We start from the raw sequence: 261,339 nt of genomic DNA, 5'->3' as shown, positions 1-261,339 counted from the left end.
AGAGACAGGTGGCAATCCAGACGTAACGGCTCGATTGTGAGTTACAGAGCGCGCGAGCGTTGGCAGCGTCGCGACTCCTCGCGGAACGCTGGCAGAACAAACGATGCCAATGGTCATCATTCACCGAGAGGAAATCAAAGACACCCTGAGGAGTTTAGAAGGTATGGTAATGAGCAGAGATTTAGGCGCAATTATAGCGGACCTAGGAATGGTAGTCGTGGTCGACCACAGAATAATTATCTAACAAGCAGCAACAATTGTGCCGTAAACAGTACGAGTGGTCCGCCAGTGGGTGTTGGAATTCGTCCCGCAACCCTACGGCACAATCTGCCACACGCCCCTAATCAAAGGGATCAGTGACTAGTGGCTGACTCAGTTGATGTCAACTTAATGAGAACCGGTGCTATTGACGATATTGATGTGCATTTGATAGAGGAAGACGATATCAGAGAAGAGTTGTTGAGGGAGGGCCATAGTATTGGTGTGCCTGCAGTAAACCTAGTCGAGTCTGTTGACATTCGAGGAGTCAGATGTGTACTCTATACAGGCAGCGTTTCGGAAGTCTGAGGAAACGGGGAGTTGGCCGACTTTCCAGGTGAGAGGAAGCACAGTCAGGGGCGCAATATATGGAAAAAGTGTTAAAATTAAAGTACAGACTCGACTAAACTTCGTCTGTCAAGTTCATGAGTTTGATTTCAATTTTTTTGTGATGCCGCTAATGACAAGAGATGAATACACTAAGCAGATTCAGAGGGATGTAGGCTGCAGAAGGTACTGGGAGATGAAGAAGCTTGCACACGATAGATTAGCACAGAGAGCTTCATCAAACCAGTCTCAGGACTGAAGACCACAACAACAACAACAGCCGCTAATGAGAGTGACGATGATATTGAGGACTGACTTTATGAATGCCAACTGCGCCGTAAGCGACGTGTTTCGCGGTGTTATGACTATCGTTGCCGGGAGCAACCCTGTCAGTCTAATTTTTGAGGAATGTATTTTGCGCAAGGAGTCTGAGGTGAGCTGTCTGAAATTTCACTTAGGTTTGAGTCGTGACCTGGGCAGGAGGTTTTGGTCAATCTGATTAGTGACCTAGATTCACAACCTAATGAGCATGGTAGGAACGATATTTTCACGAGCGCTGTGGAAAGGTGTATCGCTGGTGTGGGAGCCATGGAAGAGAATCATATGGAACTGTGTCGCGTTCTGAGAAGCCGTGCCCAAGTATTTTCGGAGTCACTGGGGGCAATGGATTTCTGTACCGCTTTATGGGGGGCGAGCACCTTCCGTTCCTTGTTAAGACTTACCCCATCCCACTGGTGCACAAGAGCAGTGTGGAAGCAGAAATAAGTAGGATTCTGGAGCATGGTATAATAGAGCGAGCTAGGAGTTCCTATAACTCGCCATTACTCGTTGTGCCAATGTGGGACAAGTCCGTGTGTTTGGTGTTGGACTCGTGGCAAATAAATATGGTCATCATGTACGAGACAGGCCAGAAAGACTGGAGGAACTGCTGCAAAGGTTTCATGGCATGAAAGTTTTGTCATGCATGACCCTCCTAATCAACTATTGGCAAATTATGCTCAATTCGTCTTGCAGGCAATATACTGCGTTCCTCTGCTATGGGAGTTGCTAGAGTTGCTACCAGTTTAAACGCCTACAGCAGCCTTCATAAGAGGCCTGAATACCATACTACTTGACGACCTAAAAACGCGCGTAACTATGTATGTGGACGACATTCTCATTGCAGAAAAGTCATGGGAGGAACACAACCGGGTTCTAAATCGATTGCTCGAAGTATTCGAGAAAGCATGGCTGACCGTGAATCTGAACAAATCCGAGTTCGGGCGTGAAAGCATAAAATTTCTGGGTCATATTGTGACGGATGGGATTCATCCGGATCCAAAAAAATTTTCAGCGATTATGGAGTGCGCGACACCCACATCCAAGCGTCAGCTCAGGGGTAATTTGGGGCTTTGCAATGTCTACAAGAGATTTATAAATCTCACTGTTTCGTCCACCCCTCGTTTATGTGCACTGACAGATAAGAACGCCGTTTGAATGTGGGACAAACAAGCACAGAGCGAATTTGACGAATTAAAGAATGCATTGGTTAACGCATCCGGATTTGAATCAGGAGTTTTGCCTGACTAAAGATAGTTCACTGACAGGGATGGGAGTGGTGTTGTTCCATACGGATGGTGGAAAGGATCTGTCCACCTGGAAAACTATCTCGTTCGACAGTCATGTGCTCTCACAGAATGAACAGATCCACTCTGTCACGGAGATTGAAGCCCTAGCGATTGTTAGGGCGTTCAAGAAATTCCGCTACTATTTCTTCGGGCGCACGACTAGGGTGTACAACGACCACGGAGCACTATAATTCCTAATGAGCGCCAAAATCAATCACAGTAGACTCAGACAGTGGACAGTGCTGCTCCAGGAATACCACTTCACGATAGAGTACATTCTGGGGCACAAGAACATCGTTGCTGCTGCACTATCTCGGATGCCTATTGGGTTCACCCATCGTGAGAATAACACTTTGGATGAAAACAATTTTAGTGTGTTACATCTTGAAAATGTGGCATTCGAGAATTATGTCACTCCCTGCTAAGATTGAATAATCGTAATTCAATACATTTATAGCAATGAATGAAAGAAACATTAAGAATCATTTGTTGGCACAATTATTTCAATATATTTTAAATGATTACACCAAGAACAATTGATTGATGAAATAAATGCACTTTATCAAAATATTTCATACTTTCTAATAATTTTTTTACAGTAAGACAAGTTTCTGACCTGCTAAATATTTATCAACACATTCTTTATGAAAAAATTGATTACAGGCTGTTTTTAAAAATTAATAATTTTCATTATTGAAGTTTATAGAACATTCGTAATCTTCTGTTCCAAGAGCAAGACAAGGACAAAGTCTTGTGTGATATCAAAGATAAATGGCATGATAAATCCCACGCGGCCATCAGGCAGTACTATATTATATGGAATGGCATCCTTTGTAAAGGGACCTCTGGATGACTCCAGGCGGATGTTTGCGATTCTGGAGGAACTGGTGAACAAGCTTGTGTGGTACGTGCATCTGTGCTATGGTCACTTCGGTGCGCGGAAATGCTTGGAGAAACTGTGGGAAACCTGTTACTTTAATAATATGCTTCGACGTTTACGTAAAGTAATTAGGGTATGCATGCCCTGTCCGAAAGACAAGCCGCCACTGTGTCGTTTGCCACACCAATACACCCGATCGTCCCAAGTAAACTCAGCTAGCCAGCGATGGTGAGGGAAGCAAGAGTGTACAAGAAAATTATGCGAGCTTTAAATTTTTTTATTTATACACTCCTGGAAATTGAAATAAGAACACCGTGAATTCATTGTCCCAGGAAGGGGAAACTTTATTGACACATTCCTGGGGTCAGATACATCACATGATCACACTGACAGAACCACAGGCACATAGACACAGGCAACAGAGCATGCACAATGTCGGCACTAGTACAGTGTATATCCACCTTTCGCAGAAATGCAGGCTGCTATTCTCCCATGGAGACGATCGTAGAGATGCTGGATGTAGTCCTGTGGAACGTCTTGCCATGCCATTTCCACCTGGAACCTCAGTTGGACCAACGTTCGTGCTGGACGTGCAGACAGCGTGAGACGGCGCTTCATCCAGTCCAAAACATGCTCAATGGGGGACAGATCCGGAGATCTTGCTGGCCTGGGTAGTTGACTTACACCTTCTAGAGCACGTTGGGTGGCACGGGATACATGCGGACGTACATTGTCCTGTTGGAACAGCAAGTTCCCTTGCCGGTCTAGGAATGGTAGAACGATGGGTTCGATGACGGTTTGGATGTACCGTGCACTATTCAGTGTCCCCTCGACGATCACCAGAGGTGTACGGCCAGTGTAGGAGATCGCTCCCCACACCATGATGCCGGGTGTTGGCCCTGTGTGCCTCGGTCGTATGCAGTCCTGATTGTGGCGCTCACCTGCACGGCGCCAAACACGCATACGACCATCATTGGCACCAAGGCAGAAGCGACTCTCGTCGCTAAAGACGACACGTCTCCATTCGTCCCTCCATTCACGCCTGTCGCGACACCACTGGAGGCGGGCTGAACGATGTTGGGGCGTGAGCGGAAGACGGCCTAACGGTGTGCGGGACCGTAGCCCAGCTTCATGGAGACGGTTGCGAATGGTCCTCGCCGATACCCCAGGAGCAACAGTGTCCCTAATTTGCTGGGAAGTGGCAGTGTGGTCCCCGACGGCACTGCGTAGGATCCTACGGTCTTGGCGTGCACCCGTGCATCGCTGCGGTCCGGTCCCAGGTCGACGGGCACGTGCACCTTCCGCCGACCACTGGAGACAACATCGATGTACTGTGGAGACCTCACGCCCCACGTGTTGAGCAATTCGGCAGTACGTCCACCCGGCCTCCCGCATGCCCACTATACGCCCTTGCTCAAAGTCCGTCAAGTGCACATACGGTTCACGTCCACGCTGTCGCGGCATGCTACCAGTGTTAAAGACTGCGATGGAGCTCCGTATGCCACGGCAAACTGGCTGACACTGACGGCGGCGGTGCACAAATGCTGCGCAGCTAGCGCCATTCGACGGCCAACACCGCGGTTCCTGGTGTGTCCGTTGTGCCGTGCGTGTGATCATTGCTTGTACAGCCCTCTTGCAGTGTCCGGAGCAAGAATGGTGGGTCTGACACACCGGTGTCAATGTGTTCTTTTTTCCATTTCCAGGAGTGTATATGAAAAATAAATATGAGAAGCATTTTGATAAAAATATGTTATCGAATTAACTGACTTATTTAGATGCTAATAATTGACATGGTTATGCTCTGAGTCACTATTTACCATATTCTGGATTTGAATGGGATGAACCAAATAACTCTGATTGTGCAAAAATAATTGAAATTTCAGATACTGCATAAATTGGATATATATGTGAAGTAGATCTAGAATAGCCAGAAGTATTACGTGATTTGCATAAAGATTCCCTTATAGTTCCTGAAAATAAAATAGTACCAGGAACTAAAGAAAGCAAGTTGTCGACTACTCATAAAGACAAACATACTTATGTAGTTCACTACAGAAATCTTAAATAGTATCTGTTTCTTGGAATGAAAAAAATAAAAATACATAGACTCTTAAAATTCAGTCAATCAGTTTGATTGAAGAAATATATAGACCTAAATGCATATGAGAACTAAAGCCAAAAATTATTTTGAAAAATCTATTAATTGGGGAATAATTCAGTATTCGAAAAAACGATGGAAAAGGTCAGAAATAGACTGGTTATAAAATTAGTTTCAGATGGAAAAAGTGCAAGAAACTTACAGCTAAATCAAACTTTAAAGGAAGATCTACATGAAATGAAAATCTTGTTGCTATTCATGTGAAGTAACAAAAATTGTGTTCAATAAACCCATCTATGTTGGTATGAGTATACTTGATTTATTTCAAGAACTGATGTATGTTTTCACTGTAAAATAATGAAACCACAATATGAAGGAAACAATAAGTTGCATTATCAAGATACAGGTAGTTACATTTACAATATAAAAACTCCACATTTTTATAAAGATACGAAATCGATGATTGATTTATTTGATACAAGTAATTATTCAATAGATAACATTTATGGATTTCTACAAGTAAAAAGGAAAGTGTCATGAAAAATGAAACAGGAATGATCAGAAAAATTCTGTGGTTACAGATTAAAAATGTATGCTTATCAAGTTTGTGATAAAATAGAGAAAAAAATCTACTGGAGTTATTTTCTTACATTAACTTTTTATAATAAAATACACTGAACTAGTGTGGCAGGAAAATTTTAATATGAATTTTTCTTTGTAAGAATGAATTAAATTGTTTCCTTATGTAAACCTTTTATAAAAAAGATATTAAATATTTTTCTTATATTAATCTTTTGTGAGAAAAAATGATTTTTGGTAATGAATGAACATGATAAGGAAAAATATTTATTTTTCTTAATTTTCCATGTAATTTATTATGAAACAAACGTTTTTAGTGAAAATAAGTGAGTTACACCTAAAAACGTGGACTATCATAGCAATATTCAGTAGGTTGTAGGTAAGTTTTTGTGATTTATTGAATGAGTGAGTGAAATGATAGAGTGAGCTAGCTGACAGAAACTGAGCTAGAACCTCCTGTTTCTTGCTACTCATGTAGGATGTCCGCTTCAAAATCATGACAGCATGACAACTCCTCTTGTCATACCTCCACAGAAACACTAGTTGCACACTGTCATAACAGCTTATATATAAGTAAAAAAATTTAAAGCTCGCACAATTTTCTTGTACACTCTTGCTTCCCTCACCATCGCTGGCGAGCTTCAGCAACTACCAATAGATGGATCTGATCTCATTCTGCTCTGGTTCATTCACGAGCACTCATCTAGAACTGCTTGTTCATTTACGTGTAAAGGTAGCATCATAACAGAATAATGTGTTTAATCTTGGACTAAGTAAATAAATATTTTCTAAAGTGGTACAAAATGTCCTTAAACAGTGCAATTCGAATATCATTCTAGCACTCAGCGACTTCTTATAATATCTTATTTGTACTGGAGGAACAAAGCATCGTTTGAAGTGATGAAATGGATTAAAAAATATTATAACTGAGAGTGTGAACCTGTTGAGGTTCATATAATTACTGATCAGTCAGTACTGTGAAGGTTTCGTAATTACATCTCGTTAATGCAGTGGCCATCATTTGGATTCAGTGCCTTTTCCTGTGTACTCGGAAATCAAAGTGATTTCTAGATTAGGTTTCTCTCTTTTCTATGCGCCCTTTGGGCTAGCTGTGGATTTCTCGCCAAAACCATCTCTGTGTATGTCCTACAATCTGATGGTAGTGCTGTTCTGTACAGTGCAAAGAACACGTGGTTCAAGAACTGATGAAGACGACGTATCTGATGTTCTACAGTAGTCGACATCGAAGAAAACAATTCAGAATGATGGAACCACCTGTTCAGCAACAATTATTTGGCTTGGTCTATTAATGTTCATTCACTGATTAAGCATCACGAGGTATGAGATGCCATATAAACCTGCTTTGGAACACATTTTGATGAATTGGAATTGGAGAAAAAGAAGAAAAATGAGAGGGTATTTCCATCATTCTAATATTTGTCGATGACCACCACCTAGAGGTGATTGGTAATCTTAAACTAGAAAAAGAGATGTGGGAGAAGCTCGAGGAAATACACTAATTAACACCATATCCAAGATGAGAGAGAGACTTGGTCAATATCAAGAGAGAAGACGATATGTCTACATATGACAAAGATACTGGCTGTCAATAGATTAGTGAAGGAATGAGGCTTCACCTTTGATGACAGGCTTCATGCTTCTTGGGCTGCCTATGGAGAAGTATGAAAGCCTCATTATAAGTCTAGAAAGAGATGAAGACAGATTGACCACAGTCATTGTCTTCAACAGATTAGAACTAGGTTCCATGTCCATCAAGAGTCGAGAAGAAGCCAAAGCATATGCAGCACAAGGCAGAGGTCAGAAAAAGAACAAGTTCACCCAGAGCCACTACAAACATCATCAACAAAACCAAGATAGTGGAAAAGGCATTCCGCTGAAATAGACTGTTTCTTCTGTGATGAAGTAGGATACATCACAGTTGAATGCCCACATTCTCATTGCCACGAAAAGCCAGCAGGTGGTGCACCGAGCAAGCAAAATATTCTCAAGAAATCAACATACAAGTGCGTTTGGGTGTGAGCTTAACAGTGCTACACAAAGAGCAAAGACTCAAAAAGTGCAAATACAAAGAAGGATAATGAAATAGAGGCTACAACAGTGACCAAAGGTGGAGGAGGTGCTGATGGAAAGCTGTGACTTCTGGATTCAAGAGCATCACATCATATGACTAGACACCAAGAGATACTATATGACTTACAGATAAGTAATTTTGGGGAAGGGGCATTGGCTGACAGGAAAGTTACTAACGAGACTGGTAAGGGAAGCATTATCATGAAAGCAATAATATCATGCTGTGGTAAGTCAATCCAGTTAACAGAGGTGCTTCTAGGGAAAGAACTGGGAGAACTTGTTCTCTATTAAAAAATTGACAAGAAAGAAATCTGCATTAGAGTTAAAAATAATGATGTTATTCTGTCTGTCGGTGAGAGGGAAGTGCTTAGAGGAAGACCACCAAGAGGTGATGTCTTTTGCAAAGTGTATGATAGGACAGTGATGCCCCACAACAACAAAACACATCAACGAGTGGAAAATGAAGCAATAGCCAGACAGGCCCAAAGTATGAAGAGCTATTCAGAAAAATGTGAAGTGTGTGTACAAGGAAAAATAAAAATACTCTCTCCCAAATAAAGACAAACTACTACTTAAAATGTTCTAGAATTGGTGAAAGTGATGTAGACTATATTAGAGAGACCTAGGGTGGAGCATGTTAAGAGTACTACGCAATTTACCTGGATGCTCACTCAAGATATTCGGTAGTGGAAGTGCTAAAGCAGGAAAATGGCGTGTTTGAGTTGTTGCGCAGTTCAAGGTATGTACAGAGTGTGAGACAGGGAATCCAATTGGAAAATGGAGCTGTGTGCATCAACAGCAAATCTGCAGAGCTTTTCAAGGTAGAGGGCATGTTACATTGGAACAGTACAGTTTACCCTCTCCAGCCACTGTGCTTTGATGTTAGCGGAGGGAGGGGGGGCGGAGCTCTGATTTTGGCCTTGTACATTCGAAATAGATGCTCAACAAAAACCTTTGGTGTGAAAGTCCCATATGAAGTCTGGAAGCAGAAATAACTTGTTAAAGAAGATTGAAAATACTCAAAGTGTTTGGCTACAGGGCCTGGAGAAGCACACTGGCATCTGACAAACTCGGGGAAGGAGTAGTAGAATGTGTTTATCTTGGAATAGAAGCAGATTCAAAAGGATATCTCCTGTGGAGCCTTGGATAGAGACAAATCCTTTGGAGAAGAGCTGTCATCTTTGACAAGTGAGTATTCCATCTGAAGGCTGTGATAAAGAAGGAACAGTGTTTTCTAGAGGAAGTAAAGACGAAGCAGACGACAACAGCTGATCCACATCACCCTAAGGTGACAGCAGAGGTGATATGATGTGTGTGAGGAGTGCCAATACGGTGTTGGAAATGGAATTTGCAATGCAAATAGTGAAGTCGGGTTACAACAGTGTTCATGTCTGACGATACCGAAAAAGTGTCCTTTCTACATCTCCATCTACCTCTATACTCTGCAAAGAATTGCCAGGTGCATGACATAGGGTATGTGCCCATGTAATGGTTATTAGTGCGTCTTTCCATTCCATTCGCATATGCTGTACAGGAAGAATTATTGTTTAAATACTTCCCTGCATGCAGTAATTATTCTTATCTTACCCTCATGACCCGTATGTGAATGAAACATAAGGGGATGTAGTATATTCCTAGAATCATCATTTAAGGCTGGTTTTTGAAACTTTGTTAATAGAATTTCACATCAACATCAACATTTATACTCCGCAAGCCACCCAACGGTGTGTGGTGAAGGGCATTTTAGGTGCCACTGTCATTACCTAGCTTTTCTGTTCCAGTCGTGTAAGGTTCGAGGGAAGAACGACTGTCTGAAAGCCTCCGTGCGCGCTCGAATCTCTCTAATTTTACATTCGTGATCTCCTTGGGAGGTATAAGTAGGGGGAAGCAATATATTCGATACCTCATCCAGAAACGCACCCTCTCAAAACCTCGCGAGCAAGATACACCGCGATGCAGAGCGCCTCTCTTGCAGAGTCTGCCACTTGAGTTTGCTAAACATCTCCGTAACACTATCATCGTTACCAAATAACCCTGTGACGAAACGTGCCGCTCTTCTTTCGATCTTCTCTATCTCCTCCGTCAACCCGATCTGGTACGGATCCTACACTGATGAGCAATACTCAAGTATAGGTCGAACGAATGTTTTGTAAGCAACCTCCTTTGTTGATAGACTACATTTTCTAAGGACTCTCCCAATAAATCTGAACCTGGTACCTGCCTTACCAACAATTAATTTTATATGATCATTCCACTTCAAATCGTTCTGCACGCATACTCCAAGATATTTTACAGAAGTAACTGCTACCAGTGTTTGTTCCGCTATCATATAATCATACAATAAAGGATCCTTCTTTCTATGTATTCGCAATACATTACATTTGTCTATGTTAAGGATCAGTTGCCACTCCCTGCACCAAGTGCCTATCCGCTGCAGATCTTCTTGCATTTCGCTACAATTTTCTAATGCTGCAACTTCTCTGTATACTACAGCATCATTCGAAAAAATCCGTATGGAACTTCCGACACTATCTACCAGGTCATTTATATACACTCCTGGAAATGGAAAAAAGAACACATTGACACCGGTGTGTCAGACCCACCATACTTGCTCCGGACACTGCGAGAGGGCTGTACAAGCAATGATCACACGCAAGGCACAGCGGACACACCAGGAACCGCGGTATTGGCCGTCGAATGGCGCTAGCTGTGCAGCATTTGTGCACCGCCGCCGTCAGTGTCAGCCAGTTTGCCGTGGCATACGGAGCTCCATCGCTGTCTTTAACACTGGTAGCATGCCGCGACAGCGTGGACGTGAACCGTATGTGCAGCTGACGGACTTTGAGCGAGGGCATATAGTGGGCATGCGGGAGGCTGGGTGGACGTACCGCCGAATTGCTCAACACGTGGGGCGTGAGGTCTCCACAGTACATCGATGTTGTCGCCAGTCGTCGGCGGAAGGTGCACGTGCCCGTCGACCTGGGATCGAACCGCAGCGACGCACGGATGCACGCCAAGACCGTAGGATCCTATGCAGTGCCGTAGGGGACCGCATCGCCACTTCCAGGCAAATTAGGGACACTGTTGCTCCTGGGGTATCGGCGAGGACCATACGCAACCGTCTCCATAAAGCTGGGCTACGGTCCCACACACCGTTAGGCCGTCTTCCGCTCACGCCCCAACATCGAGCAGCCCGCCTCCAGTGGTGTCGCGACAGGCGTGAATGGAGGGACGAATGGAGACGTGTCGTCTTTAGCGACGAGAGTCGCTTCTGCCTTGGTGCCAATGATGGTCGTATGCGTGTTTGGCGCCGTGCAGGTGAGCGCCACAATCAGGACTGCATACGACCGAGGCACACAGGGCCAACACCCGGCATCATGGTGTGGGGAGCGATCTCCTACACTGGCCGTACACCTATGGTGATCGTCGAGTGGACACTGAATAGTGCACTGTACATCCAAACCGTCATCGAACCCATCGTTCTACCGCAAGGGAACTTGCTGTTCCAACAGGACAATGCACGTCCGATGTATCCCGTGCCACGCAACGTGCTCTAGAAGGTGTAAGTCAACTACCCTGGCCAGCAAGATCTCCGGATCTGTCCCCCATTGAGCATGTATGGGACTGGATGAAGCGTCGTCTCACGCAGTCTGCGAAAGGTGGATATACACTGTACTAGTGCCGACATTGTGCATGCTCTGTTGCCTGTGTCTATGTGCCTGTGGTTCTGTCAGTGTGATCATGTGATGTATCTGACCCCAGGAATGTGTCAATAAAGTTTCCCCTTCCTGGGACAATGAATTCACGGTGTTCTTATTTCAATTTCCAGGAGTGTATATTGTGAAAAGCAATGGTCCCATAACACTCCCCTGTGGCACACCAGAGGTTACTTTGTCTGTAGACGTCTCTCCATTGATAACAACATGCTGTGTTCTGTTTGCTAAAAACTCTTCAGTCCAGCCACACAGCTGGTCTGATATTCCGTAGGGTCTTACTTTGTTTATCAGGCGACAGTGCGGAACTGTATCGAATGCCTTCCGGAAGTCAAGCAAAATAGCATCTACTTGGGAGCCTGTATCTAATATTTTCTGGGTCTCATGAACAAATAAAGCGAGTTGGGTCTCACACAATCGCTGTTTGCGGAATCCATGTTGATTCCTACAGAGTAGATTCTGGGTTTCCAAAAACGACATGATACACGAGCAAAAAACGTTTTTCTAAAATTCTACAACAGATCGACGTCAGAGATATAGGTCTATAGCTTTGCGCATCTGCTCAACGACCCTTCTTGAAGACTGGGACTACCTGTGCTCTTTTCCAATCATCTGGAACCTTCCGTTCCTCTAGAGACCTGCGGTACACGGCTGTTAGAAGGGGGGCAAGTTCTATCGCGTACTCTGTGTAGAATCGAATTGGTATCCCATCAGGTCCAGAGGGCTTTTCTCTGTTGAGTGATTCCAGTTGCTTTTCTATTCCTTGGTCACTTATTTCGAAGTCAGCCATTTTTTCGTTTGTGCGAGGATTTAGAGAAGGAACTGCAGTGCCGCCTTCCTCTGTGAAACAGCTTTGGAGAAAGGTGTTTAGTATTTCTCTGGGTAGTTTATGTCTGTCTTCAAAAGTCTTCCAATTCAGTTCCGTCAGTATCTCTGTGACACTCCCCATGGATCAAACAGACCTGTGACCATTTATGCTGCCATTCTCTGTATACATTGCATATTACCTGAATTTGGTATGGGTCCCAAACACATGAGAAATATTCTAAAACTGGTCACACGAGTGCTTTGAAAGTGATCTCCTTTGTAGACTGATTGCACTTCCCCATTATTTACCTATAAACTGAATTCTGCCACTTGCTCTACCCACTCATGGGACTACATTATCTTTCCATTTCATATACCTACGAAGTGTTACACCCTGGTATCTGTATGACTTGGCGAATGTCAACACTGAGACATTGATACTATAGTCTTCATGTTGTTATACAGTCTTGATACTGATATTATACTCTACGTTTTTTCATTTTGTTAAGTCCACAGTTTTACATTTCCGAACATTTAAAGCAAGTTGTGAACCTTTTCACCATTTTGAAATTTTATCGAGATTTGGCTGAATATATACGCAGATAGTGCTTCATTGCAGATAACTGCATCATCTGCCAAAAATCTGGGGTTACTATTAATAGTGTCTGCAATGTCATTAATACACAACACAAACAGCAAAGGCGCCAAGACACTTCCCTGGGGCACACTTGAAATTACTTCCACATCTGACGATGACTATCCATCCAAAATAACATGCTGTGTCCTCCCTACCAAAAAGTCCTGAATCCAGTCAAGTTTCGCTTGATACTCAGTATGATCATACTTTCCACAATAGATGTACATGTGATACTGAGTCAAATGCTTTTCAGAAATGGAAAAGAATGGCATATACCTGACTGCCTTGATCCAAGGTTTTCACTACTTCATGCGAGGAAAGTGAGAGTTGTGTTTCATATTATCGATGGCTTCAGAATCCTTCCTGGTTGGAATTGAGGAGGCCATTCTGTTCAAGATACCTCATTATATTTGACCTCAGAGTATGTTCCAAGATTCTACAACAAATCGATGTCAAGGATATTGGACAGCAGATTTGTGAATAACACCTGCTATCCTTTTTGCAGACAGGTGTGACCTGAGCTTTTTTCCAAGAACTGTGCATGATTTTTTCTTCAAGGGATCTGCACTAGATTGTAGCTAGAAAAAGGCCTACCTCAGCCACAAATTTAATATAGAATCTGGCATAGATTCCATCGCACTGAGAGACAGTTTTACTATCAAGAATATGTAAATGTCTAATGTTTTGGCATAACATACAATAATATATGCTACAGATATAAATATTGACATTTATAGGAACTCAATTAACGCTTTTATTGCATAGAATGTATACTGTTCAGCTTCTTTGTTTTAAAAATATTCTACCTCTAATATTTTTAGGGTTACTTCACAATCTTTAATCCTCAGATTCTGATTCAACATATAACATGTTATTTGTTGCATCATTAATCACACATTCCATGTTTAGGACACAAGTAAGCCACTCAGCATTTTGTGGTTTCAAAACTTTGCATAATGATAATACATCTCTTTTTTTCATAACATTTACTCCTGGTTTATACTCATTTCTCAAATTAAGTTCAGTGGAACTTAGGAAAGGGGAACTGTGATCTAAAATAGTAAATGGTCGATATCCTGATACCACATCCTTTGGAGAGTAGTGTAGATGACAATATTTCTGAATCTGTAACTGTTGGCACGTAGCATCTTAAAAAAACATTGGAGCAGGAGCCTTTGACCAGCCTTTTATCAGGGAAGCAGCATTAATGACATTGAATGGTTTGGGGTACACTCTACATTCTTCCATCATTTGCGCATTTTCAATAGGAACTTCAATATCTTCAACCCTCTTTACCAGCATACCAAATTTTCCAAAATTTTGGTCATGTTTGTTGTAGGAATGACCCCTAACAGGGAAGATATGTTCAGTTTCAATCTTAAGATGGTGGGCCAGCCATGATAAAAATATAAGAACAATAATATTTTTCTTCTGTCCACCACAAGAATCAGATAAAAACACAATTTTCTTCACATTCATATAAATGTCCAACATTTTCTGAATAAAATCACACAAACATGAACAGACAGACTGTGGGTTTTTCCTTGCTTCTGTTTCCAAGAAATAGTAGAAAGAGTGGGCACCATCATTATGGCAATCAGTATTAAAATTATACAACCAAAGATGTTGTTCATAAAACTGTGATGTTACATTTAATTTAGATATAGGCAAGTTCTGGGCATAATCAAATTGTAGAAAAAGAATCCTACTGTCACAGATAGATGTAATTTCTTTCATTAAATCTGCCTTCAAAGATTGATGTGCTTTGGCACGTGCCTTATGTGAGTTATTTTTAACTTTACATTGGTCATCAGGATTTTTGCCAAAAGCACATCACACTCAGCACAAAAATCACACCTATCTGATCTTGATTGCCTAAAGGAATATTGATTTTGTTCCTTCCAATATCTGCAGTAAGTACTCTACTTGATTTTAAGGGGTTTCCCATGTAACTCATAAAAATGTTGCCTAAAGCCTTTATAAAGTTTATGAACAGTTAAATCAGGATAATCAAAATACATTATTTCGGTTCCGGCACTGCCTTATGATACAACTATGCCATGTAATGCTCAGAGTGGATCATTACTGTGAGGCAATAGTTGCACACAACAACGTAGTAATATCAATAAAAGTTTATTTTATTACTGTTTAACTAAAATCGACTTAGCTCATACAACATGAATCAATTTTACTGATGTTTAGTTAAAATGAGATTAAACAGTGATTTTACTCATACATGCTTACCTTTGTAACATATACACAGCTGTTCTTTACATGTGTACAAAGTACGCCGCATGCCCACTCGTGTTAGCGTGTAGGGTTAAAGGTACCCATAGGGGAATAAACGAAAAACGTCTTTTGTAAACGTTACGCTAAAACTAATTACTTTTACAGTTCAATCTAAGTATAGCCCTTACAAGCACAGTAGTTTCATAGTCATGCGGCCTGAGAAATGCAATGGTTTAATTGTTTATTGTATGCTGTTAGAATTCACTACATTGTTAGTTGAAATTCATACAGTTTTACAAGTTGTAAGTGCTCGACTAAGCTGATGGTGAAATAAGACCAGTCAATAAGGACTAAAAATGATAGAATGTGGGAAATAATTCATGCAGTCACAAATATTTGTACAGTGGTAGAAGGAACTGCAATGAACTACATACTAGAAATCCTGACCAGTGGTAGCTGAGTGTGGCAGTAGGGGTGAATTTGAATGTCACTTTTGTACGTTTTTCTTGATTACCTTGAAAACTGCGACCTCTAGCAAAAACATATCCCAGTACAAATTTAACTATAAGCAGTTTCTGACAAAAAGGTAATGCTCATTTCTTCTGTAGGACTAACAGTTTGCACATAGCAAGCAAGAAAATATGAAATTCCCACACATGGTTTATGATGCGAAGTTATAACATTGCAGGTTGCATAAAGCGACAGCAGTAGGGACAACTGAATCATCCTGTATGACTGATATCACTTGATAAGAACTTTTGTATGTATATACGTAGGCCTATATATTCCTGGAATCAAATGTAGAAGGAAAGCTATAAGTAATTTAGAATGATCACTCTAATGGAATACAAATGTGAATAAAATAGATACACCTGGACTACCAACAAGTTCAGACTAATGTGAAAAAATGGAAATACGGTTTTGCTGTATATTTTAGTTCATTGGCTTGATCCATCCTTTTACTGTAGTATTAATTTGTTTCACTTCACTTGTAAAATTTACTCTATGTAAATCCTTTTTGTTGAGTTGCTATAACTGCAGCCTGACCCCTAACATGCGTTTAGTTTCCTTCTCTCAAGGCTGTTTGATGAAGTTGCAGATTGATCGGATCACAAACTTGTTTCAGAAGTGCATCACTTTCCGTGCAAACTAATTTTCAGCATGAATCGCGATTCCTCCTTGCAGAAACAGAGAGCACAATTTCAGTACTTGAACTCACTTAGTAAGTTGCCTTGCATGGGGTGTATTAATGGGTTACTCGTTACAGAATAAGTTAAATATAGCTGAGCTGATTCCTCTACCCCAAGGCAAACTCTATTGCAATACACGAATAATCAAAATGGGTAGATAGGTAGTTTATGGTGAGATAAAATGTACATTAACAAAATAACTTTGTTGAAATGTATACTTATATATAGAGAACTCATTTTATATAACGTGTATAAAGACCTTACGTAAATGAGAGAAATTGCTGTTGAGGGTCTAACGTGTGAGATTGGTTCTGATCTGCCTTCCTACCACAGTTGCACAAGGACGCTCTGTGAGTGTTTTAGGAATTTGGTGTTGAACCTACAGTCTACAAGGTAGGAAGATACCATCTCTTGCATGCAGAGTTCAGAAGAGTGCAGCAGTACAGGCAGTAATGTTGTCAGACAATGATCTCTATATCAGTTCCACTACACTCCCAATAAAGGAAATGTTATTGCTAACAGAAATTAGTGTACAGACTCAGGTGCAACATTTTTGCACCTTTTTACTGGCTTTAAATAAAAAATGCTTACTATATAGTTGTTTTACAACTTTACCTCTCTGCTCAAAAGATTTAGATTTGTGTAATGATCTATTCTGTAGATAAAATAACGCTTGAGGAGCAGTTCTATAAGCTTCACATGATAGGTTTCTTCCCAAAATTCAGCTGTGAAAAGATGGTCACTGTTTATAAATAAGAACTTCTTAACAATTCATGAACTTTTGTTAGTTGCTATATGCCTTAGAAGGTAAAAGTGTAGGGTGAGATCAGATTTCCTTATTTGCTGAGAACATTGTGACACTTTACCACTAGCTTAAATTCCCGCAAGCACCTTCAATAGATCCATTACATTTTTAATGTGAAACATATAAGAAACTGAAGTACATAATCTTAACTGAAACCACTTTCTGAAGTTTTTAAGTTCACTATTCTTCTTTTGTGTGACACTATCTGTGCTTGTACATTGATCATTGTGCCTTCAGCTTATCGTAATTGGAGGACAATAAAAGAGGTCATCATAAACATGTACTAGGTACTGAAAGAATGTACATCCTCATCTACATACATACTCCACAGGCCAACATACGATCATGGTGGAGGTTACCATGTGCCACTGCTAGTCATTTCCTTTCCTATTCTACTCGCATAATTTTCTCAGTAGTGTTCCTCAGAAAGAATGTTGCCTTTCTACCAGGGATTCCTATATGAATTCCTGAAGCGTCTCCCTAACACTTTGGTATTGTTCGAACTGGTAATAAATCTAGGTGCCCAGCTCTGAGCCGGTTCGATGTCTTCCTTCAATCCGATCTGCTGTGGATCCCAAACACTCGAGAAGTACTCAAGAATGGGTTGCATTAGTGTCAGATACGCGGTCGCCTTTACAGAAGAACCACACTTTCCTAAAATTGCACCAAAAAGTAAAAACACCTACAGCGACCCTTAAGATTTTATTTTGTCGTTACCAGTTTTGACGCTTCATTGCGTCATCTTTAGCCTGTTACAGGTTGATACGATCCCCATGCATAACCCGCCCATCAGTTGTGAGCATTACTGGATTCGCAGATAATCTGCTTCCTCGGCATTTTCCGAATTTCGTTTTTAAACCACCGTGGGTATTTTCCGTCCTGAACATTCTTTACTCGGCTGACACGTAAGTTTCAGATTATCTGGGAATCCAGTAATGCTGGCAACTGATGGGTTATGCAAGGGGATCGTATCAACCTGTACCGCATTTGACAAACTTGAAGCGCGAACGGATAGCCGCGCATCCGCGCTCCCTGCACTACAAACAGGGAAGAAGGACCTATCAGTTGCTTTTGCGCGCTTGGAACGAGTACACGTGCGTGAAAGATTTTCCTGTTGCTAACGTTTTGTGGTTATAATGCTTCGAAGTGACCACATCGCGAGTTCTGAGGGACTTGTAGCAGATATTACCGACGATTCTCTACACAGCGAGAAATCGATGTTGCTGGTTGAAGATGCAGTTACCCATTTCAGTGTACTGCTGGTTGAAAACGATTTACTAGCGTCAGAAGGTTCGCCGTCAATTCCACACGAAGCTATGCTGACGGCACAGAAGCTGTACAACACTGTGATAGATTTATTGAGTGAAAACACTATCGTAGTTGATGAAGAGTTACTTCACGAGAAGGAAGGTGGTGAAGATGTAGAATTAGAAGAGGTTACAATAGACGATTCTTCGGACGAGTATGAACCCCGAGGGAAAAAATCCAAAGAGGCTACGATTATTCCGCTAGAATACAAAATACAATGCGTCAACATTGCGAAAGCACTTCCTCGGTGGAGTATGCAGGCGCTGAAAAGTAAAGGATGTCATCGTTAAAAACAAAAGGAAGATTTACCACGATGGGAAGACGAAATTAAAAAGGGTGGATCTGTATTTGACAAATACACAGCGATAGATTCGTGGACTTACGATCGTTTTGTCGAAGCTAGGCACAATTACCAGCAAGTTACCTCTCGAAACCTGCAACAATGGGCTTTAGCAGCGGCCTCACAATGTGAAAACTTTGAATTTAAAGCTTCTAGTCGATGGGTGGAGAGATTTAAACAACGGCACAGAATTCGTCAACGGAAAGTAACAAAATTCGTATCACGAAAGGAAACAGTGACATTAGAAGAAACCTAGGCTGTTGCAGAAACTTTCCGGCTACAAACTCGAGATTTAATACCCACTTTTGACGAGGTCTATATTATGTCAGTCAAACCGAACTGGTATTCCATCTATATTCGGCGACGCCTATTGCTATGTTCTCCATAGGGGAGTCTGTACGACAGTCAAACGATGATATGCTTCTGCGATCCTCCTGCATGAATGATTTTTAAAATGGTAAATTTAAAACTTCAGCTTTCCTTTGGCAGTCTTCTTTTGCCACACAAATCTGATCGTGGAGTGACTCTGTGGAGCTTTCGATCCTCTTAGCGATTTCTCATGGGACCAGAATTTTCCCAGGTTCTCAGCAAGACCTTTGGCTAAGGAACGATAGTAGAAGTTGTTGTATGCTTCGTGGATTGTTCTTCCCACAGACGCACAAATTTCTACTACGTTTGCCTGTCAACTAGTAGTGGGTTGCCTACACCAGGGGCAAGTATACATTCCGTGGCAAACCTACTGTAATCTTTTGATTGACAGGTCATTGACCTATTGTTCTGCTAAGAGGATTATGACTCTCTGGAGATCAACTGTCCTTTTGATTGACAGGTCCTTACATTATTGTCCAGTTAAGTGGTTTTCTGGTCAGATTAGTATATCAACACCAGCAGAAAATGGCGTAACAGGAGCAGGATTCGTTATGAATACGAAGAAAGGGCAGAGAGTCAGTTCTGTGAACAGTTCAGTGACAGGGTCGTTCTAATTAGAATCGACTGCAAACCAACACCGACAACGTTAGTTCAGGTATTCATGACAATGTCGCTAACTGAAGATGAACAGGTAGAGAAAGTGTATCAGGATATTGAAAGGATAATACAGTATGTAAAGTGGGATGAAAATCTAATGTTCATGTGGGATTGGAATACCGTGGCAGGGGAAGGAGTAGAAGAGAAGGTTAGAAAAGAATATGGGCTTGGGACAAGGAATCAGAGACAAGAAAGACTAATCTAGTTCTGTAGGAATGAGAGAGGAGAAAGACTAATTGAGTTCTGTAACAAGGTTCTAGTAATAGCGAATACCCTGTTAAAGTATCACAGGAGGAGGAGGTATACTTGGAAAAAGCCAGGTGATATGGGAAGATTTCGGTTAGATTACATCGTGGTCAGACAGAGATTCCGAAATCAGATACTGGATTGTAAGGCATACCCAGGAGCAGATATAGACTCAGGTCACAATATAATAGTGATGAAGAATAGGCTGAAGTTTACGACATTAGTTAGGAAGAATCAGTACTCAAAGAAGTGGGATACAGAAGTACTAAGGAATGACAAGATACACTTGAAGTTCTCTAAGGCTATCGATACAGCAATAAGAAATAGTTCAGTAGGCAGTACAGTTGAAGAAGAATGGACATCTCTAAAAAGGGCCATCACATAATTTGGAAAGGTAAACACATGTACAAAGGAGGTAACTGCGAAGAAACCATGGGTAACAGAAGAAATACTTCAGTTGATTGATGAAAGGAGGAAGTACAAAAATGTTCTAGGAAACTCAGGAATACAGAAATACAAGTCGCTAAGAAATGAAATAAATAGGAAGTGTGGGGAAGCTAAGATGAAATGACTGGAGGAAAAATGTGAAGACATTGAAAAAGAAATGATTGTCGGATGGCCAGACTCAGCATACAGGAAACTCAAAAGAACGGATGGCCAGACTCAGCATACAGGAAACTCAAAAGAACCGTGGGTGAGATTTGTCTCATAAGATAGAAGAAGAAACAGGAGTCGATTTAGAAGAGACAGGGGATCCAGTATTAGAATCAGAATTTAAAAGAGCTTTGGAGGACTTAAGGTCAAATAAGGCAGAAGGTATCGATAACATTCCATCATAATTTCTAAAATCATTGGGGAAAGTGGCAACAAAACGACTATTCACATTGGTTTGTAGAATGTATGGGCTTGGCAACATAACATCTGACTTTCGGAAAAATATCATCTACACAATTCCGAAGATGGCAAGAGCTGACAAGTGCCAGAATTAACGCTCAATCAGCTTAACAGCTCATGCACCCAAGTTGCTTACAAGAATAATGTACAGAAAAATGGAAAAGAAAACTGAGGATACGCTAGATAACGATCAGTTTGGCTTTAGGAAAAGTAAGGGCAAGAGAGAGGCAATTCTGACATTGTGGTTAATAATGGGAGCAAGACTAAAGAAACACCATGACATGTTCATGGGATTTGTCGATCTGGAAGAAGCGTTCGACAATGAAAATGGTTCGAAATTCTGAAAAAAGTAGGGGTAAGTTATGGGGAGATATAGGGGGAGACGGGTCATATACAATATGTACAACAGCCAAGAGGGAATAATAACAGTGGACGACCAAGAACGAAGTGCTCGTATTAAAAAGGGTGTAAGACATGGATGTAGCCTTTCGCCCCTACTGCTCAATCTGTAAATCGAGGAAACAGTGATGGAAATAAAAGAAAGTTTCAGGAGTGAAATTAAAATTCAAGGTGAAAGGATATAAATGATACGATTCACTGATGACATTGATATCCTGAGTGAAAGAGAAGAAGGATTACATTATCTGCTGAACGGAATGAACAGTCTAATGAGTACACAGTATGGTTTGAGAGTAAATCGGAGAAAGACGAAGGTAATGAGAAGTGGTAGAAATGAGAACAGCGAGAAACTTAACATGAGGATTGATGGTCATGAAGGCAATGAAGTTAAGGAATTCTGCTACCTAGGCAGTAAAATAACGAATGACAAACGGAGCAAGGAGGACATCAAAAGCAGACTAGCTACGGCAAAAAAAGTATTCAAGGCCAAGAGAAGTCTACTAATATCAAATATCGGCCTTAATTTGAGGAAGAAGTTTCTGAGGATGTACGTCTGAAGTACAGCATTGTATTGTAGTGAAACATGGACTGTGGGAAACCGGAACAGAAGACAAGCATTTGAAATGTGGTGCTACAGACGAATGTTGAAAATTAGGTGGACTGATAGGGTAAGGAATGAGGAAGTTCTATGCAGAATCAGAGAGGAAAGGAATATGTGGAAAACAATTATAAGGAGAAGGGACAGGATGATAGGATATCTGTTAAGACATGAGGGAGATGTAGAGGACAAAACCTGAAGTTGAAGACAGAGATTGGAATAAATCTAGCAAATAATTGAGGAGGTAGGTTACAAGTGCTACTTGGAGATGAAGAGGTTAACACAGGAGAGGAATTTGTGGCAGGCGCATCAAACCAGTCAGAAGACTGATGACCAAAAAAAAAGTGGTTTTCCAAGAAACTCCCTCTCCCTCCCCCTCCCCCCTATCCCTCTGGGAACTGCCATTGCTGATACAAGCACACTTTTGATATCAATTTGATTGGCTAATTAATTATTTTGATCAATTAATTAACCTCTCCCCCTCTGGAGAAACCCCCAGTCCTCCCCCTCCCCTTCTCACCTGGAATTTGGCGGCAAAAAGACTCAGCTGATTGGTCATTTGGCTCGAAATCGATTGCAATGTATGGAATATTTTTTAAACAATTTAGACACTGTACAGACTATTGTTTATTTAAACAATTTAATCGATACAAGGCACTGTATGAAATATAGTTTATTTATTCATTTATAGAATTTTGTGGGAAGTAGATTGCAGTGTATGGAATTTTGTTTAAGCGATCTCTGGTATACAAGGCAGTGTGTGGAACATTGTTTATTTTACCAGTTGGTGGGATACAAGGCAGAATTTGGAATATACTTATTTCGTTAAAGAGTTTGTCGGGAAAATCACTGCAGTGTGTGGCATAGTGTTTATTTAAACAATTCGTGAGTGACAAGGCAGTATGGAATATTTAAACAATTGGGGCGCTTTTTTATTGTGATCGCGCATGGAATTGCTGAGTGGGCTTAGTTTATATCTGCTGCCTGAGTCAGGGACGTTAAGGCTCTTATTATTTTTTCTCACTTTTTAAGGCACACTGGTGTCTAAGGACAGACGGGAAAATCAGAACAATTACGTATCTAAAAGTTCGTGACATATTTCGAAACCCACCGCCACTTTCCGCAAACGATCAAACTACTTGGATCTCAGTGGCAAATTATTTGGTACAGATAGAGTAACATACAGCAGTCATATTGCGCCGACAGTTTAACTCTGCAAAATTGGTCTACATATCATGAATGGAATGCAGTGCTGTACAGTATCCATCTTTGAGGTCTATCGTCAGGGCGCTGCCACGAATCAAAACGGCACTGAGTCCTAGTTACAGATCACAGTACTAAATACTACCGACTACGGACCTCATATCAGCCTCCTTTGATCTCGTGGCCTCCAAATGATCATTAAGTGGTGGCATTTTGTTGATCGGGAAATTCCAGATGAGCTTCCTTTCTCTGTCTTTCTCAACAGTTTGTCTGTGTGAGCCCACGTCTCGAAACATGTAGACGGAGTTTTTAATCTCTTCTCAGATTACAGTGTTCCTGTTGGCTAATGCTAGAGACAAAGAACGAACTGACGCAATTTCGATATCAGAAACAGAGTGAAATAATCCATCTGCACCGACTTATCAAATCAATTGTTTAACAGTTTACAGGAGTCAAATAGATAGCTTAAAACATTCACCTCCACCTTTCTCTGATCCTTCTTCGTAATAAAACATATTTTCAGTGTCTGGGTATCACACGCAAATATTATGCAAATCAAGTAATTAAATTTCCACAACAAATAGGTCGTAGTGCTAAATATATCTGAGGTCTTGTATGCACTGGGGTTTGAGAGTACAGGCAGCCTCCTCTACTACAACATTTCCACCATACATATCTGGTGCAAAAAGAAATCCTACCGATCACAGAAACTACCAATCGCGAGGCTTGCGCCCTCCGCTGACTACAGGGTAGCCCTATCTGCGCAGGCCAGGAGAGAAACCCACACCCACGCGGGCCATGCCTGCCCTTCAGCCGGGTTCACACAGGCAACAAGTATCTCCACTGCGAATGGCGAACTTCAGTTGCTTTGTAACTGCATGTGTGAACTCCTAGTTTTCGGTGGCGCCATTTAAGAAGCGCAACTTTTGTCACGCCACAAAAAGTTGAACTGGGTTCTACTTTGTTGCGCCATTTGGCCTTCTCCACAATCGAATAACGTCATTCGATTGCTACCTAGCGGCTGGATTCAAACCTTTCTAGTGCGTATTCGTTCGCAAATAGTGCTTTTGTTTGTGCGTTTGCTATTAATATGTCGAAAAAGTGGTCAACAGCGACAAATATCAGATTCTTGGAGGGGTATCAAGAACGAGAATGCCTTTGGAACCACAAAAGCGAATCATACAAAGACAGAATTTTGAGAGATTCTGCATTAATTGCAATAGTAAACAGTATGCGTGAATATGTACCTGGAATTGATGTAGCTACACCAAAGTTAAAAATTCGAAGCTTTCGAAATGCTTACATGAATGAACATAAAAAAGTACTGAAATCACTAAAGAGTGGTGCGTCTACAGACGGTATTTATAAATCCAGCCTTGCTTGGTTTGAAGCTGCAGACCGGTTCTTAAAACATGTTGTGAGACAAAAGAGACGAGAAACATTTTGGTAAGTAATATTTTACATTTATTATGTTTCCAAAACATCTTATTTAGTAATATGTACAGCCATTTAATCATCTGATACAGGGGACGCCATTTTGCAAACTGCGCAATTACGAACAATTTGTGACGTCCTGTGTGAACGGTAGCTCACAGCGCCACTTCATAATGACTTGACTTGTGGCGATACTTTCGTTGCGTGTGTGAACACGGCTTTACAGTCTGTCGCCTGTCGCTAAACTGAAGACGTGAAGGGCGAGCGAGCGAGTCCCCACTCTGCCAACCCAGCTACGTTACAAGGCGGTTCTACAGGCTGTTTCACAACGTAGTATCGGCCCTGCAGCGGCGCGCGCTTTGAATCTGTGGCCACTCCGTGTACACATACATCTCGGCTGCGTTTATTTTTAGACAAATGCATTAAGACCATAAGGAATACAAAAAACGATAGCTTCTTCCAAAACACAACATTATAGAATAAACATTATTAACATAAGAACGGAAGTCAGGATTCTACTAAAACATAGAACCAAAAGCCTTTTCATCTGAATGTATGTCCCTCTATTGCTATTCGTAAAACGAACCCCACATAACGCAATCAGTTTGTAGAATCTAACGCTTGTTCTCATTTTGTGTTTCTACTGAAAGACAGAAGTTTTCTTTGAAGGACTGCATTGAAACTTAACAATTTTTGCAACACGAAAAGTGTTTAACAATTAAGCAGAAATTTATAATTTTGTGTGTTGTGTTAGTCCGATTTGCGCCACTTTTTTGTCATTGCCTTTGCAAACATGCCTCAAAAGTATGTGTTCAATGTTATGCATGTTGGGTATTTGCTCTGTTGTCAGCATGTCAACATGTGTTTTGGCAGCATCAACGACTATTTGTTTTGTATAAAAATAAGTTAGAGACTCTGTATTAAATTTTGTTATAAGAATGGAATAAAGTGTATGAAAGTTTTGGAAATGGTAAATATTGCTTTTGGTGAGCCTATTATGAGTAAACCAAGGGCAGACAAGTGGTATAAACATTTCAGAGCAGACCTTAAAGGACAGCGATTTTACAAGCATGGGTGAGATTAAAAATGCACAGTTAAGAGACCTATAAACTATCCCGAAGAAATAGCTCCTAAAGTCTTTCGAAAACTGGAAAAAACACTGGTATAGTATGTATTCGGGACTATTTTGAAGAGGATAACATTGCTGTAGATTAACAAATAAAGTTCTTACCAAAAAATAAAAATGAATATGTCAACTCACCTCGAATGTCAAGCTTTTTGCTTAGAAGTCCAGAATCGGTGTACATGTTTCGAAGGAAATTTCAGCAGTGTTTAGAATAGCTATTGCGCACTTGTTTTAAGCAATATGTCTTAGAATCAGGTGAATAGTGACCGAGATACAGATTTAGTGTTCCATAAACATCAAAGGTTTTACGTGATTTTGAAACTGTCTATACCGTTGGATTTCCTCCCAAAATTATTAGTTTTCCTCCGTGGCGATTCCAGTAAACCATGTGGCTTATTTTTCTGTTCCTTACTTATGCGTTCTATTGGGTGAGGCTGACGTTCGCATAGATTGCAGCCCTTTAATTTGGACTGGTAATATTAGCCAACAGGTCTTTATGCGCCGCCTCTTTAATACATGCTGTAATAACATTAGAGACGCTCGAACGCTCGTTACTCCGCAAATAGCTCCACTACTTCGTATTCTGCACATTTTCTTGCAATGCTAGACGATTATCCATCACTTGCGGATATCGAAGTATACCAGTAAGTATACAAAGTTAACTGACTGAACTGGCAACTAAGTTCCCACGAACAGAAACGACGTATATCACTGCACGCCGATCTACACTGCTAGACCGATAACGGGCAATAGATTTTGGGTGCCCCTGTAGGCTGGTGGCAGCGGTCTTCCCGGGAAGCCCACTTCCCCCACCAAAAGAGCTGCTCGCTCTTGAGTTTACAGACAGACTATACTGAACGCACGCGTGCTCGCAATACAACTATCGGTAACAATATATTGATCAGTCGCTTATTTGACGTTGCAGCTGGGTTTTTAAAGCATTTCTGAATTCCTATGTTGGTCCTCTCTGCTACACTCGGAAGGAGGAGGAAGGGTCTTCCACATGATGGGATGGTAACAACAACAAATACCTCTACAAGACAGAGTCCACTGCCATGTGTATAGAAGCACTAAACACGACACACTTAAGCCGCAAGCCAGTCCGCAGTAGTAAGTTGACATAACTAGATGCCAGAGATCGCTACCAATCTGAATTTGAAGTCGTGACTGGGTTTTTAAAGCACTATGGGATTTATAAACTGGTTCTCCCCATTACTTTCAGAGGGAGGGAGAGTCTACTGCATGATAGGATAGAGACAACAGCAAATACCACTGCAAGACAGAGTCCACTGCCATGTATTGAGAAGCACTAAAAGTGAGACACTTAAACCACTATACAGTTTGTGGCAGTAGTTGTCGTGGCTAGATGTCGGACATTGCTGAAACATTCACACATCCCGCACATTCATGCCCCGATGTCCACACACAATGTTCCCGCGGTGCCAACACTCAAGAGGTCGCCGAACACTGCCATCTTCAGAGCAATAAATTTATATGCGTCGGCTCACATGTCCTGGTGTGGCCCCAAAATTATTGGCAACCGCCTTACAATTTTTTATAAAGTGTCCTTAGCTAAAGAGCGTTGTATTACCAGCTGGGGATACTGAAATATACAACTATAGAATGGATCGTGTGTTTGAACCTGTGCAGGACTTTTTAAGTGTTTTAAACGTTAAAAATCAATATATACAATGAACTTCTCTCTACTCTGCACCAATCACAAACATGACGTGTCAGCTAACAAACACCTTACAAACAATTGTAATTTTTTGTAACAACGTTCTACTGTATGCCTACCGAGTTAATAGTGATACACGCAAGTTGACTACTGTCTTTGATGCTTTCCTGAAAAGTGAGCCATCAGCCTCTAAATTGACATACAGGTTGATTTGTATTAAAGGACGAAACAAAGTAGATGGAGTGGAGCGATCGGTTGAGAGGGGTTGGAAAAAATATAATTTAATGGTAGACTGATGATGCATTCTGGAGAAAGAGATATGTTGCAGATCTTTCATCAAGTATTTATCATTTTTTTCCGTTGTTCTATCAAAGTGTATCAGTTGTGTGGTATAACCTGCGATCGACTCATATCAAACTGCGTATTCTGTATGACATGGAGCACCATCTACTTGCGATCGTTAACAGCAAACCTCTCCATACCACAGTCATCCAAGGACATCCAACTCATGTGTGATGACGAAACATGTTCATCGATGGAAAACCTGTTTCGGTACCCTCCTCTAAAACGAATGAAGATGAATGCAAAGTACTCCATTTCTATGTCACACCTTGGACATAAATCGAAACTTAAGTTTCATATAGGTATGGAGCGACTGTTACTACGCTTTTAATGTTCATCCTATCCTAAATGCATGGATGTGGATCATTGGGGAGAGAACAAGTCTTTAGATTTTTTAGTAGGTTGATGTATAAGATGTGCAAATATCCTCGTAGAAAATCAAACAGCAATTTGACCATACACATTTGGAAAACTGTGGAAGAAATGTTGTTGTTGTCATCTTCAGTCCTGAGACTGGTTTGATGCAGCTCTCCATGCTACTCTATCCTGTGCAAGCTTCTTCATCTCCCAGTACGTACCGCAACCTACACCCTTCTGAATCTGCTTAGTGTTTTCATCTCTTTGTCTCCCTCTACAATTTTTACCCTCCATGCTGCCCTCCAATGCTAAATATGTGATCCCTTGATGCCTCAGAACATGTCGTACCAACCAGTCCCTTCTTCTAGTCAAGTTGCGCCACAAACTCCTCTTCTCCTCAGTTTTATTCAATACCTCCTAATTCCTTTTCTGATCTACCCATCTAGTCTTCAACATTCTTCTGTAGCACCACATTTCGAAAGCTTCTATTCTCTTCTTGTCTAAACTATTTATCGTCCATGTTTCACTTCCATACATGGCTACAATCCATACAAATACTTTCAGATACGACTTCCTGACACTTAAATCTATACTCGATGTTAACAAATTTCTCTTCTTCAGAAACGCTTTCCTTGCCATTGCCAGTCTACATTTTATATCCTCTCTACTTCGACCATCATCAGTTATTTTGCTCCTCAAATAGCAAACCTCCTTTACTACTTTAAGCATCTCATTTCCTAATCTAATTCCCTCAGCATCACCCGACTTAATTTGACTACATTCCATTATCCTCGTTTTTCTTTTGTTGATGTTCATCTTATATAAAAATATTAAAAATGATATAAAGTCCGTAAAATTCGAGGAAAACCTGGTATAATCACGAAAAATTGATGTGAGATACCTAAAACTTGAGGGAAATACGATGAAATATGTAAAATCACGAAAACCCAGTAAAATTGCGGATATTGACTGAAAAATTAGAGAAAAATACCATGAAATGAGTACTGAGCAAAATCAATAAAAATTACGTGGTCTGGAGTTGGAGAGTAGACTCTAATGCTACCATACATATACACACCTTAATAATGGTGAGAGGAGGCATTCTTGACTTGGCGTCAACGCGAAACGTCAATATTATCCCGCACATGAGCAGGACAACCTAACATCGGACCATGACTTTTGCGTGCAAGAGGAAGGTTACTTGGGGTGATGGTAAACTGCGATAAGACTGTTACAGCTCCTCTGGCTGCTGATCGTCGCGTTTGTTTCCTCGCAAGATATCAGTGTTTCTCCATATGCATTTTCGGCTGTCGACCATCATATTATAGGACTGTTGAGAACAATTAATATTTTCCGAACTGTAGCCGGACTTGTACTCCTTACGAAACCTGTGTAGTGTTTGTGTTACAAAGCACCAATGTTTTATTTGGTGTGCAAGGTAGTTGTTTTATCGTTTGCACTTTGTCACCATAGTTTATCGTACACAAACTTGCAGGGAGAATGTATGTCGTGCACTGGAAAAATACATCTTATATTGGGATATTAACGTCATGGCATTCCACATAACTAATAGGTCGGAAACCTCACCGCTCTACCATTATAATGTTCTTTAAGTAGCCTTGGGAGTTCATGTGTTTATGTTCCACGATCATTTCTCTCCCACCAAAACCTTCTTTGTACAGACACCAAGCACGAGAACAATACTTCAGAATTGACAGTACAGTTCACTTACATAAAACGTTTCGAACTACGTCCGTCTGGAGCTCCATCATGCATAAACCACATGTTCTTTCTTAGTAACCCTCTGTTATATCGCCACAACACTCTCGTACCTGCTGTACATCAATAAGGGGTGCTAACTCCTCGACATGTGTGCATCTGGAGGGATCTCGCACACTTGGATGGGTGTGGATATAGTACTTTCCTAATTCACATCAGCTGCAAATTAAATCAGTGACAGTGTTGCAGGGAGGTTGGTCAAAGAGAATGGAGGGAGATCTTTCAATCTCCAAATTTATCCAAAGAGTGCAAGAACACTATGTGACTCTCATCCGCATAGGGGAGGATGGGCAATAGTAATGGTAATTTACAAAGTGCTAGAAATATGTAAATTTGTATTGGACACTTTCTTATATATATATAGCGATGATACAGAAATTGGGAAGCATGCTGCCGTGTCTTTGCTCGCCATTGAAATTATGGAAAAGCTGGTAAAAATTTGCTGAAATTGATCGCACTTTCAATTGTGCTGCTTATTATAGTACATCACTCCATATTGATAGCGTCTTTTCCATCCCATCCATCCACTGGTATGCTGTTGATTACCATATAATGATTGACTGACATCACTTGTTCGAGATGGAAAGAGAGTCTCGATGGGAGTAGCACCGAAACAGTTATCGCGTACATGATGGAAATATGAGGAATCAATCGAAACAGAACACAGAGACATCTGCTACCTCATCACTGTGAAAGATGAGATTAAATGTAGAGGTCATCAATCACCTTTGGGCAGCTGTTTGGAATCGCTCCATAACGCCGCAAATTCTTCCAGTTTCTATATGTTTGATGTATTCCACATTTTTGTCAATATGAAACACAGTCTTTGTCTTTTATTTCAATCATCCAGTGTGTCGTCAGAGCAGCAGCACCATATTTACACCGTGCAATGTCTATTTTTCTGGATCGAAATATGTTGTCAGTTTAGCACCTGAAACAGACCTCAAAGTCATGGTAAAAAAACAGAATGTATCGCTGTGTACACAGCTGCACTGCTTCAATGTGTTATAACAAAAAAACAATGCATCATACTGCTTATGAAAGAGCAACACAGGGACCCTCCCTTGCATCTGATAGTCTGTGGGACATGGTCCTTCTACAGTAGGGGCGACAAAACTTCATAATGGTTTATGGAAGCGACTTCGATCACTAGTCGTCTACCCTAGTGGATCAATACATGTTTAATTAATGGGACCATCGAATATGGTTAATGCCAGCATGCAGACGGTATTTGTTTTCGATATATTTGAAGACAGAGATGCAGTACTACCTTATCGAGTTCTCTATTGGGTGACGTTAGTGGAACTTTTATAGTTCATAGGTTTCTTTGTGGGATGGTAGAAAATAACGAGGATAGAGAGAATGTAACAGACATGAATTAGTTTGGAGTTGCAACACAATGCAGGGAAGACAGGGCAGAGACTGAGGAGCAGTTACAAGATGCAGAGGGACTGTCTAAAAAAACAGCTCTGGAGCTTTAGCTGTACGGGATCCTTAGCAGATGGGTTCTAAAAAGAAAGGGTGACTTGGTTCGTGGTATGAGAGTGGCACAAATGTGATTCATCTTATGGTATCCCTTGGCCCTTACTAGCTGGTGAAAATGAGCTGATCGGTTCGACAACCTATCTATGTTCAACGACCTTCCTATAGTGATTGGTCTAAAGTCTGCGAGAACGAGATAGTTGTTCCTTGACTTGGCGTTTCTCCATGGCGAGCGAAGAAAAGTAAGAAAATCGGAATGTGACTTGACTTTGTTATGTGACAGGATAACGCGAAGACGTGTATGAAGTGTGTGCAATGAAACGGTCATAGTTAGCCACCATATTATATAATTTGTGTGTTTTTTTTTAGATTCACAAGCGATATGCAATGTTAATGTGGAGTTTAGTAACGCCCAGAATACAGTCTGTTGCATTTCAAAGGTAATTGGGCGTATTTAATTTTGATCAAAGGATTCTGTGATGAACTATTATGTACTTCAAGCTTGTCTAGGACTTCGAACATTTGGTGTCGATGTTTGGTTTTGAACCTGCTTCAAAAACACGGTCAAAAGCATAGATAAAGTTTTCTGTGCTAAAAGGAACTCATTTCACTCGCAGACAATCAACAAATGACCAAATGCGAATGGCAGTCTTCCAATTCGAGAAGACACTATAGAAGTTTTTTTTCTCTTACATTTCAAAAATTTTACAGGCACCGTCTGAGTCGGCAGCTGCTTGGACACCACGAGAGTAACGTGTACACATGTACGAAATTGCGTATGCTGTGGCGGAAGTCGACTCCATATGGGATATTGTCCTTCACAGAGACACAAACAGAGACACTACACACACTAGTCCAATAGCAACGAGTTTAATATTATCAGCTTAAAACATTAATTTTGACCCGCCAGGGCCGCCGAGAGCACTAACGCGCTGCTTCCTGGACTCGGGTAGGCGCGCCGGCCCCGGATCGAATCCGCCCAGTGGATATTATGCAGCATGCAAAGTGACCCTCATGATCAATTTAATTAATTAGCCTATCAATTTGATATCAATGATGCGCCACCTGGAGCGTTAAAGCGATGACTAGTATACCACTGACGTGATTCAGGAGTGGGAGCAGTAGTCAGGCATTTTTTCGTTGTGCCAATATTTTTAACGAAATTTCAATTTTCCGCCTACACAGACAGAGATGGCCATTGCAATAAAATCAGATTTATTACCGAATTTATAAAGTGATGTGTAGTATAACCTGATATTTACAGCTTCTCTGTGCTATTACCTTAAGACATTTCATATGTGGCGAAGCATTTGGTTGCTTTTTAAGGGAAATTGAAAGTGAGGAGGCATCGTGTGACATAGAATGGTCTTAGCACTCCCTTTGAGCCAAGAATTAGTTTAATATTCTAGTCCTGTCGTGCAAGATGTAACAGATATTAGGCGGATTAGAACAATTTTTTTCTAGCTGATGAGAGAATACTTAGAGGAAATGTAGGCTCACGGTCCTTATAAATGTAGTGGTGAGAACCAACTTAGAAATTCTACAGTTCTTTAGAAACGCAGTCACGGTTTCAAATTCCCGATTGATAGAAATCTCTGACATCTAGCCATGACAACTCATTACTGAGTACTGGCTCCCAGTTTAATGTGTCGCATTTAGTGCTTCTCAGTACATGGCAGTGGACTCTGTCATGTAGAGGTATTTGTTGTAGTTACTATACCATCACGTGGTAGACCCTTCCTCCTCCTTCTGAGTGTAGCAGAAAGGACCAACTCAGGAATTCTATAATGCTTTAAAAACCCAATCGCAACGGCAGATTCCCGACTGTTCAATTTATTGTTTCCGGTAGTTATATTGTGAACATGCATGCATTCAGTACAGGCAGCCATGCCTGTGAGTCTCTCTCCTGGCCTGTACAGATGGGGCTACCCGGTAGTCAGCAGACAGCACACGCCCTGCGATCGCTAGTTTGTGTGATCGGTAGGATTTCTTTTTTCACCAGATATGTTAAGTGGAAATGTTGTAGTGGAGGTGGCTGTTTGTACTCTCAAACCTCAGTGCATACAAAATCTCAGATATATTTAGCATTACAACCTATTTGTTGTGAAAATTTCGTTACTTGTTTGCATAATGTTTGTGTGTGGTACTCAAACATTGAAAATATGTATATTACAAAGAAGGATCATCGAAAGGTGGAGTGAGTGTTCTAAGCGATCTATTTGACCCCTGTAATCTGTTAAATTTGATAAGGTAGTTCAAATGTATTATTTAACTCTATTTCTGATATCGAAATTGCGCCAGTTTTCCTTTTGTCTGCGGCATTAGCCAATAGAAACACTGTAGTCTGAGAAGAGATGAAAAACTCCATCTGTATCTAGATGTAGGTTCACACAGACAAACAGCGACTGGCGTCTTGAGAAAGACAGACAGGAAGCGAAATGTTGATTTTACTGATCAACAAAATGCCGCCACTTAATGTTTATTTGGGTGCTGCGAGATCAAAGGAGGCCAGATTGTGGTCCATAGTCGGTGGTCTTTAGTAATGTGATCTGTAATTAGGACATTGGGCAGGTTTGACCTTCGTGGCGGCGCCCTGACGATAGACACGCATAGGGGTACCCAAACGATAGATACTATACCGTACTTCTTTCCATTCACCATCTGTGGACTACTTTTGCAGGGTTTAAATGTCTGCTGTATGTTTCTCGATCTGTACAAAGTAGTTTGCCGCTGAGAATCTAGCAATTAGTTCATCTGCAGGAAGTGGCGGTGGCGTTCGAAATGTGTCATGAAGTTTTGGATATGTAATTGTTCTGATTTTCCCATCTGTGCTTAGACACAAGTGTGCCTTAAAAAGTGGAGGAAAAAAAAGGAGCCTTAATATCCCTCGCTCTGGCAGCAGATATAAGCTAAACCCACTCAGCCTTTCTATGAATGATCAGAATAAAAAAGCGATGCAATTGTTAAACTATTCCATATTGCCTTGTCACCCACAAATTGTTTAAATAAAATGTATTCCATACACTGCATCAACTTCCCGACCGATTCTTTAATTAAATGAATAAAATATACTCCAAACACTGCCTTGTATCCCATCAATTGTTTAAATAAACGATATTCCACAAATTGCCTTGTGTACCAGAAATTGTTTAAACAAAAGTCCATACAATCCAACGGATTTCCCACCAAATTCTGTAAATAAATAAATTAGCTATATTCCATAAACTGCCTAGCGACGCGACGCGACGCACACGCACCCACGCGGCACACGCACTCCGCTGCTCGACTCGCTGCGCCTCACTTCGTTCCCGTCGCTCGCGCACGCCAACGCCACTAGTCCAACGCCATGTCCGGACCAAAGAACTTGTAAAAAATAACTAGACTCACTTATGGCGATGTAGTCGCAGGATAATTTGAACCTTCGGCTGGACGCCATTGTAGTGGTTGTAGTCTGATGTGTGGTGTAGTACTGTTGTTTATAAAGACCCTGATTCAACGCTGTATATTTGTTGGGGCGAACATACAGTATTTGTTTCTCGTAATTCTACTGTCTTTACGTTCCAATCAAAAGAAGTACAATGGTGAAGAGTTATGCAGCGATTAATTGTACAAATAAATTCGAGAAAGGAACGAATATTACATTTCACAAGTATGTGGATGTTTTAAGTTGTTTTGTATGTCAGTTGCACTTGCTTAATAAATGTTTTTGTAACACAGTTTTAGCATAATGTCTGTGCATCTATTTGCAGGTTTCCTTTTTCAAAACCACAGCTGTTACAAAAATGGTTACACACTGTCAGGAGGCAAGATTTCTGACTGACAGAATAACTTCTTATATGTTCTGATCATTTTGAAGAAAGTTGGCTCATCGGTAGTGTTTTCATGGTCTAGGTTAGGTTGAAACTTGATAATTTGGTCGTGAGTTGCCAAAGCATAATGCCATATATAACGCACTTCTCGTCATAAAATATAAAGCAAGGTAGAGTAAGAAAATATCTATTAAAATAGTGGGCAAATCTTTGAGTATTTTGATGCCTTTTTCGTACGTCTATCGTAAATGAACTACGAAAAATGCTAGGGGTCCAGTACATAACTTTTAGCAACGGAAGATTCAATGTAGTACGTAAGATAAATTCATAAAAAGTGACTAGTTACTGTTTGTTCATAATTAAAAAGTATATTGCAGTAACGTATTTAAATGAGGCATTATGTTTGTGACCTAACTCAAGGGAAGGCATTTTATAACCAAAAGCGACGTATAAACATTCGAACTCCGCGCGTCAGTTTATCACTCTAATGGCCGCCGCCCAGCTATTCAGTTTGTCCGCTCTTCACAGTCGACCACTCGTGCGGTTGTGGGGGCCTGGTCCGGACGCGGAAAGGGAGGCAGACTTGCTGCTGTGGCCAAGCTTCCGCTCACGCTGGCAGGAGATGGCCGTGGCAGCAACAAGAAGAAGCGCAGCCGACCGCAGCACAAGAGGCAGTGCTGCCGCTCCCAGAAGATCGGACACGTCGCCAGGACGTGTAGGGAGGCAGTCGCGTGTTTGAAATGTGCCAAGGCACATGACACACGCGATTGCGACAAGCCACCACACGTCGCACCAACGTGCGTTAACTGCGGCGGCATGCACGCAGCAGCACATACTTGAAGCCATGGAGGTAAAATAAGGGGAGATGGTGCTACAGACTTACGCTGTACGTTGTTTTGAAGCCAATGGGCGGCGCCTGCCGCCATCTTGGATCCTCCAAAACATTAGCAGACAAGTGTTTACAATGCCTTCTTGTTCGTTATTTCTGTCGTTTGCACGATATTTTTTATATAGTAAATGCTACACTGTTTTAGTGAACAACACAGCATAAGGAACGAAACTTCAAACGTTTTTCTGGTCTTAAATGCGTATTCGATACAGTAATACGACACGAAAATATGACACTTCTAGCCTCAGTGCTACAATTCCTGTTTGTTTATGTACTTCGAATTACCGAGCAGAGAAGTATGTGCTATGAAAAGCGTGCTTTCATAATTCATTTCTATTCAATTTCATTGTGTTTGTGTCGATAATTGATAAAGCAATGATTGATAGGTTAGAGGCACCGATTTGTATTCGTTGCAGTTTCAAGTCAAATGCAAATTTTAAATGTTCAAGTTTGCAAGAAACTTGCCTTATTTTCTTTGGTGTCCCATAGATGTATCCAGGGATGATATAAACAAGCCAGCTGTCATGTCAACAAAGTGAAAGATTCGTTAAATTACAAAGGCAAAGAACAGAATTTAAGATTCTCAGGCCCATTGTAGTTTACACATCTGCTTTGTTTTTAAATTGTACTTACCAAGTGACATTCAGTGTGGCAAATAACAGCACTTTACAGGGTAACACGACAACACAGTGATTAATGTAATAATCTAAATAACCTGGACATAGACAGGGAACTTTGCTTTAACAAATATGTAACCCTTTAAGTATGTATATTTTAACCACTGCAACAGGTGTTGCACACATTTTACTGAAGATTTAATTAACTACATGTAGTTACATTACTTACGTATAAAATTATCGCATTTTAAAACATTAGTCCCCATTTCTAGGATATTTCTTGCCAGGACTTTTCAGTTACTTGGGAATAACCAAAAAATGAAAACCAAGTGTATTGCTCACCTCTAGAAAGCTCTTCGCATTGGATTGATAGGAAATCTAAATTCAAATCACAGAAATAAAACCATAATGTAAAACTTTATGGTGCATCAGAATTTCAAGTAATATAAGAATTAAATAAGTCCACTTACCAATGAAATGTGATTTGTTTAAACTTTAGTCTACAATCAGAATGATGTCCGCCAGTAAGCAACGCAAGCCGGCATTTTTTATCAAAATACTTCACGACTACACGGAATCAAACTACCAGAAGCGAATGATTTGGGGTAGCTAACATGGCGGGTCTTCACTTGGGTCGGCTTCAAGTTTGTGACGTCATGACAACTCCTTTTATTTTTACCTCCATGCTTGAAGCAGCAGACATCAACCACCAAGAAACGGTACTTGGACAAGATGCAGCCGTCCCGCCAACCCCTCCCAAATGGGGAAACGGGGAGACCGCAATGTCGCCCAGCCCCACCACCGACGACGCCGTGGCCGCCCTCAAAGCAGCGATGGCGGCAGAGAGGGCGGCAATACCGAAGGAGACCGTCGGTCTCCACCAGCAGCTGCAAGAGTTGCGAGAAGAACTCAGGACGCTGCAAAAGAAGACACCCGCCCCCGATGCCACCCCCACGATGGTACGACAGGCTGGGGTGGATGTGTCTGCACATACGGACGTCGCCCTGGAACCTGTAGCAATACAAGAAACCGGAGAGACGCCCATGGACGTGGTGCAGCCTGTACCGCCGCCGATACACAGCAAGATAAACAAGATCAAGAGGGAGGAGGGATCCACTCTGAAGTCATACCTTTCCCGCACGTCACGAACCTGCCAGCGATACTCAAGAAGATCGCAACCAAGCTGCGAGATGGGCGGTACAACGTCCAAAGAAAACCTTACCTTTTCGCGCAAGCGGAAGGGAAACGGAAGCCACCACTTCCACACCGGCCGTTCGAGCTTCGTGGCGGATATCGGGCAATTATGCTTGAATTCGTAACGAAGAAGGACCTTCACGCCATCAACTCGAACCCAGTCTTCACGCCGCGCGACTGGGGCTTTATCTTGGAGGATGCGGTCGCGCGGCTGAAGAAAGAAGTCCGAGATGGAGAGAGGAAGCTCTCACCCGAGCTGGAGTCTGCACTGAACAACATCGCGCGCGAGAGGAAGAAGAACTAGTACAACGTCAACAGCCAACGTCACTGCCAGCATCCCAATAGGCACAACTATTCCAACCCATAAGGGTCTTCTAGGAACAGCTATCCACAGCTTAGACTCCAAAACTCAGGCCAAGGACTAGGCCCGTATGTAGAGCGTCAGTGTCAGCACACTCCTAGCATCCCATAAATTGTATTAATAAACAATAAATAGTCCATACAGTGTCTAAATTGTTTAAATATTATTGCATAAAATCGATTTCCCGCCGAACGGCGTATCAGCTGAGTCTTTCTCCCACAAATTTACACGTGGGGAGGGGGAGGATTGTGCTATCCCACAGGGAGAAGGGTAAATTAACCTATCGATTTAATAAATTAGTCAATCAAATTGATATCAAAGACGCTTGTATCGGCAAGGGAGTTTCCAGAGTTATGGGCGAGGACAAGGGGGTGAGAGAGGAGGAGGGGGATGGGGTTTCTTTGAAAATCACTTATTGAATAGTAGTTAAGGTCCTTGCAATCCAAACTATGGATTATCCCCAAGGGACCATAATCCTCTTAGCACAAAAATAGGTTAAGGACCTGTCAATCAAAAGTGAACAATGGTTTGCCCCTGAATGTATATTTGCCCCTGATATTGGCACCCACAACGTCTGGTGATGCTGGCCTTGTTCCACTACTGACATCTGTATATTATTCTTTTGACCAAGAGTATAACAGTCCTTGCATTCTCAGCATTTTCAGAATTTTCTTATTAAATCATGGTAGATCTTTTCCATCCTTAATCCATCTTCTGAGCACATACTTGCCCCTGCCATGATTTACAATCAGTTTAAATTTTCCCATAATTACTCAATGTCCATCGTATTGGAACTAAATGATGTCCATTCATTGTCTAAATGGGATGCTAATAACTGCTTATCTGTTCTTTCTGACATAAATGTCCCCTAGCCTTCTTGATGAATTTATTAACTTTAGCAACCACTACCTCTCTGATGATGTCACGTGTTTGTAGCTACAACATCTAAAATATTTTCATTGCATGTGAGTTGTCTAACTAGCTGTTCAAGACAGTTTTCAGAAAACATGTTCAAAAGTACTTCATAAAACTATCTATCCTTACCTTATGCCATGAATCCAGTCAATACTCAGTAAAGTCGCCTCCAAATAATATTGTATGATCAGGGTATTTCTGCACTACTGAGTGTGGACTCTCTTTGAATGATTCGACAACTGTTATCATGCAATCAGGTGGCTGGTACAAACATCCAATAATAAATTTTAATACACCTAGGATTGCTACTGGTTCCAGATAACTTCACAGTCAGACTGACTTTCGACTTCAATAGACACAATATTTTTGTTGGCAGCAATGAACATTCCCCCTCCTATGGCATACAATCTGTCCTTCTGATAAACATGCCAAGCCTTGTAAATATTTTTAAATTATCTACTACAGTGATCTGCAACATTGAGTACCCTCCAAGGTGGCCTAGCGACAGAGCCCGTGGTTTAGTGTGGGTCTTGTCATCAACACTGACTGCCATTGGAGCATGAACAAGAGGTAAGTCAGTGACACAACTAGAACATGAATTGTTGATAATAAAAACACTACCCAAAAAGTGAAAAGATATACATAAGACTTCTGAAAAATGCAACATACCTAATGAGCATATCAGTCATATAACTAAAACATGAAACTCTGATATAAAAAACCTCTGAAAAATAAAAATTCATTATGGGACACTGCTGAAAAGTGTAGTACACAAACATATGATAACCTGCTGATACTATTTCCATCACAACCAGTCTAACGCCAGATTCCTTCTCAGTGGAGGTACTGCACTGTATCTGAAAGAACAAACAAAAAACTTACAGCAGAAAAATTCTTTTGCTAACACAAACACAGCATAGGTGGTGCATCAGAATCAAAAGAGCTCAACAATAAACAAGGATGCAGTATTTCTGTAAACTAATATAATCAGTTACATTATAGAAATATTTCTCAAGAAAAAATGTATTTAACTGTGTTCTAAAAGCCGTTTCCTTCTCCTACCTCTTTATGTAAGTCGATAGTGTGTCATAAAGAATTGTATCAAAGTGACTCACATGTCTCTGAGTACAAGTTGTTCTAACTTGTTCTATACATAGGGATCTACAAGTACTATTTACAGCTGTGGTAGCTGGTGTTGATTTGCAGGTCACCTAATCTGGCTCTTGTCAGCAACACACATTTTTATGTATACAAGGAGGGTACAGTTAGTAAAATGGACTTTTTACATAGGGGCTTGCAGTGAGTGCTAGAAGAGCTATCTGGCTAACTAGAAACAACCCTTTCCTGCAATAAAAAAATTTCATTTTAGTAGCTATTAATTTTACACCAGTAAACTATTCCATATGCTACAAGGGACAGGATGTAACCAAAATAAGCTATTCTAGCATTACCCGAGGAGCAAACTTTAGAAATAATTCTGAGAAAAACATGCAAAACTTGAGTAACTGGGAGGGTTTAAGTCATGATCAACATACATTCCGTAAAGGTTTTTGCACCATACCCTTTCTAAGTCATTTTCATACAGTGTCAGGTACAGACCTTGGTTTTCATTCATCTCTCCAAATTGAATATTGAGAGCAAACCAGATGGCACTGAACCATGACTGCAATGACATGAGGACTTGATCAGTTGTTGTAGGCAGAGATTCCTTAACATCACTCACTATTACATCAGTGTCATCTGCTACAACATGGTCTTGGCTGTAGTTTCTGAGGTGTGTATGTCATACAAAAAAAGGAACAGAAGGGGGGCTAACGCACTACCCTGGGATACACCTATTTCGATGATCGTTCAATCAGATACTGATCTGAGCTGATGTGAGCTCCACAACCTGTGGCTGGTTTGCAAGTGTGATTCATACTAGTTGTTTTCTACCCCTTTTATCCCTACTGATCCCAACATATCTAAAGGAATTTAACGAATAACAGTACCGAAAGCTTTATGAACATCTAAAGTAACTCCTACAGCACTACTATTATTATCCAAGATGCTCAATATGTCACTGGTGTAGTCCATTATCATTGTTTCTGTTCCTGTACGTTCTCAAAAGCCATGCTGATTATTATTAAGCAGACTGTGGTCGTTTAAGAACTTGGTGATTCGTTGATTCATTAATTTCTCAATTACTTTGGAGCAGTGGTTGTCGAACTGCAGGCCATGGGCAGCATGCACCTAAAATCAAATATTCATATGATTTGCAGTTCCTCAGCCATATACAACTAGCAACTAACAGACAAATCCAAAAACTTCAGCTCTCGTTACAGCTTTTTGAAGAACATAGTTTTCTCTCTCAGTAAAAAACAAAAATACTTTATGAGACAATACTGTTTTAAAATATTCTCAATGTTAATTGATGAAGGTGAATTCAGCTGTGAGCTAAATACAGTTACTGCTTACCTTAGTGCAGATGTGGCCACTTTGAGGTTAGAGAATGTTTTATTGTTTGCCTTTCAGTAATGGCAACTTAGGGGCATATATGACTAGTAGAACTTAGCTGCTATGTCAGTATAAATTTTGAGACAGAAGTAATATAGATTTGTGAACAAGCATTACAGAGACTGTAGTACACGTTTGTAGCAAGTAATATGAAACTACATTAAGGCTGTTGTAATACAACACTAGAAGAAAAATGTTATTAAAAATATTTAGTAAACAGTTGTGATCATGTCTTACATTGCAATTACGGTTATTAACCAATTAATTTGTTTATGTAAACAAAACAACACTTCATCAGGCAATTACAATGTGTCAGCTTTGGAAAGGCTCAGGAAGGCAGCAATCTGAAACAAAGAACAGTTGACATGAAGTGTTCAGAATGGTGCCGATTTTTAGCTATCGGTACTTGGGGTCCAGCCACCAAACTATTGTGCTTTTGCTATAGCTACGCTGTAGGGGTTCACAACACACTAATTTAAGTGTTTATGAATTAATAATAAGATCGTTATGTATGCAGCTCCAGGTGCCACCCACAGTGTCAGTACAGGCTCTCGAGCAAAAATATTTGCCGACCACTATTTTAGAGAATGCTGAGAGGAGTGGAATAGCTTGATAATTTTCAACTTTATCATTATTACCACTCTTGAATAAAAGTACCACTCATATTTTTAATCTATCGGGGAATGCTCCTTTAGTGTTTGATAAACTAACAATGTGAGGCAAGTACTTTGAAAGTTTTGAAGGAGTAAGGATTGTAAGTGACAGTGGCACTTCATCTACACCTGCTGACATTTTTCATTTGAGGCCTTTAATCATCCTTACTACTTTATGTTTACTAGTTTCACCATCTGGTACCGAGCTAAGCTAATTGACCTGAGGTTCCATCGAGTGTTAATACACTATGATGTTGGTGTGACATGATTTGACCTACCGTTCCGTTGACGTCTAGTGCGAATCGGCCATTATGTTATTTGGAAGGTCTCCAACAAACATTAATTGGACCCAATACGCTGCCATGAGGAACACATAGGTTACATGTTTCCTGTCTGACAACTGCATTACTAAAAATTTGTCATTATCTGACGTGGGAACTATCTCTGCTTTCTGATTCCTGTTTATCAGGTAAGACTAAAGTCACTCGTTTGCTGTTCCTCTAACACCTAGTGCTTCCAACGTGTTTAGTGATATTTCATGGTCAAAACTCATCATCGTCAAAAACCTTGTACAAGTCTACCTGGACACAGTCATCCTTGTCAAAAGTTTCAAGTAGCGCTTTTATGAACATTGTCATAGTCTGTGACTCTGTATGGCAGATACTGTGCTTCTATCTGTATGTGACTTAAAAGTATCTACGATGATGGTCAAATATTATTTTCATGTATTTTAAAATCTTCTAATTTGTGATAGCTGAGAATAAATTATTAAATAAATAAATAAGTAAAGGTCTCTCACGGGACAGTCGGAGGTGGTTCGAGTCTTCAAAATTACTTAGTCCGTTTGATACTGTTGATTAGGAATATCTTGAAGTTGTAATCTTAGATGTTCCGGAATCGGACATGTTTTTACAGTTGTTTTGACTGAGAAGATTTGGTTAGGTATTGTTGTTTGGAAATGGGCGATAGAGCGAGACGTGACAACCCAAAAGTCGTAAATAACCCATTGTTATTTGCTGCTGGGAGTGGCTTTCCATTCGAAAACTTTTCGGAAAATCCTCTTCTAGTGCCTGTCTCTCAAGCGGATCCTGTATTGCCAGATGGTACGTTAAGTTTTTTTTAAAACTGATTCTTTTACTTCACAGGTGGTAGCTGTTGCGAAACTAGTTTGTATGGGTAGATGAATTTGCTAGAATTACTCTAAGGTATTTTGAAAGTATGTTAACAATTGAAGCAAGAAGTTAGTAAACAAAAGCTTTTCTACTTTCAACCTACTTCCTATGTATGCTTTTACACTCTTATGTGCGGCGATTTTTTATAAATTGGTCGTTGCAGGAATGTTAAGTTTATTACAGTATTACCGGTTGTCAACACATAATAACCATAAATAATAAACAAAATTTAAATGATGTTTTACTTTAGTCTCATTTGTACATCTCAAAGATCCTTCAAATGAAGCTGTTATAGTGTGCGTCACTCATCCTGTAACTACATCTGCATCCACACTCTACAAACCACTGTGAGGTGCATGTCATAGGGTACGTCCCACTTACCAGTTCATAGGGTTTCTTTTCACTTTATTCACTTATGGAGTGTGGTAAGAATGATGCTTTGAATGCCTCTGTGCATGCAGTAATTGTTCTAATTTTATTCTCATGGTCCCTATGTGAGTGATATATAGGTGATTGTAGTACATTCCTAGAACCATCATGCAAAGCCAGTTCTTGAAACACTGTTGATAGACTTACGTGGGATAGTTTACATCTGTCTTCTAGAGTCTGCCAGTTCAGTTCCTTCAGTATCTCTGTGACACTCATATGGATCAGACAAACCTGTGACCATTCATGCTGCCACTCTCTGTATACATTCAGCGCCCGCAGTTGGTACTATTTGGTATGTGCCCCTCAAACTTCAGCACTACTTTAGAACAGGACACATGTGTGATTTGTAAGTAGTCTCCTTTGTAGATGATACCACTTCCCTAGTATTCTACCAATAAACTAATGTCTACTACCTGTTTTACCCACAACTGGTCCTATGTGATCTTTCCATTTCATAACCTTACAAGGCATCCTGGTATGTGTATGAGTTGGTTGATTCCAACAATGGTGCATTATTGCACTCGTAGGACACTACATTTTTGTGAAGCAAAAAATTTTACATTTTTGAGCATTTAAAGTAAGTTCCCAATCCTTGCACCACTTTGAAATCTTGTCGAGATATGGTTGAATATTTATAGCAGCTTCTTTCAGATAGTACTTCATTATGGATAACTTTATCATCTGCAAAATTTCTGAGGTTACTGTTAATATTGTCTGCAAGGTCATAATAAACAACGTGAACAGCAACGGTCCAAACACACTTCCCTGACACACACAACTAAAGTTACTTCTACATCTGACGATGACTTTCCATCCAAGATAACATGTATCCTCTGTACCAAAAAGTCCTCAGTCCAGTCACAAATTTCAGTTGGTAGTCTGTATGATTGTACTTTTGACAATAAGCATAGATCATTTTATGGAAAAGGCCAGAAATGCGTAACTATGGGGTCTTAACTCTTATGTTTAGTAGGAATTCTAATTAAGCCAAATCCTGGAGGTTCATATCACTTATGTTTGATACAAAATCAGATGAAACCAAACAGTTATATTAGTTGCAGCAACATTTTTTATTTCACAAGTCATTTCTTATATTTGTTTACAGTCCTCATTCTGGGTCAATGGAAGTACTCGATTTCACCCGTCTGCTTTGACCTGTGACATAAGGGTGTTGTGGTGTGTGATGTCATTAAAGCACAGTGTTTATGAGTTGGCTGTGTTTGTAAATGTCATCTTGATGTGTTTCATGGTGCCCTCTGGTGGTGCGTGATGTGTGTTCCCAATCTTTAACTTATCACTTGCAACAAGGATACATGACTTGTCCTTTCAGGAACCTTGTGGATGAAATGAGTTTCTTTGGTCTCGTGGGAATTCTCTGTAGGTTTCATGTGATTTATTCTTTTCTTCAGCTCAATTATGAAACTCGGGAGATCAATGTCCATTGTAATATGAAGTTCCCAGAAGAATTCTCCTTGTAATTTCAATGTACTACTTTACAACATTTCTGCCACTGCAGAATTGCTTGCATTCCAGAATGTGTAACCTTAGCCCACTAATATTGAGGGTAACATATTACAGCATTTAGTTGTAAACTCTTCAGTGTACAGCAAAGCCTTTTAATTTTTCCATTAGCTTGTGGGTAGTATGCAGCCATTCTAGTCATTTTACCGCCACAGATATTTGCTAAGGCTCAGAATGTGTTAGATTCAAACTCTATTCCCTGATATGTAATTGTTGTGGTATACCCATAAGGTAGTAATCCAGGATTTGAAAATGCTGTTCCTGCTGTCTCTGTTTCAATGTTTCAAGAGGTACAACTTCTATCCAGTTGATAAATGTACCAATATGTGTTAAGCAGTAAGTAAATCTATGGAGGATGGTAGAGTATGCTCCAGGTCAGTATGTACACTCCTAAAAATGTTTATTAACTGTGGGGAATTTTCCAATAGGCAATTTAGAATGCCTTGTAATCTTGCCCTTTTGCCAGGCTGTTCATGCATTACTGTATTATTACACACCCCTCCTCATGTCTAGTCAGAAGAAACTTGGATAATATGAGCTTTACTGAAGATCTAACACTTGTATTAACCATGGTGTTGCAATGCTTAAAAACTGTCCTGCTAAATTGTTTGAGAATATAGGGACAAATGGTTTCAATTGATATGTCACACCATAGTCATAGATCAACAGGAGTAGAGAAGTGCTTCAGTTTCGGTGAAGTGCTGCCACTTGACTTGGATGAAATTGTACACCAGGATCCAAATGTTTCAACATTTTTTAAAATTTTTGTAAGAAAATTAACAGTTTCAGATTGGCACTTCTCCACAGGGTTGAAAGGAGATAGAATCACCAGTTAGTCTGTAAGCATTAACATTTCCATTTTATCAATAAGAACCCAAAATATAAAATTTGTTTTAAGAAATTCATTAATTCTGTAAACCTGTATCATCACTTATTTTACTTACCTATTTCTAAAGATTTCAAGATTAAAATGTGACTATCAGACTTGTTCGAGAAGAAGAAACTGCTTTACACGAAGCCCAGGCTGTGCCTCTCAGCATCACCTGCATCTATGCTCTGTACCCCATTGTACCATATATTAAATTTTCCCACCGTTCCAGTCATATACATAACAAAGGAAGAAAGAATTCTTATATGACTCTGCGCAAGCTGTAATTAGTCTTAGTTTGTCTTTACTGTCCATGCAAACCAAGTTGACACTTGGTGCAGTTGCTGATGGAAGTAACCGTAAAGGCAGTTCCTGTTCAAGGTTGCTCCCATCAGCCACTGTGCTGAGTATAAACTGTATTTGTACAGATAGTACCAATCCTGCAGAAAAAATACATTGGGGGCTGTACTATTTTCACATATCGAACACTTAACATTGTTTCTCAAAGTAGGTTATTGCAGTTAAGTGGCATTGTTCTGCCCTTTTTTATATAGGCCTACATGCAGTATCCCTGTTTAGTTCTATCCTTCAATTTTTCTAGGGTGTGATATGTAAGTGATTTGTAAGCACAACTGTAGAATCGAAGTCTGCCACCTACTTTACCTCCAATTAAGTTGATGTAATCATTCCGTTTCATGTCGTCATAAATTGTTATATCCAGATATTAGTAGGATTTGCATAATCCCAGTTGTTGGTCATTAATATTGTAGGGGAAAAGTTACTAGTCTTTGTGACTTTGAAAACTTACTAGTTTCTTCCTGGATACTTGTTATTCAGATACTTGTTATTCAGATATGAGTAAATATCTACATCACCAAGAAAATCAGTTTGAGCTACCAAGTCATTGGGAAGGAAAACATAGGTACAAAGAAGGTAGCTGCGAAGAAACCATGGGTAACATAAGAAATACTTCAGTTGATTGATGAAAGGAGGAATACAAACATGTTCCGGGAAAATCAGGGATACAGAAATACAAGTCGCTGAGGAATGAAATAAATAGGAAGTTCAGGGAAGCTAAGATGAAATGGCTGCAGGAAAAATGTGAAGACATCGAAAAAGATATGATTGTCGGAAGGACAGACTCAGCATACAGGAAAGTCAAAACAACCTTTGGTGACATTAAAAGCAATGGTGGTAACATTAAGAGTGCAACGGAAATTCCACTGTTAAATGCAGAGGAGAGAGCAGATAGGTTGGAAAGAATACATCGAAAGCCTCTATGAGGGTGAATATTTGTCTGATGTGATAGAAGAAGAAACAGGAGTCGATTTAGAAGAGATAGGGGATCCAGTATTAGAATCAGAATTTAAAAGAGCTTTGGAGGACTTACGGTCAAATAAGGCAGAAGGGATAGATAACATTCCATCAGAATTTTTAAATCATTAGGGGAAGTGCCAACAAAACGACTATTCAATTTGGTGTGTAGAATATATGAGTCTGGCGACATACCATCTGACTTTCGGAAAAGCATCATCCACACAATTCCGAAGACGGCAAGAGCTGACAAGTGCGAGAATTATCACACAATCAGCTTAACAGCTCATGCATCGAAGCTGCTTACAAGAATAATATACAGAAGAATGGAAAAGAAAATTGAGAATGCGCTAGGTGACGACCAGTTTGGCTTCAGGAAAAGTAAAGGCACGAGAGAGGCAATAATGATGTTACGGCTAATAATGAAAGCAAGGCTAAAGAAAAATCAAGACATATTCATAGGATTTGTCGACCTGGAAAAAGCGTTCGACAATATAAAATGGTGCAAGCTGTTCAAGATTCTGAAAAAAGTAGGGGTAAGCTATAGGGAGAGACGGGTCATATGCAATTTGTACAACAACCAAGAGGGAATAATAAAAGTGGACGATCAAGAACGAAGTGCTCATATTAAGAAGGGAGTAAGACAAGGCTGTAGCCTTTCGCCGCTACTCTTCAATCTGTACATCGAGGAAGCAATGATGGAAATAAAAGAAAGGTTCAGGGGTGGAATTAAAATACAAGGTGAAAGGATATCAATGATACGATTCGCTGATGACATTGCTATCCTGAGTGAAAGTGAAGAGGAATTAAATTATCTGCTGAACGGAATGAACAGTCTAATGAGTACACAGTATGGATTGAGAGTAAATCGGAGAAAGACGAAGGTAATGAGAAGTGGTAGAAATGAGAACAGCGAGAAACTTAACATCAGGATTGATGGTCACGAAGTCAATGAAGTTAAGGAATTCTGCTACCTAGGCAGTAAAATAACCAATGACGGACGGAGCAAGGAGGACATCAAAAGCAGACTCGCTCTGGCAAAAAAGGCATTTCTGGCCAAGAGAAGTCTACTAATATCAAATACCAGCCTTAATTTGAGGAAGAAATTTCTGAGGATGTATGTCTTGAGTACAGCATTGTATGGTAGTGAAACATGAACTGTGGGAAAACCGGAACGGAAGAGAATCGAAGCCTTTGAGATGTGGTGCTATAGACGAATGTTAAAAATTAGGTGGACTGATAAGTTAAGGAAAGAGGAGGTCCTACGCAGAATCGGAGAGGAAAGGAATATGTGGAAAACACTGATAAGGAGAAGGGCCAGGATGATAGGACATCTGCTAAGACATGAGGGAATGACTTCCATGGTACTAGAGGGAGCTGTAGAGGGCAACAACTGTAGAGGAAGACAGAGATTGAAATACGTCAAGCAAATAATTGAGGACGTAGGTTGCAAGTGCTACTCTGAGATGAAGAGGTTAGCACAGGAAAGGAATTCGTGACGGGCCGCATCAAACCAGTAAGTAGACTGATGACAAAAAAAAAAAAGTTCATTAATATACAGCTTCAACAGCAAGAGTTCCAACGCATCTCTGAGGCATGCCTGAGGTTATTCGAGCTTGAGTGTGATAGTGACCAGCACCTGAAATATTGATATGATCTTGAGTTTCTCCCGGCATATTTGATAATCAAAATATCCACGGGTGTTCTGCCAGTCTACAGTGTCCAACGGGCCGCCGCCGCGACCGAACCCAGTTCCCTCTTAGCAGCCATAGCGTACGGATCTCCGTGCTGGCACGTTCACAGGAGCTCAGTCCGTCAGTTCACCTGATGATGGCGACATGTATGATCGCCAAAATATTGTACCCGTTGGACACTGTAGACCGGCAGTACACCCGTGGATATTTTGATTGAAATATTGATGTCGGTGACAGAATGATCTGTAGGGATCTGGTTATCTGTGTTCACATTATATGTAGTCAACTGCTCTTTGCTGTATATAACCCACTTTTAGTCACAAAACTAAAACTGCAAGCTACATTCAGAAAATTTGTATTAGGTAATAGACAAGCATCCAGTGAGTACTTTGGTTGATGCTGCATACAAATAGGTCCCATCACACATAATCTGTGAAAAATTCAGAGATTTGGGGCACTATGTAACTACTACTGTTGTTCTGTACCCCTCTTTAGTTCTCTATCCAAGAAAACATTTTACATCTTGCCTTGCAGGAATTCTCAATATGATCATGCCCTGATGGGCAGGGTGAGCAATAGTCTCTGGCTGTTTGCTGATGACGTTATAGTGTACAAGAATGTATTGTTGTTGAATGATTGTAGGAGGATTCAAGAGGACTTAGACAAAATTTCTAGTTGGTGCGAATAATGGCAGCTTGCTCTAAATGCAGAAAAATGAAAGTTAATGCAGATGAGTAGGGGAAAAAATCCTTTTGTTCTAATACACCACAGTTGTGTGCTGATGGACACAGTTGTATTGATTAAATGTCTAGGTGTAAATTTGTAAAGTGACATGAATGGGATGAGCATGTAGCATGGTAGTATTCCAGATGAATGGTTGATTTCAGTTTATTGCGAGAATTTCAGAGAAGTGTAGTTGATTTATAGAGGAGAAAGCATGTAGCACACTAGTGCGATCCGTTCTCGAATATTGCTCGAGGGTGTGAAATCCCCACCAACTTGAATTACAGGAAGACATTGAAGTCATTCAGAGGCATGCATGCTGCTAGATTTGTTACTGGTTCATTTGATCAGCATACAGGTATTACAGAGATGCTTTATGAACTGAGATGGTAATCTCTGGAGGCAAGATGTTCTTTCTGTGAGGCTCTATTAAGGGGGGGGGGGGGGCATTTAAGGCCGCTTGCAGAACAGTTCTGCTGCCACTGGTGTACATTTCACACCAGGACCAGAAAGATAAGATAAGAGAAATTAGCGATCTTACGGACGAATGTAGATGGTAGTTTTTCCCTCGCTCCATTTATGGGTGGAACAGGTATGGAAATAGCTAGTGGTGGTATAAGGTACCCTCTGCCATGCACCGTATGGTGGCTTGCGGAATATGTATGTAGATACTTTTCAGAAGTCTGCCGCTGAAGCCAAGTGGTCAACATGACGTACCCCCTTGTGGCAGACCTGTGTTCGATTTTCGGTACTGTCAGGGATTTGTCCTTGGTGGGAGGATGGACTGGGTTGCATTCAGCCCCTTGGTGCCAATTTTGTCCACCTCCATAGCTGACAGATCAGCGCAACTGACTGCTATATGGAGACTGCGAGTTTGATTCCCCATGTAGCACAGGATTTTTTTCTAGGTGGGAGGAGTGGTACAGGGTGCATTTAGCCTAGAGACCAATTGAGGAGCTACTTGACTGATTAGTAGCAGAACCAAGGTCAAGAAACCCAATGGCAACTGGGAGAGCAGTGTGCTGACCACATGCCCCTCCCTACTGCATCCAGTGATGCCACTGGCAGAGAAAGACATGGTGGTTGGTCGGATCTAATTGCCCCTTCTAGGGACAGAATGCAGAACTTTACCATCTTACTTACTTTTCAGAAGTCAAGATCCACCTGAATTTCACATTACTGATGTTTTTGGAATCTGTGCTGGATGGTATTGAGGAGATAATGCTTTTCGATATACTTCATTATGATTGAGCTCAGAATGTATTCTAAGGACCTACAACACAAAGCTATCAGTTATAGTGAATATTAATTTTGTGTATCATTTCTGGTGTGCATCTCATAGACACACACAAGTGACCTGCACAATTTTCCAAGCACTGTGCATAGGTTTTGTTCAAGAGATCTATGGTGTATTACAGTTAAGATACTGGTTAATTTTGCATTGTGTATAGAATGGTGATAGGGATTATATTGGTCCCAAGGTCCTTTCTTGATTTTAGCAATTTTATTTGTTTCTCACTGTCTCTGTAGTGCCAGTCACCATTGACATCCTTTATGTAAGGTGAAGGCCAGCACAATGTCCATTGTTTTACATTCACATTTTTCTGAAGTAGGCCTATGCAGAACATGAAAATGATCAAATTCTCTAAATTATGATTTAAAGTTAAGGCCATAGCAGCTGGAGATAGTGGTCATGTTTGCACGAGGTGTGCTTGCTTGTGTGAATGCGTGTGTGTTTCCTTTCTGAACAAGGCTTTGGCCAAAGGCTTATGTGTAATAGTGTTTTTGTTGTGCCTGTCTGCAACTCAGTGTGTCATCTGTACAGTGAGAAGCAGTCTATCTGTATCAATATATTGTCATATATCTAAAAACAAAGATGCTGTAACTTACCAAACGAAAGCGTTGGTATGTTGATAGAGACAAAAAACCCACACAAACATGCACACAAATTACAAGCTTGCGCAACCCACGGTTGCTTTGTTAGGAAAGAGGGAAGGAGAGGGAAAGACGAAAGGATGTAGGTTTTAAGGGAGAGGGTAAGGAGTCATTTCCATCCCGGGAGCGGAAAGACTTACCTTAGGGAAGGTAGGTCTTTCTGTTTGAGCTCAGAATGTATTCTAAGGATCTACAACACAAAGCTATCAGTTATTGTCAAAAGCTTTCTCTAAGTATACAAATGCTAGAAATGTAGGTTTGCCTTTCCTTAATCTTTCTTCTAAGATAAGTCATGGGGGTCAGTATTGCCTCACACTTGCCATTGCCATTCTACATTTTATTTCCTCTCTACTTCGACCATCATCAGTCATTTTTCTCCCCAAATAGCAAAACTCCTTTACTACTTTAAGTGTCTCATTTCCTAATCTAATTCCCTCAGCATCTCTCGATTTAATTCGACTACATTCCATTACCCTCATTTTGCTTTTGTTGAAGTTCGTCTTATACCCTCCTTTCAAGACACTGTCCATTCCGTTTAGCTGCTATTCCAAGTCCTTTGCTGTCTCTGACAGAATTACAATGTCATCTCCGGACCTCAAAGTTTTTATTTTTTCTCCATGGATTTTAATTCCTACTCCGAACTTTTCTTTTGTTTCCTTTATTGCTTGCTCAATATACAGATTGAATAACATCGGGGATAGGCTACAACCCTGTATCACTCCCTCCCCAACCATTGCTCCCCTTTCACGTCCCTCGACTCTTATAACTACCATCTGGTTTCTGTACAAATTGTAAATAGCCTTTCGCTCCCTGTATTTTGCCCCTGCCACCTTCAGAATTTGAAAGAGACTATTCCAGTCAACATTGTCAAAAGCTTTCTCTGAGTCTACAAATGCTAGAAATGTAGGTTTGCCTTTCCTTAATCTTTCTTCTAAGATAAGTCATAGGGGTCAGTATTGCCTCACATGTTCCAACATTTCTACGGAATCCAAACTGATCTTCCCCAAGGTCGGCTTCTATCAATTTTTCCATTCGTCTGTAAAGAATTCACGTTAGTATTTTGCAGCTGTGACTTATTAAACTGACAGGTTGGTAATTTTCACATCTGTCAACATCTGCTTTCTTTGGGATTGGAATTATTATATTCTTCTTGAAGTCTGACGGTATTTTGCCTGTCTCATACATCTTGTTCACCAAATGGTAGCTTTGTCAGGGCTGGCTCTCCCAAGGCTGTCAGTAGTTCTAGTGGAATGTTGTCTACTCCGGGGGCCTTGTTTCGACTCAGGTCTTTCAGTGCTCCTTCAACTCTGTCAAACTCTTCACACAATATCATATCTCCCATTTAATCTTCATGTACATCCTCTTTCATTTCCATAATATTGTCGTCAAGTACATCGCCCTTGTATAGACACGTCTATATACTCCTTCCACATTTCTGCTTTCCCCTCTTTGCTTAGAACTGTTTTTCCATCAAAGCTCTTGATATTCATGCAAGTGGTTCTCCTATCTCCAAAGGTCTCATTAATTTTCCTGTAGGCAGTATCTATCTTACCCCTAGTGAGATAAGCCTCTACATCCTTACATTTATCCTTTAGCCTTCCCTGCTTAGCCATTTTGCACTTCCTGTCGATATCATTTTTAAGACGTTTGTGTTCCTTTTTGTCTGCATCATTTACTGCATTTTTATATTTTCTCCTTTCATGAATTAAATTCAATATTTCTTCTGTTACCCAATGGTTTCCACTAGACCTCGTCTTCTTACCTATTTGATCCTCTGCTGCCTTCACTATTTCATCCCTCAAAGCTACCCATTCTTCTACTGTATTTCTTTCTCCCATTCCTGTCAATTGTTCCCTTATGCTCTCCCTGAAACTCTGTACAACCTGTGGTTCTTTCAATTTATCCAGGTCCCATGTCCTTAAATTCCCACTTTTTTGCAGTTTCTTCAGTTTTAATCTACACATCTGCCACTGGAAATGTCTTACAGTTTAAAACCTGGTTCCTAAATCTCTGTCTCACTATTATATAATCCAGGGTTCTTCCATGTATACAACCTTTTTTATGATTCTTGAACAAAGTGTTAGCTATGATTAACTTATGCTCTGCGCAAAATTCTATCAGGGGGCTTCCTTTTTCAGTTCTTAGTCCCAATCCATATTCACCTACTATGTTTCCTTCTCTCCCTTTTCCTACTCTCTAATTCCAGTCACACATGACTATTAAATTTTTGTCACCCTTCACTACCTGAATGATTTCTTCTATCTCCTCATACATTTCATCAATTTCTTCCTCATCTGCAGAGCTAGTTGGGATATAAACTTGTACTACTGTAGTAGACGTGGGCTTCGTGCTTATCTTGGCCACAATAATGCATTCACTATGCTGTTTGTAGTAGCTTACCCATACTCCTATTTTTTTATTCATTATTAAACCTACTCCTGCATTACCCCTATTTGATTTTGTATTTATAACCCTGTATTCACCTGACCAAAAGTCTTGTTCCTCCTGCCACCAAACTTCACTAATTCCTACTATATCTAACTTTATCCTATCCATTTCCCTTTTTAAATTTTCTAACCTACCTGCCTAATTAAGGGATCTGACATTCCACGGTCCGATCTGTAGAACACCATTTTTGTTTCTCCTGATAACGACGTCCTCTTGAGTAGTCCCTGCCCAGAGATCCGAATGGGGGACTATTTTACCTCTGGAATATTTTACTCAAGAGGACGCCATCATCATTTAACCATACAGTAAAGCTGCATGCCCTCAGGAAAAATTACGGCTGTAGTTTCCCCTTCCTTACAGCCTTTCGCAGTGCCAGCAATGCAAGGCCGTTTTGGTTAGTGTTACAAGGCCAGATCAGTCAATCATCCAGACTGCTGCCCCTGTAGCTACTGAAAAGGCTGCTGTCCCTCTTCAGGAACCACACGTTTGCCTGGTCTCTCAACAGATACCCCTCCGTTGTGGTTGCACCTATGCTACGACTATCTTTATTGTTGAGGCCCGCAAGCCTTCCCACCAACGGCAAGGTCCATGGTTCATGAAAAAACATGACAGTAAAATCAGATATATTTGGAGTGATACGGAGGTTTATGTATAGTTGTTCTTTGTGCACACTATTCCTGAAAGGATAGTATTATGTCCCAAAGCTGGTATCTAGTACGTAAAAAATATAAAAAAACTGCAACTATAGACTAAAACATATAATATATCTATAGAAAAGAGAGGTTTGAATGTATTATATAAAGTGTCCTGCCACACACACCATTAAAAAAGGTAGCAGAAAATATGTGTAGATGTGTATGAAGCTGCACATAGAAAGCAAAAACCTTACCACACTGACAATCAGTTGCAAACATATGAGGATATGGAATATCTTTGCAGATGCAAACTGCCTTAATGGATTTTTGGTGAGCTGCATACGCAACTCTGACTGATTTTAACCAAGTATTTTATTTTGGATTGTGAATGTGTATCAGAAGCAATAGCATTATAAGAAAAGTGTGGGAAGACTCCTGTATGTACATCTTCTTTAAGTCACTGTGAGCTTCATGGCGTAGGATATTTTCTATCATTTTATTTCTTTGTGTTTGTTTTATTTATTCACCTAGGGATCATGTGACAATGATACAGGGTTCATCACTGCAATAAAATAAAAATAAATATTTCAATGACATGCATACATACAGAATACATAACTATGGCAATGTAGTCAGGACAATATAGTCAGCTGTGCAGGCAAATGTGGTTTTGTAAGGGGCAATCAAAGGAAAATGAAACAGGTTAGAAAAATCAGTAATCTGTTGATTATTTCAAATGTAATTGCCATAAATGTTAATACATTTATCCCACTGTGAGACAAGACAGTCAATTCCTTCATGGAAAAATGTTTGTGGTTGGATACAGGGCCGTGATTGTACCCAGACAAACACATCTTTGTCTGAAGAAATATATGGCCACGAATGCCGTTCTTCAGGGCTCCAGAAATACGGAAATCACATGGGGAGCGATTGGGACTATTTGGAGGATGTATAAGGACTTCCCAGCAAAAATCATGTAGCATAGTCAAAACAACCTTGACAACATCTGAACCTGCTGCAGAATTTTTTCCGGGAAGCCCTTAAAAATTCTTCATAGTGCCATGATCTCCCCCAATATGATTTTGGAGCCCTGAAGAAAGACATCCATGCCGGTTGATTTGCTTCGGATGAAGAGCTGCATACTTGGGGACAGTTGTGCCTATGTTTCTGTTTTCTATTTGGTTCAAGGCCTGAGGGAGCCATTCAGTTTCAGTCCCTATTGAACCAGATATTAACGGTACAAATGGTGGAAGAGGATGGTAATAGCATCCCAATGGTAGAAGAGGCAGAAGACATTGGTTCAGGGCAGGCAGAGGTCAAAGCCTGTAGTGCACCTCTAATCTTCTTATCTCACATTGAAATAAAGGTATTAACTGTTATATAGGTTAATTTTGAAGCAATAAACAGTTTACTTACATTTTGTCCATGTATCTCATTTTCATTTGACATAAGGGTACTCTACAGCTCTGAAGAGGAATTCTTGTGAAAGCTAGCTGCATTCTCAGTCTTGTTTATGTGCCACTGATTACTCAATGCTTCAACTATTCATGAGTTGTTACATTTACTCCTTAAATTATTAATTTTCTACCAATGTCTTTCCATTATCAATTTATACTTCACAGATAACACTTTATGGAAGCTAGCAAGTTTTTTTCATATTTCTAGTAGCAGTGATACTTATATTTTGGCACAGTCATATTTTGCAAATGTAATGGTGGAAGTTACTGTAATGGAAGAAAGGAAAAGCTTCTCCATACACCAGAACAAGTTACAGAAAGAAACATCAGAGTGAAGCTAGCAATAAAAAACAAAGAAAACTAGACATGGCTGAGGGAGCAGAGGATAGAAGGAATTAATAGGGAAAGTATAATGATACAGTTACTGATTACTGACATAATATAAGAGGACCTATACAAAAGATAGAATGTGATGATTCAAAAAGTATGACAGATGCCATTGGAGGTGGGTGAAAGACAGAGAACAGCTGAAGAAAGTGAATGAAAGTTAGATAATTTCAGGAGAATCACGTGGATGGCAAGAGTCAAACAAGTGCCATGGGCCAATTTTCATTTCTAGAACACAACAGCATTGCTGTTTGGAGGAGATGCAAATGGTCCTTGTATGAAACAAGTTTCACGAGTTGTTAAACATGCTTAGTAGTATATAACTGCTTGTTGTCAGTGTAGACAGTTTTCTGTACCTGTTTATTCTGAATTATAAGTTGGTGTACCAGAACAGAATGAGGAATAAATTTGCAGGTCACTTTTTTCATAATATTGTCTGCACTTAACTACTTCATGGGATATCTAGTGCCAGAAGAAGGGGGGGGAATATTAATGTGAAGTCATGCTAGGGTATGGGAGGAATAAATATTCAGACCAGAGATGGGTAATAGGGGGAGGTAATTAATTGAACAAAAACACCTCCAAAATCCACTTTTACAGAATTATGGTCACAGTAGAAGAGCTTTATTGTATGTTTAAATGATGTTGGCATTGTCTTGGGTAAAATGTTCCAGAGGTAAAATAGCCCCCTTTAACACCTCCGGGTGGCGACTACTAAGGAAGACATCATTAACAAGAGAAACAATACTGGCGTTCTGAAAGAACCAGAGGTTGTAGAGACTTTCAGAGATAGTAATGATTGACAAGAAAGGGGAAAGAAATACAGTAAAAGAAGGGTGCGTAGGTTTTCAGAGATGAAATAGTGAAGGATCAAGTAGGTAAAAAGTCAAGGGCTAGTAGAAGTCCTTGGGTAACAGAGGAGATACTGAATTTAATTGATGAAAGGAGAGAATATAAAATTGTAGTGAATGAACCAGATGAAAAGGAATACAGATGTCTCATAAATGAGATTGACAAGAAGTGCAAAATGGTTGAGTAGAGAGGGCTAGAGAACAATGTAAGGATGTAGCAGCATATGTAATTACGGGTAAGATGGATACTGTCTACAGGAAAATTAGAGAGACCTTTGGAGAACATCAAGAGTTCAGATGGAAAACCAGCCCTAAGCAAAGAAGGGAAAGCAGGAAGATGGAAGGAGTATATAGAGGGTCTATACAAAGGGAAAGTACTTGAGGGCAATAGTATAGAAATCGAAGAGGGTATAGATGAAAATGAAATGGGAGATATGATATTGTGTGAAGAATTTGACAGAACACTGAAAGACCTAAGTTGAAACAAGGCTCTGGTAGTAGGCAACATTCTATAAGAACTACTGATAGCCGTGGGAGAGCCTCTCGTGACAAAACTCTTCCATCTGGCGAGCAAGATGTATGAGACAGACTCCAATCCCAAAGAAATCAAGTGTTGACAGGTGTGAAAAAGTACCGACTATTACTTTCATAAGCCAAAGTTGCAAAGTACTAATATGAATTCTTTATGGACGAATGAAAAATCATTAGAAGCTGACCCTGGACAAGATCAGTTTGGATTCCGTAGAAATATTGGAGCAAGTGAGGTAATACTGACCCTACGGCTTATCATAGAACATAGGTTAAGGAAAGGCAAACCTACATTTCTAGCATTTGTAGATTTAGAGAAAGCTTTTGACAACGTTGATTGGAATACTCTTTCAAATCCTGAAGCTGGCAGGGGTAAAATATAGGAAGCAGATGGCTATTAACGATTTGTACAGAAACCAGATGGCAATTATAGGGGTTGAGGGGCACAAAAGGGAAGCAGCAGTTGAGAAGGGAATGAGCAGAGTTGTAGCGTCTCTCTCTTGTTGTTCAATCTGTATATTGAATTAAAATCCGTAGAGAAGCAATAAAGACTGTGAGGTTTGCTGACAACATTGTATTCTGTCAGTGACAGCAAAGCACCTGGAAGAGCAGTTGAATGGAGTGAACAGTATCTTGAAAGGAGGATGTAAGATGAACACCAACAAAAGCAAAATAAGGTTAATGAAATGTAATTGAATTAAACCAGGCGATGATGAGGGGATTAGATTAGGAAATGAGGCACGTAAAGTAGTAGATAAGTTTTGCTACACTCCTGGAAATGGAAAAAAGAACACATTGACACCGGTGTGTCAGACCCACCATACTTGCTCCGGACACTGCGAGAGGGCTGTACAAGCAATGATCACACGCACGGCACAGCGGACACACCCGGAACCGCGGTGTTGGCCGTCGAATGGCGCTAGCTGCGCAGCATTTGTGCACCGCCGCCGTCAGTGTCAGCCAGTTTGCCGTGGCATACGGAGCTCCATCGCAGTCTTTAACACTGGTAGCATGCCGCGACATCGTGGACGTGAACCGTATGTGCAGTTGACAGACTTTGAGCGAGGGCGTATAGTGGGCATGCGGGAGGCCGGGTGGACGTACCGCCGAATTGCTCAACACGTGGGGTGTGAGGTCTCCACAGTACATCGATGTTGTCGCCAGTGGTCGGCGCACGTGCCCGTCGACCTGGGACCGGTCCGCAGCGACGCACGGATGCACGCCAGGACCATAGGATCCTACGCAGTGCCGTAGGGGACCGCACCGTCACTTCCCAGCAAATTAGGGACACTGTTGCTCCTGGGGTATCGGCGAGGACCATTCGCAAGCGTCTCCATGAAGCTGGGCTACGGTCCCGCACACCGTTAGGCCGTCTTCCGCTCACGCCCCAACATCGTGCAGCCCGCCTCCAGTGGTGTCGCAATAGGCGTGAATGGAGGGACGAATGGAGACGTGTCGTCTTCAGCGATGAGAGTCGCTTCTGCCTTGGTGCCAATGATGGTCGTAAGCGTGTTTGGCGCCGTGCAGGTGAGCGCCACAATCAGGACTGCATACGACCGAGGCACACAGGGCCAACACCCGGCATCATGGTGTGGGGAGCGATCTCCTACACTGGCCGTACACCTCTGGTGATCGTCGAGGGGACACTGAATAGTGCACGGTACATCCAAACCGTCATCGAACCCATCGTTCTACCATTCCTAGAACGGCAAGGGAACTTGCTGTTCCAACAGGACAATGAACGTCCGCATGTATCCCGTGCCACCCAACGTGCTCTAGAAGGTGTAAGTCAACTACCCTGGCCAGCAAGATCTCCGGATCTGTCCCCCATTGAGCATGTTTGGGACTGAATGAAGTGTCGTCTCACGCGGTCTGCACGTCCAGCACGAACGCTGGTCCAACTGAGGCGCCAGGTGGAAATGGCATGGCAAGCCGTTCCACAGGCCTACATCCAGCATCTCTACGATCGTCTCCATGGGAGAATAGCAGCCTGCATTGCTGTGAAAGGTGGATATACACTGTACTAGTGCCGACATTGTGCATGCTCTGTTGCCTGTGTCTATGTGCCTGTGGTTCTGTCAGTGTGATCATGTGATGTATCTGACCCCAGGAATGTGTCAATAAAGTTTCCCCTTCCTGGGACAATGAATTCACGGTGTTCTTATTTCAATTTCCAGGAGTATATTTGGGGAGCAAAATAAGTGATGATGGTTGACGTAGAGATGATATAAAATGGAGACTGGCTATGGAAAGGAAAGTATTTATGAAGAAGAGAAATTTGTTGACATTGAGTGTAGATTTAAGTGTCAGGAAGTATTTTCTGGCAGTATTTGTATGGCGTGTAGCCATTTATGGAAGTGAAACATGTATATTAAATAGTTCAGACATGAAGAGAATAAAAGCTTTCAGAATGTGGTGTTACAGAATAACGCTGAAGATTAAATAGGTAGATCATGGAACTAATGAGGAGGTACTGAGTAGAATACGGAGAAGAGGGAATTTGTGGCACAACTTAACTAGAAGAAGGGATCAGTTGGTAGGATACTTTCTGAGGCATCAAGAGGTTGCCAATTTATTTTTGGAGGGAAGTGTGGAAGGTAAAATTTAGGGGGAGATCAAGAGATGAATACACTAAGCAGAGTTGAAAGGATGTAGGTTGCAGCAGTTACTTGTAGATGAATAGGGTTGCAAAGGATAGAGTAGCATGGAGAGCTGCATCAAACCAGTCTCTGGACTGAAGACCAAAACAACAACAGGACGACCAATCTGTGGCAAGCATGTAGATGTGTACTTTTATCCCAAATTTCCCCAGTTATTACCTGTTCAGTGCAGACACATATTAAACTATCACATGTTAACTCCTTAAGGTGATAAGTGAGCTGCGAGCTGTTCTACATTCATATGCAGGGTTTGTTACAATATGTGAGATGTTTTTTGACTCTGGCGTTACACAGCACATGATGCCAAGAGTCTTGTCATACAGCACAGCACAACGCAACAGTAGCTTTGCCTGGCAGCACAACATTACTGAAAACACTCAAGATGTTCTGCATACTGTACAAAGTTCTACATTCTCATCACCAATGGCCAGGCACTCTATGGCCATAGTTCCAAAAACAGTGCTTTCCTAACCTACGGTTGCTTGACAATGTTTGCGCAATTCTAGGTGCTCATCAAAACTATTTCAAATATGCATACTTCTGTTCAAGCGAACAGATTTTATGGAAACAAGTGAAGCCTTGATGTAATATTGCAACCACTTATGAGAACCAAACTTGGCAGTGTTTACACTACAATAATTGGACAGTGTTTACACTGCAATAACAGGTTTTGGCTGTCTTGCCTTTCAATTTTAACATATTTATTGGATAATTTTGTGCAAAATTGTTGTAATCAGTTTTATAAGAGTTTCCAGATCCTCTTATAAAATGTGTATCATTTCATTAAAATATATTAGCTTTAGTATATCAGCTAGTAAAAGAGCTAAGAATAGCAACCAGACAACAAAATTACATGCTATTCTGAAAATAGTGCTACTATAATTTGCCAAATCACTGTTTCGACATCTTGAGTTGTTAAAGTCTTCTGAATCTTGTGCTGTATATAATGAACTGTCTCACAGGTGGTTCTTTAATCCATGAATTTTGAATTGTGAATTTTGAAGTGTGGATAGCAGTAATACACTCATTGCAATTATTCAGATATTTATAACTTATATAAAATACTGTGAAAATACATATATTAAAGGGAGTGGGACCAGCATAAAATCTGCGCTCAGTTCATCTTTAAACACCCCTGAAGGGAAAGTTTATTTTCAGATGCGTGTTAATCAAAATAAATTCTAATTTTATAGGTCCTAGACAGATTGTTAGGTACCTGTAAGCAAGTTTACACATATCTTATGCAGTCATCACTCACCCATCTTCTTTTCTTAACCCATCATTCACACCATTTCTTTTCCTGTATCATAGTTCTACCCATGCTCTTAATGACTTCCGCTGATCTTCTTTTCCTTTTGCAATGTTAGATTTCATATCAATTCTACTTTTATTATTGACTGCCTTCATGTCAGTTCACATGATAAAGTGATGTAAGTCATTTCCTTTACAACTTTTTGCTTCACGCATGTGCTTCATAATGCACATTATCATTGCTAGTATTTTCTGTGTAAATGTCTCAGGTTGCCAAAATGTGTGTGTGTGTGTGTGTGTGTGTGTGTGTGTGTGTGTGTGTGTGTGTGTGTGTGTGTGTGTGTGTTTGTTGTTGTTGTTGTTGTTGTTATCATCATCATAATTTTTCCTCAGGATGGGGGGGGGGGGGGGGGGGGGGCAGATACTGGAATACAGGTTTTGCGATGGTGGATTTTTAAAGGAAATAAGAAATGTTGATATGAGTCATATGTTAGGCGATGTCAGGGATGAGTGAACGGGGTATTAGCAGTGCATTTTCTTTTTATTTATTTATGTCATCTTCAAAAATTTTGCACACTATTGATGTTAATACTTCATACAAATTGAATAATATCTAATGGCACATATAATAATAATAATAATAATAATAATAATAATGAAGAAAACAGCTACATCATGTTACAATTAGTATAAGTTAAATTTTTTTATCTTCTTTTGCACAATCAAAAAAGTCCTGCCCATTGTTGTAGGTGAAGAGGACCATGTACAAATCAGCAAACTGAAATTAAATGAAAAATGTTTACAGAAAATTAGTCTGTCAAAAATACATTAATGTGCACAATAGACAGCTGCTGCACTGTGAAGATTCTAGAAATTTTTTGAGTCTCATATGTGTAAAAAGTTCACATAGTCCTATTTAAGTTTCTTTCTTAGAAAAGTCTTTCTGAGTCTGTTCAGTCTCTTGACATGGGGAAACTATGAGATTTCTTCTTTTGATGTACACAAACAATTATTAAAATGATTAACAATATAATAATTATAATAGCTAACACAATAGCTATAATTTCACCAGTTCCAAGAGTAAATCCTGTAATAAAACCGAGAAAAAGGTGTGAGAAGACAAAAATGCATAATATAGTATTGTATAACTTCAACCAATTGTCTTACCTGAAACATTTATTTTGTATCTCACAAAATTTCCAGCTACGTCAGTGACAAATATCTCGACTTCATTAATGCAGCAACTAACACTATATTGGTATGTTATTGTGCCTCTGATGCCCATCACTAAGTGGTCTGATGTTTGTAGTTGAACAGGCTGTGTTGTTATTTTGCGTATTCCTGGTTAAAAAAAAAATGTAAATATTCAGTGAACACACACACACACAATAACAACAAAATAATGTCACAAATAAAGTAAAGATAACTTTTGTGTCTTAAAATTGTCATCTGTGTCACATGTAATCACTGATTTTGTAAATTATTTTGATAAGTAAATGAGATCAGCAGTGAAATGACAGATTTTCATTTAAAGTGTCTATTGGCAAATGGGCAAAAATATGTTTAGTTGTGTAGCCAGATTTCTGCAGAAAGTCCCTTATCCCTCTTGTGTGTCAGGAATATAGTGGATTAGTGACAGCTGTAAAAGTGAACACAAGGTATCAAACAGTGGGAAGTAATCCGTAAGAGACCCAACATTTACAGATGTGCGGAGTTTCTTTTGGATGATGAAGATGTGAACATAGATGTTGATGCCAGCCTGGGGTGACAAACCAGTTGTTGATTTCCTTGTAGTATGTAAGATATCAATGGAATGAGTTTGAGAGATGATAGATTATCTACTATAGGTAACTTGCACTAGTATTGCGAGTCGACATGAGAAGTATGCAGGGCTACCAGTGCTGGAGTCAAATTAGTTAAGGAGAATAGCTCAAAAGAAGCCAACACTAATATAAATTCCAAACCTCAGCATTAGAACACAGAGTGGGTGTAGTTGTGAATTGTACGGTGCCTCAAATGTCATCTAATAATTGTGTACAGAAGACATATTAAAGGGATAGAAATCCTGGTAAATTGGAGATAATTGCAAACATAATTTACTGTGAAACATGTAGCACATGTTACGTGTAAGAAACTACTCCTATGTCAAAAAATTCTATGTCTCGCATATGTCACCACTCATACCTCCATTCACCAGCTCCACATGTGCTCTGTTTATGCCTCCTAGACAGGACTTTAGAAAACACAACTTTTAGAAAAAAAAATCTGCTTGTCCTGGAGATGTCTTACTGCTTTGAAGGTGCCTTAATAGACATGTTGGGAGATTGTAGGATGGGCATGATTACCAGGGAAATCAAATTGTAGCTGGTGAAATGGCTGTGCAATAAGAATCCTTGTGCTTGTATGAAGAAGCATACCAGCCTCCTCATCAGCTGCAGCAGTTGTGGAAATACCAGTGAGATAGGTTTTCCTAGCATACTTTATGGGAAACAGAAGTAAGTAATACAGCGGTAACAGAGGCCCAGAGAAGATAAAATAGTGACAACTAAGAGATGAGGGAACAGCATTTTAGTGTAAAATCACACTTCATATATCTGTACTACCCCAAATTAATCTACCTGATTAGCATTTGAGTACAGCGTTACCACCACAGACATGGACTGTGACATGTTGACAAGGACATACGACTGTGGATGACAAGAACGATGATAGCACAAGAGAAGGATACAGTCCTCAAGAAATGGGAAGCCGTTGTGTTAGAAGAAAATTGTGAGACATGTGTGACAATCAAAAGGAAAGCTAATAGAACTGTTGTAGGCCCAAAGAGAGAACCTTATCAGGAATTATATGATCCACTTGAAATGCCAGGTGGTTATAAGGAAACAAATTGGTTGGTCAGTGCATACATAAGAACTGCCTAAAACACTAAACGTTACAGGAGCATAAAATAAAAGGATGGAAAAATACTACAGGTCAAATGCCAAATCCAGGAAATTTCGGAAGCTTATTTTAATTAGCTCTTCAACACTGAATTCCTTCGTGTCCCAATCTCAGGAAGCACAGAAATTAACGGGTGGAAGTAACTGGAGAAGTAGACAATTTGAAGAATGTGAGGGCCTTTGTTTAAGTTGACATAGCCTCAGATTTTTCAAATTTAGCTGCTCTGCAGGAACTTTTTAGTACAAGTTACCATTTTTCTTTTGATACAAAATGTATGCTCCTGGGTGGTGCTTAACAGTATTAGTTTCTTATTACCCATTCATCAGAGAAATTAACTGTTCCAGTTTCATAAGTAGCAGAAGTGCAGTAACAGAAGATCGACAGACAAATATAGATGCCAAGAAGATAACTACAAATAAACCTTGTTTTACAGAAGTAAGGTTTGGGAAAGAGAAACATAGATGATGAAAATTGTTACACTTATGTAAAATGAGTAAGCTAGCAGTAGGCAATACCTGGCTTACAAAAAAGGAAGGTCATAAGGTAACATGGTACAGCCATGATTTATTGAGCATATCTGTAGTGAACTACATAATATGTGACCGTGTCACAAAGGTAACAGTCACAGATATCAAATTAATACCACCCAAAGCCCTAGATAATAATCATTGTCTTTAGGCAGTGACGATTAGAGGGATTAAAGAGGCAAAGGAGCCAGAAAGACTGGAAAGAAGGACAAGAGTGTGAAAGTTATAAGCAGAGAAATGTAAAGAAGAATTTCATAAAATAGTAAATGGCAATCTACTGAGTTACGAAATGCAGTCGGCAGAGGAGGAATGGGGAAGTTCAAGACAAAACTACTATTGTGGAAGCAGCAGGAAAATTGCACGGAAGAATCAGTGATAAGAAAAGTGGAAAGAAACACTCTTGTGGAATAGTAAACTAAGGAAGGATGTTGCTAAGAAAAACAAAACATTTTGTACTGTCTATGCAAACTAAGCTGACACTTGGCGTGAGGGCTGGTGGGAGTGACTGTAAATGGAAGATGTCGTACGGTCACTCCCATCAGCCAACGCTTCACGTATCAACTTAGTTTGTGCGTGTAGTATATGGTATCGAGAGAGATCAGAGGAAGCAAGAAATGAATACACTGAGAAGAAAGTGGCTAAGAGAACAGTCGCAGGAGAGAAGAGAAAATGGATGGAAGCGTGGACAAAAATGATTAAAGAGGACAGTGAGGGAAGTAAGAACATCCACTATGGAATGGTTAAGGCTAAGAAGAGAAGCTAGATGGAAAATGTCAGGATGATCAATAAAGAAGAACAAGAAGTTGGGAATGTATACATTGTTAAGGAGATGTGGAGTGAATAAGTTGAAGAGTTACTGAGTGTCAGTGGAAATATGGAAGAGGAAAATGAGGAGCGAGGGAATGTATTGGATGCTGAGATGTACGTAACCGGGATAGTTGTAAAGGAAGTGATAAAACCATGAAAGGAGGGAAAGCACATGGACTACATGAAATAAGTGTGAAGATGATGAGAGTAGTTGGCATTGTTGAGGAACAGTGGCTCTGTCGGGGTATGGGATCAGTATCAAAAGAAAGAAGATACCTGAAGACTGGAAAAAGAGAACCATAGTGAGAATTTCTAAAACGGGCTGTAGTAAACTGTTAAAATTATTGTGGAATTTTTTTTCTGTCATGCTGTCAAGGTATTTGAGAAGACCCAAGAAAACAAAATATAGAATATAGTGTTTGGGGGGGGGGGGATCATTGAGAGAGGAACAATGTTGTTTTTTGACCCGGAAAATTGACATTTTTAGGGTAAGGCTGCTCTAAGAGAGAAACTACGAATATTGTAAGAATATAGTAGAGGTATTACTGGATGCTGAGAAGGCGTGTGATAGTGTAAATAGAAGCAAGGACTTGGAGACCCTTCAGAAAAGAGAAATTTTAAGGTTGATGATGAGAAGAATAAAGGAAATTTATCAAGTAAGTGTGAATTGTGTAAAAATAGGAGAAGATAAGACAATGATTTGAACATAAAGATGGACTAAATCAAGGACATGCAGAATCCCCTATACTTTTTCATCACTATTATGGATGAGGTAATGACAGGAGTGGAATCATGAATAGGAGATGAAAATATGACGTTTGCAGATGATTTAGTGGTCTGAGAAAATGGAAGAGGAGGGGTGGAAGAAAGGCTAAATCAGTATATAGAAGAAAAATGTGGGACAGTGCGAATTGAAAATTTAATCCAAAGAAATGTGAAGTGATGGCAACAATGAGGAATAAGAGGAGAGTATCAGTGGAGATAAGTATGGAGCAAAAGTACAGAAGAAAGCAGAAAGCTTCAAGTAAGTGTGGAGCATAATAAAAAGACAACGGGAGGAATAGTAGCAAGGTTAATTTAAGGGAAAGGCAAGCCAAGGTTACTTGCATCAGAAATGTGGGTAATAAAGAAGAGACAGGCGAGCAGGATACATGTTTGTGAGATGAAATTTCAAATGTAGGACTTAAGGGCTTAGAATACTGGATACAGTAGGAAATGAGACAGTGAGAGAAATAGTGAAAGAGAAGCCCCTGCAAGAGGTCATAGAAAAGACAAGTTTAAGACAGTATGAGAATGTTAAAAGAGTGGGAGTTGGCAGGATACTGAGATGTGGCCACAAAATGATGATAGGAGGCAAGATACCTAGGGGAAGAGCAGACAGATGGATTGTTAGAGTGAAGGAATGTTTGATTAAGAGAGAGGAGAAGATTGGGATGGATTGGAGAGAGAAACATGGTGGGAGGACAGGGAAACAATTGCGAAGCTTATGTTCTAAATAGTCTCAGCCAGGGGCTGGAAACTGTAGATGATGTTGGTAAATTTAAATGTCCCATTGCATAAACAGGATGTTTTATATAGTGAAAGAAATAATAAATTACATTGTTCATCCTTACCAGAACTGTCATCCTTCACTGTAGCTTCAAAAGTCCAATTTCTGTAAGAGCATGTAGTAGGTTCTAGTGCTCCATCACAGTTTTTGGTGACTCTGTGACTTACGGATGGCTGAGTTGTGTCTACAACCTGCAAACCATGAACTTTGATACAACTTTTATATTACATAGTATAGATAAGAACCTTGCTGTTGGTGGGGAGGCTTGCATTCCTCAGCGATACAGATAGCTAATACAGTAGGTGCAACCATGACGGAGGGGTATCTGTTGAGAGGCCTGACAAGTGTATGGTTCCTGAAGAGGAGCAGCAGCATTTCAGTAGTTTCAGGGGCAACAGTCTGGATGATTGACTGATTTAGCCTTGTAACATCAATCAAAACTGCTTTGCTGTGCTGATACTCTGAACGGCTGAAAGTGAGGGGAAACTACAGCTGTAATTTTTCCTGAGGGCACGCAGCTCTACCATATGGTTAAGTGATGATGACATCCTCCTGGGTAAAATATTCCATAGGTAAAATAGTCCCCCATATGGATCTGTGGGCAAGGACTACTCAGGAGGACTTTGTTATCAGGAGAAACTAAATTGGCATTCTACAGATTGGAGCATGGAATGTGAGATCCCTTAATCGGGTGGGTGGGTTATAAAATTTAAAAATGGAAATGGATAGGATAAAGTTAGATATGGTGGGAATTAGCGAAGTTCAGTGGCAGGAGGAACAGCACTTCTGGTCAGGTGAATACAGGTTTATAAATACAAAATCAACTAGGGGTAATACAGGAGAAGGTTTAATAATGAGCAAAAAAAATGAGAACACAATTAAGTTACTACAAACAGCATAGTGGACGCATTATTGTAGCAAAGACAGGCATGAAGCCCACACCCACCACAATAGCACAAGTTTATGTATCAACTAGCTCTGCAGGTGAGGAGGAGATTGAGAAAATGTATGATGAGATAAAATAAATTATTCAGATAGTTAAGGGAGCTGAAAATTTGATGGCCATGGAGGACTGGAATTCAATAGTAGGAAAAGGAGAAGAAGGAAAAGTAATAGGTGAATATGGACAAGGGGAAAGTAGTGAAAGAAGGGCAGATGTGGAATCTGACCACAATCTATTGGTTATGAACTGTAGATTTAAACTGAAGAAACTGCAAAAAGGCAGGAATTTAAGGAGACGGGACATGGATAAACTTAAATAACCAGAGGTTGTAGAAGGTTTCAGAGGAAGCATTAGAGAATGATTGACAAGATTGGGGGAAAGGAATAGAGTAGAAGAAGAATGGGCAGGTTTGAGAGATGAAATAGTGAAGGCAGCAGAGGATGAAGTAGGTAAAAACACGAAGGCTAGTGGAAATCCGTGGGTAACACAAGAGATATTAAGTTTAATTGATGAAATAAGAAAATATAAAAATGCAGTAAATGAAGCAGGCAAAAGGGAATACAAATGTCTAAAAATGTTAGGGGTAATAGAGATACTGCCTACAAAAAATTAAAGAGATCACCTGTATGAGTATAAAGAACTCAGATGGAAAACCAGTCCTAAGCAAAGACAGGAAAGCAGAAAGATTGAAGGAGTATACAGAGGATTGATACAAGGGAGATGATAATGAGGGCAATATTATGGAAATGGAATAAGGCATAGATGAAGATGAGATGGGTGATATGATACTGCATGAAGAATTTGACAAAGCACTGAAAGACTTAAGCTACTATTAGAGCTACTAATAGCCTTTGGGAGAGCCAGCCATGACAAAACTCTTCCATCTGTTGAGCAAGATGTATGAGACACATGAAATACCCTCATATTTCAAGAAGACTGTAATAATCCCAGTTCCAAAGAAAGCAGGTGCTGGCAGGTGTGAATATTACCGAACTATAAGTTTAATAAGTCACGGCTCGAAAATACTAACATCAATCCTTTACAGAAGAATGGAAAAACTGGTAAAAGCCGACCTCAGGGAAGATCAGTATGGATTCCGGAGAAATGTATGAACATGGAAGACGATACTGACCTTATGACTTCACATAGAAAATAGGTTAAGGAAAGACAAACCTATGTTTCCAGCATTTGTAGACTTAGAAAAAGCTTTTGATAATGTTGATTGGTATATTTTCTTTCAAATTCTAAAGGTGGCAAGGATAAAATGTAGTGAGTGAATGGCTATTTACAATTTGTACAGAAACTAGATGACAGTTATAAGAGTCGAGGGGCACAAAAGGGAAGCAGTGGATGAGAAGAGAGTGAGACAGAGTTGTAGCCTGTCCCTGCTGTTATTCAATCTATATATTGATCAAGCAATTAAGGAAACAAAAGAAAATTTTGGAGTAGGAGTTAAAGTACAGCTGCAATCGGCGCTGAATTCGGTCGCGCAGATTGAGGCTGTTGCCAATGGGCACCACTGTGGGGAGCCGGACTCGGGTATCATGGGGATGTCAACCTCGTCCCGTCTGTCCCCAGATCGGTCTGCCGCTGTGGGTGCCCCGGTTGCTGCCCGCAGTGGGGCTGAGCCCTCGCCTGTGGTTGATTGGGAGGTCGTTCCAAGGCGTGGCAGGCAGCGAAAGGTGTCCCCGGAGGCTAATCAGAAAGCCTCCCCGGTGCGTCTGACAAACCGGTTTCAGGCACTGTCTCTGGCTGAGCCAGATGCAGCTGCCTGCCCTGTTTCAGAGGATCATTCTCAGCCTTCAAGGTCCGGGCAATCGCAGAGGGTGGGCTTACTGGTAGTTGGGAGCTCCAATGTTAGGCGCGTAATGGGGCCCCTTAGGGATAGGGCGGCTAAGGAGGGGAAGAAATCCAGTGTGCACTCTGTGTGCATTCCGGGAGGAGTCATTCCTGATGTGGAAAGGGTCCTTCCGGATGCCATGAAGAGCACAGGGTGCAGCCAGCTGCAGGTGGTGGCACATGTCGGCACTAATGACGTGTGTCGCTTTGGATCTGAGGAAATTCTCTCTGGATTCCAGCGGCTATCTGATTTGGTGAAGGCTGCCGGTCTTGCTTACGAGATGAAGGCAGAGCTCACCATCTGCAGCATCGTTGACAGAACCGACTGCGGACCTTTGGTGCAGAGCCGGGTGGAGGGTCTGAACCAGAGGCTCAGACGGTTTTGCGACCGTATTGGCTGCAGATTCCTTGACTTGCGCCATAGGGTGGTGGGGTTTCGGGTTCCGCTGAATAGGTCAGGAGTTTACTACACTCAGCTGGCGGCTACACGGGTAGCGGAGGCTGTGTGGCGTGGACTGGGCAGTTTTTTAGGTTAGAAGGCCTCGGGAAAGTGCGGGATGGGCTGCAATGTCAAAGGGTGCTTGGCAATTACAGGACGTGCTTGGCAATTACAGGACGTGCTTGGATCAAGGAACAGTCGGAATTATAGTTGTAAATTGTTGTAGTTGCGCTGGAAAAGTCCCTGAGCTTCAAGCGCTAATAGAAAGCACAGAAGCTGATATTGTTATAGGTACAGAAAGCTGGCAAAAGCCTGAAATAAGTTCTGCAGAAATTTTTACGAAGTCTCAGACGGTGTTCAGGAAAGATAGATTAGGAAGAATTGGTGGTGGAGTGTTTGTGTCTGTCAGCAGTGGTTTATCTTGTAGTGAAGTCGAAGTAGATACTCCGTGCGAATTGGTGTGGGTGGAGGTTATACTTAACAGCCGAATTAAGTTAATAATTGGCTCCTTCTACCGACCCCCAGACTCCGATGATACAGTTGCGGAACAGTTCAGAGAAAGTTTGAGTCTCGTAACAAATAAATACCCCACTCATACGGTTACAGTTGGTGGGGACTTCAACCTACCCTCGGTATGTTGGCAAAAATACTTGTTCAAAACCGGTGGTAGGCAGAAAACGTCTTCCGAGATTGTCCTAAATGCATTCTCCGAAAATTATTTCGAGCAGTTAGTTCACGAACCCACGCGAATTGTAAATGGTTGCGAAAACACACTTGACCTCTTGGCCACAAACAATCCAGAGCTGATAGAGAGCATCATGACTGATACAGGGATTAGTGATCACAAGGTCATTGTAGCTAGGCTCAATACCATTTCTTCCAAATCCATCAGAAACAAACGCAAAATAATTTTATTTAAAAAAGCGGATAAAGTGCCACTAGAAGCCTTCCTAAAAGACAATTTCCATTCCTTCCGAACTGACTATGCGAATGTAGACGAGATGTGGCTCAAATTCAAAGATATAGTAGCAACAGCAATTGAGATATTCATACCTCATAAATTGGTAAGAGATGGAACGGATCCCCCGTGGTACACAAAAATGTCCGAACGCTGTTGCAGAGGCAACGGAAAAAGCATGCGGATTTCAGAAGAACGCGAAATCCCGAAGATGGGCTAAAATTTACAGACGCGCGAAATTTGGCATGTACTTCGATGCGAGATGCCTTTAATAGGTTCCACAACGAAACATTGTCTCGAAATTTGGTAGAAAATCCGAAGAAATCTGGTCGTATGTAAAGTACACAAGCGGCAAGACGCAGTCAATACCTTCGCTGCGCAGTGCCGATGGTACTGTTATCGACGACTGTGCCGCTAAAGCGGAGTTATTGAACGCAGTTTTCCGAAATTCCTTCACCAGGGAAGACGAATGGAATATTCCAGAATTTGAAACACGAACATCTGCTAGCATGAGTTTCTTAGAAGTAGATACCTGAGGGGTTGCGAAGCAACTCAAATCGCTTGATACGGGCAAGTCTTCAGGTCCAGATTGTATACCGATTAGGTTCCTTTCAGATTACGCTAATACTATAGCTCCCTACTTAGCACTCATATACAACCGCTCGCTCACCGATAGATCTGTACCTACAGATTGGAAAATTGCGCAGGTCGCACAAGTGTTCAAGAAGGGTAGTGGGAGTAATCCATTTAACTACAGACCTATATCATTGACGTCGGTTTGCAGTAGGGTTTTGGAGCATATACTGTATTCAAGCATTATGAATCACCTCGAAGGGAACGATCTATTGACACGTAATCAGCATGGCTTCAGAAAACATCGCTCTTGTGCAACGCAGCTAGCTCTTTATTCGCACGAAGTAATGGCCGCTATCGACAGGGGATCTCAAGTTGATTCCGTATTTCTAGATTTCCGGAAAGCTTTTGACACCGTTCCTCACAAGCGACTTCTAATCAAGCTGCGGAGCTATGGGGTATCGTCTCAGTTGTGCGACTGGATTCGTGATTTCCTGTCAGGAAGGTCGCAGTTCGTAGTAATAGACGGCAAATCATCGAGTAAAACTGAAGTGATATCAGGTGTTCCCCAGGGAAGCGTCCTGGAACCTCTACTGTTCCTGATCTATATAAATGACCTGGGTGACAATCTGAGCAGTTCTCTTAGATTGTTCGCAGATGATGCTGTAATTTACCGTCTAGTAAGGTCATCCGAAGACCAGTATCAGCTGCAAAGCGATTTAGAAAAGATTGCTGTATGGTGTGTCAGGTGGCAGTTGACGCTAAATAACGAAAAGTGTGAGATGATCCACATGAGTTCCAAAAGAAATCCGTTGGAATTCGATTACTCGATAAATAGTACAATTCTCAAGGCTGTAAAATGTAAACTTTCACGGCCGGAACTGTCATGATTAAAATTCTTTTCCGGGCTATTATGCCGTGGTCTGATGGATTTCGCATTGTAACCCAACGTTTCGTCCCCATCTGCGGAGGACATCTTCAAGGGGGTTCGTGGCTTCTGTTAACTTCCGAAACACACACTGTCTCATTACTGACTGCAGCAAATTTTTGTTTTCGCGTGCTCCCGCGCATAGGCGTGACGTCACATGTTTTGAATACGCGAGCGCAATTGGCCGTTGTCGGTTGCCGCCGTCCGCTGTTGCTATCATCCCATGGCGGAAGACTGGTACACATCTTCTTCAGCACCGGCATCCAGATGTCATTCAATTTCACGCCCTCCTCCTTCCTATTAAAATTCCTGGGGTGTTTCATAATCTCTATAGCCTCTCTGTAAAGCCTTTCATGATATCCGCTTGTGGCTGCCAGTACTTGAGTTCTATCAAAATAAATGTGGTGGTCTCCTGACTGCAAAGCGTGTTCCGCAACAGCTGATCTATCAATCTCTCCCCTTCTACAATTGCCCTTGTGCTCTTCTAGTCGTTTTTTGACCGTTCTTTTTGTGGTACCCACATATAACTCCCCTACTACACGGGATCCTGTAAATTCCTGCTTTTTCCAGCGGTTTACGAGCATCCTTAGCCAATCTCAGGTGTTCTTGTATCTTCCGGGTAGGTTTGTAAATCACCGCGATATTCGGTTTTTTCAATATTTTCCCTATGCGGTCAGTGACGTCCTTAATAAAAGGCAGGAAAACTTTCGATTTTGCAAGCGCTTGTGCATTGCTATGATTTTCACGCGGCGGTCTTAACGCTCTTTTTATCTCAGCAGCCGAGTAACCATTCCTGAGTAATGCATCAGTGAGGTGTTCCAGTTCCGTATCCAGTAGCCCAGGTTCACAGATGTTCCTCGCTCTATCCGCCAACGTTTTTATTATGCCTCGCTTTTGTTGTGGGTGGTGGTTCGAATCCCGGTGTAGATAACGATCCGTGTGCGTGGGTTTCCGGTAAACTGTATGGCCTAAGCTGCCATCCTGTTTCTTGTAAACTAGCACATCCAGAAAATTTAGTCTCCCTTCTGCCTCCTCCTCCATGGTAAACTGAATCTTCGGATTAATACCGTTTATATGTTTGTGAAAACGGCCTAGTTCCTCTCTGCCATGCCTCCACAACACAAACGTATCATCTACGTAGCGGAACCAGATATTCGGTTTTTTGTTGGCAGTTTCTAGAGCCTGCGCCTCGAATTTTTCCATGAAAAAGTTAGCTATAACCGGGCTTAAGGGGCTCCCCATTGCCACGCCATCAGTCTGTTCGTAGAACTCATCGTTCCATTTGTAATATGTGGTCGTAAGGCAATATTTAAATAGTTCTGCAATGTCGGGAGGAAAAATTCTATTTAGCTGTTGCAACACCTCATTGAGAGGAACCATAGTAAATAGCGATGCCACATCGAAACTGACTAACATGTCCTCTGGCTGGACCACTATGCCGCTTAATTTACTGATGAAATGTGCAGAATTCTTGATATAGGAGTCCGATCGTCCCACATGCGGCCGTAATAGCTTTGTCAAAAACTTGGCAATAGAATAGGTGGGCGAACCAATGGCACTCACTATAGGTCTCAGAGGAACAAGTTGTTTATGAACCTTCGGCAAGCCATAGAGTCTTGGTGGCAGCGCAACTGAATTGAACAGACTTTTCTGAACGTTCTGTTCGATAGAGGACTTCTTAATTAACCGCGTAACCGTTCTAAGAACTTTATCAGTCGGGTCTTTACTCAGCTTCTTGTAAGTCTGCGGATCTAGTAAGTCATTAATCTTGCTGTGATAGTCAGTAACATTCAAAACCACCGTCGCATTTCCCTTTTTGAATGTAAATGACATTGGAGACAGTTAAGGTGTCATGCAGTATCTTTGATGGTAGAGCAGTAACTGAATGAACAGTAAGACTGTGGACATTGTTGGCTAATAGAAATACTTCTGAATTAAGAAATTAGTGAATTAAGAAATTAGCATCATTGGCTACAATAATGGATTCACTATGTTGTTCATAGTAGCTTAACCACTTTCCATGTTTTTACACATTATTAAACCTACTTATGCATTACCGCTGTTTGATTTTGTATATATAACCATTTATATAACTGACCAGAAGTCCTAAGCCTCCTGCTACTGAACTTCACTAATTCCCACTATATCTAACTTTAACCTATTCTTTTTTCAGTTTTAATTTTTCTACCCTACCTGCCTGATTAAGGGATCTGACATTCCACATGTGGATCAGTAGTATACTAGTCTTGTGTCTCCTGATAATGACACCCTCCTGAGTAGTCTGTGCATGGAGATCCGAATGGAGGACTGTTTTACCTCTGGAATATTTTACCTAAGAAGATGCCATCATCATTTAACCATACAGTATAGCTTCACGCCCTCGGGGAAAAAATGGTGGCTGTAGTTTTCCCACTTGCTTTCAGACATTTGCAGTACCAGCACAGTAAGGCCATTTTGGCTGATGTTTCAAGGCCAGATCAGTCAATCATCCAGTCTATTGCTGTAGTTGCTGAAAAAGGCTGCTGCCTCTCTTCAGAAACCACACTTTTGCCTGCTTCTCAATAGGTACCCCTCTGTTGTGGTTGCCCCTACTGTATGGCTATCTGTATCGCTGAAGCACATCAAGCCTCTCCACTAAAGGAAAGGATCATGGTTCATGGGAAAAGGGGGGGGGGGATTGAGAGACTAATAGTTCCTGAAAAGTTACAGTTGCCAAAAGTAACTTGCAACTGAGGAGAAAAAAGGATATTTTAAATTCTATAGTTCAGATTGTTTCTATGTAAGTTATTTATCTCACAAAAAGCATATGTGAAAGAAAGGGAAGTGGCATATTTTATTACATTTATAGTTAAACAGAAATATTTAATTGCAAGTTTACAGTGCAGAACTGATACAAAAATCAAGTTTATGTGAGCTTCTTTCAATGTGCCTGCAACCAAAGGATCAAGAGTATGCTATGAAGTTATGTAATTTAGACATATTAGTGTATAGCATAAATATCATGTAGATCCACGACACCATCACAGATATTACAAAACTAATGCATACCAGTATGTAGCAGTTTGTGCTGGCTAACATATTCAATGAAATGCATACTTATACATTAATGAAATAAGAGATTGTGAAAAGAATATGTATGAGAGTATAAATCACTACTTGTCAAATAGGGGAGGCAGTAAGGAGTGAACAGACATGAAAAAACTGGATAAGGACAAGTAGGATTCGCACTCAGGGGGTTCTGTAAAAACTTAATTATGTATGTAGTTAATAATAATAATAATAATAATAATAATAATAATAATAGTAATAGTAATTTAGTGTGGCTCAGATTGCCTGGTGCATGTCTTTCTGATGGACACAACTTTGGTGACCTGTGTTTTCCCAACTAATGCCAGTTATCCAACTGAGGAAATTGGACGTACAGTTTAACATGGAGTCTGAACTGCATGTGGTTTCTAATGACACTTCATATTGCTGAGAGGCGAAGGCTAGGTCTAAACAAAAAGGAAAAAACCCATCAGCCAACGGAAATTTGATCCCATGGCCTTGTTGTTTACAAGAACACACTTTATCACTACACCTTCAGGATCGACATGTATATCGATATTTCATATAGGTTTTGATGAGTGAGTTTGTGAGGATCAAACTATTTGAAATATACAGCCATGTCTTTTGATTGCGTGAACTTAGAAGCTTAAATTATTTACACAGCCAAGAGACCATAGAGCTTAGCATTTGACATAAATTTCAACTTGATATCTCTACCCCATTCCTGAGAAGAAGGGGTCTTGACAGCCAGACAGGTAGACAAACAGGCAGATTGACTGACTGACTGACCGACCGACCGACCAACTGACTGTCTGTCTGTCAGTCAGTCAGAGGATGGACGGACAACAAATTAAAAAAAAAATGGTATACTCACAAGTTAACCATTTTCAATTTTTTTTCCTTTACATGTACTGTGAAACGTTGCTTCTTGCCAAATTTCATGATTCTAAGTAACAAGGAGTATCCTACAGGTTTTGATGGGTGAGTTTGCAAGTATCAAAAAATCTGAGAAAAATGACCATTTCTTTTGATTTCGTTTACTTACAAGCTTAAAATGTTTACACTGCCAAGCGACCCTACACCTTAGTGTGTCACATTACTTTCAACTTGATACCTGTATCCTTTTATGAGAAAAAGGGGTCATTACAGTTAGACAGACAACAAAGTGATCATATAAGGGTTCCATTTTCACAGATTAAGGTACAGAACACTAAAAAAGGGAAAAGTGTTTTTGGACAAGTCCTTCCTTAGAGCTAGAAATGTTGAAGGGGAATGCAAGCATGTGCTCTCTCTCTCTCTCTCTCTCTCTCTCTCTCTCTCTCTCTCTCTCTCTCTCTCTCTCTCTCACACACACACACACACACACACACACACACACACACACACACGAGAGAGAGAGAGAGAGAGAGAGAGAGAGAGAGAGAGAGAGAGAGAGAGAGAGAGAGAGAGAGAGTGGGGGGGGGGGGGGGGGGCAGGAGGTTTGTAGACTAGTGAAAACATGTAGGGGAAGGTTACAAGAAAGACTTGGAATGAAATAGAGGGAAAAAAATAATAGGGGGAGGGGGTGGTAAGAGTATGATGAGACCATAGGGGAATCAGGGGTTGCTGACAGGAACTGAGGTCTAAGCATACATTGCAGGATGCTTTCCTACTTGTGCAGCTGAGAACTCTTGTGGTGATAAGGAGAATCCAACTGACTCTTGTTCTGAAAGAGCTGTTGAAGTCAATCTTGTTGCGTTGTGCAGCATGCTAAGTAGTGTGGTAGTCTGGTTGGCCTCTGGCTACAGTTAACTGGTCACCTTTCATGCGGGCGACTAGAAGTCATACTCCTTTAGAATGCTGTGGCAGTGGTTCAAACGCATTTCATGTATAATATAGCTATACATGGTCATATGTATTACCTCTTCCGTGACGTAAAAATAGACGGTTGCATTTATTGCTTTGAAGTTTTGTGTTTCTGCTGAGCTGATGGTTATTAAGTCTAGTGTTCTCAGAGGCGTGTCTCCTGGTATAGTAACAGTAATTGATAACGTTTCAACGTCTTGTTGGCCAACGTAAACTCTGGAAACAGAAAAGTTGCTTGTCAGATTTCTCACAGAATAAAGTTTGTCTTTATGTTAGTAACATGTTAATGTGATACTTGATATTATGATAGACAAACAGGTTATGGTCATACCCTTCTATTATAGAGAGCTATAATGTTGATTCATTCGTTTTCAAAGTTCTATTTTTTCCAAAGTATTACATATAAAAATATGACTGGTGCAAGAATAGAACCGTAACTCACGGACTTGAAATTGTGCCCTTCAACTGGCGTTATGTAAGCAGTACTTGGATGAAATGGCGACAAAGGGAGAAAGGAGATTTTGTGTGTTGGAATACGCGAGATGTTTATCTGTTAAAACACTGCAGCATGCGTTCAGAAGGAATTATGGAAAAGAACCCACATGTAAACAGAAAAACACATGTTGGTGTCGACAGTTTAGGAATACTGGTTGCCTTTGTAAATGGAAAAGTACGGGGCGACCATGTGTGTCATTCTATCGTGGAGAAGGTGAGGGAAAGTTTCGTAATCAGACCAAAATAATGAGCGGTCCGCGCAACCCGGGTTCCCGGGTTCGATTCCCGGCGGGGTCAGAGATTTTCTCTGCCTCGTGATGACTGGGTGGTGTGTGATGTCCTTAGGTTAGTTAGGTTTAAGTAGTTCTAAATTCTAGGAGACCGATGACCATAGCTGTTAAGTCCCATAGTGCTCAGAGCCATTTGAACCATTTTTGGTCCCCCCAAGCCACGTACTTGGAATTCCGTAGCAAACTGTGTGGAAAATTTGGCGACGGCAGTTACATTTCAGTTCGTATCATCTGCAGCTCGTGCCATAAATAAAACCAGAAAAATATGGCGTATGCTTTCAGTTTTGCATCGCAATGCGGGACTCACTTCGGGATGAACATTTCGCCCCCAAGCTGATATTCAGTAAAAAAGGCAACCTTCTATTTGCCTGGAAGGTTTAACCGTCGCAATGTGAGAAGTGGGGCTCTGAAAATCTTCATGAACTTGTGGCGCATGGATGAGATTCGCCGATGGTTATTATTTTTTGAGCAATGTCACAGACGCAGCTGTACGGCCCGTACTACTTCTGCGAGAAGACTGTGACGGGTATCTCTTTCTGTGGAAAGTTGTAGCTTTGTTTCCACAACTGACTCCTGATACCGAGAATTTCATCTTCCAACAAGACGGGGCACCCACTCATTGGAGCATCGATGTTTGTCGCTATCTAAATGACGAATTTCTGCATTGCTCGATTGAGCGTAGTGGTGAAGACGACGTGGCTCAGTTCCTTTGCCTCTCCCCTCCCCAAAAGGCCGCATGACCTAACGCCTTCTGTCTCCTTTGGTGGTACAATAAGAACCGTGTTTACGCACTCCCACTGCCAAGAACACAGGAACAGTTCAGAGAACGCGTCAGTGGTGCTGTGATGACCATTGACAGGATGTTGCTGCATAAGGTATGGAATGAACTTGACCAGAGGGGCACTTATAAAGAATTGAAGAGTGCAAAATGCAAACTTGGTGACTTTACGATTCTGTTAATGCATCAGTCATGCTTCTACATATAATATTTTGGAAAATATTGAGCTTAGAAAGTGAGTGAATCATTTATTTAAACCTGTATATAGTGCAAAAATTGTTACATTGAGGTGACAAAAGTCGTGGGATAGCCATATGCACATATACAGATGGCGGTAGTATCGCGTACATGAAGTATAAGAGGGAGTGCATTGACGGAGTTATTATTTGTACTAAGGTAATTCATGTGAAAAGAATTCCGGCGTGGTTATGGCCGCACGACGGGAATTAACAGACTTTGAATGCGGGATGATAGTTGGAACTAGAATCATCGGGCATCCCGTTTCGGGAAACAGTAGGGAATTCAATATTCCGAGATCCACATTGTCATGAGTGTGCCGAGAATACCAAATTTCAGGTATGATCTCTCACCAGGGACAACATAGTGAGAGGACGGCCTTCAGTTAACGACCGAGAGCAGCTGCGTTTGCGAGGCTTTGTCAGTGCTAACAGACAAGCAACACTACGCGAAATAACAGCAGAAATCAATGTTGGACGTACGGCGAACGTATCCGTTAGAACAATGCGTCAAATTTTGGCGTTAGTGGGCTATGGCTGCAGACGACCGACGCAAGTGCTTTTGCTAACAGCAGTACTCACTCGTCCGCAGTGCTTCACCTGGGCTCGTAAGCATATAGGTTGGAGCCTAGACGACTGGAAAACCGTGGTATGGTTAGATGAGTCCCGATTTCAGTTGGTAAGAACCGATGGAAGGGTTAGTGTGTGGCGCAGACTCCACGATGCAATGGACCCAAGTTGTGAACAAGGCACTGCGCAAGCTGATGGTGGCTCAGTAATTGTGTGGGCTGTGTTTACATGGAGTGGACTGGGTCCTCTGTGCAATTGAGCCGATCATTGATTGGAAATGGTCATGTTCGGTCATTTGGAGACCACTTGCAGCCACTCATGTTTCCAAACAACGATATACTTTTTGTGCGCCGCAATGCGCTATGTCACTGGGCCACAATTGTTCGCTATTGATTTGAAGAACAAGCTGGACGATTCGGGCAAATGTTTGGTCACCCAAATCGCCGACATGAATGCCATCGAACATTTATGGGACATCATCGAGAGGTCAGGTCGTGCACAGAATCTAGAACCGGCAACAATTTCTCAATTACGGACGGCTGTTGAGGCAGCACGGCTCAGTATTTCTGCAGGGGACTTCCAACAACTTGTTGAGTCCATGCCAAGATGGAGTTGCTGCACTGCGCCGGGCAAAAGGAGACATCACATGAGTTTTGCCACCTCAAGAGCTAAAATTGATACTGCAGGATAGGTTGAGTTATCCCCACAGGTTTTTCTTGCTTACCGTCTCACACCGGCTGTAATGAAGTTGTGCGTATCCGCGATTGTGAGGTAGAGCGCGACGGCGACGCTCCTCTGGTTGATGAAGCGCAGCCGGACCTGGGCCGTCTCTCCGGGCAGAGCTCTCAGTGCAGACGTGTCGTCCAGCTCGACAGTGACGAGCTCCTCCTGCCACTGCTGGCGTTGCTCCCTCTTCGGTCGTGACTCTGTGACAAGAACAGAACTGTTAAGATTCCCCAAGCGAAGTATCGGGCGGTTCTTGACATGTTGCTGTTACCGTAAGTCACAATACCAGGCTCCGAGCGCCAGAGGAGCTACGCACCTTTCCTTAATACATTGCGGACAGATCCCGAGTTTACTGTTGTTTAGTGCGCCACGACGGACGGACCTCGAAATAACTCGTGTCTTCTGACGTGATTTACGAGGCGTGTCTGAAAAGTGAATGGCGTTTCGTTCTACAGCTACCGCTGCACTAGAGGCGCAGTTCCGCTCGTTCGCAATCGTCTCTCTGGTTCGTCGTCTTTCCACTGACGCCATTACAACCCGATTGTGTTGTGATTATATTTGTTAGTGATCGTTCAAAAAGTTTAAGACAGTCTCTGAGCCCACCGGCTGTGAAGTGCATTGTGTAGTAAATTTTTTGAACGCAAAGAATCTTAAGCCAGCTGAAATTGATCGTCAACTTGTAGCGATTTATGGTGAAAAGGTAATGACTGATGGAATGGTGAGAAAGTGGATGAGACAGTTCAACGATGGACGAACCAGTGTTCATGGAGAAGTACGGAATGAGCGGCCTTCATTTGTCAATGATTGTCTGGTTCAGAAAGTTAATGAGAAAATTCGTGAAGTCAGACGGTTCAAAATATGAATACTATGTGATGAGTTTTCCAAAATTTCAAAAACTGTTTTTCATGAGATTGTCACAAGTCGCTCAAATTTTCGCAAATTGTGTTCTCTACATCTCCATCCATACTCCGCAAGCCACCTGACGATGTGTGGCGGAGGGTACTTTGAGTACCTATATCATTTTTCCCTTCTATTCTAGTCGCCGGCCGGGGTGGCCGAGCGGTTCTAGGCGCTACAGTCTGAAACCGCGCGACCGCTACGGTCGCAGGTTCGAATCCTGCCTCGGGCACGGATGTGTGTGATGTCCTTAGGTTAGTTAGATTTAAGTAGTTCTAGGGGAATGATGACCTCAGAAGTTAAGGCCCTTAGTGTTCAGAGCTATTTGAACCCATCTATTCCAGTCCCGTTGGGTTCCCAAGTCGCTTAAGGGTGTCCACAAAACGAAGCGACTGTGGAGTACTTTGGCATTGCTTTCGCGATCCCGATACAGTAGTGAGGGAGATGAATTCTTAAATAGAATTGTGACCGGTTATGAAACTTGGGCTCGTCATGTCACTCCAGAGTCAAAACAACAGTCAACGGAGTGGAGGCACTCACGGCCCCCCACCCACGCCCCCCCCCCCAAAAAAAAAACATAAAAATTGAAACATCGCTATCAGCATAAAAAAACCGTATGCACTGTTTTGTGGACCTGACAGGATATTCTGCTTGTTGAGTTCCTTCGCAGAGACGAAATCTTCAGTGCGGTACGTTATTGTGAAATAGTGAGAAAACTTCGGCGCGCAGTTCAAAGCAGAAGATTTGAAATGTTTAGTCAAGACATTGTGTTGCTTCATGACAACCACGCCTCCATTCTGAGGGTTTCAGTTTAAACCTTATTCAACAATTCCGCCGGGAGCAGTTCGATCATCCGTCACGTACAGCGCCGATCTCGCGCGCTGAACTTGAAGCGTGATTTTTCAGGAAGGCGCTTTGACTGCGAAGATGACGCAATAAACAGCGGTTAGCAGTGGCTGTCTTCACTGACGGCCTTTTCTGTGAAGAGGGCATACAAAATTTGGTTTGAGGGCATAAAAAAGTTATTTTACCGCTATTACAAATGTCTGAGCAGTGATGGCAACTGCGTAGCAAACCAGCTTAAGAAATGCTCTTTCTCGCAAGAGTAAATTTTGGTGCGAAAAAGATGCTTTTATGAGTTTTTTTTTTACCAAAACGTTACTTATTCCTGGACATTTTTGATATTTTAACTGCTTCGGTGTTTACGCCATCGGTCAATGTATCAACCTTGATTCTCTTAATGTGCATTTCGCATATTTAGCATTTCGATTGTGTTTGGATATTTAAAACTTACTATTTTCGTCTTGAAGTTCTTCCTGCTTTTAGAGACTGTTCAGAAAAATGAAGAATCTGCAATAGTTTCGTAGGTTCTTGCTGATTATTCATATTTTGCTTGTGGGAATGAGCATCCGGCTGACTGTGCGAATGAATGTCTTTATGCTTCTTAGGACTATTCCAGTGTCAGTAATATCATTAGATCTACAAATAAGCTCAAGATGACAGTATTTCCCAAGTGATTCCGTCAATAACGATGAAGGTTGTTCTGCTTCTGTGAATGAATTGTTTTGTCACGGTGTTAATATTTCATTAGTGGAGATCTGAGCTGTATCCCCTGACGTGTCAACAGTTAAATTTGTCATATATATATCAAACATAACTTTTGTACACAAGTTTGTTCTTGTAGTGCGTGGGCATATCAGGGCCTGTTCCAGAACATTTTTCTACAGTGAAATGCACTATGCCATTAATGGCCGGGAAACCCCCCGTCTGGGTGGCTAGCACGCCCATGGAGATAGGATGGAATGAAGAGGACAACACAATCACCCAGTCCCCGAGTAGAGGAATCTCCGACTCGGCCGGGAATCGAGAGGCAGCAGCGCTAAGCACTATACGACGAACTGCATTGTGCCACACAAGTGACATATCATTTGCCCCCCTTCTTCTCACAATCGCCTTACCCTGTGCTCTTGGGAAGACCTTTAAAAGCAAACAAAATCTTAGAAATGTTATTGTCAGGGACCCGTACCACAAACGGGAAAATGTAACCCTTGTAGGATCACTGCGTTGTTGGAGAACTACACATTAAAAAACTTTGTGCAAGACGGATGCCACATCTGCTCACAATGCGTCAAATCTAATTCGCAAGACGATTTCTGCTGTGGCGCGTTTTCATAAAAACAGAAGTGATTTTCTGCATCGCTATGTGAGCGTGGATGAAACTTGGATTCGAAATCTTGTATGTTTGATGCTGTGCAGCGCATAAGTATTCTTTAAAAGACACCGTGCTCTTCCGCCATGAGCTGTATGTAAAAATTAGTATTTGCCACACCGCTGTCTGGACATACAGCCCATCATCAGTGGCATATACAGTCTGTTTCAAAATGAATATTGACATTTTAAGGTTTTTTGGTATTAATTACATTCAACTTACAATTATAGATAATACATCAAAAGAAAGAGAAATTCAAACAGTTTTCCTTGCAAGCGTCAATGTGAGCACCAGTCACACGGTACACATCGAGTCGATAGGCGAATTATTCCCAACCCTTGATGTTTGGGTGTGGAGTAATTGTTGCAACAACAGCTTCAGTCCTGGTATATCGGTTGGTAGCGGAGGCACATACACATGATCCGTTATGAAGCCTCCAAAGGTAAAAACTGCATGGCGTCAGATCTCCTAAATTGGATGTGTTTAGCGCCATATCCCGGTGGAAAGCTTTCTTTTTCGATGAAGCAACCGTAACTGCTGTTCCTTATCTTGATGCGCTAGAACTATGGCCCTTTCCTCAGTTGGAAGAAGATGAACCAGAGACCTTTATTTAGGAGCAAGATGGTGCGCTGTCTCACTGGTATAACTCAGTGCGTAATTGGTTAAAGGACGTTATATCCGAATGTTGGATTGTCCGCAACTGACCTCCACGTTCACCCGATCTGTTGCCATGCGATTTTTACCTTTGGAGTGTTCACAAAGGATAATGTGTGTTTGCCTCCGTTGCCAGCTGATCTACCCAATTTAAGAAATCGGATTGAAGCAGTTGTTGCAACAAATACTACAGACACACTGATCATAGTTTGGTAAGAACTCGCTTATCGACTCCATGTGCATCGTGTGACGAGTGGCGCTCACATTGGATACTTGCAATAAAAGTTATTTGAGTGGCTCTTTCATTTGATGTATTGTTTATGGTCGTAAGTTGAATGTAATAAATGCTGAAAATCCTCAAAACACCGACGTTCATTCTGAAAACCCAGTAATGTGTACGTCTGTATCAAATGACGTATGTGTCAATTATGAGGTCACTGACCATCAGTTCCGTGGCCGCGCGGTTCTGGGCGCCTTGTCACGATCCGTGCGGCTCCCCCCGTCGGAGGTTCGAGTCCTCCCTCGGACATTGGTGAGTGTGTTGCCCATAGCGTAAGTTAGTTTAAGTTAGATTAAGTAGTGTGGGCTTAGGGACTGATGACCTCTGCAGTTTGATTCTATATGACCTTACCGCAGATTTCCAATTTCCAGTTCCGTGCTTTCACTCCGTGACAGTATTGTCCTGTACGACCACAAAGTGTGGCCGTTTAGTGTTTTACAGCTGTAACACGTACACACGCGTACACTCGACTACCTGTGCATCACATTGATCCACATAAAGTTTAAATCACAAATATTTCGTATTTGATACAAACGTCATTTTATACAAACGTACAGAATATACGCAGTTGACGGTGGATGATCTCTATGTACGAAAAACCGATCTTGCAGTCGTATTTTTGCATGCAGTTCATGGTGTAGAGTAACATATCTCTTGGCAAAGTTGGATTCAGCAGTATATACCAGTATCAAAACAACAATCGAAACACTGGACAGAAGACGATTCTTCAGGCGAAGAGGATGTAATCAGTATGAAGTACGGCATCAGTGTTTTGGGATGCGAAAGATCCATTAGTTTTCTCTTGATATGTTACTGATGTCTCGACTGCTCTCTTCCACTGCATGTGTCACCTAGATGCTGACGAGTTTAAATTGTATCAAGATGCAAGTTAACAAATCAGTCCACGGACACCCAGCACATAAACGCTCAGTTAATCGACTTATCGCAAGGGACCCAAAATAGAAGTTTGAAACTTATTACGCCTAAGACGCAAGCACTTTTAGTCGATTACAAATTAATTCTTGTTCAGTTCAGAGAATCAGTTTCTGCTATTATCCTGAACAGTGCAGAACTAACTTTTTCTCTGCAATGAATTTGGGGACAATTCTGAGCCATCGCAAGCCAGGACTGAACGCACTATTGCAGTCGGTAAGGAGATGCCAGCGATTCTGTGTCGCCTCTTGAGCTTGAAAAGAAACTCGTAGAACCACTAGTTCTCCTAATTATTGATCATATTTTATATGAAGGCTCACGGTGTCCGTAAATTTGGATGAACGCTTGTGTGCAATGCATTTGTGATCTTAGTTTTTTTTTTTTTTCGATCTGTCACTCCTTCCTACGAACAGTTACCATGGCTACGTGCAGATAAGATGCAAGTTGGAGAGCTTATGGAACAAACGCAACCGTTTTTATACCCGTTTTTTCCCAACAAACTTAAAGATAGTTTTCGGACATTGTGTTCTTGCTGTACCAACATATGGCTATGAACCTAGATTTTAAACGAGCTTTTCAAAAGAAAACTTCTAACAGCTCAGGGAGGTAGGGAAAGGTGACTCCTAACTCCCACGAAGAAAGACTGGAAAAGAAGCAAAGACATGAAAGTACTAACAAGAGTTCAGGATGTCGTAGAAGGGGCGGAGTCTCTAAAATAGAACTTGGCAGATAAAATAGAACTTGGCAGAGCGTACCGCACCAAAAATTGACGGTGTATAGACAAAGGTAGTACTAGAGTGAGTCCTAAAGAAAGGTGAAGACCGCTGAGACAGTAACATAAAAAAGTCGCAGGCTTCAACTGCCAGAGGACAGCAGAAGACAGAGGCATATTCCTTACCTTAAGGTGAGAGAGGCTATAGCTTGTAGAGGCTTAATTAGCTGAACCATAAATAAATAAATGTGGAGATCGATTCAGTTACAGATGTCTTTAGATTTGTACGGGTCGAGATAATGTGTGGAAGAAATTTTTGAAAACCGTATACACATCAATTAATGGGTGCAAAAGTGTTTTACTATACTCAGCTAGAACTTGCCCGTGCTTGGAAAGTTGTAAAAAAATCACCGATGGAATGTTACTCTGATCTAGCATTTGGGAGACTCAAAATGACTAGAAGCCTGCTGGATGAGAAAAGATATGTACCAAATCCTATACAGCATGCACAGAATCAGTGAATTTCCTGTTACCAGCTTGTGTGCTTTATATAATTTAGCAATTACATCAGTATTTTTTTCTCTCTTTCCCTCGAGTAAATACGAGGGATATTCGGAAACTAAGTTCCGATCGGTCAAGAAATGGAAACTACTGTGAAAATTTAATAAAGCTTGGCACATTGTGTTCGACAGTGTCTCTAGTATCCCTGTCAGTTGCATCACTTGGCTCTTTTCGGTTCTGGGCGCATGGTGAGCACATAAAGATGCGTATAGAATAGTGTCTCCGCCAATTATGAGGACCTGGTGAGAGATTTCGCCTGATGTTATGCAACCCACATTGCAGAACTGTCATACGGTTCCTCCTCCGTGACATTTCTCGGTCGCAATCTGCAGGGGCAATGAATATGCTCCTGCAGCGTTTCATCACCCGCACTACTGCCGGTAATTGGCTCCCTCTATGTTTCATCTCTGTTCACATCAACTACTGGCTATGAAGGCAACATTTTCGCACAGACAACGAGTTATAGATGAGCACAGAGAATTGGCGGGAATCAGAGACGGCTGCCTTCTATGGCGAGGGTATGGGAAAGTTGGTATAACGATGCGACAGGCCTCGTAGCCGGAGCTGCGACTATGTAGAGAAGTAGCTGGAAGGTGGAGCCAAACGTCCCAAATAAAACGTTTCTGATTTTCAATGTAGTTCCCATTTCGCGACTGATCGGAACTTACTTTCTGGACAAGCCTCGTATAAATATGCACTTCTCCTTATATCATTTACATAAATGAAAAGTTTCCTGGTAATTCACAGTATTACCATTCCTTTTCCTCCGCTCCACTGAGGTCATTTCGTTCACATTCACAGACGTTTTAAAAAGCTAGTGGGAACCTGCCAAATCAGTCACGGCTCAATAGCAATACCGAATTAGTTGGCGGTGTAAGACACTGGTTTTGTGATCGGGAAGTCGGCAGTTCAAATCGCAGTGCGGCATGAATTCGCTTTTGTGGAATGTGGGGAAGATTCCTTAAATGGTCAACACTCGACGTTCCTTGTCCAATTATTCTCCAACCCGTACTTGTGATGCCTCACTAATGATCTCATCATCGGCGGGACGTTAAGCCCTAATTTTCCTTCCTTTTTTCCAACGCTGTAGGCCGTTGGGTTTGTTCTGTGGTTTGACGGAGCGCGCCACGACTTTCTCCCCTGTGGTGACATCTTCATTTCAGAGTAGCACTTACTCCCAACGCTCTCATCTATTTGTTGGATGTATTACAACCTCGGTCCTTCCCTACAGTCTTTACCCTCTGAAGCTCATTCTGAAACCATGGAAATTATTTGTTGATGTCTTAACACGTCATGTCATCCTGCCCCACCTTCGTGCCAATGTTTTCCTCATCTCTCTGTCCTCGCCGATTATGCTGAGCACCGCCTCATTTCTTACCTTGCAAGTCCACCTAATTTTCAGCGTCCTTCTGGCGCACATAATCTCAAACGCGTCGATTCTCGTCTTCTCCGTTTCCCCCACAGTCCGCGATTCACTTCCATGTAGTACTTTGCCCGGACGTATATTCTCACAGTTTTATCCCTCAAATTGAGGCCAGTGTTTTTCGCCAGGGATGCCCTCTTTGCCATTGTTAGTCTGTTTTTTATGCCTTCCTTGCTTCGTCCGCCATACACTAGTTTGTTGCGTAGGCAGCAGAATCCCTTCAGTTCATCTGTTTCCCCAATCTTCACTTTAAGTTGATCGCTAATCTCATTTCTGCTAAACATTTGAATTCATATGTTGTGCTCATTAGACTTAATTCCATTCAACAGGTCCTGTAATTCTTCTTGAGTTTGGCATAGCATGATCATCAGCGAATCTTATCAATGGTATCCTTTCACGCTGAATTTTAATCCCACTCCTGAACCTTTCCTTTATTTCCTTCATCGCTTCTTCGATATATAGATTCAACATTAAGGGCGAAATACAGCGTCCGTACCTTACACCATTTCTAATCCGAACACTTCAGTCTTGGTCTTCCGTACGTATTGTAGCCTCTTGGTTCATGTACGTGCCTATTTTCCGTCTGTCCCTAAAGCTTACTGCTATTTTTCTGAGAACTTTGAACATCTTGCGCCATTTTACATTGTCGAACGCTTTTTCCAGACTAATGTCTACGATAATATTTCCGGATCACGCCACTTCATTTTTTTTGTACATTATCGTTGAAGTGCATTTCTCTTAATGTTTCTCCCGCGTTAATAGTTTCCTAAATAAATACGAGATGGGTAGAGGCAGAGGCTGAGCTGGTCGTGATCGCATTTGGATAGCTCAGTCGGTACGAATATTACCTACGAGAGGCAAGAATGGAGTCGCGGTCCGGCATGCAGTTTTAACCTGCCGGCATGTTTAAACTAATAATTACAGGATGACAATTATCGAACTATATGAAATAAAATCATCTTAACTTCTGAACGGTTTGCATGCATTCAAACTGCATGGTTGGCCGCGGGACATGATGGGAATTAGTATCTGCATGCATGGTTTGGTTTAGCGACGAAGCCCACTTTCATTTGGATGGGTTCGTCAACAAGCAAAATTGACTTATTTGAGGGACTGAGACTCCGCATTTTGCAATCGCGACATCTTTTCACCCTAACGGGAAAATGTGTGGTGTGCAATGTCCAGTCACGGAATAATTGGTGCGATATTCCTTGATAGCACGTTGACTACCGAACGGTTTCATCCTCATTATCCAAAGAAACCCTGATTTCGACAAGATGTGGTTCATGCAAGATGGAGCTCGACTCCATCGAAGCAGGAGAGTGTTTGATGTCCTGGAGGAACACTTGGGATATCTCATTCTGGCTCTGACGTACACAGAGGCCACTGGCCTGGGCCGCCATATTCTCCGGATCTGAACACGTGCGACTCCTTTTTTGCGGGTCTATATTAAAGATAATGTGTACAGCAACAAAACCATTGGAGATGAATACAGCCTTTCAGAAGATAATCACAGTATCGGTGTTCCGGCACTTCAGCTGTTCAAGCAAAATTGCGCTATTCGTCTGCGCCACATCATCGCCAATGATGGAAGATATGTTGAATGTGTCATAAACGAAATCCGAATATCTGTAGTGACGTTTACTTGTTTGGTAAAGTGTGTGCACGCTGTAGTTTGTAACTACTTTACGTTTTTTTCATATAGTTCAAATGTTCAAATGTGTGTGAAATCCTATGGGATTTAACTTCTAAGTTCTTCAGTCCCTAAGCTTACACACTGCTTAACTTAAATTATCCTATGGACAAACACACCCATGCCCGAGGGAGGACTCGAACCTCCGCCGGGACCAGCCGCACAGTCCATGACTGCAGCGCCGTTGTCCGCTCGGCTAATCCCGCGCGGCTCATATAGTTCAATGAGTGTCACCCTGTACTTTTTTATAATTTAACCAACAGCGATTACTTCTCAAAACGACGTATTAACGTTGCACAAAACCATCACGAATGTAGCTGCTAGCGCAGCAGTCCGCTTGCGACATGGGAACGAAGAAGACAGTTGAATTTTTAATAATTGGGTGGCATTTGGTGTCGTGACGGTTAGGGAAAGTGGCTGGGATGCCCACCATTGTATGATGGCGTCGATGGAAGATTCAACCAAGGGCCGACATAGGTCACAACATTCGCAGGTACAGTGTCCGTCAAAAAAGTTCCGAGACTAATTTCATACCTGCCGACTGCAGCGACTTGATTGAAATACAAAACGCGGGCAATTCTTTTCCGTAAAAAAATGTGTTCAGATTTTTCACCAGTTTGTGGTCACTGTGATCAAGATGCCTTATTTCTTTCTTTCGACCTTGTATTGCTCAAGCAGAAATGGAACAACATTCATTAAGTGGCAATGCCTGGTAGTTGCAATGAACGATTGAACTTGAGTAAGCCAGCGATTTTCGCCAGAGGATTTGTCAACAAGGAAACGTATTTGTGTTATTCGTTTTTTAATTACTCATTCTGACACGTGGGTCCATGAAGTTTCTGCGTACTAGTCCAAATAGTGTAATAAATTCTGAGCCGTTAGGTTCTTTCCGCCTTAACATTAGGCAACGATGATACCGTCTAGGCGTAGATAGCCTATGGCCACGTAACGTCAAAATATTCATTGAAACTAGCCTACGCGCGCACATCTAGTCATATCTGTCGTATGTCGTTGCGTCTGACCAGAGATAGTGATACTGAAAAGCGCCTAGTAGCTGTCTGGTTTGCGTCATCGCGGAACTTGCTTCATCTGTAAATCAGCCAACACTACGAACATTGACCGCACAATACGAGCTTTCGTGGCCGGGTTTTATATCCTTGGTGACTGCTGTTTTGAGCAATAGGCCGTGGGCTAAGGCGTGTTCCAGTGCCAACGTTTCTCCGCATGCACCAGGAAATGGCGAAGGACGTGGATACTTCATTTATTGTTCAGTGTCATTAATATTGACATAGATTAATACAACCTCTCCATAACATTTAAAATGAGAGTAATAGCTAATATGAATAACTAATGCCAGAAACCTTTTTACAAGAATACATTGACTGACTGATTCACATAAGTTTTTACTTTTGAACGTGTACTATGAACCATTTACATAATGGAGATAGGAATGTGGTGGTTTGTTTCTCTGACTGCACGGTGCCAGCCAAGTTTGAGACCTCCGACTTTGTAAGAGATTTTCCAAGAAGTGACTATTGAAAGAGTTACTCTAGTGTATGCAGAGGGTGCTAAAAGGGCATACACGCTTCAGTAGAGAATGACATTATGCAGTATATAGTTTCTCAAGTTAACATCCTTTTTTTTTTTTGTCAACACATACTATAGTACAGGGATAAATAAAGTGTCGTTAGAAAGGTTTTTTAAACGGCTTCTTAGCTTGCATACCGATTTGCACTACAACTTACTATTTGTGGAAAATTTTAACATAGTGATCATACTGAGTTAATCGTCGTCGACCGATGTGTCGTCTAGTCTGACGTTCGTGAAACCGAATATTCCCATTTGTGAACTGTCTTATCGTTATGTTCTGTACGGACTGGAATGCTTGTCGAAAAGTGTAGTAAATATCTTGGTGAAACACACTTTACTCAAAAGACAAAACATATCCTTCAGCTCTAAACTGTTTAATGGTAGAGAAGAATACACAAGAGAATAAATATATCAATATAAAAACTTCGTGAAGGATCGGAGTAATCCGTTGTCGATGCCAGCACCCCTGGCGGCTGGCACGGAAATAGGTGTGACAGCTGCATCGTAACCTTAATAAACACACGATCGCGTACAACATAACTGACGCTACATTTATAGAGAAGTGTGGCTCGGTCGCTACAACGGAAGACTGACTTTCAACTGTCATAGGCAAAAGGGCATCATCGGTGCCCAGCTGTATACGTATATTTTACGTAGATAACTTATTAATCACGAATAAGAGACTCCCTTTTCATATGATTACAAATACCATTTTATTTGTTTTAAAGGGTACTTATTAACTTAATAATTTGTATACAGCATTGCCATCATTGCCATAGATAATAACCGTGACCACTGCGTTGGTTCATTATCTCTACCCGCTGCCCAAGTTGACTTTTCTAAACGAATTTATTTTCCGAAACGACAAATATATTTGTCATTGTCGCCTTGAATTGCTATTTACATATTGCTACTACCGCCTAACGTGCTTCCTCAAAGTACGAAGTGCAATTAAAATATCAAAGTTGGAGGTTATAGTGGCCTTGGTGATATACTACGTAACAATCATAAATTCTTGATTATTATTTCATTTCGTTCGGTTCATTAGATTAGATTCAGTTTTCGTTCCATAGACCCAGAAACGAGATGATTCTCGTGGGTGTGGAACATGACAACTTATGACATTTGAATGTAATACTCACTTCTCTGATTATTTGTCAGGAGATTGTCAAGATATGTGGGTGCACTACAGTAAACTGGAAATGCTAATATCTACAGAATTAATATATTGTCAGAATGAAGCCTAGTATGCATTTATAATAAATTTATCATACACAAAATATCTAATCGTGACTGTTTTGATCAAGTGCAGTCAAAACTGAAATGTAACAGACTTTTCTACTTAAGCTGGCCTAAACTTCCAGTTAAGATATTCACTTATAGAGTAGAAGGAGTTGCCTACCAAAAGTCCTTCAAACTCTATTTAAATTGTGCTTTATCTGAAACCAAGTTTTTCATGGCTGCCGGCAGTTTGTTGAAAATGTGTATTCCTGAGTATTGGACCCCTTTTTTGGACCAAGGTAAGTGATTTTAGGTCTTTGTGTGGATTGTTCTTACCCCTGCTATTGACGCTGTGTATTGAGTTATTAGTTGGAAACAGAGACGTATTATTTACAACAAATTTCAGTAAGAAATTAATATACTGAGAAGTAGTGGTTAGAATATCCAGTTCCTTGAAAAGTTTTCTGTATGATGATCTTGAATTTACACCACAAATGAGTCTTATTACACGCTTTTGGACTATAGAAACTTTTGCTAAGTTTGACAAGGTACCCTGAAGTATGAGCCCATATTACATAATAGAATGAAAGTATGTAAGGTTTTTTATATTTATATCTCCTACATTTGCTGTCATTCACATTGCAAGTACAGACTTGTTTAGACGCTTAAGGAGTACTGTGGCGTGCACTTCCCAACTGAATTTATTATCGAGTTGTAGCCCCAGAACTGTAACACTGATAATCTCTTCTATCTCCTTGTCTTCATATATTATACACATGCTGGAAGGAAATCTTGTACAGGTTCCGAACTGCATGTAATGGGTCTTTCCAAAGATTAATTTCAGTGAATTAGCTTTAAACCGTTATTAATGTCAGTGAAATTTGACCAGCAGCCATTTCTAAATCTAGATTTGCTATTTATTGCAATGTTTGTATCATCTGCACACAAAACAAATTTAACATCTGCAATTTTTCAGACCAGAAGTCATTAATCTACACAAGAAAAAGCAGTCATCAGTCCCCTAGAACTTAGAACTGCTTAAACCTTACGAACCTAAGGACTTCACACACATCCATGCCCGAGGCAGGATTCGAACCTGCGACCGCAGCGGTCGCGCAGTTTCAGACTGAAGCGCCTAGAACCGCTCGGCCACACGGCCGGCGGACAATAAATTATTTGCAGTCAGATGCTTAAGAAGATGCTTGACCATAACCTTTTCAAAAATTTTGGGAATCTGGGAAAAGTAGAACTGGTCAATAGCTTGACTTATCCCCCCACCTCATTCTTGTAAAGAGCTTTAGATTCGGCGTGTTTTAGTCAGTCTGGAAATGTTCCACTGATAAGATATTGATTACACAAATAACTTAAGATAGAATTCAACTCAGTCTTTGCTTAACTTCGTTGATATGTTATCATAACCTCTGGAGTACTCTGATTTTTAAGTATTTTATGATGAATGCTACTTGCCTGGGAGGAGTGAGTGTCATTTCCATTTTACTGAAATTATGTGTAAAGACTGATCTCAGATACTCCCGAACCTGATAACCCCAAGCTGTCAGTGACAGAAACAAAGTACTTGTTTAAGAGGTTTGCAACACTACATGCACTTGTTGTCAATGTCTAATTTATTTTTATAGCTAGCTATTCCTCTTCCTTTCTGGCCATACCTGTCTATTTTAATTGTACCCCTTATAGTTTTTATTTTGTTACCTGATGTAATTATCCTTTTCTCATAATGAAGCTACACAGATTTCTGATTACTTGATTTAATATTTTACAATATTCTTTGTAATTATTACAATGCTAACATCAGAGCTGTTCCTAGATAATAGATACACTTTCCTTTTGATCCCACATGATACCTTTATTCATTTTGTAATCCATGGTTTATTTTTCGACTTCTGTGTCCTTTAGGTTACATTTAGGGGAAAACGATTTTCAAATGAGGCAGTAACTTTATTAAATAAATGCTTTGTATTTTCCATTTGAAACAGAAGTGTTGTAAACATCTGTCCAGTCCATATCCTTGACCACTCTCCTAAAGTTCTCAACTTTTGACTGATTTATTACCATCCTCTGATCAGTAATAGATTTTATATCCTGACAAGTTTCAACATTTAACATAAGATGCTGCACGTCATTACTGGATAGCCCGTTTACTATTGGTTTTGTGATATGACTTTTCCCCCTAGATTTTTCTACAATGATATTATCAACAGCAGTCTCAGAGCATTTACATACCCTAGTTGCAAAGTTCACAGTCGGAATTAAATTGAATGACAGTGTTACTGGTTGCGGTAATTGTTCTCTGACAGAGTTTTTGAATAAATCCACGTTAAAGTCACCAGCAACCACTATTTCCTTGTTCTTTACTTTGAGATGGACTAAAAGAACTGCCAGATTGTTTTTGAAGAGGTTAAAGTTTCCTAAAGGTGCTCTGTATACGCTTCAGTATAAAGAATTTATTATGAAATTTCACTTCTGTTGTTCAAGCTTCTATGTGCTGTTCTGAGCAAAATTTATTGACATCAATTTTCTTGAAATGAAAACCATTTCTGACATTTTCTTCATTTCCACAACTACCCATATACCAACGACTACACTTATTCCAAATTGTGTCATTATTTAAAATTATAAAAGTACGAAAGTTTCGCAAGGGTCCCCTGGTACTTTATAAACATGATGCTAAATTGATAAGTAAGACAAAGTTACCGTCCTTCCCCAAAATGGCTGTCGAAAACGTGCAGGTAGATCTTCTTGTGACGAATTGTTGCCTGAGTGACATTCGTGAAAGTGTGACTGCATTTGCTGTTTATCCGCCGAGCCCTGGCAGTGTAACACGTTTATCGTTTGTGTTTTAGCGTTCCAGTGTTACAGAGGTAGTAGTATAGAGGTAGCATAGAGTAGTGCTGAATCCGGAGAATGCGGGAGACATTCAGATCCTTTTCTTATGTCCCTTGTTGCGGAAGAACGATGTTGAGGTAAGCATTTCCGCGTCGGTAAAAGTGTGGACAGTTTTATGTTGTTAAAAGTCAAATGCCCCACTATGTTAGAGCTACTAATCGCAGATGTCTAAGGAGGTTGGCGGTGCAGGGGCTTAGCACAGTCGAATACGCTTCGCGTTTACTATGGCCTTATAAGAGCCTAATCATGATACTCCTCGTAAACTCTCTTCCTTTGTCACTTAAATCCGTGGATAAACATGTGGATTATTTATTCATCAATACACTTGATTACGTCGTATTTACGAACCAATTCGAATTCAACTTTTTTTCGCGCTTATTCTTCCTCTTGGACGATGTTCGAAAGCAATCCCATTACTCTCCAACCAAGGCCCTCCTCGGTTAATGAAAACAAAAGTTTCAGTATGTTCACTGTAGACACTGAGGGGGAAAAACGTTCCAACACAAGATAAACGAAAGTTTGTAGTGTGTTTTTACATCTGAATGATGTCGTCTATTCAAATTTCGTACCAGTCGCATAATAGCGGCGCTAGTAGAGCCACTATGACGGTACATCAGGTTTGCTTTAACAGTCGTGAGCATTAGTTACTTCTGAGATTGGACGTAGTGAGCTGATGTCAGTAAAGACGGCGACAACATTAACAACAACTCATTGAGTTTGGACGAGGTCGTGTAATAGGGCTACGAGTAGCTGGAAGTTTCTTCTGCGATACTGCAGGAAGACTTTGCAGAAATGTGGCCACTGTACTCGATTGCAGACGCGCGAAATTTGGCACGTACTTCGATGCGAGATGCCTTTAATAGGTTCCACAACGAATCATTGTCTCGAAATTTGGTAGAAAATTCGAAGAAATTCTGGTCGTATGTAAAGTACACAAGCGGCAAGACGCAGTCAATACCTTCGCTGCGCAGTGCCGATGGTACTGTTATCGACGACTGTGCCGCTAAAGCGGAGTTACTGAACGCAGTTTTCCGAAATTCCTTCACCAGGGAAGACGAATGGAATATTCCAGAATTTGAAACACGAACATCTGCTAGCATGAGTCTCTTAGAAGTAGATACCTTAGGGGTTGCGAAGCAACTCAAATCGCTTGATACGGGCAAGTCTTCAGGCCCAGATTGTATACCGATTAGGTTCCTTTCAGATTACGCTGATACTATAGCTCCCTACTTAGCACTCATATACAACCGCTCGCTCACCGATAGATCTGTGCCTACAGATTGGAAAATTGCGCAGGTCGCACAAGTGTTCAAGAAGGGTAGTAGGAGTAATCCATTTAACTACAGACCTATATCATTGACGTCGGTTTGCAGTAGGGTTTTGGAGCATATACTGTATTCAAACATTATGAATCACCTCGAAGGGAACGATCTATTGACACGTAATCAGCATGGCTTCAGAAAACAGCGCTCTTGTGCAACGCAGCTAGCTCTTTATTCGCACGAAGTAATGGCCGCTATCGACAGGGGATCTCAAGTTGATTCCGTATTTCTAGATTTCCGGAAAGCTTTTGACACCGTTCCTCACAAGCGACTTCTAATCAAGCTGCGGAGCTATGGAGTATCGTCTCAGTTGTGCGACTGGATTCGTGATTTCCTGTCAGGAAGGTCGCAGTTCGTAGTAATAGACGGCAAATCATCGAGTAAAACTGAAGTGATATCAGGTGTTCCCCAGGGAAGCGTCCTGGGACCTCTGCTGTTCCTGATCTATATAAATGACCTGGGTGACAATCTGAGCAGTTCTCTTATATTGTTCGCAGATGATGCTGTAATTTACCGTCTAGTAAGGTCATCCGAAGACCAGTATCAGCTGCAAAGAGATTTAGAAAAGATTGCTGTATGGTGTGTCAGGTGGCAGTTGACGCTAAATAACGAAAAGTGTGAGATGATCCACATGAGTTCCAAAAGAAATCCGTTGGAATTCGATTACTCGATAAATAGCACAATTCTCAAGGCTGTCAATTCAACTAAGTACCTGGGTGTTAAAATTACGAACAACTTCAGTTGGAAGGACCACATAGATAATATTGTCGGGAAGGCGAGCCAAAGGTTGCGTTCATTGGCAGGACACTTAGAAGATGCAACAAGTCCACTAAAGAGACAGCTTACACTACACTCGTTCGTCCTCTGTTAGAATATTGCTGCGCGGTGTGGGATCCTTACCAGGTGGGATTGACGGAGGACATCGAAAGGGTGCAAAAAAGGGCAGCTCATTTTGTATTATCACGTTATAGGGGAGAGAGTGTGGCAGATATGATACACGAGTTGGGATGGAAGTCTTTACAGCATAGACAGTTTTCGTCGCGGCGAGACCTTTTTACGAAATTTCAGTCACCAACTTTCTCTTCCGAATGCGAAAATATTTTGTTGAGCCCAACCTACATAGGTAGGAATGATCATCAAAATAAAATAAGAGAAATCAGAGCTCGAACAGAAAAGTTTAGGTGTTCGTTTTTCCCGCTCGCAGTTCGGGAGTGGAATAGTAGAGAGATAGTATGATTGTGGTTCGATGAACCCTCTGCCAAGCACTTAAATGTGAATTGCAGAGTAATCATGTAGATGTAGATGTAGATGTGGTCGCGAGAAGGTACGGTCCCAAGAAGATCGGGCTCCGGACCGCCACGTGGCACTACCGAGAGGTAAGACCATCGTGTTCAGCATATGACTCTGGCGCATCGCACTGCATTTGCAGCAGCAATTTGAGCCGCAGTTGGCTCCACAGTGGCACAACGAACTGTTACAAATCGGTTACTGTAATGACAGCTCCGAGGCAGACGCCCAGTAGGGTGCATTCCACTGCCCGCAAACCACCGCCATTTGCGACTTCGGTGGTGTCAAGCAAGAGCTCAGTGGGAGGGCAGAGCGGAAGTCTGTCGCGTTTTCTGATAAAAACCAGTTCTGCCTTGGTGCCTAGGATGGTGCTGTGGGGTTAGGTATAAGCCCGGTGAGCACCTGCAATTAACCTGTCTGGGGCCAAGACACACTGGACCTACACCTACAATTATGGTCTGGGATTACGATTTCCTATGACAGCAGGAGCACTCTTGTGGTTATCCACACACCCAGACTGCAACTTTGTTCGTCACTTTGGTGATTCGACGTGTGCTGCTATTCATGAACAACTTCCAGTGGGTGTTTTCCCGACCTGTTCTGCTACGTTTCGTGAACAGCATTCCAGTGGGTGTTTTCCAACAGGACAACGCTTGCCCAAATACCACTTTTGTAACCCAGCATGCTCTACAAAGTGTCGATGTGTTACCTTGGCCTACTGGGTGACCAGATCTGTATCCAATCGATCATGCATGGGGCATAATCGGACGACAACTCTAGATTCATGCGCAACCAGCATTAACCTACCAAGAGCAAAAGGCATGGAAATCCATCGCACAAACTGACACCGATACCGGTACACCACAATGCAAGCACGTTTGCGTGCTTGCATTCAATGTTCTGGCGGTCACACCTGTTATTAATGTACCAGCATTTCACATTTGCAAAGGCTTTTTTCTTGATTACATTACCCTCTGAACTTAATTACTTAAATATGTTACCTAGATAAATGTATTCCAGAAATTTCATTACTCTCTGTTGATTATTTCGTGGTGCTGTGATTTTTCCCCGTTAGTGTATACTTACCTCTGCTGTCCTGATCGGTAGCGCACACTTGAGCGGTGACGCTCGATTCTTTAAGTACTCGGTTCGTATCCCGATGGTGGAAGAAATATTCGCCGATAGTATTTCGCCGGCAAGAGGAGGAAAAATAGTGGCGAAAAGTTCTTGATCACAAAACTTTGCACAAGTATACGCATTGTCAAGTGTATTTAAGAGCATCTCAGAAAATGAATCGTTCACTATGTAGTGGAGAGTGCACTGTTCGGAATCTTCATGGCAGATTAAAATCAATACAGTGTGGGGGAAACATCTGTGCAATTTGGGGAGAGGCTTCGGCAGAAATTAAGTTGCGAGGAAGTGTGGGACGTGCCTCGATAGCTCAGCGGTTGAGAGAAAGTTCGCGAAAGGTATGTTTCTGCGTACTATTCCCAGCTTTATGTATAGTTTCAATCCGGCAGGAAAGTTAACAGTTGCTTACTATCCGTCCCTCCGTTCGGGGACGGTAAGCTCTTGACGCTGTTCGAGAAGCTTAGCTATGTCCGAGAATATTGTCGTCGAATGCAAGGCTCAGTTTGCCTATTTAACTTAATATTCATTTAATTATTATTAGTGATTTGCGGAAATTCTCTTCAGTTTTTCTGCACAAGCACAGAAAACTCGAAGAGCTGCAATATAGTGAAGATGACCGTAGTAGACACAGGGTTTCCCTCTCTGCCTCATTTACCACAATCATGCACACGACTTAGATACAAATTTGACACTTCAGGAAAAGTCGGAGGGAGGCAGCGGGAAATCATTTTTGCTGTACATGCGCCAGAATACTCGGCTAGGTAGCTGACTCAAGTAATCGAATCGATACAGATCGAATCCAGTTGGCCGGTATTGATTCTTTCCCGGTCGCCACAGACTCCAGCTATCAGACGACACTGCGTTTAATGTGGGTCTAACATGTCAAAATATAAAATTATATCAAACTCGGACGCATAGAACAATTCAGCGACCGTTTACTCCGTGTACTTCTGCTTTTGTAGAGGCAGACGCCTTAGGCACAGCGTTATCTCTCATCAGCAGCCTCATCGTCTCTTCCTAGAGCACGGCGGCCATTTCCTGCGTGGTGAACTAACTTAAAGACTTAATAAGACTTGTAATGAGAATGCGACGTATTGTTCTTCGGTTAAATTGTGTTAAAGGTTTACGTTAATGGTTTAACACAGTAAGTAGGACTATATTCACTCAGTATTTGACATCCACAAAATAATGAAAGGAGAAAGTTCATCACTTACTGCATTTTAGCTGTTCATGCAGTACAATTTCAGCTTCATGCGTGACGCTTTAATTAATTACCTTTTGCGCAACACATTTTGCACACTGTATCCACATATACTACCAAGTGCACCGGTACCTGTAAAACTATATTTTAAAAAAAAATTGAATTATGTCGTGTACAGAAACCTTTTGTTAACCTAACACGTTCCACATGATAACGGAGTGTCATATTCATGATGTATTGAACAAGTATTTGATCTAATCTCGAGTTCGAGATATACGCAGTCATAAATATTAAGATACGTTAAAGGCTAGATTTTTCTTAAAACTGAGCGCAAATTACGCAGACTATACTAATCCCATGTTTTTTAACGAGAAAACTTATTTCAAAGCTCTGTAAATATTTTCTCGCTTACATGCTTAATGTCAAATATTTAACAAATTAATTCGTTTATAATCAGGCGCTTGGAGCCGTTTTATACATGGTGGTTCGATTTTTTCAAGAATTATAGAGGGAATTTATTGTTACGAAATGAAGCTACGTTGCTCATAGTTAGACACTGGACTCTCAGTACTGATAGAGTGCAGATCCCAATTTTCTTAAAATACACTCTTAAGACAAAACAGAACATCTGAATGGAATGGAAATCGGTAGATGTGGCGTACATCTACAGACACATATTATTACAATTTCAGAAAAACTGGATGATTTATTCAAGAGAAAGAGCCTCAGAAATTGAGAGAGTCTGTAACGCGTTAGTCCGCCTCCGGCCCTTATCCAACCAGTTACTCGGCTCGAAATTGATTGATAGAGTTGGCGGATGCCCTCCTAAGGGATATCGTGCAAAAATTCTGTCTAATTGGCGCGTTAGATCGTCAAAATCCCAAACTGCGTGGAGGGGTCAGCCCACAGTGCTCCAGACATTCTCAGTTGGGGAGACATCCGGCAACCTTTCTGGCCGAGGTATGATTAGGTACAGTAAACACGAAGACAAGCAGCAGAAACTCTAGCCGTGTGTGGGCGGGATTTATCTGGCAGAAACGTAAATTCGGGGCGTCTGCAGACACGTCTTCGCTGGTCGTCAGGGATCAGTTCGAAGCGGGATTCGTCACAAGACCGTTCTACTCCAGTCAGTGAGTTTCTGAGTTTCCAGGCCGAATACGTGCCTTGAGGCGCCCCGGACAGCGATGCAATACCAACCTGATTGTCGTCCGTCACACGACCCGACATCCAGGAGTGATGGTCTGGGGTGCCATTTCCTTTCATAGCAGGACCCCTTTGGGTGTCATCCGCGTTTGATTTTTATTTATTTATTTCTGTGCCCTTAATGGCAAGCCATCCTGGGCTTACTTTTCAGTAAGGTAATGCTGGCCTGCACACGCCGAGAGTTTCTGCTGTTTGTCTTTGTGCTTGCCAAACCCTACCTTGGCGAACAAGGTCGCCGCATCGGGCCATCCAACCAGCTCGGGATTCTGAAGATCTAACGCGCCAGTTGGACAGAATTTGACACGATATCCCTCAGGATGACACCCAACATCTCAGTCACCCAGTGCCAAGCCGAATAACTGTTTGTCAGAGGTGGACCAACGAATTATTGACCTGCTCAATTTGCGAAGCTCTTTCTTCTGAATCATCCTTTTTTTCTGGAATTGTTCAAAAATGGTTCAAATGGCTCTGAGCACTATGGGACTTAACTTCTAAGGTCATCAGTCCCCTAGAACTTAGAACTACTTAAACCTAACTAACCTAAGGACATCACACACATCCATGCCCGAAGCAGGATTCGAACCTGCGACCGTAGCGGTCGTGCGGTTCCAGACTAAAGCGCCTAGAACCGCTCGGTCACTCCGGCCGGCTTTCTGGAATTGTAATCATTTGTTTATCTGCGCATGTACATCACACCTACCAATTTCGCCCTATGCGGATAATTCCTTCACGGTGTACGGTTTTTATTGGGTGTGTACTTTTCATTCCCTACCACAAAAGTTGGAGTAGGCCGTTCGAGTAACGACCCATTGCAGACTGTAGGACTTACAACACAAATGTTTGGCGAGCTGTTGGTGAAAGAGAGAGAACCAATTGGAAATATTTGGGAACGAATTTCCATTCGCTGCATTTGCCTTGCTACCAAGGAAAACCTCGATAACTTTGGTGAGAACCGGGCGGACACACTATGTTTAGTTAAATTCTGGCACAATATGACACAAACAAAAAACTGAAAGCCTCTTGGATGTAAAATTTTGTTTGTTCGTACATAAAATAAAGTTGCTGACGTACTTGAAGTGTGCAGTGTACCTGTATGGCTACTGATCACGTAATCTCCGTCCCCCTCCCCCTCCAGTGATTTACCTAAGTTACTGCAGACGAATTCCTTCAGTGAAGAAACGATCGATTCCTAACGCCAACCTCGTCCAGTCCCGTTTCGGTTCGCCGTTGTCACCTTCGACGAAGATACGATATTGAATTCTCTAACATTGTAGCTGTAAATGAGGGTGTGCTGGAAAGTAATGCATCCGAGTTTTTTATGTGACAACTCTGAAATATTTTGAAATAAAACAAACTTTATTAACAATTATACATCTTTATTCTTTGTCGCTGTTGAGGTCTTCAGTCCAGCGACTGGTTTGATGCAGCTCTCCATGCTACTCTATCCTGTGCAAGTTGCTTCATCTCCCAGTACATACTGCAACCTACATCCTTCTGAATCTGTTTAGTGTATACATCTCTTTGGCTCCCTCTACGATTCTACCCTTCAAGCTGCCCTCCAGTACTAAATTCGTGATCCCTTGGTGCCTCAGAATATGCCCTACCAACCGATCCCTTCTTCTAGTCAAGTTGTGCCACAAATTTCTCTTCTCTCCTATTCTATTCAATACCTCATCATTAGTTATATGATCTACCCATCTAATCTTCAGCATTCTTCTGTAGCACCATATTTCAAAAGCTTCTATTCTCTTCTTGTCTAAACTATTTATCGTTCACGTTTCACTTACATACATGGGCTACACCCCATACAAATACTTTCAGAAACGACTTCTTGAAACTTGAATCTATACTCGAAGTTAACCAATTTCTGTTCTTCAGAAACGCTTTCCTTTCCATTGCCAGTCTACATTTTATGTCCTCTCTACTACGACCATCATCAGTTATTTTGCTCCCCAAATAGCAAAACTCATTTACTACTTTAAGCGTCTCATTTCCTAATCTAATTTCCGCAGCATCATCCGGTTTAATTCCACTACATTCCATTATCCTCGTTTTGCTTTTGTTGACGTTTATCTTATATCCTTCTTCCAAGACACTGTCAAATTCCGTTCAGCTACTCTTTCAGGTCCTTTGCTGTCTCTGAAAGAATTACAGTGTCATCGGCGAACCTCAGAGTTTATATTTCTTCTTCGTGGATTTTAATTTCTACTCCGAATTTTCTTTTGTGTCATTTATTGCTTGCTCAATATACAGATTGAATAACATAGGGGATAGGCTAAAAACCTGTCTCACTCTCTTCCCAACCACTGCTTCCTTTTCGTGCCACTCGACTCTTATAACTGCCATCTGGTTTCTGTGCAAATAGTAAATAGCCTTTCGCTCCCTGTATTTTACCCTTGCCACCTTTAGAATTTGAAAGAGAGTATTCCAGTCAACATTGTCAAAAGCTTTCTGTAAGTCTACAAATGCTAGAAGCGTAGGTTTGCCTTCCTTAATCTATTTTCTAAGATAAGTCGTAAGGTCAGTTTTGCCTCACGTGTTCCAATATTTGTACGGAATCCAAACTGATCTTCCTCGAGGTCGGCTTCTACCAATTTTTCCATTCGTCTGTAAAGCGTGCTAGTATTTTGCAGCCGTGACTTATAGTTCGGCAGTTTTCACATGTCAACACCTGCTTTCCTTGGGATTGGAAGTATTATATTCTTCTTGAAGTCTGAGGGTATTCCTCTTGTCTCACACATCTTCCTCACTGGATGGTAGAGTTTTGTTAGGCCTGGCTCTCCCAAGGCTGTCAGTAGTTCTAATGGAATGTTGTCTACTCCCGGGACCTTGTTTCGACTTAGGTCTTTCAGTGCTCTGTCAAACTCTTCACGCAGTATCATATCTCCTATTTCATCTTCATCTACATTCTCTTCCATTTCCATAATACTGTCCTCAAGAACGTCGCCCTTTTATGGACCCCGATATTCTCTTTCCACCTCTCTGCTTTCCCTTCTTTGCTTAGAACTGGGTTTCCATCTGAGCTCTTGATATTCATGCAAGTGGTTCTGTTTTCTCCAAAGGTCTCTTTAATTTTCCTGTAGGCAGTATATATCTTACCCCTAGTGATATGCGCCTCTACGGCTTTACATTTGTGCTCTAGCCATTCCTGCTTAGCCATTTTGCACTTCCTGTCGATCTCATTTTTGAGACGTTTGTATTCCTTTTTGACTGCTTCATTTACTGCATTTTTGTATTTTCTCCTTTCATAAATTAAATTCAATATCTCTTCTGTTAACCAAGTATTTCTATTAGCCCTCGTCTTTTGACCTACTTGATCCTCTGCTACCTTCACTATTTCATCTCTTAAAGCTACCCATTCTTCTACTGTATTTCTTTCCCCCATTCTTGTCAATCCTTCCCTAATGCTCTTCCAGAAGCATTCAACAGCCTCTGGTTCTTTCAGTTTCTCCAGGTCCCATCTCCTCAAATTCCCACTTTTTTGCAGTTTCTTCAGTTTTAATCTACAGTTCATAACCAATAGATTGTGGTCAGAGTCCACATCTGCTCCTGGAAATGTCTTACAATTTAAAATCTGATTCCTAAATCTCTGTCTTACCATTATATAATCTGAGACCTTCCAGTATCTCCAGGGTTCTTCCAGGTATACAACCTTCTTTCATGATTCTTGAGCCAAGTGTTAGCTATGATTAACTTATGCTTTGTGCACACCTTCTACCAGGCGCCTTCCTCTTTCATTCCTTATTCCCATTCCATATTCACCTACTACGTTTCCTTCTCTTCCTTTTCCTACTGTCGAGTTCCAGTCACCCATGATTATTAAAATCCCCCCCCCCCCACAGTCACTATCTGAATAAATTCTTTTATCTCATCATACATTTCATCCTCTCATCGTCATCTGCGGAGCTAGATGGCATATAAACTTGTACTACTGTGGTAGGCGTGGGCTTCGTATCTATCTTGGCCACAATAATGCGGTCACTACGCCTTTTGCAGTAGATTACCCGCATTCCTATTTTCCTATTCATTATTAAACCTACTCCTACATTGCCCCTATTTGATTTTGTATTTATAACCCGGTATTCACCTAACCAGAAATCTTGTTCCTCCTGCCACCGAACTTTACTAGTTCCCACTATATCTAACTTTAACCTATCCATTTCCCTTTTTAAACCTACTTGCCCGATTAAGGGATCTGACATTCCACGCCCCGATCCGTAGAACGCCAGTTTTCTTTCTCCTGATAACGACGTCCTCCTGAGTATTCCCCGCCCAGAGATCCGAATGGTTGACTATTTTACCTCCGGAACATTTTACTCAAGAGGACGTCATCATTATTTAACCATACAGTAAAGCTGCATGCCCTCGGGAAAAATCACGGCTGTAGTTTCCCCTTGCTTTCTGCCGTTCGCAGTACCAGCACAGCGGGGTGAGATCAGTCAGTCATCCAAACTGTTGCCCCTGCAACTACTGAAAAGGCATCTGCCCCTCTTCAGGAACCACAAGTTTGTCTGGACTCCCAGCAGATACCCTTCCGTTTTGGTTGCACCTACGGTACGGCTATCTGTATCGCTGAGGCAAGCAAGTTTCCCCACCAACGGCAAGGTCTATGGTTCTTGGGAGGGGGGGGGGGGGGCTTTATTCTTTATATCTACATATTTATCTCTCAACATAGTCACCGTGGCAACGAACACATTTTTCCCAACGAAAGACAAGTTTGTTGATATTGTCACAGTAGAATGTTAGACTTTGTTGACGGAGCCACAACCTCCCCACTGCTTGGACCACTTCATAAATGTCAAAGTGAAGACCTCGGAGGTATCTTCAAGTTCTGGAAATAGATGAAAATCAGATGGGGCCAAGTCGCGACTGTATGGAGGATGTCAATGGACCCAGTGCGTCGGATTGTTGCTAAAGTTGTAGTGCTCTTGTGTAGTCTGCTATTGACATGCATAAGGAGATGGATTTCAGTTGGAAACACTCTCTAGCTGCAGAGGGTTGCAACTTTCTCCATCGAAGCGGGAACGTCGACTGTTTAATATGTATGACATGTAATACCTCAACCGACATTGAGCACTGAATAAAAAATTCAGAAGCATTGCTTTTCAGCAAGGCCCCTTAGGTTTTATGCACGCGCGAAATTTAAATTCGCGTTGACGATTCTACTCCATACTCACGTCTCCTCTGGTGTCGCTGAAACCCAGGATATATTCTGCTACGAATTGATGTTAAAACTTGCAGATATATTACAGAAAAATCACCTGTTATTAAAGTATGTCTATTTGGCACCTTCATGGAATATGTTCATCTCTGTGCTATTGATTTTGATAAAAGCCGATACACTTTTCCTAAAGTTCTAGGCGAAGAAATTAAAATCTTAAGGTCGCAGATGACACTGTAATTGTGTCAGAGACGGTAATTGACTTACAAGATCTCTTTAACGGAATGCGTGTTGTCTTAAAGAGAGGTTATGAGACGAACATGAATAAAAGTCAATCAATAGTAGCGGTGTGTAGTAGAATAAAACGAGGCTGAGTTGAGGGAATGAGATTAGGAAACAAGACACTGAAAGTAGTAGACGAATTTTGTTATTTGAGCAGCAAAAGAACTGGTCACGACATAAGTGAAGAGGATATAAAATGTAGACAGTCAATAACACGAAAAGCTATACTGAAAAACAGAATGTAAATCTAGATGTTAAAAAGCCATTTCGGGAATTACCTTTTTAGAGTGTAAGCTTTATGGTAGTGAAACATGGACGGTAAATAGTAGACAAGATAAGAATATGAGATGTGGTGCTATAAAATAATGCTAAGTATTAGATGAGTGTATCGAGTAACAAATGAACGGGTACCGGATTGGATGGTTGATTGGTCATTCGAGGGGAAGGGGTGAGGATGGGGATGGGGATCAAGCGGCTGGCTCATTGGTCCCATCGTATTAAGGGAGAAGGAAGTCGACCGTGCCCTTTCAAAGGAACCATCCCGGCATTTGCCAGAAGCGATTTAAGGAATCAGGATGGCCAGATGCGGGTTTGAACCGTCGACCTCCCGAGTGCGAATCCAGCGTGCTGAACCACTGCGCCACCTCGCTCGGTATCGAATGGAATTGGAGAGAAAGTACCTTTATGGCTAAATGTGACCAAAACTAGGGATCGCTTGGTCCTGAGGCATAAAGGAATAGTTAATTTGATGAAACAACCGCAACTATTTCTAAACTGAGAAACGTTTAGTATTTGTTGTTATACGAGTGACATTGTTCTTTTTTGCTTGAGTATTATCGCATAATTTTTTCCCCTGGTGTGCAGGATTTTTATTCAGGCCCATGAGACCCAGTTTCGATTCGACTATTCTCGAGTAAGAAATCACAGTTTACTAATGAACAATGGGGCCAACACTGGAGTGCTGTGTTGATTTCGTAAAAAAATTTTTTGATGTGATAATGTAAGATTGTCATCTTCTCACTTAACACGCTAAACGCGAAAGACCGAAATGAATATTTGTGCGGCGCACCGTCGTATTTGTGTTGTTGACGTGTATGTAACAAAAGTAGATGAGAGGTAACGTTTTGTCTAGGAGGGGAGGAGGGGGAGAAATCAGACTCTTAAGGCCGTCTCTCTTTTCTTGTGAAAATATGTAGAATTTGAGCTAGGACACAGACGCAGTAACGGTATACTTCAAAGCCCCCTCGTTCTCGCTTGCCTGTCGGATTGCATCCAACAACTGCGACCAAATAATGGTGGTGTTGCGCCGATAAATGGATAAAAACCCTTTTTTTCTTCTAACAAAAAACCAATCTGATGTACTTCTTTGTGATGCAAGTTGGTCAGCGCGACTACTGTTGTCACGAGTTGTGAAACAAGTTCAAAGTAAATTTCTGCTTTATTTTTTAATATACCGGAAGCTGAATAAACACCAGTATTTTGATAGACTATTATCGTTCTTGGGTGACCTTAGACTGCATTTTTTGTTTTCGACGGTGTGCGTGCGTCATCTCGAGTACGGATAGCATGCCGTTGCAATTACGCCAATGACGTTCCGTGTGCGCAATTCTTACTCGCATCCTGCACAACGAAACCACAACATTGGTCAGTTTTCAAGACTAGTTTTAATGCCAGTTTCATTTACGTTTCTTGCAGTCTCTCAGCAGCAACGTGTGGAAGGGTTGTGTATGTTCGTTCTGTAGTGTATATCGCACTACTGTCATTTATCACGAGCAGTGGCTCTGAATTGTGCCGACCTACACTCTGTCCTCGAAAAAAACACGAACAGGTAAGGGCAGCAGAAGTGTGAAAGTGTCGTTAAGTTAGTCCACAGCGCTTGTTGATTCTTAAGGTACATTTTCACTGTGTATTCGCGAATGTGCTGCAGATCGACAATAACGAAAAGTTGGTGGTACCACAGGGATGATCACTTAATTAGGTACAGTGTGTAGTCATGCTGAACATTTTTTTGTATAATCATGGTTGGTCGTAAGCCCGTGGTGAAAATGTACGGTCCTGTAGTTTCCAGATGAGAAGCCAATCACAAGCAGATGGGTCGCCTCAGACTGCGTATAGTATTGTCTTCATGTTATAGGGTATCATTTTACTAACGATAGCATATTAGTGAAAGACGTAGTACCATCGGGCAAAACACTTTGAAGAGAATACATTTTTCCATAAAGCGTCAGTCATATTAAACATGGTCTTCTTTGGTGAGAATTATGCAGAACACTCACGACGCTTCTTATTGACCGTTCTTTTCCGATGGATCCGGTCTGTAGACATTTCCTAATGTCTATTGCGAGGCATTGACCCGTACCGAGGGAGATGATGTTTTCCAACAACGTAGTCATTTGTTTTGTTATATCACAGTCATAATTATTGTTGTTCGAATTATAATTCTGTGTATTCAGAAGCAGTCATACTGCTCACACGCGTCGAGAATTTTCACAACTTGCTCAGATTCAAATTTGATGAGATCGCCTTGCTGTTCTTGATGGCTATGCTTTTCCACGTGGAAACAGCGAGTTACAGTTTGGTGGCCTACGTGCACACTACATACTAATCTGGCCTTGAACTGTAATGGTCATTGCTTTATTAAGCTGAAAGCTCACTTCTCGTAAATTAGTGTGCTGTGTGACTATTAGTTACAGTTTGTTCGCTAAAGCAGATAGCAGCCACTGACAGACAAATAAGGAAAAAAAGAGTGGCTCGCTCGCTAGACTACGAAATCTGATTTCAGCCGCATTTGAGTGACATTTTCCTGTCTGTGCGCCCACATTTGGCTTCGAACAAACCTACGCGTTTCTTTGTTGTGGAAGATACAGTATTATTTTATTCATGGCTATAATTTTCAGGAATTGTTTAATATATTTCTCAGAATAAAATTCAGTCGTCAGTTGCAGATATATTATTAATTCGCTTTACCGTTTTCGACAAATTAAATAGTCGTCTTCAGAAGCGTGCAGAATTAGGGATATTATAAATTTAATTTTGTGTGTGTGTGTAAAAGAAGTATATCACATAAATTCACAAATTCACTTGGTATTACTTTAGCAGATGTCAATATCTTCTTCATGGAAGCATAATCCCATGACATGTTCAGAAATGTACGTATTGTATGTGATTATTGTAAAACACAGATTGACAGTTTACAGTAATTGAATCACATATATGGATACGTTAAGCTGTTGTGCTAACATCAAGGATATATATGAACGTATACAAAAAACCAAGGCATATAAAGAAGTTATGTACAATACATTTGATAGGACATGGCTCCATTCCTTTTACGTAATACCCTGTGCCCATGTTGTTTCAAATGTATTATGCATAACTTCTTTATATACCTTGGTTATATTTTTATATGCTTTTTATATACTCCCTGCTGCTAGCACAAAAGCTTGACATATAGATAGATGTAATTCAGTTACTGTAAATAGTCAATCTGTGTTTACAATAATCTCATACAATATGTACATTTCTGGACATATTATGGCATTATGCTTCTATGAAGATGATATTGACATCTGCTAAACCAATACTAAGTAAGTTTCTGTAATATACTTTTTATACTTCACATATATGTATAGTCAATATCTAAAGATTTATAAAATTTTGTAGACTTCTGAATAGGACAAATTAATTTGTCAAAACTGTTAAGGCGTATTAAAAATATATTTGCAACTGACACCTGAAAAAGTTTTGTTGGAGAAATATTATTTACATGGACTACTACCACATATTCTCGGGCATATCTCAGGACTAGTCTTGGAATATTAAGTATACAAAGCGCAGAAAGTAAGATGTTTGAAGAAGAAATCTAGCAGCATTACAACTGTTTGGCGGTTCTGGAGTACCATGCTACTAAGCTCGATGGCATGAATTTGTAACGTGAGAAGTGTCACAAATGTTTCGTATTACATTGTAGCCAACGCTGAAAGTATAAAGGTTCGAAAGATATTGGTGTCTGCTTTGAAAATGCACAATTTTTTAATGGGAGCTATTTTAACATTACTGATACAAACTAAATACCGACATACGCATTGCTTGTCACCGGACGTTTTACTTATTCACATCAACAGCAGCAGGGTGGGGGAAATATAATTGTGGCACGCCTGTTTGCAGTTGCGCTTGCGTCTGTTTTCAGATTGTAAATAGTAGTACACATGTAAACATGCATTTCGAACAGTGCTGGATGTGTAGAAGTAGTTTTGCTTGTGCGGTGTGTACGAAGCTGAAGGATTTTGTTTCTCGCCCGTCTTGAAGATCGGCCTCGGGTCATTTGGCTGGGTTGTCGGGGGAAGCGCGTAGCAGTTGGCAGCGCTTGGCTTGGAAGGCCGAGCTGTGGGTATTGAGCCGCGCTATGCTCGTCGTGTGTACGCGGCTACAGCCCGATGTTTGTTACTCACGACTCCGTCTAGTTCAGCCAGGTTTTCGTAACGTGTGTGTTTCTAAGCGCGCGTGTGTTAACACGACTTGGTGGTTACGTCGCTGAATTTACGTCGTTATTCCAATTAATTGAGTAAGTACTTCGATGTCTTATTCATTTATGTCGTGATAGACAACATAATCGTTGTTTATCGAATTTTGTAAATTTATTATCTATACGGAGAGCATGGAGGACGACGACGAAAAACAGCGCGTTTGAAATTGACCGTTTCGGCAAGTAGCTTGCCTTAAAGAGTCTGTTGTGTAGTTGTTCCATATTTGTTGTCACACACAGATTTGGATCTCTTGTTGCAGGCGAATATTTAGGGACCCAAAAAGCGGGAGCTGTATGAATTACGCGTAGAACGAAGTATTGGCTTCCAAACTACGTCCATTTATTTACAAAAGAATATCAGACCGCGCTTGATTTTGCGAACATAGTGTGGGTTTCTCCAGATGATCAGAGGCGAGATTGGTGGAATGATGCTTTCTGCCTCTGCTGTGTGACTTCTATAGTAAGGTTTCGAGTGCTGACACATTTGTTGAGAGTTTTTTCCATAGCGTGCCTAAATAGTGCCAGTAGTCGTTAAACTAACACTACTTTTCCTACCCCACCATTGGATTGTTATTGTCATGTTGCCACTAGTTTTGTTTGTGCACGTGTACCCCGTGCTCCGTCTGACGAAATAGTGCTTGTGGAAGGGGTCAGGGTTGTTGTATCTACGTGTTCTATTTTAGTATCAGCCGTAGAGTTGCATGTACCCCAGTTTTATGCTTTTAGTGAAACTGTCAAATATTCAAGAACTGTGTTTTCGAGTATGCAGATAGATTCGAGGCTTCTTTTCCAGCAGTAGAGCTCTAATTTCGGTTGTGAACTAAGACGCGGATGACTGCACTGGATGTTGCGCCACAATGCTTCATTGGCTCAGCCGCTGAAGTAGCTAACGCGATACATATCTTCTGTATGGACAAGAACCCTTTTTTACCGTCTGCGTAACAGCAGACCTGCGGAAACAGTGACTTTTCCGTATTATCTGAGGGACTATATACAGTTCGACTAACCCGTTTCGTCTAGTTACGTAATGTCAAATATTATATCAAAGGGATTTACTTGACGGAGCGGAACATTCTTTCCCCTGGATGCTTTCTTCTGACTGTAATAATGTGATGTTCAACGGTGGCATGCTATTGACATGTTCCTGCGAGAATTTGCATTTAATCGCTGGCGAAATGCAGGTGGCACCTGCGTTTCACGAAAAAGTTCTTAGATTATTTCCTATCAGAAAGCCTGAAATGTTGCTGATTACTGTTGTACATTGCCATACTGAGAGTAACAGATTTGGAATTTTAATGTGGCTTGATATATATTGTATTTTCATGTTTTTGTATGAAACTTCCAACGGAACGATGAGTTTCCAGCTACTGGACAACACACCAAAAACTGTTTGAATTTCACAATTGCTTTCCGTATTTTGCTTGCACAAAGGTGGTTTTTTGTCAGCTGTATATGCGTCTGATTCACGCATAAAATTTATTAATGGCCTTAGCTGTTAATAATTCTAAATAGCTCTATTTTAATAAATGTTCATAATTTAAATTTCGAAAGACTTTATAAAATTTGAGTCGTTAGAGCGTGAGTCTATTGTTACACACATGCCATACTGAAACAGGTTATTAAATTACGGTTGATAATTTTCAAATAGCAGAGCGAAATAGATTGTTCTCTGATGAGTCGAAGGCGCAGATTGTGCCTGTTCCCCTTACAGTGATTGTAATAAGAATTTTATTCTTCATATGAATGAGCAGTAAGATACTGTTAATATTGTAACCTTTTGTAGCCGAGGTTTGATGATGCACTGTTGACATCAATGGATTTAAGCATTCAGGAAGGAATCTATAGTAGCGAAATAAAAACTCACGTTCAGTTAATGGGTCTGAAAGCCTAAAGATATAGTTACGTATTGTAATACCGGCATCTGTCTCTAAGCAAGTAGTTCTGTCAAGGAGCGGTGCGCTGGAAATTCAAGATTATCAGTTGAACACCCCCCTCCCCCCTTTCCCGGTTTAGGCTGCAGGCGTAACTCGTTAACAGTAGTTTCATGACAGTTATTCGAAAAAAAATGAAGAATGCTGTTAATTTATATGACCAGGTAAACACCGCTGTGAACTCGCGTTATATTAAAGCTACCCGAAGCAACGCCAGAACAAGTGACTATAGCCCTCGTTTGCTGCTTCTGTCCCAGTAATATGTCGTATCGGTAAAGAAAGCTTTTTACAACAAAATTGTATCACAAAGAGCAAGTCCCGATGGTGGGATTAACGACCACTGTGCCAGTAAGGGTTCATTCGTGTGACGTATCACCCTTCCGCAAACTTTCGTTAACCAGTTTAGATCACGCAAGCTGTGAAGCATTATCCGCCAGAGGTTTGCGGATAGAAAATGATCATCGCTTTGATAGTCTTTTGTGCTTTTCTCATACAGCACGTCATCATCAATGTTAACTGTATTAATCAACGAACGTTGCTCTTGTCCTTCCAGAATGTCTGTATTCAGAAACTATGAAATGCACATTAAAGCTGTGTTTATACAAGAGCATCCGTTCTATAGGAACATCAGTATTAAATCGGTACTGTTTCAGCAGAGTGAACTTGAACTTCGCGCCGATACTTTTGCACAACTGTGAAGGGGCACGCGCGTGTTGATAGAGCCGCCCGGTAGGGTCGGGCAAATATTAAGTAAAGGGTCACCGATAGCTCCAACTAAAGTCTTCTGCTTCAGCTCTATAACGCGAGTGTGCTCATGACTTTATTGAACATTCACTGTGATTTTTAGTCTAATTATCTGCGATGAAATGCCACTCTCCGTTGGCACATACAGTGATACAGTGAAGACCGCTTTTATTACTATCCTAATAACAGTATAAGCGTAGATAGTATAGAAGACATTGGCTGCTTACATGCATACACGCTAATACACACAATCATTGAAATAATTCCACAAGTGGTCTTACCTGGGTTGGAGTGGCCCGACCAGCATTTTATGAATTGTATTTCGTTTGCTGCTAAAGAAAGCAAGTTCCAGAATGCAAAGAATACCTCCGCCTGTGACTGCGCCATTGTCCACAATGAAAAAGTTCAGCACGAGAGCCTGTTTGGAAATAGTGAAGTAACTGATCGACCATTTGAAACTTTGTCTAGTTGCGATCTTCGCTTTGACTGTAGATACACTTAAACTGGAACGATACAGAGAACATTAGCATGGTCCTATGCTCAGAGATGACACGCAAAATCGTGAGGATTCCACATTTGTAATCCTTTAGCGGCAGACGTTTTTGGAATTTGGCATGCGACTAAAGTACCAAGATTTATTACTGAACGCCTCTGACGAACGCTACTGCAAAGAAAACAATTAAGCCCAGTCAGCAAAGGTGGGTCAGTCACTACACAACTCTAGATTCATTATGGCATTATGTCACGGAGCAGAAATTTGGTATTGGAACATGTGAATTACAACGTGCAACAGCAAAGTTTCTTGTTGTATTGCTAAATTCAGGTTAAAAAGTGTCTGACGTATCAGCAACTGTAAAGCTGAACCGGTACTCAAGCTCCACATTTTTCAGAAAAGTGCGCCAGAGAACATGAATGGCGATGAATCCAACGAGATTTGTGTCAATCGTTTGGATACTATCTTGATGGGTTGAAAATGCGTAAACAGACTCGCAGTTAGAGCAGTGATAAGGAAATTATATGATAAGATGCCGTATAATTGGTTGTGAATTTTGCAGCTGGCATGAATTCCATTTTCCACAGTTTCATTAGCTTTGTAAGATCTTTTCACCTTTTTGTAATTGGGACCTGTACTTCTAAAAACCGCCGAAATATGAGCAGTTCTATCTTATTCCAGTTTTTTGCGTACAAACACTAGGACGTGAGTGAACATTGCCCGTAGAAAAAGGTGGCAAATTTAAATATCCGTGCACTTGACTGGAACTCTGACAAGAAATAAAATAACTCATTTAACAAGCAGGCATTCTTAAAATTTCAATAAGGCTTATACGTTTCTTTGGAGTTTGAATTTGTGAGACGTTGCGTTTGGTTGGTACTTATTTTGTTGAAGGTCTGATATCGGAAGTAAACAGTTATTAAAATAGCTTTCGATATGGTGCTGTACCACGGAGGGATCGGCAAACGAGGATATCCTTAAAGCGTGTCAACAGAGACCGAAAACTGTCCAGTATAAATAAGAAATTCTATGATTATAGTTTGCACTTCGAGTGAGTGGCCTTTTTTTTCAAGTAAGAGGTTATATAATGTAACCTGAGCTGTCATTTCAAGCCACCCCATATAACAGAAAAGCTCTGCCTAGAAGTGCTTAATGCAGTCACACACCACTTTTAACCGTTAACTTTTTTTCTACCGTATTAATTCCTTGCGTCAATACTGTCAAACTCGTAGGTTGCTCATTTTCTAGCTCCAGCGACGCAGCCTTGCATGTTGTCGAGCAATCTACCTCTTTAAATAATTGATAGTGGAGAACCTTTCCTATCGCACTATAGTTCGTGAGCGGCCTCTTTCCATTCGATGTCATCATAGTTCAGTTATTTTAAGTGACATGTAAGTATATAAGCGAGAAAAATGTTTCATGGGTTTGTTTATGTCGCCTGTTAGTTTAGTCGCTGGCCGGTGTGATAGAGCGGTTCTAGGCGCTTCTGTCTGGAACCGCGCGACCGCTACGATCGCAGGTTCGGATCCTGCCTCGGGCATGGATGTGTGTGTTGTTCTTAGGTTAGTTAGGTTTAAGTAGTTCAACCTTCTAGGGGACCGATGACCTCAGAAGTCCCATAGTGCTCAGAGCCATTTTAACCGTTTTTTAGTTTTGTCGCAAGCTTTGAAATTTCCATGTAACCCATGCAAATCCAGAAGGATTTGCATGTAGTCGTTGCACTTCCGAAGAAAACAGTCCGCAGAAGTGAAAATATCTCTCTCTCTCTGTCTGAGTCTCACATTAGAGTACGAAGGAGAACACGGGTCCTCCGTTAAGAACTTGTATTTAAATTGTTTTAAGATTACTTGCTGAATCATGGGTACTTTACGACATATGAGTTAAATATATGTTAGGTAAATACGTAGCACAACACATGAAAATCCAGGAAGAACAAACAGATTGCTGTTAGGGAGTGATAGACATGTCTTTATGTCTACAAAATTTGTCATTTAGATGCTCCGTAAGAAAAGAGAACCTGCCACATTTACTGGCCAATGCAACAAGAGATGGGTCGTATTTACTGTGAACGAGTCAATGAGTCAAGTGGCGAAGTGGGAAGACTTTGTACTTACATTCGGGCGTACGGCGGTTCAAATCCCTATGTCAATCCACGTTTAGGTTTTCCCTGATTGCCAAAAATTCACTTAAGGCGAATGCCTGGATGGTTCGTCTGACAGGTCACCGCCGATTCCCTTCCCCAATTCGAGCTCTGACGACCTCGTCGTCGATGGAACTTTAAACCTTAATCTTCGTTCCTTCCATTTTGTTAACAAGTCAGTTAGAGAACCTAAAGATCTGGGAAATCATAAATGTATGCTTCTCGGAAACTGAAACTTCTCCTACACTGCACATTTATTCGGCGATGCTTTTCTAACTTTTTAATTTTATTTTCTCCTTAGCTTGATTCTAAAGTAAAGACACTTACTTATTCGGTTTAATAGTGGCTCTCCTTATAATATACCCAAAATCCAACCTCTGATATTCGTTCCAGCAGGCGATCGCCTCTATCCCAAAGATACAGACTCTCACGAAGTCACGAAGAGCGTGACGTCTTTCATTTTCACTGGACATAATTAGTAGTATCTTCGTGATAGTGTATGGGGCATTACATAAATAAGACACTTAGGCGTTTTACGCAAGTCAATAATAGTAACTCGCGACGTTTTCTGCAGAAGGACCAACCAATTCAGATGATGCAACTAGGCGTTCTGTTCAAGGTTAGAGGCACCGTGCGGAAATACAGCGCGAGTGTAAGTGTGGCGTCAGAGGAAAATTTGAGGCCTCAACGGTTTTTCATTTGAAACACTGTAACAAATTTATATATATATTTCTATCAGTACTTTGCAAGCTACATTCCATTCCATTACATTTCATTTCATACGAGATGTCGTGCATATGGGTGCAGTGCGCCAGTTCCTGTTACTGCAGACTACCGGCGACAATATCTACCTCAAATGTCAGTCAGTTGTTGGCCAAACTCACACGTATGGGCATGTTGTTGTAGAACATTTCAGTTACAAAACAATGTTTCCACAAGGAAGAAGTGCTAAGTAATGGAAAGAAAGAATTAGTGCATCGAAAAGTAGTCCTCGGCTAAGTTTTGGAGTTCCGCAATGCCTTCAGGAGACGTTGCGTCCAGATACTGAGAAATTTTTCAGTTTATGTCGTATATCTGTGACGTCCTTTGTACGACATTAAAATTGTTCTTTCAGTCGGTGAATGCAAGCGTGTGAAAACATAGAAATATATATGAGGGAGAGAGGAACAGAGACTGTGACTCTGGAGTACAAATAAATTTGTTTGTCGCAAAAACATGGAACATGTTTGAATTATGTCATTATACGGGAGGGGGGTCGGCGGCAAAATAATAAAGGCCAGGAAAATGAGGCTGATGCAGAAGTGGTTCTCCTTAATGAGTAGGTTAACTGTCGATCACAGAAAATGCTGGAACCAGTGATTTCGTTGCACCCATCAGTTGCTGCATATGTTTGCGCATGCGCATATCGCATGCGTTCTATCACAGCTCTTCGCTGTGTTGTCGCGTTTGAGTCAGGCGGGCGCGGGGTGGGGGGGTGGGGAGGACAGACGTCATTAATTACCAATTGAATGCAACACAAAATGATCTCTCTAAAACTCGCAAGTCCGTTCTTGAGTGTTACGTGAAGCACAATCCGTGGAAAACATGTGCGTAACTGTTTCCGCAAATTTTTAAAACTGTGTTTTGGCAAAACTTCCGGCAGTGCAATACTTATAGGCAAAGTGGTGCGAAACGGGCTTCGTAGCGAAACACAAAAAAACCGTAACTATCCGAAAAGAGGCCGAGCATCAGAAAACAATGCTCGAATGAATGAAAGCCTGGAACAAACTCCGACGAACTCTCAGTGCCGGTTGTGTATGTCGTCGTTGTTGTTGTTGTCGTCGTCGTCGTTGTTGTTGTTGTTGTTGTTGTTGTTGTGGTCTTCAGTCCTGACAGTGGTTTGTTGCAGCTCTCCATGCTACTCTATCCTGTGCAAGTTTCTTCATCTCCCAGTACCTACTGCAACCTACATCCTTCTGAATCTGCTTAGTGTATCCATTTCTTGGTCTCTCTCTACGATTTTCACCCTCCACGCTGCCCTCCAATACTAAATATGTGATCCCTTGATGCCTCAGAACATGTCCTATCAACCGGTCCCTTCTTCTCGTCAAGTTGGGCCACAAACTCCTCTTCTCCCCAATTCTATTCAATACCTCCTCATTAGTTATGTGATCTACCCAGCTAATCTTCAACATTCTTCTGTAGCACCACATTTCGAAAGCTTTTATTCTCTTCCTGCCCAAACTATTTATCGTCCATGTTTCACTTCCATACATAGCTACGCTCCATACGAATACTTTCAGAAACGACTTCCTGACACTTAAATCTATACTCGATGTTAACAAATTTCTCTTCTTCAGAAACGCTTTACTTGCCATTGCCAGTCTACATTTTATATCTTCTCTACTTCGACCGTCATCAGTTATTTTGCTCCCCAAATAACAAAACTCCTTTACTACAAGTGTCTCATTTCCTAATCTAATTCCCGCGGCATCACCCGGCTTAGTTCGACTACATTCCATTATCCTCGTTGTGCTTTTGTTGATGTTCATCTTATATCCTCCTTTCAAGACACTGTCCATTCCGTTCAACTGCTCTTCTAAGTCCTTTGCTGTCTGTGACATGATTACAATCTCATCGGCGAACCACAAAGTTTTTATTTCTTCTCCATGGATTTTAATACCTACTCCAAATTTTTCTTTTGTTTCCTTTAATGCTTGCTTAATATACAGATTGAATAACATCGGGGAGAGGCTACAACCCTGTCTCACTCCCTTCCCAACAACTGCTTTCCTTTCATGCCCCTCAACTCTTATGACCGCCATCTGCTTTCTGTACGAATTGTAAATAGCCTTTCGCTCCCTGTATTTTACCCCTGCCACCTTCAGAATTTGAAAGAGAGTATTCCAGTCAACATTGTCAAAAGCTTTCTGTAAGTCTACAAATGCTAGAAACGTAGGTTTGCCTTTCCTTAATCTATTTTCTAAGATAAGTCGTAAGGTCAGTTTTGCCTCACGTGTTCCAATATTTGTACGGAATCCAAACTGATCTTCCTCGAGGTCCGCTTCTACCAGTTTTTCCATTCGTCTGCAAAGCGTGCTAGCATTTTGCAGCTGTGACTTATAGTTCGGCAGTTTTCACATCTGTAAACACCTGCTTTCCTTGGGATTGGAATTATTATATTCTTCTTGAAGTCTTGAGGGTATTTCACCTGTCTCATTCATATTGCTCACCAGATGGTAGAGTTTTGTCGGGACTGTAACCCCGAGGTCGTCAGTAGTTCTAATGGATGTTGTCTACTTGTTTCGACCTAGGTCTTTCAGTGCTCTGTCAAACTCTTCACGCAGTGTTGTATCTCCCATTTCATCTTCATCTCCATGCTCTTCCATTTCCATAATATTGTACCCAAGTACATCGCCCTGGTATAGACCCACTGTATACTCCTTCCACCTTTCTGCTTTCCCTTGTTTGCTTAGAACTGGGTTTCCATCTGAGCTCTTGATATTCATACAAGTGGTTCTCTTTTCTCCAAAGGTCTCTTTAATTTTCCTGTAGGCAGTATCTATCTTATCCCTGCTGAGATAAGCCTCTACGTCCTTCCATTTGTGCTCTAGCCATCACTGCTTAGCCATCTTGCACTTCCTGTCGGTTTGAGACGTTTGTATTCCTTTTTGCCTGCTTCATTTACTGCATTTTTATATTTTCTCCTTTCGTCAATTAATTTCCAATATTTCTTCTGTTACCCAAGGATTTCTACTAGCCCTCGTCTTTTTACCTACTTGATCCTCTGCTGCCTTTACTACTTCATTCCTCAGAGCTACCCATTCTTCTTCTACTGTATTTCTTTCCCCCATTCCTGTCAATTGTTCCCTTATGATCTCCCTGAAACTCTGTAAGACCTGTGGTTCTTTCAGTTTATCCAGGTCCCATGTCCTTAAATTCCCACTTTTTTGCAGTTTCTTCAGTTTTAATCTACAGTTCATAACCAATAGATTGTGGTCAGTCCACATCTGCCCCTGGAAATGTCTTACAATTTAAAAACCAGTTCCTAAATCTCTGTCTTACCTTTATATCATATATCTGATACCTTTTAGTATCTCCGGGATTCTTCCATGTATACAACCTTCTTTTATGATTCTTGAACCAAATGTTAGCTATGATAAAGTTATGCTCTGTGCAAAATTCTACCAGACGGCTTCCTCATTCATTTCTTACTTCCAATATTCACCTGCTATGTTTCCTTCTCTCCCTTTTCCTACTCTCAAATTCCAGTCACCCATGACTTAAATTTTCGTCACCCTTCACTACCTGAATAATTTCTTTTATCTCATGATACATTTCATCAATTTCTTCATCATTTGCAGAGCTGTTTGGCATATGAACTTGTACTACTGTAGTAGGCGTTGGCTTCGTGTCTATCTTGGCCACAATAATGCGTTCACTAAGTTGTTTGTAGTAGCTTAACCGCACTCCTATTTTTTATTCATTATTAAACCTACTCCTGTTTTACCCCTATTTGGTTTTGTATTTATAACCCTGTATTCACCTGACCAAAAGTCTTGTTCCTCCTGCCACCGAACTTCACTAATTCCCACTATATCTAACTTTAACCTATCCATTTCCATTTTTAAATTGTCTAACCTAGCTGCTCGATTAAGGGATCTGACATTCCACGCTCCGATCCGTAGAACGCCAGTTTTCTTTCTCCTGATAACGACGTCCTCTTGAGTAGTCCCCACCCGGAGATACGAATGGGGGACTATTTTACCTCCGGAATATTTTACCCAAGAGGACTCCATCATCATTTAATCATACAGTAAAGTTGCATGCCTCGGGAAAAATTACGGCTGGAGCTTCCCCTTGCTTTTAGCCGTTCGCTGTACCAGCAAAGCAAGGCCGTTTTGGTTATTGTTACAGGGCCAGATCAGTCAATCATCCAGACTGTTGCCCCTGCAACTACTGAAAAGGCTGCTGTCCCTCTTCAGGAACCACACATTTGTCTGGCCTGTCAACAGATACCCCTTCGTTGTAGTTGCACCTACGGTACGGCCATCTGTATCGCTGAGGCACCCAAGCCTCTCCACCAACGGCAAGGTCCATGGTTCATAGGGGGGGAGGGGGGGGGGCGTTTGTATATATCAGTGGGAATTGCGAAATCGTCGTGTGGAAACTTTATTAAAGAGGACCTGCATCTGCATCGTTATAAATTTATTGTGCGTGTATTAAAGCATTCAGATGAACTTTCATGTGTAGTATTTTGCCGGTGGTTTCTGAGTGAAGTCGGGGCTTTCGGATCCTGAGGTTTTCATTTTTTTCTGATGAGGCCTGGATTAGCCTGTCAGCGTGTATGAACACACAATCATGTGTCAGAAAATCCCCGCCAGTACTTTGAAGAACCGTTGTATAATCTCTACACTGGTGTTTGGTGCCAAAATTTCTGATGTCCTGATTGTAACAGGTTTATTTCACCAAAGTGTTGAGGTTAACCCATTTGTTCATCAACTATTGTGGATCAACTCACAAAAGATGAATTATAGTACTGATGTTTTCAGCAAGACGGAGCAACAGCACGCATCTCCATGGAATTTTTGTCCCGAGTGCAGAGGTTTTCGGTGAGGGGAGGACTGTCAGCAGAGGTAATGCAATCTCTTGGCCGCTCTGATCCCTCCTCTTTGCATTTTTATCTGTAGAACAAATTGAAGGATCAGTATACTCAAATAATACAAAGTGGAGTATCTACAGCAGAACCTGGAAAACGCTACATCTCTGAGGCAGAACTGCTACTCGGTCTTAGTTTGACAAATCTAGGGCAGCTTTTCACCGCTGCAACGGCGGTCATGGCCAATTTTATGTAGCCCACTCTGTGAATACAATTACGTCGATTGATTGAGTTCACAAAACGTTTCTGGCTATTGAAGTATTGTATCAGCAACATGAGAAAATAATTTTTTTCAACGGCAATGAACTGATGAGTTGTAGAATTTCTGGAGTGGCTTGAGAGGAAAATTGAAGTGCTGTTTCCCATGTCAGAGGGCGAAAGGGGAGGATGACTTTGTTCGCCTGTGATTTTGTTCTACTGTGGAGACAAAGCGTTACAAACCTTTGTTATGTAGTCTTCTTATGTTATGCCAAGGTTCGATTATTTGAGTCGGCTGGTCTGGAACAGCCTCCCCTCCCTATTACTGGCATCCTCTACACTTTCACGATGAGACTCACTACATCGAATACAGTTGCCGATTTCACTGTGTCAGACAAGCCAAAAATACCTTTATTATACGACATATTACTGTGTGATAAAAAAAAAGTTTTTTGGCAGAGTGTGCTGAATTAGCCGATTAGCAGTGAGGCACTCGACGAACGGCAAGTGGCACACTGCAGCGGCGATTCACTATATAGTAGCCTACCCTATACGACTACTACAATGAGCCGAAGGCAGAGCTATACACGTCTCCCGTGTGAAAGGGCGCGCAAGGTTAAGTGTAAAGCGAATTGCTTCAGTTCTGTCCATCTGGATGCATGCTGCCTCCCCCACTCCACCACTCCCCAGTATAAAAGAGGCATACTGAACGTTGTGTTGAAAAAGACACATCGCGCACTGATTTGCCATTATCTTCCCCCCTAAAGTCTCTGTAAACGATTAGACTAGTTTATCAGATTCGTTGTTTGCTATCTACGGGTTTCTCAAACAACTAACGAAATTTCTCAAACTCAACCCCTCTACTGAAGAAGCTATTACGCAGTGGGTATCGTGTCGCTAAGTATTTTGACACTTGTGGGCAATGTACAAGGTGCAGTGCTGGTTATAAACTTTAAATATTCGAAATCTGCTCCAGTTGGAGATCTTTCAGTTATAGATAATAGTCGAGCAAGCAACTGCTGTTTGGCAAACGCATGCGTAAACCGTCAAAGTTGTTCGGCAAATCAGCTGCTAGTCGATACGTTCGTCAAATACAGTCCGAGAAACACGTCAAACGAATCAGTTTACTGCCAGGTAATTTGAAAACCAGGCGAAGTTTCAAAAATTGTCTTGACAGTCTTCTGTGACTTCACGTAACTCACACAAAAATGCGAGAGGAGCACTACTTCTGTACTGGCCCGAATTCTTATTTATATTGTCTTTCACGATACACTACATCTTCGTTGTGACTCCCACTGCAGCAAATACAAAAGTAGATTCTGATCAATGGCAGTGTCGCTCTGACTAAACAATGCGCGCAGCTCGTCTCCGAACATTCGTTTGTAAGGATGCAAGAAAGGGAAAGAATACTCCAAAATTGATTAAATTTGCTAGTATTTCATGTAGTTACGCTCCATTGGCCATTTGTTTTCTTGGCGAGTTGACTTACGTGCTCATTCAGCCTCTGCTGACGTTACACCTAAATATTCTGTGCGAATGATGTGACATGCGTTATTTGCCTAATCTTTAATCGCAGTATAACACACTCTTCAACCTCATCTGCAGAAGTTTTTATGCCAAGATACTTGACCAAGATTGTAAATATATTACACTAACACCCTTGTGAGACCTAGACGGTAGAACGGAATCATCAAAATTTTCCACACAGTGTATTGAAATAGTTCGATGTAGCAGCATTTGTTGTAAACAGTATGACGCATTTTCTGCAACGTCTTACAATTGACATCACCAGTGAGGGCTTGTTGTTGTATTCTTGAGTCCAAAGCCTGGTTTGTTGAAGCTGCCCATGTTAGCATATCCTGTGCAGGCTTGTTCATCTCTGCATAACTACCTCAACGTACATCCATTTGAAGCTACTTACTGTAGACAGACTTAGACCTCCCTCTACAATTTTTATTCTCCACACTTCCTTTCATTATCAAATTGACAATTTCTTGATGTTTCGTGATATGTCCCTTCAATCAATCCCTTCGTTTAGTCAAGTTCTGCCATAAATTTCTGTTTTTACCAGTTCGATTCAGTACTACCTCATTTGTTATTTGGCCTACCTATCTAATCTTCAACATTCTTCTGCAGCACCATATTTCAAAAACTTTAATTCTGTTCATGTCTGTGCTGCTTACGTCCACGTCTCACTTCCGTACAAGGCTACTCTCCAAAATACGTTTAGAAAAGAATATAGCTCTTAAGTTGATATTAGTTGTAAATAAATTCCTCGTTTTCAGAAATGCTTGTCTTGTCGTGTTTTCAGAAATGCTTGTCTCGTTGTAGCCAGTCTACATTTTATAACCTTTTATTTCGTCCATCGTCAGTAATTTTATTGTCCACATAGTAAAACTGATCTACTTTTACTTTCTTATTTCTTAATTTAATTCTTTCGGCATTACCTATTTTAATTCGATTACACTCCATTAGCCCGTTATACTGTTTGTTGATGTTCATCTTATAAGCTCATATAAAGACTATCCATTCCGTTCAGCTGCTTTTCTGTATCCCTTGCCGTCTGACAGAATTACAATGTCATAGGCAAACTTCGAAGTTTTTATTTCCTTTCCGATAATTTTAATTCCCCTTCAAAATTACTTCTTGCCTCCTCACACAACTTGCTCATTGTACACATATTGAATAACATCGGCGGGGGGGGGGGGGGGGGGGGGGGGTTATGCTACACTCCGGTCTCACTCGTTTCTCGACTGCTGCTTCCCTTTCATGTCCTACCACACTCGAAACTACAGCCTGGTTCTCTGGGACAGCTTCTACCTGTTTTTCCATTCTTCTGTAAATAACTCGTGTCAATATTTTGCAACCATAACTGATGGTTGTGTAGTATTAACACTTTTCTGCGCCTGCCTTCTTTAGAATTAACTTCTGTATTCCCTTACGCCTGCTTCATTTGTTGCGTTTTCTTCTTTTCTTCCTTTCGTCAGTTTAATTATCTCCTGTATTATCCAAAGATTGCCTTTTTACCTATTTGATCCTCTGTTGCCTTTCCTATTTCATATCTCAAAGCTACCCATTCGTCGTCTATCGTATTCCCCCGTTTCAGTCCAACGCTTCTTAATGCTCCCTTTGAAACTCGAACTGTTTAAAATGCGGTTCCGAAATCCCTTCTAGCCATTATATACCCACCTTCCAGTGTCTCAACGTCTCTTCCACATGTGCATCATTCTTTTTTGTTCTTAAACCAAGTGGAGCAATGATTGAGTTATGCTCCGTGCAAAGTTCTACCAGGCGGATTCCCCTTTCATTCATTTCCTCTAATCCATATTGTACTGTTTATCCTCCTCTTCCTATTTCTATTACCCAATGCTAGTTACCAGTCACAATTAAGTTTTCGTTTCCCTTAACTATCTGAATAATTTCCTTTGTCTCTTCGTTCTTCCAATCTCTTCATCATCTGCAGAGCGAATTGGTGTACCAACTTACACTGCTGTGGTAGGTGTTACCTTCGTATATATCTTGGCTACGGTAACTCCTTCAGTATAATGTTCATAGTAACTTACCTGTGTGCAATAGTAGTATTGCATTTACCGTATTTTATTTTGTGTTGATAACTCTGTATTAAGCTGATCAGCAATAGTATTCCTTCCTGCCGTCGCACTTCACTAATTCCCATTGTGTCTCTAACTGAAAAGTATCCGTTTCCCTTTTTAAAACCGAGCGAGGTGGCGCAGTGGTTAGCAAACTGGACTCGCATTCGGGAGGACGACGGTTCAATCCCGTCTCCGGCCATCCTGATTTAGGTTTTCCGTGATTTTCCTAAATCGCTTCAGGCAAATGCCGGGATGGTTCCTTTGAAAGGGCACGGCCGATTTCCGTCCCAATCCTTCCCTCACCCGAGCTTGCGCTCCGTCTCTAATGACCTCGTTGTCGACGGGACGTTAAACACTAATGTCCTCCTCCCTTTCTAAATTCTGGGACTTAGCTATCCGATTAAGAGATCACACATTCCACACTTGGTACGCAGTATGCCTGTTTGCTTTCTGAGTAGCCACCGACCGGTGTTCCAAAAGGGCGACTCTTTTACCTCTGGAATATTTTACCCAAGAGGATTCCAGAAGAGCTGCTTGCCGTCGAAAAAAGGGGGGAGGGAAGGAGGGAGTGAGAGAGAGAGAGAGAGAAACGTGATAGCGGGGAAGTTACCATTTGCTTTCAGTCGTTCGCAGTACCAGCACTGCAAGATCATCTTGGATAATTTTACAAGATCCGATCAGACTGATGCCGCTGCAGCTACTGCCGTATGACTACTTTTAGCAACAAAAGGTTAGCTTGGCCTTTCCATAGATACCACTCATTTATGGTTGCACCTACAGTACGGCTATTTGTATCTCTGAAGCACGCATGCCTCCTCACGTCGGCAAAGTCCGTGATATACTTCAAGAAGAAGTAAAACAGGTGTGTTTGTGTGTGTGTGGGGGGGGGGGGGGGGGGAGGGAAGTAGGAAGGAAGGAAGAGAGAGGGCGGGGGCGGGTTCGGGATTTCCATCGATTATCGCGCATTCACAGGCGTTTGGTGAACTAGTGTGTCTCATCGCCCTTCGCTTTGCAACCAAAAAATTCCTCCCTTTACTAATTCGTGAGAATTGTTTGCTTGTAAGTATTTCATTTAATATTTGTGATCTGTGCACCGTAGCGCTTGCGGTAACCTAAATTGTCTAATAGTTTCATGGAGAACAATCGTTGATATTTCTGAGCATTTTCAAGTAAGTTCGTTGCTAATTCAATTGATTTATTCTCCAATATTTTCAGCTCTGAATAAGGATATCTTCCCTCCTCTTTTCCCCTTGCAAACCATCACGGCTTACCTCTTTCAAGCTATCGACACTATTCGCCACTTTTTCCTCGGTCAACATTTTTACCATACCAGAAGAGCGTTGCAGTTATTTTTCGTTTTGTGCCTGAAATTGGGGATCGAAAAGACCGTTTGGATCTCACTTTTCGAGTTTAGCTGCACTGCAACTTACAGATGGACTACAGCGGCAAATCAGTTAGGCAATAAAGGTAACAGAATCGCCACGAACAGTGAAAGAAACGAAATTCGCAATTTGATTACACTGTTTCTTCATACATAACCATCGTATGAAAATACTGCTCTCGTACCATTTGCGAGCTTACGATAGTAGTAGTAACGGCGCTATCATACAGACCTTTCTTAAAAATAGGAACGACCTGCGGCCTATTGCAGTCACACTGAACGCTATTAATAGCACGTTATCTGAAAATTATTATATGAATGATAATGGAGTGCATTGGAACAACGCTGAATGGCATCAATGCTGAGAAGTAATGTTGTTCCTCAGTCTGAACTCATAACGGCGTCAGAGCGTGGAGAAAGTCAGTTTTGCAATTAGCATGTGCTGATTCTGATTCTCAATACGAGTCGCACCTGAAGATCCCCTCCCCTCCCACGCCCCCCCCCCCTCCCCCCGCTCTCTCTCTCTCTCTCTCTCTCTCTCTCTCTCTCTCTCTCTCTCTCTCTCTCTCTCTCTCTCTCTATATATATAATCTGCTCCAGGTTAGCGCCGCGATGTAATCCATGGAGCGAAGACTCTTGCCCCAATTCTTGTGCTGTTTAACATGAGTTGCATCTCAGATGACTTAAACGTCGATGGGGCGTTAAATTGTTAAGTTTCTTCCTTGTGCATTAAAACTGTGTGTCAGGGTATAAACAAATAAGACGTTGATTGAAAAGACATTACGGCACACTTATCTGATCCACGTATTTGAAAAGCGGCGAGACTGGCGCTCTAGTTGTCCGAAAGGAAACGAAAATTTTATTTGGCGTGGAGTGCGACCGTTAATAAATTCATGTTTTGCTTGTCCGTAATTAATACGTATCAGCGCTTCAGGAGGACTGAAGCACAGTTGGTTTGGGTTCCACGAAAGACAGTGAAATAACGGCACACTAGCGGAAACACTGAACGAGTGAAATCAGACGTGTATCGGTGGAGCCGGAAGCTAAACACGCAACGCCCTTTCGCCATAGATATTTCATGTTTGGCTAAGATTGTGAGGTTTCAGAAACATCCAAAGTTTTCGTACGCCCGTGGCTGATCAAACATTATGATAGGGCGTCGTCCGTTTTCTTTCCTCCGACGTAAACGCAGCGCACACTCATTTGTTAGTGACGTCTGGCGGTCGATCGGTATTGCGTAATTCACTAGAAAGAGAACTGTTACTGCCAATTTGTCTCAAAACACTGCGGCTGATTGTATCGGGAACGATACTCATACTAGGTAGCAAACATTCCTGGTATGCTTCTGCTGTTCATTGTCAGCTCGTCTCGCCGACTAGTTATTACACGCTTAGTCACCAGCTAGCTGCCAAGGCCGGTAGAGCGTTTTTGGCCCGCTGAACTTCGTTGCGGCGTGACTTGCACTGCGCACATGGTTGAAGCAACCAGTTGGAAGCCATAGCGGACAGAAGTTAAAAGGATACGCTGACGTTCTGTTTCATGTGCAAGAATTTACGTCTACTTTCGTACTCGGTAAACCATTATGAAGCGCGTGGCAGAGGGTATTTCCCATTATACCAATTATTAATTTCTCCCGTTCCATTGACTTATGGTGAGCGGAACAAATGATTGCTTAAACGCCTCTGTGCGCGGTGGAACTTTGTCTTTGCTATCAGTATGGCAGCGGTACGTAGATTCCTGACTTACAGCTGGTTAGCTTGTTATTGAAACTTTGTGAGTAGACTTTCAAAGTGTCTAAAAGTGTCTGCCAGTTACGTTTGGCCCCCAATTATTGTTTTCGTCATCAACACTAAAACTAATTTGATGCTCTTCTCCAATCTAATTTCATTCCAGCATAACTAAAGTATCCCACTACCTCCAAGATCTACCATATGCACTCACATCTAGTCTAGGCTTGGCTTATCCCTGTGATTCTTTCTTCAGATCCACGTTTTAGAATCGTCTCTTGCCATAATATGTGCCCATCCAATCCCTCTCTTCAATTCTTTATATTACTTGTTAGTAATTTTCCTCGTTGGCTCGTTGCTGGCCTGCTTTTCTTACTCGATCAATCCATCTCATCAACAGCCTTGCATCATCATAGCTCAAAGACTTATAGTTGTTTCATTTCCGTCTCCTTCAGTGTCCAAGTCTTACACGACATAGACATCGGGTCCAGCGTTAAACATGAATGTTCATTTGGTCTCCGGGATTTTTGTATGTTACCCATAAAGAAATTTGTAATTGCCGCTGCCGGCCAGAGTGGCCGAGCGGTTCTAGGCGCTACAGTCTACGTTCGCAGGTTCGAATCCTGCCTCGGACATGGATGTGTGTGATGTCCTTAGGTTAGTTAGGTTTAAGTAGTTCTAAGTTCTAGGGGACTGATGACCTCAGCAGTTCAGTCCCTTAGTGCTCAGAGCCATTTGAACCATTTGTTGTTGCCGCTCATGTTACGTCACATCCTTGTGTAAGCGACTGTGTGTGTGGGGGGGAGGGGGGAGGGAGAGAAAAAATTAAGTTAAAACATTAAAGAAGAAACAGCCACAAATGTTTCAACACAGTTCAAAATCTGCCAAGACGATAAGGGCAATACACAGCCCATGCTGAAGTTTATTGAAAAATAATAAACAGCTATTTTGGATTTCGTAAAGCATGCCTAGATGCGTGCAGCGTACTTAATTCTGGGATATTATTGGGGGGGGGGGGGGAGGGGTGACTAAATGAGCTGTTCAACCTGCAGGAAAGTTAGTGGGAGCACCACAATTATAAAATAGGTTTTTGTCGGGTTAGTATCTCCTCAAATAAAAGTCCAAAGCGAAGTTTGGACAGTTGTACTATTGTTTGCGTGTGGAAGGTTAGCGAAAATCGCTCCAGCTTGACAGTAGGTGGAGGAACTATAAATATAAAAAAGGAAAAGTCTAAAAGGCTAAATGTTTAGAAATACTAAATATTCCCGCTCTCATCTAGGTCGAATTGTATAAGCGCATCCTTGAAGTGAGTTTTTGCCGTACTACCGCCGAGATTTCCTAACTCATTCCTCCTTACCGCATAAAATTGTGCTCCGGTTAAAGCATTGGGTTATTAAAAAATAGTTTGCATCGCTTCCATAGATGATATAAGCGTCTGATTCTTAGGCGCTCAGAGGGAAAAAGCGCTTGTGTTTCTACGACTCGGAATTAACGAAGGGACAAGCCGAAAACGAACCTAAAGAATCGTTAATTGGTGATTATGAATTTCTCCGTATTATTCCATAATGGGAGTTGAATATTTTATTAAATATATTAATTTTGTGATTCGTCAGCGATTAAAGAACTGTAGACAATTTCGCATCTTCGTTATCTGTAATCGCTTCGGATTACATGAGAAAACTGTGTCAAGTTTCAAGAGATCCTTGATGAGAAGTGTCCTTCGCTAGCAGGAACACCTTCACCGTCATGGCGGAACTCGACTTGCGTCAGCGAAGAATCTCTTCGCGTCGGAACAGGTTCGAATTTAGCAAATCAGCTGACAGTTTGGCTTCGTCTTGGAGACTAAATTTAACCCACACGGAGAAAGAGGGAGGTAGGGGGTCTAGAGGTGGAGGTGCTAAAGGTATCGTAATTTACCACGTCGCATCTTCTGCACAATTTTCAAATGAACCTGCATCAACAGCGCCGTATAATACTTTTCATGTTCAGTAGGAGGTTAGCGCGGCACGACTTCGTGCAAATTTGTTGCCGACGTTAACGAATATGTAAAATCGATCATTAATTGGACCCTACTGTATTTGGCGTATTAACTGAAAATAAGGGAGGAAAAGTTGGTTTATGGTCATTAGAGACGGGCAACAACTCGGATTTGACAAGAACACGGCGTGAAATCTGACAACTTTTCACGGAAACCATCCAGGCATTCGCTTTCACTGATTTAAGTGAACCATGAATAACCTAACTCTATATGGGCGTATGGGAATTGGAATACCGTTAATTCAGAATGAGCACTCACATATACATACAAGCCACCATACGGTGCATGGTAGAGGATACCTTGTATCATTGCGTCACTCTCCATTCCACTCACAAAGAAGCGAGGAAAGAACTACTGTCGATATACTTCCGTAGGAGCTCTGGTTATCTTGTCTCGCCTTCGCGATCGTTAAGCGACGTTTGTGTACGTGGCTGCAGGATCGTTTTGCAGTCTGTATTTCATAGTGTTTCGCGAAAAAAGAGTTGTCTTCCCTCCAGGGGTTCGCATTTTAGTTTCTGTAATACTCGCGCGTTGATTGAACCTACCAGTGACAAACCCAGCAGCAGGCCCCTGAATTTTTTCGATGCATTCCTCTAACCCGACCAGGTGGGGATCCCAGAAACTCCAGCAGAACACTGTGTGAGCCAGGTTGTTGTTAATTAACGAGAAATACATAAATTCGTTACTACTACTACTACTACTACTACTACTACTACTTAGAAAACAATTATTCGTATATTTTTTGTAATTATGAACATAAACGCCGTTTTAATTACGACACCACCTGGGGTGTAAGCTCTAAAGGACGTAATTCATTTTTTGGTATCCACTTGCTGGCTGTTGCATGTTGTGAAATCTTTTCTGTCTAGTGCCTTATCAGCCTTTGCTTGTGTTAATTTTTCGCTGATGGAAGCATTCCGAGATTATTACTTATTTTCAGCCTTTTGCGTCGGTATTACAACTTAATATGTTATGAAACGCTGATGCCATATCTTTAAACAAGAACCATTAAAGCGATCCATGGATTATCAGAATTACTTTAAAATCGTATCTTTGGGGCCACTTTCACTGAGCGCGTTGTCGTCGTGTTTAGGTAATGGATTCGCATTTTGACACCGACGGTGGCGCCTCAGTGGTTAGGAAGTGGACTCGTATTTGAAGACGGCGATTCAAATGCCCGTTCAGCCATCCAGATTTAGGTTTTCCGTAATGCTGGGATGGATCACTTGAAAAGGCTATAGCCAAATACCCGACTCAGCCTACCCAAACATGTACTCTGTCTCATAATGACCTCTCTTGACGTAGACGTTAAGCCATAATCTTCTTTGATTCGTTATAAAAGCTTACATCTAGTAACACTAAATAGGCTGTAATATATTAAATTCTGCGCTAGCTTGAAACAGTAGTGTAGTTAAGTGCGTGAAATAAGGCCTTAGACAACAGCAGAAAAGTTTGATACGCTTAGGCTAACTATCAAGCAGAAATATTGAAAATACATGCACGAAGAACCTTTTGAACTCTAACGTTGATGGATTCGAAGAGGGGTAGAAATTAATTCAAAAAGACAAAAAAAGGCGCGAATGTATTCGAAGGCAGGCTCTATGTTCACGACAAAAAGACGTAAAATTATTTTCGTCTGCCGAGTGAAAATGCGCTACGTGTAGTTAAAGTACACAAGCAGTGAAACTGGCGATCTGATACTCTTGAATATTCAGTTGTATTATCCTACGTGATTGTTCATACTTCCATAAAAGTGACTTTTAGTTCTACTGCCATTTTTATTCGTAAATGCGCAGCTCGCTGTCTGTCTGCCCAGACGCATTTGATTGACAACGAGGCCCGTTAGTTTGTGAACGGACGGATGTGTTAAAGTGTGAACCAGAGAGAGAACACATTGTGAATATCTTTTCCCAGAGAGAAATTTTCGTAAGAGGAACGGCCTAGACTAATCGTTTGTTATGTTACGTGTTTAGAGCAAGAGTATTAGTACAATGTGCACGTGCAATAATGGACGATAAATGGTGGGTTTCCGTCAGACTTTTGGGTGAAAGGACAACTTTACGAATGCTAGGTTAATGACTTGAGTCTAGCGCGTGTCATTACGATTATAAATGTGGCCTAACAGTCAGAACTAAGACATACCCGACTTATTCAGAAGCAATACGAAGTGAAGATTCTGCGAAAACTGGCACTATAAATTCACTTAGCCAAATAAGATCGCCCGGTGTATTAATTCACTGTGTGTAATTTAAGTGAACTATCAAAGAATTTGATCTGACGCTCCTTAATATTCAGGTGCTCCATCTCTCACGACTGGTCTTTCCTCCACCAGTATAATTAGCACTTTACACTTTCAATTCTGCTCTCATTTTTTATAAGAAAACACTTGCACTCTCAGTTCATTGACGACAAATTCTTTGGTTCGTGACCCACGTGTTAAAGCGTGACCAACGAAGAGAACACAGTGAATCCTGTGTCTCTGCAGAGGGAATCCATCGCTACATCCGGCAGCCAAAATGGTTATGCCATGTGAAACAATGCTCCTGCCAAACTCATAAATCTGCCGGAACGACAGAGGCCAAAAACTTTTGTCTTGGGCGAGAGTGCCGCGTTATTGACCGAAGTGAAAGATGTAACACAAATGTCCGGTATGCAACTTATTCGCTAATACCTAACTTCAAAAGAAACTTACGAGAAAATTAAAATACACGAACAGAAAGTATTTGTAACCCTACCTGGGATCATCTCTGCCGTCAGGCGCCCAGTCAGATCTTCGTCGATGCCTTGCAGTTCCTCAGACATTACGGAAGGTAAATTGATTCTTCTCCATGTTGCATCGTCGGTAGGTATGGCAATTGACCCACAAGATGCCCACACAAGAGCGCAGAGAATGAACGTTAGGGTGTTCATACAGCATAACGTCATTTCTCGCGTTGCTTGGAGTCTCGCAAACGGAACTACAGATCTGTTCTCTCTCCCTCCACAGACGATCGAGCGACTGCCATTTAATGAGACACATGCAGCCTTTCTTATCGGCACCGAAAAGGGCGGTGAACGTCTTGGTAATCAGGTCATTCCGGGGAAGAGGTTCCCGTGTTTAGTTTAGAGGGTGTGTGTACAGACACGTCACCACCTCGTTTACGTGGCCTCCTTTCGGCTCTTTTCGGCAGGAAACATTCTCGCGAGCTATAGTACGTAACCGTCCGATGTGACTCACTCATTTTGAGCACCTGGCTTTACTGATTGGGATATACGAGTACTTTGGCTACTATATGTCCGGGATTATCCCGGACAGTTCTGGTTTTTTAGTGCTGTCCTTTGTAATATCCTGGGTTTGCAAAATATGCCAGAGGTTTGAGAATTTTAAGGCCGGGGAAGATTTTTAAAATTTTAGGCGTATGTTAGGGACGTTAGCCGATCGTAGATAAAGCGCTGACGACGATGGGGAGGCATGGCTACTGGTTCCGTCACCGTTTTTCACTCTCTGTTAGCCATTTGACAACACAACAGGGACAGTGCGGTTATGTTTTCGTGTGCTAAGTAACTCGTCGACACTTTTGGATCATTTTACCACTTTTCGTTTTTTGTCTCATTGCTCAACGTTGACCAAAAGCAAGTCTTGTGTTACCCTGCGAAAGGAATACCAATTTTTTTTAAATTGTCTAGTGACAGTAACAGTGAAAGTGTTAATTGCACACTACGAATTGTAGAACTCTCTGTTGTACATAAAGCAAAGGACGACATTACAGACCACGTGAAAACAGTTGAACATAGCTGTATTAATCCAGTGTTGTTTGTGACTCAGATTCTGAAAAAATATCCGACACTATTGAAGACAAGAGTTTCAGCAGCTTTTTGAGGTGCTGCAGAAGGCTGGTATTTCATGTTGCAGTATTTCTAAAATGGTTGAGTTTGCAATGTCTGTGCCTGGGACAGTTGCTCCTTCGCTGTGAATTATATGATTCAAAATAGTTTTAAGACTTTTAAGTAATTTAAAAAATATGCCCTTGAATTGTACACAAAAATATAAGCTGCGATTTGAAGCCTTCTCCCCCCCCCCCCCCTGCACCCGCAACCCTCAACACCCCTTTCACGTCCCCCACCAACATCCCTATCTCTCGCTGTTCTTTACGGTTTTGTTTGGTGTGAAATGTGTAATATCGTTTAATTCTGCCACAAACTTCTGGACTAATTTTGTGGAGTAGGCAAATATAAGTTCATAAGTTAAATAGATACACACAAAGGTTCAACACCTTAGTGTATTGGAACAGTCTCCATAAGATTATTTGAGCCTCGCGGACTTACAATACCAAGTTTAAATCGATGTATCAGCGCCTTTCATGTATTCCGCTATCAAACTTTATTTACTTAAATTGAATCTGTAGGGTAAGGAGGTAACGCTTGTAAGTAAGGGGAAAACTCCTTTCACAAAGCTTCCTCGTGGTTCCTTGTACTTCGTACGTGCCAGTACTACATGATCCAGATCGTTCACGTCACTTCGGTCCTGATCATAACTTTCAGAAACTATAATTTTTATTCGAGATATATTTGGGTGGTGGTGGTGACGGAGGAGAAATATCCGGATCCCAGCCTCGTGCGAATGGTGGATGTCACATAGTCGAAACACGGTCGAGGAGAGATGTCCAGTTGGATGGTACCTAAGATGTCGGCCCTTATATTGCTGAGTCATATGACATTCGCGGTTCCGATCATGGTAAGCAGCTTTACTGATGGTTGTTCGAAATCAGTATGAAGGATTGGTTTTAGACGGAACTTTCCTTCATTAATGCTCCACTTTACTAGGTGGTAGACTCTTTCGTTGTAAAAAATTCCATCACATCATCTTACCCATTGCAAATGGACATATGTCATTTTTCCGTGCTTCTGTGTTACTCCAATATATCCGAAAATATATCTGTTAGTCTGCTCGTCAGATTTTGTATTTTGTGATTTCTGCATAACGCTTTGGGAGCGATGAGTAACAATATGAGCATAAACGAATTGGTTCCATAACAAAATTGCCTTCCATTTGGCCAATAGCTCCGCAGTACGGATAGGAGTTTCAGGTAGGTGGAAGTGCAATCACTTGATAGTTTTTACTAGGTGGACTGAACACACATACGGCTTTATGGTCACTTTCGAAGAATGAATGACTCCAGATGACTGAAACGGACCTTCAACAGATTCGAAACAGGATAATATCCTGGTTCGTGAACATCGAAAAAGATGTAGAGAAAATGGACGCAAGACACACAAATCCGCAACATTTTCAGAACAGTGATATCTGGGACTTTTCGTCTTGAGAAACAGACAACTGATGCCAAATCGTCATAGATCGCTGTTCTAGACGCAGCTAATTGATTAAAAAACAATACCTAAATGAAAACCAATTTCGTAGTGGTTATAAGCTTGTCGTGGTCCTTACTGACTAAATAAGTATGGCGGCGTAGACCAGCATATAAAGTAGGAAATACAGGCATGTGATAAGTAACGACGACCCAATGCTTAAAACGCCGTTTCCTTCGTGTCATCTCATTCGTTACACTTGGTAGGCCGACTTATTCGGTTTTATTCCGAACATTCTTTGCACTGTACAGTCAGATCTTTTTCTTTCTCCTCTATCCTTCGTGTGTTTTAACGTAACATTTTGCGTAAGAGATTTGCATGTTGTGTAAGAACAGCGATGCGCAGGGTACGGCTCGCTATTAATCTGATACCAATATCCACCACTAACCTTTAGTTGTTCTTTTACTCGTCTTTGGTTCCCTGCGAAAGCAAAGGGCGGCCCTTGTAGAACATATTACTTTTACAAAACATCGTTTTTGCCATATTTTTTAAATAATAAGAACGTTTGTGAAGTAAGTGGTGTGAACAAATTAGTGCGTTTTTTCGCGAATCTGCAATTTTGTACACCCCTAATTTAGAGGACGCCATATATGTCAATTTCTTCGACATACTGTTATTCAAATACTCTTCTTCCACTTGAGAATTGTGGACTGATGAGAATAAATATTCCTCTAGCTGTCCTTTATTCAAAGTTAAGCTATCGGATTATCGGGTTTCATGTAACAATTCCGTAAAATTTTCAGGAATTTCGAAATATGGGAAATATGGCGCACATGGTGTGACGTTAACGTGCAGAGATTTCGCGATGTGAACATCTCGGATTTCATAATATTGCTCTTAGAATAATTGCCTTCTTCTTTATCCGCATCACGGCAGACATGCTTCTGTTAAAGTCATGATTCCAAGGAATACTGGACTGCTGGTCAGTTTGAGATTAGTGCTTATTTGTTTTTATTGGCAGAATACCGTAGCCACAATTTTATGAAAATTTTGTTTATGATGATTTCTGTTTTCTTACAAATTTACGCTTTTCTTAATCTACAGTAAATATTTATTTCAGACAAAATTGTTATGCTTTATTTCAAAATGTTGCCATCAACTTGATTGTAGTTTCCTTGCTTCAGTCAAGTGTGTTCCCTCAGATACAGGTATCATTTTTTTCATCGGATACAGTCTTAGAGAGCAGACATGAATCGACAAATTGATCAATGATTGTGCTTGGAAACAGAGCAGTAGGCACTTACTGTACCGTATTTGCAAAATACATCATGATGAAGAAACTCGTTTGGAGCAGTTCGTCTGTGAATGCAGTTTTTGACACTTTCTATCATAAACATATTTCTCCAGAAGTGTGGGGGGGATCACAAACACTTGCGGTCCTTGAGATATAATACATCTAAGATAGAGTAGCATATTATTAGATTTGTGTCTGAAGATATATATGAATTTTCTCAGACACCCTTCGTGCTAAGCATCTCTCTTCTGTATGAATGGCATCTTCACATTTTCTGGCTATTAATACATAAACTGTTTAAGGTTTGCAAAACTGTTGAATGGTGTTCGTCAGGTACCTTGGTTGTATGAATATGCTGAGGAATTTTATGTGAATGAATATTACGGTACTAAAACTTCCACTTTACCAGCAGTTTCATTGTCTTAACTGAGATTTCACCACAAGTCTCTCAGCTGTGTAATATAGCCTGAATTTGTGCCCCCTACTACATTTAATGCTCAGGAAGAATGGCTTGAATGAATGCAAACTTGTAGAACGTGTAGAATAGTAGGGAGTGAGTAAGAAAGCAGAGAAATTTCATACAAATAGATACAACAGCATTCTATCTTGTGTAAATGGAAATGTCAAAGTTACAAAAAGATCAGTCATCTAATAGCCACTAAACAAAGTGGATAGGCGATAGCAAGTGTCAGTATTCCTAGTGAACATCACAGGGCACAGTTTCAGTACAGGAATTAATTAATACATTACTGAATAACTAGTCTTCAGAAAATGAGTTCGTTATACCATTTCATGTTAGCTGTAGTGCCACATTTTTTAATTTTTTTTAATTATAATGATGCTTTCGATCCTGAGTGGTAAATAGGGTTGTACACACCAGGAAGTGATTACTGCTTTATGCAATGTGATGATGATGTAGGGTGCTGCCATCTTATCCTTGTGCATGTAATATGCTCTTCATGTTTGTCCCAAGTCTTGTTTCAGTGCTGGAGTATTGTACCAGTTGTTGGTCTCTCTGTGCCAATTATTTTACACTTTTTACTGAGGGCTGGAGTGGTGGCATGTGTGGTGTTGCATCAGCTTACATTTCTGACAAACCATAAGTGCTTCACAGAATTGACCGTATGAAATTTACTGGTGACAGGCTGAGTGGCTAAACATACTGTCTTTGGATGAGCTGTCTTAAACATATGCTACAGTAATGATTGCATGTATTTTAGATGCCAAGACATAACATGTGAGTAGCCTGCGTTGTTGATTAGCTAAGTGGACAGTCACCAAGTTTGGCAGTCCCATGTGTCATGCGATACAAGAAGTAATACCAGTCCTTACATAATGAGAAGAATGTGAACAGCAACTGCTGCATCAGGGACATTTTAAGTCCAGGGTACTCTTCTTCAGGCAACTCCACTCACAGTATTTAGCAGAACATTGCCCAGCCAAAAATTACAGGGAATGAGGAAGCATTCTTTGAAGAAGTACCCTTGCTTTAATAGTCTGCAATTTGTCTGATGTGTGTTCCTTCAAACATGTCTGGGATGTGGTTGATTGGCAAGCTATTGTTACTGTGCTCCAGCAACCAGTGTTGATGCTTCTTGAATTTGTGTGCAAACAGAGTGAAGAGAGATTCTCCTCGGACATATCTATGCCATATTTTTGTTTGTTTGTTTGTTCATTCATTCGCTATGGTCCGTGGATCCCATCAAGGAGAATCTTCAGTGATGCGAAGAGAGTCGAGATATTCATTAACATAAGACAAAGATATTAAAACTTGACCTGTTTACTGTTTTAACAGTAGTAAATTACTATACTGCTTCATGCTGTTAACACTTCTGCCATTTAAATTTAATTGAGTAAATTATTAAGAAAGCTGGTGTATTAGAAAAAAAAGCTGCTACCTCCTCAGTTTTACTCTGTATCTGCTGTTTAAGCTCTGTGTCCTATTCACAGCACATTAGTATTAGTCACACAGTTTAATAACAAACCCTACTTAATGACATGTAATAACAGAACTTTTTAATCTATGAATCTAGATATTCAGATAATTTGTAGAAATAGTGGTTAATGTGGTATTGGTAGGGACTCAGTTTCTCACTTGATGTTAGATGGCAGCTTGTTGAATATTTCAACACCAGAGTACACAACTACATTCTGAGCCATGCACATAAAGAGAAAATTCACATGAAAATTATTTTTGCATCTGTTATTGTGATTCTAAGCTACAGTGTTAAGTGGATTTGATGGGTATGGGTGTTTCATACTATACAGCATTCTCAATGACAGAGATTATGTACAAATCTGAAATCCTGATTGTTTGCTTGTTGTCATGTGCTTTATTTGTAGTATAAAGGTAATTTTAGTATGTGTAACCTACTTGATATGACAGTTTACACCAATAGTTTTATGTTTAACAGGACTGGTTGCTCTTCACACCTTTTAGCATTTAGATGTGGTGTCCTAGGAATATCCTACGTCTAAAATTAGAACAAAATATATTTCCTTTTTTTAAGAGCTGGTAAAAAATTGCAGAAGAATAGCAGGGTCTAACCACAAGTGCACTAGCATTCATATGGTGACTTAAGTAGTGTTACATTAATGATGAAGTCAACAACTAAACTGAAATCTCTCTAGCATGTTTTTAAACATTTGATACAACAACAACAAAAAATCTGTAATGTACTTAATTGGTTTTGCAACAGAGTAAGAATGTTGCAAACAATATGTTTCATGTTTACACACACACACACACACACACACACACACACACACACACACACACACACACACACCCATTACTCACCAGTTGTAAGGGCTTCTGAACTAAACATTTGCCAGAGGTGAAATAAGTAATAAAAAAGGGAAAAGATCTCACACTGAGTATTGAACCTTAAGCTTTTGGATTTACAGTCTCACAGTGATCTGCCTAGCCTCAGAACCACTGTTTAACTACTAACAGAATAATTATTAAAGAATACAAAACTATTGTTGCAAATAACAAACCATTTTTTCTTCATAATAGTATTCTTCAATCTATACAAAAGAGGTTAATGCAAGAGTTGAATGAATCACATTCTGCTGAGGAAATTAAAATGATCACTCGTAACAGCAGTAGAACTCTCTCCTAACTATGGTGCATACTGTCAGTAAGGATGTGGACAAGCTTAGTTGATAGTGTGTTTCTGTTCCCTTTAGAGATAACTGTGTAATTTCACATTTCAAATACACTCCTGGAAATTGAAATAAGAACACCGTGAATTCATTGTCCCAGGAAGGGGAAACTTTATTGACACATTACTGGGGTCAGATACATCACATGATCACACTGACAGAACCACAGGTACATAGACACAGGCAACAGAGCATGCACAATGTCGGCACTAGTACAGTGTATATCCACCTTTCGCAGCAATGCAGGCTGCTATTCTCCCATGGAGACGATCGTAGAGATGCTGGATGTAGTCCTGTGGAACGGCTTGCCATGCCATTTCCACCTGGCGCCTCAGTTGGACCAGCGTTCGTGCTGGACGTGCAGACCGCGTGAGACGACGCTTCATCCAGTCCCGAACATGCTCAATGGGGGACAGATCCGGAGATCTTGCTGGCCAGGGTAATTGACTTACACCTTCTAGAGCACGTTGGGTGGCACGGGATACATGCGGGCGTGCATTGTCCTGTTGGAACAGCAAGTTCACTTGCCGGTCTAGGAATGGTAGAACGATGGGTTCGATGACGGTTTGGATGTACCGTGCACTATTCAGTGTCCCCTCGACGATCACCAGAGGTGTACGGCCAGTGTAGGAGATCGCTCCCCACACCATGATGCCGGGTGTTGGCCCTGTGTGCCACGGTCGTATGCAGTCCTGATTGTGGCGCGCACCTGCACGGCGCCAAACATGCATACGACCATCATTGGCACAAGGCAGAAGCGACTCTCATCGCTGAAGACGACACGTCTCCATTAGTCCCTCCATTCACACCTGTCGCGACACCACTGGAGGCGGGCTGCACGATGTTGGGGCGTGAGCGGAAGACGGCCTAACGGTGTGCGGGACCGTAGCCCAGCTTCATGGAGACGGTTGCGAATGGTCCTCGCCGATACCCCAGGAGCAACAGTGTCCCTAATTTGCTGGGAAGTGGCGGTACGGTCCCCTACGGCACTGCGTAGGATCCTACGATCTTGGCGTGCATCCGTGCGTCGCTGCGGTCCGGTCCCAGGTCGACGGGCATATGCACCTTCCGCCTTCCACTGGCGACAACATCGATGTACTGTGGAGACCTCACGCCCCACTTGTTGAGCAATTCGGCGGTACGTCCACCCGGCCTCCCGCATGCCCACTATACGCCCTCGCTCAAAGTCCGTCAACTGCACATACGGTTCACGTCCACGCTGTCGCGGCATGCTACCAGTGTTAAAGACTGCGACGGAGCTCCGTATGCCACGGCAAACTGGCTGACACTGACGGCGGCGGTCCACAAATGCTCCGCAGCTAGCGCCATTCGACGGCCAACACCGCGGTTCCTGGTGTGTCCGCTGTGCCGTGCGTGTGATCATTGCTTGTACAGCCCTCTCGCAGTGTCCGGAGCAAGTATGGTGGGTCTTACACACCGGTGTCAATGTGTTCTTTTTTCCATTTCCAGGAGTGTATAATGGTTGAATATGTTTATCAGCAGATCTATGTAACAGGTCAGCAGTTAATAAATAGCTTTTTTCCGCTTTTGAGTTGGTCATTATTGTGATTATTAGCAGATAGACTGGTGACAGCAAAATATTGTTGAGAACTTCACTTAAGGCACTGAGAATATTTGTAGCAATGTTTTGTAGGTTGTTAGTTATATTTGTTTACATTACTTTCTGTTAATGATCCAGTCTTCCAGTATCTTGAAATGCCAGGTCTTGGGGTGATTTCTAGTAACTACACACACCAGTATTTAAGGCTGTGACTTTTCTTGAGTAAATCTCTCCTCTGTACTCCCAGCAGCATGATTTCAGAACTTTGAGTGGCAACAGCTAATCTTGTGTGATTCATGCTTATGTAATTGTCCACATTTATTTTTTGGATGGGGGTAACTACACATTTGTTATGTTTGTTCAGTGGTATTCAAAATGCTGCTTAATAGAATAGCGTTGTACAAGCAACTACAATGTATTTCAATTATTGAGCTTGTAACATATAAATGCAGACAGTAGATTACAACAGCTTCATGGTGAACAGTGTCTGGGGACAATGAAGATTTCTCTCTTCTGTGAGTGTCAAAGATTAAATGACATGGCAAGATTTCGAGTAAGTGGAAGCTATATTGTCCATTAATCACCCATGATTGTTTCAAAAATATGAAAAGGTTTTCAGATACCAACACTACTCATGACATTTGTTGACTAGTAAATTATTTATTTAGCGACATGTTTTGAGGTGATACCTCATTATCAGGCTATAGTGGCATTACAAAAACATTCAGCATAAATGTATAAAGACATTAAAGTTTCTTTACATGGATGCTGTTAACTTGAAAATTTTTATTGAACTGTCAAGTAAGTAATGGTTTTATAAAATTTTTTGTGTGAAGAGCAGATCAATATACAAAGTGTCATTGCTAGGTTACTCTCTCTCTCTCTCTCTCTCTCTCTCTCTCTCTCTCTCTCTCTCTCTCTCTCTCTCTCTCGCAAGACGATCACAGCAGTCATGTAAAGAACATCGAATATCTGTATACAGTTATATTAAATTTTCTGTAACGCCATTATAGCCTCATGAGAAGGTATCACCTTGAAACATGTCACTAAATAAATAATTTAGTATCAGCAAATTTTGTGACTGGTGACAGTATTTGCAAACCTTTTCATATTCAAGAGTTAGAGTAAACTAACTCTACATAATGAAGAGGGGGAATTATTTAAAATAATGTATCTTTCTTTGTGAATGTAACATGAGAGTAGGAATTTAGGGAACAGATCAACCTTTCTTGCATATAACAGAAAATATGTTAAGATCAGGAATATTTAAGGCAAGTGCAGAAGAGGGAGAGAGGGAGAGAGGGAGAGGGGGAGAGGGAGAGGGAGAGGGAGAGGGAGAGGGAGAGGGAGAGGGAGAGGGAGAGGGAGAGGGAGAGGGAGAGGGAGAGGGAGAGGGAGAGGGAGAGGGAGAGGGAGAGGGAGAGGGAGAGGGAGAGGGAGAGGGAGAGAGAGAGAGAGAGAGGAGAAGAGAACTGGTTTACAACCACATTACATCAGTAATACTGTGCATGCCACATCGTTCCCTGTAAAATTCTTAAAACCTTTAAGCTTAAATACTGAAAGATAGGAAGAACAAATAGTCTCTATAGAATGCCATTAAAGGCGGAGTAAATGTTTCTTCCACCTGTAGGGAGAATCAAATTTTATCGTCTAGAATTGCTCTGCCAACATTCCAGTGGCTACATCTCCCGGCAACATTTGACACAAATAAGAACAATTCTCAGTGTTATTTCTGGTTCGTTGAAGATAATGAAATTTACTTCTGACCCAAACTGTAAGCACACAGACAGGTACAAACAGCTTCTCTGTTTTTCTTGTAACTCAGGTTGCCAGATAAATGTGGAATATGTAGGTTCACTATTGGGGGGGGGGGACCACTTTGATACATACAGTGATCAAAAAACTGTTACCATTTTTGAAGTCCTATTAGGGAGATTTGGAATGCGTCCTGAGGAAAATTTCCTAGAACTCCTGGGAAGTTTGACATAAAATAACTTGTCTTTTAAATGAGATGCATAAATTGCAGATCATTCAGCTCCATCTGCAAATGCACAGGGGTGCCTTCAAATGAGATGGCAAAGGGTCGAATACAAATGTGAGACTGGTAGTATCATGAAAATGTTTAGAGAAATGTCATTGTAATTCTTTCAACATTGCAAAGAACTAGTCAAAATTCACATTTTCCTTATCACCAGGTAGACTAGAGAAATAGGCATTGTTCTTTGTCAGAAGTTGTCCCTGCCACAATGCAATTTTCTTATAAAGTGCTTACATTTTCCCCATCAAATAATAAGTAAGTAGATTTTCGTGTTTCAATGGGCATTCAAGTGTGCAGTTTTAAGTCCACTAAAAATGTGAGGTCTCGGATCTTCAGATTATTGTTCCTGCTTTCCTTTCCCCATCAGAATTCAACATTATCAGTCTTAAATAAAAAAAAATCATTTTAGGCCTGCCCCCTGACTTAACCAATGTACTTTGCAGTAATATATAACATCTGATGAGTCTCCTGTACATAAAATCAATGATTTAACTTACTTGTACATCATGAGACAGCAAAATTCTGATTCTGTTTTAAATTTTGCAGATATTGAAGCTGATAGTTTCATTGGGCAAGAACCACAGACATCTGCAACTGGGCTGCCACGAGTACCTAACATCAGTGTCCCAAAACTATTCTCACCACTGAACAATCAGCAACAAAATGCTCCCTCAAGTAGTTTTCACCTGATAGGTACAACAAGCATTGACAGTAGCAGAACATCCCCTGGAGTGCAAAACATACCTCTGAAGCCTCCTTCACCTCCAGCACAGCAAACTGACGGAAGTATAACTGTTGTGAAGGATCTGCCTCAAGCAATACCTGCACCACATTCTCTGGAAACAGTTGGTCTTTCTTCTGGAGGTCCGCCAGCACATTCTTTTGCGCAGCCTGCTGCTCAGACATCATTTCCTGCACCTGTGGCACCATTTCAGTTGACCATCCCACCTCAGCAAGAAGTACATATTCCTGATCGTCCACCTCAGAGTACACCACTTTACAGTAGGTATTTATGTTACTCTAGTTATTTATGAAGACACCTTCATGTGTTGTTACCCTCTCTATACTCACAATTCATGTAAAAGAGCTTAATGAAGTACGTGAACAATTTTGAAGTTTATTGACTACATGAGGGTCTAGGGGATGACCTCGCACTCGTTGCAGTTTCCAGTAACTGTTCTATTAAAGTCATGGTAATTGACTAAATTTCAGGCAGGATATTGGTAATGAAATAAAAATGCCCTTAACACAGCAGTCTTGTTTAGTAAACAAAAAAATGTTTATTTCACCCTTGCTTAATGACATGAGTGCTGATACAGGCTGGCCCACTAGTGTGGTAATGAATTTATTAAATCCAGAAATTAAAGGTGCTGTTCAGACTTGAAGCCTACAAAATCAACTGTGGAAAACTTTACTAAACCCATAAAACTGTAGAGAAATTTTGTAAGCTTATATTCCTATTACATGAAAATTTCAAACAATTTTGGCCACAACTGATGTGCCACACATCCACATACGTCCTTTCTCAACGATCTTGTACAACCAACAGCCCCAGGCCAAAAAGCTACCATCTGACATTTCAAAATTCACAAAAATGCACATTCATGTTATAACTAAAACTGCATGTCCAAACATTTTATGTTTTTAGTGCTGCACAGTGGACAGTGATATGGGACTTACTTCGCTGTAGAAACGCCAGACTCTCTGATCTGTGTGCAACTTCAGAGTGGAGAGGGAAAAATGTACCTATTTACTCCCTTGAACGTGTTTGTTTTTTTACCTACTAAACAGGATGTGTTGAAGGTATTATTCTTCGTCTTTCATCTCAAAAATCTGCTGCAGAAAGCCACCTTTTGCTAGTGGAAGCATATGGATAAGATACTGTTAGAAACTACATGCAGGTATAGGTCTTGATGTATCAAAGAATGATTTATAGGTGATTGACAGAATGTGTCCTAGTCGGTGTGACGTACCATGAGATTTGGTATAATTTACACAGGAAGAACAACGGGTATGTTCTATCACATAAGGAACATAATTGCTCACAAAGTTAACATTTATTAACAACACTGTTGGTACAAGAAACTAATCACAGAAATGTCACGCAGAACCCATCGCTGGGGCAGTTGCTTAAAAACGCAGTAAACAATCCACCTCTGACCCGACCACTGCATTCACTATGCCCATGTCCTATGTGAGTGACAGAAGCAACTTCAGATACAATTTTGATATGTTGAGTGCATTCCATAAGCAGAAATTTATGACATGAAATGAACTGTATGCAAAATCTACGTAGTGTGTTTTTACCTCTGCAAACTCTTAAAAATTTCATGCTGTCTTATACATAGTTTCATGTAACACAGTAACTATGATGAATAACAAGAGGAAAGATAGTCCTTAATCAAGCAATGTATCAGTTTCTTAGAGGCGAAAGAATCAAGTCTGTCCTGTGCTGTTAGTCACTTCTGTTGCTTATGTAGGACGTAGTGTTGACAGCACACAACAGCTTCAGGAGAGAGAACACTACCACAGGTACAGCTAAGGAAGTGTAGATTGACAACATCTGTGCCACTGCTGGTTATCCATTCTAACTAGCGACATTTGAATTCAAAGTGTTTGAATCTCATTGCTGTAGCACATGTGATGGATGGCAACAGTTATGTCTTCTCAGTGAAGTGCTGGAGCTGACGTGCTGGCTGCTATGAAGAACTTAACATCTAGTTTTAAGAAAACTGTTTGGCGTAAAAAATTTGATTCTTTTGCATCTTTTCAGCTTGATACCTTTGTTCGATAAGGGACTGAATTTCTTTTTGTTGTTAGACATAGTTGCTGTGGTGCATGAAAGTACGTAAATGGCTGCACAAAATTTTTGTTTTCAGAAGTAAAAATGCATTGTGTAGAAGTTGTTTATAGTTGATTTTAGGCCATACATTAATGCATATAAAATGTAGCAAACATATCGAAATTGTATTTAAAGTTGAGAGCAGAATGATATGTCATTTCTTTCTCTGATATTGGTTTTTATACCCAGCATACTGGTTGTGTGTGGCATGCCCAATTCCTACTATGCACATAGAGAAGCAGGTGGTTGTAAAAACGGCTCAAGATATCGAAACTAGGTTTTTTGCAAATGACAGCATGCAAATACTTCGTCATATGATTAACACTTAAAAGGTTTTGGTCAAATGTTTGAGCTGGTTGAAAACAAGACTCTCCATAAATTACACAATGGGTTTTTATCCGAATTTTCATAGCCAAATGAAGACTGAGAAGTAGACTAATGCTATAGAAATCAAGCTCCGTGAAGTCTAGCTTTGCAAACAAATATTTAATTATTTGAATGTAGTTGGGCAATTAAGGAAAATATGTGAGTTGAGGGAAAACAAATATTTTGTGAACAGTTGCTGATAGTTTATTGTAAGTGAAGTTTCAAAAAGTTCATTCTTCAAGGCATAGCTATTTTATGCATAAAATGACATATTGGTGTGATATTTGTCAAAAAGGCTTCTTTTGAATCAAGTACTCAATTTGGGACATTTTGAGAACATGACGCGCTAGGAAGACCTTGAGGTGTCGGTAAGATCACGCTTTCTGAGTAAAGCTTGAAAATAAGAAAAAAAATTAAAAAAATTGTCAAATGTTTTGTGAAATGATTTGCCTAAAAGAAGTAAAATAGATGAGAGAAATGTTTGACGGGGCTTTGAATATTTATTATGTTTAGGCAAATCATTTCACAAAACATTTTACTTTCTTATAAAATAACTATGCTCTGTTTATGCTAACTATTTAGCTAAATTGAAACAGTTGGCATTAACATTGACTGCTGATGAATTATGTTCCCAATCCAACAATCAAATATTAGTAAAATTTTGTGGGTATTCAATGTGTTTTATTAGGAATTTAATATGTGATATACTGGGACAGGTATCTGAAGGGGCTGATTTCAGACCAGCTCAGCCGCTGAGGCGTTGAGGTCTATCTTGAAACTGGTGTGGAGACTGAGAAGGATGATGGGGATTGAGTAGTCCATGTTGTGTTGTGGCAAAGTAGAGCTGCTTTCAGAGTGCAGTGTTATCACTCGATTATACCATTGCTGACAGTCTGGCGTGTGGTGGTGTAGTGACAAAGAGTGCCACAGAATTGGACTAGCTCATTGAATAGCTGGGACTCAAATTGCAATCTGCGATCCATGATGCTGTGGAGTGGAAGTCCAGAGCGAACAATCAATTTACTCACAAATGCTTGTGCCACAGTTTCAGCTGATATGTCAGGAATAGGTGTCACCTCTGACTAGCAAGTGAAAAGACTGATAATATTTAAAAGATACTGCTGCTGTCAGAGATAGGAAGGGACTGACAGTACGGTGTAAGAAAACGGTTGGCATTCAGAACATTTCCAGTCATCTCAGAATGTTATCTTTGAACATGGTATCTCCGTTGGGGAAGAAACATTTTACTGTTGGGTGGACATGATCAGCCAAAAGACTCACATAATGTGTGGCAGTAATGTGACCTTGCAGAGTAACCATCTGGTTCATGGAGTACCTCAGTATGGGTACCAAAACCACCATTGAACCCCTGCTATGTTTCATTATTGGGGCATAAACTCGGCCAGAAGTTGGAAACAATTTGAAACAAGATTCAGCTGACCAAATGACATTCTTCTGTCGTTCCATAGTCCAGGTTTTCCTGTTATGGTAATTTGCATTACTTATGCATGGTTCTAGCCTTCAGAATAACGGATCGCTTCATAGATGGCAAGCAGCCTCCTGTCAAAGCACTCCATTGGCATTCTGTAGGTGTAAGTTTCCTTGTAAAGGAGGTAAAGGTTGCCTGGAACTACTGAAGTGTTGATGCAAGGCTGCACCTCAAGTATGCTGGTTGGGATTGAACACCGGTACCAAGTGGGCATCATGTGCTGGGCGAGACAGAAATGCAGCATCAGCAAAACTGTTTTTGGCAGCAGTGAAGGTGGCATCCATTTGGTTTGTCCAAGGAACCAAATTGTTGCCATTAGTCTTAGGATCAGCAAGAGCACCTGTTAGTGGCTCTTGAATGGAGGCTCTACTGGGGAGATGACAATAGTAGAAGTTCATTATTCTGAGTTTCAGAAAGTTCATGGACACTGAATTTCCTGAATAGCCTGAAAGTTTTCATGGAGGGATGCCCTCTGCACAAATGTGGTGGCCCTGGAAGGTCTTGTGGGAGGCAACAAGATGCATTTGGAGTGATTAATGATGGCCCCAAAATTGTTTAGCTGTTGAAATGCTTTGACATGTTCATGCTGTTGCTGCAGTGAAGAGAGAAAAACCAGTATGTTTTCAAGATAGGCGAAGCAAAAGGGTAGGTCATGTAGCTCACTCTTGATGAATTGCTGCCTTGTCTCTGCAGCATTTCGGAGACCAGATGTCGTGTCAAGTGATCCAAGAATCCAAAGGGCATGGTGATGGTTGCGTTCGGGATGTCTTCCATGCCAATGGTATCTGCATACATGCCTTCATGCAGTCAAGGATGGTGAATACTAAAATGCTGCTGAGGGCATGGTTGATGTTGTGAAGGTTTGGAACCTGATATCTGTCCAGAATGGTGCATGCATTAAAAGCACAATAGTCACCTCATGGTCACCAGGTGGTACCCTTCTCCGGTATGAACTGGAGAGGAGAGGACCAGGGGCTGTCCAAATGGCAAATCGTGCCAACCTGAAGCATGACCCAAAGTTCAGCTTTATCAGCAGGTCGCTCCATTACGAGGAGTCATGGTTTTCTGAAAGCTGGAGGATAAGGCATGGTGCAGATGTGATGGACTGTGCTGTGCTGCACTTCCTAGGTCCCAGGTGTGTTTGTGGGATGGCTACGAAATACGTGAGAAGTTCCTGGTACTGGCATGTGTCAACGGCATGGGTGAGCTTCAGCACAAAGTTTTGCGCAACATGACGGAATTCAACAGCTGAACAACAGAAAACCTTGTCGATGAGATGAGAACTGGCACTGTCATGGAGGAGGCAGAAGTGTGCTAAGAAATTACAGAAACGTGCTAAGAAATTGGCACCGAAGATTGGTTCTGTGAAGTATGTGGTGGTGAAGGTGTGGTGCAAACCTAGGTCCAGTTCTATTGGGTAGACACCATAGATGGTGATGAAGTTGTTGGCAGCTGACAGCCGAAATGGTGTTGCTGGTTGACACTGTACTGGTTGTTATCTATCTCATTTCTTAGATAACTGAAAAATTGTGGAATCTTAAGTGGGGTATTGTGGTATGACCACACTCTCACCACGTGTTTTTGAATGAGAATAATACGACTAGTTCCAGCATAATTTCAGCACGCCTTATTTTTTAGTAGCTGCTGAAAGATTACACACAGCAGATCTCGTTTGTCTAGGGGGTTCTCGAAGTTTTGTCTGCAAAATAATCATTCCAACAAGTGTGGCCTGGGTTTTTCTTCTTGTTTGAAATAAACACCACTGGATCTGAAATACTTTCAGCCAAAATTTTTATTTATTCATGCTTTTTGTTAGTAACTACACCATTTTCACTATGAACATTGATACTCTAAATCAATTATACTGCACTTGTCGCATAAACATGTCCATCTCCCTCCAATACAGACGAAGAAATGGCAGGCAAGCCAACATGTGCCCGGAAGTTGCAGACATTCAGGCATTCTAGATTCTTTGGTCTACTGACCTTAATAAACTCCAAATATATATATATATATATTAAAAACAAAGATTCCAAGACTTACCAAGCGGGAAAGCGCCGGCAGACAGGCACATGAACAAAACACACAAACACACACACAGAATTACGAGCTTTCGCAACTGGCAGTTGCTTCGTCAGGAAGGAAGGAAGGAGAGGGAAAAATGAAAGGATGTGGGTTTTAAGGGAGAGGGTAAGGAGTCATTCCAATCCCGGGAGCGGAAAGACTTCCCTTAGGGGAAAAAAAGGACAGATGTACACTCGCACACACACACACACACACACACACACACACACACACACACACACACACATATCCATCCGCACATACACATATATACACATACATACACACACACACACACACACACACACATATATATATATATATATATATATATATATATATATATATATATATATATATATATATATATATAATAGAAAGAAACTTCCACATGGGAAAAATATATTAAAAACAAAGAATCCAAGACTTACCAAGCGGGAAAGCGCTGGCAGACTGGCACAATGAACAAAACACACAAACACACACACAGAATTACTAGCTTTCGCAACCGATGGTTGCTTCTTCAGGAAGGAGAGGGAAAGACGAAACCCATTACATGCAGTCTCCCATCCTTCATCAAAGACACCAATCACTTTCTCGAACGCCTGGAATCCGTACCCAGACTGTTACCCCCGGAAACCATCCTTGTAACCATTAATGCCACTTCCCTATACACGAATATCCCGCACGTCCAGGGCCTCGCTGCAATGGAGCACTACCTTTCATGCCGATCACCTGCCACCCTACCTAAAACCTCTTTCCTCGTCACCTTAGCCAGCTTCATCCTGACCCACAACTTCTTCACTTTTGAAGGCCAGACATACCAACAATTAAAGGGAACAGCCATGGGTACCAGGATGGCCCCCTCGTATGCCAACCTATTTATGGGTCGCTTAGAGGAAGCCTTCTTGGTTACCCAAGCCTGCCAACCCAAAGTTTGGTACAGATTTACTGATGACATCATCATGATCTGGACTCACAGTGAAGAAAAACTCCAGAATTTCCTCTCCAACCTCAACTAGTTTGGTTCCATCAGATTCACCTGGTCCTACTCCAGATCCCATGCCACTTTCCTAGACGTTGACCTCCATCTGTCCAATGGCCAGCTTCACACATCCGTCCACATCAAACCCAACAACAAGCAACAGTACCTCCATTATGACAGCTGCCACCCATTCCATATCAAACGGTCCCTTCCCTACAGCCTAGGCCTTCGTGGCAAACGAATCTGCTCCAGTCCTGAATCCCTCGACCATTACACCAACAACCTGAAAACAGCTTTCGCCTCCCGCAACTACCCTCCCAACCTGGTACAGAAGCAGATAACCAGAGCCACTTCCTCATCCCCTCAAACCCAGAACCTCTCACAGAAGAACCCCAAAAGTGCCCCACTTGTGACAGAATACTTCCCGGGACTGGATCAGACCTTGAATGTGGCTCGAGCAGGGATACGACTTCCTAAAATCCTGCCCCGAAATGAGATCCATCCTTCATGAAATCCTCCCCACTCCACCAAGAGTGTCTTTCCGCAGTCCACCTAACCTTCGTAACCTCTTGGTTCATCCCTATGAAATCCCCAAACCACCTTCCCTACCCTCTGGCTCCTACCCTTGCAACCGCCCCCGGTGTAAAACCTGTCCTATGCACCCTCCCACCACCACCTACTCCAGTCCTGTAACCCGGAAGGTGTACACGATCAAAGGGAGAGCCACGTGTGAAAGCACCCACGTGATTTACCAACTGACCTGCCTGCACTGTGACGCTTTCTATGTGGGAATGACCAGCAACAAACTGTCCATTCGCATGAATGGACACAGGCAGACAGTGTTTGTTGGTAATGAGGATCACCCTGTGGCTAAACATGCCTTGGTGCATGGCCAGCACATCTTGGCACAGTGTTACACCGTCCGAGTTATCTGGATACTTCCCACCAACACCAACCTATCCGAACTCCGGAGATGGGAACTCACCCTTCAGTATATCCTCTCTTCTCGATATCCGCCAGGCCTCAACCTCCGCTAATTTCAAGTTGCCGCCGCTCATACCTCACCTGTCTTTCAACAACTTCTTTGCCTCTGTACTTCCGCCTCGACTGACATCTCTGCCCTTACTCTTTGCCTAAATATGTCTGCTTGTGTCTGTGTGAGTGGGAGTGGGGGTGGGGGTGGGGGTGGGGGTGGGGGTGGGGGTGGGGGTGGGAACCTGTCCTTTTTTTCCCCCTAAGGGAAGTCTTTCCGCTCCCGGGATTGGAATGACTCCTTACCATCTCCCTTAAAACCCACATCCTTTCGTCTTTCCCTCTCCTTCCTGAAGAAGCAACCATCGGTTGCGAAAGCTAGTAATTCTGTGTTTGTGTGTTTTGTTCATTGTGCCTGTCTGCCAGCGCTTTCCCGCTTGGTAAGTCTTGGAATCTTTCTTTTTAATATATTTTTCCCATGTGGAAGTTTCTTCATATATACATATACACTCCTGGAAATGGAAAAAAGAACACATTGACACTGGTGTGTCAGACCCACCATAATTGCTCCGGACACTGCGAGAGGGCTGTACAAGCAATGATCACACGCACGGCACAGCGGACACACCAAGAACCACGGTGTTGGCGGTCGAATGGCGCTAGCTGCGCAGCATTTGTGCACCGCCGCCGTCAGTGTCGGCCAGTTTGCCGTGGCATACGGAGCTCCATCGCAGTCTTTAACACTGGTAGCATGCCGCGACAGCGTGGACGTGAACCGTATGTGCAGTTGACGGACTTTGAGCGAGGGCGTATAGTGGGCATGCGGGAGGCCGGGTGGACGTACCGCCGAATTGCTCAACACGTGGGGCGTGAGGTCTCCACAGTACATCGATGTTGTCGCCAGTGGTCGGCGGAAGGTGCACGTGCCCATCGACCTGGGACCGGACCGCAGCGACGCACGGATGCACGCCAAGACCGTAGGATCCTACGCAGTGCCATAGGGGACAACACCGCCACTTCTCAGCAAATTAGGGACACTGTTGCTCCTGGGGTATCGGCGAGGACCATTCGCAACTGTCTCCATGAAGCTGGGCTACGGTCCCGCGCACCGTTAGGCCGTCTTCCGCTCACGCCTCAACATCTTTCAGCCCGCCTCCAGTGGTGTCGCGACAGGCGTGAATGGAGGGACGAATGGAGACGTGTCGTCTTCAGCGATGAGTCGCTTCTGCCTTGGTGCCAATGATGGTCGTATGCGTGTTTGGCGCCGTGCAGGTGAGCGCCACAATCAGTACTGCATACGACCGAGGCACACAGGGCCAACACCCGGCATCATGGTGCGGGGAGCGATCTCCTACACTGGCCGTACACCTCTGGTGATCGTCGAGGGGACACTGAATAGTGCACGGTACATCCAAACCGCCATTGAACCCATCGTTCTACCATTCCTAGACCGTCAAGGGAACTTGCTTTTCCAACAGGACAATGCACATCCACATGTATCCTGTGGCACCCAACGTGCTCTAGAAGGTGTAAGTCAACTACCCTGGCCAGCAAGTTCTCCGGATCTGTCCCCCATTGAGCATGTTTGGGACTGGATGAAGAGTCGTCTCACGCATTCTGCACGTCCAGCACGAACGCTGGTCCAACTGAGGCGCCAGGTGGAAATGACATGGCAAGCCGTTCCACAGGACTACATCCAGCATCTCTATGATCGTCTCCATGGGAGAATAGCAGCCTGCATTGCTGCGAAAGGTGGATATACACTGTACTAGTGCCGACATTGTGCATGCTCCGTTGCCTGTGTCTATGTGCCTGTGGTTCTGTCAGTGTGATCATGTGATGTATCTGACCCCAGGAATGTGTCAATAAAGTTTCCCCTTCCTGGGACAATGAATTCACGTTCTTATTTCAATTTCCAGGAGTGTATATATATAAATATACAGCATTTAACATCTTAAATGAGTCCATTATTTATCATAAAAGAAAATATTCACAATTAAATAAATTAAACATGTTTTCTGGCATCATAATGAAATTACCTTAACTCTTTACTGTGGGCATAGTACTTTTCGCATGAGATGAACTTTGTCTCCGACAGTTCATTACATTACAACACCCAGAGATCTGTTCACCAGGGTAGACATCCAGATTAGAGATGGTCAGTAAGGAAATGCTGGCCAGACCATCTACATGAGATCGACAGGCATGTGGATGCACCATGACAACCATGTTTGCTCACTGGCATATGCCATCGGCATTTGATTGGTTGCATGTTGGGTGACAATGGGAAGCTTGCTCTCCAAATGTGAAGTGATTCCAGCACATAGTGTATTTGACTTTGCTGCAGCATCATTCAAGAAGTGTGCTGATAAGGGTGTGTGGCAGTGTGGAAATAGCAGCTGGCTGGGCACAAAGTGGGTTCCAGTGTGTTGCATTCCACTGTGTGGTGAATGGTGTAGCTATTGTGTCAGAGGCAGAGTTGGTTAGGCTGGTAGCAGCAACATGTGCTAGACCAGAACACAGGGCTGCAGTGAGTGTTTAGACCACAGTGTCAGCGAGGGGCACTAGTTACTGCAGTGAAAGTGTCTGCTGAATTGTGAGGATGGCATGTGCCTGGTCAGGCAGCCAGTTCAGGCAAAGCAAAGCACACACAGCAGCTTGTCTATAACTTTGCCGCTCTTGGCTGTGCTGCTAAAGTGGCACAGGAACTGTGACAGAATACTGATGTCAGTGTCATTGCCAGTAATCAGCTAATGTACTCTCATAGCTGGGGCCACAGAGAGGCAGCATACGAGCTTCCTCTTGAGGTGCTGGAAAGCCTCATGGTTGGTGGCACATAGATGCCAAGTGCAATGGAAGCTGGCCTCGACGTACTTGAACTATTGGGCTGGTCCTGTAGGCGAGAAAGGTAGTATGGAGACGGCAATATGGGAGACCATGGGTGGCAGCTCGCTGGACATTGATCAGGCAACAATGTCAGCAGTGGTGGTGCAGTAAGTGGGAAGCACTTAGTTGGAGGTAATTATGATGTACGTCGACAAGCGGTCTAATTGGTCTTTGCCAGTCATGTATCACCACTTCAGGATAATTTATAGAGGAAGTGAAACAAGAGATGTTCTAGCACAAAAGATAGAATTGCTCACTAAGTTTACAAATATTGGTACATGTAACTAGAAACACCTATGACAGGGGGGCGACCACTTAGCCACTGTAAAGGGCCCATCGCAGGAGAGTGCACTGAAGAATACCGTGGACAATGCGTTGCTCAGGTGATGGCTGCTCTCCTGATATATCCTGTCAAACAAATGACCACTAATGAAAAACACACAATCTGTTGCTCAGATAACCACTGAAACCACAACATGTACTGTTGCATAAGCAAACAATGCTACACTACACAATCTGTCACTCAGGTGGCCACTGAAATTGCAACAAATCCTGTCCCACAAGTGACCAGTTAAATCACTACACCATCACAGCACCCGCAACAAACCACTACACTCTGTCTTGGGTCCATGTTAGTACACATTATATGCAGGTCTAATAAAGCTGCAGCAGCGGAGGCACATCTGAAACCTCTGGTCTGCAATCCTGCTGGACCCCTTTAAAATGGGCACGTGGGATTAAAATGCTGTTGAAATAAATTGGACATCAAATTTGCAGCCTCTGTCATTGGGGTCCCATTATGTTTTTATGTGGGCTGGCATGTCCACATACTTGCAACACCACGCAGTGACCGATGCTAAAAGCTCTCAGTTGGACTTTTCTAGCAGTGACATCTTTTGGCCTACACTGTAAGTTCATAACTTTTCCAGCAGAGTGAAGTACTGTGCTGACTGAACTGTGCAGTACTGGTTGCTGTCGCTACAAGCTGCTGCTGCAACCTGGTCAGATGGTGACTACTGAATGCTGTTGTGTTCTTCTGACCTTCAATCTGATGACTGGTTTGATGCATCTCTCCATGCTGCTCTATCCTGTGCAAGCCACTTCATCTCCAAATAATTGCAACCTACATCTTTTTGAAACTGCTTACTGTTTTTCTCTCTTGATCTCCCTCTATGGTTTTTACCACTCATATGTACCTCCAACACTAAATTTGTGATCCCTTGATGTCTTAGAATGTGTTCTATATGACACCTTCTTTTGATAAAGTTGCGTCACTAGTTTCTTGTCTCCGCAGTTTTCTTCAGTACTTCCTCATAAGTTACATGATCTACCCATCTAATCTTCTGTACCACTACATTTGAAAAGCTTCTTTTATCTTCTTGTCTAATAGCATTCATGTTTCACTTCTGTACATGGCTGCACTTCAGACAAATGCCTTCAGAAAAGAGCCCCTAACACTTAAATCTATATTTGATCTTAAAAAATTTCTTTACTTCAGAAACTCTCTGCTTGCCATTGCCAGTCTATAATTTACATCCTGTCGACTTTGGCCATCAGCCATTATTTTTCTGCCCAAATAACAAAACTCAACTGCTACTTTAAATGTCTCATTACCTGATCTAATTCTCCTAGCATCACCTGATTTAATTCAACTGCATTCCATTATCCTTGTTTTGCTTTTGTTGAGGTTCATCTTATAGCCTCCTTTCAATACACTGTCCATTCTGTTCAACTGCTCTTGCAGACACTTCGCTTTCTGTGACAGAATTACGGTGTAATCGGCAAACCTCCAAGTTTTAGTTTCTTCTCTCTAAGCTTTAATTCCAACTCCAAATTTTTCTTATAGTTTCACTTAGTGCTTGCTGCTCAGTATACAGATTGGAGAACATTGGGGTTGTGTTACAACTCTGTCTCAATCACTTCTCAACCACTGCTACCCTTTAATGGCCTTTGACTTTTACAACTGTCATCTAGTTTCTGTATAAATTGTAAATAGCCTTTTGATCAATGTGTTTTACTCCTGCTACCTTCAGAATTTTTACGATAGTATTCCAGTCAACATTGTCAAAATATTTCTTTACCTTATAACGATATGTTTACGTAGTGTGTATACATAAACAAACATTATAAACGTCCCCGTTTGTAGTCGCTAATTATAACAATATGTTTCTTTTGTGCTGCAACATATAGCTATAATCAGCAGTGGAAATATATTTGCAAACGCCGACCGTGTGCGGCTGCCTCTTGTTGGATCGTCTATCAGTCGGAAGTTGCATTGCAGAGGAGAGTAAATGCCTATTCAAAATATAATTACTTTTGGATAGCTCAACATGAATTTCCTAAGGGACCGTAGTTTATCATGCATTTACCAGTAGAATGTGGTGCGGAGAAAATATTTCGCCGCATACAACTTCCGTCCGATTTCGACGAAAGAATTTGTGACTGTGAACTCTCTATTTGGCAAAAATATAAAGAAAATTAAATAACTTCATGAAGGAGTGAGACATAGATTCTACACTAAATAAATAGTCCATACACCAATTCCATTTAAACCTGAATTTATGGCAATTAATAGAACAACTTGCACTGCAATGAGAAATTTAACATGGATGCCGTTTTGACTGGCACTTCTCTTCTGGTAACGACAATAATTCCTTTGACGTTTCCACATACACGTCGCGCAATAAATTTACTGCTATGCAGTATTGCACTTTTAGTATTGCACTTTACTTTACACTAAAATAATAATACTTTTAACGATAATAATACGCCGGCAAGACATGCGCGTCCAACACAAGTTACAAGAGACAAGAGAAGAATGAGTAACTGTTCATCGAGAATATCCCGTACACAAAAAAGAAAATGTGTAAAAGTGTTCTTCTGTCCGTTTTTCGCACCGCGGTTTTCAAAGTCAATAACCACTGCATCTCTGACGGCGCTTCGACAATAAACAAGTTACGCCACAGGTCGTTCACCTTTTACATTCTCGCAACATTATTTGCTAACTGTAGCTGTTGCTGAGCGACTGCTCGATTAGTGAATGATTTGAAATGATAAGGCAGTCACATAATGTTACAACCTATAAACATAGGTTTGCCTTTCTTTAACCTATCTTCTAAGAGAAGTTGTAGGTTCAGTAGCACCTTGCATGTTTCTACTTTTTTCCAGAATCCCAACTGATCTTCCCTAGGGTTGGCTTCTATCAGTTTCTCCAATCTTTTTTGAAGAATTTGTGTTACCATTTTGCAACCATTGTGACTCATTAAACTGATAGTTTTGTAATATCCACATCTGTCAGCAGCTGCTTTCTTTGCAGTTGGAAATACTACATTCTTCGTGAAGTCTGGAGATATTTCGCCTGTCTCATACATCTTGTGCACCAGATGGAATAGTTTCGTTTTGCTTGTCTCTCCCTAAATTATAAGTACTTATGATGGAATGTCTCCTACTCCAGGGGTCTTGTTTTGACTTATGTCATTGTTTGCTCTGTCAAATTATTTTTGCTGTATCTCATATCTCCCATCTCATCTTCATTTACATTCTCTACCCTTTCTATAATATTGCTTTAAGTTCATGCCCCCTGTAGAGACATTCTGCATACTCCTTCCATCTTTCAGCTTTGCCTCATTTGCTTAGTACTTTTCCATCTGAGCTCTAGATATTCATGCAGCTGCTTCTCTGTTCTCCAAAGGCTCCTGCTCCCCCCCCCCCCCCTCTCTCTCTCTCTCTCCCCCCCCCCCCCCTGCAGTTTTTTCATGTATATCTTTCCCATAGTGAAGTGTGCTTCTAAATCCTTACATAGTCCTCGAGCCATTCCTGCTTAGTAATTTTATGCTTCATATTAATCTTATTTTTTAGATGTTTGTTTTCCCTTTCATCTTCTTCTTTTGCTGTCTTTTTATATTTTCTCCTTCCATCATTTAAATTCAGTATCTCCTGTGATATCCAAGGATTTCTACGAGGCCTTGTCTTTTTATGTATTTGATCATCTGCTGCCTTCACTAACTCATCTCCCAAAGCTACCCATACCGTGTTTCTTTCCCCTGTGGTAGGCAATCATTGCCTAATGGTCTTCCTGAAACTCTCAACAACATGTCGCCCTTTCAACATATGTAGGCTCCATCAACTTAATTTCCTAACCTTTTGCAATGACTTCAGTTTTAATCCACACTTCAGAACCAATAAATTATGGTCGAAGTCCGCATCTGCCCCTGTAAAAGTTTTTCAATTTAAAATCTGGGTCCAAAACATGTACGAGGGCGTTTGAAAAGTTCTCGGAATCATCACGAGAGGTCATCACTAGCACAACAAGTTGTTCATGTGATATTCATTTGACTCTTACCTGTAAACATGTGCCACATCAGAGAGCTGTGGTGGTGATTTGGTTCTGTTGTTGTTCCCATGTAGCGATTTGCGAAGATCGAAAAAATCGAGATGCGAGCAGTGATTAAGTACTTCGTAAAGAAAGGTATGAAAGCAAAGGACATTCCTTCTGATTTCCAGAATACACTGGGGGACTCTGTTCCTTCATATTCAGCTGTTGCCAAATGGATAAATGAATTTAAATTTGGTCAGGAGAGCTTAGATGATGATCCGCGCAGTGGTCGCCCAAGATGTCACTACTCCAGAAATCATTGCAAAAGTGCACAAAATAGTCATGGAGGATCACTGGTAGCAAGTGCGTGAAATTGCTCACGCTTGCTAGATGTCGTCTGAAAGTGTATATTACATTTTAACTGAAGAATTAGAAGTAAAAAAGTTATCTGCAAGATGGGGTGCCACAACTCTTGACGCTGGATCAAAACGCGTGAGAATGGGAACAATGTTTGGTCCGTTTTAGGAGAAACGAACAAGATTTTTTTGCACCAGTTTGTGGCCACAGGGGTGCACTACTATACCTCAGAAACAAAACAGTCAAAGTAGTGGAAACATGTTGATTCTCTGCCACTCAAGAAAGCAAAGACAATTCCTTTGGTGGGAAAGGTCATTGCATCAGTGTTCTAGGATGTGAAGGGGATTCTGTTTATATATCCCCCCACTGGGCAAACAATTACTGGAGAATACTATGCTAATCTCCTGGACTAATTGCAACAAAAGATAAGCGCAAAAAGGCCAGACAGTGTGCACCCGCACTCGTGTGCTATTGTCATGGCAAAATTAAACGAACTAAGGTATGAATTGTTGCCACACCTGCATTCTTCACCTGATAGGCTCTGTCAGGCTTTCATCTCTTTCCAAAACTCAGTTTTTCTTTGTGGACTAAGATCACTTCAAATGTTCAAACAAAGAATTGATAGCCGGAGTTGACAACTATTTTGCAGGCCTGGAGGAAACTCATTTTCGAGATGGGATCAAGGCACTGGAACATCGTTGGACCAAGTACATTAATCTACAAGGAGACTACATTGACAAATAAAAATAGTTTCAGTGACGGAAGTACTTTTTTCTGTTTTGTTCAGAACTTTTCAAACCACCCTCATATCTTACTATTTTGTAATCAATGTGAAACCTTCTGGTGTTTCCATGTCTCTTCTATGTATTCAGCCTCCTTTCGTGATTATTAAACCTAATGTCAGTGATGATCAAATTATACTCTGTGCGAAATTGTAACAGGTGGATTCTACTTTCGCTCCGTTTCCCCAGTCCAAATTCACCTATTATTTTTCCTTCTCTTCCTTTTCCTGCTATCGAACTCCAGTCTTCCATTACAATTAAATTTTTGTCAACCTTACCTATCTGATAAATTTCTTTTACTTCTTTGAACATTTTTTCAGTCTCATCATCATCTACAGAGCTAGTTGGCATATGAACTTGTACTACTGTGAAGGGTTTTCGGCTTAAGATCTGACTTCACTACAATAATGGGTTCACTATGTTGTTCATAGAAGCTTACCAGCATTCCTAATTTCTTACTTGTTATTAAACCCTTACATTATTTTGCATTTACAACCCTGTATTCAATTCAGCAGAAGTCCCATTAGTCCTGCCACTGAACTTCACCAGTTCCCACTATATTAAGCTTCAGCCTACTCATTTCCCTTTTTAAATTTTCTAACTACCTGCCAGATCAAGGGATTTAGCATTCCACGTTCTGACCTGTAGAATCCCAGTTTCATTCTCCCTATGAATTAGTCCCCACACAGAGATCGAAATGGGGACTATTTTACCCTGGAACATTTTACCCAAGAGAATGCCATCATTTATCCATACAGTAGAGCTGCATGCCCTCGAGAAAAAGTACAGCAGTAGTTTCCCTTTGCTTTAAACTGTTTGTGTACCGTGTGCTATTTTGTCTAAAACTGACATGGTGAGACCGGTTTCGAACTGGCAGGTTCATCATCAGAAGGCTGTTCACATGATTTGCAAGTTACAAATTACATTATTGTCAGTTTGTGATTTTTATTCTTCCACTGTGGCAAAATATTTTTGGTGTGTTGGTGCCGTCGGAAATTCTGCGCTATTATGTTGCTAAGTTGCAGGACACACACACACACACACACACACACACACACACACACACACACACACACACACACACACCAAAAAGAATTTGCCACCAAAAATATTTCGCCACAGTGGAAGGATAAAAATCGAAAACTGATGATGTAAATTGTATCATGCAAATCATGTGAACAGCTGTCTGATGATGAACGTGCCTGTTCAAAACCAGTTACGACACTATTTACCTAAATAAATAGCAGTATTAATAGTGGCTGGTTGCTGTCTTCTTCTTCTTAGTAAGAATTAACCTACATTAATTGTTTGTATAGCAGCAAAGTAAGGTCATTTTGGTTGATGTTAGCTGTCCAGATTGGTCAGTGACCCAAACTGTTGCCCTTTCATATTATTCGCTGACGTTCTGACAGCAGCAGTTTACTTCATAGTTGGTCCATCCTGCCAATTTCTCCAGTGTAAAATTACAATCACTCTACATTATAGCAAATGTGCCCATCTGCGCCTGGACTTCGGCTGCACTGTCTAGCCTGCCAAACCCAAGGATGTTAGCCATGCCATTCACAATCCTTCCTCTCACCTTCATTTTGTCCTCTTCTTCATATCATTATGTCACTAGTCACTGTCTGATTTATGAATCAGTCACAGATAAATGCTCATGACATTTTCATGGAGAGTCTTAGGAAAATAGCTTGTATGGAGAAAAGTAGTACACAACTTGCTGTCATCATCATCTTCAGTCTGTTTGTACGCTCTCACACTAACTCACTCTGACTCTCACACTCTTAGTTATTTAGTCATATTATGCCATACATTTTGTTCTTCCTTGATTTCATGCAGTGCATCTTCATTATTTACCTTATCTTCCTGTCCAGTCTTCAGCATTCTTCAGTGGAATCACATTTCATAACCTTCAGTTTTCAGTTCTCTTTTTGTCTGTAGTGTTTATCATACATGTTTCACTTCTGTACAAGGCTATGCTCAAGGCAAATACCTGCAGAAAAGTCTTTATACCATTTAGATTTATATTCTATGTTAACAATTTCTCTTCTTCTGATTAGCTCTTCTTGCCGTTATCGGTCACTATATATGCTCTCTACTTTGACCATTGACATTTGTTTTGGCAACGAAATACCAAAACCCACCTGTTTTTGTTATCTCATTTCCTAATCGAATTCCCTCAGAGTCACAATTTAATTACAGTTACCCTTGTTTTACTTTCGTTGATGTTCATCCTATAACCTCTTTTTCAAGATGCTACCCATTTCACTTCCATGTTCTTTGCTCTCTCTGACAGATTACAGTGGCATTGGCAAACCTGCAAGGTTTAATTCTTGTGTGTGAACTTTAATATTTTTTTTCGGGGTTTTCATTGTTGCTTGTGCATTGTACAGATTGAATAACATTGGAGATAGGCAGCAACCCAGTTTCACTCCCTTCTCAACTGTGCTTCTCTTTCATGTTTTTGACTCTTACAACTGCAGTAAGATTGATGTAAAAGTTCTAAATAACTTTTCACTCCTAATATTTTATACTTGATACTTTATCAAAAGCTTTTTCCCCAATTCGCAAATGCTGTAAACGTAGGTTCGCTTTTCTTTACTAAGGTAAGAGGGGGTCATTATTATAGATTATGTTCACATATAATGGATGTCGTTTTCAGGAGAAACAAAACTGGCATTCTATGGATCGGAGCATGGAATGTCAGATCCCTTAATCGGGCAGGTAGGTTAGAAAATTTAAAAAGGGAAATGGATAGGTTAAAGTTAGATATAGTGGGAATTAGTGAAGTTCGGTGGCAGGAGGAACAAGACTTCTGGTCAGGTGACTACAGGGTTATAAACACACAATCAAATAGGGGTAATGCAGGAATAGGTTTAATAATGAATAGGAAAATAGGAATGCGGGTAAGCTACTACAAACAGCATAGTGAACGCATTATTGTGGCCAAGATAGATACGAAGCCCACACCTACTACAGTAGTACAAGTTTATATGCCAACTAGCTCTGCAGATGACGAAGAAATTGAAGAAATGTACGATGAAATAAAAGAAATTATTCAGATAGTGAAGGGAGACCACAATTTAATAGTAATGAGTGACTGGAATTCGAGTGTAGGAAAAGGGAGAGAAGGAAACGTAGTAGGTGAATATGGATTGGGGCTAAGAAATGAAAGAGGAAGCCGCCTAGTAGAATTTTGCACAGAGCACAACTTAATCATAGTTAACACATGGTTTAAGAATCATGAAAGAAGGTTGTATACATGGAAGAACCCTGGAGATACTAAAAGGTATCAGATAGATTATATAATGGTAAGACAGAGATTTAGGAACCAGGTTTTAAGTTGTAAGACATTTCCAGGGGCAGATGTGGACTCTGACCACAATCTATTGGTTATGACCTGTAGATTAAAACTGAAGAAACTGCAAAAAGGTGGGAAATTAAGGAGATGGGACCTGGATAAACTGAAAGAACCAGAGGTTGTACAGAGTTTCAGGGAGAGCATAAGGGAACAATTGACAGGAATAGGGGAAAGAAATACAGTAGAAGAAGAATGGGCAGCTCTGAGGGATGAAGTAGTGAAGGTAGCAGAGGATAAAGTAGGTAAAAAGACGAGGAATGCTAGAAATCCTTGGGTAACAGAAGAAATATTGAATTTAATTGATGAAAGGAGAAAATATAAAAATGCAGTAAATGAAGCAGGCAAAAAGGAATACAAATGTCTCAAAAATGACATCGACAGGAAGTGCAAAATGACTAAGCAGGCATGGCTAGAGGACAAATGTAAGGATGTAGAAGCTTATCTCACTAGGGGTAAGATAGATACTGCCTACAGGAAAATTAAAGAGACCTTTGGAGAGAAGAGAACCACGTGTATGAATATCAAGAGCTCAGATGGCAGCCCAGTTCTAAGCAAAGAAGGGAAGGCAGAAAGGTGGAAGGAGTATATGGAAGGTTTATACAAGGGCGATGTACTTGAGGACAACATTATGGAAATGGAAGAGGATGTAGATGAAGACGAAATTGGAGATACGATACTGCGTGAAGAGTTTGACAGGGCACTGAAAGACCTGAGTCGAAACAAGGCCCCCCGGAGTAGACAACATTCCATTAGAACTACTGACGGCCATGGGAGAGCCAGTCATGACAAAACTCTACCAGCTGGTGAGCAAGATGTATGAGACAGGTGAAATACCCTCAGACTTAAAGAAGAATATAATAATTCCAATCCCAAAGAAAGCAGGTGTTGACAGATGTGAAAATTACCGAAATATCAGTTTAATAAGTCACAGCTGCAAAATACTAACGCGAATTCTTTACAGACGAATGGAAAAACTGGTAGATGCGGACCTCGGGGAGGATCAGTTTGGATTCCGTAGAAATGTTGGAACACGTGAGGCAATACTGACCTTACGAGTTATCTTAGACGAAAGATTAAGAAAAGGCAAACCTACGTTTCTAGCATTTGTAGACTTAGAGAAAGCTTTTGACAATGTTGACTGGAATACTCTCTTTCAAATTCTAAAGGTGGCAAGGGTAAAATACAGGGAGCGAAAGGCTATTTATAATTTGTACAGAAAGCAGATGGCAGTTACAAGAGTCGAGGGGCATGAAAGGAAAGCAGTGGTTGGGAAGGGAGTGAGACAGGGTTGTAGCCTCTCCCCAATGTTATTCAATCTGTATATTGAGCAAGCAGTAAAGGAAACAAAAGAAAAATTTGGAGTAGGTATTAAAATCCATGGAGAAGAAGTAAAAACTTTGAGGTTCGCCGATGACATTGTAATTCTGTCAGAGACGGCAAAGGACTTGGAAGAGCAGTTGAATGGAATGGACAGTGTCTTGAAAGGAGGATATAAGATGAACATCAACAAAAGCAAAACGAGGGTAATGGAATATAGTCAAATTAAATCGGGTGATGCTGAGGGAATTAGATTAGGAAATGAGACACTTAAAGTAGTAAAGGAGTTTTGCTATTTGGGGAGCAAAATAACTGATGATGGTCGAAGTAGAGAGGATATAAAATGTAGAATAGCAATTGCAAGGAAAGCGTTTCTGAAGAAGAGAAATTTGTTAACATCGAATATAGATTTATGTATCAGGAAGACGTTTCTGAAAGTATTTGTTTGGAGTGTAGCCATGTGTGGAAGTGAAACATGGACGATAACTAGTTAGGACAAGAAGAGAATAGAAGCTTTCGAAATGTGGTGCTACAGAAGAATACTGAAGGTAAGGTGGATAGATCACGTAACTAATGAGGAGGTATTAAATTGGATTGGGGAGAAGAGAAGTTTGTGGCACAATTTGACCAGAAGAAGGGATCGGTTGGTAGGACATGTTCTGAGGCATCAAGGGATCACCAATTTAGTATTGGAGGGCAGCGTGGAGGGTAAAAATCGTAGAGGGAGACCAAGAGATGACTACACTAAGCAGATTCAGGAGGATGTAGGTTGCAGTAGGTACTGGGAGATGAAGAAGCTTGCACAGGATAGAGTAGCATGGAGAGCTGCATCAAACCAGTCTCAGGACTGAAGACAACAACAACAACAATAATGTACTTGATTTTCACATAATCTTAGCTGTAAAAGTTGTACTTTTGTAGCAGTGACATCACATTTCTAAAAAATGATCTGACAGGCCATACTCTGAAATTTCCAACATTAGTAGAAGCTGCACCTCTGAAATAAATTGCCATCCACAAATACACTCCTGGAAATTGAAATAAGAACACCGTGAATTCATTGTCCCAGGAAGGGGAAACTTTATTGACACATTCCTGGGGTCAGATACATCACATGATCACACTGACAGAACCACAGGCACATAGACACAGGCAACAGAGCATGCACAATGTCGTCACTAGTACAGTGTATATCCACCTTCCGCAGCAATGCAGGCTGCTATGCTCCCATGGAGACGATCGTAGAGATGCTGGATGTAGTCCTGTGGAACGGCTTGCCATGCGATTTCCACCTGGCGCCTCAGTTGGACCAGTGTTCGTGCTGGACGTGCAGACCGCGTGAGACGACGCTTCATCCAGTCCCAAACATGCTCAATGGGGGACAGATCCGGAGATCTTGCTGGCCAGGGTAGTTGACTTACACCTTCTAGAGCACGTTGGGTGGCACGGGATACATGCGGACGTGCATTGTCCTGTTGGAACAGGAAGTTCCCTTGCCGGTCTTGGAATGGTAGAACGATGGGTTCGATGACAGTTTGGATGTACCGTGCACTATTCAGTGTCCCCTCGACGATCGCCAGAGGTGTACGGCCAGTGTAGGAGATCGCTCCCCACACCATGATGCCGGGTGTTGGCCCTGTGTGCCTCGGTTGTATGCAGTCCTGATTGTGGCGCTCACCTGCACGGCGCCAAACACGCATACGACCATCATTGGCACCAAGGCAGAAGCGACTCTCATCGCTGAAGACGACACGTCTCCATTCGTCCCTCCATTCACGCCTGTCGCGACACCACTGGAGGCGGGCTGCACGATGTTGGGGCGTGAGCGGAAGATGGCCCAATGGTGTGCGGGACCGTAGCCCAGCTTCATGGAGATGGTTGCGAATGGTCCTCGCCGATACCCCAGGAGCAACAGTGTCCCTAATTTTCTGGGAAGTGGCGGTGCAGTCCCCTACGGCACTGCGTAGGATCCTACGGTCTTGGCGTGCATCCGTGCGTCGCTGCGGTCCGGTCCCAGGTCGACGGGCACGTGCACCTTCCGCCGACCACTGGCGACAACATCGATATACTGTGGAGACCTCACGCCCCATGTGTTGAGCAATTCGGCGGTACGTCCACCCGGCCTCCCGCATGCCCACTATACGCCCTCGCTCAAAGACCGTCAACTGCACATACGGTTCACGACCATGCTGTCGCGGCATGCTACCAGTGTTAAAGACTGCGATGGAGCTCCGTATGCCACGGCAAACTGGCTGACACTGATGGCGGCGGTGTACAAATGCTGCGCAGCTAGCGCCATTCGACAGCCAACACCGCGGTTCCTGGTGTGTCCGCTGTGCCGTGCGTGTGATCATTGCTTGTACAGCCCTCTCGCAGTGTCTGGAGCAAGTATGGTGGGTCTGACACACCGGTGTCAATGTGTTCTTTTTTCCATTTCCAGGAGTGTATAACATTTTATGATTCGGAATGTTTTTGCTTTTACATTCAATGAGCCAATGACAGGCCCCAGAACTCTAGACCATACAAGTGTGTTACTTTTTCTCTGGAAGAAAAACATCTTCATTTCTGCAGAGTATACTTCGATTATGGGGAAATTGTTGGCTGAGGCACTGTTATGGAGAGAGATTTCATTTGGGCAGTGGAAAATAATTTTGATTATTAAAAGTAATAATACATGTAGTTATGTAGAAAAATTTGAAGCATTCGTTGTTTCTGAACTGCAGTCCCTATAAACTGCAGGGGGAGGGATTAGGACACTTGGTTTCTATACATTAGAGCATGTGCACACACGTGCACATGAAGAGATTCTCCTCCCATAGAAACTAAAAGGCAAATGAGACATGTTAAATTGGTCAAGAGTGGAAGTAGAAAGTTAATTTTAATGAGAGGTACATGGGGAAAGGCTGAAGGTGTTGCACTGATGGGTAAATAGTGCACTAATGAGTGTCTCCACAACATTATCAGACATTTATTATTGAAAGCATTTGTGTACTTTGTTACTAAGCTAAGAAATTTATGTTTTGCTTGTCTATCACGGGTGTGTATTTTGTTTCTGAAGTGAAATATTAGATTCCATCTGAAAAACCAGAGGAGTTTTTTTATATTTGTCACTCAGCTTTGTCAATTCTTTGCCAGAGGTTTTCGAAACAATAATAATGTAGTCACTCTTTAAACATTCATATGTTTTCTTGTATTCTCATGAATGAGCTTAGTTGTATGTGCTTCTAAATTACTGAATCAGCCTTGAGATTTATTAGTACTGAATAATTATAGACACCCCTCCCCCCCGCAACTGTTAAATGTCATTTATGCTGTGAACTTCTCATAACCCTATATAACACACAACAGGCTTAGTTCTTTACTTATTATTATGCATAAATTTTATTTTCTGTGTAAAATGGACTAAGAAAAATAATTTACATTCCATCTCACTTTGTTCCCAGCAAGGTGAGTGGTAATCAGATGTTTTACGTTTTGTGAATTGTGTCTGGATTACTTGCTTTAAAGTTTCTGGCCTGGAACTGATAATTTTAATGTTACTAAGATTTCTGGTGTGCATATCTTTTTATTGTTAGTTTCTCCCGTACTGCCAAAGTTGCGTGTAATCACAGTAAGAGGCTATTATTTTAATTTCACTGCATTAATTTCTTTTCCTTTTTAAGAAAATTATGATGTTGATATGAGGGCAGTATTGAGCAACATTCTGTCCTCTTCCTCCTCCACTTATGCCTATAGATATATATAGTGTGTCAATAATACTAGTAATAATGAACTGGTCTTGCTTGGGGATTTTTAACTGTCAATTCTTAGCATTGGCATATTTTTGTTGTTTCAGCTGGGATAAATACATTTCGTCTAGGTCATCAGAAGAGACCAGTGTATGCTCAACCACCCGGACTTTCATGGTCTCCGGTTTCTGCACCTCCTGTGACTACAAATACTTCACCATTACCGCCATTTACACAGTCAGTCACACATTCAGCTCAAATATTTCAGCCTATTCATATACATGAGAAAATGGCTACTCCAAACGAACCTCAGCCGGTTGCAGCCTCTGTTGGATCTGTTCAGTATCAGTCTCCAATTACTAACGGTTCTGGAGCACCTACTGTTTCGCCACAGTCATTTACTGGACAAGTATGTAACTTGAATATAGTTATTTTGTTTATCTTTCTACTGATACTTCTTCATCAATACTTATTGCCTTGAACTACTATGGGAACAACAATAGACTATGAAAGTAAATTTACAGTGAGAAATGAACCAAAACTGTTGCTTCACCTGTAAACAGGAAGTAATACATTTTGTCCATTGTCATACAATGTTCTTTTTCAGTGACAGTAGCAAATCTTGTTCGATAAAAGAGTCAAGCAAGTAACTAATTTTAAAATGAAGCAGCAAGTAAGAAATGTCACTGTACCAAATCAGAGTTTTCATTAACGTTTCATGCAGTCTTGATGTGGATTAATACAGTTTACGAGATGCTTTTTCATTACAATGAAACTCATTGCAAATTGGGTAGATTTGTTAATAATTTAATTTATGGTGCAATAAATGCTTTCAATTATTATTTCATTTAATGATCTGCAGTCACTTATCCACATTGATGGCACATTTTTTTTACAAAAAACATTTTATCCGTGTTTAGATGAATGCAGGTTCAGTCTATAGACAAGTTTATCATCACTGGTTTTTCAAAAAGGAAGTTGAGACAAAAGTTGTATGGAAACCTTTCAGCATGGCAGATTCTCTTGCATTGGAGGAAGCTTTTACTTCATGTAAGTACTGCATCATGGACAACTTTACCTTAGTAGCACAGGAAAAGCTTTTACCCTGCTGTTGTTAAGTGTTTGCTTAATTCATAGTAAAATGATGACTACAAGGAGTTCCTTATTTGTAGGAGAGGAGAAGCCTTATGAACAAGAAAAAGCAGGTGTTATACAGGATTTAAAGTCTCAAATTATTTAATTAAAAAGCAGCTGCCACTAATGATGAAGAAAATAAAAAATAACTGTATATAGAATAAAATAATTATTTAAAATAACTGTCTTCAAACATGAGCCCACAGGTAGTGAACAGAAGGTTTGAATATATCAAGCAGTGGAAAACCTGGGATGGAATAACTAAGTGGCAGACAGGCACATTGAATAGAGTGTTGGTCCAGAGCACCCAGAGATTATAGATCCTGCATGTGCATCCGCCCCCCCCCCCCCTCCCCCCCTTGTGGGCATTGAGTGTTCGATGGGTTGGCAAAAACTGTGGTAGCCTACTCTGACAAGAAGATCACTGCAGGAAGAAGCAAGACAGATGCTTGCTGTAAACTCTTTATTGCTTCAACAAGCTACAGCAGTTACAGGTGCATTCTCTCATCCACTGGCGCAGCCTGGCATCATCCCATGCCCCCTCTGCTTGCCTGACACAGTCAGGCATCGATCTTGCAGTCCATGGTGGCAGCAAGTGGTGTCATGAGGACGGCAGTAGCTGCTGCCCCAACAGTGCCGAGGCCTTGCGAGGTAGGCATAACTAGGTAGTGCTGCATCAGGTGAGGCGACCTGGAGGTGTTACGCTGCTGGTAGGCAGTTGTGTTGCACTCAGTGGAAGTGAGTGTCAGGCACTGGCAGGTGCTCAGTGACTAGGACACCAGTTCATCCCTCGACCCATCTGATAGTGGCAGGACCCCCAGCAGGCCTTCCTTGCGGGTTTGCGGATGAATGTTGATGGCCTTCTGCCTGACTCGAAGCCCAGCTTTTGCAAAATAACTAGCCTGGCCGGACTGACAGCTTTTATACATGACAGAGCAGGTCTTGTAGCTGAGGTCATGCACACATGACCTGGCGAGCACTACCGAAATGTCCCAGAATGCCAGTTATTGCTGCAGCCCTTGTCGTAGTTGCAGAACAGCAGGCATGGCGTGAGTTGCCTGAATTTCAGAATGGAGTCCTGGCTCAATCCCACTCCACTACACTTGTCCCCTCTTGTAATAACTCGGTCCATGGAATTCCTGCTTAAAGTCTTGCTGAAATGGAGGAGCTATTATGTGTACAATTTACACTTTTCAATCTGTTACATTCAAATACAAGTCAAGAGAACAAATTCTAGATTAGCTGCTGTATATCTTTACTTTTCATTCCCCTCTTTATATTTACACTGTTTACAACATTCCACTTACCTGGGCTCAGCAACTGTGTCTTTGCTTCTTGATTTATGTGCATCTCATTTCCATTTGTTGTTGTTGTTGTTGTTGTTGTTGTCTTCAGTCCTGAGACTGGTTTGATGCAGCTCTCCATGCTACTCTATCCTGTGCAAGCTGCTTCATCTCCCAGTACCTACTGCAACCTACATCCTTCTGAATCTGCTTAGTGTACTCATCTCTCGGTCTCCCTCTACGATTTTTACCCTCCACGCTGCCCTCCAATGCTAAATTTGTGATCCCTTGATGCCTCAAAACATGTCCTACCAACCGATCCCTTCTTCTAGTCAAGTTGTGCCACAAACTTCTCTTCTCCCCAATCCTATTCAATAGCTCCTCATTAGTTACGTGATCTATCCACCTTATCTTCAGTATTCTTCTGTAGCACCACATTTCGAAAGCTTCTATTCTCTTCTTGTCCAAACTAGTAATCATCCATGTTTCACTTCCATACATGGCTACACTCCAAACAAATACTTTCAGAAACGACTTCCTGATACATAAATCTATATTCGATGTTAACAAATTTCTCTTCTTCAGAAACGCTTTCCTTGCCATTGCCAGTCTACATTTTATATCCTCTCTACTTCGACCATCATCAGTTATTTTACTTCCTAAATAGCAAAACTCCTTTACTACTTTAAGTGTCTCATTTCCTAATCTAATTCCATCAGCATCACCCGATTTAATTTGACTACATCCCATTATCCTCGTTTTGCTTTTGTTAATGTTCATCTTATATCCTCCTTTCAAGACACTGTCCATTCCGTTCAACTGCTCTTCCAAGTCCTTTGCCGTCTCTGACAGAATTACAATGTCATCGGCGAACCTCAAAGTTTTTACTTCGTCTCCATGAATTTTAATACCTACTCCAAATTTTTCTTTTGTTTCCTTTACTGCTTGCTCAATATACAGATTGAATAACATCGGGGAGAGGCTACAACCCTGTCTCACTCCTTTCCCAACCACTGCTTCCCTTTCATGCCCCTCGACTCTTATTACTGCCATCTGGTTTCTGTACAAATTATAAATAGCCTTTCGCTCCCTGTATTTTACCCCTGCCACCTTCAGAATTTGAAAGAGAGTATTCCAGTCAACATTGTCAAAAGCTTTCTCTATGTCTACAAATGCTAGAAACGTAGGTTTGCCTTTTCTTAATCTTTCTTCTAAGATAACTCGTAAGGTCAGTATTGCCTCACGTGTTCCAACATTTCGACGGAATCCAAACTGATCTTCCCCGAGGTCTGCATCTACCAGTTTTTCCATTCGTCTATAAAGAATTCGCGTTAGTATTTTGCAGCCGTGGCTTATTAAACTGATAGTTCAGTAATTTTCACATCTGTCAGCACCTGCTTTCTTTGGGATTGGAATTATTATATTCTTCTTGAAGTCTGAGGGTATTTCGCCTGTCTCATACATCTTGCTCACCAGCTGGTAGAGTTTTGTCATGACTGGCTCTCCCATGGCCGTCAGTAGTTCTAATGGAATGTTGTCTACTCCGGGGGGCCTTGTTTCGACTCGGGTCTTTCAGTGCCCTGTCAAACTCTTCACGCAGTATCGTATCTCCAATTTCGTCTTCATCTACATCCTCTTCCATTTCCATAATGTTGTCCTCAAGTACATCGCCCTTGTATAAACCTTCCATATACTCCTTCCACCTTTCTGCCTTCCCTTCTTTGCATAGAACTGGGCTGCCATCTGAGCTCTTGATATTCATACACGTGGTTCTCTTCTCTCCAAAGGTCTCTTTAATTTTCCTGTAGGCAGTATCTATCTTACCCCTAGTGAGATAAGCTTCTACATCCTTACATTTGTCCTCTAGCCATCCCTGTTTAGCCATTTTGCACTTCCTGTCGATGTTATTTTTGAGACGTTTGTATTCCTTTTTGCCTGCTTCATTTACTGCATTTTTATATTATCTCCTTTCATCAATTAAATTCAATATTTCTTCTGTTACCCAAGGATTTCTAGCAGCCCTCGCCTTTGTACCTACTTTATCCTCTGCTGCCTTCACTACTACATCCCTCAGAGCTACTCATTCTTCTTCTACTGTATTTCTTTCCCCTGTTCCTGTCAATTGTTCCCTTATGCTCTCTCTGAAACTCTGTACAACCTCTGGTTCTTTCAGTTTATCCAGGTCCCATCTCCTTAATTTCTCACATTTTTGCAGTTTCTTCAGTTTTAATCTACAGGTCATAACCAATAGATTGTGGTCAGAGTCCACATCTGCCCCTGGAAATGTCTTACAACTTAAAACCTGGTTCCTAAATCTCTGTCTTACCATTATATAATCTATCTGATACCTTTTAGTATCTCCAGGGTTCTTCCACGTATACAACCTTCTTTCATGATTCTTAAACCAAGTGTTAGCTATGATTAAGTTGTGCTCTGTGCAAAATTCTACTAGGCGGCTTCCTCTTTCATTTCTTAGCCCCAATCCATATTCACCTACTATGTTTCCTTCTCTCCCTTTTCCTACACTCGAATTCCAGTCACCCATTACTATTAAATTTTCGTCTCCCTTCACTATCTGAATAATTTCTTTTATTTCATCATACATTTCTTCAATTCCTTCATCATCTGCAGAGCTAGTTGGCATATAAACTTGTACTACTGTAGTAGGTGTGGGCTTCGTATCTATCTTGGCCACAATAATGCGTTCACTATGCTGTTTGTAGTAGCTTACCCGCATTCCTATTTTCCTATTCATTATTAAAGCTACTCCTGCATTACCCCTATTTGATTTTGTGTTTATAACCCTGTAGTCACCTGACCAGAAGTCTTGTTCCTCCTGCCACCGAACTTCACTAATTCCCACTATATCTAACTTTAACCTATCCATTTCCCTTTTTAAATTTTCTAACCTACCTGCCCGATTAAGGGATCTGACATTCCACGCTCCGATCCGTAGAACGCCAGTTTTCTTTCTCCTGATAACGACATCCTCCTGAGTAGTCCCCGCCCGGAGATCCGAATGGGGGACTATTTTACCTCCGGAATATTTTACCCAAGAGGATGCCATCATCATTTAATCATACAGTAAAGCTGCATGTCCTCGGGAAAAATTACGGCTGTAGTTTCCCGTTGCTTTCAGCCGTTCGCAGTACCAGCACAGCAAGGCCGTTTTGGTTAATGTTGCAAGGCCAGATCAGTCAATCATCCAGACTGTTGCCCCTGCAACTACTGAAAAGGCTGCTGCCCCTCTTCAGGAACCACATGTTTGTCTGGCCTCTCAACAGATACCCCTCCGTTGTGGTTGCACCTACGGTACGGCCATCTGTATCGCTGAGGCACGCAAGCCTCCCCACCAACGGCAAGGTCCATGGTTCATGGGGGGAGGTCATTTCCATTATTCACACTTAAATCCCTTTCTGTGGTCCTCTTGCTGATCTCTGCAGCACTCATCAAGCTGCCTCACCGAGGAGCCAGTAAACCTCTTTTAATCTTTAGCTGTGACTTGTCCATTTTTTGCAGCAGTGCAAAACTGTCTTATAGGAATAAGGGTGTAGGAATCTAGGAGGCATTGTAATGCTACTCTTTCCCAGGTAATAGTACTCATATGCTAATGTTACTAACTTTCCATAAATACATGGCGAATGCATTCACCTAATATGTAAGAAAAATACGAATAAGTTCTCATGTATACTGTTGGGTCATGCCCTACATTATCCTACACCAACAGTATTACACGCTCAAAATCAAAATCAGGTGCTTCTAGACCTGTAAGAACTTGCAGATCTGTATGCATACTAACTGTTGCCTTATCAATCTGAAATAAGGAAAACTGTTTACAAAAGATGAGAGTCTGTAGTAGCATGGCTGCGACTGCATTTTCAGACATAATGACTAGAGCACTATCACAATACCATGTACTAACTTCATCAGACTCAGAATACTTCAGTAATATGCACAATACCTCATAATCTACCATAATACAACATAATCATGACCCTAACACATTGTTTTCACATCAAATCCTCAATATTTCATAATAAATCTCAATATCTCAACTCAAAATTACCTCTCGAGAAAGTAGTCCAGTGTATCACACTCCATGAGCTCCGGGATATCACTGACAGACTCCCTGGGTCACAGTCGCTTTTCAGTTGTCCTCCTGGTGCCCTTGGTGCACCCGTGATACCTCAATAAAATTTCACTAGTACCCAATACATTCTCCCATGATGTCATTTCTCTGGCTAGGACAAATTTCGTAGGTGGATTTTTTGCTGTCACACTCTCTGTATCCTGAAGGACCTCGAGTGGTTTAGTGATCATGTAATATTTAACAGTCGTCTCACATGCATGTAGAATCTGTCTATTGCTGTTTAGAGTCAGTGTCGCAAAGACTGGAAACCCTAACTATTCAATATTCTGGCATCACAGTTAGTCATTCAGGCAGTGTTAGTTTGTTTGTAGGTACAACTAGAAGCATGGAAAAATGCAAAGAATTCTTGGCTAATGTGAGACTTATCTGTTTTACATGCATTGTGGGAGGGAAAGTCAGTCTGCCATTGATAGAGACTTTGGCTTATCACGACTACTATAAGTGTGTGTGTCAATGGCAAAAACAGGAAACCAGGTGAGCTGGTGGAGTGGTTAGCACACTGGAGTTGCATTTGGGAGGACGACAATTAAAAAGCATGTCCAGCCATCCAGATTTAGGTTTTCTGTGATTCCCCTAAATTACTTCAGGCAATTGCTGGGATGGTTCTTTTGAAAGGGCACAGCTGATTTCCTTCCCTATCCTTCCCTCATCTGAGCTTGTGCTCCATCTCTAATGAACTCGTCAACGGTACAATAAACTCTGTGAAAGTCAGGTCGTCCTCAAAAAAATGACAACAAGGGAGAACAGAATGAGTTGTAAGCAGTAGGCTGCTGATCCAAGAGAATCATCTTAACAGGTTAGGGATGTTTCGAACAGCATCATGGACTGGACCTACATGTGTCTAATGAAAAATGTTGCCTAGTAGCAGGTGATTTAAATGGTAGACAACCATTACGTAAACCACTCGTAAATTCAAAAAATAATAACCAGGATAGAGTTTGCAAAGAAACATCAAACTTATAATGCTACAGATTTTATGGAGTAACAAAAGTGAAATTAGTATACTTTCTTCTGATTGTGTGCAGTGTATACTGTTGTAATTTGGACACATAACATGACCAAGAATGTTAGTACAACTTTATTAGATTGTGGCATGTACATCAATCACCATAAAATACACTGAACACAATAAGATAAGGCAAATGTTTACAAGCTGTAATAACATGATAACTGAGCTCGTGCATAATGCGGCAGGTTTTAAATAGGCACTTGCCTGTGGCGGGCTCTATCGGAAGTTCATGGTATTGCTCTTTCGCGGCACACTCTTGCAGAAGACAACACACTGCTAATGTGTGCGACTTTAAAGTGTGTGCTCATTACTTCATATATGTTGACCAAAAACCCAAAGGTACAACAAAAAGTACTGAGTACTGACCCCTAAGCATGCTGGCAGCAGCACCATGCTGTGGGGCCATCTTTCTTGGCGTTATTTTCATCTTACAGTCCAAATAGAAGGAAAAATGGATTGTTTACTGTACAATGTCATTTCAGAAAAGAATATGGTGCATATGGGAGAAGGCATATGCCACATAATTGGATATTTCAGCAGTATGCTAATTCAAAATACACTTTTGGCTATTTAAAAAAAATCTCTTCAGATGAAAAAAATCAATCTTTTGGTGTGGGCAAGCCAGAGCCTGGGTGTAAATCCAATTAAATACCTTTGGGATGCATTGGATTGACATCATTGATATCTTTCACATAGAAGCTTCACAAAACAGGATCTGTTTCCTGCTGCCCTATTTGATGAATGTCAAAATTCCCACTTAATCTATTATAGAATCTTGTGAATTCAGTGCCAGATACATGTGCAGCTGTAAGCAATGTCAGTGGGTATACATTGAAATACTGATATTCCAAAATATTCCTCATATTCCAAAATAGTTTTGTTTGATTCGTATGTCCTTAGACCTACAAATTACTTTTGAGCCAGAAGAATTGTCATTTTTTGTTTTGATGTCAAATAACTGTTTAAACTGAATGCAGTTGTGCATTAAATGGATTACAATTACGTACTTCTCAATTATCTGCTGCTAGTTTTTTCTAGTAACACTTACTTTTAGTAATTGTATATAATGCTTTCTTTGAAATACTTTTGGGCACTCCTGTACCTCAACTAACAGCTATTCTATTTCCTCATACACTCTCTGCTGTTTACAACACTCACTCACAACCTACCTCTGTTGTAAGTTTGCACCACTACTTCTACACAAATCACTGTTTGCATGAGAGGTACACACTCCACAAAATTATTAACATATTGCAGTACTCAACAATGCGAGCAGAAAATTTTGTCTCACAGTTCCTTTAAACTTTTGCCTCATCTCTTTTACACTTACTTGTAATCCTTTCTTATAAATGCAACACAAACTTAAACATAACTGTAATGTACATGTACATCTATCCTCAGTAACTAACAAGAAAAAACAGAAGTTCATTTACGTTTTGCACTCCAGTACATATGGACATATCACACACACTACTACAGACTGCTAAATTACTGCTTCTCTACTTACAGCAAACTATGCCTACGGTCACGTACTACCTGACTTACACTTCCCAGGCACCTATGGCCTTCCTCATCTCAACCACGCGCTTTCTCCGCGTTGCCTGCTAAAATACCTTTTCCTTCAACATATTCAGCACACCACACTGTGTGATTTAGTGCATGAGGCCTTATGGCCTGGTAGGTTATGTTGCATATGTACAACCATTCTCATTGACTCATTCCTTGGGCCTCTCCAAGGTACTAGCACTGAATTTATACCAAACATATTGTAAAACAGAATAGTGGGAAGAGTATAAATCCAGGAACAATAGATTCAATGATCCACAGTTGGTTATAAAATGCACATGCACATGCTGTTGCTCACTTGCATTGCTGATGATCATAGCATCTTTGTCAGTTCTGCTTCTTACTCCAAATGTAGTAGGTTTGGGGTGCAATTACTGCTACGGGGAGAGGGATGGAGTGTGGAAAAGCCATTATTTTGGTTGTGTAGATGATGGGATTCTTCCGCTCTGAGTGTTGGCATGTTGATGGCTTGGCAAGGGCTGTGGGTACCCAGCATGAGGAGAAGGTGGCTGTTCAAGACAATCAGGTTTCACAGAAATTGTTTACTACGAGCTACAGTCAGCAGCAGCTATCACAGGTGCTCATTCTCATCTTGTTGTGTGGTCTTCAGTTGTCTCGTGTCTCCCTGGTTCCCTGACTTGGTCATGCATTTGCAGCAGCGGCAAGAGGACAACAGTAGGTGCTGTCCTCGCAGTTCCAAAGCCGTGCAAGATAGATATGCCTATACAGTGCTACGTCACATGGGGCAGCCTGGTGTTGGTGGGTGTCTGTGCCAGACCCAGGTGAGGCAAGTGCCAGGTGCTGGCAGGTGCCCAGTGGCCTGGTGCCTAGGAGGGTAATGATTTGTCCCTTGGCCAGTCCGGCAATGGCAGGATCCCTGGGTGGTGGTCCTCGTGGGAAGGGGGAAGAACATGATGGTCTCACAGCAGAAACCAGCACACAGTAGACACCAATTTGAAGCCCGCCTTGTGGCTGAGCAGTTCTAGGCACTTCAGTCTGGAACCGCATGACCGCTACGGTCGCAGGTTCGAATCCTGCCTCGGGCATGGATGTGTGTGATATCCTTAGGTTAGTTAGGTTTAAGTAGTTCTAAGTTCTAGGGGACTGATAACCTCAGATGTTAAGTCCCATAATGCTCAGAGCCATTTGAACTATTTTGAAGCCCGCCTTCTCAACTTGTCCTCCAGGCTTCATGGCTAGCTTTTATACACAATAAGGTAGGCCTTTTTGTGGCTGAGGTCATGTATATGGCACTCAGTGCCGTAAAAATATTTTGAAATGTTAGTTACTGCCACAGCATCTGAGTTTTAGTTGTAGGGCTGCCAACATGCCAACTGAACCAGCAGACGTCCCAACCACATAGATTTCAGCATGTTCAATCCCGTGCCACTACTCATGTGTGAATGTGTGTGTGTGTGTTTTGTCTACATCTGATGAAGGACTTATTCCAATAGTTAAATGGTATCTAGTGGTCTTCAGTCAGTGTGCTTGTCTGCCACTCAGTGCCTCCTCTATGTGGTAAGTAACCATATGCCCTTTTCACCATGTGGAAATAAGTGTAAATTTAACCATAACTAATGGTGATAGCTGACAATTTTAACTGTGTAAACTGTGCTTTAGACATGGATTTGTAGACAATGAAAAGGCCACGGATGGTTTCACATTCATAATTTACATCGGAAAATTTTTACAGTTACACTGGGAACAAACGGAGAAGTTTACAGTTGTATCTGGTTATGGTGGCATTTCAGTTATGATGTACAGTTGGTTTTATGGATAGGTAAGTGAAAAGATGAATAAGTAAGGTCACAGAAATACAGTGAAAGATCTTTCTAACTGTCACCTTACTTTCAGCTTTTGTTTAATAAATTACGGGTTTCAAGGTTTTGTTGTATTTGATAATGGGATCATGCACTTCACTGCAGCCATTTAAATAAAGTGTTAGAGCAAAGTAACTGTTGGAAATATTTGTCTTCATGTTCCACAGTAATTCAGCTGCAGTCCCAAATATAGTATGTTTATAAATGAAATGTGCAGTTTAAAAAATTAACAGTAAATACATTTATTCATTTATGTGGGCAAACCTTTCAGCATGAGCAGCGGTAACTTTCAAAGTTTTTGATGTGTTACGGACTGTTCGCTTGTCATGCTTACTGCTCAGGCATAGCATCTGTTTCCAAGACAGCATCACAAGAGCAAAAGGCTTTCTGTGTACGCCATTTTGAGGTGTCTAGATTTATGGTTACAATGTAGTGTGAGTTTCATGCATGGGTTAAGAAAGACCCACCGCACAAGAATAACTTAGATAGGTGGATCCAACAGTTAGTGGCAGCTTGATGTCTTTGAAGGGGAAAACTCCTGGTCAACACTGTGTGTCTGCTGCAGATGTAGAAAGAGTGCATGGGGTGTTTCACTAAAATACCTCATGTGTCACTTAGTAAAGCAAGCAGGGAATTGATCATGCCAAATATTATTGTGCGGAAGGTTTTGCGTAAGTCACTATGTTTTAAAGTGGGATTAGTGCAGGCCATCGGATAAAGTGAAAAGGTATGACTTTTGTGAAGAGCTGCAGTTAAAAATGGAGGATGGCAGTTTTGTAGAAAGGCTCATCTTCTGTTATAGAGCCACTTTCCATGTAAGTGGAAGGTGAACTCGCATAGTGCCCATATCCAACGAAGTGATAAACCATATGCACTGATAGAGCATCAACATGACTCTCAAAAAGTGAAAGTTTTCTGTGCAGTGTCCTGTGATGGAGTGCATCCCATTATTCTTCAAACATCAAATGGTGAAGAGCAACTCATTTCAAGATGTGTTGGAAGCCAGATTGTTGGTCCAGCTGAACACTAGTTGTGACAATTACATTTTGCAACTTTACGGTGCTCCATCCCATTTTAACAGAAATATACAAGAGCTTGTCAGTCATTTTCTTCAGCAATGCAGATTGGGCATGCTGTAACAGACAACCAATTTCTACCCTGACCGCCCTGTTTGCTGGATTTAAAACCCTTTCTATGGGGCTTTGTGGAAGACTGCATTTATGTACTGCAGTGTCTGTGTCCCTTGAGGAAGCGTGTAATCGGATAAAGCATGCATTGCAGACCATCGTGCAGGACATGCTACACCGAGTACAGAAAACATTTGGTTTCCATGTAGACGTGTGTTATGTGACCAAGGGTGCACATATTGAAGGAGAGTGATTAATGTATCAAAAACGTGGACAGTTGCCACTTTCAATGCTTTAAGATTTGCCCCTATAAGTTAATAAATAGATTTATTATTAATTTTGAAAGCACACCATTTATTTATAAACACACTGTGTACACAAAGTATAATATAAATAAGATGTCTTAAAAAGCTGCTCTAATTGAATTCTCCATTGTTACTTTGCCCAAATCTGATAAGACTAAAAAGGAATATTTGTTGATGCTCTGCAAACTGTGAGGATATTACTGCAGAAATCAGGAAAGTGTTTTGTTCACCCTCTTTACCCTTTTTTCATTAAATGCAAAGAATAAGGACATAGCAATCACAATAATAACAACTACTTTTTTTCAGCTGATCTTTCACCAGAGACAGTGGTATCAACAGATGGAGGCCGATATGATGTCAACATTTTGAGGCGGCAGAAAATGGCTGTTTACTGGGAAGAAAACCCCACGGAAGTCCGTCGTTGTTCATGGTTTTCAAAGGGCTCTCTCGATAGTAGATATATACCATACGATGAAAATGTTTCTGCGAGGTTGGAAGAAGAGTATAAACTAGCTACAGTGACAAACAGCTGGCACCATCGTGTGGAATTATCGAATGGGGAGCATATTATTTTTCATGGGCCTAATGTAATGGTTCAGTTTCCTCAAGCTACATCACCTGATGCTTGGGGCAACACACCTGTTAGTATAAAATTTCTGTGTTTTGTGCTGTTTCTGGAACCTCCTTTCATTTGTACTGATGATGAACTCTTAACATAGATCAAAATTTTCACTCCAGCAAATACCAACAAAACCTCGCATAGTGAAACGAGGAGTTGATGAATTTGAAATTGATGAAGGAGAACCTGACAGAATAGACCATCTTCTGTTTCTTGTTCACGGAATAGGATCAGTGTGTGATTTGAGGTTCCGACCTGTGGAAGAAGTTGGTGAGTAAATATGTATTGTTTTGTCTTTTTCCATGCTTAAGTTTGCATAGCCAATTACAGTCTGTAATATAACCTTTGCTTTTCTTTATTACAGTTGATGATTTTCGGTGTATTGCTCTGCAACTGCTCCAGTCTCATTTTAAATCGTCTTCTGAACAAGGGATTGTCAACCGCATAGAAATAATCCCTGTTTCCTGGCATTCAAGTCTGCATAGTGAAGATACTGGTATTGACAGAAAGTTGAAGAGTATCACTCTACCAAGTATTCCAAAACTGCGGAATTTTACAAATGATACAATATTGGATGTGTTATTCTACACAAGTCCTGTTTACTGCCAGGTAGTTTTACAGTATACAACTGTTAACTCGTATGAACATTTTTGAAGGATTTGCTGATAACTGAAAATAACTGTAAGATGGGGCAAGGCCTGTGAAAAGCCCAGTTGCAAGCCCTGCCCAATCCACTCACCCACCTCTTACTACACCAATCCTATCATTGGCTCACCCTATCTCATCAGAGGCAGAACCACCTGTGGAAGTAGATTATACCAACTCTTCTGCAGTTGCTTCTTGGCGTATTGCGCATCTTGGCGTATTGCGCATCTTGGCGTATTGCGCATCTTGGCGTATTGCGCATCTTGGCGTATTGCGCATCTTGGCGTATTGCGCATCTTGGCGTATTGCGCATCTTGGCGTATTGCGCATCTTGGCGTATTGCGCATCTTGGCGTATTGCGCATCTTGGCGTATTGCGCATCTTGGCGTATTGCGCATCTTGGCGTATTGCGCATCTTGGCGTATTGCGCATCTTGGCGTATTGCGCATCTTGGCGTATTGCGCATCTTGGCGTATTGCGCATCTTGGCGTATTGCGCATCTTGGCGTATTGTGTTGGTATGACTGCTAACCATCTGTCCACCACCACGAATGGTTGCTGCCAAACTTCGGCCAAGAAAAAAGTTGACTACCCAGTGGCACAACCTGAAGTCAATTGCATCGTGCTTGAATTCAATGCTGCCTCACAACCTGGGCCATTTGGACCCATCAGCTTTCCTGAACTGAAGTACTCAGATGGGAGTTTTCCTTTCAACACATCCTTCACTTGTGTAACTCCACAGGCTGAATCTCCATTAACTCGTTGTCCCCACACACTCTACCCAACTTTTACCTCTGTCCTGTCACAATCACCCAATGTGTGTCTGCGTATGACCTCAATTGTGCACTGCACCCCATCAGCTCTGGTACTCACGTGTCACATGCCTAGCCTGTGGACCTGCCACCCCTCCCTCCCCACAGTCCTAGCCAGCAAGGAAATATCCTGCTGTCTTTCCCCAAGCCACTAAGAACCCACCTGCTACACCCTTACACCCTTCCTATCTCCCACCTCTCTCTTCCCCCCCCCCCCCCCCCCTCCATCCATCTCACTCAACAGTGCCACCATTCCACCCTAGTGTTCCTGCCACACTGCAGTGTGTCCTTCTGGAAAAATAAAAGAACTCAAAATCTCAGAACTCATGCTGGTAATCAGAATGTTATTTAATAGTCAAAAGGAAAGAGAAAGTTTAACATTTCTATATTCAATAAGGCTTAGAGGGTATTTCTGGCAATTTAAAATCAGTAAGTGATTCATAATGGGACACTGTTGGTAGAAACTTCTAGTTACCAACAAGTTAACAACCTCCAGAAAGCTCAGTACTTCGTGGAACAAGCCATTGAAAAACTGAGCTACACACTACCTTGAATTACAACAAAGGTGTTGTGACATGCAGGGCTTTGGTGGACATCCCAAAGGAGAAACTGAAGGATGAATGGGCTCTAGAAGATGAAGTCAGTATGCAAAATATCATAAAGAGGGCAGATGTAAATCTTAAAAAATCTGTCTCCTTTGTCCTGGCAGTAACAAAAAACTTCCTGAGCATGTTAAGTCAAGTCCTTTGCGTAAGCATGTTGCCTTATGTCCCCAATCCAGTGCATTGTTTTGGTTATGTGACGGAGAAGTCACTTGCGGCAAATGTGGATCCACGAAGGAGTTGCTTGTTAATACCCCTTGGAAGTGTGTGAATTTCTCTGGGGGCTCACCCTGTCTGGAGGTGGGACTGCAGTGTATATATTGATGAACGAAGATATGTGAGCTTAAGACTATGAAGCACAGCCTGTATGGTGAGACCAAAAATATTTATAAGGTCATGCTATTCACAGTGTTTGCTACCTCCTTTGCTTCTGTTCTTAAACATCCAGTGCAGAAAGCAGACGCTGCTACACAAACAGAGGTTGCTAATGTCAGCACTAGTACCTGCATTCGTCAGTGCGTGTGTGCTGCTGCAGTTGTTTCGAAGTTTGCCCCCCCCCCCCCCCCCCCCCCCAGAACTTCAGAAAAGGCCATGGTTGCCGACATTGCTGGATCCCCCCCCCTCTCCCCCTCCCCTCTCCCTCCTCCTCCCCCTCCCCCTCCCCCATTGAAGATTCATTCTGGTCCACTGTCCAGGACTGCCACTACCACTTCTGTGGTTGTAGCGCCAATGCCTCCTCAGGCCAAAAAATCAAAACTGAAGGTGAAGCCTCAACCACTGACAGAGATGGGAAGTACATATTCTGACAATATTGATATCATACTCTCTGGCATCTCTCTAGACTCTACTTCAGAGTTAATGGACATTGTCGTCATACTGGAGCAATTACCTCACCCCAAGACTGAGCCTCCATCCATCCTGGCAGAAAGTCAGCATGAAAGTGCTACCCCTGTAATAGATGCATCCCGTCCAACAGTGGAACGTTAATGGGTTTGGTACACGTGGAGGAACCGAAGCTCCTAGCTCAAGAACACCCCCTGTGCGTGTGTTTGCAGGAAACATTTGAAAGTGTTAATGTCCCTGTACTACACAGCTATACATTCTGTCATAAGGATGTCCTGAATGGGGAAATGGCCAAGGGAAGGGTTGCTGTGTTCGTCAATAATGCCCACTACTCCTCTGCTCTCCCACTGGCTACTGACTTGTTGCAAGCAGTTGCAGTTAAACTTCATGTGTGTTAGAGGATTGCTGTATTTACCTCTGCAAGATGCAGTATACTCTGAGGCTTCATCTTCCAGAGCAACTCTCCCAACCAATTCTCTTACTGGGAGACTTCGGTGCCCATCATGTCTCGTGGAACTTGATCTCTGCTTGCCCTCAGGGGTCTGGTTTTGGAGAGCCTCATGACGTCTCACAAGCTGTGTATCCTCAAACACAAGTACTTCTACTCTTTTCTATGCTTCTGCTGCTGGGTCATTCTCAGCCATAAACCTCTCTTTCTGCTTTTCAGCCACCGTGGACTCGAATTACCTGAACTGAAGTCACTAAATTAGATGGCCAGCAGGACTAATTGGATGCTGTTCATTTGGCTGGCTGTGTTTGAACACTGCAACAGTGTCAAGGAATGGAGGGACCACATTACATGAGTGATCAATCATGCTGTTGACTTTTGATATGCATCCCAATGTCCTAAGGTAATCTGGGAGGCAGTCTGTACCTTGGTGGACCAGTGAGTGCCACTCAGCATTCTGGGACAGGCAATCGGCTCTTAGATGGTTTAGGTACTGCCCAGCACCAGACAACCTCACCCACAGCCTCTTGGGTTGCAAGAGCTAAGATTTGACACATAATTAATGAGAGTAGGAAAAGGTCATGGCAAGCATTCCTGGACTCCATCACCCACTCCACTTGTTTTGTAAAAGTATAGGAGGCCACCTGGAGGATTTATGGTAAACACAGTGATTTGCTACCAGTAGCAGCAGTGCTGAAACAGGGGTGACTTCAAACAAAGGGTATATACTTGGACAAGGAAAAAAAGTTCCTGGATTTCCTGGTTAAAATTACACTTTCTCCCGGGTGAAAACAAACTTTTTCCGTGTTAAGTGACAGTGTATTTCCCCTTGGAACTGTGAAACTTTTCAATCCTTTGAATGGTTATGGTTTTATACATGGGCATACAATTTCCCGGCACTTCAGACAGTGTAACTCAGGGAAAAAGACATGTTTTGGAAATATCTTTGATGCGCAGCAACATGTATGCTGCATATTTTTGTATTATGAAAGTATACAGTGGAATTCCATCAAACACCGCATGTTACTTTCTGAATCATTGAAATCGATATTGCGATGCGCATTTGTAAGCAGGTCATAGTTCATGTCACGTGATCTCGCCAGCCGATGAGAGTGGATATTCAGAGCATAGAACATATAATGTAGTCAGCCAGCAGCAACATCACTGTTAAGTAGCATGAATACACAAACAGTGAAAGTTATTAGTTCAAATTAGTATACACAGTGTTGCTACAAGAAAAGCAAACCTTTCATATATAATATTCGTCTCTAAGGTTAATAAGCTGCGAGAGAAGCTAAGCTTTCACATATAATGTTGATCTTTCTTGTGCGTGTTACACTTCAAGATCTATCACACTAATGTGCCAGTAAAATTTTTGACAATGACATAAATGTCTGATCTGGGTTCGAAATTCTTCTAAATCGCTCGTCATCAAAGAGTTGATTTTTAAATGAAAGTCAAACGCTTTGTGTTTTAAGAAAGTCATGGTACATTCTTGCACATAGTTCAACTTACGTAAAAGGATATTTACTTTGAAAGTAACACTTTTCAAACTGCCATTTGCAATATTTTCCCGTGACCTGTTAGAAATAGGTTCGTTTCAGCAGCAACCAAGATGTAGGAAGCCCGTATGTACGTGTAATACATTGAAAGATCATACATTGTGCCATAAATGAAACAAGACATCTGAGGATGCTCACAGAGTATTGGAATTTCGTGAACCATACTAAACTGTGCACATTTAAAATGCATTTTTAAAGTGCACATTTGTATGTCCAGATTCCCAATGAAGTAGACCTTGACCTGATATGCTTTTCAGTGTGGTTTTTTTGGGATGTAAATTTTCTTGGAGCACCAGTACTGTTTTATATCATGTTTGGTTCTTTATTATGGCATAATGCCACACGTGCTAGAAGATGAAAATGTGCACTTGAAATGCACGAACAGTTGAAACTAGCCATTACTGTGGAATTAAGCATTTAGTTTTAAATACATTGACTGCCTCTGTGAAAAAGGTTAATAAAAGTCAAATTTCTTTAGCAAACAGACCAAAATAACTTTATTGCTCTGCAAGGCTATAAGGTGGAAATAAAATCAAATCTGAAACTAATAACATATTTTAGCTTTCTGTAATTATGTGAATGTATTTTAATTCATTTGAAAACTCCCAGCCACAGATATCTGTTTTGTTTTCGTTTGACGTGCGAGTAAGCGAAGGGGAAACAGCAAAATCACTAAATGTAAACACGGTTCACGTAGAGACTACCCACTATTGCTCTGCGCTTCAGGCCCGGATCTATGATATTTGCTAACGGGGTCAATACTAAAAAAAATCGAATTTTCAAAATATGTTCATCTTGTAGCACACATCTTTCTGCAAAATCTGAAACAGAAAACATGTGTGCGAGGAAATGTAAGACATGTTATTTGGTCTTAAGTGTGCCAAAGTGCAGTGCCATGCCTCTTCATACAGTATTCTTCTATCTCACGTCTCTGTATTTCGCTCTGTGGAATTGAAACATGTATATTTTGTAATGGATGCCATGAAACTATATTCAGGAAAATGGAAATTGAAATATGCTGTGGTGCCCCTCCTGCTCCCAGTTGGCTGGTTTGCCAACCTGCCCTTCTTAAAAAAAATCGCACAATTAATAGCGGATGGGATTATTTGTAATCAGGAGAACAAGAACTGTTCGAAGAATTTGCACTCTTTATTACCTATTAGCTAATAACTTGCTGTTTTGTGTGACATAAAATTAAGTGTAGGATCCATAAAACTGATAAAGACAAGAGACAACCAAGAAAGTACACATTTCTTCAATCCTGAGGTCCTAGCATTTTTTTCTCTGTAATCTTGCTACAGCTTTACATGGTGTGCTTTCCTTTCTGCGAAAGACTCTATTACCTCATCGAAGTTCGTCAAACATTTTGCTACATGAAAAATTGAAATGTCGCTATGTAAATCTTAAAAAGCAGTTAATCCAATTAATACCCAAGACGGGTGTGGTTTCTCGATCTGATTACAGTTATTTTGTCACTGTCTGCTAGATAAAACAACATAGGCCTTTCTAATATTGCAGAAATTTTGTAACACACACCAAATAAACTAGATTGATTTGGCACAAATTATCATTTATATAACGCAGCAGAATATAATTCACAAAGTGCCAATATCAAATGCCTATTAGGCCTACTACAAGCAAAAAGCTTTATGTTAGGAAACAGTTTCACATTTCATTCATACACACCAGTTTCTCAAGCATGAGATCGAAAAGTAGTATTACGAAATTTTTATATAAATTTGGAATCGTCGTATTCTTCCATAATTTGTGTGATGTCCCCCTTTTCTTCTTCCTCGTTCTAACAAACAATCTTGTCATCACCAATTCTGTAGTTATTCCTGCCATTGTCAAAATTTGTTCGCCAGTTAACCTCACTAACCCTGCCAGAATCTCAGGTTTTTTCACGTTACTTCCAGAACAGAACTTAAGCGGCTGTTAGCTGGGGACTGTACAACTGGTCTTCACTAGTGTAGCGATCTGGCCTAAAATTTTCTGTTAACATTTCATTTTCCTTGGATACACCGAGAAGATAACACGTAATCTTTGTCACCTGTTATTCCTGTTAGTCATCTATTTCCATTCTGGTAGTCTGAATATATGGATTTTGTTGGTAATTATAACAACGCTGATCATTCGCAAACCCAGTCAACGACATAATCAGATGGCAATTGGCATTCACCCGTTTGGGTTTACTCCGCTCAGCTAGTGTAGCCCTGTCCCCTTTTGTCTGCAGAAAGTGTATTTCTAGACGTGACAAGTATTCTCCTGAGAAAGACATCATGTAAATTATGCACACATTCAAAAATCAACTTATGATTCATTTAGAAATCAACTTATGATTCATTTAGAAATCAACTTATGATTCATTTAGAAGTCAACTTATGATTCATTCAGAAGTCAACTTATGATTCATTCAGAAGTCAACTTATGATTCATTCAGAAGTCAACTTATGATTCATTCAGAAGTCAACTTATGATTCATTCAGAAGTCAACTTATGATTCATTCAGAAGTCAACTTATGATTCATTCAGAAGTCAACTTATGATTCATTCAGAAGTCAACTTATGATTCATTCAGAAGTCAACTTATGATTCATTCAGAAGTCAACTTATGATTCATTCAGAAGTCAACTTATGATTCATTCAGAAGTCAACTTATGATTCATTCAGAAGTCAACTTATGATTCATTCAGAAGTCAACTTATGATTCATTCAGAAGTCAACTTATGATTCATTCAGAAGTCAACTTATGATTCATTCAGAAGTCAACTTATGATTCATTCAGAAGTCAACTTATGATTCATTCAGAAGTCAACTTATGATTCATTCAGAAGTCAACTTATGATTCATTCAGAAGTCAACTTATGATTCATTCAGAAGTCAACTTATGATTCATTCAGAAGTCAACTTATGATTCATTCAGAAGTCAACTTATGATTCATTCAGAAGTCAACTTATGATTCATTCAGAAGTCAACTTATGATTCATTCAGAAGTCAACTTATGATTCATTCAGAAGTCAACTTATGATTCATTCAGAAGTCAACTTATGATTCATTCAGAAGTCAACTTATGATTCATTCAGAAGTCAACTTATGATTCATTCAGAAGTCAACTTAAGATGTGTTAGTGTTCAAAAACCAACAGGGATGCGTTTCAAAATCATATGAACAATCGAAAGAGCAACGTGTGCTGGATGCTAGGCACTTTGTGAAACAAGTTTTTTTCCTTCAAGGATATGAATCTGGCGCCCCCTTTGCCCAGCAGCATCTAGCTGTTTGCTGCGACTGCTTGCACAGCCAACAGCCACATTCCCGCATCCAGAAGCGAGAGAATCTACTACTCAAACGAGACGCAACTGTGCATGCCCATGAGCCCACTTGTAGCTGCTAAAGCAAATCTAATGTAAACAGTTGACTTCTTGCTCATTGGAGGAAATTTGTTGTTATGAAGTGTTGCATAGTCTTCCTAAAGCCTTTGACACATTGTGCTGTTGGCAGATGCTTGCGTGAGCACTGTGTGTCGTTGTTGTTTACGGCGCATTTCCTTTGCAATTCAAGTTTTTTTTCCCCCCCTCCTTCTCTCATTTATGTTTCATTGTTTCAGTATTATTCTGCAGTAGCGGGATACAGTAATACCCTTTGTTAGAGTATTGGTTCTTACCAGTCAAAATTACAAAAATTTAACAGAAAACTAAAACAATGAAAAATTTCCCAAAGTCTAAAGATTTCCTGGGTTTTTCCTAGTTTTCTCCTGGATGAAAAACATCCCGTTTTTTTGCGGATATCCCGGTTGTCCCAGGTCGTATATACCCTGAAAGAATGCCTGGAGACATCGCTTGTATGATGGCAGAACATTTTACTGTGATTAATGCCGTGTGACTGCAGAAAGGGGCAAGTTGGACTTCATATCCCACAATCTGAGCCCACAATACAGAGTCTTACACCTGTCATTTCTCCATGTGGGAGCTAGAATCAGCACTGTCTGAAATTCCTGATACATCACGTGGTCACAACCAAATCCACCACTGCATGCTTCGACATTTGCCAGCAGCGTCAAAGAAAATCCTCCTCAAATGTTTTAATTTGATATGGCAAACAGGTTATTTTCCCAACTTGTGAAGACAGGCAATTTTGATACCTCTCATCAAACCAGGAAAGGACTGCACATATCCCAGTAGTTAGTGGAGTGTCACCTTTATGAGGTGTGTATGAAAGACCCTGGAACAAGTGGTTAACCATCATCCGGTCTGGCCATTTGAGACCAAGCAACTTCTTAGTCTCACTGTGTGGATTCTGAAGATTTGATCCACTGTCAACAACCTAATCCTATTATAGGCAGCTATTCAGCAGGCTTTCCTGTGTAAATATCACTGTGTTGGTATATTCTTTGATATCAGTGAAGCTTATGACACTGCTTGCAGACATAGTATCCTCGCTTAACTCCATCAGTGGCGCTTTCATTGCCACCTCCTCGTCTTCAAACAGTTGTTCTAGGTGTAAGTGCTTTATTGTTGACATGCAGTCAGATCATTTTGAGCAGGAGAATGGTGTTTCTCAGGTAGGTATTTTAATTGTTACTCTCTTTGCCATAGCCATAAACAGTATCACGTCTGCGGTAAGGAGTCACGTGCATTGCTCCTTATCTGCGGACGATTTTGCTGTTTTCTGTTCCTTCAACCAGTGTTGCAGAGTCGACCTGTCAGTTGTAACATACACTGCGGTGTGTGTGTGTGTATGTGTGTGTGTGTGTGTGTGTGTGTGTGTGTGTGTGTGTGTGTGTGTGTGTGTGTGTGCGTGCGCGCGCGCGCGCGCGCGCCCGCCTGACTTGCATGTGTAGGGACACCATGCTACATTTTTAAAAATACTCAGTGAGGTTTTTGGGTATCATGTTTAACTCCAAATTGTCATGGTTACTACGCCTGATCCCAGAAAGCACTAAATATCATAAAGTGCCGTAGTCACAGGTCTTGGGGAGTAGAAGAGTGTGTCTGCTCCAGTTTTTATAGCTGTTTTGTGTGTTCACAGCTAGACTATGGATGCACAGTCTACTGGTCATTGAGGACTTTTTTCCTTAAGATTGTTGACACTATCCACACACATTGTTAGCTGCAACAGGCAGAAAACATGCTTTGTTGGTGCTGCACACTTCAGTGATTTTGACCAACACAAACTCAAACTGTGGTGATGTTCTTTGGCACAGCAGTATAGAAACTGGCACAGAAACAGCTAAATGAAAAAAAAAAATCCATGTAGTTTGCACATTTATTTATAAATAATAGCCAACTTAAGTTTTGTGGAAGACCAGATGTACAAGACTCGTGTGCTGATTTGAAATTCTAGATTTGCACGTTTCACTGTTCACCACTTCTGCATAAGCTTTCATTGATTGTGATATAGTGTGAATTTTTGAACGTTACTCTCATCATCAGTTGTGGACTTGAACTTACTTGTGCTCTTTTAAAATTTTTGAGAACCGTAGGCCTATCCTCATTCAAAACAATCTTCTCTAATTTCATTGTATAATAACATGAGAAATAGTCTTTTTTTTGGATGATTATAAGCCTATATTTTTGTAAGTTACTGGTATGAGTACTTTGGATACATAATGTATTTTGTAGTGAATCATCATTTGGGGTCACAGTACCTGCTGAAGAATAGAACACCTCTAAATTTCATTGTATATCAGTGCAGATAAACATGCATTTTTGAGAATTTTTGGAAGCTGCTATTGTCCTGTACATAATCTGATCTGTAGTAAATTAGTGTGTGTGACTTACTGTAGCAGAAGTGCTGAGTGACATGTTGTGTTACATCTAGATTTCCGCTAAAGAGGAGTAGCCCTACATATTATCGTTTACCATAAATTAACTTTGTTTTCGAGTTTGCTAACAATTGTGCTTAACCTCAAAAAGTTTTTAGGAAACTAGAATTTTTACCACAGGCTTTTCTGTTTCCGTAATAGAAATCTTGTTTTGTGTATTTGCTTCATTCCTTATAGCAAATTATCAACTTCCTAGCTCAAGAGATTAAAAGATAATCAGCAGACTTACAGTTATTTGCTCACTGTCCTGTAATAAATTGCACCAATTAAAATGCAGCCCCACTGTGAATGTATTCTTGAGCACAGAATGAGTTGGTTAACAGTCATAAGCAGCGAGTTGGTTAAGTCATAAACAGCTGGAAATTTCCCTGACCACTATCAAATGATTGGTATCTGGTGCATGTCATTGTGTTGGAAGAGCTTCTGAGACTTGTGTACTTGTGGTACCAGTATCAAAAGTACCTCAAGTATTATCTACTCCTGTGGCTCCTGTCTGCTCTGCAGAAAGTAAGAGATATGTCATTATTCATGTGAGTGGCGTTTCAGAGTTAGAGCTAGGTGTCCTGAACAGCGTGGATGGGGACCAGGAAGGACTCAGGTTGTTGTCCCGATTCCCGTAACCAACAAGTTTGAGTTATTGTCTTTCAATGAAATTGAAACTGAAACTGGTCTGGTGGGATTCACTTCATCTTTTGTGGGGAAAACTGTTTTGTCTGGTGCCAGGAGGCAGCAAATGCAAAAGGATAGGGATCTGTTAATTGTCAGCAATTCAAACATAAGGTGAATGATGGTTCCCCTTGGGGAAATGGCAGCAAGAACAGAAAAAGGCACCAGGTGCACTCATTGTGTATGCCTTGGGGCCTCATTCAACATGTTGAAGAGGCTATTCCAACAGCCAGCGAGGGAACACGGTCCAACCTAAAGCAGATTGTGATGCACGTTTGAACAAATGATGCCTGTGCTCTGAGGCCATATTTGAGTCATTGCATGACTGGCAGAGAAGGTTGAGAAGACCAGCTTGCGCATGGAGTTTCAATGAAGCTCACAATTTGGAGCATTGTCCCAAAACTGACCATGGCCCTTTGGTTCCGTGTTGAGCAGAAGGACTGAACCAAAAACTTCAATGATCCTGTAACAAGCTAGACTGTGACTTCTGGATTTTTGCCATAGGGATGAGAGCTGTAGGGTCCCCCTAGGTGGGTCGGGTGTGCAGTACGCAACAGAGGATGCTACTCAGATAGATGACCGTGTGTGGTGTACACATGAGCTGATTTTAGATTAGGCGACCCTCCATTCAATCCAGATAATGATAGCTGTAGTAAACCCAGAAATATCAGTGTAAGATCAAAAGAAATGCCTCACACAGATGAGAGTATTAAAATGCTAATAGTTAGCTGCCAAAGCATTCACAACGAAGTGCCAGAGCTTTAAGCACTCCTGAAAAGCAGTGAAGCTCACATAATACTAGGTACTACAATCTGGTTCAAACCTGAAATTTGATAGCAGTGAGATTTTTGGAGAAAATTTAAATCCCTATCGAAAGGACAGGCAAATGGGAAGTGAAAGTGGTGTGGTTGTCACAGTAGACAAGAAACTCAAATCCACTGTAATAGAAATTGAAGCTGCATGCGAGATGGTTTGGACAAGACCAGTATGAGGGGTCATCATAAAATGATGATGGATCCTTCTATCACCCACCAGACTCGTCTCCTGACCTAACTGCACACTTCAGCAAAAATCTCAATTCATGTTTAAATAAGTTCCTCATTCACACTGTAATCGTCTGTGGACACTTTAATTATCCAACAGTTAATTGGGAAGATTACAGTTTTGTTAGTTGTGGGCATGATAAGACATCCTATAAAAGTTTACTAAATGCCTTCTTTGAAAACTACCTACAACGGGTAATTTGGAATCCCACTTATGATGGAAATATAATGAATCTAATGTCAATAAATAGTCCTGACCTCTTTGAGGATGTCCACATCGAAACTGGTATCAGTGATCATGACACAGTTGTGACAACAATGATCACCAAAGTACTAGGAACAAGTATGATGTGACTTACCAAATGAAAGCACTGACAGGTCGATAGACACACAAACATACACACAAAATTCAAGCTTTCGCAACCAATGGTTGCTTGGTCAGGAAAGAGGGAAATAGAGGGAAAGATGAAAGGATGTGGGTTTTAAGGGAGAGGGTAAGGAGTCCTTCCAATACCGGGAGCAGAAAGACTTATCTTAGGGGGAAAAAAGGACGGGTATTCTCTCTCTCTCTCTCTCTCTCTCTCTCTCTCTCTCTCTCTCTCTCTCTCTCTCTCACACACACACACACACACACACACACACACACACACACACACACACACACATATACAGACACAAGCATATATATATATGTGTGTGTGTGTGTGTGTGTGTGTGTGTGTGTGTGTGTGTGTGTGTGTGTGTGTGTGTGTGTGTGTGTGTGTGTGTGTGTGTGGGCGTGGGCGTGGGCGTGAGTGTATACCCGTCCTTTTTTCCCCCTAAGGTAAGTCTTTCCGCTCACGGGATTGGAATGACTCCTTACCTTCTCCCTTAAAACCTACATCCTTTAGTCTTTCCCTCTCCTTCCCTCTTTCCTGAAGAAGCAACCGTTGGTTGCGAGAGCTTGAATTTTGTGTGTATGTTTGTGTATCTATCGACCTGCCAGCGCTTTTATTTGGTAAGTCACATCAACTTTGTTTTTATATTAAAAACAAAGATTCCAAGACTTACCAAGCGGGAAAGCGCCGGTAGATAGGCACAATGAATAAAACACACAAACACACACACAGAATTTCGAGCTTTCGCAACCGGCGGCTGCTTCATCAGGAAAGAGGGAAGGAAAAGGAAAGATGAAAGGATGTGGGTTTTAAGGGAGAGGGTAAGGAGTCATTCCAATTCCGGGAGCAGAAAGACTTACCTTAGGGGTAAGTCACATATCCATCCATACATACACACACAGACACAGGCAGACATATTTAAAGGCAAAGAGTAAGGGCAGAGGTGTAAGTCGAGGCGGAAGTGTGGAGGCAAAGATGTTGTTGAAAGACAGGTGAGGTATGAGTGGCGGCAACTTGAAATTAGCAGAGATTGACGCCTGGTGGATAACGAGAAGAGAGGATATATTGAAGGGCAAGTTCCCATCTCCGGAGTTCGGATAGGTTGGTGTTGGTAAGAAGTATCCAGATAACTCGGACGGTGTAACACTGTGCCAAGATGTGCTGGCCGTGCACCAAGGCATGTTTAGCCACAGGATGATCCTCATTACCAACAAACACTGTCTGCCTGTGTCCATTCATGTGAATGGGCAGTTTGTTGCTGGTCATTCCCACATAGAAAGCGTCACAGTGTAGGCAGGTCAGTTGGTAAATCACGTGGGTGCTTTCACACGTGGCTCTGCTTTCGATCGTGTACACCTTCCGGGTTACAGGACTGGAGTAGGTGGTGGTGGGAGGGTGCATAGGACAGGTTTTACACCAGGGGCAGTTGCAAGGGTAGGAGCCAGAGGGTAGGGAAGGTGGTTTGGGGATTTCATAGGGATGAACCAAGAGGTTACGAAGGTTAGGTGGACGGCGGAAAGACACTCTTGGTGGAGTGGGGAGGATTTCATGAAGGATGGATCTCATTTCGGGGCAGGATTAAAGATGGGAATTTACAGTCGACATCTATGATTAAGTGTGTTAGCAAGGATTGTCATTCCAGTGCCAAAAGTTTCTTGACAGCAAATGTCATTGCCCGGCATGGTAAATCTAACGGCACCGGGGAACTTTTAAAACAAATCTGGTTAGCATGTGCTCCATGACTTTTGGAAGATTTTGTAAATAGAAGTGAGATATCTGAGTGTATCGAAGACATTCCTTTATTTAGAAACAAATTAAAAGACAGAAACCGAAAAGCAATGGAAAATGTAAAGGAACAACAAAAATGACTTAAAGTTCTCTGCTTATATTTCACTGTGTCTCGATGAAAGTACAGTTATAACAAAAATACCTGTTTAGCTGCTTTTGCTTGATATTGTGCTGTAAATAACCTTAAAGGAGGATTGATTTTGATAATATTTTGCTCAGCAATCGGTGAAGATAAATTCTGACATGGTTCCTTTGAAAAAAGGACATTGTCAATTCCCATCTTCCTGCATTTTGAGCTACTGCTTCATTTGTAATTAAACTGTCATTGAAGGTATGCTAAACCCTATTTTTTCTTCTTCCCTCCCATCATTTGCTGTCTTTCTGGTTAATTTTTCTCTATGTAACCCTTCTGAAACTGAATGTGGCCTAAAGAAAAATTATTTCTATTTTCAAGTGTGGTTATTTGAATACAGTTTTATTTTTATTTTTTACTGGACATTTGTGAGACTTTTTCTGAATTCAGCATATGGTAAATTTATTTTCAAGAAAATTTGTTTGATGAAAGGTTTTGGTATTTTTGATGTTACATGTTGTTTTACACTGACAGAAATGTGTCTACAAGATTGCAGATATCAATGATATACGGGGTGATTAAAAAGGTTACATGTAAATTGAAGGAGCTGATAGAGGAATCAAAACACGAAGACATAGCAATAGGAGTTAATTGTGTTGGAATAAATTCTGAGCCGGGGAAGGCTTTGGAATGCCAGGAGCAACAATAACAATCAGTGCACATGCGCCATAAGTTCAGCAAAGATAATGTACTGTTCCTGTGTTCATACAATTACTTGTCATTCAAACCTTGGGTGCATGACACCAGTTTCTGACCAACACTTTATCCAGGGTACTTGCAGTGTTTTAAGAGATTCTTGTGATGCCTGATATACTTGGTAGTGTGTGCAAGAATGTTCTACAAAGGTTTTATGTCTGTATTGAATGTGGTGGTCGCCATTTTTAGGGTTCAGTACCTCCATCAGCAAAAATGGTACCTTCATAGGATCCTTTGTTTTTCGTATGTGTGTCAGTCTGTCAGAGTGTTAAAAACTCTTCTTCTTAGGAACAGGTAAACATATCAAGTTTAAATTAGTATTGCATACTAATATCTATGGTCCCTTGGCATTGTAAACATTGAAGCTTCTCAGTCAGTGCAACCAAAAGATACAGTCATTTATACCACAAATTTTGATACTTACAAACTAGCTCATCAAAAGCTATAAGATACTTCTATTGACATAGGATAATGAAATTCGTCAAGAATTAAGAAATAAGGATTAAAAGTACAGCCAAAGGAAACAATCAAAAAATTGTGGATTTGTAATTACACCACACAAAAAAGGTCATTTGTTATTTTATTTTTTAAATTTTTTTTTTAAATGAATAGACAGACGTATCGAGTTGAAAAGGATGTCGCATACTAAGGTCCTTAGTCTCATGGCGGCATAATAAATGTACGCTTCTAAGTTGTTGCAACCAACAAATACGGCCATTTATATCACATAATTTGAGACTTGCAAACTCACACGTTGAAACCTATAGTGTACTTCCTAATGACCTAAAACAGTGAAATGGTGAGAAGCAAGGTTTTGCAGTAGAATCAATGGAAAAGAAATCTGAAAAGTGTTAATTTGTAATTACATTATACACAAGAAATATTTCTTGTGTCATTAGTTATCCAACTTCAAACTTGAAATTAAAACATTCTTGGAAGTCTTGGAATCCCTGGAATGTTACCTTGCAAGTATCAGTGTCAATAACAGGCAAAGATTGTTGAGATTCTTGATTACTGGAATGGATGAACTGTCATATATGTAATTAAGTCTGTCTGTAATCCTCAGGACCTGAGTCCTACCCCTACCTGGCCAATATTTAAATACCATCTGTAATATACAACATTGTTGAGCAAACAGTGTATTATCTTTGCTGAGCTTAAAATGTGTGTTCATTTATTTCCTTCGTCATTCATTTCCCTTGTCATTCCCGACATTCCAAAGCTTTCACTGGCTCAGGATTACTTCCGAGATGGTAAGTTCCAATTCCAAAGTGGTTGACTTTTGACTCGTCAGCCAGCTCCGTCAATTTGTTTGCTATATTTTTGGATCAGCCTGTATAAATGTGCTGTAGTATGTCAAAGCACTAAAAATGCCTTGATGGTAAAATGAATGCATTAAATATACGTACGTTAAACAACATGTTTGCTGTTAATTTGATCGTAGCAGGGTAATTACACTATCTCAAATGATTAAATAAATTAGTTTTAACACTCCTTTCTCTAAGGAATACAAGTAAAATAGAATTATATTCTTGATTTCAGACTATTATGGATACTGTAGGAAAAGAGCTGAACCGTTTGTATGATTTATTTCAAGAAAGAAATCCTAACTTCAAGGGTGGAGTTTCAGTTGGAGGTCACAGTCTTGGGACTGTAATATTGTTTGATCTTCTTTGCAACCAAAAGGATCGTTCAGGCAAAAACACAGAAGAACCCAACTCTGAATCAAGGGAAGGATCAGAAGACAGAAACTGTGTAAGTTAATTCTGCAGTATTTGCACATTGTGATTTACATGGAAAAGTACTTTGAGGGATATATTTAAATCATCACTGCTTGTCTCTGTGTATGTGCTGATGGATATGTGTGTGTGTGCGAGTCTACGCCTGTCGTTTTTTTTCCCCCCTAAGGTAAGTCTTTCCGCTCCCGGGATTGGAGTGACTCCTTACCCTCTCCCTTAAAACCCACATCCTTTCGTCTTTCTCTCTCCTTCCCTCTTTTCTGAAGAAGCAACCGTCGGTTGCGAAAGCTAGAAATTCTGTGTGTCTGTTTGTGTGTTTTATTTATTGTGCCTGTCTACCGGCGCTTTCCCGCTTGGTAAGTCTTGGAATCTTTGTTTTTAATATATTTATTTATTTATTTATTTATTTACTTTCTTGTTGTCCGTATAACAGTCGCTTTTTAGACATTGTCATCGATTTAGTTCACATATACATAGAGGTACAACTCATTGAGATAGAAGGTTGTACTAATTGAACTTCTCTTATTAGTGACAGATAAATGCCTACAGTGATACAAAAAAGTGAAGACCAGAATTTATCAGTGTTTTGTTGCAAAAACAAGCCAGTGACTATATATACTAACACTTTTACAAGGAGACCTTATAATTTGAAATCGTCTGTTGAATAACAGCTTCACTGTATTAATAAATACTTAGGTTTATTCTTTAAGGCATTTAGATCAGTTATCTTATGGTCTGTTGTAAATAGTTGGTTCTGTCATATGTGAACTGTGGTTTGCGGTTTGTTTGGTACTTGTAATTCTGTGGAATTTTTTCCCTTCCTATATTACAGTTACGTACATTACTGTCCATTAAATTATGTTCTGAACTTACTTTCATAAACATGATTGCCTGCAAGGTGTATGTTGAGTAGATGGTAAGTATTTTATATTTTCTGAAAATTTCTCTACAATGCTCTTTCTTTTTGACGTCAGCTATCACTATTAGTGCTTCCCCTCCTACCCCATACCCTCCTCACTCATAATACCCCTTGACCTTCGTTCACCCCCTGTCCCCACCACCACCACTACCAAGCCCCATACCTCGCCTGATCCTTGCCTGCTCCTCGCCATTCTCATTCTCATCCTCTCCTCACCATCCTCTCTCCTCTTCCCTCTCCTTGTCCTACCCCATCATACCGTGTCATACCCTTCCTCTCTCATTCTCCCATCCCCCCTCTCTATCCCCCCCCCTCTCTCTCTCTTTCTTTGTGATACAAATAGACTACCTGTATAGAGTGTTAGTGCCCCACCCCAGATCTCAGTATCATACCAAAGATGCGGATGGTCAAACTGAAATATATTGACTTTTTTATAAGTATGATCTATGTACTATTTTGATGACAGATGTTCATCCACATTAATTTCCAAAAGTTTGTGTGTAGCTAAATACCAGTGTAACTGTAATAACATTTGTATCTTGAGTGCAGTTATTTTGGTTATAGTTATTGTGTGTTTAGAAGGAGCTCATTTGCATTAATATAAGTTAAGAGTGTTGTAATTGATTTCACTGCTCTTGGCAGCAGTTTGTGAATCAGTGCCCCAACTGACAAAGGATAAGCCATCTCCATAGCTTATGACCATGAAGTCTTGAAGGTTCAGTTAAAGCATTAGCATACACAAGGAACAGAATAGGCCCCACTGTACTTCCTTCAGGCACATTCTTTTTATAAGTTAACTTAACACACCATTTCCTGTCTTTTAAATAGGAGTAAGTAGTTTTAAGGTGACTCCTCATATCCCATATTCCTTTAATTTTTGCAGTGAAATAGTATTATTCACAGTAGAAAATCATTTATCATCACTAACAAAGCAAGTATGAAAAAATTACATACATTCTATCAGTTTATAATATTTAAAGTGTAGATGAATATAAATTTACAACATAAAATTATTGAATTTACAGGGTACTGAAGGACAAGGGAATTCAACTCCTGCCGCAGAACCAAACCACTCGCTCCTGCAGAGGAGGTTGAGTAGACGAATAAGCTATGTTATGGGAAATGCTGGTACAGGGCAACCATACATCTCATATCCCCATTTACAGTTTACCCCAACTGCATTTTTTGCACTTGGATCTCCAATTGGTAAGTTTTTTTTATGAAATGAAGAGTTTATAGTGAAAAGTATTCAAGCATGTAACACAGTCTTATTTCTTTTTTCCTATAGGAATGTTTGTAACAGTGAGAGGCATAGATGCACTGGGAGAAGATTTTCATTTTCCAACTTGCCCAGCATTTTTCAATATATTCCATCCATTTGATCCAGTTGCATATCGTATAGAGACATTAATCAATCCAGAATTTGAAAATCAGAAACCTGTGCTGGTTCCTCATCACAAAGGAAGGAAGAGAATGCACTTAGGTAAGAAAAGTGAGTTGGGGAGAGAGAGAGAGAGAGAGAGAGAGAGAGAGAGAGAGAGAGAGAGAGAGAGAGAGAGAGAGAGAGAGAGAGGGAGGGGGGGGGGGGGGAGAATCGGGCAGATATGTTGGAATCTGAAATAAACATATTAGTGAAATTATCAGTATGATAGCAATGATTTCTGACAAAGTAAACATGCTTACCAGTAACATGACATTTTAGTTTGTTAGTTTCATGTAAGCTATTGCTGTTCAAGGTACATAAAATGTGTAATAAGGGGCATTTGTTTAAAAATATAAGATAGCTAGTTGTGAGGATAACATGAAGAGGTTTGATATACACTGAGGTACTAAAATTCATGGTCATGAATGATGGTCTGTAACAACTGTTAATGGCCTTCCACAGAGACTGTCGAAATTTGCATTGACCCAGATCACAGCAAGACATTCTCTTTCTGTAGTTTAGTAGTTTCTCTCGGCTTTTCCAAATATCTTAGAAGTGTAGGCTATAACCTTATCATTTCCATCCGAAATTTGCACCAGAACAGCACCAATCCCATACCCACTGGCATCTGTGTGTAGTTCGGTAGGTGCTCTCTCATCATAAAGACCAAGTACAGGGTCAGTTGTCACAGCTTTTCACAGCACATTGAAAGAATCTTCTTGGGCAACACGCCAGATAAATTTAACATCAGATTTGATACAAAAGTCTTTGATAAAACGATGGTAGTAAGAACATAGTCTGAGGAAGTTTCTTACATCTCTAATACTTTTAGGAATAGGAAATTCTGTTATACCTTATCTTTTCTGGGTCTGGGCGCACACCTTTGTTTGACACAAGGTGTCAAAGTATTTTTATTTCTTTTGCTCCAAAGAGATACTTTCTTGGATTAAGTTTCAGTCCGCCTTGTTGGAGACACTTAAGAGTGGCCCTCAGTCTTTTTGTGTGCTCAGCAGATGTCTCTGAGAACACTATAATGTCAACTAAATAACAAAGACACATCGTCCACTTCAGGTGACTTACGAGATTATCCATCATCTGTTCAAAACTTGCTGGTGCATTACACAGATCAAATGGAATTACCTTAAACTCATACAGGCCCTCGGGGGTGATGACTGCATCCCGAGTACATGTTCATGGTTGAGAAAAACTTAGCCCTCTTCAGATAATCTAGTGTATCGTCAATTTGTGGAAGATGGTAAATGTCCTTTTCAGATATCTTATTAAGCTTCGTATAATCAACACAAAAGCACCAACTGCCATGCTTCTTCCTGACAAGGACCACTGGTGGTGATCATGGGCTCTGCGAAGGCTGAATGATGTCATTCATCATCATTTTCTCTACTTCACCCCCAATTATTCGGCATTGCATTGCTGGCACACGATATGCTCTTTGGCTTATTGGTTAATGGTCCCCGGTGCTAATTTGGTGCTTCACCATCATTTTCTCTAATTTGCTCTTCACCAGTGGATTGAAACATTCAGAAGAACTCTTAAAGAATGACAAGTAGCTTCTTCTGTTGTTTCTTAGTGAGATATGGTGATAGTCGAGCTAGAAAATCTTGTCTCTTAGGGGTAACACTAATTTCACACACAGACTCGGCATGGGAGGTTCCTATGGCACTCAGCTGTTCTGCAATTAACGGTTCAGCGTTTGCCACACACATTCATCTTGAAAGGATCTACGGTTCTCGTCAACAGTTAACTGTCTACAATTCACCGAATCCATTCTTAAACGAGACGACAGAGGCTGGGATGACCAAGTTATTCTTAAGTAGTATGCTTCTCTCACACTCCACCAAATGATCCATGGGTTGATGCATGACATGACACATGACAGTTACCTTTCTAGTGCTGATTGCAGGAATGATCATTTCATCCAGCACACAGTCTCCACACACTCGGATGCACATCTTCCTGGTCACAGTATCACATCTCGTCTAGCATAATCTTAGAGTGACTATAATCTTTAATTGCCTGAGAAGCTTTCAAAAAGTCCCATCTGAGAAAGATGTCATGACTACACTCTTGTAAGATGATTACTTCTAACGGCTGTGTATGGCCACTTACACCCATACGAATGATACATTTTCCCATAGGTTTTACATATTTCCCATTAGCCACATTCAGCAGAGATGTTTTGTTGTCAACGAACACGGTTTTCTGCAACTGGCGGTGGCCCTTCTCCGAAATGACTGCATATGATGCTCCATAGTCCACAAGAGCTTGGGCTGGTCGGCCATCCATGAGGATATCGAAGAAGTTTCCTATCCTTTTTGTAGTGATCGACGGCGGAGGATTTTTCTCTTCAGTGGCCTCACCTCCAAGGAAGGTCGCACCCTTTAGCTTTCCAGGTTGCGGTGGCTATGTGATTGGCTGGAGCTTCTAAACGGCGATGGAGACTTTGATCGGCGTGTTGGGGAGCATCCTCTCCAGCGGCTAGCTTGCGGCGATGGTGACCTACATCATCCTGCACACACATTTTCTTGTTCATCTTCGTCGTCCCATAGTTGGTCTCGGCGGAGATCAGTCTGCTGTCTTCTGGCGCAGGGATCATAAAATGCCCTCCACCTTTCTCGACAATAGTGCACCACATGTCCCCGTCGTCTGCAGTGGGAACATAGTGGTTGGTTATCCTGGGTCCTCCAGACATCAGATCTGGTGACCATGCAGCATTGTAGGAACATAATTCCTCATGGGCCTCGACTTTTTCACCATTCTCAAGGGAAATGAAGGACAAGAGGTTGGGTTCAATGTCTGTTCCACTTCCTCCCTTATGACCTCTTGAAGCACCTTGGTTTTTTATATCTGTGCAATGCAAGTGCCTTCTGAACTTCCTCTCTCACTATCGGACGAAGAACACTTGTGAAATCAGTTGCTTCCACCATCACAGGCATGGATACGATGTTTGGAAGCCGATCAAACTGCTTGCGTGTAATTCTTTTTTGATGCACTGGCACCATTTTATGAAGTCATCTGCTGCTGGAACCTCCTTCAGGAGTAGGGCTTCTTACAGGTCCTCAGCAACACCCTTCATGAGATGTGCAACCTTATCTTCCTCCTTCATTCTAGAATCCACTGTTTTACACAGCTCCAAGACGTCTTGAATGTAGGATGCTGTCGTTTCTCCTGGACACTGTGCCCTGTGCTTTAATTTATCTTCAGCTTTGCACTTCTGTCGTCGAGTGTCGCTGAAATACTAGCGCAGTTCTGCATGGAATACTTCCCAGCTTGTGAACTCCTCCTCGTTGTTCTCATAACATTGCTTGGCAGTGCCCTTCAAGTAGAAAAATGTGTTAGCCAAACACACAGTGGCATCCCATTTGTTAAATTTGGTTTACATACCTTCAGCCACGTTTTTGGATCTTGGCCATCATCACCAGAGAACCCGGAAGGATTTCTCGTGTGGTGGCACACAGTTGCTGTATTGTAATGGCCTCCTTTTCTTCTGTCTGTATTGTTGAGAGGAATGTCCAGGCAAAATACAACTAGAGGCTTTTCTCGAAGACACTTTTAAAGACTATGAAACAGTGCAGTGAGTTAGTGTGTGTGTGTGTGTGTGTGTGTGTGTGTGTGTGTGTGTGTGTGTGTGTGTGACAGACTACTGATGATTGAGAAGCTGGAAAGTTCCAAAAGAGCTGGCATTAGGAGGTCCTTGTTGTCCCTTAGTGTTATCTGTGGTTCATCTCGAGCACCCTTAGTTACTGCCTCAGCTGTGCTGCTTGTGTCTACACCATAATCTTCAGCACACACTGTGGTTCCTGTTGTGCTAGTTGTTACATGACATGTTACTTGACATGCATTCATAAGCGTGATGATGCATCTTCTGTCTGATTCTGTTTGCCTTCCTTGTATAAAATCTGCTAATCATATTCCTCTAATTTTAATTTCATTGGATGAGAAGACAAATCCGAAATGTTGCATAACCATGTGAGTGGCTTGCGATCTGTCAGTATCTTGAAGTGTCTGCTGTACAGGTAAGCTCTGAAGTGCTTCATGCCCACATTATGACAAGTATTTCCCGCAACACTGTGCTGTAATTTTGTCCTGTTTTGTTGAAAGTGGGAGATAAAGGCCACCAGAATTTCCTTCGCCACCATTCAAACCAATGGCATACTGGCCACTATCCATGGTCACTATGCATTGTTGTTCAAAGTTGGGATATTGTAGTATTGGCAGGCAGATAACTTTCTCTTTTAGTTGTTGGAAGGCTTCTTCCTTTTGTGCTCCCACTTGTAAAAAACTCCCTTTTTCAATAATTCATACAAGGTTTTGCAGGGTTGTCTCAAGTTCTGGAAATCAGGGAAAATCAGCGAATTTCAAACATGTCGGGGAAATCAGGGAAGTTTGAAAAGGAAAAACACTGGAAAAATCTCGTTTTTTGTCTCAGTGGATGAAATGGTTTGTTCACTGAGATGTCGTGCATCCCGTGCTTCCTGACACCCTCATTCTTACTGCTTCTGTCCTTCCTGCCATTCCCCTCTGCTTGCAGTCAGTGCTGCCACCACTGCTTGCTGCTAGCCTAGCAGCTGCTGATGAGAGGCAGGGAGTTGTGAGGAGTGGTTTGTGTGGATCTGATTCTGAGAGATTGTTGGTACGGTGACTGGAGACAGCGGTCATGTATGCATGAGTTGTCAGAGTTATTATGTGAAAGTGTATGTGCTCTCATTTTCTGACAAAGGCAGTGGCCGAAAACTTAGTTGTAAAAGTGTCATTGTCTTCTCTACATGCCTGTCAGCAGCTCAGTGATCATTAGTATTGATTCTCAGAGTATTTGCTCAAGTTATCTGTTGCTTGGATTGGTCACGGCACTCTCCTTTCATCAGCATGGTGTCTGTGACTCGTGAACAGCTGGTCACATGAGCGTACTTCAATGACAGGCCATTTCAGCAGGTACCACTAATGGAAGAGGCCTGCTGATCTGAAGCCCATCGTTTCCCAGTAATGTGCAGGTCCTGCCTGTAGGATCTAGTCTCACCAATCTGCCTGCAGGCTGGGTCTGTTTGTGTGTGGCATAATGCGGCAGATTTTCATCATGGACCCAGGAATGCGGTTCTCCTCAGCAGGCCAGAGCCCACAGTCAATGGATTTCAGGAATTGCAACTGTCTCGCCACAAGTACATTGTACAGTGTTGGGTTTCATAGACATTTTATTATTCTAGCACATTTTGGCACTTTGAAAGTAGTTCATATATTAGAAAGTATGGACAATAAAAAGAAGAAAATTGTGGCAGTCGCTGGCAGTTTGTGCATTATGTACTCGTATATTTCTTGAAAGAAAAATCACACAGTACCTGTAAAATGAAATGATTGTGTGGCATGGATGGCCATGAGGCCCCATCCAGGGAAGTTTGACTGCCGGGTTGCAATTCTTCGTTCAGGTGATGCCACATTGGCCTTCTTGTGTGTCAGTGATCATGAAATGATGATGAGGGTAGCACAACATCCAGTCCATGAGTTGAGAACATCCCCAAGGCCCACTGCATGTTAGTCAAACGCATTACCACTCAGCTAAGCAGGTGGTTACACAATACCTGTAAAATAATGGGCATAACACAGTGGGTAATAACTGACAAAATGAACATAGTAGAACCAATATTCTATTGGTGGTCACCTATAGTGTTGGTTTACACAACTCTTCCCTGCCTTATACACTTCTTTCAAGAAGTCTACTTTTTTCTGATGCTATTTCTAAAATCAGTAAAGGTATTTTAAATCTGTCTTGCGACTCCAAGGAGGTGCGTATTTTTGTTGAAATAAAACAACATCAGCGGTCTTCATGAAACACACACACCATTTGGCTTGCTTTCTCAATCTATAAACAGTTCATTACAAAAGATGTTGATGTTAGTACTTAAGGTTTTTGCTCACACATTTAGAAAGACACAAGTCCCTACATTTTCTTGTCAGCTTGTGTCTCTACTCACTCTTGAAATCTCAAAATTTGTCAGGGAAAAATGCTAAAACTTGTCAGGAAATCAGGGAAATACCAGAGAATTTCACTTGGGGAAACTCGTGACAAATCTGGTTTTCCAACCTTACTGAAGTTGCTAAAATCACATGTAGTATCCGATGAGGCCTGAACACACTTTTAATTGTCATTGTATGTGGTTGATGATATCACCTGATGGCTTGAACTTCGGACGTATGTGGCTGAAGTCCCTTAGCTGTCAACACATGATCCAAAGAGGTGACTTCCTTTCTCAAAAACTCACCCTTGTCCTTCATTATATTGTTTTGTCGTAATGTTCTAACACTGCTTTGAGTCAGGTATCATGCTCTTTGAGTAAAGCTCCCAAAACAGTGACATTGTCTAAATATGTAAAAACTAGGTTACCCTGTATTCCAGTCAACACCGCCGATCTTTCGAATGTGTATGGAGCTGCCATTAACTCCATGGCCATCTTATTGTATTCAGAATGCCCCATGGGAGTGCTGAATGCCATTTTCACCTGATTTTGTCATCTGTCAGTACTCGTAGTGTCCCTTATGTAGGTACAACTTTGAAAAGTATTTTGCTTTACCTAAACTGCCTAGTATTTCATCTATGTGGGGAAGAGAGTACACTATAGAGATATCTCATTTAACTTCCTATAATCTGAACCATTCTTTGCTTACTATAATCTGTACCATTCTTCGCTTATGTTGTCCACTAGCATCTGATTGTTTGGCAGCATTGTTAAAGGAAAGCGCCAAGCTCTCTTGCTGGCCGATATTATTCTATCAGGTAGCATACTGTCTACATCTTTCTTTGGTGCACTGTGCTGGGCATGTGGGATCGTGTATGGTCATTGACTGATGATTGTATCTTCTGCCTCGGTATTAATGGTATCTGATGCTCCACTATCATCGTGTGAGTCAGTCGATCACCTGGTAAATGGAACAGGTTGTTATAGGTGATGCACAATTCTTCAATAGATTGTTTCTCTTCTTTGCTCAAATGGTCTACTCACAAGTTATCTACCAAATTGCTCTTTCTAGATTTAACTACATCATTTGGTTCATTTCTTTGGTTCTCTTCTTACATAAGTGATTTTACATATGTCTGGTGGAAGCACAGACTCTGCAAGTACCCTGGGTGTCGGTGTTTGCAATTCTTCCTCATGAGTATTTATCATGCTGGTAATACATGTTCCACCACCTGCTGTGACTATTGCATCTGGGATGAATACACCTTGTCAGATTTCTTGTCTAGGAATTACAGTTTGTCCTGTTTACTCTTGTTAGTCATACTTTCACAAAAAAATTCTTCTTGCAGTCCTATCAAAGTTTTTGTTTTAACCACTTGTTGCCTATGCAGCTGGAATCTTGCCTATCGACTACTGTTTGTCCTCTACATTCTGTCGATGCTTTGTTCTGGGAAAATTCTTTTCCACAATTCTCTTTTCTTTTCTACACTGATTGCACCTGACAGGTAAAGTGCAGCTTTTGATAACACCTGGGGTGGTTGCCTTGGTCTGGGACCCTTATTCATAGCTCTGCTTGAGTTTACTTGGCTTGGTACACCACACTTCAATGTGTGCGCGGCTGCCGGTGTTGAGTTATTGCTTCTGAGTTTGCATGCATCTGAGGTCTCATAATTCTTTGAGATGCTATTTCACTGGATCTCAACTCTTGGTTCCCATCTTCTATCGTGCATATCTTCTGTTGGCGCTTGTGTGTGTTGGACCTCCTCATTTGCGATACTGTCAATGGTGTCAGCTCTCCTAGAATCCCAATGTTACCCTAGCTTCAATCCACTCTCTCTTATTAAACTCACATTTACATCTATTAGTACTTTATCTGGGGCTTACATGAATTGGTGCACTGTAATTGAATAAAATCATTCTTGCTGGTGCAGTCCGCAGTACGTGTAAAGTTGGACACAGCCTAAATTTGACTGTGTCCTTAAGCCTTGCATTCATTTCCCAGAGCATTCCTCTTATGGATATTTAACCCTCTGCTCTCCAACCAGTTTCTAGTATAGTGCCCTCAGCGATTACATTTTAAGCATGTTCCTGATTTTACTTGTGTACACGCGTACATACATCCCATTAGTTTGCACTGAATGCACCTCACTGGGAGTGGACATTGTGATCTGAGGCTATTCCCCCTGAAGTGATGAACATTGATCTCTGTTGTAGTTAATTTGCTTGGTGGAAGTACTAGTGTCTAATTAATTTTTCATACTTGACACCTGCTTATGCAGTTGCATGCCTAGTGACTTTCTTGCAATTAAGACTTTGCACTTGATCCATGGCCTGGCCTCGCCTTGCCTTGGATTGACAGATCCCTTAATTCCTTTTGATTAGAGCTTATGACACTCCCTTCAGTTGAAGCAAAACCAATAGCTTCAGATAATTTTAGACATTCTCTTTGTGATCTAGCGATTGTCTTTATTTGGTCCTCATAAAGTCCCTGAATGTAAACAGCGCACCTGAGTTTTCTGATTAATCCGTTACTTCCAGGAACATCCTACTTATTCATTACTTATTTCACTACTTCCATGAAGTGGAATTGCGTTGTGTCTATTCTTGTACCCCATTGAGCCACACTCTCATCTTCTGCTTGCCCACTGCCAAACAATTTTAAAGCATAATAATCTAACATTCGCTTATTCTCACAGTTTTCAATCAAAATCGCATGCAGTGTGGGCCAGGTTTCCATATTACAATGGACTAGTAGTTTGCTATGAGCTGACACTGATTTGTCCTATTATAAATTCTAAAAATACTTTCTTAGAGCTACGATCTACCAGTTCATAAGCATTGTCACAATTATTTATAAATTCAGATAACTGCTCTTGATCACAATGAGCCTTTTGTAGTGCTAATTCTGTTGCTTTGCTGTAGGTTAAAAATTGACGATTGCCAGTTAATGAATCCACACTGTCAGACTCAGTGGGTGTACTCATGGTCAGTAACCTTACCTCTTGGTCACCGTTGCATGACTGCGGTGGTGGCATTGGTGGCAGCCCTCTGGCCTGCCTCTCTTTTCACGGTTACACAGCTGTGGCGGTAGTGGTTGTGATGGTTGCCCTCGGTCTTGAAACTGTTCACTTGACATGTTACCTGTTCATGTTTAATGAAAACTGTTGAGATGGAGTAAGGAGGACACACAAAAGTTTGACAAGGGCTTACCTTCATTGATGCAATTGATGAAACACTATCATGTGGGCAGCTTGCAGGACTTCAGTTGCATAGCACCTACAGGCTAGAAGGATGTTCATAAACGCATAACCTGATGTAATTCTCAAAGAAGCTCTAGGGCAATGAAACTCGGAGTAGCTTAGTTTCAATGGAAGTATATTCTCAGCACTATTGAATGGAGTTCTAACTCAGTTAACCCTGTCACTGTCTTTGGCTTAGGTAGCTCTGCTAGTCAGCTGCCATCAACCTCGCGAACACGTCTGTCTTCTCAGTAATGATATTTTGTCAACATTGTCCCACTATCGTAAATCCACACCCTGGCACAGTTGTGTTCTTCGTTACTAGGGTCAGATCCTCCCTGTATAGCAGTTGCCACATTCTGGAAGATTCCCTCTGATGTATGTAGCAGTCACTTGCCTGAATCTTACCATATTTGGGGCAGATCAAGAGGTGCATACTTCTCTGTGATGAGGCTTGTTACGGGACTGGAGTTACATGTTCGGTGGACACTACCCTTGCTCGACAACAGGCTGATGCTGTTTGAGTAAACGATTAAGCAAATGCATCCACTGCTTCCTGAAGACAGTTCCTTGCTAGAATACCGGTTCCCTATCTCACTATCAGATTCTGCAACAAAAAGCAAAAATTTTGATACAACCAGTAAAAGATAATAGGGAAACAGTATGAACAGCACTTTTAAATTGAACTCAAAACATTATGATCCAGATTTTCGAAGTGGATTGACGGTATCAGATCCCACTTACATTCAACAGAAATGCTAACAGTTGTTGTATATATGTGTATATAGTTGTGAAGTGCATGGATTTTGTGCTTAACTAATTTAGTGATACCTTTTCCACTAGTCTACCAAAGATGAACCCAGTAATGTCAGTTTATCTCACTCAAAGCATTTGAAATTATTGAGCATAAAGAAGCACGTCTTCCATATGAGGTGGCAACAAGTGCTCCATTGAATGAATTGTAACATTGAAGTATGAGACGAAAACCTCTTTTTATTAGATTAGAATTATGTATCTATTAGCTCATATTTCCTTTTTCTCTTCTCCTTAAAGTATATTATATAGTTTTGTCTCCCATTAAGTGTCTGTTATATGTCTTTAAATGACTAATTGTAGTCATCTTTGATATTGATATTTCACTTGCCCTGATGCTGTCTTTTCATCACTTCATTGTCTTGATTTATATGCGCACATTGGTTTGAATAACTTCATTCAAATTTTCGGTGGGGAAAAATGAAGGTGACTGTTCAGAAAGTGAATTTTGAGGCTTATTAAAAGGACTAAATTGTCTTACAGCATGTTAGCTACCATAGAAACTTAATGGGGTCTTTTTTGTTGCCTAAGAACTTAATAATACTATCCTTGAATGGTACCCAAGCTTCCCTGTCACTATCATTTTTAGTCGAAGTTGGACTTTAACATCATTTTTCGAATGTTGGTCTCAACAAATGAGTATTTTTTCTGTTTGACATGTGATAAACAGGGTGAGTCAGCTGCTGCTTCCAATTAGTTTTATGCAATGCACATTGTTGTATTGGGAACAGTGTGCAGACAGGTGACAGCCACATAATCAGTATTAGTTCCCTCTCAGCAATTTGGACAACTGTTAGCAACCAGAATCATCTGTAAAAAAAAATAAAAGTGAGAATTGACCACAAGTTACATGGTATTTTTGAACCAAGATATATACCTTACTTCTGCCATACTTATCCAAATGTTTCCCATCTTACTTCGTGTAATTAGCAGTGTAGTCATACAGGTTTTGGATGTCTGTGTAAATTTATTCAATTTATAGTCCTTAACCTTTCATAAATATTTCAGGGGTTATTTACCTGAAAGTTGTTACTTCCTTGCTTCCTATTTTAACATCTCCAGTTAATTTTGTTGTTTCCTGTGATGACACACACTTCAGAAGACAACGTGTCTGAACCATTTACAAAATATTACGTGCTGTAAATGGAATAAACTTACAGAGATGTCAAAAACTTCTATGATTACAATGCTAATTACACAAAGCAGGTTGGGAGACATTTCATAAGTATGGCAGAAGTAAGGCATATCTTGAGTCAAAAACATCATATAACTCATGGCCAACCCTCACTTGTATTTTTTACAGTAAGAGTCTATTTGCTAACAATCACCCAAATCTCTGAGAGGGAACTTACATTGTTACAGATGTGTTGCCTGTCTGGATTCCATTCCTGATACAGACATAGTGCAGGTTGTGTAAAATGAACCAATAGGGCTAGCTGAATTACCCTGTATAAGGAAACTTCTCACAGATATACTTTAAACACTCCTAATATTTGAATAAGACATTCACAAGCTGTCTTATTGGGTCCAACTTATTGAGTACAGATGTCGGCAGATTTTTTTCAGATCCAAAAAAGTTTCATACACAGAACATTCTTCTCTCCAGTTTTTAAAAATTTTCTGCTCTCCTATCATATGCACATGAGAAACAAAAACTTGAAATAGTATGTGCAATGTGATCAACTGAAGTTGTAAAAACATATTTTTAAATGTTAAACATTAACTGTAAAAAATGTCTTGTATTTTTGTTATTGTGTTATGATTCAATGCACTGAAAACACCAAGAGAAACCTTTTCTGTTAAAAAAGTTTTTTTCATAATTGACATGTGTTACCAGTACATTAACTTTCCATAAATTCAGGATACATTCTTTTTGCAAAAAGTTTTTACAAAATGAAAGTGCAATTTTCTATTTTACTCTAATTCGCTTTGTGTGTGTGTGTGTGTGTGTGTGTGTGTGTGTGTGTGTGTGTGTGTGTGTGTGTGTGTGAGAGAGAGAGAGAGAGAGAGAGAGAGAGAGAGAGAGAGAGAGCATATTGTAACTAACATTTATATGTGCTTATTTTCTTTAGAGCTGAAGGAGACTGTGAGCCGCATGGGAGCCGACTTAAAACAAATGTTGCTAGACTCTGTTCGCAGTACATGGAATACTGTCTACCAACTGGCAATGTTTCACAAAAATGATGACAAAGCCCTGGAGCAGGAGATGAATAAAGTAATTTTCATTTTTTTTGTAGTGTTAGGAAAATTATTTGTTAGATATACTGTTTCTCAAAAAAAAGTTATCTTCTTTTATTATACAGGGCAATGATAACTTTGTTGTTCTTGATTGTCTTTAGCTTCCTTGAATCAATCTTTCAACATTGCTAATCTTGTTTCCCTATGTTTCTCATTTTTGAAACACCAGCATACTGTTTTATACATTTGTTTTCATATTTCTTCCATTTCTCCCTTTATTTCACTCTTTTTGTTGCATCAAAAATGGTAACATTCAGAACAAATCCATCACTTAGCAGCAGTGCATGCACTGTTATGAAACCTATCGGCAGATAAAAACTGTGTACTGGACTGGATCTCAAACTAGGAATCTCGCCTCCACAGCCAGCACTCTTCTGATGAGTTATCCAGACCTAAGTCTGTGAGTCGCTAGCTTAATAGGTATGAGCATTATCTGCATGTGTCAGGATTATGAGTTTGAATTGTGGTGCACTACACAGTTTAAATGTACCAGGAAGTTTCCAACAGTTATCATTCTTGTATGACTGCCTTTTTAGGTTTATAACCTCCCTGCAATTGTACTCCAATTGTTCACTGTTCAGTACAGAGAGGTGACAAAAGTCATGGGATACCTCTTAATATTGTATTGGACCTCCTTTTGCCCAGTGTAGTGCAGCAGCAACTTGATGTGGCCTGGACCCAACAAGTCGTTGGAAGTCCCTTGCAGAAACATTGAGCCATGCTGCCTCTGTACCTGTCCATAATTGCAAAAGTGTTGCTGGTCCAGAATTTTGTGCACAAACTGTCATTTTGATTTTCTCATAAATGTTTGATAGGATCTATGTCCAGTTGTCTGGGTTGCCAAAATCATTCACTCGAATTGTCCAGAATGTTCGTTAAACCAATTGCAAACAGTTGTGGACCAGTGATGTGGCACATTGTCATTCGTAAACATTCAGTCATTGTTTGGGAACATTATGGCTGGTATGACACTGATGAGGAAACTCAGTGTGTGAGTGCTCTTCAACGTCAAAAGGTTATGACAGTGTGACTCTTGTGTGTGACGTTTCAAAAACAGACTTTAGAATGAGTGTTTGTCTGATAACTCAGATTCTGAATATAACCAAAACCATTGTCCACTAAATCGTGACTGAACAATTGTAGACAAAGAAAGTGTGCACAAAATTCGTTCCAGAATCACCTTCTCTGTGCTCATTTGTGAAAAACTTGGGGAACTGGATAGAAATTACACTACATTTTTGATCGATGTTGATATCAGCAGATGATTCATGGTTTTGAAATATTACTGTGACTCAGAGGCACAGTTCTGAGTGTCATATGACACAGTTCCCATGCTTCAAAAGGCGACAACGAGCAGATGTAAAGTGAAGAAAATACTCATTGTTATTTCCAGTTGCTCGACAGCTTTGTGGTGAATGTGGAAAATAATTTGCTGTTGCTTCAGTTAAAAGCTGGCGAGCCTCAAGCAGTTGCAGGTGTTGACAGGTTACAAGAAACTTTCAGCAGCAAATTGAAAACCAAGAATGTAGGGAAATCAGTAAAGAGTAAGAAAGTGTTGTTGTTAGGTAGTTCCCTTGGAAGAGGTGTTGGTCAAATTTTGCAGGATGAACTTACGATCAGAATACCAAGTCATCAATTTTTTTTTAAATGTAATGCTGGTCTAGAGCAGATGACATAGGATTTAGGATCACTTTGCAAAGATTTCACTAAGGAAGACACTGTGGTTATAGTGGCTGGGCCAGGTAATAGTATTGACAGAGATCCTGGGTACAGTAGAGTGTGTGATCTGGCATAGATTGCATCAGTATCGAAGCATACTAGTGTTGAGTTTGTTTCTGTTCTTGGGCATCATTACCGACCTCATTTGAACCTCTTTTGTCAAGAGAGTTACGAGGGTCAGTCAAAAAGTAATGCCTCCTATTTTTTTTTTCTACGTTTAATTGTCAGGAAATTTAAATGCAATTACATAGGTTGAAAACCACAACATTGAGGATCATTTTGTCATTTTTCAATGTAATCTCCGCCCATCTCTACAGTTTTGGTCCATCTTTGAACAAGGGCATGTATCCCAGCACGGTAAAAGTCACAGCTCTGCTTCCTAAGCCATTGACGCACGGATGTTTTGACGGCCTCCTCATCTTCAAAATGAATCCCACGATGAGCTTCTTTTAGTGGCCCGAACAGATGGAAGTCTGATGGTGCCAGGTCAGGGCTGTATGGGGGATGAGGCAAAACTTCCCATCCAATTTTGACAATCTCGTCAGAAGTGTGACGACTGCTGTGTGGTCTTGCATTGTCATGCAAAAGAAGAACATCTGCCATTGATTTTGTTGGGCGAACTCGCTGAAGACGTGCTTTAAGTTTTTTGAGGGTTGTGACGTATTGAACAGAATTTATTGTGCATCCCTGCTCCAAAAAATCAACCAGAATCACACCCTCTGTATCCCAGAAAACTGTTGCCATAACTTTCCCTGCCGATCGCACAGTTTTGAATTTTTTCTTCCTCGGCGAGCTTGTGTGACGCCACTCCATTGACTGCCTCTTTGATTCGGGTTCAAAAAAATGCACACGTTTCGTCCCCGGTCACAATTTTTTTCAGAAACTCATCTCCCTCCAAACGGAAGCGCTGCAAGTGTTGGGAGGCTATTGTTTTCCTTGCCTCTTTATTCTGATCGGTTAACATTCTTGGAACCCACCGTGCACAAACTTTTGAGTACCCCAATTGTTTAATAATCGTGATCACACTGCCTTTACTAAGAGAAATAATGCGACACACTTCATCTGCAGTCACCCGACGGTCACCACGAATGATGTCATCAACTTGCTGAATGTTGTGTGGAGTCACTGCACTCACCGGCCTGCCGCTCCGCTTTTCGTCAGTCAACGGTGTTTGCCCTTCAGCTTCCTTACAACGACGAACCCATCGTCTAACAGTGCTGACATCCACTGTCACAACACCATACACCTTCTTCAGTCTTTCATGAATGTGTATGGGCGTTTCACCTTCTGCATTCAAGAATTCAATCACACAACGCTGTCTGAAACGAACATCGATGTCGGCCATCTTACAAACTTCTGCTGTGCTGCCACCTGTTGACACAGAAAGTTACTACTGCAGTGGATTGCAGAAGAAGGTTTGAGGAATGGCGCCAAATTCAAATTTTTCACTTAACTTAATTTTTTTAAGTAGAAAAAAAATGGGAGGCATTACTTTTTGACCGACCCTCGTAATTTGGAGTTGGAATGGCTGCTTATGTCAGTTGCAGGTTCACACATTGGTGTGCTTCCTGTTGATTCTCTCAATAGGTGGGATTATACTAGGCATGGCCTTCACCTCAACAGGAAAGGGAAGGGTAAGCTGGCTGGGAAAATAGCAGGAAAGTTAAATGGGGGAGGCACTGTCGCGAGTGATAAACTACCACTGGTTATAGGGTTAAGAAAAGACCCTTTTTTAGGGTAGGGAGGACAGAAAGAAACCAAATCTTAAGAGAGGTTAGGATTGAGACAAACCTTCAGTTTGAGAAAGAAACCAAAAAACATGATTCTGTGACATCAGCATAAACAGCTGCTGGTTAAGAATTTTTCAACAATCAGCAGAAATTTCAAATCCATCCAATTGCAGCTCAGTCAATGTGAAATGTCAGCTATATTTGAGAACTGAGAAATAAAATTAATGAATTAATTATCTGCATAAATGAATTAGAGTCCTCAAACCCAGCTGACATAATCTGCCTCTGTAAACATCATATGACCACCGATATAGGACTTTTAAGTGTTACAGGATTTAGGTTAGCGCCTCACTTTTGTAGAGCAGAAATGGAGAAAGGAAGAGTTGCCACATACGTAAGGAACTGCCATAAATTTAAGAACATAGACATTCATAAATTTTGCCTAGAACAGCATATGGAAGCATGTACAAAAGAAGTAGACTTTCACAAAAAAAATCCTTCATAATACTAAGAGTGTACTGAGCACTAGAGGCCGTCAACTGTCACCGTATTCCCACTCGTTCTCGTAAGCGAGACTGAGCAGCGAGAATGCTGCCTGCGAGATTATCATGTTCCAAGAGTGCGGTCTCAATAACTAGGCGACCCGACACACTCGGCTGGCCACCTGCAGCACCGCCAGTCCCATGGGGCCGTTCCGAACGTGGATCGTACTCTGTGCGGCTATCCGAGTTACAAGTATACTAGTAAGGAATATGCACATGTGACATGTCACAGTTGTGCTGGTATGTATGAATGCATTTTGGGAGATTTAAGACACATTTCGGTCGAACTAATCAAAACTTAGACATTCGAACAAATCCAGTCCACGTAATTATAAAAGTAAAGCTGCCACAGATTCCTGTAAAAGTGCTATCAGTGGTGGCATTCAGGTTACTCAGAAACTGTCATGTTCACGGCGACAAGGGAAATCGTGAAACCTTATGATAAAGCAAGAGATAATGACTGTAAATTATTTTCTACATGAAGATGCGCTTATCGTGGGATCTAAGCTAAGCATTAACACGAAGTTATTTCTTGCAGTAGCAAGGAAAACTAGCCACCCACTTTCCTGCCTACCATATACATTAATATTGAATTTTTTGTGTGTGCATTTTGTAAATGGTTCAAATGGCTCTGAGCAGTATGGGACTTAATTTCTGAGGTCATCAGTCCCCTAAAACTTAGAACTACTTAAACCTAACTAACCTAAGGACATAACACACATCCATTCCCGAGGCAGGATTCGAACCTGCGACCATAGTGGTCGCTCGGTTCCAGACTGCACAGCCACTCTGGCCGGCGGCTCAGAAAGGAGTTCAGTATGCAGCAACAAATATCTCTGATTACTTGCCCAGTAACATAAAATGACTGGCAGGTAGCAAAGTAAGTTCAAATTGAACTTAAAAATTAAAATGTCTGGCAGGTAGCAAAGTGAGTTTTAAATCAAACTTAAAAACCACTTTTCCTGGACAACTCCTTCTGTTCCATTGAAGAATGTCTATTGAAAAGGTGGTAACCAGAGAAAAAAAAAAAAGCTCTTTCCACATCATTTCCATGAAACAATCATTCAAATGATCTATCGAACATTTAACTAACTAACTGACCAACCAAAGACTGTTGTACTGGCAGTCGTTCAATAGCACCCAAAAGAAAAAAGATTTGTTTGAATCATGCAAAACGGTCTCTATTTGGTCTTTCTGTTAATGGAATGAGTTTACTAACATCATGTACACATTGTTCCACCTGGTTTCTACATTATGGTGTAAGGTTTTATCTAATCTCTCAACTAAGCCAGATCACTTCATAAAGCCTACTAGTTTACGTGCAGTCGGGATGGAATCATACACTGCAGGAATCTCATCCATTAAGAAACTTTCATTGAATGTGTGCCTCAGTGCTGTATTAATACAGCATGGGAGTCAAAATGTTTCAAATGGGTCTGAGCACTATGCGACTTAACTTCTGAGGCCATCAGTTGCCTAGAACTTAGAACTAATTAAACCTAACTAACCTAAGGACATCACACACATCCATGCCCGAGGAAGGATTCGAACCTGCGACCGTAGTGGTTGTTCGGTTCCAGACTGCAGTGGCTAGAACCGCACGGCCACTCCGGCCGGCACATGGGAGTCATTTGTGTACTTCTAGTGCTTTCTTGATGTTAGCTCCCTGATGTGTAACGAAAGTAACCTGTCTTAGTTCCGAGGACATTATCTGCAACTCTGCCATTTATTCATATATTTCCTTAATGATATGTTCACCAGTCTTGGCTACATCAGGAAACCTCGTAGTTAAGAGTACACTCTTTTTTAGTTTCCATTTGTCCGTCGACTCATCAGTATAGCTGGATGTGACAGTCAGGTAATGGGTCTTACTATAACTGTCTCTCCACAGATCGCACGTCATTGAACACTGGTTTTTACCAATTGCGTCTTTCACTTCTGGAATAAGTTCACTCCTGACTTGATCAGCCAATTCCTTAATATGTCATGCTACAGTCCTTGGGGAAGGTAGCACATCTTGGGCGGTGATTTGTCCATATTTTGCTCCTGTATTTATCAGTTCTTGAGCTAAGTTTATGACTCCTGCACCACTTTCCATATTAAATGGTCGGAGGTCTGTTGCACACATTAAAACACATTTGTCCCTAATAGATATTTTATCAGCACTGGCAGCTGCAACGCTTGACAAGTGTCGATTATCCTTACATTTATGTCTGTTCATTCCAATTGCACTTCCTTTGTAAGCAGGCAATGCTCTACAATTTCCATTTTGGCACTGAACATAACCAACTGGAAGATGTGTATCTCTTTCAACAACCACCTGAAACAGTCGTAATAAATACCTTCATGTATGTTTCACGAAGACTATTTTTCTTTTTGTTTACGGACACAAATGTATCAATTCAGTAAAAAATTCTACACAAACGAAGCGATTCGATTAATCAAATGCTATCACATCTCGAATTCAGAAGCTGTGTTCTGTAATTGTTTAGTAATAATTGAAGGGCTTACCTTAAAATTTTCCCAACTGAAACTGCCACTCCTTACTCTCACTTTATTTATCAGAATGTACGTCCCATGAGCAAGTTTCTTCAACACATCATCTTTTGTGATGGTAGTCATCGCACTAGTCCCGATTCCGGAACAACTCATGCTGAGTTTAGTCCCGTGACAGTTTACTGCCTACCGCTACGTTACAATAATACGATGTTCTCGGCTAGCTCGCACTCTCGCAGTCTCGGCCCGGCACGTGTTCTATTCGACAATCCTCGTCTCGGCTCAGTCTCGTAGTGTGACGTCAGTCATCCCCACCTCATGCGCGTCTGCTAGCGATAATGAGCCGCGTACTCAGCGAGAAGCAAGCGAGACTGAGCAGCTTTTTGTCGTGCTCTTCTGAGCACCTGCAGGTAACTTTAATCTGTTCATAAAGGACCTTGAAGCTGCACAGGCCCATTTAACAACCAAAAACAAAGAAATAGTGGTTGCTGGTGACTTCAGTGTAGATTTCCTTAAAGACTCTCCCAAAAAGAACTTATTTGAGTTAGTAACGCTATCATTCAACTTAATTCCCACTGTAAAGTTCCCTATTAGGGTAGCCAATTGCTCACAAACAGCATTCGATAATATCTTTATAGAAAAGCCCAATGAACAAAATTATATTACAAAACCAATAGTCAATAGCCTCTCAGACCATGACATGCAGTTCCTTCTGTTAAATGTTAATACTGAACAGGATATATAATCAGTTAAATATGAGCTCAAGAGGATAATCAATAAGCCAAAAATTATTTTAGGACACTCCTCAGAGACATTCACTGGAGTGATGTTTACAGTGCTCATGGCATGAATTGAGAAATATAATACTTTTGCTAATAAAGTGTTTACCTTATTTGAACACTGTTTTCCCCCAAAACTGAGGTTAGAGCAAAGTCTACAAAGAAGCCATGGTTTACTCAAGGAATAGAGGTGTCTTGTAAAACAAAAAGAAAACTGTCTGTTAATCTGAAACAGGTCTGATGTTAGACATGAAGAGGGACAAATAGCTTTAAGAGTAAATGATACATTGGTGACAGATGTGTATAGTGTTGCAGAACTTTTTAACAAACATTTTATAACTGTTCCTGAAAAGATGGGGGTTGTCAGGTTCCGTAGATGCTGCTATGGAATACCTCAGAGCAGACATTTCAAGTAACTTCCCGTAATATTAATTTGAGCCTCACTACCCCAGCAGAAGTAATGTCCATCATACAACCTTTAAAATCAAAAACATCTAGTGGGTATGATGAAATATCAACAAAGTTAGTTAAAGATGTCATTTTGAATTAAGTAACATATTAAGCTATCTGTGTAACCAGTCATTTATCAGTGGAATATTTCCTGACTGGTTGCAATATGCTGAAGTTACGCCACTGTTTAAGAAGGGAGATAAAGGAATAGCATCAAATTTCCATTCAATTTCTCTTTTTCCAGCATTCTCAAAAATTTTGGAAGAGGTAATGTACAGTCATCTTAATAACCATCTTATCACAAATAACATACTGCCGCAGTTGCAGGTCGGATTTCTATAGGGTTCTGATATTGAGAAGGCTATCTACACTTACAGTGAAAATGTACTTAATTCATTAGACGAAAAATTGGAGGCAACTGGTATATTTTTTGATCTGTCAAGGGCATTTGACTGTGTAAATCACAATATCCTTTTAAGTAAATTAGAATATGATGGTATAATAGGAAATGCTGCAAAATCTCTGGCAGGAAACAAAGGGTGTTATTAGGAAAGAGATACATATTAAGAGATCAGGCATCATCCAGCTGGGAACTAATTACATGTGAGGTCCCACAAGGTTCGATCTTAGGGCCCTTACTATTTCTTGTGTGTATCAGCAACCTTTCATCAGAAACATTACCATGTGCCAAGTTTGTTTTGTTGATGATACAAAACATTGCAATAAATAGCAAATCAAGTGTAGTCTTAGAAAGATCGGCTACTAAAATAATTGTGGGCATTAATCACTGGTTCCTAGCCAATTTTTTGTCACTAAACTTTGAAAAAACACACTACATGCAGTTCAGAACTTGTAAGGGGTGTCCCACGAGTATATGCCTAACATACGATGACAGGCAGGTAGAAGAAGTGGATAGTGTTAAATTCTTGGGATTACAGCTTGATGATAAATTCAACTGGGAGGAGCATACCACAGAACTGCTGAAACGTCTTAACAAATCTCTGTTTCAATGTGAATTGTGTCAAACAGAGGGGATGTAAAAATGAAAAAGCTGGCATACTACACTTACTTTCATTCCGTAATGACTTATTTTTTGGGGTAATTCATCAAGACAAGCTAAAGTTTTCCAGGCACAAAAATGTGCAATGAGAGTTATATGTGGTGTGAACTGAAGAACATCCTGCAGAAGACACTCCATTCCCCCCTCCCCCTCCTTTTCTGTCCATCTCATCCCTCTACATCCATTTCCTTCTTCCCTGCATATATGCCCATATCCTCTTCCACCTGGCCTTGAGCCTTGTTTAGTGTTGTTACAAATTCACATTTCTCAGTAGTATTCCATTCATAGGCTGATAAGTCATAAATACATCTTTCCATGAGAACTGTGAGGAAGAAAACAAAACAGCACATTATTGTGTTTACAGTTTTTCATTAAAATTATATATAACAAGCAACAATAGGGCCTATATGTGAGAAAAACAATTTGTCTAAAGGGTTAAGTGACCTGATAACTGTAGTTAAAACTAAAGCTACGAGAAAGAAAACAAAACTGCACATTTTTACAGCAGAGTGCAATACAGCATTTTCTTCCTTGTGATTGGTTTTAGCAGAAAGCCTGTATGTAGTTGTTTAAGAAACTATATTCATTTAAGTATTGTGGAAAAATTTAAATAAATTGGTCAAGTACTTTTCGAGATTTTTGTTAACATTATTCTTCCTTTCTGTATTAAATATATATGTACATATTTAAAAAATATATGTATAACCTATGACGCTCTGATCGTTAGAACATCATGTAAAAATAATTTGAGTAAATTGATCAAGGACTTCTTGAAATTTTTGGCAACGATGTTTCCCCTTTATACGTGAGTGTATGTAGGCTTGTCAGTCTGAATGTTTGTTGGAGTATCATGTAAAAATTTGATGTAAATCGGTCAGGTGCTATTTGAGATTTTTGGTAACAACGTTAAATGGTGAATTGTCTTCATATAGTAGCATAGAAAGCTTTTTAGGTCAGTAGGTGATCTACAATTCTAATAAATAATTGTAAAACTGGACTCTGGTTATCATTCTGGACAGATGACACACACACACACACACACACACACACACACACACACACACACACATTGTATTTGACAATTGAGAGAGATACTGAGATAATTTGTCATGTATTCAACACTTCTACCATTGTATTCACAGACTGAGTAGAAATGAACAAAACTCTTGTCTGCCCTTCCATAAAAAGGTCACCATGTATTGTGAATACCAAACAATGGTTTTTAACTTAGGAGTAAAGGAAACAATTCATAAGTAATAGACGCAGTGACTTGTTGACTATCAAACACATTTTTCACCAGCTGAATACACAATACTGGGATGCAGTTGGGCAGATTGACTGGGGGTGAGACGTTGTGCATAGTGCTGTGGGATGTTGGTTCTACTTCAGATATGTGTTGCAGGGCAGTGCATTGCATTTCCAGTCTCAAAAGAGCTTCAGCCAGCAGACTAATACAGTGCATCCAAAATCTCTCTGCAGCAGCAAGCTCCGTGTGTCTTTGCTTGCGGGGCATGTAAGGTTGGCAGCACATTAATGTCACTGTATAAGCTATATGGCGGGATTCACTACTAATGGCTGCACTCACTTTGGGAGATTATTACAGTTAAAACAATGAAAGTATTTAAATAAATTAATTACAACTAAATACACTCCTGGAAATGGAAAAAAGAACACATTGACACCGTTGTGTCAGACCCACCATACTTGCTCCGGACACTGCGAGAGGGCTGTACAAGCAATGATCACACTCACGGCACAGCGGACACACCAGGAACCGCGGTGTTGGACGGCGAATGGCACTAGCGCCTTCAGTATGAGCCAGTTTGCCGTGGCATACGGAGCTCCATCGCAGTCTTTAACACTGGTAGCATGCCGCGACAGCGTGGACGTGAACCGTATGTGCAGTTGATGGACTTTGAGCGAGGGCGTATAGTGGGCATGCGGGAGGCCGGGTGGATGTCGAATTACTCAACACGTGGGGCGTGAGGTCTCCACAGTACATCGATGTTGTCGCCAGTGGTCGGCGGAAGGTGCACGTGCCCGTCGACCTGGGACCGGACCGCAGCGACGCACGGATGCACGCCAAAACCGTAGGATCCTACGCAGTGCCGTAGGGGACCGCACCACCACTTCCCAGCAAATTAGAGACACTGTTGCTCCTGGGGTATTGGCGAGGACCATTCGCAACCATCTCCATGAAGCTGGGCTACGGTCCCGCACACCGTTAGGCCGTCTTCCGCTCACGCCCCAACATCGTGCATCCCGCCTCTAGTGGTGTCGCGACACGTGTGAATGGAGGGACGAATGGAGACATGTCGTCTTCAGCGATGAGAGTCGCTTCTGCCTTGGTGCCAATGATGGTCGTATGCGTGTTTGGCGCCGTGCAGGTGAGCGCCACAATCAGGACTGCATACGACCGAGGCACACGGGGCCAACACCCGGCATCATGGTGTGGGGAGCGATCTCCTACACTGGCCGTACACCTCTGGTGATCATCGAGGGGACACTGAATAGTGCACGGTACATCCAAACCGTCATCGAACCCATCGTTCTACCATTCCTAGACCGTCAAGGGAACTTGCTTTTCAAACAGGACAATGCACGTCCACATGTATCCTGTGCCACCCAACGTGCTCTAGAAGGTGTAAGTCAACTACCCTGGCCAGCAAGATCTCCGGATCTTTCACCCATTGAGCATGCTTGGGACTGGATGAAGCGTCGTCTCACGCGGTCTTCACGTCCAGCACGAACGCTGGTCCAACTGAGGCGCCAGGTGGAAATGCCATGGCAAGCCGTTCCACAGGACTACATCCAGCATCTCTACGATCGTCTCCATTGGAGAATAGCAGCCTGCATTGCTGCGAAAGGTGGATATACACTGTACTAGTGACGACATTGTGCATGCTCTGTTGCCTGTGTCTATGTGCCTGTGGTTCTGTCAGTGTGATCATGTGATGTATCTGACCCCAGGAATGTGTCAATAAAGTTTCCCCTTTCTGGCACAATGAATTCACGGTGTTTTTATTTCAATTTCCAGGAGTGTGTGAACTTACCAATATGACATTAGTCGCTGGCAATGTTTCCTCTTTCTTGAAGCCATAGTTCAACACATTTACATTTATTTGTGAACTCCTTTACCAATGTTTTATGTGTAGTCATATTCAGATAATCAATTATTGCTGTCTTCAGTTCATGTATTGGCATTGAGTTATTTTCACATACTAATGGTTTTAGCCACATCCCGTCAGAAAGATTTCACCTAAAACCAAAGGGACTGATCTGCTGTATGAGCAGAGTAGCATTGCCTTGTTGGAAAATGAATGAATGATTTCATTTTCTTTCAGCCGGACAATAAATGGATAAATTATATGGGCACAATAGGCATGGAAAATAATGGTAGTCCTGGAATAGATCGGCCCTATAATTCCCGCTCATGTTATGACAACCCACACTGCACTTTCCTCTGTATGCAATGATGTTCCTTTTAAGGCATGCAGATTTTCTATCGAAAACACCAACTCCCATGTCAGTTAACAGATCACTGAAACCATTCACAACATGTTTTTCACTTCATATGGTCTATACAATGCAGTTGTTGTACAGCATTAATTTTGTGTGGGTACATTCCTAGTCCTTCGGTTATGGCCTACTGTGTTGTCGTACGAGAGATGTTTGCCTCTTGCTATAATCTCCTGTCTGATTTTGTTGGACTCTGCAACATGATGTCCAAAATGTCGTCAAGCTTCAATTCTGTTAAAATTGTGGGCCTACCACTTCGTGGTGCATCTTGAACAGAACCTGTCATCTGAAGTTTGCAAATTGAATCACGTACAGTGTCATGATGTGGACACCTCAAAGCAGGAAAAGGCAACCCAAATTGCCGTCTCATGTGCTCCATAAAATTTGTTCGTGCACTGAAAACCTCTTCCACTAAAAACGCTCTCTCTGCAACAGGAAGCATTCTCACTAGAAGTCAGCTTATACAAGAACTAGGCAATAACACAACTAACAACTACAGCACACACACGCCACTCCCACCCTACCACAGCAGGTCCTCGGAACTTGTGCAAGTGAGACTTGAATGCGCTGCCAACCGTATGTGACCCGCAAGGCGAGACATGCGAGGCTTGCCCCTATGGAGAGTCTTTGCGGATGCATGGTACAACTGATCAAATCCGTAAGTTAAAACTATGTACTCAACAGGGGTAAAATGTGATTGAATGTATAACATGCAGTTCTCTTCTGATTGAATTGTGTTACAAGATCGCCAGCTGATTTGTGTCTCCGTTAACAGAATATTTCAAGTTGTCCTGCAATATCTGTGCAGTATGTACTCCCCACTAAAGAAAAAGAAACTGCATACTGACATAGGTATTTACTCTGTTGTCAGTCACTATATTTGTGTAATATGTTTATACACTAAATTTACTTGGTGCTAAAATTTTTGCTGACACTTCTTATAGGTCTTGGAGGAGGAGATGAAGAAAAAGGAGACTGAAACTTCACAGGCAGCTGATGCGGAGGCAGCAAATTTATGCATTGGCCGGCTGAATGGTGGGAGAAGAGTTGACTATGTACTGCAGGAGGCACCTTTTGAGAGTATCAATGAATATATTTTTGCTATGGGCAGCCACGTTTGCTATTGGTAAGCTCTCTTTATATCTTTCGTCCAAAATTATTTTGTTGTATCCCATGTTATATTGACAAAAAGAGCCTATAAAAGCCAGTCCACAAATTTTGCACTGACCATGTTTTACAAAATAAAATATTACATCTTACAGTTTTTTCCACATAATCTCCCAATAAATTGACACATTTCGCCCACCTCACTTACTTATTTAATTAATACATGAGCATTCAAAGGTACTTCTCATTTTTCCCTGGTTGTTTGTGTCAATTTGAAGACAAAATTCGTTTATGGAAATGTATTGGCCATCTAAGCACACCGAACAAAAAATTACTCACCCTCAGGTTACACCACACTAATACTGTGAAACACCACCATTAGCCTTCATAATGGCCTCAGTTTGATGAGGAAGAGCATCCACAAGCATGTTCAGGTGTACCATATCCAGCTAAAGTGAGTCATTGATTAGATTCTGTGAAGTCCCAAATTGCGGGTACGTTGATTACTACTTTTCACCTGCTGTTCCAAATAGCCCCAGACATTTCTGTGGTGTCACAACTGGGTCATTAAGTGGGCGGACAGTGTGACAGGGTCCTTAGATGGTCATCAGACAAGGAATGCATGAATGCAACTTTGTGAATGCTGCTGTTGTCATGTTGGAAGAGAAGTGTGTCCCAGCATACTCATCAAGAGTATGTCAAACAATGAAAAATCCATGATGGAATGTAACAATATAAAAGGAGGAAAGTTACTACTCACCATATAGTGGAGATGCTGAGTAGTGATAGGCACAACAAAAAGATTCACACAAATATAGCTTTCGGCCATTAAGGCCTTTGTCAGCAATAGACACACATACGCCACCCCCCCCCCCCCCCCCCCCACACACACACACACAGACGAGCGCGTGTGCGCAAACGCAAACTCAAACTCAAACACAACTTGCACACATGTCTGCAGTCTCAGACATCTGAAACCACACTGCCAGCAGCAGCACCAGTGCATGATGGGGGTGGCAACTGGATGGGGCTAAGGAGGAGGCTGGGGAGGGGAGAGGGAGGGATAGTATGGTGGGGGTGGTGGACAGTGAAGAGCTGCAGTTTAGACGGAGGGCAGGGGAGAGAAGGTGGGGGTGGGGGGTTAAGTAGCGGAAAGGAGAGAAATAAAAAGAAATTAGAAGACTGGGTGTCATGGTGAAATGACGGCTGTGTAGTCCTGGAATGGGAACAGGCAGGTGGCTGTATGGGTGGGGACAGCGACTAACGAAGGTTGAGGCCGAGAGGGTTACGGTAACATAGGATGTATTGCAGGGAAAGGGAAAGATCCCATCTGCGCAGTTAAGAAAAGTTGGTGTTGTTGGGAAGGATCCATATGGCACAGGCTGTGAAGCAGTCATTCAGATGAGGGATATCACGTTTGGCAGTGTGTTAAGCAACAGGGTGGTCCACTTAGTTTTTAGCCACAGTTTGTCGGTGGCCATTCATGTGGACAGCTAGCTTGTTGGTTGTCATGCCTACATAGAATTCAGCACAGTGGTTGCAGCTTAGCTTGTAAATTACATGACTGGTTTCAGAGATAGCCCTTCATTTGATGGGATAGGTGATGTTAGTGACTGGACTGGAGTAGGTGGTAGGAGGATGTATGGGACAGGTCTTGCATCCATGTCTATTGCAGGGGTATGATACATGAGGTAAGGGATTGGGAGCAGGGGTTGTGTAAGGGTGGACAAATATATTGTGTAAGTTTGGTGGATGGCTTAATGCAACTGTAGGAGAGGTGGGAAAGATAGTGGGCTGGACATTTCTCATTTCAGGGCACGAGGAGAGGTAATTGAAACCCTACCGGAGAACGTAATTCAGTTACTCCAGTCCTTGATAGTACTGAATTATGAATGGAATGCTCCTCTTTGGCTGGACTGTTGGACTTTGGGAGGTGGTGGGAGACTGGAAAGATAGGCATGAGAGATCTGTTTTTGTACAAGATTGGTAGGATAATTACAGTCATTGAAGGCTTCAGTAAGACCATCGGTATATTTAGAGAGGGACTGCTCATCACTGCAGATGTAACGACCATGGGTGGCTAGGCTGTACTGAAGGGACTTCTTGGTATGGAATGGGTGGCAGGTGTCGAAGTGGAGGTACTGCTAGTGGTTAGTAGGTTTTCTATGGATGGAGGTACTGATAAAGCCATGTCTGAGGTGGAGGTCAACGTCTAGGAAGGTGGCTTGTAGGGTTGAGTAGGACCAGGTGAAACAAATGAGGGAGAAGTTGTTGAGATTCTGGAAGAATGTGAATAGGGTGTCCTCACTTTCAGTCCAGATAGCAAAGATGTCATCAGTGAATTTGGACCAGGTGAGGGGTTTAGGATTATGGGTTTTTAGGAAGGATTCCTCTAGATGGCCCATGAATAGTTTGGCATAGGATGGTGCCATGCGGGTGCCCAGAGCCGTACCCTAGATTTGTTTGGAGGTAATGCATTCAAAGAAGAAATAATTGTGGGTGAGGATATAGTTGGTCATGGCAACTAGGAAGGAGGTTGTTGGTTTGGAAGGGTAGTGTTAGACAGCAGGAAGGCCATGGGCATTAGGAATGTTAGTGTACAGGGAGGTGGCATCAGTAGTGACAAGCAGGGCACTGTGTGGTAAAGGGACAGGAACTGTGGAGTCAGTGGAGGAAATGGTTGGTATCTTTTATATAGGAGGATAGTTTCCAGGTAAGCGGTTGAAGGTGTTGGTTTATGAAAGCAGAGATTCTCTCAGTGGGGGCACAGTAACCAACCAAAATGGGGCATCCTGGGTGGTTTGGTTTATGGACTTTAGGAACCATGTAGAAGTTGGGAGTGCAGGGAGTGGTAGGGGTAAGGAGGGAGATGGACGATGGGGAGAGGTTCTGGGATGGGCCTAAGGATTTGAGTAGTAACTGGAGATCCTGCTGGATTTATGGAACGGGGTCACTGTGGTAAGGTTTGTAGGTGGAAGTATCCGTCAGCTGACCAAGTCCTTCTGCCACATAATGCATGTAGTTCAAAACAACGGTGGGGATTATAAGGCCGGTATCAGTTTTTACATGGTGGGCCATGGTTCTTTCCGCATATTTAAGGTTAGTTTGCATGTTGAGGAATTTGGGGAATGATGGTGAGGCAAGGTTAGAGGTTAAGAAATTCTGGAAAGTTAACAGGGGATGGTTTGAAGGCAGTGGGGGTGGATCATGGTTGGATAGTGGAGTGAACTGAGTTAGGCACGGTTCAATATTGTTCTTTGGTTGAGTCGGATTAGTTGGGTTGGTAGCGAAAAAATGTTTCCACTGAAGGGACTGCGATGAGGAGAGGTCGTCTTGAACTAGTCCTGCATTATTGTATTTGGGAGTGGGGCAAAAGGTGAGACCTTTGGAAAGGACTGATATTTCTGTGGGACTAAGGCTTCTATATGAAAGGTTCAGGCTGTGTTGCAGGTCTTGTTTAGGTTCTGGGTTCTGTGTGTTGGTGGGAGGGAGGTTTGAAAGGTGGGGTAAGTGTAGTGGGTTTGCAGGACAGGGTTTGTCAGCTATGAGGGTACATGGGTGGTGGTATGGAGGTTGTTGTAAAGGTGGTGGACAGTTGTACTCAGAGGTGTGAATAGGAAGTGAGCGGGATGGAGAACTCTTTGAGGTGGCATTGTGCATGTTGCTCAAGTTCCTGCAGGGCAAGAGTTTCAATGTGTGTTATGGGTTCAAGGAATTTGGGATTACACAGCTAGATAATTTTGCAGATGGAGAGAAGTATTGCAAGGAGGACTGGGCTTGGTTGATATGGTTTTGCAGTACTATGTTGGTGAGGGCTAAGGATTGGTGGAATCTGAACAGGTGGATATCATTGTGGAATGAGGGCTGACAACCAGAGATAGGTAATTTGATGGTAAGGCCATTAGGGGGGATTTCATGAGCCAAGCAACAATGCAGGAACAGTATGTGGGACTGGGACCTGGCTAGGGATAAGTAATCTTTTCTGTATTGACACAGATGCAAGGAGCTGTGGTGGTGCAAAAAATGCCAAAAATTACATAAAGTAAAATTACATCTAAAAAATGATGCAAAAATACACCCAAATATTACAAAAAGGGCAAAATGTATGCACAAGGGGAAAAAACAAGATGAAATCTGAAGAAGACGACGATAGCGGAAGGAGAAAACTCACTAAAATTGTCGAAGTCACAAGGCTCAAAGTAGAGAATAACTAATAATTAATAAATGTATATTACTGTGGGTAGCAGATTGGAGGTCAGATAAGCGTGAGGAAGGGGGACGGCAGATATGACAGGATGAGGTGGATTTAGTGGGTGCGAACAGAGATAGAACAGAGAAATTGTGTGTGTGTGGGGGGGGGTTTCATAATATAAGGTTGTGTGGCACAGGAAAGGTGTGGGAGATAACATGCAAAAATAGGGGAACTGATGCATTAAAGTGATTAGTTTCAGAGTGTATTATTAATTATATCAGGAGGAGTAATGTGGCACATAAGATGTTGCACCAACAATCGGTGTGGTATTGGGGCCGTCTTTGCACGCGACAGAGATGGTTGATACAGTGTGCCTCGTAAGTAGATCATGCAGTGCGGTTCATAAGGCAACAAGAGAGAAACAGAAAAGAAGGAAGGATGCACATTGAGTATAGCGATGCAAAAGAAAGTAGTAACAAAGGAAAACAGCACAGGATTAGGATCAGAGAAAAGCCGTTAGGCAAAAATTAAACAATGGAAAATCAAGGATGGAATGTAACAATATTAAAGGAGGATAGTTGCTACTCACCATAGAGTGGAGATGCTGAGTGGCAAACACACACACACACACACACACACACACACACACACACACACACACACACACACACGCGCGCACACACACATGCACACACTCAATCACGCAAATGCAACTTGCACACACGTCAGCTGAAACCTTACTACTAGCAGCAGCACCAGTGCATGATGGGAGTGGCGACTAAGTGGTGGTGGTGGTGGTGGTGGTGGTGGTGTAAGGAGGAGGAGGGATAGTAGGATGGGGGTGGTGGGCAGTGAAGTTCTGCAGTTTAGATTGAGGGCAGGAGAGAAGGTGGGGAGGGACACTAACCAAAACGGCCTTGCTGTGCTGGTACTGCAAACAGCAAGGGGAAACTATAGCCATAATTTTTTCCCCGAGGGCATGCAGCTTTACTGTATGGATTGGGTAAAATATTCCGGAGCTGAAATAGTCCCACATTCAGATCTCCTGGCGGGAACTACTCAGAAGAACGTAGTTATCAGGAGAAAGAAAACTGGCGTTCTATGGATCGGGGTGTGGAATGTCGGATCCCTTAATCGAGCAGGTAGGTTAGAATATTTAAAAATGGAAATGGATAGGTTAAAGTTAGATATAGTGGGAATTAGTGAAGTTCGGTGGCAGGAGGAACAAGACTTCTGGTTAGGTGAATATCGGATTATAAATACAAATTCAAATAGGGGCAATGCAGGAGTAGTTTAAAAATGAATAGGAAAATAGGAATGTGGGTAAGCTATTACAAACAGCACAGTGAATGCATTAATCCGGCCAAGATAGATACGAAGCCCACACCTACCACAATAATACAAATTTATATGCCAACTAGCTCCACAGATGAAGAGATTGATGAAATGTATGATGAGATAAAAGAAATTATGCAGATACTGAAGGGAGACGAAAATTTAATAGTGATGGGTGACTGGAACTCGATAGTAGGAAAATGATGGGAAGGAAACGTAGTAGGTGAATATGGAATTGGAGTAAGGAATGAAAGAGGAAGCCGCCTGGCAGAATTTTGCACAGAGCATAACTTAGTCACAGCTAACACTTCATTCAAGAATAATAAAAGAAGGTTGTATACATGGAAGAGGCATGGAGATGCTAGAACGTTTCAGATATAATGGTAAGACAGAGATTTAGGAGCCAGGTTTTACACTGTAAGACATATCCAGGGACAGATGTGGACTCTGACCACAATCTATTGGTTATGAACTGTAGATTAAAATTGAAGAAATTGCAAAAAGATGGGAAATTGAGGAGATGGGACCTTGATAAATTGAAAGAACCAGAGGTTGTAGAGAGCTTCAGGGAAAGCATTAGGGAATGATTGACAAGAATGGGGGAAAGAAATACAGTAGAAGAAGAATAGGTAGCTTTGAGAGGTGAAATAGTAAAGGCAGCAGAGGATCAAGTAGGTAAAAAGAAGGAGGCTAATAGAAATCCTTAGGTAATGGAAGAGATATTGAATTTCAATATTGAAAGAGAAAATACATAAATGCAGTAAGTGAAGCAGGCAAAAAGGAATACATATGTCTCAAAAATGAGATCGACAGGAAGTGCAAAATGGCTAAGCAGGGATGGCTAGATGACAAATGTAAGGATGTAGAGGTACATATCACTAAGGGTAAGATAGATACTGCCTACAGGAAAATTACAGAGACCTTTGGAGAAAAGAGGACGACTTGCATGAATATCAAGAGCACAGATGGAAACATAGTACTGAGCAAAGAAGAGAAAGCAGAAAGGCAGAAGGAGTAGATAGAGGGTTTATACAATGGCGATGTTCTTGAGGACATTATTATAGAAATGGAAGAGAATGTAGATGTAGATGAAGATGAAATGGTAGATACGATACTGCGTAAAGAGTTTGACAGAGCACTGCAAGACCTAAGTCGAAACAAGGCCCCAGGAGTAGACAACATCCCATTAGCACTAATGACAGCCTTGGGAGAGCCTGGCCTAACAAAACTCTACCATTTAGTGACCAAGATGTATGAGAGAGGCAAAATACCCTCAGACTTCAAGGAGAATATAATAATTCCAATCCCAAAGAAAGCAGGTGTTGAGAGACATGAAAATTACCTAACTATCAGTTTAATAAGCCACAGCTGCAAAACACTAACACACATTCTTCATAGATGAATGGAAAAACTGTTAGAAGCTGACCTCAGGGAAGATATGTTTGGATTCCGCAGAAATTTTGGAACATGTGAGGCAATACTGACCCTATGACTAATCTTAGAAAATAGATCAAGGAAAGGCAAACCTACATTTCTAGCATTTGTAGACTTAGAGAAAGCTTGTGAAAATATTGAGTGGAATACTCTCGTTCAAATTCTGAAGGTGACAGGGGTAAAATATAGGGAGCAAAAGGCTATTTACAATTTGTACAGAAACCAGATGGCAGTTACAAGAGTCGAGGGGCATGAAAGGAAAGCAGTGGTTGGGAAGGGAGTGAGACAGGGTTGTAGCCTATCCCAGATGTTATTCAATCTGTGTATTGAGCAAGCAGTAAAGGAAACAAAAGAAAAATTCGGAGTAGGTATTAAAATTCATGGAGAAGAAATAAAAACTTTGAGGTTCGCCGATGACACTGTAATTCTGTCGGAGACAGCAAAGGACCTGGAAGAGCAGTTGAATGGAATGGACAATGTCTGGAAAGGAGGATATAAGATGAACATCAACAAAAGCAAAATGAGGATAATGGAATGTAGTCGAATTAAATCAGGTGATGCCGCCGGAATTAGATTAGGAAATGAGACACTTAAAGTAGTAAAGGAGTTTTGCTATTTAGGAAGTAAAATAACTGATGATGGTCGAAGTAGAGAGGATATAAAATGTAGACTAGCAATGGCAAGGAAAGCGTTTCTGAAGAAGAGAAATTTGTTTACATCGAATATAGATTTAGGTGTCAGGAAGTCATTTCTGAAAGTATTTGTATGGAGTGTAGCCATGTATGAAAGTGAAACATGGACGATAACTAGTTAGGACAAGAAGAGAATAGAAGCTTTTGAAATGTGGTGCTACAGAAGAATGCTGAAGATTAGATGGGTAGATCGCATAACTAATGAGGAGGAATTGAATAGAATTGGAAAGAAGAGAAATTTGTGCCACAACATGATTAGAAGAAGGGATTGGCTGGTACGGTGTATTCTGAGGCATCAAGAGATAACAAATTTAGTGTTAAAGGGCAGCATGAAGGGTAAAAATCGTAGAGGGAGACCAAGGGATGAGTACACTAAACAGATTCAAAAGGATGTAGGTTGCAGTAGGTACTGGGAGATGAAGCAGCTTGCAGAGGATGGAGTAGCATGGAGAGTTGCATCAAACCAGTCTCTGGACTGAAGACAACAACAACAATAACAACAAGGAAATGACGGCTGTGTACAAGCTAGCCACCTGTGATCATCGCATATGCAGTGATGAGCAGTCCCTCACAAAATATACCGAGGGTCTCAGTGAAGCCTTCACTGACTGTAATTATCCTCCCAACCTTTTACAAAAACAAATCTCTTGCGCCTTATCTTTCCACTCTCCCAAAACCTCCCAGAGTCCCACAGTCTGGCCACAGAGGAGCATCGCCTCATAACTCATTATCATCCGGCACTGGAGCAACTGAATTACATTCTCTGCCAGGGTTTCAATTACCTCTCCTTGTGCCCTGAAATGAGAAATGTGTTGTCCACTATCCCTCGTACAGTGGTATTCTGCCGTCAACCAAACCTACACAATATACGCGTCCATCCTTATATAACCCCTGATCACAATCCTTTACCTCATAGCCCGTACGCCTGTAATAGACCTAGATGCAAGACCTGTCCCATACATCCTCCTACCACCACCTACTCCAGTCCAGTCACTAACATCACCTATCCCATTAAAGGCTGGGCTACCTGTGAAACCAGTCATTTGATTTAGAAGCTAAGTTGCAACCACTGTGCTGCATTCTATGTAGGAATGACAACCAACAAACTGTCTGTCCACATGAATGGCCACCGACAAACTGTGCCCAAAAAACAAGTAGACCACCCTGTTGCTGAACACGCTGCCAAACATGATATCCCTCATCTCAATGATTGCTTCACAGCCTGTGCCATAGGGATCCTTTCCACCGTCATCAGCTTTTCTGAATTGCACAGGTGAGAACTTTCTCTACAATACATCCTTCGTTCCAGTACCCTCCTGGCGTCAACCTTCGTTACTCACTGTTCTCACCCATCCTGCCGCCTGCCTATTCCCACTCCAGCACTACACAGCCGTCATTTCACTGCCAAACCCAGTTTTCTAATTTCTTTTTATTTCTCTCCTTTCTGCTACTTAAACCCCCCCCCCCCCCTCTCCTCACCTTCTCTCCCACCCTCTGTCTAAACTGCAACACTTCACTGTCTGCCACTCCCACCATACTGTCGCTCCCCCTCCCCACCCCAGCCTCCTCCTTACCTCCATCCAGTCGCCACTCCCATCATGCACTGGTGCTGCTGCTCGCAGTGCTGTATCAGTTAATGGTACCAGTAGCACCCTCTTCTACACACTCTTTGCTGGCTTGTAGAGTATCATGTAGATGTTAACATAGAATGTTGGAGTAAGCATTCTGGTTGATGTTAATGGTAACCTAAATGAGAGTGTCCAACTCATGCAAATCTCAGTGTCCCCTTTTCACACAATGTCCTGTGAACTGTGGGTGAAGGGCAATGAGCAGAGTCCATATTCCTAGATTTGCAGAAAGTATTCAACACTGTGCTCCACTGCAGACTGTTAACAATAGTATGAGTGTACAGAGTAAGTATCCAGATACGTGAGTGGCTCAAAGGCTTCTTAAATAATAGAACACAGTACTTTGTCCTTGATGACTAGTTTTCATCAGAGATGAGGATATAGTCAGGAGTGCCCTACAGAAGTGTGACAGGACCACTCTTACTTGGAATACGCCAATCATCTGACTGACAGAGTGAGCAGCAATCTGCTGCAGTTCGCTGACAATGCAGTAGTGTCCATGAAGGTGTCATCTTTGAGTGACTGTAGGAGGATATAAGATGACTTAGCTGGAATTTCTAGTTGGTGTGACGATTGGCAGATGGGTGTAAATGTAGAAAAATGTAATGTAATGTAATGTGAATGACTAGGAAAAACAAACCTGTAATGTTTGGATACAGCACTAGTAGTGACCTGCATGGCACAGTTGTATTGGTTAAATATCTAGGCGTAATGCTGCAAAATGATACAAAATGGAATGAGCATATAAGGATGGTAGTTGGGGAGGAGAATGGTAAAGTATGGTTCATCTGTAAAGGAGACCACATATAGAACACCAGTGTGACACATTCTTAAGTACTTCTAGTGTGTTCAGGATCCCCACCATGTTGCATTAAAGGAAGACATTGAAACAATTCAGAAGCGTGCTGCTACATTTGTTACTGGGAGATTCGATCATCATGCTTGTGTTGCAGAGATGCTTCGTGAACTCTGAATGGGAATTCCTGGATGGAAGACAATATTCTTTGTGCAGAACACTGTTGAGAAAATTTAGAGAACCAGCATTTGAAGCTGACTGCAGAATCAGTCTACAGTTGTCAATTCACATTTCCCATTAAAGAAATGAGAAACATTGACCAGTAACCAATAGCATCACAAGGAAATAGAATTTATAAGGGAATACCAGGAAAAAGAATAATGAAGCAATGTCCACAATTAGGAATGGGATTTGTGGTAAATCTCAAAATACTTGAATTTATAATAGAATTTAATTCATCATTTCACTGGCTATCAACAAGGACTATAAAAGCTACAAATAAAATATATAAAATAATACTTGCGTGTGTTCCAACTAATAAGAAAGAACACACACGAGATATGAACAGATCTTGGGAGCTTTTAGATCAGGCAACACACGTAAATAAAAATCACGCCAAAATTTTAATTGCAAATTTTAACACCAAGTTACAAAGAGAGAAGAAAGACAGAAATGTAATAGGAAAAAAAGGAGTAGATGAGACTGGTGGAATTCTCCAGAAATCATGACATGATCTCATAGTCCACATACTTCAAGAGAAGACCAAATAAGCTCAAAACTTGAGAACATCCAGACTGGGGAAAAGGAGAAAGGCAACTGGATCATGTCTGTAAGGATAAAAATCTTTATTGTGAAAGTTCTGAAAGGGACAGATACTGGATCAGTTCACTGCCTGATAAAAAAATAAAAATATTAAATTCATCCCATTTCGAAAGAACAGAATCCCACACCAAAAAGAAGAGAACCTGTGACCTTCATAAACTGAAAAGCAACAAATAACACACAGAATAAATAAGAAATATAAAGATAACAGATGATCTAGAGGAAATAGTGCCCTAGCTGAACAGGTAGGCCCAATAAATCCAAGGAAAAAACCACCAGTGGTGGAATGATGAGCATGATAAAACAGTGGTGAATAGACACCAGGCCTGGTTAGCGTATCAGTCATAAAACAGAAGACTCAAATTTGGAACGCACAGAACAATGGAAAAAAAGAAAGGAAAAAGGGTTGAACACCAGTTTCAAAAAGATGTACTACTAATGATAGAATCAAATAACAATGGGATTACTACAAAGTACACTGATAGGAAAAAATCACAACACCAAAAAATAATGTTGAGTAATGAAATTCCAGGAATACATTTATCTAGGTAAAATACTGAAATGATTAACATTGCAAGATAGCACAGTAAAGTAAGCATGAGATAAGTCATTGCAAATGTGAAATGCTGTTACATTAATAACCAGAGTAATCACCAGAATGTTGAATGCAAACGTGTAAATGTGCATGCAGGTTGCTGGATGTCAGTTTGTGTGATGGAGTTTTCGGAAAGCAAAGACTCGTGTCGTGCACTTCTGTCAATTTCGTATCATTAAGCCACAACCAGAACTTTATGTTGATGACCAACTGTTCAATGTGGTGGAGACTTACTGCTTTTTGGGACTGGTCTTTGATTCTCAGTTGAAGTGGATTACCCATTTTCACCAGCCTAAGCAAAAGTGTTGGTTGCAGCTTAATACACTTTGCTGCCTGAGTAACACCAACTGGGCTGCAGATTGCACTACCCTTCTGCAGCTTTACAAAGCTCTGACATAATTCCGCCTGGATTACGGCAGTCTGGCATATGTTTCGGCATTGGGGGAATACAGGATCTCGTACACCACTGTGGGGTTAGGCTTGCTATATAAGTCTTTTGAACTAGCCCTGTGAACAGCTAATTCCTGGAGGCTAGGGCTTCTCCATTGTCAATCAGGTGCCAACAGCAGCTTGTCAATTGTGCTACCCACATTAGCAGCTCCCTGAAGCATCCAAACTACTGTTTCCTTTTTCCAAACATGCTAATCCTGCAATGATGGTCCCGAACAGGGATTACGATTTCAAACCGCATGCAGTCTATACTCTCTGAACTTCAGTTATTTCCTCTTCCACAGTCTCCTCTGGAACCGTTCACAAACAAGTCTGTGATGCATTCCTTGGCCACAGCTTCATATTGACATTTAACAAGGTCCGAAAGACTGGGTTCCCTCGAGGCCCGCCGATGCTGGGTTTTCTCCATCCTTGTCACATCACAGGATTCAGTAGTTGTCTACACTGATGGCTCAATGGTTGCTGGTCATGTAGGCTTTGCTTATACCCATACAGTACATACTGAACTGCTCTCCTTGCCGGATTGCTATAGTGTTTTCACTGTGGAATTGGTAGCCATCTCTTGTGCTCTTGAGCGTATCCATACCTGCACCTGTGGGGTCCTTTCTCATCTGTAGCAACTCCTCGAGCCATTTGCAAGCTCTCGACCAGCCATCCCTTGGTTGTTAATATCCAGGATTCCCTGTATGCCTTTGAACAGTGTGGATGCTCAGTGACATATGTCGGGATCCTGGAGAATGAATTCACTGATAGCCTGGCCAAATTGGCTGTAAATAAACTGGCTCCTGGGATTGGTATTCCAGAAACAGACCTCCAATCGGTATTAAACTGTCTAGTTTTAGGTGGATGGAATATCGGATGGCTCTCTCTTTTAACCAAACAAACTGCTAGTGATAAAGGAGACTACGAATCTGTGAAGATCCTCCATGCAGGCCTCTTGCAAGGTCTCTACCATCTTTTGCAACTCCGCTTTGGCCTTTCTTGGCTGACTTACGATCTCCTCTGTAACAAGGACCCACCCCATTGTCGTGGCTCCCATTTGGTGGTGGCCACATTTTACTAGTGGACTCTTAATCTCCCTGATGTTAGGAGAATATGTCCCAGCAGCTGACTTAGTTTTATGTTTTATTTGTGATGTGGGCTCTTACCACTCTCTTTAAGGGAGGGCCACTTAACTGAGGGATTGGCAGAAATCTTTGTTGCCTCCTCTGCCTAGACTGAGCTGCATCTCCCATGGCTGAGCTGTCCAGCTTGGTCCTCAACCTACCTGCTTTTTTACTCTTCCTTCCCCATCCCCCTCTGGTGTGGTCTGTTATCCTTGTTCCTCTTTTGTCTCTCGGCTTTTCTTGCCATCAGATCCTGAGTAGAGTGCCTCTGGGAAGTGGCAGGGAATGGGGGATTGTATGTTCTTTCTTTGCACTCTGCTTTTAGGGACTTCCAGCTGCTCCCTAAATGGGGCACCTTGGTTGCCTTTCTTCCTTTGTCTCCAAGTCTTCTGTTTGTACTTTACCTCGGCTTTGCTGACATTGGTAGGCCTTGGGGTTTTCTTCGCCTGAGGTTTGTACAGTAGGCTATCTCTGATCTACATCATCATAGACGTGTCCGTTCAGAGGAAAAAGGGACTAATGGCCTTGTTTTGGTCCCTTCAACCAACCAACCATCCAGAGCCTGGTCGTCTTGCCACTGTACATTGTTGTGGTATCTTTGTCACTCTTGACGAACATCAACTCACCACGTCCAGTCTGAAAGGTAACTAATGCTCATAACCACTACAGCATATATTTAAACCAAAGCTGATTTACATCCTCAAAGTGGCACTAATAGCACCATTTTTATGCAGCTGGTGCAGAATTTGAATAGGCGTCTTTCAGATGTAGAAACACACGTACCAACTTATGTTTACATCACACAACTCTTTCTTGGTGTTGCGATCTTTTCCCTCCCAGTATATTTAGCAGACAGCTACAAAGATGTGTCCCTTCAACATTAATGTTAAAGGATGAAAATAACAAGATGGCCTGTAGCAGTAGAAAAAATACACAAATTTCAGCAGAAACATTTAACAAATTACTAAACTGTGAAGATCCCCAAAGCTACTTCAACTAAACAAATTACTAAATTGTGAAGATCCACAAAGCTACTTCAAATAAAGAGAGATACTTATATTAAAACACCAGCAGATGCAGTCCAGGAAGCCTACAAAGCTTCGAAAGAGCTCAAAAACTGTAAAGCAAGTGGAGAAATTCAAACATACTGAAAACGTGGAACAAAGAACTACTACCATTATAATCCATCCACAAAAAGAGACAAGTCAAATCCAGACAACTATAGAGGAATTTCTCTTTCGGATATCACATATAAAGTCAAGATTTGTATACAGTCATTGTAAAGTTCAACTTGAACTGGAACTAACCCTTTGAGAATATCACGGATTTAGGCCCTGGAGAAGCTGCCCAGAACAGATAATCGCTTTGAAATTAGTAATAGGTTACCACAGAAGGAGAGAAGAACAAAAAGTCATAACTTTTGTAGATTACAAAAAAGAGCTTACGGTTGTATCCACAGATCTTCAGTGATGGAGAGACTAAGGAATTTGTCTGTAACCAAAATCAATAAAAATGATAATTCCAACAAATACCAGATGTAAAGTTCAGAGGAGAAATATCTGAGGCATTTAAAATTAAAACAGGATTAAGACAGGAAGATGATTTACTGTCATTACTTTTCAACTGTGCTGTGGTACAAGAAAAATCCTAAAAAAAATAACAACTGGACCAATTAACATCAAATGAACTTGAATTGCTTGGGATTCACACATGACTTAGCATTATTTACTGATAACATTCATGAAGCTAGAAATCAAATAACAAGCCTACATAGCACAAAAAATGGGACTCAGGATATGATTTGAAAAGACTGAGATGATGGCAGCAGATCCACTTGTAATCAACCACATCACAGTAAATAACTGGAAAGTAAAATTAGTGAAATAGTTTATGTACCTAGGAGAAATTACAACATACATCTTGGATGAGAAATCTGTATGGCAAGAAAGAATTACCAAAATGATAAAAGCTCAAAAATTAACTTAGTCTTTGTCCAATAAAAATATCTATTAATCAAAACTAAATTTAAAAGATAGATTACTATTCACTATATAGTGGAGATGTTTAGTTGTACAACAAAAAGATGACTAAACATGTAAGCTTTTGTCTATAAGACCTTCTTCCAAAATAGACAACATATACACACAAATTCATGCAAACGCAGCTCACACACATGACCCCTGTTGGTGGCTTCCAGGGTCAGACCCTATTGCCCCGACAGACAGAGACAGTAGTCACATGTAGGTGAACTGCATTTGCATGAATGGCTCATATATATTATCTACTTCAAAAGAAAGACTTACCATGGAAAGCTGACTTGTTTAGTAGTCTTTTTGTTGTGCTTTTCTGTGACTCATCATCTCTGCTGCATGGTGAATAGCAGTCTGTCCTTTTGGTAATACTGTCACTATTCCATTCTGGACTTCTCGTTGTTCGAAAACTAAACTAAAACATTACAAGATGGCTGTTCAACCAGAGGGGGCATACAGAAGTGAAACTCTTTTCAAAGTCACTCGGAGAAACAGAATCTACAAAATCCTGAAAATGGAGAGATGTTTAAATTATATAGAAAGAAAACGAATATACATGGGAGAAACAATTTGTCTAATGGTTTAAATGCCTTGCTGTTATACATAAAAGGGTCACTCCATATCAACTAAACCACAGCATGCAACCCACTGACCCTGATTTTCATGAAATTTGGTACACATGCTTCATTTGCATATGTAATGACTGGTTAAAAATTTTGGAACTCTATCTTAAGCCATTTCAAAACTAGAGAAACTAGAGCAGCATAAAATACTAAAAAAATTCATCCATGGCTGTCGCGACTTCAATAAGTAATTTTAAATTTTCCATATTTTCCTGTGGAATTCTAATATTGTATCAGAGTTGTTGTAATCACATTATGAAGGGCCATTTGGGCCTTTCAAATAGAACTATTACTTTCCTTTTAAATGTACACAATGTACAATACAAATTCCTGTGTACAGGCTGTAGTTAGTGTCGCAAAACTATGGTTGATATCATTGGAAAGAGGAGAAAATTACCTTTAAAACAAACTGAAAAAAATCTTTGGGGACACGACAACTAAAACAGTGATACAAATAAATAGGATAAGTGTAAAAAAATGGCATCATCGTAGAATACTTTTCAATTTTCCGGCCCACAGCAAGTGTCACTACTGATAACACATCTTCCGAAATGTCTGTCATGGAAAACTGCAGTTGGTGTGGTTAGTGCACAATTGTAGTGTTATGTTTTCATTAATATTGGTAAGTCACAATTTAATAATTCAAGCAGCAGCATTAATTTGCTGCTGTTCATTTTATAGGAGAATTAACCTCTCCTTTATTTAAAAAAAAAAAACTGCAACTACTTATGTGCAGGATTATGGCAAGTAGACCTGTAGATGGCACAAACTACCGACCTGCAGCTTCGATACTTTTCTGCGAGCTAAGTGCCATAAGACTTTTTATTTACCTGTTGTGACCAACATTGTGGCTACCTCATTCACTGATTTAAAAAGCTGTTGTGTTGGTTAACAGGAATTAAGAAACATAGTGATTTAAATTATAATCATCTTGTGGTGTTCCAGTTCTTCTTGTTATGTCTGTGGTTGCTACGAAATGGGAAGATGAATTCCGCCTTATGCAACAACATGTAATGATGGCGAAAACTCTCCCTGCATTTTGAAAAATAGGAGAAAGTGGAGTCTCAAGTGACCATAGGTCACGAAATCGGCCTATTCTATTCACCAACAACATATGAGAAAGTGCCACAATATCAAAATCATGAGAAGTTGTAGATTGTCTAACAGAATAGCTACCAAAATAATATCCAATAGTATCATGTAAGTTAGAAAATAAAAATAACCCGCTGAAGATAGCACAAAAAGTGCTGAAACGTGTGTGGGTGAAGCAAAACAGAAAAAAAGGTGTCGTGCATAAGGCAGAATTCCTCATCCCGATTTAAATTATGTTTGCAAGCACCATAAAATTGAGTACCTGACTCAGTATGAAAATTACACTTATGTGCATTGTTGTGATCAATTTAAAAGACGTACAAAAGCAATAAACAATGGAAAATCCAGGATGGAATATAACAATATTGTGAAAAGGAAAGTTGCTACTGGCCATATAGCGGAGATACTGAGTGTTGCAGATAGGCACAACAAAGACTGTCACAAATATAGCTTTCGACCAGTAAGGCCATCATTAAAATTAGACAGCAGACACACACACACACACACACACACACACACACACACACACACACACAAATGCAGTATGTCCTCAGTTGGCTGGGACTGCAGTCGTGTGTGTGAGTTGTGTTTGCGTGAGTTGCGTTTGCATCTCGATCAATCTCGTTGAAATTATGGAGTGAAGAGTGGAAGCTATGGACCAGTAATGTACTACGGACGACTTCTTTATCAGGCACATGTGAATTACTTTGGAAAAAATTTATAAATCCTGCCAAGATAACAGGTTTCCAATGTGACTACACACTGTGTTCTTTGATCTGATTGGTACACCTCAGTTTTGCAATGGTATTTGCAGTGTATCTGTTTGTTTCTTGTTTCACAAGCTTCACCATATTCCTGTTGAAATTGTTTTAAAAAAAGTCAAATTTAGTTGATGTGGGAAGTGGAACTGGAATTCTCAGAACTTCTCCGTAAACAGTGTCCCTTACAGGAGCTGCAGACACAGGAATGTCGTCCCATCCCAAGTTAGCATTGCTGTCTGCCCTGGGTTTTCTTACTAGACGTACACAACATGCAGGTTGAGCTTTCAGTTGATGAACTAAAATGACAATGTGAAAGAATATTTGTAAAATTAGGTATCATAATTTTGCTCTAAATCAATGGTATTCATATTGATAATGAGAAGATGTAGTTGAGAATAATTACCATTTTTAAACTTCATGATCAAGAGCAGCGTGCTCTACATGCTGGGCTGTCTCCACATCACCAGCTTGATCTTCATTTCCTGTAAATAAGTCAGTCATATGTAGGGCGCGCTAACATGTTTTGTATTATTTACAGTATGGTACATCATCCGTGAGAAGTGGACAAATTATTTGTTTGAATTAGATATTAGCAATTTCTAATTATTTTTGCAAGTAGCAAATAATTGAAAATGAAATTCAGACTTTAGTTCTATACATAAACAAGTTATTAGATAACACTGGCCAAAATTGTTTACTTTTTTATGATCTATATATTAGCTGTACCCGTAGAGAGGGTGTTGAGAGTAATTACCATTCCGAAATTCGCAATCTATTGGATGCATTTCCTGTTGAGACATCATGTCAATATCATTCTGAAGCTCTTCTTCTGTAAATAAATAAGTCATACTTTCAACTGGATAAAGTGTATTATTAGAAGAAGACTAAAATATTTTACAAGGAATATACATAGCAAACATGTCCAAGCAGCCTACTATTTCTTACATGTTTCAACATACGACAAAGTCTAAATTCCAGTAAATATGTTGTAATTACCTGCAATATCTCTGTCATCTTCAGAATCAGCACAAAATTGTGCTTCCGACCCCGAATCATTGAATAGAACATCCAAAATTTCTTGATCTGTAAGCTATTGTCTGTACTGTTACATCTTGTTGGCACTGCTTAAGCATGGATGTGTCAGAATCTAAAGACATGAACATTTCTCTTGTTGGTGTTGCTATCTAGTAGATTTTTCTCATACCTAAACCATCAAGCTGGACAACGAAACATACGAGCTGCGAGTATAGCCCGTAGTTCGCTTTGTGTGCACTTTGTTACGTCACTGTGAGCATAGCTTGTCACTAGTCGGCAATGCTTAGTGCAGGGACTGCGAGCATAACTCACAGTTAGACCACAAAGTGTAAATGGATTTTGCTTAAAATTATGGTTTTGTGATACAACATGCAGCACAAAGCTACAATTGGACTCGCATGTTGTGTACTAGATTATGTTGTTATATACTACAGAAACCCTGATACTGAAGATCTGTTCCATTTATCATTATATTTCTGATGATTTAAGTCATGGCGTTGCTTTTGTCTATAAAACTCAGTAAAAAACTGGAGAATTGGTTAAGAATCACTGTCTTGCTGTTAATAGAGTAATTTACAGTTAGATGCAGTGCTTAATCCAAATATTTGCAATTTTTTAAAATTTGTGCCAACCGGAGGATGATTTAGGAACCACAGCCACATGGTCTTTCTTTGCAACAAGCCATGGAAAAACGCCCTGCGATGATGTTGGGGCAGTGTGAAATGGCTTGTGACATAGGCCAATTTACAGAGGCCATACAAAGAGTAAATTTCTGATCCTAAGAAAATGTTGGAGTTTTTCAGAGAAAGTTTCATAAATCCCATTTTTATATAGAAGAAAAAGAAGAGAGTTCTTTGGGGGGTAATAGGCAGCAGTGATATATAAAATCAAAAACTGTGGCTGGTACCAGAAGTTTCCAGAAATTAATACCTTTATCAGCTAATACAATGGCTGCAAAAAGAGGTAGCAGTACAAAAACTGTGCCTTACAGTTTAAATTTTCTCACATGGAGATACCTATTGCTATACATTCTCATTAGGGGAATGCTATTTATGGATTTATACATCCAGCAGGCCCATCGATGTTTTTTTTGTTAGTCAGAATGGATTGATATTTGTTGGGTTCCATTCAAAAACACATTTTTTACTACAAAACAATGAACAATAATGACAGGTATACAATACCAAATTTCTGTAGAGTGCCAAAAATTGATAAATGAGGAATGGAATAATTTGTAACTGATTTCTATTTTTAGAATCCTCTGTAGCCTAAACTGCATTTTTAGATAATCAGTAGAATAAATTTTTGTTTCTGTGTGTAAATGTGGATTAATTTGTTAATATGCCCTAAATGCTGTTCTTTATGACTACTAGTGTAGTTGTTATTTCCCTAATGATTTTCAGTCTGTTTTAAAGGAAAATTTCTTCTCTTTCCAATGATATCAGCAATAATATTGGGACTGTATAACTATAGTCTGTACACAGGAATTTGCAATTTAAGTTGCGTACATTTAAAAGAAAGTAAGATACCTCTTTGGAATGCAAATGATCCTTCATAATTTGATTACAACAAATCTGATAGAGCATTTGAATTCTGCAGAAAAGTATGGAAAATTTCAAATCGTTCTACTTAAATTTTAGGAGAGGTTAAACAAATTTAAAAGAACTTGTCACATTCACAGCAGCCATGGATGAAATTTATTATTTTAGGTTGAAAAATCAGGCTGCTCTGGCTCTGGAACAGCTTAAGATGGAGATCACAAATATTAAACCAGTCATTATGTGTATGTAAAAAATTCATATGTACCAAATTTCATGAAAATCTGAGTTGACGGGGTGGCATTTTGTCACTTTTCTGGTTCCTTTGTAATGGAATGACCCAAAACTGACTGCAAGAAAGAAAATGAAACCCCACAATTTCACAGCGCAGCATTTTCTTTCTTGCAGTTAGTTTCAATGGAAAACTTGTACATTGATGTTTAAAAAAAATATAAAGCTTATTTCTGTTCGAATATTTCTTAGGGTATCACATGAAAATGTGAAATAAGTAAATGAGTACATAAATAGGAATATAATAGAGGGAAACATTCCATGTGGGAAAAATATATCTAAAAACAAAGATGATGTGACTTACCAAATGAAAGTGCTGGCAGGTTGATAGGCACACAAACATACACACAAAATTCAAGCTTTCGCAACACAGACACCTGTGTGTGTGTGTGTGTGTGTGTGTGTGTGTGTGTGTGTGTGTGTGTGTGTGTGTGTGTGTGTGTGTGTGTGTGTACCTGCCCTTTTTTCTCCCTAAGGTAAGTCTTACTGCTCCAGGAATTGGAATGACTCCTTACCCTCTCCCTTAAAAATCACATCCTTTCGTCTTTCCCTCTCCATCCCTCTTTCCTGATGAAGCAACTGTTGGTTGCGAAAGCTTGAATTTTGTGTGTGTGTTTGTGTCTGTCTGTGTGTCTATCAACCTGCCAGCGCTTTCGTTTGGTAAGTCACATCATCTTTGGGTACATAAATATATACATATATTTATAAACATTATGCATTAAAAAATTAGCAGCCTAATTCCATCTGTACATTGCACTTTCCAAGATTTTTGGTAAGAACTGTAAACAATGACTTGTATTTATTTAACAGTATGGATGTACAATACAGAGATACGGTAACCAGATTTGTCCCAATAGTTAAAGATATACAGTAATATATTGTTACAATAGTGAACATTATAATGTTAACATGTTGTTGTTGTTGTCTTCAGTCCTGAGACTGGTTTGATGCAGCTCTCCATGCTACTCTATCCTGTGCAAGCTGCTTCATCTCCCAGTACCTACTGCAACCTACATCCTTCTGAATCTGCTTAGTGTACTCATCTCTCGGTCTCCCTCTACGATTTTTACCCTCCACGCTGCCCTCCAATGCTAAATTTGTGATCCCTTGATGCCTCAAAACATGTCCTACCAACCGATCCCTTCTTCTAGTCAAGTTGTGCCACAAACTTCTCTTCTCGCCAATCCTATTCAATACCTCATCATTAGTTATGTGATCTACCCATCTAATCTTCAGTATTCTTCTGTAGCACCACATTTCGAAAGCTTCTATTCTCTTCTTGTCTACACTATTTATTGTCCACTTTTCACTTCCATACATGGCTACACTCCATACAAATACTTTCATAAGTGACTTCCTGACACTTAAATCTATACTCAATGTTAACAAATTTCTCTTCTTCAGAAACGCTTTCCTTGCCATTGCCAGTCTACATTTTATATCCTCTCTACTTCGACCATCATTAGTTATTTTACTTCCTAAATAGCAAAACTCCTTTACTACTTTAAGTGTCTCATTTCCTAATCTAATTCCCTCAGCATCACCCGATTTAATTTGACTACATTCCATTATCCTCGTTTTGCTTTTGTTAATGTTCATCTTATATCCTCCTTTCAAGACACTGTCCATTCCGTTCAACTGCTCTTCCAAGTCCTTTGCCGTCTCTGACAGAATTACAATGTCATCGGCGAACCTCAAAGTTTTTACTTCGTCTCCATGAATTTTAATACCTACTCCAAATTTTTCTTTTGTTTCCTTTACTGCTTGCTCAATATACAGATTGAATAACATCGGTGAGAGGCTACAACCCTGTCTCACTCCTTTCCCAACCACTGCTTCCCTTTCATGCCCCTCGACTCTTATGACTGCCATCTGCTTTCTGTACGAATTGTAAATAGCCTTTCGCTCCCTGTATTTTACCCCTGCCACCTTTAGAATTTGAAAAAGAGTATTCCAGTCAACATTGTCAAAAGCTTTCTCTAAGTCTACAAATGCTAGAAACGTAGGTTTGCCTTTTCTTAATCTTTCTTCTAAGATAAGTCGTAAGGTCAGTATTGCCTCACGTGTTCCAACATTTCGACGGAATCCAAACTGATCCTCCCCGAGGTCTGCATCTACCAGTTTTTCCATTCGTCTGTAAAGAATTCGCGTTAGTATTTTGCAGCCGTGGCTTATTAAACTGATAGTTCGGTAATTTTCACATCTGTCAGCACCTGCTTTCTTTGGGATTGGAATTATTATATTCTTCTTGAAGTCTGAGGGTATTTCGCCTGTCTCATACATCTTGCTCACCAGATGGAAGAGTGTAGTCAGGACTGGCTCTCCCAAGGCCGTCAGTAGTTCTAATGGAATGTTGTCTACTCCGGGGCCCTTGTTTCGACTCAGGTCTTTCAGTGCTCTGTCAAACTCTTCACGCAGTATCGTATCTCCCATTTCGTCTTCATCTACATCCTCTTCCATTTCCATAATATTGTCCTCAAGTACATCACCCTTGTATAAACCTTCTATATACTCCTTCCACCTTTCTGCCTTCCCTTCTTTGCTTAGAACTGGGTTGCCATCTGAGCTCTTGATATTCATACACGTGGTTCTCTTCTCTCCAAAGGTCTCTTTAATTTTCCTGTAGGCAGTATCTATCTTACCCCTAGTGAGATAAGCTTCTACATCCTTACATTTGTCCTCTAGCCATCCCTGTTTAGCCATTTTGCATTTCCTATCGATCTCATTTTTGAGACGTTTGTATTCCTTTTTGCCTGCTTCATTTACTGCATTTTTATATTTTCTCCTTTCATCAATTAAATTCAATATTTCTTCTGTTACCCAAGGATTTCTAGCAGCCCTCGTCTTTGTACCTACTTCATCCTCTGCTGCCTTCACTACTACATCCCTCAGAGCTACCCATTCTTCTTCTACTGTATTTCTTTCCCCTATTCCTGTCAATTGTTCCCCTATGCTCTCCCTGAAACTCTGTACAACCTCTGGTTCTTTCAGTTTATCCAGGTCCCATCTCCTTAATTTCCCACATTTTTGCAGTTTCTTCAGTTTTAATCTACAGGTCATAACCAATAGATTGTGGTCAGAGTCCACATCTGCCCCTGGAAATGTCTTACAACTTAAAACCTGGTTCCTAAATCTCTGTCTTACCATTATATAATCTATCTGATACCTTTTAGTATCTCCAGGGTTCTTCCACGTATACAACCTTCTTTCATGATTTTTAAACCAAGTGTTAGCTAGGATTAAGCTGTGCTCTGTGCAAAATTCTACTAGGCGGCTTCCTCTTTCATTTCTTAGCCCCAATCCATATTCACCTACTATGTTTCCTTCTCTCCCTTTTCCTACACTCGAATTCCAGTCACCCATTACTATTAAATTTTCGTCTCCCTTCACTATCTGAATAGTTTCTTTTATTTCATCATACATTTCTTCAATTTCTTCATCATCTGCAGAGCTAGTTGGCATATAAACTTGTACTACTGTAGTAGGTGTGGGCTTCGTATCTATCTTGGCCACAATAATGCGTTCACTATGCTGTTTGTAGTAGCTTACCCGCATTCCTATTTTCCTATTCATTATTAAACCTATTCCTGCATTACCCCTATTTGATTGTGTGTTTATAACCTTGTAGTCACCTGACCAGAAGTCTTGTTCCTCCTGCCACCGAACTTCACTAATTCCCACTATATCTAACTTTAACCTATCCATTTCCCTTTTTAAATTTTCTAACCTACCTGCCCGATTAAGGGATCTGACATTCCACGCTCCGATCCGTAGAACGCCAGTTTTCTTTCTCCTGATAACGACATCCTCCTGAGTAGTCCCCGCCCGGAGATCCGAATGGGGGACTATTTTACCTCCGGAGTATTTTACCCAAGAGGATGCCATCATCATTTAATCATACAGTAAAGCTGCATGTCCTCGGGAAGAATTACGGCTGTAGTTTCCCCTTGCTTTCAGCCGTTCGCAGTACCAGCACAGCAAGGCCGTTTTGGTTAATGTTGCAAGGCCAGATCAGTCAATCATCCAGACTGTTGCCCCTGCAACTACTGAAAAGGCTGCTGCCCCTTTTCAGGAACCACACGTTTGTCTGGCCTCTCAACAGATACCCCTCCGTTGTGGTTGCACCTACGGTACGGCCATCTGTATCGCTGAGGCACGCAAGCCTCCCCACCAACGGCAAGGTCCATGGTTCATAAGAAAACGTAGGCTGGACAGACATCTCCACAGAATGTAATTCAGTAGAATCGTATTCAGAAAGCATTCGTAAAATATTTCACAGTGGTAGAGGTACCCTTCATATTAAATTCTTTGCGCACATTGACATTTTATGTAGCATGATGCAACTACACTTTCAATCAGATTGTGCAGGAGTAATTTACATGTAGAAATTGCGGAATTTGGAAATGTGAAAACCAACTGGAGATAGTAAAATATTTGAACAAAAATATTATTCTCGAAGACAATAACTACAATGGTGCCAAACACAATCGTGGAGGCTTTTGTAATTTTTGACAATGGCAAATATTTGTGTCGATGAAACATAATGAATATAATAAAATAACCAGTGACCAAAGAATGCTAACAGACAGCACATAATGTAAGGATGTTGTGACTACAAGGACTAGTCTCCAGTGACCACGAATAATGCAGTGCATGTAGAAGAAAAGTTACAAATTCATAACTATCAAACAATGGAAATCCAGGATGGAATGTAACAATATTATGAAAAGGAAAGTTGCCACTCACCATATAGTGGAGATGCTGAGTTGCAGATAGACACAACAAAAAGACTGTCACAAAGAAATAAAGCTTTGGGCCAGTAAGGCCTTCATCAAAAATAGACGACAGAGACACACATGGACACCTCACGCAAATGCCAGCTGCAGTGTGGTTTCAGTTCCGTGAGACTGCAGTCGTGTGTGCAAGTTGGATTTGCATGACGTGTGTGTGTGTGTGTGTGTGTGTGATTTGTTTTTGATGAAGGCCTTACTGGTCGATAGATTTATTAATTTGTGACACTTTTTGTTGTGCCTATCTGCGCCTTAGTGTCTCCACCATATGGTGAGAGGCATCTTTCTTTTTCATAATATTGTTAAATTCATAACTATATTACAAACATGTGCAACTGTTCAAATACAAGTTGTAAGCAGTTAAGAAAACCTTTGAACTAAATTGACAGGTGATTACTTCAACTTCAGAGAGTTTTTGTCCTTTCTGAAAGAGAGCAGGAGACTATTTAATGTTTATTGGGTATTTTATGTAGCTTCCCCTTTGGGAAAATGAGCAGAAGTGAAATTCTTCAGTGCTAACTCCACAATACCATTTCCAAAATAATACCTTTAATGTAAATTTTGGAGAATAATTTTCTGAAACCTTTGATATTGTAATATCAACTGTTTCAATGTTTTCTTACTTGTTTCAGGGAATCTGAAGACACAATACTTATGATTTTGAAAGAGATCTATGCTACAATGGGAGTACCACCTGACAGTCATTCAATACAGCAAAACATACCGATTGACAGGGAGCCAAAAACTAACACAGACCCAGATATTTATAATGAACTATCATATTTTGATGGCCCAGAACCACCAACAGGATCTGCTTCATCTGCCAGTGGTACCTCAACTTCGTTCAGTACCCCAAATCCTTCACATCCAGGTGGACTTCAGCTGCAAGTGTCCAGCCACCCTATATATCCATCCACCCAACAAAATGAGCCTGAGAGAACTGTAGGTATGGACCCAACAGCCCCACTGACAGAAAATAAGAATTTAGGGCCACCACCAATTTCAGGTTTTGTGAGAAAATAAATGTACAAGCTTTTATTGCAGACTGCTGAAATATTTGCCAATGAACATGTAAAGTATGTTGCACATAACACAAGTATATATTGCACAAAATGGTGATGCTGTCTTGTATACATAATTAAATACTGTGTTAAGCTATTTTCATCTCTCTATGGGATTTCAAATTTTAATATTTATTTTTCATGTAAAATATTGTACAGTTTGTTGTTGAGTTGCTAGACTTACAGTATTTGTGTGCAGTATTTATTGTTTCAATGCAGTTAGTCATTTTGAAAGGTATTTTGTTTGGTGTCAGAGTGAATGTACTGAAGGGAATATGTGCAATGTTGTCTCTGTAGTTCTGGTGTATTGTTTTTAATTCAGAGAAAGGGATTTGATTTATGGTCATGCTTACATAATGCGACACAGATGTAACACAAGTTTTCCTGGTCATTAAGCAAAAAAAAGTATTTATCTCTATGCTCCCACTGGTAACTTTGTTTCCAACCAATGTAGATTATGTAACGTAACATTACTGAAAGTGACAGTGTGGTGCAGAAGTTGTGATTTTAAATTGGTTGCATCTAATACATACTTCTGTGAAAACTCGAGCCTTTTTATGAGAGTGGAACCGCAGTAAAATAATTGTGGAGGTATGCCAAGAGTCGTCATACTTCATGTCAAAATGGATAGCTTTAACATTTGTAACTATTGTACATATTTTTTGTAATACCTAAATACATTATGTAATGTATGTGTGTGATATAAATATCAACGTTATTTTTGTTACAAAAATTTAGTCGCATATGGTGACATTATGAAATAACTCTAAATAAAATGATCTTGTTGTTATACACTTGTGTGTGTGTGCCCTTGTGACTCCTACATTCCTTAATTGTTTGTTGGCCTTTCTATAAGGGGAGTCAAATGAAAACTATACACTTCCTGCAAAGGGACCATGGAATGATTCCATTCAGAAGTAATCATCACATGCATTAAGACATTTATTCCAAGGGTAGAAGAGATGATCAGTTCCAGCTTTTTAGAATGTAGTCAGCCAGTGATGGGTCCACAACTGCACCATTCTTGCACTTTATTGTATGACTGAAACTGACATCCATGCATATCTTTCTACAGATCACGAAAGATATGAAAATCATGCAGTGTACAATCTAGGCTGTTGCAGTGTTTTCCAAGACAATCACTGAAGTATAGCCTTTGTGTGACTGGCAGTTTGGAGTACACATTATTGTGCCACAGGATGATTCCACCCAACAGTGTTCTTGGGTGTTTTGGTTTTGTCACATAGCAGATTCTGCAAAGTGTATTCATAGCACTGCACATTGGTTGTGATTCCACACCTGAGGAGCTCGATGAGCAGAGTGTTCCTGCAGTTCAAGAAAGACCTCATCATGATCTTTTGTGATCCCACCATTTCTAGTCTGAGGGCAAACACTGTAGCCAGCATGAGAAATTTCCCACATCTCACTGCCAAAGAAATTCAAAGCTGTTCTCACAAGTTCCAGTAAGAACATGATGACCTCCTCCGACTGCAGGGGCTCTCTGCCTATAGAATTCCTTAATCATGGGACCACAATGCACGTACTGCAATATGGAGACACTTTGCAGAAACTGAGATGTGCCATACAGTCAAAACAACCAGAAATGCTGTTGGACAGAATCATCCTGTTGCAAGGTAATGCCTGCCCCCATGCTGCCAATTGGACAAAGGCTAGGTGTCAGCATTTCGGTTGGGAAACACAGCAGCATCCTCCATATAGCCCTGGTCATACTCGTGTGTGATTTTCATGTCTTTGGCGGCCTTAAGAAAGATGTATGGGCATCGGTTGCAGTTGGATGAGAAAGAACGAGAGTGTGTGCGATTGTGGATCCATCAGTGGTCGACTATGTTGCATGAAACAAGAATTGATTGTCCTGTCTCCCAGTGGAATGAATGTCTCCCAGTGGAATGAATGTCTCCCAGTGGAATGAATGTCTCCCAGTGGAATGAATGTCTCCCAGTGGAATGAATGTCTCCCAGTGGAATGAATGTCTCCCAGTGGAATGAATGTCTCCCAGTGGAATGAATGTCTCCCAGTGGAATGAATGTCTCCCAGTGGAATGAATGTCTCCCAGTGGAATGAATGTCTCCCAGTGGAATGAATGTCTTCATGAGTGCGGTGATTACTTTTGAATGGAACCATTCCCTGGTCTTGTTGTGGTGGATGTTTTTCATTTGACTGCCACTCCTTTTATGCTTTCAAACACCGTGTTACAACCAAATGACATAAAGTCAGTTGTACTGATGTATATATTACAACAGAGCAGTGTTACAGTGGTTCAGACATCATTCTGGAGGACGGGCTCAGATTCCCTACTGGCCAACCAGATTTAGGTTTTCCGTAAATGCTTTACAGCAAATGGCAATGTAGTTCCTCTGCAAAGGATATGCTAGGTTTTACCTTGTCCAGTATGAGCTTACGATATCTTGAATGAACTTATTGCCAGTAGGACATGATCTTTCTTGCTTTCTATTCATTGTGTCTAGCTACAATCCAGGTAACAACTTACCTGCTGTCTCTGATGGCTAATAGTGTGCTCATTGTGTGTTTGTCAGAAAATGTTGGTGAACTAAAATCTGGTGTGCTTCAGAAGCAAGACAATATGTGAAGTAAACAAGATATGAGAAAGCTGTCACAATGTGTGAGAAATATTTAACTCGATATGATGCTGTTGATGAAAACACTTTCATCAAAATTTTTAAGTCGCCCTACCAAAGAGAAGAGGCTACAGATAATACTTAGCTTCCAAAAGTAAATTGGGTTCCGCATAGCAATTGTATGATTGTCAGGATACTGTTTCTGAGTGCAGGAGCAATGACTCTGTACATAAATTATTTTATCATGGAACAGATGAGGTCGTGTGAGGACAGTTAGAAAGGTGCAAATGTATTTTTAAGGGCTGATTATTCTTGCCACTTTCCTATAGTAAGGTAAACAATATTGTGTTGCTATTTCTGTTCTATAAGATGTGTTACTGGTTTTACTTGTGCATGCAAATGTGACATTTAGTTGCTTCAAGGTTGTCTGTTTTCTTATTGAACCTCTTCACATGGGTAGTGTGTTTCAATGCTCCAAAACTACAACTCATAGGTATATAGGCAACCTCTTCCCCCTTTACTCCCCATTTCCTAACCCAAACTGAAGTGTGTGTGTGTGTGTGTGTGTGTGTGTGTGTGTGTGTGTGTGTGTGAGAGAGAGAGAGAGAGAGAGAGAGAGAGAGAGAGGGGGGGGGGGGGGGGAAGGGAGGAACTGTTCCATTTAAAATGGATATGCAGCTCTTTTTAGAAGTTAAAAACAGATATTTTATTTATAATTTAAAAAATGAATTAATGATGCTTCTGATATTCATAACACACATTTAAACTCTGCAAACCACAGTGAAGTGCACGGAAGGGGGTACGTCTGTTGTTGGCCTTCGGAAAGTGCATAGCTGTAGGATCGAATTGATAAAAATTTTCCCGAATGAAAGGCATGTTGAAGTCTTGATATCTGGTAATTAAAATTTTCCATAAAAGTCACATAAGGTGTTGTTCATTATGTAGTGAAGAAATTCAGAGATAATCACTAACTACTAAGTAGTAACTCATAATTGTCAATGGGACTCAACTTGGTTATTGAAAGTATTTAATTTTTCCACTTTTGCATAACTATCTTACACAATTAGTTACTAATCATTAAATGTTGTATTTCTTGTGATCTGTTATCTCAGATATTTTTAGCTCAAAACTGATGAAATGAGTTTTCACGTAAATCAATAGTTTTGCTTCCAGAAGAACAAAGATCACTTGACTGCAGTATTTCTCCATATTATTTGCATATAAGTTTCAATTCTTGTCTTATACTGCTTTCCAAAAATATTCCATTTTTAGATAACTATTGACTGCTTCTAGTAAAAGTCTTCAATAAGATTTCAACTTAGGATGGCTAAATAATGTTTAACACATCATAACTTTTAATTGCATATCTGCACTACACACATTACTGGCCATGTAATATGTTACTTTACTTGAGACAGGTGTGCAGTGAACTGAAGATGTAATGAATATAATCAACAATATATGTTTGCAATGTGAAACATACTGATTTTTTTCTATTCTTATGGGGAAGTATTTTCTTGTAGTGCATGGGTAGAGTGTCGGATGCAAGTTGCTCCAGCATCTCAGTATCAGCAAATGGCATCAGAACCACCCCTCTACTGACATCAAGTCTACATGTCGTGTATGAAACTGACAGAAAAACATTTTGTAGCATTTGAGAAATGTCTTAATGTAATAAAATTATGAATCATTTATTGAAACAAAATATAACAATATCATGTATTGTGACTGTGGTGTAATTCATGGTGGAACTGTTTCAAAAGTTAAGACATTACAATGTTTAAATTTAGGGCTACAAATTTATTCATGATTTAAAGTTACAGACCAAATTTCTGTATGCTTTCAGTCATTTAGTTCATAAGTTTGTGGACTACACACATACTTTTGTTCATTAAACAGTGGAAACATCAGGTTGCAATAACAGTAGCGGCCGAAGACACTGCCCATGTGTGTATGAAAGCTGTGCGTGTATGCATTTGTTTTTTATGTTACCTATTTTGGAAGAAGGCCATTTGGCTGAAAGATTCAACATATGGCAGTCTTCTTGTTGTGCTTGTGTGAGATTCAGTGTCTTCTATAGTTTAGTTTTAATTATTGTTGTGTAAGTGAAGCTGAATGTACAAATAGACTATTGGACTTTTTTTACACACACACACACACACACACACACACACACACACACACACACAGAGTAGAGAACCACATATTTACCGTATTTACTTGAATCTAAGCCGCACTTTTTTCCGTTTTTTGTAATCCAAAAAACCACCTGCGGCTTAGAATAGAGTGCAAAGTAAGCGGAAGTTCTGAAAAATGTTGGTACGTGCCGCCGCAACTACCTTCTGCCATTGAATATATGTAGCGCTACACACGAATGCTTTGCAGGCACAAAGATAAACACTGGCACCAAAACCTCTGCATCAGTAAATAAATTTAAAAAAAAAAGATTGAGGATGAGCTTTTTTCTGCACCCCGAGTTTCGACCATTGCATTTTCATACATTGTCCAATGAAGTAAATACAAATCCCATATTGTTCATCTTTGAATGTAGCAGCATTTGAATGTACTACGAAAATCCGACTGGCAAGACTGTTTGGGATGTTTGTCAATATGGCCAACTCTACGTTCTGATTTTTTTCCTACCTGTGAGAAGAGATGGTTGCTAATAG

At 41.0% G+C, this 261,339-nt stretch overlaps 2 protein-coding genes and 1 non-coding gene across 5 annotated transcripts; 2 read left to right on the top strand and 1 right to left on the bottom strand.

Annotated features, from left to right (window-relative positions):
- The first annotated feature begins 42,982 nt into the window (after positions 1 to 42,982).
- On the top strand, positions 42,983 to 256,870 carry LOC126365914 (phospholipase DDHD2). Of its 2 annotated transcripts, none has more exons than XM_050008651.1 (13): positions 42,983 to 43,470; positions 146,697 to 147,152; positions 171,722 to 172,023; positions 172,535 to 172,664; positions 184,315 to 184,649; positions 184,747 to 184,897; positions 184,992 to 185,236; positions 201,606 to 201,818; positions 203,747 to 203,927; positions 204,010 to 204,204; positions 216,235 to 216,377; positions 229,640 to 229,821; positions 255,645 to 256,870. In XM_050008651.1, exons 1-13 carry the CDS (start codon positions 43,326 to 43,328, stop codon positions 256,033 to 256,035), a joined length of 3,069 nt encoding a protein of 1,022 aa, XP_049864608.1. In that variant the 5' UTR covers positions 42,983 to 43,325; the 3' UTR covers positions 256,036 to 256,870. The 2 variants fall into 2 exon arrangements, with proteins under 2 accessions (XP_049864608.1, XP_049864609.1); XM_050008652.1 differs by lacking the exon at positions 42,983 to 43,470 and adding an exon at positions 112,797 to 112,959.
- On the bottom strand, positions 62,800 to 135,772 carry LOC126365915 (uncharacterized). Of its 2 annotated transcripts, none has more exons than XM_050008653.1 (6): positions 135,539 to 135,772; positions 81,730 to 81,931; positions 78,693 to 78,852; positions 68,128 to 68,254; positions 63,408 to 63,581; positions 62,800 to 63,327 (listed from the first exon to the last, which is right to left on the bottom strand). In XM_050008653.1, the coding sequence occupies exons 1-6, from the start codon at positions 135,726 to 135,728 to the stop codon at positions 63,194 to 63,196; spliced, it is 987 nt and encodes a 328-aa protein (XP_049864610.1). In that variant the 5' UTR covers positions 135,729 to 135,772; the 3' UTR covers positions 62,800 to 63,193. The 2 variants fall into 2 exon arrangements, with proteins under 2 accessions (XP_049864610.1, XP_049864611.1); XM_050008654.1 differs by having other exon boundaries at positions 62,800 to 63,018.
- LOC126268510 (U6 spliceosomal RNA) lies at positions 116,071 to 116,176 on the top strand. The gene has a single exon (XR_007549133.1). It is a non-coding gene; the product is annotated as a U6 spliceosomal RNA (small nuclear RNA).
- Positions 256,871 to 261,339: the final 4,469 nt, after the last annotated feature.

Source organism: Schistocerca gregaria, chromosome 4, assembly GCF_023897955.1.
Source record: "Schistocerca gregaria isolate iqSchGreg1 chromosome 4, iqSchGreg1.2, whole genome shotgun sequence".
Classification (NCBI taxonomy): domain Eukaryota; kingdom Metazoa; phylum Arthropoda; class Insecta; order Orthoptera; family Acrididae; genus Schistocerca; species Schistocerca gregaria.
The sequence above is the reverse complement of the archived record's forward strand: the minus strand, read 5'-3'. Positions and strand labels throughout refer to the sequence as shown.

What these genes read in the sequence shown, in the direction of transcription:
- LOC126365915 (XM_050008653.1), bottom strand. Translation starts at nt 135,728, where the DNA reads ATGACGTTATGCTGTATGAACACCCTAACGTTCATTCTCTGCGCTCTT. An exon ending in GACGGCAGAGATGATCCCAG is followed by an intron (nt 81,932 to 135,538) that starts GTAGGGTTACAA and finishes TTCTTGTCACAG; the next exon opens with AGTCACGACCGAAGAGGGAG. An exon ending in ATTACAGCCGGTGTGAGACG is followed by an intron (nt 78,853 to 81,729) that starts GTAAGCAAGAAA and finishes TTCTGTTTCCAG; the next exon opens with AGTTTACGTTGGCCAACAAG.
- LOC126365914 (XM_050008651.1), top strand. Translation starts at nt 43,326, where the DNA reads ATGGGCGATAGAGCGAGACGTGACAACCCAAAAGTCGTAAATAACCCA. An exon ending in GATCAGAAGACAGAAACTGT is followed by an intron (nt 201,819 to 203,746) that starts GTAAGTTAATTC and finishes TTGAATTTACAG; the next exon opens with GGTACTGAAGGACAAGGGAA. An exon ending in TGGAGCAGGAGATGAATAAA is followed by an intron (nt 216,378 to 229,639) that starts GTAATTTTCATT and finishes CACTTCTTATAG; the next exon opens with GTCTTGGAGGAGGAGATGAA.